This window comes from Ranitomeya variabilis, chromosome 7, assembly GCF_051348905.1.
Source record: "Ranitomeya variabilis isolate aRanVar5 chromosome 7, aRanVar5.hap1, whole genome shotgun sequence".
NCBI classification, from domain to species: Eukaryota; Metazoa; Chordata; class Amphibia; order Anura; family Dendrobatidae; genus Ranitomeya; species Ranitomeya variabilis.
Genome location: NC_135238.1, coordinates 239,243,138 through 239,531,495, shown reverse-complemented (window position 1 = coordinate 239,531,495; position 288,358 = coordinate 239,243,138). Strand labels below are relative to the sequence as shown.

Sequence of the window (288,358 nt, the reverse complement as noted above, 5' to 3'; positions counted from 1 at the left end):
CCGGACCCTGAGGAAGATTGTGGAGAAGGACTGATTCCAGACCTTGGGGAACCTGAGGAAGCAGTGGACTGAGTCTGGTGTGGAAACATCCAGAGCCACCGTGCACAGGCGTGTGCAGGAAATGGGCTACAGGTGCCACATTCCCCAGGTAAACAGCGGCAGAAGCGCCTGACCTGGGCTACAGAGAAGCAGCACTGGACTGTTGCTAAGTGGTCCCAAGTACTTTTTTCTGATGAAAGCAAATTTTGCATGTCATTCGGAAATCAAGGTGCCAGAGTCTGGAGGAAGACTGGGGAGAAAGAAATGCCAAAATGCCTGAAGTCCAGTGTCAAGTACCCACAGTCAGTGATGGTGTGGGGTGCCATGTCAGCTGCTGGTGTTGGTCCACTGTGTTTCATCAAGGGCAGGGTCAATGCAGCTAGCTATCAGGAGATTTTGGAGCACTTCATGCTTCCATCGGCTGAAATGCTTTATGGAGATGAAGATTTCATTTTCCAGCACGACCTGGCACCTGCTCACAGTGCCAAAACCACTGGTAAATGGTTTACTGACCATGGTATTACTGTGCTCAATTGGCCTGCCAACTCTCCTGACCTGAACCCCATAGAGAATCTGTGGGATATTGTGAAGAGAAAGTTGAGAGACGCAAGACCCAACACTCTGGATGAGCTTAAGGCCGCTATTGAAGCATCCTGGGCCTCCATAACATCTCAGCAGTGTCACAGGCTGATTGCCTCCATGCCACGCCGCATTGAAGCAGTCATTTCTGCCAAAGGATTCCCGACCAAGTATTGAGTGCATAACTGAACATTATTATTGGATGGTTTTTTTGTTTGGTATTAAAAAACACTTTTATTTGATTGGACGGGTGAAATATGCTAATTTATTGAGACAGGTTTTTTGGGTTATCAGGAGTTGTATGCCAAAATCATCAGTATTAAAACAATAAAAGACCTGACAAATTTCAGTTGGTGGATAATGAATCTATAATATATGAAAGTTTAATTGTAATCATTACATTATGGTAAATAATGAAATTTAACACTATATGCTAATTTTTTGAGAAGGACCTGTATATAAAGACACATCTGCAGGTTTACATACATTCAGTGCAGGAAGCTCTGAGCAGCAGCGCGGACGCCGGGGGACGTGACAGACATCAGAAGGTGAGCATGTAGTGTTTGTTTTTTTTTACTTTTACAATGGTAACCAGGGTAAATATCGGGTTACTAAGCGCGGCCCTGCACTTAGTAACCCGATATTTACCCTGGTTGCCAGTGTAAAACATCGCTGGCATCGTTGCTTTTGCTGTCAAACACGACGATACACGCCGACCTAATGACGAAATAAAGTTCTGGACTTCTAGCTCCGACCAGCGATATCACAGCAGGATCCTGATCGCTGCTGAGTGTCAAACACAACGATATCACTATCCAGGACGCTGCAACGTCACGGATCGTCGTTGTTAAGTTGTTCAGTGTGAAGGTACCTTAAGGATTCTTCCTATCATTCCAATAACAATAGAATGAGAAGACTGAATACACGGGATAATTACTGCGCTTCTAGGATGGATTAACATTTAATGAGCATTATCTGAACATTAACAGGCAACTTTCCAAATGGAGCAGGACATTACCAAAGTGTTCTGGATATCTCAGGTGCCTCCGCACCTCACGCCTCGTCTGATACATGTGACGTGTGTGCAAGACATTGCTGCACCTGTAGTGTTACACCTGAGACAACACCTGTGTATAGGCCCCATAAAGATCTCACAGATGGGGTCCCCTGCTCAGGACCCCCTTTATGAGATGCTCTGTTCAAACAGTTCCCATTTGGTGGACTCACGATGCACTTGTATTACATAAATGGTTACTCATCTGAGTGCGCTCAGCTTTCTCAGACTAAATCAGCTGGAACCCGGGTGATCCACTGATCCCCACAGTGGCTGCAATGGTAATTGGGAGTTCCAGCTGCACACTTACTACTCAGGGGGCGGCGAATCTTCCCCACCCCAAAATACTGATGATCTGACTCCCCCATCCACTAGCACCTGCACTAGTGAACTGACGTGGCTGGGGCCCACGAACACTTAAGGTACCTTCACATTAAGCGACGCTGCAGCGATAGCGACAACGATGCCGATCGCTGCAGCGTCGCTGTTTGGTCGCTGGAGAGCTGTCACACAGACCGCTCTCCAGCGACCAACGATGCCGAGGTCCCCGGGTAACCAGGGTAAACATCGGGTTACTAAGCGCAGGGCCGCGCTTAGTAACCCGATGTTTACCGTGGTTACCAGCGTAAAAGTAAAAAAAAACAAACAGTACATACTTACATGCGTCCCCCGGCGTCTGCTTCCTGCACTGACTGAGCGCCGGCCCTAACAGCACAGCGGTGACGTCACCGCTGTGCTGTGCTTTCACTTTACGGCCGGCGCTCAGTCAGTGCAGGAAGCGGACGGCAGGGGACGCGCAGGTGAGTATGTACTGTTTGTTTTTTTTACTTTTACACTGGTAACCAGGGTAAACATCGGGTTACTAAGCGCGGCCCTGCGCTTAGTAACCCGATATTTACCCTGGTTACCAGCGTAAAACATCGCTGGTATCGTTGCTTTTGGTGTCAAACACGACGATACACGCCGGTCTGACGACCAAATAAAGTTCTGAACTTTATTCAACGACCAGCGACATCACAGCAGGATCCTGATCGCTGCTGCGTGTCAAACACAACGATATCGCTAGCGAGGACGCTGCAACGTCACGGATCGCTGTCGTTCTCGTTGTAAAGTCGTTTCGTGTGAAGGTACCTTTACACTAGTGACATCACTCTCCCACTCACAGTACATACACTAGTGATCTCCCACTCACACAGTACATACACTAGTGATCTCCCACTCACACAGTACATGCACTAGTGATCTCCCACTCACAGTACATACACTAGTGATCTCCCACTCACACAGTACATGCTCGAGTGATCTCCCACTCACATAGTACATACACTAGTGATCTCCCACTCACAGTACATACACTAGTGATCTCCCACTCACACAGTACATGCACGAGTGATCTCCCACTCACACAGTACATACACTAGTGATCTCCCACTCACACAGTGCATGCACTAGTGATCTCCCATTCACACAGTACAAACACTAGTGATCTCCCACTCACACAGTACATACACTAGTGATCTCCCACTCACACAGTACATGCACTAGTGATCTCCCACTCACACAGTACATACACTGGTGATCTCCCACTCACACAGTACATGCACTAGTGATCTCCCACTCACACAGTACATGCACTAGTGATCTCCCACTCACACAGTACATACACTGGTGATCTCCCACTCACACAGTACATGCACTAGTGATCTCCCACTCACACAGTGCATGCACGAGTGATCTCCCACTCACAGTACATACACTAGTGATCTCCCACTCACACAGTACATGCACTAGTGATCTCCCACTCACACAGTGCATGCACGAGTGATCTCCCACTCACAGTACATACACTAGTGATCTCCCACTCACACAGTACATGCACGAGTGATCTCCCACTCACACAGTACATACACTAGTGATCTCCCACTCACAGTACATACACTAGTGATCTCCCACTCACACAGTACATGCACGAGTGATCTCCCACTCACACAGTACATACACTAGTGATCTCCCACTCACACAGTGCATGCACTAGTGATCTCCCACTCACACAGTACAAACACTAGTGATCTCCCACTCACACAGTACATACACTAGTGATCTCCCATCCACACAGTACATACACCAGTGATCTCCCACTCACACAGTACATACACTAGTGATCCCCCACTCACACAGTACATTCACTAGTGATCTCCCACTCACACAGTACATGCACTAGTGATCTCCCACTCACACAGTACAAACACTAGTGATCTCCCACTCACAGTACATACACTAGTGATCCCCACTCACACAGTACATACACTAGTGATCTCCCACTCACACAGTGCATGCACTAGTGATCTCCCATTCACACAGTACAAACACTAGTGATCTCCCACTCACAGTACATACACTAGTGATCCCCCACTCACACAGTACATACACTAGTGATCTCCCACTCACACAGTACAAACACTAGTGATCTCCCACTCACAGTACATACACTGGTGATCTCCCACTCACAGTACAAACACTAGTGATCTCCCATTCACAGTACATATAGTAGTGATCTCCCACTCACAGTACATATAGTAGTGATCTCCCATCCACACAGTACATACACTAGTGATCTCCCACTCACACAGTACATACACTAATGATCTCCCACTCACACAGTACATGCACTAGTGATCTCCCACTCACACAGTACATACACTGGTGATCTCCCACTCACACAGTACATGCACTAGTGATCTCCCACTCACACAGTGCATGCACGAGTGATCTCCCACTCACAGTACATACACTAGTGATCTCCCACTCACACAGTACATGCACTAGTGATCTCCCACTCACACAGTGCATGCACGAGTGATCTCCCACTCACAGTACATACACTAGTGATCTCCCACTCACACAGTACATGCACGAGTGATCTCCCACTCACACAGTACATACACTAGTGATCTCCCACTCACAGTACATACACTAGTGATCTCCCACTCACACAGTACATGCACGAGTGATCTCCCACTCACACAGTACATACACTAGTGATCTCCCACTCACACAGTGCATGCACTAGTGATCTCCCACTCACACAGTACAAACACTAGTGATCTCCCACTCACACAGTACATACACTAGTGATCTCCCATCCACACAGTACATACACCAGTGATCTCCCACTCACACAGTACATACACTAGTGATCCCCCACTCACACAGTACATACACTAGTGATCTCCCACTCACACAGTACATACACCAGTGATCTCCCACTCACACAGTACATACACTAGTGATCCCCCACTCACACAGTACATTCACTAGTGATCTCCCACTCACACAGTACATGCACTAGTGATCTCCCACTCACACAGTACAAACACTAGTGATCTCCCACTCACAGTACATACACTAGTGATCCCCACTCACACAGTACATACACTAGTGATCTCCCACTCACACAGTGCATGCACTAGTGATCTCCCACTCACACAGTACAAACACTAGTGATCTCCCACTCACAGTACATACACTAGTGATCTCCCACTCACACAGTACATACACTAGTGATCTCCCACTCACACAGTACAAACACTAGTGATCTCCCACTCACAGTACATACACTGGTGATCTCCCACTCACAGTACAAACACTATTGATCTCCCATTCACAGTACATATAGTGGTGATCTCCCACTCACAGTACAAACACTAGTGATCTCCCATTCACAGTACATATAGTAGTGATCTCCCACTCACAGTACATATAGTAGTGATCTCCCACTCACAATATGCGCACTAGTGATCTCCCACTCACAGTACATACACTAGTGATCCCCCACTCACAGTACATATAGTAGTGATCTCCCACTCACACAGTACATGCAATAGTGATTTCCCACTCACAGTACATATAGTAGTGATCTCCCACTCACACAGTACATGCAATAGTGATTTCCCACTCACAGTACAAACACTAGTGATCTCCCACTCACAGTACATATACTAGTGATCTCCCACTTACATTATATGCACTAGTGCACTGCAATAAACTGTGATACAAATGTTGCAACAAAGGATAACTGTGAAATTCTTACATTCCATGTTACTATTACACACACACATATATATATATATATAGTGATTTATAGGCAATAAAGTGTTATCATGGCATCTCTGACACCTCTCAGGCACGGAAATATTTTGTCAAGAGGTGAGAAAAGGACAATAAAGAAATCCTATATCCTTAAAGCCAAAACAGAATCACAGAGTGCAGCATAGCAACAAGGTGATTGTCTAGGTAAAGCTGTAAAATCATGGGAATCATAAGACCAATAGATATGTTAACGATATGCAAATTATACTCAATTCACAATGGATTATGAGCGTCACAAGCAGAAATCCCGGCACCTCCGGCCTCGGCTGATGTCACTGAGGCAGCTCCTGTGTAATCACCGTCCAATGACCTGCCCGATGAGCCAGATGGAGACAAGTCCAGAGACGCTGCCGGCAGCTCCTGTGTAATCACCGACCAATGACGTCCCCGATGTGCCCAATGGAGACATGTCCAGAAATGCTGCCGGCAGCTCGTGTGTGATCACCAACCAATGACGTCCCTGATGTGCTCGATGAAGTCAAGTCTGGAGATGCTGCCGGCAGCTCCTGTGTAATCACCGACCAATGACGTCCCGATGTGCCCAATGGAGACAAGTCTGGAGAAGCTGCAGGCAGCTCCTGTGTGATCACCAACCAAAGATGTGCCTGATGTGCTCGATGGAGACAAGTCTGGAGACGCTGCAGGCAGCTCCTGTATAATCACTGACCAATGATACCCCTGATGTGCTTGATGGAGGTGGAGCGACCCCCAAACGCAGGACAGCGGGGTACTCGGATCCGGGTCTCTCGGTTCTGAGGATGTCACGGTTGCCTGACCCGGTCCGTGGTCCTGCTAAGGGGCGCCCAATAAAAGGTGAAGGTGGTGGTGTAGGTCGCAGTGAATAACGAGGACACAGGGTTGCAGTCTCTTTACCTCTTTACTGAAGGCTTCGGCATCCGCAATCCAGAGCACTGCTAACAGGGCTGTATGAGACCGGCCGGACCGAAGGCACATCCAGAGTTCCCTTTGCAGGTGGAAATCAGTGCCTACCTACTAGCGCCTGGGTGTTGTAGTACTTCCCTGCTGAGCACCACGGGATAGTCCTCACAACTGTCGTGTATGTTTCTGTTCTTTCTCTCCGTCCCCCAGATGATATGGATAGGACGCACCCGTATGACGGGGTAGGCCTGGAGTTATTTTATAGGGACCCTAGAGACGCCCCTCTCCCACAATTGCCTCCGTTGTCTTCATTAGGTGATTTAGGTGAGACAACCAACCTATAATTAACTGCCCTGCCGTTGGTTTGAAGTAATGCGTAGAGCCCAATACTTCCTCGGCGTTCCGGCCACCGGCTACGCGCCTCAGTAGGATGTTGCCGATCTCGGGGCACGACTCCTCCTGGTTCTATCGCCTTTGTGCTGTGATCTCGTTTCTCACTTCTCCACAATATACTTCGCTTCTTATCCTTTCTTAAGATGCCGCCGCAATGAAGTGCAGGCACGGCTCCGTAACGATCTGTCCTTTCGCTAGGCCTCTGTCAGGATCCCACCCCTGACAGGGACCCCCCTGGATCTTCCCAAGCAACCTCTTCTCTCACTAGATGTTACCTGGGCAAAACCCAGTCAGCTTCTCTCTAACTTCCTATCCAACCCCCAGTTTTACCAGTGTGTGAGGAGTGGCCTAATACATAGAACCATTTGCTCCCCCTGGTGGCCGGAGTGTGAAGTGTAGTGTGTGACAGTGATACCTGGTCAGGTGAACTCCTTTAGTGCCATCAGACGTAACATCGCTCCCCATAGTGGCGGAGCGACAGTACTGCAACGACCAGGTCTTTGGGGCGCTGCAGAGGCAACTCCAGAGACGCTGCCGGCAGCTCCTGTGTAATCACTGACCAATGATGCCCCCGATGTGCTCGATGGAGACAAGTCTGGAGATGCTGCAGGCAGCTCCTGTATAATCACCGACCAATGATGCCCACGATATGCTTGATGGAGACAAGTCTGGAGACCCTGCAGCAGGTTTAGGCCACGCTGGCAGCTCGCAGTAGTGCGAGGAACATGCAGCCTGGTGGTGCAGAATAATTAGCTGCATTTTGAGTTTCTTTTTACTTTTGTAAGAAATCCTGCTCTTATTGGGAGGTTTGTCCAATAATATGTGATTTATCCTCTAGCGGTGAATGATTTGAACATTATGACTTGCTGACTCATTTGCATCTACCATTTAGGAAAATCAGAGAAAAACAGCATTTGTGTAATGATTTGGAATGCAGAGTATATACAGTATACACAGGTAGGTAAAGGGTACAACTAAAAGAATGAAAGGTAAGATGAACACAGTGAACATAAAGGAATATATTGGAAACATTGATAGCTATGATGAGACATAAGCAGTGAGTGACTGATACATTTGTAACCACTGGCCCTGTGCAGGCCTATAGCTCATCAGAATGCACAATTCCATCTGTTTTGGAGCTGGTTGTGGCCCCTTGTCTCCTGTGTCCGCCCCGCCAGTAACAATAAGTAAGAAAACATGCAGATGCCTGGATGCTACAGCGACACACATGTAATAGACGTGTACTGAGGCATACAGTACGCCAGAGCAGGAATGAGAAGACTCTGGACTGGGAGAACTCGTCTGAGCAATACACAAGGTGAGAAGTCACATTTTATTGAGGCCATTTTCTCTTTATTCTTGAGTGTAGCAAATGTCGGGGGTGTGCGAGGTTGGGGAGGGAGTGTGAGACTTCTCGAGGTGATCTTATCTCTTAAAAGCTTGTCCTTCCAGTTACTTCCAATAAAATAAATCTGGTTTACGGTATGCTAAGTGATGGCTGAGGTGCTCTCCTTTCTAGAACATGTTGTTCCAGTCTCGACTGTACAGAAACCCAACCACCGGCTCCGGGGCGCCAGCGGCACAGGCGCATGTGAATGACAGGTTTGGAATTACGCTCCATACAATGTGTTCATGTAACGGTTCCAGATCAGTGAAATGCTACAATTAATCAATGAGACGTTTCCACCATGACTATGAAGTGTACTGTATTATTTATCAATGTTCATGAAGTATCTCCTGTTAATGATCATACAGATATTGAAAAGGCCCTGGGGCCAATAATGCACGAAAAAGCTCCTATACGTGCAGAACATATAAAGTAAGACAAATGTATCTGGTGTCCGTACTTAGAGCCGATGATGGAGCCTAATCTGTATGGAATACTTTCTTTAGGGCTCAGGTTATATTTGACCTATTGTCTATGAGCCGCCTGTGTGGCCTAAACGTGCCCCGATGGCTGCAGCATCTCCAGACTTGTCTCCCATCAAGGGACGTCTATGGTGGGCAATCACACAGGGAGCTGCCAGCAATCTACACTCAGGACCTTATCTGGACCCCAACTTACATTTAGAATTCTATCCGGACCCCACTCTTTCCTCTGAACCAATTTTTTTATATAGCGCTAACTTCTGTGATTGGAGCTATCTCCTTGACAGCGGCATGTCCATCGCTCTCCACTTCTCACCCCATCATGACTGCAGGGTGCCGATGACATTGTCATGAAGTCCCAAGTCTGGCGCCTTCCTACAAGTATGATGTCCAGGGCTGAGCGTCTTATGAAATCAGTCACTTCACAATACACTGCAATATCAAAGAGTCGCCGTGTCTTATACAGTGATCACTGGTTCAAAACATGAAATAAAAATGATAAAAAATAGAATGTTTTAAGACATAAAAATATAAAAGTTCACATTATCCCCTTTTGTAAAGCAGATTTAAGTAATAGATATTTGGTCTTGTTGGGTGCAGACATCTGAAGAAATTAAATAAAATATTTTCAAAAAAATTGCAGTCACAGAATGACTGTTCTTTTGGCTACTCTTCATCTTACTATAAAAATGGAATAATAAGAGATAGGAAAGTTGTATGGATGCAAAAATGGCAATGAAAAAACTGCATCTAAGGCCCTGTTCACACCTTCAGTATTCGGTCAGTATTTGTCACCAGGAGTGGTGATAATACAGAAGTGGGGACGAGTTTCTATTCTACTTTCCTCTGATTGTTCCTCTCCTGGTTACAAATACTGATGTAAGACACTGACCGAATACTGACCGTGTGAACGAGGCCTCATAGTGTGAAAAACACGTCCTGATGCAGCGCTATCCACTGAGAATAATGAAAAGCAAAACAAGGGACCTCTGCGACTCTGCTACCCACGTTATCCTGAGCCGAGCCTCAACGACGCACGTATATTCCTAATATTATCCTAATTATTATTAACATTATCCGAATATTACCTTGGCCCACTCTATCAGAAACCCCCGGACCCCTTATTCTTGGACTATGGCGGTCTGTCTGCAGATCCGTTCTACGGTAAGCCGCGTCTTATAATTGGGCCCAGCAGTTCCATGCGAGGAGTCAGTATTTGGGGTCCTTCCTGCCCCCTACCTGTGATTACAGTCATCAGATGGAAAGGACCGCCATGAACGGACTCCTCCACTGTCTGTCAGCAGAGCTGTGGGGAAGCTCTTGGTGGTGTCGGCTGAGAACTCGAGGTCTCTTCCAACCCTTCTGGGATATTTCTGTCTCCTACTCACTTATATGGCGCCATTAATTCCACCGCGCTGTACAGACTTCATCATCTACTTCTAGAAGTTGCCATTCTCCCATAAGGAGGCAGCGATCCCCTGCTGTCTCCATATTCTTGCTGCTCCCGCACGGTGTCCTGGGGATATCTGGACCTGCCAAGATTCTGGAAAAGAAGAACCAGAGAGATCCTCGCTGACACCGAGCGCCAGAAATGCTGATGTCCTAGCTGTGCTGAAGGCCGTCACTGTCCATATTTACCCAGTCCACAATACACAGCGCCCCGACCCGCTGACCCAGTGTCCCGACCTTCCTGCTTGTGGGGTCAGCGAAGGACACAGAACAGTCTGACTGATTCCAGAGAACAATAACTCGTGCGTGGAATCCCACATGTATCGCTGGTCATCATTCTAAAAGGAAATGTATCAACTTTAGATACATTGTAGTGACTGTTCTACTAGGGGATTGGGGTCTACAGAAATCCCTGCATCCACAGCAGACGCAGCCGTGTTCACATACGACTGAAAGAAGACCCATCACTTGCCATAAGCATGTATTGTGCGTGCTGTAAATGGCGCCGTTCTCAAGCCGGTGAGGTTTTACTTTTGTTTCTGCGCTTTTCTAATCCAGGGATATGACCACTTCTTAGTATGTAAATCTAATCTTGTTACCAAGTGGGTGTGGTCATCAAGTATACTTCAACATGGAAGTTATCAAGGCCGCACCCACTTGGTAAAAACCTATATTTATATACAAGGAACAGGGAGGTTTATCTCAGGAATGGATAAGCGCAGGAAGAAGTAGGAATGAACGCCGGATCCACCAGGACAGCGGCATTTACACCAGGAAATAAAAATGATATATTTATGGCAAGTGGTGGGTCTAGTTCAAGAAAAAAATCTGTCACATGTGAACACACCCAGAGGCCGGGCGTCCACGGGCAGGTTTGGAGCAAAGCCAGGACTGAACTAAAAAAAGAAAGAGACAGAAGAGCTTCATGTATGCTTTCCTTCCTGATGTGTCCACGCCTGGTGAAAGCTGAGAATTAACTGCACGAAAACACTAATTCTGCTGCCACCCCCATCACCACCCCCATCATCACCACCATCATCACCCCCATCATCACCGCCATCACCCCCCCATCATCACCCCCATCATCACCACCATCACCACCCCCATCATCACCACCATCACCACCCCCATCATCACCACCATCACCACCCCCATCATCACCACCATCACCACCCGCATCATCACCACCCCCATCATCACCACCATCACCACCCCCCATCATCACCACCATCACCACCACCCCCATCATCACCCCCATCATCACCCCCATCATCACCGCCATCACCCCCATCATCACCACCATCATCACCACCCCCATCATCACCACCATCATCATCACCCCCATCATCACCCCCATCACCACCCCCATCACCACCCCCATCATCACCCCCATCATCACCACCATCATCACCCCCATCACCACCCCCATCACCACCCCCATCATCACCCCCATCATCACCACCATCATCACCCCCATCACCACCCCCTATCATCACCACCATCACCACCACCCCCATCATCACCCCCATCATCACCGCCATCACCCCCCCATCATCACCACCATCATCACCACCCCCATCACCACCCCCATCATCACCCCCATCATCACCACCATCACCACCACCATCATCACCCCCATCATCACCACCCCTATCATCACCACCATCACCACCCCATCATCACCACCACTCTCATATCAGCACCATCACCACCCCCATCATCACCCCCATCACCACCCCTATCATCACCCCCATCATCACCACCCCCATCATCACCACCATCACCACCCCTATCATCACCCCCATCACTCCTGTATCAGCACCATCACCACCCCCCATCATCACCCCCATCACCACCACCATCACCACCCCCATCATCACCACCATCACCACCCCCATCATCACCACCATCACCACCACCATCACCACCCCCATCATCACCACCATCACCACCCCTATCATCACCCCCATCACTCCTGTATCAGCACCATCACCACCCCCCATCATCACCCCCATCACCACCACCATCACCACCCCCATCATCACCACCATCACCACCCCCATCATCACCACCATCACCACCACCATCACCACCCCCATCATCACCACCATCACCACCCCCATCATCACCACCATCACCACCCCCATCATCACCACCATCATCAGCCCCATCATCACCACCATCACCAGCCCCATCATCACCACCCCCATCATCACCACCATCACTCCTGTATCAGCACCATCACCACCCCTATCACCACCCCCATCATCACCACCATCACCACCCCCATCATCACCCCCATCACTCCCGCATCAGCACCATCACCACCCCCATCATCACCATCATCACCCCCATCACCATCATTACCCCATCATCAGCACTACCACTGCAGCAGCTACAATAGTCTTCTCATGGAGAATTATTGAATTTCTCCCATATTAGGAAATAAAACTGCCACATATAGTGAGGGAATGTATATATTTATATCATTTCACTTTGTGCTTGTTACATTGTTTTACGTCTTATTTCCATATCAATATTTAACATCATCCTCTTTACAGTGACCCCCCAGTCTGTGGCCCTCTAACTCCGGACGCAGGCGCTCAGGAAATGGTGGGAGTTGTAGTTGCACGAGAACCACAGGTCATAACATAATAAATATTCCTTCATCTTTGCCTTCAATAATCTTGATAGATTAATAACACTGGTCAACAGCATTTTTGGTGCCAAAGATATTTCATCGAATTTGGGGTATTTTTGGGGTGCTGATTCTGAATATGTCATCAGTTTTGCCAGATTGGCTCAAGTTTTTGAGATTTTTGGTATCTTATTTATAGCACTTGTTGGTAAATGCGACGCATCATCTCATTAATTTCTTTGGATTAGTACTTGAACTGAGCAGTTCTCAATATAGTTTTGTGTTAATTAGTGTTCTAAAAGTTTGTTCATAGCTTGATTTTTGCACTAACTTTATGTTGTTGTCCGTTTTCCAGTGAAAAGCATGAACTCATCAAGAAGAAGTTGTCTTAACGATCCAGACTCATTCTGTTACATTTGTGGTGAATACACACTGCCAAAACGTAGAAGAAACATAACAGACTTCGTAAAAAAAGTGTATTTTGCCTATTTTGGGGTTATGCTTGGGGACCAAGACAAGTTTTGGGCACCACACATAGTGTGCAAAGCATGTATCGAATTATTACGAAAATGGAGCAAAGGACAAAGAAAAAGCTTCAAATTTGGTGTTCCAATGGTGTGGAGAGAGCCAAAAAATCATCATGATGACTGTTATTTATGGTAAACACAGGTACAGGCACATCTTCACAATGAGGGACAGGCCTTCTTGCAGATTCCATGTTACTCCCATTTTCGTTTCTTATGCTTATTGAATCCTTGCACTTGCACTGCACAGAAATAACAGTCATCATGATGATTTTTTGGCTCTCTCCACACCATTGGAACACCAAATTTGAAGCTTTTTGTTTGTCCTTTGCTCCATTTTCGTAATAATTCGATACATGCTTTGCACACTATGTGTGGTGCCCAAAACTTGTCTTGGTCCCCAAGCATAACCCCAAAATAGGCAAAATACACTTTTTTTACGAAGTCTGTTATGTTTCTTCTATGTTTTGGCAGTGTGTATTCACCACAAATGTAACAGAATGAGTCTGGATCGTTAAGACAACTTCTTCTTGATGAGTTCATGCTTTTCACTGGAAAACAGACAACAACATAAAGTTAGTGCAAAAATCAAGCTATGAACAAACTTTTAGAACACTAATTAACACAAAACTATATTGAGAACTGCTCAGTTCAAGTACTAATCCAAAGAAATTAATGAGATGATGCATCGCATTTACCAACAAGTGCTATAAATAAGATACCAAAAATGTCAAAAACTTGAGCCAATCTGGCAAAACTGATGACATATTCAGAATCAGCACCCCAAAAATACCCCAAATTCATTAAAATATTTTGGACACCAGAAAAAAAAAATTTTTTTGTTGACCTGTGTAATCCATCACAGATCTCCCGCTTTTCTCGGTTTTGTTACATTACTGATCTGTTTATGGGCTTCCAGTGTTGCACAGATTGTAAGAAACCCAAAAAAGAAAGAACCTGAGAAATGGTCAATGATAATATCAGACAAATTAGATACATAAAAATGCCTTTGTTAAAGTGATTATGGTCACGAGGCGTCATACACAATAGATAACATCAAACACATCAAGGAATGATTCCACATAGCAGCAAGATCTAAGGTAGAAAAAGCCCATTAGTCGTGGTCTCTATCAAGATATAGAGTAATTGTAAATAGCCCGGTAATTTATAGTTATTGTTGTCAATCTTAAGTCAAATGCATTCTAGTACAGATGATAGATACCTACACTATGGTGCAGAGTACCAAGGGGAATCCATGGAGTAGAGTTATCTGCATGTGTAAGAAAGTGATCGATAAAAGTGATCACAATAACATTGTATTGGATGAATAAAGTTCTACCAGCATACCCCAACGTACGTTTCGGAGCTAGCCTTTGTCAGGTTATAATCTGCATTTGACTCATGTTTGTTCACTATTTCTATCTAGTCTAATGCTATTGTGACTGCACTTATGATCTTTGACACATGTAGATATCTATGTTCTGCAATTAGAATCATTTCTTGATGTGTTATTTATTGTGTTAGTTGTGTGCGAGCGCCTTATGTGCCTCCACAAGCCCATAATCACCCTAATAAACGTATTATTATGTATCTAATTTGTCTGATATTATCTTTGACCATTTCTTATGTTCTTTCTTTTTTGGGTTTCTATCAATTCTGAGTGTTTCCACTGCAGCCCGCCGGCGTATTCTATCTGCTATTTCTGACCAGGTTTACACATATATACAGTATATATACAGTATATATATATATATATATATAATTATTTATACGCCTTATTTCGCACCCAATTGGTTTAGCTGTAGAGATTGTGCTTGGATGATATCACATCAGCAGACGGCGTGATTATTTGCTGCGCCCGTCTCGCATTGCCCCAGATCTGCTCACCCTGTGCGTGCCGCGTAGGACCTGTCCCAATACTTGGAGGCAAAACTGTCGAGGACTCGCTGGTAATAACCAGATGGATTGAGCTGTAGCAGATGATTTGTTTTTAGTTTCCCGGAGGCAAACGACACTGAAGGGCGAGAGCGGCCACTGACAGCTCTGATTGTCGCCCTGTTTACAGGTGACACTGATATTAGCAGATCAAGAATGTAGATCAATCATTAACAGCAAGGAAGGAGCCGCGGATCCTACAGATTATCAATCCTAAATGGAAACCACATCTATCTATTATCTATCCATCATCTGTCTATTATTTATCCATCCATCCATCTTTCATCTATCTATCATGTATCTATTATCTTTCTATTTATTATCAATCTATTATCCATCCATCCATCTATCTATTATCTTTCTATTTGTTATCTATCTATTATCCATCCATCCATCTATCTATCTATTATCTTTCTATTTATCTATCTATTATCTATCTATCTATCTATCTATCTATCTATCTATCTATCTATCTATCTATCTATTATCTATCTATCTATCTATCTATCTATCTATCTATTATCAATCTATTATCCATCCATCTATCTATCTATTATCTTTCTATTTGTTATCTATCTATCTATCTATCTATCTATCTATCTATCTATCCATCTATCTAAGGGCGGACATATCGATGGTGCAACCTGAACAGCTAAACAGGGGCCCAAAATGTAAGGGGGCCACTACCACCCCCAAAGCAGCTGGAACTGTGCATGATGATGAGCTGCTGGGCCATACATTGTTCTTGCACATGGACATTTTCTATCTGTGCATCTATCTCTCATCTCAGGAAGCCATTCTGTAGGGGATATGTCTGCAAACACCATGGGGCTGCAGCCAAGGCCAGCGTTAGGGGCAGGCAGACTAGTCAGCTGCCTAGAGCCCCCGCTTCCCCAGAGGCCCCCAGACAGTGGCATGCCGCTTATATCGGCACACAACTCGGCCACTGTGGTGCCCGTGAGTCAGGAGCGCCCGGAGCCAGCGCCGCCCACCCCTCGTGTGGTGCATCGGGATCTTCGATGCTGATACAGTTGAAAACAATAATGGAGGAGAGAGAATCAGATGACGTTCCCTTCCCCATCATTCCACTCTGCCTATGACACAGCGGGTGTGTGATGACGTCATTTCATTGCCTACCCGCTGTGTCGGGCAGTGGAGCTGATGAGAGCCTGAGACGCTCTGCAGAACCTGGAGCAGCGGGGAACGGCAAGGAGAGGGGAGGATTGTATTTTTTGTATATATATATATATATATATATATATATATATATATATATATATACACTCACCGGCCACTTTATTAGGTCCACCTGTCCAACTTCTTGTTAACACTTAATTTCTAATCAGCCAATCACATGGCGGCAACTCAGTGCATTTAGGCATGTAGACATGGTCAAGACAATCTCCTGCAGTTCAAACCGAGCATCAGTATGGGGAAGAAAGGTGATTTGAGTGCCTTTGAACGTGGCATGGTTGTTGGTGCCAGAAGGGCTGGTCTGAGTATTTCAGAAACTGCTGATCTACTGGGATTTTCACGCACAACCATCTCTAGGGTTTACAGAGAATGGTCCGAAAAAGAAAAAAAATCCAGTGAGCGGCAGTTCTGTGGGCGGAAATGCCTTGTTGATGCCAGAGGTCAGAGGAGAATGGGCAGACTGGTTCGAGCTGATAGAAAGGCAACAGTGACTCAAATCGCCACCCGTTACAACCAAGGTAGGCCTAAGAGCATCTCTGAACGCACAGTGCGTCGAACTTTGAGGCAGATGGGCTACAGCAGCAGAAGACCACACCGGGTACCACTCCTTTCAGCTAAGAACAGGAAACTGAGGCTACAATTTGCACAAGCTCATCGAAATTGGACAGTAGAAGATTGGAAAAACGTTGCTTGGTCTGATGAGTCTCGATTTCTGCTGCGACATTCGGATGGTAGGGTCAGAATTTGGCGTAAACAACATGAAAGCATGGATCCATCCTGCCTTGTATGGAGCATCTTTGGGATGTGCAGCCGACAAATCTGCGGCAACTGTGTGATGCCATCATGTCAATATGGACCAAAATCTCTGAGGAATGCTTCCAGCACCTTGTTGAATCTATGCCACGAAGAATTGAGGCAGTTCTGAAGGCAAAAGGGGGTCCAACCCGTTACTAGCATGGTGTACCTAATAAAGTGGCCGGTGAGTGTATACTAGCTGTACTACCCGGCTTCGCCCGGGGTAATAACTGCTGTTAGCAAAATAGAATGTGTTAACAAAAATTTATTCTGCACAAAAAAACCACAAAACAAATAGATAGAAATGTAATTATTAAAAGGCAAAAACTAAGCTAATAGAAGCATTTTACAACATATATTTCAACACCAGAGATATTCCACACAGATTTAACTAAATTGGCCAAGTAATGTGAAGTAATCTTCTACTACTTATTCGAGAGCCTTTTGATAAACGACATTCTTAGTTTTTCCTTCAGGTGCAAAGACAAACAGATTTTTGGCTGTTCCAACTCTTGAACAGGCCACATAAAGTTGACCATGAGAAAAGCATGGAGATTGTAAATCTAAGCTAGCTGAAGAGCCCGGCGTTGCCTGGGCATAGTAAATATCTGTGGTTAGTTATAGCACCTCACTTCTCTTATTTTCCCATCACGCCTCTCATTTTCCCCATCACATCTTTCATTTTCCCCCTCACATCTCTCATTTTCTCCCTCACACCTCTCATTTTCCCTCTCACTCCTCTTATTTTCCCCCTCACTCCTCTCATTCCCCCCTAACACTTGTCATTTCGACCTCACATCTGTCATTTTCCGATCACTCCACTATTTTCCCTCACTCCTCTCATATATAGTATATACCTATATGTCATCTCCTCCTATATATAGTATATACTTGTATGTAATCTCCTCCTGTATATAGTATATACCTGTGTGTCATCTCACCTATATATAGTATATATCTGTGTGTCATCTCCTCCTGTATATAGTATATACCTGTATGTCATCTCCTCCTATACATAGCATATAACTGTATGTCATCTCCTCCTGTATATAGTATATACCTGTAGGTAATCTGCTCCTGTATATAGTATATACCTGTGTGTCATCTCCTCCTCTATATAGTATATATCTGTGTGTCATCTCCTCCTGCATATAGTATATACCTGTGTGTCATCTCCTCTGTAAATAGTATATACCTGTGTGTCATCTCCTCCTGTATATAGTATATATCTGTATGTCATCTCCTCCTGTTTTAGACCTCGTTCACACGTTATTTGGTCAGTATTTTTACCTCAGTATTTGTAAGCTAAATTGGCAGCCTGATAAATCCCCAGCCAACAGTAAGCCCTCCCCCTGGCAGTATATATTAGCTCACACATACACATAATAGACAGGTCATGTGACTGACAGCTGCCGGATTCCTATATGGTACATTTGTTGTTCTTGTAGTTTTTCAGCTTATTAATCAGATTTTTATTTTTGAAGGATAAAACCAGACTTGTGTGTGTTTTAGGGCGAGTTTCATGTGTCAAGTTGTGTGTGTTGAGTTGCGTGTGGCGACATGCATGTAGCGACTTTTGTGAGATGAGTTTTGTGTGGCGACATGCGTGTAGCAACTTTTTGTGTGTCGAGTTGCATGTGACAGGTTAGTGTAGCAAGTTGTGTGCAGCAAGTTTTGCGCATGGCGAGTTTTGCGCGTGGCGAGTTTTATGTGTGGTGCCTTTTGAGTATGTGCAAGTTTTGCGTGAGGCAACTTTTGCATGTGTTGCAACTTTTGTGCATGTGGCAATTTTTCCGCGTGTGCAAGTTTTGCGTGTGGCGAGTTTTCCATGAGGTGAGTTTTGCACGTGTGGCGAGTTTTGCATGTGGCGAGTTTTGCGCGTGGCGAGTTTTGAGCGGCGACTTTTGTGTTTCAACTTTTATGTGGCGAGGTTGGTGTATGTGTGGTGAAATGTGCGCTGAGGGTGGTATATGTGTTCGAGCACGTGGTAGTGTGTGGCGCATTTTGTGTGTGTGTTCATATCCCCGTGGTGGTGTGGTGATTATCCCATGTCGGGGCCCCACGTTAGCAACTGTACGGTATATACTCTTTGGCGCCATCGCTGTCATTCTTTAAGTCCCCCTTGTTCACATCTGGCAGCTGTTAATTTGCCTCCAACACTTTTCCTTTCATTTTTTCCCCATTATGTAGATAGGGGCAAAATTGTTTGGTGAATTGGAAAGCGCGGGGTTAAAATTTCACCTCACAACATAGCCTATGACGCTCTCAGGGTCCAGACGTGTGACTGTGCAAAAGTTTGTGGCTGTAGCTGCGACGGTTCAGATGCCAATCCCGGACATACATACACACATACATACACACATTCAGCTTTATATATTAGATATATATATATATATCAGTGAGTGAGTAAGTGGTGGCCATAATACTGTAGGGCTGTATTATATTCTATGGGGGTGCTGCATTATACTCTATGAGGGGTCTGGGTTATATTCTATGGGGGGGCTACATTATAATCTATGAGGGGGCTGGGTTATATTCTATGGGTTGGCTGCATTATACTCTATGGGGTGGCTGCATTATATTCTTATTGAGGACTATGAGCAGTACATTATACTCTATGTACTATATGGCACCTGCATTATACTGTATCGACGACTATTATACTACATGGAGGACTGAGGAGTGTATTTTAATAAATGGAGGACTATGGGGTGCATTATTCTATGTGGAGTGAATTATGTTATATGGAGGACTATGGGCAGTGTATTATACAATATGAAGGACTATGGGGTGCATTGAACTATATGAATGACTATGGGGGGTGCATTATACTATATGGGTCACTATGGGGGGTGCATTATACTCTATGAGGGGGGCTACATTATATTCCATGAGGGGGCTACATTATAATCTATGAGGGGGCTGTGTTATATTCTATGGGGTGGCTGCATTATACTCTATGGTGTGGCTGCAGCATACTCTGAGGAGGCTGCATTATACTCTTATTGAGGCCTATGAGCAGTACATTATACTCTATGTACTATATGGCACCTGCATTATACTGTATCGATGACTATGGGGAGTGTATTATACTATATGGAGGACTGAGGAGTGCATTTTAATAAATGGAGGACTATGGTGTGCATTATTCTATGGGGAGTGAATTATGCTATATGGAGCACTATGGGCAGTGTATTATATAATATGAAGGACTGTGGGGTGAATTGTACTATATGAGTCACGATGGGGGGTGCATTGTACTATATGAATGAGTATGGGGGTGCATTGTACTATGTGAAGGACTATGGGGGGTGCATTGTACTATGTGAAGGACTATGGGGTGTATTACACTAAACAAGTAAAATTCTGTCTATTCATCGAGTGATTGGATTGTTTGTGGGAACAGAAATCCTTGTTCTCAGCAGCACATCGCCGGTGTAAACTGTAGATGTGCTGCTGATAACATGATCCTGTATGTGGACAGATTGATCTACTAGTGATCGTTCTGTCTCCATCATTCTTCCTCAGCCGCTGTAAAGAGGCCGGTAACAAGCACCGAGCGACATTAATATTGTCACTCGCACTCACTTAGCGGCCTGAGATCAGCGAGTATAAACAGAAATGCTTCTGTGTGACGGGGGATATGTCAGCATTTGGGGCCCCACTTTGCCTAACCTGCCCTGCATGGAGTGGAGCTAAAAGTGAAGCAATGACTTTCACTGCCAGATTTCTACCGGATTCATCTTTTTCGGCGTTTGCAGACAGTTTTGTAGAGTCGCTCGATATAATTATGTTCTGCACTTGCGCCAGTTCCACGTATGTCCGGACGTTATTATGGGATGTCTGGACGTTATTATGGGATGTCTCAGGCTTATTGCACCATTTTCACAACACTTTTGACACAATGAGAGTTTTTATTTGCCAGTGAAGCAGGAGTGCCAGCAGTGTGCCCGCTGCCAGGTGTGTCCCAGCATAATGAGAAGCGTAGAAACCTAAAGTAATGACAGTGATTACAGGGTAATGGGTTCATGATGGACTGCGCCGAAATGATCATTAACCCCATGCTGGCTGGGACAATCATCTGAATCACAAACTGACATTAAGCAGAAGATTCTTTCAGATGAACCTTTCAGGTCAGAATGGAATCTTTACGTAAAAATTGGAAGCACAATGCTGTGCCGGATCCATCAGAATTTTATGGCAATATACGGTTCTTTGGGTTACAGAAGATGCCATATGCAAAGCTAAAATTCGACCAAATATTATGCAATATGTAATAGAACCAAATTTGGACAAAACCAGTAAAATAATTATATTAAATGTCGACAGTTTTAATGAAATTATCAAAAATATAAAATATGCAAATTGCCTCTTCTGAGAAAAATATAAAAGACATTTTTAAAAAAGTAAAATCTGGGAGGTACAAGCAGGTTTGATGCAGTCAGAATATTTTTGTACTATCCTGCCACCTGGTGGTGAGTACAGATACTACACTGCAGTGTTCATTGATCTCTTGGTAAATTTCAATGCCACACAGCCCTGACCTCTGAGAATTAGGCTGCCGTCACACTGGCAGTATTTGGTCAGTATTTGACATCAGTATTTGTAACCAAAATCCAGGAGAGGAATAATTAGAGGAAAAGTATATAATTCCACATGTGTTAATTCATAGTTTTGATGCCTTCAGTGTGAATGTACAATTTTCATAGTCTTGAAAATACAGAAAAATCTTTAAATGAGGTGTGTCCAAACTTTTGGTCTGTACTGTACATGAGAAGATCTTGTCTGCAGCGACCAATAGGGGGAGCTCCCTGTATATAGAAATACATGATAAGATCCTGTCTGCAGTCACCACTAGGGGGAGCTCCCTGTATACAGAGATACATGATAAGATCCTGTCTGCAGACACCACTAGGGGGAGCTCCCTGTATACAGAGATACATGATAAGATCCTGTCTGCAGCCACCACTAGGGAGAGCTCCCTGTATACAGAGATACATGATAAGATCCTGTCTGCAGTCACCACTAGGGGGAGCTCCCTGTATACAGAGATACATGATAAGATCCTGTCTGCAGCCACCACTAGAGGGAGCTCCCTGTATACAGAGATACATGATAAGATCCTGTCTGCAGTCACCACTAGGGGGAGCTCCCTGCATATAGAGATACATGATAAGATTCTGTCTGCAGCCACCACTAGGGGGAGCTCCCTGTATACAGAGATACATGATAAGATTCTGTCTGCAGCCACCACTAGGGGGAGCTCCCTGTATACAGAGATACATGATAAGATCCTGTCTGCAGCCACCACTAGGGGGAGCTCCCTGTATACAGAGATACATGATAAGATTCTGTCTGCAGCCACCACTAGGGGGAGCTCCCTGTATACAGAGATATATAAGATCCTGTCTGCAGTCACCACTAGGGGGAGCACCCTGTATACAGAGATATATAAGATCCTGTCTGCAGTCACCACTAGGGGGAGCTCCCTGCATATAGAGATACATGATAAGATTCTGTCTGCAGCCACCACTAGGGGGAGCTCCCTGTATACAGAGATACATGATAGGATCCTGTCTGCAGCCACCACTAGGGGGAGCTCCCTGCATATAGAGATACATGATAAGATTCTGTCTGCAGCCACCACTAGGGGGAGCTCCCTGTATACAGAGATACATGATAAGATCCTGTCTGCAGCCACCACTAGGGGAGCTCCCTGTATACAGAGATACAGGGTAAGATCCTGTGTGCAGCCACCACTAGGGGGAGCTCCCTGTATACAGAGATACATGATAAGATCCTGTCTGCAGCCACCACTAGGGGGAGCTCCCTGTATACAGAGATACATGATAAGATTCTGTCTGCAGCCACCACTAGGGGGAGCTCCCTGTATACAGAGATATATAAGATCCTGTCTGCAGTCACCACTAGGGGGAGCACCCTGTATACAGAGATATATAAGATCCTGTCTGCAGTCACCACTAGGGGGAGCTCCCTGCATATAGAGATACATGATAAGATTCTGTCTGCAGCCACCACTAGGGGGAGCTCCCTGTATACAGAGATACATGATAGGATCCTGTCTGCAGCCACCACTAGGGGGAGCTCCCTGTATACAGAGATACATGATAAGATTCTGTCTGCAGCCACCACTAGGGGGAGCTCCCTGTATACAGAGATATATAAGATCCTGTCTGCAGTCACCACTAGGGGGAGCACCCTGTATACAGAGATATATAAGATCCTGTCTGCAGTCACCACTAGGGGGAGCTCCCTGCATATAGAGATACATGATAAGATTCTGTCTGCAGCCACCACTAGGGGGAGCTCCCTGTATACAGAGATACATGATAGGATCCTGTCTGCAGCCACCACTAGGGGGAGCTCCCTGCATATAGAGATACATGATAAGATTCTGTCTGCAGCCACCACTAGGGGGAGCTCCCTGTATACAGAGATACATGATAAGATCCTGTCTGCAGCCACCACTAGGGGAGCTCCCTGTATACAGAGATACAGGGTAAGATCCTGTGTGCAGCCACCACTAGGGGGAGCTCCCTGTATACAGAGATACATGATAGGATCCTGTCTGCAGCCACCACTAGGGGGAGCTCCTTGTATATAGAGATACACGATAAGATCCTTTCTGCAGTCACCACTATGGGGAGCTCACTGTATACAGAGATACATGATAAGATCCTGTCTGCGGTCACCAGTAGGGGGAGCTCCCTGTATACAGAGATACATGATAAGATCCTGTCTGCGGTCACCACTAGGGGAGCTCCCTGTATACAGAGATACATAATAAGATCCTGTCTGCAGTCACCACTAGGGGGAGCTCCTTGTATACAGAGATACATGAGAAGATCCTGTCTGCAGAAACCACTAGGGGGAGCTCCCTGTATACAGAGATACATGATAAGATCCTGTCTGCGGTCACCACTAGGGGAGCTCCCTGTATACAGAGATACATAATAAGATCCTGTCTGCAGTCACCACTAGGGGGAGCTCCTTGTATACAGAGATACATGAGAAGATCCTGTCTGCAGCCACCACTAGGGGGAGCTCCCTGTATACAGAGATACATGATAAGATCCTGTCTGCAGCCACCACTAGGGGGAGCTCCCTGTATACAGATATACATGATAAGATCCTGTCTGCAGCCACCACTAGGGGAGCTACCTGTATACAGAGATACATGATAGGATCCTGTCTGCAGCCACCACTAGGGGGAGCTCCCTGTATACAGAGATACATGATAAGATCCTGTCTGCAGCCACCACTAGGGGGAGCTCCCTGTATGCAGAGATACATGATAAGATCCTGTCTGCAGCCACCACTAGGGGGAGCTCCTTGTATAAAGAGATATATGATAAGATCATGTCTGCGGTCACCACTAGGGGGAGCTCCCTGTATACAGAGATACATGATAATATCCTGTCTGCGGTCACCACTAGGGGGAGCTCTGTTGTGAATTCTGTTCTTGGGCTCCCTCCGGTGGTTATAAGTGGTAGCGCTGTTGTCTGTCCTTCACAGCAGTTATCAGGTGTGTCCACTCTGGACTGGGCTATTTAGTCTGGCCTCACCCTTCAGTCAGTGCCAGTTGTCCATTGTATTCTGGAGGATTCACATCCCTTCATGGTTTCTCCTGCTTCCTGGTCTTTTCACCAAGATAAGTTCTGCTTGTTTTGCAGCCCACATGTTGTGGACCTCATTGTTCAGTGCATTTCTTGTTTTTTTCTTGTCCAGCTTAATCTGTGTAAGGATTTATGCAGTCAAGCTGGAATCTCTGGAGAGGCAGATTTACCCTCCATGTCTTTAGTTAGATGTGGAGTCTTTTGTATTTTCTGTGGTGGATATTTGCTAGTATTTTAATACTGACCGCATAGTTCTCTGTCCTATCTTTCCTATTTAGCTAGATTGGCCTCCTTTGCTAAATCCTGTTTTCAGCCTGTGTATGTTTTTTCCTCTCCTCTCACAGTCAATATTTGTGGGGGGCTGCCTATCCTTTGGGAATTTTCTCTGAGGCGAGATAGTTTTCCCTTTTCTATCTATAGGGTTAATTAGTCCTCCGGCTGTGTCGAGGTGTCTAGGATCAGTAGGTACATCCCACAGCTACTTCTAGTTGCGGTGTTAAGTTCAGGGTCCGCGGTCAGTATAGATACCACATTCTCCAGAGTACGTCCAATGCTACTCCTGGGCCACCAGATCATAACAGAGCTCCCTGTATATCCCTGTATGCAGTCACCACTAGGGGGAGCTCCCTGTATACAGAGATACATGATAAGATCCTGTCTGCAGCCACCACTAGGGGGAGCTCCCTGTATACAGAGATACATGATAAGATCCTGTCTGCGGTCACCACTAGGGGGAGCTCCCTGTATACAGAGATACATGATAAGATCATGTCTGCGGTCACCACTAGGGGGAGCTCCCTGTATACAGAGATACATGATAAGATCCTGTCTGCAGTCACCACTATGGGGAGCTCCCTGTATACAGAGATACATGATAAGATCATGTCTGCGATCGCCACTAGGGGGAGCTCCCTGTATACAGAGATACATGATAAGATCCTGTCTGCAGCCACCACTAGGGGAGCTCCCTGTATATAGAGATACAGGATACAGGATAAGATCCTGTCTGCAGCCACCACTAGGGGGAGCTCCCTGTATACAGAGATACATGATAAGATCCTGTCTGCAACCACCACTAGGGGGAGCTCCCTGTATACAGAGATACATGATAAGACCCTGTCTGCAGCCACCACTAGGGAGAGCTCCCTGTATACAGAGATACATGATAAGATCCTGTCTGCGGTCACCTCTAGGGGGAGCTCCCTGTATACAGAGATACATGATAAGATCCTGTCTGCAGTCACCACTAGGGGGAGCTTCCTGTATACAGAGATACATGATAAGATCCTGTCTGCAGCCATTACTAGGGAGAGCTCCCTGTATACAGAGACACAGGATAAGATCCTGTCTGCAGCCACCACTAGGGGGAGCTCCCTGTATACAGAGATACATAAGATCCTGTCTGCGGTCACCACTATGGGGAGCTCCCTGTATACAGAGATACACGATAAGATCCTGTCTGCAGCCACCACTAGGGGGAGCTCCTTGTATATAGAGATACACGATAAGATCCTGTCTGCGGTCACCACTAGGAGGAGCTCCCTATATACACAGATACATGATTTGATCCTGTCTGCAGCCACCACTAGGGGGAGCTCCCTGTATACAGAGATACATGATAAGATCCTGTCTGGGGTCACCACTAGGGGGAGTTCCCTGTATACAGAGATACATGATAAGATCATGTCTGCGGTCACCACTAGGGGGAGCTCCCTGTATGCAGAGATACATGATAAGATCATGTCTGCAGTCACCACTAGGGGGATCTCCCTGTATACAGAGATACATGATAAGATCCTGTCTGGGGTCACCACTAGGGGGAGTTCCCTGTATACAGAGATACATGATAAGATCATGTCTGCGGTCACCACTAGGGGGAGCTCCCTGTATACAGAGATACATGATAAGATCATGTCTGCGGTCACCACTAGGGGGATCTCCCTGTATACAGAGATACATGATAAGATCATGTCTGCGGTCACCACTAGGGGGAGCTCCCTGTATACAGAGATACATAAGATCCTGTCTGCAGCCACCACTATGGGGATCTCCCTGTATACAGAGATACATGATAAGATCCAGTCTGCAGCCACCACTAGGGGGAGGTCCCTGTATACTGAGATACAAGATAAGATCCTGTCTGCAGTCACCAACCACTAGTGGGAGCTCCCTGTATACTGAGATACATGATAAGATCCTGTCTGCAGCCACCACTAGGGGGAGCTCTCTGTATACAGAGATATATGATAAGATCCTGTCTGCAGCCACCACTAGGGGGAGCTCCTTGTATACATTGACATATGATAAGATCCTGTCTGCAGTCACCACTAGGGGGAGCTCCCTGTATACTGAGATACATGATAAGATCCTGTCTGCAGCCACCACTAGGGGGAGCTCTCTGTATACAGAGATATATGATAAGATCATGTCTGCGGTCACCACTAGGGGGAACTCACTGTATACAGAGATACATGATAAGATCCTGTCTGCGGCCACCACTAGGGGGAGCTCCCTGTATACAGAGATGCAGGATAAGATTCTGTCTGCAGCCACCACTAGGGGGAGCTCCCTGTATACAGAGATACATGATAAGATCCTGTCTGCAGCCACCACTAGGGGGAGCTCCCTGTATACAGAGATACATGGTAAGATTCTGTCTGCAGCCACCACTAGGGGGAGCTCCCTGTATACAGAGATACATGATAAGATACTGTCTGCAGCCACCACTAGGGAGAGCTCCCTGTATACAGAGATACATGATAAGATCCTGTCTGCAGTCACCACTATGGGGAGCTCACTGTGTACAGAGATACATGATAAGATCCTGTCTGCGGTCACCACTAGGGGGAGCTCCCTGTATACAGAGATATATGATAAGATCCTGTCTGCAGCCACCACTAGGTGGAGCTCCCCGTATACATTGATATATGATAAGATCCTGTTTGCAGTCACCACTAGGGGGAGCTCCTTGTATACATTGACATATGATAAGATCCTGTCTGCAGTCACCACTAGGGGGAGCTCCCTGTATACTGAGATACATGATAAGATTCTGTCCGCAGTCAACACTAGGGGTAGCTCCCTGTATACAGAGATACATGATAAGATCATGTCTGCGGTCACCACTAGGGGGAGCTCTCTGTATACAGAGATGCATGATAAGATCCTGTCTGCAGTCACCACTAGGGGGAGCTCCCTGTATACAGAGATGCATGATAAGATCCTGTCTGCAGTCACCACTAGAGGGAGCTCCCTGTATACTGAGATACATGATAATATCCTGTCTGCAGTCACCACTAGGGGGAGCTCCCTGTATACAGAGATACATGATAAGATCCTGTCTGCAGCCACCACTAGGGGGAGCTCCCTGTATACAGAGATACATGATAAGATCCTGTCTGCAGCCACCACTAGGGGGAGCTCCCTGTATACAGAGATACATGATAAGATTCTGTCCGCAGTCACCACTAGGGGGAGCTCCCTGTATACAGAGATACATGATAAGATCCTGTCTGCAGTCACCACTAGGGGGAGCTCCCTGTATACAGAGATACATGATAAGATCCTGTCTGCAGTCACCACTAGGGGGAGCTCCCTGTATACAGAGATGCATGATAAGATCCTGTCTGCAGTCACCACTAGAGGGAGCTCCCTGTATACTGAGATACATGATAAGATCCTGTCTGCAGTCACCACTAGGGGGAGCTCCCTGTATACAGAGATACATGATAAGATCCTGTCTGCAGCCACCACTAGGGGGAGCTCCCTGTATACAGAGATACATGATAAGATTCTGTCCGCAGTCACCACTAGGGGGAGCTTGTTGTATACCAACATGTTCTGTCCTCTTTTGGATCAGGTGCATTAGGCCTGACAGGCACAGGTCACACAATTTTGTTTCCCCATCCTCTGCAAGGTGAGAGGAGATCCCACCCCTCTGAGAGCAGGTGTGATCTCCGTGGCCTATCAGGCTCATTGTGCCTGAATTTTCTCACTTTTGAAGGTTTGTACTTTGTTTTTGTTTCCATCTCAATTGTTTATTTTGTTTGTTTTATGAATGAATAATGCAAAGCTTTTGGATACTTTTCATAGAAATAAGTAGCATTTTCTTACAAATAAGAGGGGTTTCTTAGAAATGGTCTCTCGGGGTTCTTGTTGTTTTATTATGTTTATGGTTAACTAGCTGTACTACCCGGCTTTGCCCGGGGTAATAACTGCTGTTAGCAAAATAGAATGTGTTAACAAAAATTTATTCTGCACAAAAAAACCACAAAACAAATAGACAGAAATGTAATTATTAAAAGGCAAAAACTAAGCTAATAGAAGCATTTTACAACATATATTTCAACACCAGAGATATTCCACACAGATTTAACTAAATTGGCCAAGTAATGTGAAGTAATCTTCTACTACTTATTCGAGAGCCTTTTGATAAACAACATTCTTAGTTTTTCCTTCAGGTGCAAAGACAAACAGATTTTTGACTGTTCCAACTCTTGAACAGGCCACATAAAGTTGACCATGAGAAAAGCATGGAGATTGTAAATCTAAGCTAGCTGAAGAGCCCGGCATTGCCTGGGCATAGTAAATATCTGTGGTTAGTTATAGCACCTCACTTCTCTTATTTTCCCATCACGCCTCTCATTTTCCCCATCACATCTTTCATTTTCCCCCTCACATCTCTCATTTTCTCCCTCACACCTCTCATTTTCCCCCTCACTCCTCTTATTTTCCCCCACTCCTCTCATTCCCCCCTAACACTTGTCATTTCGACCTCACATCTGTCATTTTCCGATCACTCCACTATTTTCCCTCATTCCTCTCATTTTGCACTCACACCTTTTCATTTTCACCTCACACCTCTCATTTTCACCTCAGTATATACATGTTTATCATCTCCCTTATATATAGTATACACCTGTATGTCATCTCCTGTATATAGTATATACCTGTATGTCATCTCCCCTGTATATAGTATATACCTGCTGTGTGTCATCTCCCCTGTATATAGTATATACCTGTATGTCATCTCCTCCTATATATAGTATATACCTGTATGTAATCTCCTCCTGTATATAGTATATACCTGTGTGTCATCTCACCTATATATAGTATATATCTGTGTGTCATCTCCTCCTGTATATAGTATATACCTGTATGTCATCTCCTCCTATACATAGCATATACCTGTATGTCATCTCCTCCTCTATATACTATATACCTGTAGGTAATCTGCTCCTGTATATAGTATATACCTGTGTGTCATCTCCTTCTGTATATAGTATATACCTGTATGTCATCTCCTGCTGTATGTAGTGTGTACCTGTATGTCATCTCCTCTATATAGTATATACCTGTGTGTCATCTCTCCTGTATATAGTATATATCTGTGTGTCATCTCCTCCTGCATATAGTATATACCTGTGTGTCATCTCCCCTGTAAATAGTATATACCTGTATGTCATCTCCCCTGTAAATAGTATATATCTGTGTGTCATCTCCTCCTGTATATAGTATATACCTGTATGTAATCTCCTGTATATAGTATATACCTGTATGTAATCTCCTCCTGTATATAGTATATACCTGTGTGTCATCTCACCTATATATAGTATATATCTGTGTGTCATCTCCTCCTGTATATAGTATATACCTGTATGTCATCTCCTCCTGTATATACTATATACCTGTAGGTACTCTGCTCCTGTATATAGTATATACCTGTGTGTCATCTCCTCCTGTATATAGTATATACCTGTATGTCATCTCCTGCTGTATGTAGTATGTACCTGTATGTCATCTCCTCCTCTATATAGTATATACCTGTGTGTCATCTCTCCTGTATATAGTATATACCTGTGTCATCTCTCCTGTATATAGTATATACCTGTGTGTCATCTCCCCTGTAAATAGTATATACCTGTGTGTCGTCTCCTCCTGTATATAGTATATATCTGTAGGTCATCTCCTCCTGTATTAGACCTCGTTCACACGTTATTTGGTCAGTATTTTTACCTCAGTATTTGTAAGCTAAATTGGCAGCCTGATAAATCCCCAGCCAACAGGAAGCCCACCCCCTGGCAGTATATATTAGCTCACACATACACATAATAGACAGGTCATGTGACTGACAGCTGCCGGATTGCTATATGGTACATTTGTTGCTCTTGTATTTTGTCTGCTTATTAAACAGATTTTTATTTTTGAAGGATAATACCAGACTTGTGTGTGTTTTAGGGCGAGTTTCATGTGTCACGTTGTGTGTGTTGAGTTGCGTGTGGCGACATGCATGTAGGGACTTTTGTGAGATGAGTTTTGTGTGGCGACATGCGTGTAGCAATTTTTTGTGTGTCGAGTTGCATGTGACAGGTTAGTGTAGCAAGTTGTGTGCAGCAAGTTTTGCGCATGGCGAGTTTTGCGCGTGGCGAGTTTTATGTGTGGTGCCTTTTGAGTATGTGCAAGTTTTGTGTGAGGCAACGTTTGCATGTGTTGCAACTTTTGTGCATGTGGCAATTTTTCCGTGTGTGCAAGTTTTGCGTGTGGCGAGTTTTCCATGAGGTGAGTTTTGCACGTGTGGCGAGTTTTGCATGTGGAGAGTTTTGCGCGTGGCGAGTTTTGAGCGGCGACTTTTGTGTTTCTACTTTTATGTGGCGAGGTTGGTGTATGTGTGGTGAAATGTGCGCTGAGGGTGGTATATGTGTTCGAGCACGTGGTAGTGTGTGGCGCATTTTGTGTGTGTGTTCATATCCCCGTGTGTGGTGAGTATCCCATGTCGGGGCCCCACCTTAGACCTGTACGGTATATACTCTTTGTCGCCATCGCTCTCATTCTTTAAGTCCCCCTTGTTCACATCTGGCAGCTGTTAATTTGCCTCCAACACTTTTCCTTTCATTTTTTCCCCATTATGTAGATAGGGGCAAAATTGTTTGGTGAATTGGAAAGCGCGGGGTTAAAATTTCACCTCACAACATAGCCTATGACGCTCTCGGGGTCCAGACGTGTGACTGTGCAAAATGTTGTGGCTGTAGCTGCGACGGTTCAGATGCCAATCCCGGACATACACACATACACACACACATACAGCTTTATATATTAGATAAATGTTTTTTTTCCTTCTGATTTTGTGTACTCTCTTGTAATACATTTCTACGAAGGTCACTGATTAGTTTTAAGTTCAGAAATTGAGATAATTAGATATTGTAGGCGGATTTCTGACCTGTGACCTGTGCCTGACCCTGGGATCAGTGAGCTCCCCCTAGTGGTCACTATTGAAGGAAGAATTTTATTACATAACCTTTTGACTATATGAAGTGGGGGATTTGGAGACCAGTGACCTCAATGAGACTAAAGCCCCCGTCTCACATAGCGAGATTGCTAGCGATATCGCTGCTGAGTCACAAGTTTTGTGACGCAACAGCGACCTCCATAGCGATCTCGCTATGTGTGACACGTACCAGCGATCAGGCCCCTGCTGTGAGATCGCTGGTCGTGTCGGAATGGCCTGGACCTTTTTTTGGTCGCTGAGGCCCCGCTGACATCGCTGAATCGGTGTGTGTGACACCGATCCAGCGATGTCTTCACTGGTAACCAGGGTAAACATCGGGTTACTAAGCGCAGGGCCGTGCTTAGTAACCCGATGTTTACCCTGGTTACCAGCGTAAATGTAAAAAAAAACAAACAGTACATACTCACCATCTGATGTCCGTCAGGTCCCTTGCCGTCCGCTTCCTGCTCTGACTGAGATCCGGCCGTACAGCGAGAGCACAGCGGTGACGTCACTGCTGTGATCTGCTCTCAGCTCTCACTTTACGGCGGCTCAGTCAGAGCAGGAAGCAGACGGCAAGGGACCTGACGGACATCAGATGGTGAGTATGTACTGTTTTTTTTTTTTTACATTTACGCTGGTAACCAGGGTAAACATCGGGTTACTAAGCACGGCCCTGCGCTTAGTAACCCGATGTTTACCCTGGTTACCCGGGTGCTGCAGGGGGACTTCGGCATCGTTGAAGACAGTTTCAACAATGCCGAAGTCGTTCCCCTGATCGTTGGTCGCTGGAGAGCGGTCTGTGTGACAGCTCCCCAGCGACCACACAGCGACTTACTAACGATCACGGCCAGGTCATATCGCTGGTCGTGATCGTTGGTAAATCGCTATGTGAGACGGGGCCTTAAGGCTCTGATTACATCCTATTTTTGCTAAAATGTATAAATGAAACAAAGATGTAATTGGCTCCAAAATGATGAGGTCCATTAATTTGTCCTATTCAGGTCACATTCACACGTTCAGTATTCAGCCGCAGGAGTGGGTGATAAATGCAGAAGTGGTGCATATGTTTCTATTATACTTTTCCTCTGATTGTTTCACTCCTGGTTTTAGCTACAAATACTGATGTACAATACTGAACATGGCCTTACGTTTCAGATCTTTGCACAGTGGAATCGATACCATTGCGCTGTTACTTTCCTGTGTTTAGGAAACTATTTCTAATGTTGATAATAAAGCCTCAAAGCCCTTCACCAGGAGGCAGAACCTTGGTGTGAACCTCTTATAACCAGGAGAGAATTTAGAATTTTGAATCAATTTTTGTTACAAAGGAATAGACAAATATGTAACAAAATGCTATTTTTTGGAGGGGTGTGAACACTTCTGCACCTTACATAGATCATAGTTATTTAGTTTCAATTATTCTATTAAATGTAACAAAACCTGAACTCTGTAAATAAACCCACATTTTTTCTATACATGAATTATAGGACTTTGTCCACGTTAGGTCTGCGGCATCAGAGCAATGAGTGAGGGTTATACTGGAAGATGGTAATTTACAGAAGAGCAGGAAACTATTTACTTGGTCAAATCATTACAAATCTTAACCACAATTTCCTTTAGCTCCAAGAAAGAAACTTATTATTTGTGAGAGCAAACAGCAATTCCCATCCTGACCAGTAATTACTCACACAAATGAGTGATGCCTGGAGGGCACTAATCAGGGGGCCCTGTGTACACAAAGCTGCTGTGTCATGCCAGCTACTGACCGCTAGATGGCAGCATTGGAGTGTACAAAAGACAGTGACTAAAGACTGCAGCTCCTCAAAGCCTTCAGCCATAACCAGCGCCTCTATGGGGAGACATTGTGTCCACAGGTGAGAGGTGACCAGGTACAAGCTCCAGTGTCCCACCATTATCATGTAGGACCTTCATCTTATATCACATGGGCTGCAAAAATGTGAAACAGCTCTGGTTGAGTTTGGAGTGTAAGATACTATGATAATCAAGATATATCTACTATAAAAAAGCTGCAGAGTCTCCAATCATTACCCGGAAAATGTGAGAGTTTAGGCTCTACAGCTTAGTAAAACACGATAAAATATAATCCAATTATCAGATAAATCCCCTAATCCCAGGTCCAGAAAGGAAGGACTATAGAATATTATTTCTGGAATCTAGAAAGGTGAGTGCAGCTCTGAGGTATAATACAGGAGATAAATCAGGATCAGTAATGTAATGAATGTACACAGTGACTGCACCAGCAGGATAGTGAGTGCAGCTCTGGAGTATAATACAGGAGGTAACTCAGGATCAGTAATGTAATGTATGTATACAGTGACTGCACCAGCAGAATAGTGAGTGCAGCTCTGGGGTATAATACAGGATGTAACTCAGGATCAGTAATGTAATGTATGTACACAGTGACTGCACCAGCAGAATAGTGAGTGCAGCTCTGGAGCATAATACAGAATGTAACTCAGGATCAGTAATGTAATGTATGTACACAGTGACTGCACCAGCAGAATAGTGAGTGCAGCTCTGGGGTATAATACAGGAGGTAACTCAGGACCAGTAATGTAATGTATGTACACAGTGACTGCACCAGCAGAATAGTGAGTGCAGCTCTGGGGTATAATATGGGATGTAACTCAGGATCAGTAATATATGTACACAGTGACTGCACCAGCAGAATAGTGAGTGCAGCTCTGTGGTATAATACAGGATGTATCTCAGGATCAGTAATGTAATGTATGTACACAGTGACTGCACCAGCAGAATAGTGAGTGCAGCTCTGAGGTATAATACAGGATGTAACTCAGGATCAGTAATGTAATGTATGTGCACAGTGACTGCACCAGCAGAATAGTGAGTGCAGCTCTGGAGTATAATACAGGATGTAACTCAGGATCAGTAATGTATGTACATAGTGACTGCACCAGCAGAATAGTGAGTGCAGCTCTGGGGTATAATACAGGAGGTAACTCAGGATCAGTAATGTAATGTATGTACACAGTGACTGCACCAGCAGAATAGTGAGTGCAGCTCTAGGGTATAATACAGGAGGTAACTCAGGATCAGTAATGTATGTACACAGTGACTGCACCAGCAGAATAGTGAGTGCAGCTCTGGGGTATAATACAGGATGTAACTCAGGATCAGTAATGTAATGTATGTACACAGTGACTGCACCAGCAGAATAGTGAGTGCAGCTCTGGAGTATAATACAGGATGTAACTCAGGATCAGTAATGTAATGTATGTACACAGTGACTGCACCAGCAGAATAGTGAGTGCAGCTCTGGAGTATAATACAGGAGGTAACTCGGTATCAGTAATGTAATGTATGTACACAGTGACTGCACCAGCAGAATAGTGAGTGCAGCTCTGGGGTATAATACAGGATGTAACTCAGGATCAGTAATGTAATGTATGTACACAGTGACTGCACCAGCAGAATAGTGAGTGCAGCTCTGGGGTATAATACAGGATGTAACTCAGGATCAGTAATGTAATGTATGTACACAGTGACTGCACCAGCAGAATAGTGAGTGCAGCTCTGGGGTATAATACAGGAGGTAACTCAGGATCAGTAATGTATGTACACAGTGACTGCACCAGCAGAATAGTGAGTGCAGCTCTGGGGTATAATACAGGATGTAACTCAGGATCAGTAATGTAATGTATGTACACAGTGACTGCACCAGCAGAATAGTGAGTGCAGCTCTGGAGTATAATACAGGATGTAACTCAGGATCAGTAATGTATGTACATAGTGACTGCACCAGCAGAATAGTGAGTGCAGCTCTGGGGTATAATACAGGATGTAACTCAGGATCAGTAATGTAATGTATGTACACAGTGACTGCACCAGCAGAATAGTGAGTGCAGCTCTGGAGTATAATACAGGATGTAACTCAGGATCAGTAATGTAATGTATGTACACAGTGACTGCACCAGCAGAATAGTGAGTGCAGCTCTGGAGTATAATACAGGAGGTAACTCGGTATCAGTAATGTAATGTATGTACACAGTGACTGCACCAGCAGAATAGTGAGTGCAGCTCTGGGGTATAATACAGGATGTAACTCAGGATCAGTAATGTAATGTATGTACACAGTGACTGCACCAGCAGAATAGTGAGTGCAGCTCTGGGGTATAATACAGGATGTAACTCAGGATCAGTAATGTAATGTATGTACACAGTGACTGCACCAGCAGAATAGTGAGTGCAGCTCTGGGGTATAATACAGGAGGTAACTCAGGATCAGTAATGTATGTACACAGTGACTGCACCAGCAGAATAGTGAGTGCAGCTCTGGGGTATAATACAGGATGTAACTCAGGATCAGTAATGTAATGTATGTACACAGTGACTGCACCAGCAGAATAGTGAGTGCAGCTCTGGAGTATAATACAGGATGTAACTCAGGATCAGTAATGTATGTACATAGTGACTGCACCAGCAGAATAGTGAGTGCAGCTCTGGGGTATAATACAGGATGTAACTCAGGATCAGTAATGTAATGTATGTACACAGTGACTGCACAAGCAGAATAGTGAGTGCAGCTCTGGGGTATAATACAGGATGTAACTCAGGATCAGTAATGTATGTACACAGTGACTGCACCAGCAGAATAGTGAGTGCAGCTCTGGAGTATAATACGGGATCGGCTGTATGAGGAGATGGCTTCTATATGTGACGTCGGATGGAGTCATATATGATATGTGATGGTCGCTGGGTGCTTTTTCAGGTCTGGGTCCTCTCTTTGGTCCAGGTGTGCTCCTCACAGACCCCGCTATTATCTCGGTGCGTCTCCTGTACATACAAGCCTCTGCTGAATTCCTGGTGTTGCTGACACCTGACGGTGGTTTTCAGGAGGAGCAGAGAACCCTGCCGCCCCGAGATCACCGCCTGTACTCCGCATTCTGCTTTTGCTTTGAACTGACACTGATTTCTTCAATGTTCCGTGAAGAATTCCACAAGGAACAAATCTTTAGTCTTAAGTTTCATGGTGATTAATGATGTCTCTGCCGGATAATGAGACATCACAGGACTGGGGCCCTGCCTGCCATTAACCCTGAGTCCCTGCTGAATCTGTCAGTCTATAGGTGTCGCTATAGGAGCACAGCGGTTGCAGTGTTCTGGCAGTCTGTACTTGCCCCTCCCATTTGCCACATAAGAAGATTCCATTACTAACATGGCTCTTAGTAGCTCTGGATGGTGAAACTTTGCCATTAACCCTTTGTCTTTATTCTTCTTCTATGATTTGTGTTGCTGGATGTTCCCGGTGATTGACACTTGGCGTGCCGTGGGGCACTATGGGGTTCGTCAGTGCCTGGCGCCTCGTCCTCCTGCTGGTCCCGGGCAGGAAGCTTCTCCGGGTGGCACTGGCAGGAGATGATGATGTGATCAGCTGTAGGAGATGCACCTGCTTCTTCTCTGGTTCAGGCTGCAGCTATTTACAGCACAATCACCAGCCCGAGCGGATTACCTGCTGATTGCGCTCATTTATATGTGGGATCAACATGAAACCCCCATGAAACCAGCTGCAGGACCCCCCCACAACCACTCCAGGACTGAGCGATTTACATCTCACCCCCTTCAAAGTCTTCACACCCCGTGAACTTTTCCATATTTTTCGTGTTACAGCCACAAACTTAAATGTATTTTTTTGGGCATTTTATGTGATTCAACACAAAGTAACAAGTATTTGTGACACAAAAAGGAAATGATACAAGGTTTTCTTACTATATTAAAAATATAAATCTCAGAATTGTGAGGTGCATTAGTATTCAGCCCCCTGTAGTCTGATGCCCCTAAATAAAATCCTGGGTGACCAATCGCCTGCATTAGTCACATAATTAGCACATTGTGACCGCCTGGGTGTGATTTCCTCTCAGGATAACTACAGCTGTGCTGTGAAGGCCTCAGACGTTTGTGTGAGAACATTAAGATCAAACAGCATCATGAAAACCAAGGAGCCCACCAGACAGGTCAGGGATAAAGTTGTGGAGAAGAGGGAAGCAGGGTTAGGTTATAAAAAATAGCCAAAGCTCTGAACATCTCACAGAGCACTGTGCAATCATCATCCATACATGGAAGTAGTATGGCACAACTGCAAACCTACCAAGACCGGGCCGCCTCCTAACCTGACATCCCAAGCACAGAGAGCAGTAAATGGAGAAGCAGCCGAGAGGCCGGTGGGCACTGGAGGAGCCGCAGAGATCGACAGATCAGGGGAGAATCTGTCCACAGGAGAACTATTAGCTGTATACTCCACAAATCTGCCCTTTATGGATGAGTGGCAAAAAGAAAGTCATTTCTGAAAGCCATAAGAAGTCCCATGTAGAGGACACAGCGAGCATGTGAAACAAGGGGCTCTGGTCAGATGAGACCAAAGGAGAACTTTTGGGGCTAAATGCAAAATGCTATGTGGGGGGGAAAACTAACACTGCTCATCACCGGAAAACAACATCCCAACCGTCATACATGGTGGTGGCAGCATTCTGCTGGAGGGAGGCTTTTCTTCAGAAGGGGCAGGAAAGCTGGTCAGAGGTGATGGGAAGATGGATGGAGCTAAATACAGGGCAATCCTGAAGGAAAACCTGCTAGAGTCTGCAAAAGACTTGAGACTGAGGTGTAGGTTCACCGTCCATCAGGACAGCAACCCTCAACATCCTGCCAGAGCTACAATGGAGGGTATAGATCAGAGAATATTCCTGTGTGAACGGTGCAGTCACCGTCTAGACCTAAATCTCAGAGATTCTGTGACAAAATGTGAAAATTACTGATCAGACGTCTCCATCCAATGTCACTGAGTGAGAGCGAGGGGGCAAAGAAGAAGGGGCAAAATGTCACCTCTAGATGTGCAAAGCTGGGGAGACAGACCCCAAAAGACTACAGAGAAAGGTGGAGAGACAGACCCCAAAAGACTACAGAGAAAGGTGGAGAGACAGACCCCAAAAGACTGCAGCAGAGAAAGGAGGAGAGACAGACCCCAAAAGACTGCAGCAGAGAAAGGAGGAGAGACAGACCCCAAAAGACTGCAGAGAAAGGTGGCAGAGACAGACCCCAAAAGACTACAGAGAAAAGGGGAGAGACAGACCCCACTGCAGCAGTAACTGAAGAGAAAGGTGGTCCTATAAAATACTGACTCAGGGGGCTGAATAGAAATGTAATTCACAATGTTCAGATTTATATTTGTAGTATATTTAGTAACATTGTATCATTTCTTTACACATCACGGACACTTGTTACTTTGTGTTTGTATCACAGAAAATCTAAATAAAATACATGTAAGTTTGTGGTGTAACAGACAAAATGTGGAAAAAGTCACGGGGTATGAAGACTTTTTCAAGACCATGTAGATCTAGAGAAAAAGCAAATAATAAAATCTATACCCAGGCGCTTCTGTGCCCGGAGTATTATCCTGTACCCTAAGTATCAATATGTCCGGACACGTTGTCTAGGCTTAGTTTCACATTTCTTATCTGCCTTCATTCCTCGATCAGAAACCCTGAAAAACTAAACTCAGACAGAACGCTGACGGCGCCATCGAGTATAATGAGGCAAATGGAGCCCAACGTCTGGATCTCTGGAATCCGCTGCTATTTCTTCCTCATCTCTTAGGTATGTGCACACATCAGGATTTCTTGCAGAAATTTTCCTGACAAAAAAACGGAAATTTCTGCCAGAAATCCGCATGTGGTTTTTTCGCGTTTTTTGATGCGTTTTTGATGCGTTTTTTGTGTTTTTTCCCAGATGCATAGAAATGCGGGGAAAACGCAGAAAAACCGCAAAATTAATGAACATGCTCATTTTTTTACGACGATGCGTTTTTTTTGCGGAAAAAAACGCATCCATGTGCACAAAACATGCAGAATGCATTCTAAATGATAGAATGCATAATGCATGCGTTTTTAATCAGTTTTTATAGCGTTTTTATCACGAAAAAACGCGACAAAAACACAAAAAAACCTGAACGTGTGCACATGGCCTTATGTATCGGTCATCAGCGCATCAGACTGGGCATAAAACAAAAGCGTCACCTGAAAAAGTGTCAGCAGACTTTGCGCTCCATTTGCCTCATTATTCTCAAGTCCTGTTTTTCTCGGCTTCTGATTGAGGCAGAAAAGTAATAACTGACCAGAGGAGCTGCCCCGAGGTGGTGTATGGTATATTGGGGAGCGCCATGAATAAGGATGACGCATAGCATCCCTGGAGGCTGGGTGTTGTAGTGGACACAGGCAGAAGAGACCCCTGTGCATGAACAGTATATGGGCCCTTTGCAGCCCAATACTCCTCATAAGGCACAATTCCACCTTCTTTGGAAGTGCTAGTGGCCCCTTTACTTCCCGGGCCCCTGTGCCCAGGTTGCACCAATGCTATGTCCGCCCCTGACCCCTTTAATACACTGATTGCAGCGGTCTCATCATCTGATGCCTCCGGTAGATTCTTACCCATCAGATGAATTCTCTGGGGGCTTCAAGTTATTTTGGCTGCTATGAAATATTCATGATGCCCCCGATATTGGGGACCCCCTGGACACCGGAGATGACAGAGTTACTGGGGGAGGGGGACAAGACAATGAGACTGAGCACCTGAAGCAGCTAATTACCACTTCAAACAATGGGAGCAGTGGAGCGTTCTCTCATAATCACGGGACTTCGCCGTAGGAGTGCGCTCTATTTCTACTTTGATGATACAGCTACATTCAGGGGAACAGTCCCGGTCTAAGGAAATGATAACAAAAATACGAAAAAATCTTAATTATGACAATGATGACGAATGGCTTGTGCCTCTATATCACACCCCATGTTATCACATTTATAAACATCACCTTGTGACACTTTGCTTTTTAAAGTGTACTTGTTGGGCATACAGCTCTGGGTGAGATAAAACTCTAGGAGCAAGAAGCAGCAGCATGGGGGACATTGTACAACAGTATAAAGCAGTGTATCTGTGCATCCAGCTCTGGGATGACTTAAAGCACTTACCAGAAGCAGAAGCATGGAGGACAACATACTGCAATACTGAGAGGTGAGGGACATTGTTGTTTATTATTTTATTTTTTTCTTACAGGGGACAACGGCTTTAATAGATTTTAGGTGTAAAGGTGAGTATAACTGTGTTTTTTTTAATTTTTAAATAAATGTGTAAAACAGGGTGTTTTGTTTAATTTCAAATAAAGGATTTTATTCTTGCTATGTGTTTAGCCCCAAACTTACTATGGGGTTAGTAATGGGGTGTCTTATAGGCGCCTCTGCAGTACTAACCCCTGGGCTTGATGTCGGCTGCCAATACAAAGGTGACATCAACCCCAACCCTATTATCCCTCTTACCACCACCACAGGGCAAGTGGGAAGAGTGAGGGTATGTCTCCACGGTACGGATGGGCGGCGGTATCGCCGCAGCGGCGAAGCTGCTCGGCGCTAAGCCCCGCCCCCTTAATGGGACGTGATCATGCCGGATGTGTTAACTCTTCACATCCGGGATGATCGCTCTCTCCCATAGGGCCCTGTGATATGCCTTGCGGGGACGCTGCGTCCCCGCAAGGTGTACGGGCATGCTGCGATCTGAAAAGACGCGCAGCATGTCCGGAGTCGCAGGGCCGCCGCGTGCGGGTTTCCACGCATAGTGGAGACAGGATTTCATCAAATCCCCTCCACTATGCAGGAACATCTGGACGCTGCTTGTTTGACGCTGCAGCGCTGCGCAGCGTCAAACAAGCAGCGTTTCCTGAACGTGGAAACATACCCTGAGGGTATGTGCACACGTCAGGATTTTGTCAGGATTTTGTCAGGATTTTCTCAGGATTTTGTCAGGATTTTCTCAGGATTTTGTCAGGCTTTTTCATCAGGTTTTGGAGCCAAAACCAGGAGTGGGTGATAAATGCAGAAGTGGTGCATATGTTTCTATTATACTTTTCCTCTAATTGTTCCACTCCTGGTTTTGGCTCCAAAACCTGATGAAAAATCCTGACAAAATCCTGACGTGTGCACATACCCTCAGGCTAAGCACCAGATTTGGAGCATCTTATGGATGTGACATTTCTGGGGTGGCTGAGAGCTGATGTTGGCAGCCTGGGGGGGCAATATCTCTGACCCCTTCCCATGCTATTAATATCAGCCCACAGCTGTCTGTTTAGCCTTTGCTGGTTTGAATTTATAGGGGGACTCTACATCATTTTTTTTTTCTGGGGTCCCCTGTAAATTCACCAGGAAAGGCTAAGTATAGAGCTGTGAGCTGTTAGTGATAGCCAGGGAACCTTATGAGGTATTGTCCTTTGTCCCAGATTATTAGGGTCAGCCCCAAGCCATCGGCTTTCCCTCTGCTGGTTATGAAAATGACACGGGAGCCCACACTATTTTTCTTATTTAATTCTTTATTTTACACATTAGGGACACAGCGGATGGTGAATACAACTCCCATCATAATCGCGAGGTCGTGTTGATTTCAGCACGAGCAGGAGACAATGATGAGAGCAGCCTTCAGCAGTCGGTGCCTGGGATCAGAGTGAACTGTATGGCTTCTTCCCAGGCGCCGGTTCGTGTCATGCTGATGACACACGGATGGCGTCCATGTGTCCTCGGTGTCACGCATTTTGTCTGTGCTGCTGATAAAATACTGACATGTCTGTGGGTTTCTCACATGGACACACGGTGTGCACAATGGGTGAATAAAGTGGGTGTTCGTGTGTGCGTGGTCTGAGAAATCTCTTCAGTTAGATCAGGACATTTCTAGGGGAAACTTTGCTCAAAAAGCTTTTTAAGTTTGATTCCGATGGGCCAACAATTGTGGGGTGAGCAGTCATAGGAACAATCTCTCCTGACTATTGAACAGTCTAGAAAAGCCAGCAAACACCCGAAAAGGAGCAAAACGCTTGTTCTTGGGGTGCATTGATTTGTTGTTTTTTTTTAAGGTGGCTTCAGTCATCCTTATCAGCAGCACATCGTCCTGCATTCGGCACTGAGAGCCCTAGACCACCAGGGCCGATAGATGTTTTACCCCTTCTGTAGACCTCTCTCTGGCCGCAGGAACCTCTGCTTGACCACAGAGGCTTCAGACATCACCTGGGAAGAGATGTGACCCCAAGAGATGACAAATCACAAAGGAATAGGGGAAGGGGCATTTTGTTGCCTCCTCTGTGGTCACCAAGGAATTTAAAATCCTTCTGCTAATAAGAGGAAGCATCAGAGGCGGCGCTCAGGTCTGATCTCACGGTGCAGGTTGCAGCATTTATTGAACCTTCGCTGGATACATTGTTGCTTATGATGAATCCCCTCCGTTCCAAGGTTACAGCGGATCAGTTAAATGAATCGAGGCGCTCTCACTTGGTGACGACTCCGCGATTAATCAGGACCCCTATTGTATAAATCACAGCAGATGGCAGATGCAGGCGAAGACTCTTGGGAGACGACTCTGGTATCACCTTCCCAAGAGAACGTCCTGACAAGACGTTCCGGGTAGTGACGGAACTCCACTTCTAATGGGCTCTGCCACCTGGTCACGTCTTAACCCATTTCCCCCCATATTGCATTACTGCACTCCATTTTTCACTGGGCTCCTTTTCTGGTGTCGTAAGAAGCCCCCGAGGGCATAAAATGTGACTGTTCCCCCTCATATTTAGAGGAAGTTCTGATCCTATAAACCGCTCTGCAGAATCCTAAATCAGCCTCACGCCCCAAACGTAGGCGCCCCAGCATGGAGATGGCAATGGCCACCACCATCGTCTCAGATCAGGAAAACGGAATCCTGGCAATGAAGCGTTGAGGGCTGAAATCTTGTAATCAAGAGAAAGTACGTCTTGTAGAAAGATCTGTGCCGTTAACAGGTCAGGATGATGACACATGTATGATCATTGGGTTTGCACCATGGCACCATGTCACCCGTGGAAATCTGTAGCGCACATGTGTGACCCTGCTCCTATCTCCGCAGCATAAGCAGCGAGTTACATTTTTAGGCTATGTTCACACCAAACTTTTAAAGGAGTTTTTTGGGGGGCGGATCAGCTTCAAATCTACAAAAACACTTGGAAAACTTTTTAAAGTCCTTTTTATGGAAAATATATGATGTTTTTGTTAGGGTTGTTTTCATACAGATTTTTTTTTTTTTTTTTACATAGATTTTTGTGATTGAAAAATCCACATCTAAAAGTTGCTACTAACAGACACATGGTTTTTGGTGCACTTTTGGGAGAGCACACATTGTTACGCTGTTTTTTTTTTTAATGCAGTTTTAAGCATTTTTAATGATAATATGAGGTGTAGCAATGGAGTTTTTTCCCCAATATATTTCCACTACAAAAACTATGCATCAAAAAGTGCCCTAAAAACTGCAGCAAAAGTGCATGGAAAATGCTCTAAAGAATTGACGTGTTAAAAATGCACAAACAAGTATGTGCTTTCTGTACATGCAAAAATCTCTGCAAGAAAATAAACTGTTCCAAGACTCCTCAAAATCACTTCTGGAAAAGTAGAAACTACCCAGAACATCCCCCAAAAAAGAACATTTACTGAACTGGTTTCTGTTTAAAAACCTCATTTTTGAACGCCTCAAAAAGCTCAGCGAGAACACGGCGTATAATTTAGTTACAATGTATCACACTGCGGTGCAGGGATTAGAGCCTGAAGGAGCAGAGACGTTCATCCTCCAGAGGACTGCAGACACCATTTTTCTGGCTGCTGATGCACATGACATTCGTTGCCTAATAACATATTGCAGCGAAAGCCTAGAAATCATCGTCGTCCTGCTGCGGGATCAGTAACGTCCAGCACTGCCATCTGTGGGGTCACCCTCAGATCACTTACACGCAATCAGCATGGTCTCGTCATATTAGTAGAATGGCGCTTAGTGATCATTCAATAGGACGTAACATACTGAGCGTAAGGTGCAGGCGTCTACCCAAACACCAGAGGCGTCTGCACGGCGGTGGGCTCCAAGCTGTCGTCAGTTGTCCACTGACCTCACGCCACCACTCTCAAAGGTCATCATGGTGCAGAGCAGGACAACAATGGAGGCTAGAATGCAGGCCCGTCCTCTTCCGCGATTAGACCCGCTGTTGTCTTCGACACAATGACAGCGGGAGAGCAAAGCCATGAAGAGGGGACGTGAGCGTCAGAAGATGTTTCTCAGTGTCCCAGCACTAAGGCTGCGTTCACACTGATGGATTAGTCCTTTCACGGTTCTTGTGGCATACAGACGACTTGTTGACCCATGAGAATCAATGCACTCATTCACATGATCCAATCGTTTCAAAACTAAAAATGGCAGCACGTGCTTGTTTGTGTCTCCAATGTTTGGATGAGACCCCACCCAGGTGTATCAGTGGGGGTGCAGGATAAATGGATGCCATGTGGACAACACCTTACGGCATCTGTTTTTAGTGGATCTATTGCAATTCTTCGCACATAACATATAACGCTTTGATCTTATTGTTTGGAACCAGACGGATGGAAAAATTGCAAATGGAGACAATAGAAATAAAAAGTCACCCATTGCTTTCAGGAGAGACATCACACTTCGTCCTCAGACCATGTCATTCCGACGTGTGAATGCTTCCTGTGATGTCACTGCTTCCTGTGATGTCACTGCTTCCTGTGATGTCACTGCTCCCTGTGATGTCACTGCTCCCTGTGATGTCACTGCTCCCTGTGATGTCACTGCTCTTTGTGATGATGTCATGGCTTCCTGTGATGTCACTGCTCCCTGTGATGTCACTGCTTCCTGTGATGATGTCATTGCTCCCTGTGATGATGTCACTGCTTCCTGTGATGATGTTGTGGCGCCCCCACCGCCGCAGGGCCGAGGGGTACCCGGTACTGGGCCTCCGAGTCTCTGCTCTGGGGTTGTCACGGCGGCTAGGCCCCGGTCCGTGACCCTGCCGTGGGGCGCTCAGTGAATAACAGGTGTGGATGGGTGGATGATGGTGGTGATGGTGCGGTGCAGTAAATAACGAGGACACCAGGTTGCAGTCTCTTTACCTCTTTACTGAAGATCTCTGGGTCCTCAGTCCGGAATACGGTTCACCAGGCTGCGCAAGTCCGGCCGGTCCAATGGCACCTCCAGAGTTCTCTTCACAGGAGGAAATCAGTGCCTTCCCCCTAGCGCTATGTGTTGTAGTCCTCCCCTGCTGTGCTTACAGAAAGTCCCCACAACTGTTGTGTCTGTTTCTTAAGTTCCCTCACAACTCGATTAGATGATGTTCTGCTAATCCTCCGTCCCTCCCTGATGTTCTGGTTGGGACGGCACCCGTTTGACGGGTAGGCTCGGAGCTCTTCCGGGACCCTAGAGTCGCCCCTCTCCACAAGTTGCCCCCCAAGACTGCATAGGTGATATGTGTTAGACAGCCCGCCTGAGACTGACTGTCCTGCCGCTGTTTGGAGTATTGCTTGAAGCTGAATGTTATTCTACTCCCTCGGCGTTCCGGCCACAGGTAGTGCGCCTCAGTAGGATGTTGCTTCGGTCTTACAGCACGACTCTTACTGGTATTTCTCCTTTGCGTAATCTCGTTTCTCACTCAGCACAATCTATCTCTCTTCTGATCCTTTCTTGGGCACCGCCGCTACCCGGAGCAGGCACGGTCCCGTTACGTTCGTTCTTGTTGCCAAGCCCCTGTCAGGATCCCACCCCTGACAGAGACCCTACTGTATCTTCCCCCACAACACCCTCTGCCACAAGGTGTTGCCTGGTTCCAACCCAGTCAGCTTTCTCCTCTAACTTCCTGCCTGACCCCCAGTTTACCCACTATGGTGGGGAGTGGCCTAATGAATAGCACCCTTAGCTCCCCCCGGAGGCCCGGCTGTGAAATGTATTGGTGTCTGTGATACCTGATCAGATGAACCCCTTCAGTGCCATCAGACGCACCATAGCTCCCCATAGTGGCGGAGCCACAGTACTGCAACGACCAGGACTCTGGGGCGCTGCACTCCCCCCTGGTTAAACACAGTACTCCGGGACTGGGAAGAAAACAACAATACAAGTTAGCAAAAAGACATACAGTTTTGTTGAGTGCAATAACAATAAGTATACTTGAACAGGCTTCCCTTTATGGGAGGTAAGGACACTTGAACGTTACAAACATGGTTAACGTTATAAATTACAGGCTATAAATAACTCCTGTTACCCAACCGGGTATTCTACTAAGTGCAAAATTGTTGAACAATAATTTAACATTGCCTTTAAGGACATACACTCTGAATCCACTAAAGACCTTCCTATAATCACATTATAAGGTATTTTAACTTTTTCATTCTCCTTCTTTAGATCTGCAGGACCGCCTGTCCTAACGGCACCAGACCTTCTGCCTCTCCTTTCGGTTACAGGACCGCCCCGTTCAGCCCGGGCCTTCTGTCTTTTCAACTACTATACACAGTATAGAACATAACATTACTTTCAGTTTAAGAGCACTGAGCCATCTCTGCATGACTCCTATAAGGACTCAGGGTTTACCTTCTATCCTAACTATCTATCACATTATCAAAACATTTTCTATTGAACATTAAACCTTCTCATTATCTTTCTTTCTATCATGCATGCTGGACACCACATCTATCCCTACGGGTCCACTGCATCCTTCTTCTATCTTTCACCTTTTTCTTCTCAGAGAACATCATCAGTATTTCTTCACAATTAACTAATTAAATACATATAACTTTCTCATGTAAACATTATCATCTCTTTCTTTGGTCAAGACATTATTGCTTCCTATCTTAAGCAATATCACGGGTTAAGCGCAACAAATGAACATCCCCTTTAAGAGGGGACCAAGTCTCTATGAGGTAGCATATCTTCTCAAGCTACCAGTCCATACTCAGCAAAGGTTCCAGTGTGGTATCTTCACAAAGAGTCCTTCTTTAAGTAAAACCAGTAGGGAGCGCCTTTAATAAGGTGCAAACTATGTACAAGAAGTTCGGATCATGCACTGTTCATGATTTCAGCAGTTCTTTTTAACTAGAAACTTGTGCAAAACTTTAGAAAAACAAACAAAAACAAACAATAGGGATCCCAGGTCCACAGAAGGATCCCCTTAAGAGTTAACCCTGGACGGGTTCAGCAGCAAAAAATCAGGAAACAATAACTATTTACATACAATGCAGTGTATTTCTTACTGGAACCACGCAGGCGGCAGCACCGGTGGAGGCAACCCCGCAGGATACTGCGCACCACCTGGTACTGCATAAGGGGGAGTGTTGTCCCATCTGGGGGTCTGCGTACCCACCGTCTTCCGCTCTGGCACAGCAGGAACACTGGTCACCTGGGGAAGCGCCTCCTTAGCCACCACAGCGGTGGTGGTAGTAATACTGCAGGTCGTGGTCTTCACAAGTGTACAAGTGGGAGTGACCACGGTGGTCTGGGTGGTGGTCGTGGGCCAACCACAAGGCAGCACCTTAGCCACAGGGGACAGTTTTGCTGGCACCTTGGTCGGGGATTCCGTCGGCTTCCTCTTATAAACGTTTAATGCAAACCACCCCTTCTCACCAAGGTGCCTTGTGTAGGTAACGCTGTCCCCCGGGTAGAGGTCCCGGTCAGGGTGGCCCTCTCTAAGATGAGACTCGACATCCCGGCGGTTGACAAAGATCTCTGCGTATAATCCCGGCTCTTTAATGAAGCCCCAGCCTCCACGGAGCTTAAAGTCAACTACAATGCCCTGCCTGCGCGGGGCCTGGTGAGTGGTGGGGTCCTTGCGGGCCCGGTCCTTGACCGCCAAGTCTTTTTGATGGTGGGCCTCCCGCCCTGCCTGGTGTGTTTTCTCCTCCTCTTTCCACTGTTGCTCTAGCTGGACCCGGTATTCCTCCCAGCTTAAGGCCTGTACCATCTCCCCCTCTTGGGTCTCCACCCCGGGGAACCCCATAAGGTTGGATCCGGGGTTCACCCAGCGGCACACTGTGCGCTCCGCGTGGACCTCACACAGCAAGGGAGTAGGGGTGATTGGGGCTCGCATACGGTGTTCCATGCCCGTGGCTTCCTCCCATGGTAACAGGCGCTGGAGTCTATGGGTTCCCGGGAGAGGTGGTGCTGCTACGGGACCCACCAGCAAACCCTCGGCCAGCGGGACGGGGTCGGCGGGCTCACCAGCCGATGCAGGTTCCTCCTCCGCGGCGGGTTCTTCCGGCGGTGTCGGCGAGGATCCCAGCGGTTGCTCCGGTAACGGTGCAGGATCCGACGCCTGAGGACCTTCTTCCGGCGCTGCCTGGTGCGGAGCCTGGGCCTTCATGTTCAGTTGGAGGAGTTGGTCGATCAGGCTCTCCATCTCGACCCGCAGAAGTTCAGTGCTGTCCACGGAGAACGGGCTGCTGGGCTCATCCGGGTAGTTGGGGGAGACTTCCACTTCAACCCCACTGTCGGGTTCGGAGCTGCTGGCCATAGCGTCCTCCACGTGGGTCACTTCCTGGTCTTTTTCCCGCTCTCTCTTTCGTGGGCGGTGTCGTTTTCTCGGTCTCCGCCCTCCATTGAGGATTAGGAGGCGGATCTCTGCTGCTGACGGACACGTCCTCACGGTGCAGAAATATTTAGACTGGGCGGCCATTATCCTTCGCGCTCACCAGCTTGTCCACGCCCACTCCACGCCCCTCTTCTCTTCCTGCGCTCTCCTCAGCGCTGTAATGGCGGCGGATTTTGGCGGCAAATGGCGCAGTACAGTCCTTGCAATAAAGTACAGTCCAAGCACAGTAAATCACAGTTCCAAGGCACACATGACCTGATTCTTCAGGCTTAAGTAGATCCTGTTCGTGACGCCAAGTTGTGGCGCCCCCACCGCCGCAGGGCCGAGGGGTACCCGGTACCAGGCCTCCGAATCTCTGCTCTGGGGTTGTCACGGCGGCTAGGCCCCGGTCCGTGACCCTGCCGTGGGGCGCTCAGTGAATAACAGGTGTGGATGGGTGGATGATGGTGGTGATGGTGCGGTGCAGTAAATAACGAGGACACCAGGTTGCAGTCTCTTTACCTCTTTACTGAAGATCTCTGGGTCCTCAGTCCGGAATACGGTTCACCAGGCTGCGCAAGTCCGGCCGGTCCAATGGCACCTCCAGAGTTCTCTTCACAGGTGGAAATCTGTGCCTTCCTTCTAGCGCTATATGTTGTGGTCCTTCCCTGCTGTGCTTACGGAAAGTCCCCCACAACTGTTGTGTCTGTTTCTTAAGTTCCCTCACAACTCGATTAGATGATGTTCTGCTAATCCTCCGTCCCTCCCTGGTGTTCTGGTCGGGACGGCACCCGTTTGACGGGTAGGCTCGGAGCTCTTCCGGGACCCTAGAGTCGCCCCTCTCCACAAGTTGCCCCCCAAGACTGCATAGGTGATATGTGTTAGACAGCCCGCCTTAGACTGACTGTCCTGCCGCTGTTTGGAGTATTGCTTGAAGCTGAATGTTATTCTACTCCCTCGGCGTTCCGGCCACCGGTAGTGCGCCTCAGTAGGATGTTGCTTCGGTCTTACAGCACGACCCCTACTGGTATTTCTCCTTTGCGTGATCCCGTTTCTCACTCAGCACAATCTATCTCGCTTCTAATCCTTTCTTGGGTACCGCCGCTACTCGGAGCTGGCGCGGACCCGTTACGTTCTTTCCTGTTGCCAAGCCTCTGTCAGGATCCCACCCCTGACAGAGACCCTACTGTATCTTCCCCTACAACACCCTCTGCCACAAGGTGTTGCCTGGTTCCAACCCAGTCAGCTTTCTGATCTAACTTCCTGCCTGACCCCCAGTTTACCCACTATGGTGGGGAGTGGCCTAATGAATAGAACCCTTAGCTCCCCCCGGAGGCCCAGCTGTGAAATGTATTGGTGTCTGTGATACCTGATCAGATGAACCCCTTCAGTGCCATCAGACGCACCATAGCCCCCCTTAGCGGCGGAGCCACAGTACTGCAACGACCAGGACTCTGGGGCGCTGCACTGTCACTGCTCCCGGTGATGTCACTGCTCCCGGTGATGTCACTGCTCCCTGTGAAGTCACTTCTTCCTGTGATGTCATTGCTCCCTGTGATGATGTCATTGCTCCCTGTGATGTCACTGCTTCCTGTGATGATGTCACTGCTCCCTGTGAAGTCACTTCTTCCTGTGATGTCATTGCTCCCTGTGATGATGTCATTGCTCCCTGTGATGTCACTGCTTCCTGTGATGATGTCACTGCTCCCTGTGATGTCACTGCTCCGTCTGGTGATGTCACTGCTTCCTGTGAGGATGTCGCTGCTCCCTGTGATGTCATTGCTCCGTGTGATGATGTCATTGCTCCGTGTGATGAGGTCACTGCTCCCTGTGGTGTCACTAGTGTCAGATCAAGGCTACAGGGGCTCCGGTTTCGGCATGGGCCCCCATCTTACACGACGTGCCGCCTGGTGCACAGGATCCGCTGCTGTACAAGTTATGATGCAGAAATAAATCTGCCGCAATGTGGAGATAACTCGCATTGATTTCCTCCCTGACTGCGATCACCAGAGAGTCGTTCCTCCGTTATTTATGGCTCCTAGAATATTATCCAAATTGTTCTGTAGGAATAATCCATCTGCCTCGTGTAGCGCGGCTGTAAGGTCTGCACAATGATTTGTATGGGGGAGATCTGTCGATATCTGCTCGTCCCTGACTGGCCCTCAACCAAAAAAAGTGCGTTTCCCCAAATGAGATTTTCTAACATTTATTCAGGACGTGGAGCGGCGGCACATGGCTGAAATCCTCTGCTTGCCACAAACTAACGAACATCTGCTAATGGTTCCTGAGGGGTCAAGGACTTATGTGATGGGAACAGGATGTAAAAATGTCGGCAGAATGCGAAAGTTTCTGTGCGAATCTCAATGTAGCAAGGCAAATGAAATTCTGGATTATTACATTTGTGCTCAAAAGTTTACATACCCCGGCAGAATTTTTGCTTTCTTGGCCCTTTTTTTTCAGAGAATATGAATGATAACACCAGAACTTTCCTCTACTCATGGTTAGTGGTTGGGTGAAGCCATTTATTGTCAGACTACTGTGTTTTCTCTTTATAAATCATAATGACCCAAAACATCCAAATGACCCTTATCAAAAGTTCACATACCCTGGTGATTTTGGCCTGATAACATGCACAGGAGTTGACACAAATGGGTTTGAATGGCTCCTAAAGGTAACATCCTCACCTGTGACCTGTTTGCTTGTAATCAGTGTGTGCATAAAAGCTGAGAGAGTTTCTGGGATCCAGACAGACTCTGGCATCTTTCATCCAGCCACTGACATTTCTGGATTGTGAGTCATGGGGAAAGCAAAAGAATTGTCAATGGATCTACAGGAAAAAGGTAGTGGAACTGTATGAAACGGGAAAGGGATACAAAAAGAGATCCAAGGAACTGATAATGCCAGTCAGCAGCGTTCACACTGTGATTAACAAATGGAAAATCAGGGGCTCTGTAAAAACAAAACCACGGTCAGGTAGACCAACAAAAAAAAAAAGTCATCCACAACTGCCAGGAAAATTGTTTGGGATGCAAAGAAAAACCCACAAATAACATCAGCTGAAACACAGGACTCTCTGAAAACTAGCGGGGTGGCTGTTTCAAGATGCACAATAAGGAGGCACTTGAAGAAAAATGGGCTGCATGGTCGAGTCGCCAGAAGAAAGCCATTACTGTGCAAATGCCACAAAGTATCAATACAAGACGAAAAACAGCACAGAGACAAGCCTCAAAACTTCTGGAACACGGTAATTTGGAGTGACGAGACCAAAATCGAACTTTTGGCCACAACTATAAACGTTACATTTGGAGAGAGGTCAACAAGGCCAATGATGAAAGGAACACTATTCCTACCGTAAAGCATGGAGGTGGATCACTGATGTTTTGGGGATGTGTGAGCTACAAAGGCACAGGAAGCTTGGTCACAGTTGAGGGAAAATGAATGCAACACATTATCAGCAAATACTGGAGACAAAGTTGCACTCATCAGCCCAGAAGCTGCGCAAGGGATGTACTTGGACGTTCCAACATGACAACGATCCAAAACACAAGGCCAAGTCGACTTATCATTGGCTACAGCAGAACAAAGTGAAGGTTCTGGAGTGGCCATCTCAGTCTCCTGACCTCAATATCATTGAGCCGCTCTGGGGAGATCTCAAGCGCACAGTTCATGCTAGACAGCCCAGGAATTTACAGGAACTGGGGGCTTTTTGCCAAGAATGGGCAGCTTTACCATCTAAGAAACTAAAGATCATCATCATTAGCTACCACAAAAGACTTCAAGGTGTCATTGATGTTAGAGGGGGCAATACACAGTATTAAGAAATGGGGTATGTGGACTTTTGATCAGGGACATTTGGATGTTTTGGGTTGTCATTATGATTTAAAAAGAGAAGACACAGTAGTTTGACAATAAATGGCTTCACCCAACCACTAACCATGAGTGGAGAAAAAGTTTTGGTGTTATCATTTATATTCTGTGAAAAGCGGCCAAGAAAGCAAAAATTCTGCCGGGGTGTGTAAACTTTTGAGCACAACTATACATAGAACTATAGGAGGGGGAGGGGGCTTGTGTTACATAGGACTGCAGGTGACATCTACTACATTATCTGCATTCATTTATCCCCGTTTTCTGTGGTGTTACATAGGACTGCAGGTGACATCTACTACAGTATCTGCATTCATTTATCCCCATTTTCTGTGCTGTTACATAGGACTGCAGGTGACATCTACTACAGTATCTGCATTCATTTATCTCCATTTTCTGTGCTGTTACATAGGACTGCAGGTGACAACGTAGTCCCTATCTTTGCTTCTTCTATAAGTCTGATATTTTCGGTGACTCCTCGCTGTGACTTGTTTGGGTTGTAAACAGGTTATTTTCATTTACAAGAATGAGGTTAATGAAGTTTTGGAGGATTTGCAGAGACCCCAGTGAAGTATTTTTAGACCTTTGGAAGAGAATCAGAATTCGGCTCCGTTTTTCCTGAGTGCTCGTAGATCGCAGCAGATGAATGAGACATTTTTATTCCTGGGAACACGGCGGGTCCTGGGATTTACATTTGAGGCGCTGTTTTCTGTCTATTTAGGGTGTAATTACAATGTGTGATGTCCCAGGCTCCGCGCCATAGACCAGCACTGCCGCTCCAGAAGAATGTGACACCTTGTCCCCATCCTCCATGTTGTCATAAACTCCAATGTTCGGTTTTTATTTTTATATATTTTGGACATTTACATTTTGGTTATGAATCCCATTTTCTATAATAGCAGAAGATACAGATAGTAACACTGCAGGTGCGGGAGATCTGCACAAAACATCGTTTCCTGGACTCTCAGGCCCCCATTCATCATCGTCTTTGTGCCTTTTTTATGCAGTAATTTTAATCTTGTCCCTTATTTTTTATTTAATTAGCATCTTTTTAAAGTTAGTTTTACTTAGTTTTGTATATTTTTTTTATTCGTCTTTGATAGTGTGGTTTTCTTTCTTCAAATATTTTAGGCAAATTCGTAATTTGTGACTTTTTGACATTTTGCTACATTTTTCAAACATGTACACCAGTGCCCCAGTGGAAAACAAAATGTTTGACTTTATGATTGCATCTTATTTATTTATTTATTTCTTAAGTGCTTTTTTTTCTTTATCATTGTTGGTGTGGTTACATTACCCATATTTTTTTAGACTAATGCATCACTTTTCTGTTTTCCAAATGTGTAAAATCTGTTTAATTTTGTTTTCACGCAGTTGAAGACTAACGTGCGACATTTTGAAGGAAAATGTAACGTTTTGTGCTAAAAAGGTGCAAAAAAGGTAAAAATTAAGAAAAGTGCATCTTTGATTTGAGGCAACATTTATTTACCCGTTTTCCTTTTTGTAGATTTTGGCACAAAAATGTCAATGAATAACACAAGCTGATAAAAGAAAAGTCATTTGAACCCCCAGAAATCTTGTATTGGGACTGCTCTTTTTTGTCTTTTATCTTTTTGCACCTCTTAGGCCGGCGTCACACTCGGCGTAAGACAATACGGTCCGTTTTTTACGTCCGTACTACGGCCGTAATACGGAGAAATGTTCCCAAAATAGTGATCCGTAGTCAGGGTGTGTCAGCGTATTTTGCGCATGGCATCCTCCGTATGTAATCCGTATGGCATCCGTACTGCGAGATTTTCGCGCAGGCTTGCAAAACCGACATCTAATGGATTTATGTGCTCAAATGTTCGGGAAAACATATATACAGTATATATATATATATATATATATATATATATGTCATTGAGACACATATATATATATTCTGTATTTAGATTTCATTCAGCGCGATATCTGTGAACAGCCGGTAATTCAATTACCGGCTTTTCATTTCTCCTGCACAAACCCGACAGGATATGAGACATGATTACATACAGTAAACCATCTCATATCCCCTTTTTTTTGCATATTCCACACTACTAATGTTAGTAGTGTGTATGTGCAAAATTTCAGCGCTGTAGCTGCTGAAATAAAGGGTTAAATGGCGGAAAAAATTGGCGTGGGCTCCCGCGCAATTTTCTCCGCCAGAGCGGTAAAGCCAGTGACCGAGGGCAGATATTAATAGCCAGGAGAGGGTCCATGGTTATTGGCCCCCCCGTGGCTAAAAACATCTGCCCCCAGCCACCCCAGAAAAGGCACATCTGGAAGATGCGCCTCTTCTGGCACTTGGCCACTCTCTTCCCACTCCCTGTAGCGGTGGGATATGGGGTAATGAAGGGTTAATGTCACCTTGCTATTGGAAGGTGACATTAAGCCAGATTAATAATGGAGAGGCGTCAATTATGTCACCTATCCATTATTAATCCAATTGTTGGAAAGGGTTAAAAAACACACACACATGATTTAAAAGTATTTTAATGAAATAAACACAGCGGTTGTTGTAATAATTTATTGTTCTCTCAATCCATCAGGAACACCCTCGCTTGGAAAAATAATAAACGCACAAGATACATACCTTCTGGTGAACCGTCTCGTCCCACGAAGTAATCCATCTGAAGGGGTTAACTAATATTACAGGCAGGAGCCCTGCTAATGCAGCTGTGCTCCGTGCCTGTAATCCCCGGGTGCTGAAAGGAAAGCAGTGATCTGTACTTACATTGAGTTGCGGTGATGCGCCCCTGCTGGATGTTCTCATGAACTGCAGCCTGGGAACTTTTTCCCACGCTCCAGGTCATATGAGGACATCCACCAGGGGGCGCATCACCGCGACTGAAGGAAATGTAGGTCAATGACCTACATTTCCTTCATTCGCCGGGGATTACAGGCACGGAGCACCGCTGCATTTAGCAGGGCTCCTGCCTGTAATATTAGTTAACCCCTTCAGATGGATTACCTCGTGGGACGTGACGGTTCATCTGAGGGTATGTATCTTGTGCGTTTATTATTTTTCCAAGCGAGGGTTTCCTGATGGATTGAGAGAACAATAAATTATTACAACAACCGCTGTGTTTATTTCATTAAAATACTTTTAAATCATGTGTGTGTGTGTGTGTTTTAACCCTTTCCAACAATTGGATTAATAATGGATAGGTGACATAATTGACGCCTCTCCATTATTAATCTGGCTTAATGTCAGCTTCCAATAGCAAGGTGGCATTAACCCTTCATTACCCCATAGCCCACCGCTACAGGGAGTGGGAAGAGAGTGGCCAAGTGCCAGAATAGGCGCATCTTCCAGATGTGCCTTTTCTGGGGTGGCTGGGGGCAGATGTTTGTAGCCACGGGGGGGCCAATAACCATGGACCCTCTCCTGGCTATTAATATCTGCCCTCAGTCACTGGCTTTACCACTCTGGCGGAGAAAATTGCGCGGGAGCCCACGCCAATTTTTTCCGCCATTTAACCCTTTATTTTAGCAGCTACAGCGCTGAAATTTTGCACATACACACTACTAACATTAGTAGTGTGGAATATGCAAAAAAAAAGGGGATATGAGATGGTTTACTGTATGTAACCATGTCTCATATCCTGTCGGGTTTGTGCAGGAGAAATGAAAAGCCGGCAATTGAATTACCGACTTTTCACTAACACCGCTGCGTATTTCTCGCAAGTCACACTGCTGGTCCGTGTGGAATCCGTATTTTTCTCGCCCCCATAGACTTTCATTAGCGATTTTTTGGCGCAATATGCTGACAAACGCAGCATGCTGCGATTTTGTACGGCCGTAGAAAGCCGTATAATACTGAACCGTAATATACGGCTAATAGGAGCAGCCCCATTGAGAATAATTGTGCCGTATGTAATGCGAGTTTTACGGACGTAGTTTCTGCGCTCTTACGTCCGTAAAACTCGCCAGTGTGACGCCGGCCTTAATCTGTAAAATGCAAATGTTAATGTTTAACTGTGCAAATATAAAATTATACAGATTTTCTATTGTGCTATCTTACTGGAGCACAATTGTGCAAAAATGTTGTGACATTTCAAAAAGATGTAAATGATGAATTAGGCTAAAACAGCAGGATAATGAAAACCAGGCCAACACTGACAAATAAAAACAACACAAAAAAACAAGTAAAGTTAAGAAAAGGTGCAAATTAAATAATGAAAACAGTGAAAACATAAAACATATTACAACCATTTCCAGAAAAAGGTGCAAAGACAACGATACATCCGAGGCCAAAATGCACTTATAATATACGCATATGCGGTGCAAACAGATTTGTGTGTGATACACTAGACACACGACTTTCCTACATTGTACTGTGCTGTTTCAATCATGCAATTCTCTGCCAACAGAATACATCAGCAGGACAAATGTCAGTCCTGAAAAATTGTTACAATGTATCAGTCCAGATAACATGTATCAGTGAGGAGTTCCGCTTGTTTACATAACACAATATTACCCAGATTGGATACAACTGTTGCAAATTACAGAACTATGAGGTCAGTAATGTCAGGTTCTGGATATAGAAAGAATGTTTCTTTTCATTGATGGCATGCGGATATTTTAGAAATGATGATGACGAGAAAAACATAAAGCTGCAGAAGTTTCTATGATGCTGTAGTCAGACCTCATAGACCTCAGACGTGACGATCCCTTTCAGTTACCAACCAGTTTCATTTCTTAACAGCGGGTAGATATGCCGACACGTCCTTGCATGCACAGAATTTTCTGTTTTCTAATAATCGGCACATGTGAAGAATTACAATTCTGAATGTGCAATAATGATTCTCTTGATGCGACTTATGGATCCAGTGGGTTCAAAGGGGAATGTCAAGAATAAATAAGGTTGAGCGTGCTATTGTATGTCCACAATATAAATCCACAATACAGACGTATAATTAAGCTGGATGCATTATTCTTTACGCATCTGATCAGTTTTTGTATCCGTATTTGCATGCATTGCATTTTTTTTCCTATTGGGTAAAACTGCATCGGAGTAAGGCCATGTTCACACGTTCAGTATTTTGTACCAATATTTGTAACCAGGAAAAATACAGAAGTGATGACGAATTTCTGTTATACTTGTCCTCTGATTGTTCCTCTCCTGATTTTGGCTACAAATACTGATGTAAAATACTGACTGTACGAACGTGGCCTCAGTTTAATAGAAATTGGTGGAAATGAGTGCAATTAAGGAGACGAATCCTGATGTTAGGATGAATCTGTGCGAGCAGTCCGACAATTGATTGCCCTATCACCAGAGGCAGTAATAACAAATGCAATAACTCGGTTTAATAAAGGGGCGATATGCGTCTGTGATAAATGGTAACGAGCGTTATAATAACATTAGTAATTCGTCAGAGACCGGGGTGAGCGCAGTTGCACGGTTGGCGTCCGGTCTTCCTCTGGGTTGGACTGTGAGATCTGAGAAGGTTGACCCTGACAGACGAGTGTCCTTATCGTAAAGCCGTGTTCACATTGCACCAGCGCTCTGCGTGTGGGGTTCCGCGGCGCCGTCTGTGTCCATCCACTGCAGGCTGAAGACTTGGCGCCATTGGATCGCCTTCCTGTCCGTCTTCCGGCTTTGCAGGACACATAAGTGCAGTCATCTTCACAGACCTCCATGGACTACATGTAGAGCCTTGGGTTCTTCTTTGTGCAACCTTCATCTATGTATCCCCCCTTTGACCCTGAGGACCACGGCACCGTGTGACCACCCACCTGCCCTGCGGCTCCTGGCGACCGGTGGCGCTCGGGTGCAGCGCAGATGTCATTAACATTCCTTCCCCGACTGGTGGCAGCAGAGCCATGATCAGGCCTAATGTCAGCTGCCGCTAATTCAATCAACTTATTGAGCTGATGTGTCCCTTTATTACAATTATTGTCAGATCGGGGCTTTCATTCCATCACGGAGAATAAACATCGTTTATCATAGTTTTATAGATTAGCTCTTGACAGGCCGGTGCCTGCTTTGCATAAATGTGTATTAATGCCAGGCAGCAGCGCAGACAACAGCGCGCCCCGCGTCTGATTAATCCGTGTCACCGCCGCTTTAAGGAGAGTCTCATCATGGCGGATAATCAGTGAGTGGAACAAAAAAAGAAGGGAAACCAATTTATTGTGTGGATGGTGCGCTTCCTGAGGAGCAGGCCCAGCCGAGTGGAAAAACTGGACCCCGCAAAGTCACAAAATGCAAATGGGGGCGAGAATAACCCTTCACTGCCTGGAAACCTGCGTGATCTCTGCCGTCACATTCTAGTTTCGCATTTGACATTTCACCCATGTGGTTGTGTCTGGTGTGAGCACTGAGCACCGGGGCAAAAGATGCATCAAACTTCGCCCAAATCGCTCCAACGTTGTGATGAGGCCCAGAGCCGCTTAGTGACCGTGATGGGGATTATTCTACGCACTTGTTTTATCATAAACGGCGTTCACACCGTGCAGTCCTGGGGCGGCGCCGCTGCAATGCTCCAAAGCAATGGCAAAACCTCAACATGTGATATTTTGTTTTTAATAAAGTGACTGCAACATGTGAACACAGCCTAAAACTGTATTTAATCAAAGCTCAAAAGATGCAGAAATCAATTCTCCTATAGCAAGTGTTTCATCCTCTCTCTGTCCTCCCCGGGGAGAACTACTGGAGCATGGGAAGATTTCTATTGGATGTTTTGATCACATGATAAAAACCACAAAGGTGACGAGGGAGGTCACCAGATACTGACAATGGAGGCGATGGGCAGTTCACGAGATAATGATGATGGGGGAGACGGGCGGTCACCAGATACTGATGATGGAGGGGACGGGCGGTCACCAGATACTGATGATGGAGGAGACGGGCGGTCACCAGATACTGATGATGGAGGGGACGGGCGGTCACCAGATACTGATGATGGAGGAGACGGGCGGTCACCAGATACTGATGATGGAGGAAACGGGCGGTCATCAGATACTGATGATGGAGGAGACGGGAGGTCACCAGATACTGATGATGGAGGGGACGGGCGGTCACCAGATACTGATGATGGAGGAGACGGGCAGTCACCAGATACTGATGGTGGAGGAGACGGGCGGTCACCAGATACTGATGATGGAGGGGACGGGCGGTCACCAGATACAGATGATGGAGGAGACGGGCGGTCACCAGATACTGATGATGGAGGCGACGGGCGGTCATCAGATACTGATGATGGAGGAGACGGGCGGTCATCAGATACTGATGATGGAGGAGACGGGAGGTCACCAGATACTGATGATGGAGGTGATGGGCAGTCACCAGATACTGATGATGGAGGAGACGGGCGGTCACCAGATAATGATGATGGAGGGGACGGGCGGTCACCAGATACTGATGATGGAGGTGGCAGGCGGTCACCAGATACTGACAATGGAGGCGACGGGCGGTCACCAGATACTGATGATGGAGGCGATGAGCGGTCACCAGATACTGATCATGGAGGTGACGGGCGGTCACCAGATACTGATGATGGAGGAGAGGAGCGATCACCAGATACTGATGATGGAGGAGACGGGCGGTCACCAGATACTGATGATGGAAGTGACGGGCGGTCACCAGATACTGATGATGGAGGAGACGGGCGGTCACCAGATACTGATGATGGAAGTGACGGGCGGTCACCAGATACTGATGATGGAGGTGACAGGCGGTCACCAGATACTGATGATGGAGGCGACAGGCGGTCACCAGATACTGATGGAGGAGACGGGCGGTCACCAGATACTGATGATGGAAGTGACGGGCGGTCACCAGATACTGATGATGGAAGTGACGGGCGGTCACCAGATACTGATGATGGAGGTGATGGGCGGTCACCAGATACTGAGGATGGAGAGGACGGGCGGTCACCAGATACTGATGATGGAGGTGACGGGCAGTCACCAGATACTGATGATGGAGGAGACGGGCGGTCACCAGATATTGATGATGGAGGTGACGGGAGGTCACCAGATACTGATGATGGAGGTGATGGGCAGTCACCAGACCAGATACTGATGATGGAGGAGACGGGCGGTCACCAGATACTGAGGATGGAGAGGACGGGCGGTCACCAGATACTGATGATGGAGGTGACGGGCAGTCACCAGATACTGATGATGGAGGAGACGGGCGGTCACCAGATATTGATGATGGAGGTGACGGGAGGTCACCAGATACTGATGATGGAGATGACGGGCGATCACCAGATACTGATGATGGAGGAGACGGGCAGTCACCAGATACTGATGATGGAGATGACGGGCGATCACCAGATACTGATGATGGAGGAGACGGGCGGTCACCAGATACTGATGATGGAGATGACGGGCGGTCACCAGATACTGATGATGGAGGAGACGGGCGGTCACCAGATACTGATGATGGAGGAGACGGGCGGTCACCAGATACTGATGATGGAGATGATGGGCGGTCACCAGATACTGATGATGGAGGTGAAGGGCGGTCACCAGATACTGATGATGGAGGTGACGGGCGGTCATCAGATACTGAAGATGGAGGAGACGGGCGGTCACCAGATACTGAGGGGATTTACATTCCTCTTTTGTTCATTCACTTTTCATTTTGTTAATTAATAAAGCATAATCTATTAACTATTCTAGTTTTCAAAGCTTTTTACTTTGCATTGTATTTTTAATGTATCTAACACTTTTGCAGACTACTATGTGTGTATATATGTATACAGGGCTGCCACCAGGAATTTCGGGGCCCCATACTGGCAAAATTTTCGGGCCCCCTTGAGACTCCGCCCAGGCTCCACCTCAGCTCTGACTCCAACCCATTAAACCTTCCACATTCCCACCACCCACTCATAGATAAACTCCTCTTCTGCACCGCGTTCTCACCAATCACACATTATCAGTTCCCATCTAACACCAGATCACATTCACAGCCAGCAGCTTTTGTTTTGGCTAAGAGATTTTTTTTTAAGCCGCCACTACGACTAGGTAGACTCTTTTGGTAGCACCCTACACTACTCTGACCTATTAAATATTTGTTAAAATACCCTTTACTCTTTTTAGATATACCGTACATTATTTTTATTTATGTTTCTTTAAGGGAATGTGTCACATACATTTTTTTAAAATGAACAACAATACCACATATAAGGGACAAGTACCATTACACCATGACCAGACCACATATTACTGCCATATAGTGACCGAATAATACCACATACAAGGGACAAATACCATCACGCCATGGCCAAACCACATATTACTACCACATAGTGACCAAATACTACAAAACTGATCATTAATAGAAAAAAACACAATACTAATATTATCATAAGTGCCATTATACACAGGAGCTTTGTGTATAGTGTCAGTGTACAGGTAATACAGTGATCTCCAGTGACATTGTACATAGGAGCTCTGTATATAGTGTCAGTGTACAGGTAATACAGTGATCTCCAGTGACATTATACATAGGAGCTCTGTACATAGTGTACAGGAAATGGTGATCACCAGTGACATTAGATACAGGCGTTCTATATATAGTGTACATGTAATAGCAATCACCAGTGACACTATACACAGGAGCTCTGTATATAGTGTATAGTGTACAGGTAAATAGATCAATGGCTGCACTCAACTGTACTTAAGCAAGGAAATGTGCGATACATGAAATGTGAATAGCTTAATGGCTTGTGAAATCTATGAAAAAACACATGAGATGCTTAGCACAAGATTTGGCCAAAAAATGTGAGCCCCCATCCACCAAACGTCAAGGTGATCTCAGATTGGATGGATAACTGACCTGACTGCCTAGTGTGAACACTTACCTATGGCTAATAACATGGTAAAGCCTGCATTTATAGGGGAGGTTAGTACCAACTGTGTTTGGATGTAATTAAAATCACAGCATGGTGAAGGGCGGGGCGTTCAAGTCAGAAAAAATAGTACAGGTGTACAGGTAATACAGTGATCACTAGTGACATTATACACAGGAGCTCTATGTATAGTGTCAGTGTATACATAGTACAATGATCACCAGTGATATTATACACAGGAACTTAGTATGTAGTGTACAGGTAATACAGTGATTACCGGTGACATTATATACAGGAGCTATGTATATAGTGTACATGTAATGGTGTTCACCAGTGACATTATACACAGGAGCTCTGTATATAGTGTAAGTGTACAGGTAATACAGTGATCACTAGTGACATTATACAAAGGAGCTCTGTGTATAGTGTCAGTGCATACATAGTACAATGATCACCTGTGACATTATGCACAGGAGCTCTGTATGTAGTGTATAGTGTACAGGTAATACAGTGATCACCAGTGACACTATGCACAGGAGTTCTGTGTACATGTAATAGTGATCACTAGTGCAATTATTCACAGGAGCTTAGTATCTAGTGTACAGGTAATACAGTGATCACCTGTGACATTATACACAGGAGTTCTGTATATAGTATACAGTATATAGCATCAGTGTACAGGTAACACACTGACTCACTGGTGATGTCTTTAGTTGAAGTCCCTCATCTTTTCTTCCTTATCCAGTTCAGAGCACCATCCCTTCTTCCAGCCAGGACTCGTATCTGCAGAAAATAAGGTATCTAGAGCACATTCCCCAATTTTTTCCCAACCTCTACACTATGCCAGATGAAGAAAAAAAGCAATTGTCACCCTGCACAGTAACAGGACCTCTCCTCCCCACACTGAAAACAGTATCCTCAAAAATAATATCCTTTAATTAGCACCTACAGTAATAATATCCTACATTCTGGACTCCATGTGGCCTCCCATTCTGGACCCCATGTGTCCTCCTGTTTTGCCTCATGTCTCCCCTTACTGCCCCATGTCTCTCAATATTGCCCCATAGTCATCCATAATAGTATAATGCATCCAATAGTCATAGAAGTGTAATGCAGCCCCATAGCGGTATAATGCACCCCATAGTGGTATAATGCACCTCATAGTATGATGCAGCCCATAGTAGTATAATACACCCCCATAGCAGTATAATGCACCTCATAGTATAATGCACCCCCATAGCAGTATAATGCACCCCCATAGCAGTATAATGCACCCCCATAGCAGTATAATGCAGCCCCATAGTAGTATAATGCAGCCCCATAGTGGTATAATACAGCCCCAGAGTGGTATAATGCACCCCCATAGCAGTATAATGTAGCCTCATAGTAGTATAATGCACCTCATAGTATAATGCAGTCCATAGTAGTAGAATGCACCTCATAGTATAATGCACCCCCATAGCAGTATAATGCACCCCCATAGCAGTATAATGCACCCCCATAGCAGTATAATGCACCTCCATGGCAGTATAATGCAGCCCCATAGCAGTATAATGCACCCCCATAGCAGTATAATGCACCCCCATAGCAGTATAATGCACCCCCATAGCAGTATAATGCAGCCCCATAGTAGTATAATGCAGCCCCATAGTGGTATAATACAGCCCCAGAGTGGTATAATGCACCCCCATAGCAGTATAATGTAGCCTCATAGTAGTATAATGCACCTCATAGTATAATGCAGTCCATAGTAGTATAATGCACCTCATAGTATAATGCACCCCCATAGCAGTATAATGCACCCCCATAGCAGTATAATGCACCCCCATAGCAGTATAATGCACCCCCATAGCAGTATAATGCACCTCCATGGCAGTATAATGCAGCCCCATAGCAGTATAATGCACCCCCATAGCAGTATAATGCAGCCCCATAGTGGTATAATGCACCCGCATAGCAGTATAATGCACCTCCATGGCAGTATAATGCAGCCCCATAGCAGTATAATGCAGCCCCATAGTAGTATAATGCACCTCATAGTATAATGCAGCCCATAGTAGTATAATGCATCCCATAGTAAAATGCAGCCCTATAGTATAATGCACCCCATAGTGGTATAATGCACCCCCATACTGCGGTTATACAAAAAAAAGTTTCTCCTTACCTGGCCAAGGTCCAGCGATGTTCTCCACTTAATACATTTGAAGGGCGTACCATCGTATGACAGTGAAGTCAAGCCGGCGATGTGCCCGCTGCTATCAGCTGCCAGCCTGTGATTGGCTGGCGGCTGTTAGCGTTTGCCATGCAGGAGGAATCTCCCGTAAGGCGACAGACTCTACCTTCCTGTGCGTCTGAGGACACACGATCAGTTTATTTTCAGCATGCTATGTGCTGAAGGACTTAAGCGGCCATGTTATGGCGGGTTTTTAGGTGAGTAGGTAAGAGATGGGCGGGACACCTACTCACCATATCTCCACCTCAAGGGTGTGGCTGGGGAAATAAATGTCCAGCCAGTTTTTTTTCCTCCGTGTTGTGTGGAGGGAAGGAAGTCTCCATACTGAAGCTCCTGTGAGAGCTGCCATGATATGCATTGTCCCAGAAGTACTGGGCAGGACTGTGTATGAACTGGTTATTTTCTTTTGAGCTGGTCAGGCTGTTTTTCTGTTACCATTTTGGGTTTTTGGTTTGATACAATAAACCACCCAGAGTCTTTAACCCCACGTGTGCCGACCTTCCACTATATATATTGGTGTGTATGTTACAGTGTACATATAGATAATACTATATACGTGATCCATGTGAATATTTTTTAGTGAAGGTGATAGTATTAAACAGACTTGTTCTTGCGAAGCATATAGTTTATAGAATTATATAGACGTATATAAACCTATAATTTAGCTTTCCTGCCCATATTCACCCCATCAAACTCTGCTGTGCTCTGAGGCAAGTGTGGGTGCAGCACAGCCGAATTTAGCTCTGCAGGTACAACACTGCTTGGAAAATCCTCCAGAACTGTTCAAGCACACTTTCTTCAGAAACATACGATATTTGCAAAATTGTGGCCATGTCCGTTATGTCCCAATGGGGCCTGTGTGCTGTATTTCTCTAGTAATGCTGCTGTTTGTGATCCAGTGACCAGCAGTATATACAGTTGTGTGAAATTGTTTGCCCCTTTCCGATTTCCTATTCTTTTGCTTTTTTTCACACATAAATGTTTCATATAACCAAACAAATGTAAATATTAGACAAAGATAACACAAATAATCACAAAATGCAGTTTATAAATAAAGGTCTTTATTATTATTAAGGAAAAAAGAAATCCAAACCTACAGGGCCCTGTGTGAAAAAGTGATTGCCCCCTAAACAAAATAACTGGTTGGGCAGCCACAACTGCAATCGAGCATTTGCCATAACTGGCAATGAGTCTTTTACAACGCTCTGGAGAAATTTTGGCCACTTGTCTTTGAAGAATTGTTGTAATTCAGCCACATTGGAGGTTTCCGAGCATGAACCGCCTTTTTAAGGTCATTTTGTAGGACGGTGGTGCTGTTATGAATAGTAAGGAACATGCTGTTACTTTAAGAGACTGCACCCCCTTGTCTGGTGTGATGGAATATTCTGCTTCTCCCCTGCAATAGACTGTATAAATGGACTGGACTGTGCAGATGGCAGGGGTGGAGCCTGAACTGTGTGTGTGAGCTGAGGCTGCTGCAGAGAGAACTTTGTGCTGATAGCTACAAGAGAGAATAACTGTGTCCTGATATAGCTGCAAGAGAGGACCCCCAGCCTGTAACGGAGTGGACTTTTGAGATTTGAGAGACTTTTCCGGGTTCAGCGAGGGTAGCTGACCTGTGTTAGTTCTAGGAGCCATGAAGATACCGAGAAAGGGATTTACAGTTCCCAGGAACAAACTCACGTTGATGTTGGAGACTCAGATCCAGTCCCAGCGGGGCCCCCAGCAGTCTAGTAAGGTGGTGCGCACGGCTCTCTGCCAGCTCTGTCAAATGTGGTCTTCTCCTTGCTTCTGGGTCCTGGAGGTGCTCCTGGAAACTGTAAATCCCTTTCTCTGTATCTTCTTTGGATCATTGTCCTGCTGCATAACAGAAGTGCGCTTCAGCTTGAGGTCACGAAGAGATGGCCGAACATTCTCCTTCAGGATTTTTTGGTAGACAGCAGAATTCATGGTTACATTTACATCAGCAATTCTTCCAGGTCCCGAAGCAGCATAAAATCCCCAGCCCATCACACTACCACCACATTTTACTGTAGGTATGATGTTCGTTTTTTGAAATGCTGAGTTACTTCTACACCAGATGTAATGGGACATTCACCATCAAAAACGTTTTAACCTTTGTCTCGTCAGTCCACAGAGTATTGTCCAAAAGTATCATCAAAATGTTTTCTGGCAATACTGAGACAAGCCTTTTATGTTCTTATTGCTAAGCAGTGGTTATCATCTTGGAGCTCTGCCATGCAGGCCATCTTTGCCCAGTTTCTTTCTTGTGGTGAAGTCATGAATACTGACCTTAACTGAGGCAAGGAGGCCTGCAGTTCTTTGGATGTTGTTGTCGGGTCTTTTGTGACCTCTTGGATGAATCCTCGCTGCGCTGTTTAGTTAATTTTGGTTGGTCAGCCACTCCTGGAAAGATTCATCACTGTTCCATATTTTCACCATTTGTGGATAATGGCTCCTACTGTGGTTCGCTGGAGTCCTAAAGCTTTAGAAACTGATTCATAGATTTTCCAGACTGATAGATTTCAATTACTTTGTTTCTCTTTTGTTCCAGAATTTCTTTGCATAGCGGCATCATGTCTAGCTTTTGAGGATCTTTTGGTCTGCTGCACTTTGTCAGGCAGGTCCTATTTAAGTGATTTCTTGATTGAGAACAGGCAGGTGTGACAGTAATCAGGCCTGGATGTGGCTAGGGAATGTGAACTTCACTTAAAGGGAACCTGTCACCTGAATTTGGCGGGACCAGTTTTGGGTCATATGGGCGGGGTTTTTGGGTGTTTGAGTCACCCTTTCCTTACTCGCTGGCTGCATGCTGGCCGCAATATTGGATTGAAGTTCATTCTCTGTCCTCCGGAGTACACGCCTGCGCAAGGCAATATTGCATGCAGCCAGCGGGTAAGGAAAGGGTGACTCAAACACCCCAAAACCCCGCCCATATGACCCAAAACTGGTCCCGCCAAATTCAGGTGACAGGTTCCCTTTAACAAAGATGTGATAAATCACAGATTGTTTTAAGGGTGGGGGCAATCACGTTTTCACACAGGACCCTGTAGGTTTGGATTTCTTTTTCCCTTCATAATAAAGAACTTCATTTATAAACTGTATTTTGTGATTACTTGTGTTATCTTTGTCTAATATTTACATTTGTTTTATCGGAAACATTTAAGTGTAACAAAAATGCAAAAGAATAGGAAATCAGGAAGGGGGTAAACAATTCGCGCAACTGTACAGTGGACTATGTCAGTCCAGCTCTACGTCACTCCAGCTCTACATAATGTTCCTGTTGTTACTTCCCTTGTCTGTAAAGATCTAGCGTATATTTCACAACGGCTGTGATGATTTTGTTACAGCCCTCAGTATCCTTTACACAAACCAATAATATCTGGGACATTGGCTGAAAAGTCCCAGAGTCTTTCACCAGGATTTATTAGAGTAAAAGAACTCTTACATTTATAGAAAACTGCAGTTTATCATCAGTGCTCTCCAGTTGCTCCATTAACAGGTTCTGATCTTCGTGTCCTTCTGGTAAATGTGGTATAATCAGTGTCACCTTCTGTTGCGAGGATCAGTAGGGAAAGGGTTAAATCCCTGCGCCTATTGCCAGTGATTAATGAAGGTTTAGATCCTGATGGTCAGGTTGGATCCAGGCACCGATTTTACCTCTTAATAAATCGACATCTTTTATTATCATTATCACTAATAATACTTTATTGTGTTACTTTGACTTAATTGGCTGGAAATGACACCGAGGTGGTGAAAACAGATTGCAGATGTTGAGAACCAGATGTGAATGTAACGATAATGGGAACATGAATATTTATGTGAAAGCAATGAGCTCTGATTACATGATTTACCTGAAAAGTGCAAACCCCCATGAATAATGAAATAATGGGATGGAGAATATGACGTGAGATTAGTGATAAGAAGCAAACCTGGAAACTCAAGAGTGCGCCAAAAGACTGGTAACTGCCCGTACGTCTGAAGATAACGTCCAGGACCACCAGAGAGTTAGCTTTACTTATATAAAACTAACTACTATTGTAGCAATTCACTGAAAAGGGCGTGAATCCAAAAAACTACCCAGAGAAAAGCAGCCATGCTTACCAATGCCTGCGTATTAGGATCGGACTGGCCACCGGTTAACAGATGAATCCCCTGGTAGGCCTCTCATCAATCATTTAACAAATTACCCATTGTTTTATTTTTTTTATATGTACAGATGATGTATGAATAAGAGTAATATAATAATTGCATATTGCTGCACTGCGGGTCCTTGGCACCCAAGTCTGACACTGCTGATGACTGGCAACAGTGTGAGGGGTTCCTCAGTATTTTACAACGTATTGCCTCTGTCTCTTTTTCATGGGATCTATCTGCGTTCTGCAGTACAATATTACTGTGGACAGATAGTACTTAGTATGGCTGATGTTATCTGTAATGTCAACTACTATACTACTGCTACAACACTGCCCCATATGTACAACAATATAACTACTATAATACTGCCCCTATGTACAACAATATAACTACTATAATACGGCCCCTATGTACAACAATATAACTACTATAATACTGCTCCTATGTACAAGAATATAACTACTATAATACTGCCCCTATATACAAGAATATAACCACTATAATACTGCTCCTATGTACAAGAATATAACTACTATAATACTGCCCCCTATGTACAACAATATAACTATTATAATACTGCCCCTATGTACAACAATATAACTACTATAATACTGCTCCTATGTACAAGAATATAACTACTATAATACTGCCCCTATGTACAAGAATATAACCACTATAATACTGCTCCTATGTACAAGAATATAACTACTATAATACTGCCCCCTATGTACAAGAATATAACTACTATAATACTGCCCCTATGTACAAGAATATAACTACTATAATACTGCCCCTATGTACAATAATATAACTACTATAATACTGCTCCTATGTACAAGAATATAACTACTATAATACTGCTCCTATGTACAAGAATATAACTACTATAATACTGCTCCTATGTACAAGAATATAACTACTATAATACTGCCCCTATGTACAGGAATATAACTACTATAATACTGCTCCTATGTACAAGAATATAACTACTATAATACTGCTCCTATGTACAAGAATATAACTACTATAATACTGCTCCTATGTACAAGAATATAACTACTATAATACTGCTCCTATGTACAAGAATATAACTACTATAATACTGCCCCTATGTACAGGAATATAACTACTATAGTACTGCCCCTATGTACAAGAATATAACTACTATAATACTGCTCCTATGTACAAGAATATAACTACTATAATACTGCTCCTATGTACAAGAATATAACTACTATAATACTGCCCCTATGTACAGGAATATAACTACTATAGTACTGCCCCTATGTACAAGAATATAACTACTATAATACTGCCCCTATGTACAGGAATATATCTACTATAATACTGCCCCTATGTACAGGAATATATCTACTATAATACTGCCCCATGTACAAGAATATAACTACTATAATACTGCTCCCTATGTACAAGAATATAACTACTATAATATTGCTCCCTATGTACAAGAATATAACTACTATAATACTGCTCCCTATGTACAAGAATATAACTACTATAATACTGCTCCCTATGTACAAGAATATAACTACTATAATATTGCTCCTTTGTACAAGAATATAACTACTATAATACTGCCCCATGTACAAGAATATAACCACTATAATACTGCCTCCTATGTACAAGAATATAACTACTATAATACTGCCCCTATGTACAAGAATATAACTACTATAATACTGCTCCTATGTACAAGAATATAACTACTATAATACTGCTCCTATATACAAGAATATAACTACTATAATACTGCTCCCTATGTACAAGAATATAACTACTATAATACTGCTCCTATGTACAAGAATATAACTACTATAATACTGCCCCTATGTACAAGAATATAACTACTATAATACTGCCTCTATGTACAAGAATATAACTACTATAATACTGCTCCCTATGTACGAGAATATAACTACTATAATACTGCCCCCTATGTACAAGACTATAACTACTATAATACTGCTCCTATATACAAGAATATAACTACTATAATACTGCTCCCTATGTACAAGAATATAACTATTATAATACTGCCCACTATATACAAGAATATAACTACTATAATACTGCTCCCTATGTACAAGACTATAACTACTATAATACTGCTCCTATGTACAAGAATATAACTACAATACTGCTCCTATGTACGAGAATATAACTACAATAATACTGCCCTTATGTACAAGAATATAACTACTATAATATTGCCCCTATATACATGAATATAACTACTATAATACTGCCCCTATGTACAGGAATATAACTACTATAGTACTGCTCCTATGTACAACAATATAACTACTATAATACTGCCCCTATGTACAAGACTATAACTACTATAATACTGCTCCTATGTATAAGAATATAACTACTATAATACTGCTCCTATATACAAGAATATAACTACTATAATACTGCTCCCTATGTACAAGAATATAACTACTATAATATTGCCCCTATATACATGAATATAACTACTATAATACTGCCCCTATGTACAGGAATATAACTACTATAGTACTGCTCCTATGTACAACAATATAACTACTATAATACTGCTCCTATATACAAGACTATAACTACTATAATACTGCTCCTATGTACAAGAATATAACTACTATAATACTGCTCCTATATACAAGAATATAACTACTATAATACTGCCCCTATGTACAAGAATATAACTACTATAATACTGCCTCTATGTACAAGAATATAACTACTATAATACTGCCTCTATGTACAAGAATATAACTACTATAATACTGCCCCTATGTACAAGAATATAACTACTATAATACTGTCCCCTGTGTACAAGAATATAACTACTATAATACTGCCTCTATGTACAAGAATATAACTACTATAATACTGCCTCTATGTACAAGAATATAACTACTATAATACTGCCCCTATGTACAAGAATATAACTACTATAATACTGTCCCCTATGTACAAGAATATAACTACTATAATACTGTCCCCTGTGTACAAGAATATAACTACTATAATACTGCTCCTATGTACAAGAATATAACTACTATAATACTGCCCCTATGTACAAGAATATAGCTACTATAATACTGCCCCTATGTACAAGAATACAACTACTATAATACTGCCCCTATGTACAAGAATATAACTACTATAAGACTGTCCCCTGTGTACAAGAATATAACTACTATAATACTGCTCCTATGTACAATAATATAACTACTATAATACTGCTCCTATGTGCAAGAATATAACTACTATAATACTGCTCCTATGTACAAGAATATAACTACTATAATACTGCTCCTATGTACAAGAATATAACTACTATAATACTGCCCCTATGTACAAGAATATAACTACTATAATACTGCCCCTATGTACAAGAATATAGCTACTATAATACTGCCCCTATGTACAAGAATATAACTACTATAATACTGCCCCTATGTTCAAGAATATAACTACTATAATACTGCCCCTATGTACAAGAATATAACTACTATAATACTGCCCCTATATACAAGAATATAACTACTATAATACTGCCCCCTATGTACAAGAATATAACTACTATAATACTGCTCCTATGTACAAGAATATAACTACTATAATACTGCCCCTATGTACAGGAATATAACTACTATAATACTTCTACCATGAATGTGCATTATGATCATTTTTCTTTGCCTGTGCCCTGGGATACTGTGATGTCTAGGACTACGAGCCTGATAATGTTGCTGTTCCACCATATTCATTAGTGTACTCAGTTTAGCAGAATATACAATGTAACATACACACAGAACAGAGCCAGAAGGAACCAAGTGTAAAAAGTACAGGTTTAATATACAAAATGTGTATTTACAAGGCAGTTTGTAAACAGTAAAAAATGCGTCCATTTATCACAGGATATAAATCTCTTGGATCTGGCTCGGATATTGGGGGACAATTTATACAGAATATTTACAGGCTTGAAAGAAATACTTTAGTTGACACAGAACTCGTAAACAAAAAATATCCATCCTGAACCTGGAGAGATGGCTGGTTGTGAGACATGCAGCCGACATGAGGACTAGAATCTGTGGATACCATCCTAGTTAACCAGGAGATGGTGGGCGCTCATAGTATTAATCAGGGGATGTCCGGGTTCAGTATTGCACTATAACAAGTGCGTAGAGGACACATCTCGTACTTTCCCTCCACATTCATTTGTGTAAAGGTCAATCACATTAGTAAATGATTAATGTTATACACAGAATGTAGAATAATTGATTATTAATACAGGGACCATATTATTGTACTATACAATTAGATTATTAAATGGAGTAATTATTACATCATAAAGTAAGAGCATGGGGTAATGTATAATGCAATCAGAGTGGGGGGCTGTAAGATCAGTCAGAGGGGGGAAAAGTGGTTCAGGCAGAAAGGACTAATAACAAGAGTAATGGGTTAATATTTGTACCACAGAGTTCATAATTGCATCATACAGCCAGGGTTAATAATAGTACCTACCATCAGGTTGGGTGGTGAACCATAGTGAGAGCAGTGGTGATTATTGTATCTACAGTAAAAACGGGAAACCTACTGTCAGAGCAGGGGGTGATCATCGTGTCTACAGTCAGAACAGGGGGTGATCATTGTATCTACAGTCACAGCAGGGGGTCATCATTGGACCTACAGTCAGAGCAGGGGGTCATCATTGGACCTACAGAGCACGGGGTCATCATTGGACCTACAGTCAGAGCAGGGGGAGATCACTGGACCTACAGTCAGCAGGGGGTCATCATTGGACCTACAGTCAGAGCACGGGGTCATCATTGGACCTACAGTCAGGGCAGGGGGTCATCATTGGACCTACAGTCAGGGCAGGGGGTCATCATTGGACCTACAGTCAGAGCAGGAGGTCATCATTGGACCTACAGTCAGGGCAGGGGGTCATCATTGGACCTACAGTCAGGGCAGGGGGTCATCATTGGACCTACAGTCAGAGCAGGGGGTGATTATAGGACCTACAGTCAGAGCAGGGGGTCATCATTGGACCTACAGTCAGAGCAGGGGGTCATCATTGGACCCACAGTAAGGGCAGGGGATGATCATTGGACTTACAGTCAGAGCAGGGGGTGATCATTGGACCTACAGTCAGAGCAGGAGGTCATCATTGGACCTACAGTCAGAGCAGGAGGTCATCATTGGACCTACAGTCAGAGCAGGAGGTCATCATTGGACCTACAGTCAGAGCAGGAGGTCATCATTGGACCTACAGTCAGAGCAGGAGGTCATCATTGGACCTACAGTCAGAGCAGGAGGTCATCATTGGACCTACAGTCAGAGCAGGAGGTCATCATTGGACCTACAGTCAGAGCAGGAGGTCATCATTGGACCTACAGTCAGCAGGGGGTGACCATTGGACCTACAGTCAGAGCAGGGGGTCATCATTGGACCTACAGTCAGCAGGGGGTGATCATTGGACCTACAGTCAGGGCAGGGGGTCATCATTGGACCTACAGTCAGAGCAGGGGGTCATCATTGGACCTACAGTCAGGGCAGGGGGTCATCATTGGACCTACAGTCAGAGCAGGGGGTCATCATTGGACCTAGTCAGGTCGGGGTAATCTTCGTACCTACAGTCAGAACATGGAGTGATCATTCTGCCTACAGTCAGGGCAGGGGGGGATCATTGGACCTACAGTCAGAGCAGGAGGTCATCATTGGACCTACAGTCAGCAGGGGGTGATCATTGGACCTACAGTCAGAGCAGGGGGTCATCATTGGACCTACAGTCAGAGCAGGGGGTCATCATTGGACCTACAGTCAGGGCAGGGGGTCATCATTGGACCTACAGTCAGGGCAGGGGGTCATCATTGGACCTACAGTCAGAGCAGGGGGTGATTATTGGACCTACAGTCAGAGCAGGGGGTCATCATTGGACCTACAGTCAGAGCAGGGGGTCATCATTGGACCTACAGTAAGGGCAGGGGATGATCATTGGACCTACAGTCAGAGCAGGAGGTCATCATTGGACCTACAGTCAGAGCAGGAGGTCATCATTGGACCTACAGTCAGAGCAGGGGGTCATCATTGGACCTACAGTAAGGGCAGGGGATGATCATTGGACCTACAGTCAGAGCAGGAGGTCATCATTGGACCTACAGTCAGAGCAGGAGGTCATCATTGGACCTACAGTCAGCAGGGGGTGATCATTGGACGTACAGTCAGAGCAGGGGGTCATCATTGGACCTACAGTCAGCAGGGGGTGATCATTGGACCTACAGTCAGGGCAGGGGGTCATCATTGGACCTACAGTCAGAGCAGGGAGTCATCATTGGACCTAGTCAGGTCGGGGTAATCTTCGTACCTACAGTCAGAACATGGAGTGATCATTCTGCCTACAGTCAGGGCAGGGGGTGATCATTGGACCTACAGTCAGAGCAGGAGGTCATCATTGGACCTACAGTCAGCAGGGGGTGATCATTGGACCTACAGTCAGAGCAGGGGGTCATCATTAGACCTACAGTCAGCAGGGGGTCATCATTGGACCTACAGTCAGGGCAGGGGGTCATCATTGGACCTACAGTCAGGGCAGGGGGTGATCATTGGACCTACAGTCAGAGCAGGGGGTCATCATTGGACCTACAGTCAGAGCAGGGAGTCATCATTGGACCTAGTCAGGTCGGGGTAATCTTCGTACCTACAGTCAGAACATGGAGTGATCATTCTGCCTACAGTCAGGGCAGGGGGTGATCATTGGACCTACAGTCAGAGCAGGAGGTCATCATTGGACCTACAGTCAGCAGGGGGTGATCATTGGACCTACAGTCAGAGCAGGGGGTCATCATTGGACCTACAGTCAGAGCAGGAGGTCATCATTGGACCTACAGTCGGCAGGGGGTCATCATTGGACCTACAGTCAGGGCAGGGGGTCATCATTGGACCTACAGTCAGAGCAGGAGGTCATCATTGGACCTACAGTCAGGGCAGGGGGTCATCATTGGACCTACAGTCAGAGCAGGGGGTCATCATTGGACCTACAGTCAGCAGGGGGTGATCATTGGACCTACAGTTAGAGCAGGGGGTCATCATTGGACCTAGTCAGGTCGGGGTAATCTTCGTACCTACAGTCAGAACATGGAGTGATCATTCTGCCTACAGTCAGGGCAGGGGGTGATCATTGGACCTACAGTCAGCAGGGGGTTGGCATTTGCAGTCGGAGTTTTGGGTAATCAATGTCACAGAATTACAGGTTGGGCTGTGCCATGTCTCTGATTACGTTTGTATATATTAGTGTTTGTATGTAAATTATTCCATGGAGGTGAATGCGCTTTTCTACCCGATTTCTGCTCTTCTGCTACCCCTGTCCCCGTGTGTAGAGCTTCTTGACGGTTACACTGGAATATTTTCTATTATTGCTTTATTTCCCTCCGTAATATGATTGACTGTCCGTCTCAGCCTAAAATACTGAGCTATGACAGAGGCCGGAAGATGACATGACCCCAAGGTCCGTGTGCGATAAGAGGTGCGGAGCAGCTGCCTCGGCCCCAGGGACACAATATGGCTTTTCATGACGTGAGGAATGACTGGCACAACATATGAACGACATACAATACTCCTGTGCATAAGAAATGTGACACGACCGTAAACCGAGTATTTACACCGGATGTAAACAATGCGGAGGCTGCGATGGCTGCGGCGGGGTGACGACTCGGTGCATTAATAAGCAGCTTGTATCCCGTCTGCTTGACTGTGCGCAGCTTACACAGCAGCGGTCTGTGGGACAAGTCCTTACTGAAGGTCTGCTATTACCCTCCACACCAAAAACTTGGGAAACTCTTAGGATAACGTTTATTTTGGGCAGTTTACAGTCCACAGCCGTCTTGGATCAGGGGAAGGATGTGGACTCTGGAGGAAGGAGAAGCTAAAGAAGGAAAATCAGCCGGTATAATGACTGACTGTGGACGTCTGGAAGACGCCTTCTGAGGTGTGCTGCCCTCCATCTTAGTCACATATCTCCTCCGTTCCTTTTACTTGCTTGGCAAGTGTCAGTCCTGCAGTCACCACAATACACTGCAGATTGTCCTGGAATAGTCCCAGCGGCTCCCACCATGATTGGCATTCACAACTTGTGCTTCATGTTAGGACATGAGATTAAGGAATTTATTTTCCTCTGCCAACGTGCTAAGCATCGAGCTCATATCCCCTATGGCCATATTGCTTATCCCAGCTGGGACGGAAGGAAAAGTCAAAGAGTTTCTAGGAGTTGTGAGGCGAGAAGAGTTTTGGGAAAGGTTTTGGAGAAGGCCAGGACTTATGGTCCCTGACATGAGACTGGAATGGTCCCCGTCATCCATCATAGAATCGAAGTCTATGACAGGAGGTTGTTCCAGACCTTGAGAGTCCACCACCGTGCTAGTGACCTGATTGACTCCCGGAGACGGCATGGTGGGCACCTGCCGAACTGAACAGTCTGGTGCAGAATTATAAATGCTGCTCTGGTCAAACACCTGTATGTGGCCTGAGTAATAGAGCAAACCATTGTCTTTAGCGTTCATACACGAGGTGGTCTCGTGTTCCTCGCTGGTTCTTTTCGGGGTGGCTTCTGCTGTTTGCTGGCACGGACTTTGCTCACTCACGGAGCCCCTCATGAACGTGGCAGGATGCCCTGCATGTATACTCCTCGGCCTGTTGGGGGGATGAGGTGGCGGCCTCGGCTGCATCAATATGTTATTAATGCCCTGACCCGACATTGGCATGTTATGGAATAGGTTCGGGTCACTTGGGTTGGGATAGGAGTTTGCTGGTTGAAGGGTCTGATGATTAGTCTGGAAATGATTAGTTGTGCGCCCGTCCCGGCAGCCGTTCATCATCACGTGCTGGTTATTACTGGCTGCGTTACCCTGAGGAGTGTGCACGTGGTGGCCAGGTCTTTCCAATACATTGGATGAGGTTGAGTGTTGGCACTGGCCATCACTAGGGACTCCTGACGTATGCGGAGACTGGGTAAAGCCCTGCTGCTGGTTGTAACTGATGCTGGGGTTCTGGCCCTGGTTCATCTGCTGGTGCCGGTGCTGAATGTAATGAAGTCTCTGCCCACTGACACTACAGTTCCTCTGGGCCGGGTCCGGCTGTGTTGCCGGCAGATTATTCGCACCGGCCTGGAAAGGCTGATGGTTGAAGTTTTGATATTGGCTGAAGTTTTGCGTCTGCTGTACGACCGCCAAGTTCCCTTGTATAAATGTTTGTTTTGGCACATCAGCGGGGACATCTACGGTGCCGGAGCTGACTTCGTTCCACTGTACCGGCATGTTGTTCTTCTGCAAGTCCGAAGCCGTGATCCGACACTGGTTCTGTGCAGGCTGCAGATAGTTCTTCATATTACTTGGAGGCTGATGACTGAAGTCAGCTGGAGGTTTCTGCTCTGAAGCTCCTCTGTTCTGAGACTTAATATACTGGACGACATCGTCCGGCAGCACAAGGTCGTCCTCACCGCCAGGGACGTCCATATCAGCTGGGATGCCTTCCAGGAGGATGTTCTCGCTGATGCTCGGAGGCCGTGGAGAATACACGTGTCTGTGAAGGTTTCCATCGGAGCGGGCGTACTGCTGGAGGCCGATGTTCCTCTTGTCCACGGTTTGTGAAGGGTGCAGCGTATTCATGCTGTTCATGCTGTGGAAACGCTGAACCCTTGGTACATGTTGGCCTTCTAGTCCCGCTGCCATCCTGACTGGGTCACTGGCGCGTCTTGTGCCGTTTCCAGGAACCTGATGTGGAAACATCGGTACTGGGGCGTTTCCCAAACCGTCACTGCATCGTCTCAGACCCAGATGCTGCCTGAAGGCCGGCAGGGGATAGCTCGATCCATCCAGTAAGGACATCTTGCTTCTTAAACTCATCTTCTCCATGTTGGGCAGGGGTGTAGGCGGCGGGCCGCCTGTCGCTGCGGCATACTTGGCCTTCAAGCGATACTGCTGCGCAGGAGTCAGATTGAGCAGCGTGGGCAAACCATTATGTTGGCTGGCATCACTGGATCTTCTGGACGCATCTGTGGAGATGGGGTCATAGGAGTCAGCAGAGCTGCCATTGTTCTGTCTCCCACAAAACTGAGAAGCTTCACTTGAACGGCGGCTGGAGAAATACGGGGAAATCCCCGAGGATCGCCGACTGGTGTACGCGGAGCTGATCGTGCTCGTGGCACTGTCACGCCTGTCATTTAACTGGTTCAACATCGTGATATCACTCAAAGACAGGTCTGAGATTCTTGGGTTTATATTCACACCGCCCGGGACACCGAGATTGTCAAATGATGAGCCTGAAAGAGAGAAAAGGAAAACTGGCCTTAAAGTTGTGCCACGGAGCAGCGCAGTATCCACAGCCCCGTATAGGACAGGCCAACAATATCCAATCTTGTGGGGTCCGACTCTGGGCTCCTGCATGGACTGTTTGGAGGGTCCGGAGAGCACCGCAGCCTCCTCTGCATGCCGACACCTTAGCAGTGGCCGTGTGGGTATCACAGTGATGTCCCATGGAAGGGAATAGGTTAAAGCTGCAATTCCCCTCACTGCTGCTATTAAATTGACGACGTGCAGGTAATCGGGGGGCTTCTTCAGCACTTAAAGCTTTGTGGTCTCTTCAGAGTCGGACCCCAAGCAATCAGAAATAGATGGCCCATCCCTAGGACATTCGGAACCTGGAAAACACTTTTTAATATTGCAGTAAAAAAAGCTAAAAAAAAATAAAAATCGATCAAATACAGAAGAAAATCATAGAAAATAATAAGGAACCAAATGATAAATTGTAAAAAGCCCCTGCACTGTGCGTCTCCTTACATGCACCGTACTATTGATGCTGGGGTCCCAGTATAGTTACTACAGATGGTCCAGCCGCTACATCGGTGGTGTATGGCCGCCAGACCTGAGCCCTGTGAATCGCCTCCTACCTGCCGGGATCCACAGGGACGCTCTGGATTAGTAGGCCGACTTGTGTGCGCCATGTCAGCGACACCTACTATTTAGAAGAGGCGCCAGGAATGCCAGACAGGAGAATGTTCACTGGACTCAGTGACGTAGCCACAAGACCAGTGTTCTGTGGATCTTCTTGCTCAACGCTAATAATTACCAGTCTTCTGCTTGGACCCAGGAGACGTGCAATGTCATCTCCCCACGCCATGACTAAGGCACGTTTACACATGACAACTGTGGCTTTTAAACAACCGCCGACCGGCTTCATGCAACTTAGGCTGGGGTCACACTTGCGAGAAAATCACACGAGTCTCTCGCCCCAATACCCGGAACTACTGCCAGTACTCTGGATCGGAGTGTGCGGAGGCATTTAATTCTATGTAGCTGGCAGTGCCGGGTATTGATGCGAAAGACTTGTGCGAGTTTCTCGCATTGCACTCGCAAGTGCGACCCCGGCCTGTCTGAATGGGCCTTATAACTGCAAAGTAGGGTAGGACAGGGCAGATCAGGGTAGGGTAGGTATTGGCTCTTGTAGGGTAGGTATTGGCTCTTGTAGGGTAGGGTAGGTATTGGCTCTTGTAGGGTAGGGTAGGTATTGGCTCTTGTAGGGTAGGGTAGGTATTGGCTCTTGTAGGGTAGGGTAGGGTAGGTATTGGCTCTTGTAGGGTAGGGTAGGTATTGGCTCTTGTAGGGTAGGGTAGGGTAGGTATTGGCTCTTGTAGGGTAGGGTAGGTATTGGCTCTTGTAGGGTAGGGTAGGTATTGGCTCTTGTAGGGTAGGGTAGGTATTGGCTCTTGTAGGGTAGGGTAGGGTAAGTATTGGCTCTTGTAGGGTAGGGTGGGTATTGGCTCTTGTAGGGTCGGTACTGGCTCTTGTAGGGTAGGTATTGGCTCTTGTAGGGTAGGTATTGGTTCTGGTAGGGTAGGGTAGGTATTGGCTCTTGTAGGATAGGTATTGGCTCTTGTAGGATAGGTATTGGCTCTTGCAGGGTAGGGTAGGTATTGGCTCTTGTATGGTAGGGTAGGTATTGGCTCTTATAGGGTAGGTATTGGCTCTTGTAGGGTAGGTATTCGCTCTTGTAGGATAGGTATTGGCTCTTATAGGGTAGGTATTGGCTCTTATAGGGTAGGTATTGGCTCTTTTAGGGTAGGGTAGGTATTGGCTCTTGTAGGGTAGGTATTGGCTCTTTTAGGGTAGGGTAGGTATTGGCTCTTGTAGGGTAGGTATTGGCTCTTTTAGGGTAGGGTAGGTATTGGCTCTTGTAGGGTAGGTATTGGCTCTTGTAGGGTAGGTATTGGCTCTTTTAGGGTAGGGTAGGTATTGGCTCTTGTAGGGTAGGTATTGGCTCTGGTAGGGTAGGTATTGACATCACGTACCATTTCCAGAGATGGCTGGGAATTTGGTGTTCCTGGCAGGTGGAGCCGGGTTCATGAATGAGCACGATTCCTTCATTGTCTTCAGCTTTTCCTTCTTGAGCTGCTCCAGTCGTTGCACCGCGGTACCACCTTGTTTCCTGAGCTGCAAGCCCACCATGGCATTACCCGATGAGATTGTGGAGTCCACCACGGGGCTGGTGTCCTCCAAACCGAAGATGTCCCCCAGGCCTCCATCACCGTGAAACTCTACTCCGCTGTCAGTGTTGTTGGCGTTGCCAAGTGGAGATGGCTCACTGCTGCAGGACGACTGGCCGCCAGGGCTGGGCTGTATCTGAGGGACAGAACACGAGGTCAGCGCTGGAGGAGAACAGCGGCGACAGGTGCAACATGCATGGGGGTCATCATAGCTGGATGATGGGGGTTGTAGGCAGCATGCAGCAGCACACCCAGATGGACTCTCCTATTCATTACTACATCCAGGACCCGCAGGATCAGAGGTGACCACCAGTCACACCAGTCATATCTATGAGGCTTTTTTCACCGTGCAGCACCAGTTTGATGCACTCAGTTTCTATTTTTCACTGTTTTCAATATCTCTGCTTGCAGCCAGCAAGTTAATTTATTAGTGAGAAGCTAAAATACAATTATATGTCTTCTCAAACAGATGAGGCTTTGTTACAATGAATCGGTGTTGTATCTCTTTTCCACAGCTTCATCTGGAGATACAGAGCCTTGTGAAAGTATTCGGCCCCCTGGAACTTTTCATCTTTTTCCCACATATGCTTCAAACATAAAGATACCAAATGTACATTTTTGGTGAAGAATCAACAACAAGTGGAAAACAATAGTGAAGCTGAACGAAATTTATTGGTTATTATGGCATTTAGGACAACATTGGATCATTCAGAGATCCACAATGAACTTCTGGAGGGAGTTTGCTGCACTGAAAGTAAAGGCCGAATAATATTGCACGCCCCACTTTTCAGTTTTTGAATTTCCACAAAAATGTAAAATAACCAATAAATTTCGCTCAACTTCACAATTGTGTTCCACTTGTTGATTCTTCACCAAAAATTTACATTTGGTATCTTTATGTTTGAAGCATGATATGTGGGAAAAGGCTGAGAAGTTCCAGGGGGCCGAATACTTTTGCAAGGCACTGTACACTGTAACATACCCATCTCCTGTGTGAGGAGGTAAGGCTTTCAATGAGAATTTCCATTCACTTACAGTAAGCAGAGATTTTAAAAAAGGGAAAAAAACTGAAACACCTAGGGCCCGATTCATTTTTGCGTTTTCTCTTTCGCACCATATTTTTTATAATTTGCGCCTATTTTCAGATTGTTTGTCTGTTTTTTTTCTCTGTTCTGGCGTGAATTTTGTAATTCAGATATCTGCGACAAATTCATTTTTTTTATGTTTTAAAAAAGCTGCACAGCCCCCACCCGGAGTTATAATTTTTTTATGCTCAAAATGTTTGCACAATTGTTAAAAGTTGTGTGCGACATTTTAACAGTTCATGTGACTTTTTGCTCTAAAAAAAAAAAAAAAGTCTGTAAAAGGAAAAAATAAAAAGCATCTTTATTTTGCACGTTATTAATGAACCCACGGGCGTCATGTTAAAGAATTTGGTGAAAAACAAAATGGCAATAAATACAAGAGTAAAAAAAAATGTGACTTAAAGCCCCCTCCCCGCTACACCCCCCCCCAAATGCAAAAGATTAATTGGGCCCAAAGTTCGTTAGAAAGTGACAGAACTTTTCATGACATGATGAAGCCTGGATGCCATAAGTCCGGACACCGGCCCTTTAATATCCTAACTAGGAAGATAATTATAAGGGACTATTGGACCCCAAATCATTTGTCACTGGGGTCCCGGCTCTGACGTCTCTCACCTTGATAAGGTCTGTCCTTAGGAAAGTGTTAGAAAGGGAATAGAAAGAATAGGAGTAGTAGTTAGTAAGAGACACTCGTGGTAATCCACATAATAGGAACATGATGACGGTCGGTACCAAAATCAACCAAGTCCTAAGTTTACTGCACAAGTAAGTGACCCCCTCCCCGTCTCCATAATATCCACGCCGCGGTCATACATTGTCCCCGAGACGGCGCCGTCCGGCAGAGGACGAGGAGGCTCCGCGCAGCGCAGGATGAAACACTACAGATTGCAGCCGGCTCCCATCCAGACATGAATGTATCCGCAGACAGAACTTTCCGCAGCTTCGCGCTCCCGCCACGATAATGTGGATAGAAAGTAGCGTCCGCGTCTCACGCGCTACAGTAAAATGCTTCCAATAAACACCCGATCTCCGGGCCGACAGCCGGCAATGCGCGGTACTACCGGTCACAGATCTGCCGCTACGAAGCTTCGCACACGCTGTCCCCGTCACCGCTGTGCAGTGGCATGTAAAAGTTTGTGCACCCCTGGTCAAAGTTACTGCTATTGTGAACAGTTAAGCAAGTTGTAGATGAAATGATCTAAAAGGGATAAAGTTACAGAGGACACATTTCCTTTGTATTTTAGGCAAAAATAATGTATATTTTTATCTTTTACATTTAAAAAAAGTAAAGTAGGCCAATGCATAAGTTTGGGCACCCTTGGAGATTTGTGTGCTCCAATAACTTTGACCAAGGTTTCAGACTTTAATTAACCTGTTAGGGTTATTACTTGCTCACCATCATCGTTAGGAAAGGCCAGGTGATGCGAATTTCCAGCTTTATAAACACCCAGCCTCCTCTATCCTTGTGCCTAAAACCAGCAGCCGTGGGTTCTTCTAAGTCGCTGCCGAGAACTCTGAGAATGGTGGAGGCCGCAAAGCAGGAGAAAACGATAAGAAGATGGCAGATGCCTTTTCCTCAGTTCGAACTGTAATTAAAGGGGTTCTCCACCACTAGGACGACCCCTTCATGAACTAAACGTTTGGCCCCCATAAAATAAAAAAACTACACAACTCCCGTGTCGGCCCCCTTACAGCGGTGTCTGCACTTGCGATCTCAGGGGTGCTGTGACACATGATGACCGGCGCACAATCAGCGCTAGCGTCACCGTCTTCATACAGATTGAATATGAAGAGGAAGTCAGGGATCAGCTTCTGGACCGCTAGTGCTGACACAGCTGGAAGGGCGCTGACATGGGAGGTGAGTATAGGTTATTTTACGGGGGTCAAACATTTAGTTCAAGAAGGGGTTGTCCGGGTAGCGGACAACCCCTTTAAGAAATGGCAGTTATCAGGAACAGTGGAGGTCAAGATAAGGGCTGGAAGACCAAGCAAAATTTCAGTGAGAGCTGCTCGTAGGATTGCTAGAGAGGAAATCCGAACCCCCTCCCCTGTCTGACTGCGAAAATCCTTCAGAAACGATTTAGCAGACTCTGGAGCTGTGGTACTTTGTTCTACTGTTCAGAGACACCTGCACAAATATGGCCTTCATGGAAGAGTCATCAGAAGAAAACCTCTCCTGCGTCCTCACCATAAAATTCAGCATCAGAAGTATGCAAAGAACATCTAAACAAGCCTGATGCATTCTGGAAACAAGTCCTGTGGACCGATGAGGGTAAAATAAAACTATGGCCACAATGATCAGAGGTATGTGTGGAGATAAAAGGCCCAGAATTTCAGGAAAAGAACACTTTGCCAACCATTAAGCATGGGGGGAGATCAGGCTGTGGGGATGTGTTGCAGCCAATGGCATGGGGAACATTTCACAGGTAGAGGGAAGAATGGATTCAATTAAATTTCCACAAATTCTTGATGCAAACATAACACCATCTGTAAAAAATCTGAAGGTGAAAAGAGGAAGAGGATGGCTGCTACAAATAAAGAATGATCCTAAACACAATCCACATAAAAGGCGCAAGATGAGGGTTTTACAATGGCCCTCACAGTCCCCTGATCTGAGCATCATTGATAATCTGTGGAGAGACCTCAAAATAACAGAGGAAGCGAGACGCCCCAGGAATCTCACAGAACTGGAGGAATTCTCCAAGGAAGAATGGAGGAAAATCCCTCAAAGAAGAACTGAAAGACTCTTATCTGGCAACAAAAAGTGTTTACAAGCTGTGATACTTGTAAAAAGAGAGCTACTAGGTACTAACCATGCAGGGTGCACAAACTTTGCGCTGAGCCATTTTTATTGTATAATTTTTAAAATGTAAAAGATGAAAATATAGATATACATTTTTGCCTAAAATACAAAGGAAATGTATCATCTGTAACTTTATCCCTTTTAGATCATTTCATCTTCCACTTGCTTAACTGTTCACAATAACAGTAATTTTGACCAGGGGTGCACAAACGTTTACATGCTGATGTATGATATCATTTATAAAGACGCCCCAGGGCCCCGCACTGTTACGCACCATACTGTCCTCCGTCTTGATAGTCCTAGACTGGAAGACGTCTTCTCTTCCTCTGAAGCCGCCATTAGACTCGACGTGTTCCGCGGACAGTCGGTTGCCGGCCTCGCTGTCGCCATTTTCCCGGGGCCCGGGTCTGCCGTCATTGCGCTGCTTCTTGGTCACGTGGGCATCGGGGCCGTGCACGGTCTTCACGTGTTTCCGGAGAGAGCTGGGGTCTGTGTATCTCTTCGTACATCCTGGGATTTTGCAGATATAAGGTTTCTGGAAAAGTCAAAGACATAAATCTCACGCACTGAGCAAGTCCAGCATTAACCCTTTCTACATGTATCTATTCTGCAGTACGTGGGGCTCTCATCTGCAGGACGCCATGCTGGATGGGGCTGTCACGCCGGGCAAGTGTTTTTAGGACAAAGACAGTTTGGATTTTGCAAATTTTGCACCGGACAGAATCAATCCCACAACCAGGAATTCTTATCCGGTCGCCTAGCCGCTGTCTGAACACTAAAGACGCCATTCACATACGTTTCAAGCTACACATAAAGTCTTTGCTTGCAGTCAGTGAACATTTTTGCTTAGACAATGACCTATTGTTAAAGTCCAATTTTTATGAAGTTTTTTTTTTATTAATAATTTTTCCTGCAATTTTCACATTGAACAACTGGGGATTTTATCATTCTAATTTCCTATTGTTACAGAAATAATCACATCAGCAGCAATAGACGGATTCAGGCCCTTTTACTGACGCATCTAATGAGCGTGTGCAAAGGTGATCGCTAAGGAGGAGAGCCATCACCGGTGTGAATAGTGGGCTCTGCTGAAAACTCTTCCAGAAAGGACAGGAACTAGAACGTCTAAGATAGCCCCTGCGGCCAGTAGTCCAAGATTTCTAATTTAGTTGTTTCATATAGATTGTGATACTTTGATTCTTAAATTTGGCAATTTTTTTTGTTTTTAACTCAAAAACCTGATTTAAACAAGTTGTCATTTTCTGGTGATATTTTCCCTTTAAAGTGAATCTGGCAGCAGGATTTCACCCCCAAACTATGTATATGTGCACGTAGCTCTGTCAAAGACAAAGTCCAGCAATCCCTTTACACGTCTGGTCCGTTCCTCTGTTATTGAGAAATCAGAGTTGGAATTAATATGCAAATGAGGCTGAAGAACTATGGTAGATCTGAAGCATCTGTCACTCCAGCTCTATTCACCACCCTGCGTCGCTTGACTGACGGCTCCTTTTCATGGAGTCACACATGTATAGTGACAGTCAGGCAGGAGGAGCTTGTGCTGCGTGGGGAATAGAGCTGGAGTGACAGAGGCTTCAGATCTACCATAGCTCTTAAGTCTCATTTGCATATTAATTCCAACATTGACATGGCCGGACCGTTAATGAGTAATCAAAGTATTGCTGTACTTGTCTTTGACAGAGCTACATGCACAAATAAATAGATTGGGGGTGAAATCCTGCCGATAAATTCCTTAATTTCTACTTGCATTAGAATTACGGTAAGTTTATTACAATGTATCATTTGTGTCTCGGTGTGAAGCGTTGCATTGTTACAGTATTTTCAGCTTCTGGATATAAATGTGGCTTTCATTCAACAACAAACAGATCTTGAAAATAGTGAAGAGGTTTTTACACAAAGTATATTAGCAACAGACAATGGATGGAAGGATCATGTATCTGGTGTTACAATGTAACAGTGCGTGCAATGAATCGATGTCTGATATGGCGGCTCCGTCCAGCACCGCCGTGTCTCGCCCTTGGGGCAGAGTATGAGAACTGAATGTGACTGCACCTCTGCGCCACTGAGAACTAGAGAAAAGCGAATGTGATCGGGTCCCTGCTTATTCGGCAAGTTATAGCGCTTAGCGAATAAGCTGCAGAGGGAGCCCGGATATATGGAGCGCTCCGGCTGATCAGCTGTTCGGCTCCGCAGCTCATGTGTCACGGCTGTGTGATAGGAAAAACACATGCATGGAGAGCGCAACACACAGACTCTCACTGTCACACGGCCGCGACAGATGCAACTGCGGCGCCGAACAGCTGATCAGCCGGAGCGCTCCATATATCCGGGCTCCCGCTGCAGCTTATGCAGTAATAACTTGCCAAATAGGCAGGGACCTGAGCAAATTTGTGCAACTCTATTGAGCACCACTCTGCGGCACCGCGCACCACTCTGCGGCACCGTGCACCACTCTGCGGCACCGCGCACCACTCTGCGGCACCGCGCACCACTCTGCTGTGTTCTGGTTTCCATCCTTCCCCTAATAATTAACCCCGGCGGGCTGGATGTGTCTACTGGAGCAATAAAACTTCATGCAATGTGTGTGTGTCAGCCCAGGGGCGGCTGGAGGCGTCTGCACGCCGCACGTGGTGAAAATAAAAGCCAGGACAGATTCCAGCTCTGCAGAACAGGTGCTTCCCATTTCCTCTGCTCAGACCAGACTGGTTTTATAGTCCACACCTATTTGGAATCAATGCGCCAAGCCACCATCTGCTTCCACTTTCAGACACATAGGAACAGTCGGGGGTTGCGCTGATGCGGTTTGGCGTTCCGGCAAAATAAATTGTCTAACAAGCTCGGTGTTTTCTCTTTACGAGTTGCCGTAAGGTGTAAATTCCCCGGTGTCAGCAGAGCAGACTTCACCTCGTTGGAATGAGTCCGGTTCTGGTGCTTGGCGCGGTCAGACGCGTTGGAGAACGCCTTGTTGCAGCCCTCGTGCTCGCACACATACGGCTTCTCTCCGGTGTGCGAGCGCAGGTGAGTCTTCAGATTCTCCAGCCTGGAATATGCTTTATAGCAACCTTCAAACTGTTGATACAAGGAGGGAAGAAAATGATATAATGCATGCAACCTCCCCGAAAATGGAGGACTCTCGCCCCTGGCTCTCCACGGCCCCCGACTGGCATGCAATCACCCCACTATTCTCATCCATGGTTACACGCAGTGGCTAAGAGCAGCCCTTTTCCCCGGCGTCCCCCCAGGACTTCCTCGGAGGTGCAGTAAGTACGGTGGTTAGTGACGTCCCTGGGGGCAGTGTCAGCTACTATTTATGGGGAGGTCGGTCGCAGCTGCTGAGATCGGCACTTTTGCGGCCGCTTACCGTGCATTTATGAGGTTTTTCTCCTGTATGTCTCCTCATATGAACCACCAGCATGTACTGCGCTTTAAACGGCTTCTGCTCCCGCGTGCAATCCTGCCAGCGACACACAAACTCCTTCCTCTCCCCGTGAATGTGCTCATTATTGATGTGCTGCAGAGAGAGCGCGGTGCAGGAGAATTAGCCGCGTGCTGCGACCGGGGCGCATCATACAACAGATACGGCAACGATAAGAAATATCACCCACTTATACCATCATGCACCATCACTAACGAGGAAACTGCAAAGTGAGCAAAATTGTGTCTCTGCCCATCCGCCCGTTAATTCAGAATATATGTTGCTGCATTATATGTGCGTTTATCTATAGAGACATATATATTTATTTTTGCTGGGATTTTTTTCATGTAGGGCTCCAGTGGAGCGATCGTCTGTCTGGAAAAACTTTGTAACATTAAAAGCAACAGCAATAAACTGTCCAGTCAGATCTGATGCAGGGTAGTGAGCAATGTTCATCATGCATAAGATGTTCTGTATGATAATGAGCAAGTGCCTTCAGGATAAGATCTACTGTAGGATAATAAGCAGGTTCCGAAGGGGTTGATTGGTGATATTGAGCAGATTCCTCAGGGGTGGCATATGCTGTGATGTAGTAAGTACATTCCTTAGGGGTTGGATTTGCTGTATGATAATGAGCAGATTCTTCATGCATAGGACCTGTTGTTTCATAATAAGCAAGTACAAAGTGCGGGGTCTGCTGTGTGATAAGGCACAAGTGTTTTAAGGATGGGATCTGCTGTGTGATGAGAAGTAAGTTCCTCTGGGGTGGGTTCTGCTTTGTGGCAATGATAATCAGCAGGTTTCACAAAGGTATGATCAGCTTCAGCTTGGTGATAATGAGCAGGTTCCTCGTTAGTGGATAATGAGCAGGTTCCTTTAGGATATGGTCTGCCCTTGTGTTAATGATAATGAACAGGTTCCCCAGTGGTGGGATATGCCTTGTAGTAATGATAATGGGCAGGTTCCAGGAAGGCAGGATCAGCTTGGTGATAATGAGCAGGTTTCACAGGAGTGGGATCCGCTATTAGGTAATTATTATCAAAGACTCTGCAGAGATGGAATCAGCCACAGGGCAGTGATAATAAGCAGGTTACTCCATGGGAAGCATCTGCTGCATGATAATGAACATATTCTTCAGAAACGGGATCTGATATGTGATAATAAACAAGGAATGGGGCCTACTGTGGTAATAATAACAAGCAGTTCCTTAGGGGTGGGATCTGGAAGGTAATATTGACTAGGTTCCCTATGGATGGGTTCTGCTGTGCGACAATGAGCAGGTTCCTTTAGCATATGGTCTGCCCTTGTGTTAACGATAATGAGCAGGTTCCTTTTAGGATATGGTCTGCCCTTGTGTTAATGATAATGAGCAGGTTCCTCGTGAGTGGATAATGAGCAGGTTCCTTTAGGATATGGTCTGCCCTTGTGTTAACGATAATGAGCAGGTTCCCCATGAGTTGAAGCATGTGCTGTGTATAAAGGTCTGCTGCACCCACTTGGATACACACGCTGTATGCCCATAATCCGGGGTCTCGGGGACCACTTACATGAACCAGTTGGTCTTGGGTGTCGAACTCCTTGGTGCAGCTTTCCCAGTGACAGTTGGTTTCATAAATGACCTCTGTCTCTTGCTTACAATCCTCTCTGTCAAAGTCGTCTTTCAGCTCCGTCACATGGTCCTGCCAGGAGGATAAAAAAGGGTTAAATTGGTGATAGAAAGAAACGTAAAATCACATGAAATAAACAATGGAACAATAAAAGCAGGAAATTAACGTTACAGAAGACAGAGCCGCTGCCGGTGTCATCTGCAGCACTGGACTGTCAGTGTCAGGATGTCGGGCGGGGGGTTCACACACTTCTTTGGGACAATGATCAGTTTACAATAATCACGTTACCGGGGGGCTGGGGGAGTCCCTGCTCGCCGCCTCCTCCTCGATCTTCACTTTGCTTTTCTTCCCGATCACCTGATTGACCGTGCTGCTCACCGCCGACTCACTGCTCTGCTTGTTCTACAGTTCATGAACGGAAAGGAAAGAACAAAGGATTGTCATAAAGGAACGATTAGCTTTATACAAAAAACCCTTATTATAGGCTGCGTGTTTCAGAGGACGTCAGTAGTGGATACAATTATAAGAAGCCTTCAGCTGCCTGAGACATCAGAAGATGTTCACTGACAGCAAGCAGAGGTCCTGAGATAGCGTTCATGGTGTGTAAATGGCGGCTGCGGGGACTGGTTGCTGCGGAGACTGGCAGCTGCAGAGGCTGGTTGCTGCAGAGGCTGGTTGCTGCGGGGGCTGGTTGCTGCGGGGGCTGGTTGCTGCAGGGACTGGCGGCTGCAGGGACTGTGGAGGCTTGCAGCTGCGGGGACTGGCTGATGCGGAGGCTGCAGGGGTCAGTGTCTGCGGGGGGCTGGCAACTGGAGAGGCTGGTGGCTGCGGGGGCTGGCTGCTGTGGAGGTTGACTGCTGCGGAGGCTGGTTGCTGCGGAGGCTGGTTGCTGCGGAGGCTGGTTGCTGCGGAGGCTGGTTGCTGTGGTGGCTGGTTGCTTGCGGGGGCTGGCTGCGGGGGCTGGCTGCTGCGGGGGCTGGCTGCTCACCTGGCCGGGGCTGGATGCAGTGTGGTTGCTGTTGGCTGGCACTGGAGCTGGGCTGGCGGTGGGCACACACCCCTGCTGGCGTGATGTGAAGGTGGGAGACGGATGGATGAGCGAACTGTGCCCAAATGTGGCGTTCAGACTGCGCTGCTGGTTCAGAAGCTGCTGATAAGCCACTGGGTTGATCGGATGGGGGAAACTGAAGGCCGGGCTGGAAAAAAAAGGAGCAAATTGTAATATTGTTATTATGTTTCATAGAAGAATGTAGTGGATCATGAAGAATCCACAGAAGATCGTCAGCACCATGTGCACCAATGACGCAGCGCAGCCTTCAGAGCATCCGACGCTGCGTTCCTGGGTCTGACGCTTGCAGGCTGCAGTGTGTCACCTACCTGATGGCCCCGGCTGATAAGTGCCCGTAGGAGCCGCTGGCGGCGGAGCTGCTCCTGGAGTTATTGATATAAGCCACCAAGGAGTTGGGAGAAGTGCGGATCATGGTCTGCAGGTCAATGCTGGCATCAGACAGGGGCGAGATGGACAGGGCCCGCTTCCGGCTTAACCTCGGGGTGACCCGGGGACTTGAGAACCGAGATACTGGAAAGGACGGAGAATCGGGTACAAATCAGCGCCGAAATATCATCTCATACAGAGTCTAATCAGAAGCATCAGCGGCACACAGGAGGCGCCACGTTATGCCCCTTTATTCTAGTGGTCAGTGGGGGCTCGGCTCTAGGAGATGGAGGTCCTGGAGCCCCTCATAGTCTGCCTATCTGCTCTGGAGACCCCCATTCACAGGTCGCTGCTCTCCGATTGTGTAATGAACACACAGAATCCGCTGGCACCGGCGGTATAATTACCCAATGAGGGATGAATAATGACGCTCGGATCACAATGTGTTCTCCGCGCTTTCCTCTATTAGCTGGCGGAAGCAGGACGGCGCTGGCAGCCATATCTGTCTCTGTTACCTGCCCACCTCTGGGGAGACCTGTTTATTAATGCGCCACTTCCCTTGATAAATTATGAAACACAAAGAAAAACTTTGTGCTCATTTTTCTGTCCTCATTTGCATTGATTGATGTTGGTGCTCGCCACTCACCTCGAGGCCCCATTAATAAATTCATGTTCCCCTGCGTCCCGTGAATAACGCTGGTGTCCACTGCCTGCGGTGTGAACGTCGGTATTTTCACTGTGGCCCCTAGATAAGATATGGCCCCTTATCCTGCCAGTGAATGACCTCTGCTCACATCCCGGGGGCGTCCGGATACACAAAGCCCCGTGGGTTCCTCCATATTGTGTTTGGGCAGCGCCTTATCCCCGCATCATGCGTTCCCCTTATGCCTGGATGCTCCCACTTTGCTAGGTCTTCCTATAGCAGACCCCAGGACGGAGCAGAATGTCCCAGGTCTAATACAGACAGATCTGCTCACAGTATGGCATCAGGAGACATCGGAACAGTCAGGATGTGCTGGCCCAGCACTAACATAAAATAGGGGTCGTCTCATGGCCAGTGTCCAGCAGCCGAGCAAATGACCGGCATCTGGCACGGAGCGAGCAATGAGAAGACAAGGGCAGTCACAGAACGGAGCCTGCAGCTGCCTGGACTTTATCAATCCCACACTGTGCGGCCCCGGAGCGCGCAGGCTCCTGTCCAAGGCAATGAGTGCAGCTCACAACAATCACAAAGACCACCCTGGGAATAGGCACTGATCAGACTGATGGATCTGTTCTCCCTTTAAATTCACTGTCACATTTCCCATTCTGCAACCTACTAAAAGCCAAAGGTAATGCAGGCATCAGGGCTATGGATAAGTATAGACACAGCTTAAAGTAAAGTTCTCTCCTTAGAGATCTACAATTCTCTGCTGATTTATTATATAATATGGTTTTATAACAGAACATTTTTTTAAACAAAGCTCAAAATCCCCTGAACAGACAGAAATGCATGACACTGCTGTACTCTACTAACTAGCAACCAGCAATAGGAGGAGCTCCCTGTATACAGAAAAACATAAGATCCTGTCTGCAGCCACCACTAGGGGGAGCTCCCTGTATACAGAAAAACATAAGACCCTGTCTGTAGCCACCACTAGGGGGAGCTCCCTGTATACAGAAAAACATAAGATCCTGTCTGCAGCCACCACTAGGGGGAGCTCCCTGTATACAGAAAAACATAAGACCCTGTCTGCAGCCACCACTAGGGGGAGCTCCCTGTATACAGAAAAACATAAGATCCTGTCTGCAGCCACCACTAGGGGGAGCTCCCTGTATACAGAGATACATGATAAGATCCTGTCTGCAGCCACCACTAGGGGGAGCTCCCTGTATACAGAGATACATGATAAGATCCTGTCTGCAGCCACCACTAGGGGGAGCTCCCTGTATACAGAGATACATGATAAGATCCTGTCTGCAGCCACCACTAGGGGGAGCTCCCTGTATACAGAGATACATAAGATCCTGTCTGCAGTCACCACTAGGGGGAGCTCCCTGTATACAGAGATACATGATAAGATCCTGTCTGCAGCCACCACTAGGGGGAGCTCCCTGTATACAGAGATGCAAGATAAGATCCTGTCTGCACTCACCACTAGGGGGAGCTCCCTGTATACAGAGATACATGATAAGATCCTGTCTGAAGCCAACACTAGGGGGAGCTCCCTGTATACAGAGATACATGAGAAGATCCTGTCTGCAGTCACCACTAGGGGGAGCTCCCTGTATACAGAGATACATGATAAGATCCTGTCTGCAGCCACCACTAGGGGGAGCTCCCTGTATACAGAGATACATGATAAGATCCTGCCTGCAGTCACCACTAGGGGAGCTCCCTGTATACAGAGATACATAAGATCCTGTCTGCAGCCACCACTAGGAGGAGCTCCCTGTATACACAGATACATAAGATCCTGTCTGCAGCCACCACTAGGGGGAGCTCCCTGTATACAGAGATACATGATAAGATCCTGCCTGCAGCCACCACTAGGGGAGCTCCCTGTATACAGAGATACATAAGATCCTGTCTGCAGCCACCACTAGGAGGAGCTCCCTGTATACACAGATACATAAGATCCTGTCTGCAGCCACCACTAGGGGGAGCTCCCTGTATACAGAGATACATGATAAGATCCTGTCTGCCGCCACCACTAGGGGGAGCTCCCTGTATATAGAGATACATGATAAGATCCTGTCTGCAGCCACCACTAGGGGGAGCTCCCTGCATACAGAGATACATGATAAGATCCTGTCTGCAGTCACCTCGAGGGGGAGCTCCCTGTATACAGAGATACATGATAAGATCCTGTCTGCAGCCACCACTAGGGGGAACTCCCTGTATACAGAGATACATGATAAGATCCTGCCTGCAGTCACCACTAGGGGAGCTCCCTGTATACAGAGATACATAAGATCCTGTCTGCAGCCACCACTAGGAGGAGCTCCCTGTATACACAGATACATAAGATCCTGCCTGCAGCCACCACTAGGGGGAGCTCAGCCACCACTAGGGGGAGCTCCCTGTATACAGAGATACATGATAAGATCCTGCCTGCAGTCACCACTAGGGGAGCTCCCTGTATATAGATATACATGATAAGATCCTGCCTGCAGTCACCACTAGGGGAGCTCCCTGTATACAGAGATACACGATAAGATCCTGTCTGCAGCCACCACTAGGGGGAGCTCCCTGTATACACAGATACACAAGATCCTGTCTGCAGCCACCACTAGGGGGAGCTCCCTGTATACAGAGATACATGATAAGATCCTGTCTGCAGTCACCACTAGGGGAGCTCCCTGTATATAGATATACATGATAAGATCCTGCCTGCAGTCACCACTAGGGGAGCTCCCTGTATACAGAGATACATGATAAGATCCTGTCTGCAGCCACCACTAGGGGGAACTCCCTGTATACAGAGATACACGATAAGATCCTGTCTGCAGCCACCACTAGGGGGAGCTCCCTGTATACACAGATACACAAGATCCTGTCTGCAGCCACCACTAGGGGGAGCTCCCTGTATACAGAGATACATGATAAGATCCTGTCTGCAGTCACCACTAGGGGGAGCTCCCTGTATACAGAGATACATGATAAGATCCTGTCTGCAGTCACCACTAGGGGAGCTCCCTGTATATAGATATACATGATAAGATCCTGCCTGCAGTCACCACTAGGGGAGCTCCCTGTATACAGAGATACATGATAAGATCCTGTCTGCAGTCACCACTAGGGGAGCTCCCTGTATACAGAGATACATAAGATCCTGTCTGCAGCCACCACTAGGAGGAGCTCCCTGTATACAGAGATACATGATAAGATCCTGCCTGCAGCCACCACTAGGGGGAGCTCCCTGTATACAGAGATACATGATAAGATCCTGCCTGCAGTCACCACTAGGGGAGCTCCCTGTATATAGATATACATGATAAGATCCTGCCTGCAGTCACCACTAGGGGAGCTCCCTGTATACAGAGATACACGATAAGATCCTGTCTGCAGCCACCACTAGGGGGAGCTCCCTGTATACACAGATACACAAGATCCTGTCTGCAGCCACCACTAGGGGGAGCTCCCTGTATACAGAGATACATGATAAGATCCTGTCTGCAGTCACCACTAGGGGGAGCTCCCTGTAAATAGAGATACATAAGATCCTGTCTGCAGCCACCACTAGGGGGAGCTCCCTGTATACACAGATACACAAGATCCTGTCTGCAGCCACCACTAGGGGGAGCTCCCTGTATACAGAGATACATAAGATCCTGTCTGCAGCCACCACTAGGGAGAGCTCCCTGTATACAGAGAAACATGATAAGATCATGTCTGCAGCCACCACTAGGGGGAGCTAACTGTATAAAGAGATACATGATAAGATCCTGTCTGCAGTCACCACTAGGGGGAGCTCCCTGTATACAGAGATACATGATAAGATGCTGTCTGCAGTCACCGCTAGGGGGAGCTCCCTGTATACAGAGATACATGATAAGATACTGTCTGCAGTCACCACTAGTGGGAGCTCCCTGTATACAGAGATACATGATAAGATCCTGTCTGCAGTCACCACTAGGGGGAGCTCCCTGTATACAGAGATACATGATAAGATCCTGTCTGCAGTCACCACTAGGGGGAGCTCCCTGTATACAGAGATACATGATAAGATCCTGTCTGCAGTCACCACTAGGGGGAGCTCCCTGTATACAGAGATACATGATAAGATCCTGTCTGCAGCCACCACTAGGGGGAGCTCCCTGTATACAGAGATACATGATAAGATCCTGTCTGCAGTCACCACTAGGGGCAGCTCCCTGTATACAGAGATACATGATAAGATCCTGTCTGCAGCCACCACTAGGGGGAGCTCCCTGTATACAGAGATACATGATAAGATCCTGTCTGCAGTCACCACTAGGGGGAGCTCCCTGTATACAGAGATACATGATAAGATCCTGTCTGCAGTCACCACTAGTGGGAGCTCCCTGTATACAGAGGTACACGATAAGACCCTGTGTGCAGCCGCCACTAGGGGGAGCTCCCTGTATACAGAGATACATGATTAAGATCCTGTCTGCAGTCACCACTAGGGGGAGCTCCCTGTATACAGAGATACATGATAAGATCCTGTCTGCAGTCACCACTAGGGGGAGCTCCCTGTATACAGAGATACATGATAAGATCCTGTCTGCAGTCACCACTAGGGGGAGCTCCCTGTATACAGAGATACATGATAAGATCCTGTCTGCAGCCACCACTAGGGGGAGCTCCCTGTATACAGAGATACATGATAAGATCCTGTCTGCAGTCACCACTAGGGGCAGCTCCCTGTATACAGAGATACATGATAAGATCCTGTCTGCAGTCACCACTAGGGGGAGCTCCCTGTATATAGAGATACATGATAAGATTCTGCCTGCAGCCACCACTAGGGGGAGCTCCCTGTATACAGAGATACATGATAAGATTCTGCCTGCAGCCACCACTAGGGGGAGCTCCCATATGACTTTTCCTATATAGGAAAATACAAGTTTTCTGCTGCTTCGGTAAAAAGCTTTTTCATCTGAGATGTAAAAACAGTTTTCAAAAGAAGCCAAAACTGAGTCCATTTTACATTGACGACTTTCCTTCCCGTTTTCTGCCTACGCCCTGATCTGACAGTAATGAGGCGGCGATCAGACATTTATGTTGTAGGTTTCCTCCTGAGATCGCTCTGGATAATGGCTCCTTTCTCCGCTCTCCACTTCGACCATAATGAACCCCATATCCCAACTCCTCACACTTGCTGGAGAGGAACTGACAGCTCTCAGTGTTTGCTCCAAACCCCACAGATGATTCCTGGACTCCGATCCTAAAATGATTTTAAATACTTATACTTGTCAGAATGGTTTATAGATTGTAGAAATCCAGCGAGACTGAGAGCATGAGAAATACTCAGCGCTAAACACTGAGATCTGGGACCCGTCACCCCCGGATTAAGGTCATGAGCTGCGCCTGCCGGCTGCCCAACGAGCGCTGACAGCTAGACGTCTTTACTGAAGGGGATTTCTGGGTTTATTGTAAATAAATTCTGCAACTTTCTAACTTTCTTTGTGATTAAGTTCCTTATAATTTTCAATATCTCTGCTTGCTGTGCGCCCATGGGACCAGAAAAAAAGGCTAAAAACCCAGAGAGTTGTAAGGTTTCTCAGAGCTCAGAGTTTACCAGGCACTGATACATTGTAACAAGCTATCAAAGGAGATACACTTGAGCAGCTGCCTGTTTAGCTCACAAGTGAATACATTGTAGCAAACACTGTGAAGTATCGGTCGGGTCTGGTTAAACTTGGGGTAAATAAGAGATCTTGAAAACTGTGAGAAATGGAATTGTGATGCACAGGAGAAAGCTCCAGAACTTTTCTTTATAAAAGTATTAGATATAATGAAGGCAAATACAGAACAAGGAGAAAACTGCAGCTTCTAGCATTTATAGTGACAGCTGCATTCTCTGTTATCAGCCATTACACAGCAGCCTTCTGTGAGACGTCGTGTGACTGGTGGGAGACATTGCTAACACAACTGCACTTTTATAAGATCTGGACTGTGACTGGCCCTTTAATATTATTTCTATTGCAGCAGCAGAAAAGAGGTTAATTAAAGGATAATTTAACACTCCGTTCTCTCCTGGACTCACATTTTCCGCCTGCGCCCAGATCTGGGTTTTAGTCCTAATCCGGTTGTGATGTTATTGTAAGTAATGACTGAGATGACAATTAAAGTAAACTGCGGCCGCTCTGCGCTGGCAAGAAGTCGCTCCGCGCACGTGACAAGTGTGCATCCGGAGAGCGGGGTCGTACGAGGCCGCACGGTGTACAGGATGTTAATGAGATCAGCTGAGGACCCCCGGAAACAAGAGGCCGGGGATCGGGCCTGACCACGACTGCGACTAGACCTGTCCAAAGCGGACGGAACCGCGAGGTTAAAGGGCGACTCCACCCCAAGGAAAAACAAACTTACGGATACTGACAGTGAATTCTAGAAATTATTGCATCATCTATCTATTATCTATCTATTATTTATCTATCTATTATCTATATTATTTATTTATTATCTATCTATTATCTATCTACAGTATCTATCCAGTTATCTCTATGTAGTAATCTATTATCTATCCATCCATCTATCCATCATGTACAGGGTGAACTTACCATCCATAGGAGTCAGGTAATCATGAAGGTGGCCCACGCTCCCCGCAGCTCCCGTCTGTAGTAGGAGCTCTCCGTAGGGACTGGGGTGTCCGGCCAGCAGCGTCATCTGGTGGTAATAATCGGCAGGGTTGACGCCAGGTGGCGGGGGTGCAATTCCAAAGATGCCTCTTTCTTTTAAGTGCTCATGGGCCACTGTGAGGAAAGAGCAGAGCAGGGTTACCAGGTGAGTCTTGCACTTCTCTACCCCATTTGGAAATATTTTGGAAGGTTGAAGAATGGAGACTGGGAGTGTTTGTTCAGCCAGACAATGGCCACCGGATGGACGCTGGATAATATCTCCATTTTCATCCCAGAAATGCGGCTCTGAGGTTATTTTTAGAAGGTTCTCATAATGGGGTCTTGACATTGACAGATATGCCCCTCCAACCACAAACAACCAAAACACAAGGAAAGCACAAAGCATCACTACAACACGTCATTAATATCAATGGTTACATTTTATAATACTAATAGTCACATTGTAAATATTTACATAAAGTAAATTATAGAATAGAAATTGAAACAAAAATAGGACTGGATACAATGTGTCCCCACTGAATGTGCGGCTTGGTGCTATTGTTATATTTACAATGTAAATTAATTTTTAATAGTTGTAAAGAAAAAGTAAAAATTAGATAAAATTATGCTTTAAAACATATATACAGGTGATTCTCCCAAAATTAGAATATCATCAAAAATCATTATCTCAGTAAATTAGAATAATTAACAATAAACACCTGTAAAGGCTCCTAAGTGTTTATAAAGGTTCCTTAGTCTGTTTCAGTATCTCCACAATCATGGGGAAGACTACTGACCTGACAGATGTCCAGAAGGCTGACACCAGTCACTGACACACTCCACAAGGAGGGGAAGCCACAAAAGGTCATTGGTAAAGAAGCCGCTGTTCACAGAGTCCTGGATCCAAGTATATTAATTTAAAGTGGAGTGGAAGGAAAAAGTGTGGCAGGAAAAGGTGCACAAGTAACCGGGATAACCGCAGCCTTGAAAGGATTGTTAAGAAAAGGCCATTCAGTAATGTGGGGGAGATTCACAAGGAGTGGACTGCTGCTGGAGTCATTGCTTCACCACACACAGACGTCTCCAGGACATGGGCTACAAGTGTCACATTCCTTGTGTCAGGCCACTCATGACCAATAGACAACGCCAGAAGCGTCTATTGTGGATTTTGACATGTGTTTAGGATGATTATCCATTTGTAGAATTTGTTGAAATTTCATTGAATCCATTCTTCCCTCTTCCCGTGAAATGTTCACTAGTGCCTTTGGCTACAACACAACCCCAAAGAGTGACTGATCCAGACCATGCTTAATGATTGGCGAAATGTTAATTTCCTGCAATTCTGGGCCCTTTTTTCTCTACACATACCTTTGATCATTGTGGCCCAAGAGTTCTATTTTAATATCATCAGTTCTTTTGCATACTACTTAAGATGAATTTAGAATTTTATGGTGAGGACGTTGGAGAGGTTTTCTTCTGATGACTCATCCATGAAGGCCATATTTGTGCAGATGTCTCTGAACAGCAGAACAATGTACCACAACTCCAGAGTCTGATAAATCTTTCTGAACGTTTTTTGCACTCAAGCGGGAGTTCTGATTCGCCTCCCTAGCAATCCTACGAGCAGCTCTCACTGAAATTTTGCTTGGTCTTCCAGACCTTATCTTGACCTCCAGTGTTCCTGATAACAGCCATTTGTTAATTACATTTCAAGCTGAGGAATGTGCAACTTGAAAACACTTTGCTATCTTCTTATAGTCTTCTCCTACTTTGTGGACTACATCATTTTCATTCTCAGAGTGCTCGGCAGTTGCTTAGAAGAACCCATGGCTGCTGGTTTTTGGCACAAGGTTAGAGGAGGCTGGGTTTTTATAAAGCTGGAAATTTGCATCACCTGGCGTTTCCTAACGATGATAGTGAACGAGCCATAACCCTAACAGGATAATTAAAGTCTGAAACCTCAGTTAACGTAATCTGAGCACACAAATCTCTAAGGGTGCCCAAACTTTTGCATCTGCCCATTTTCCTTTTGTAAATTTCAAAATGTAAAAAATTACTCTAAAAAATAACGGTTCACAATAACAGTAATTTTGACCAGGGGTGTACAGAGAATCCACCCAGTGATGCCAGTGTAGGCTGTGGCTTATAAGTTTAGCTGCTGCCTGCAATGATAAAGGTTGTGGGTTTGATTCCCGATGTGACCAGATCACAAGAAAGCAGAGAATTGTGTAATATGTAAGTGTGTGCAGAGAGATGCCGGCTTCTCCCCCCGATGAGGAGCTACGGAGTGATGAAGACGCCCAAAGAAGACATGGCACAGAGAGAGAGAAGTGAGTATTCGGAGTCGGGATAAAGCCCCGATGTGCCGGGACGGTGCTAGGACGTGTCCCCAGAGAACATGCCGATTCTCCGCTGCCCTGACATCATCTGTTGGAATGAATTGGGAAGACGAAACCTCTGCGGTAATTTGTATGGACATCGCTAGAAACTAATGTGATTTTATCACCAGGCGAAACTCTAGTGAGATCAGGATCATATACAGGACGACACCAGTGTGAACGCGGCCTCGCTACACAATATCATTTTATGGAATGGAAAAGATAAAGTTGCAGATTTTATAGCCAAACTTGTAACATTGTAGAAATGTATGTGTGATATCACTATAGAGGGGGCGGCTGTGAGAACCCCCCCATCCTGTAGGAAACTTCTAAACGGCCTCGTTAATGTCGCCTCCACTCTCCGTGATGCTGAGGAGACACACTTGGGCCTGGAGATGTGTTGGACGCGGCGAGTCTCGGCGTCTGGCTCCCTGAATCTCTGCACTTTGCCAGAGACAATTATAGAAATTCTCACAGCTGCAAATCCTCAAAACTCCATCCAGAGAGGAGCGAGGGGGCGGCGAACCCGGAGGAAAAATAAATAGTGTCACCCTCTGTCCAAATCCATTCAAGGAGAAAATGTTCAAGGCTGAGAACATGGACGAAGCCTCGTAGATGGTGATGAAACGTGCGGGCAGATGGGAGGCCAATGTTATTAACCAACCTCCGCTGCAGGTTTTACAAGATACTGAGGCCAAAAATGAAGAACCTTTAAGACAAACTTCCAAGTCTCGGCCATTAGGTAAACATTCTAGCCTCACTTTTCTAACCTTCGACCTGTTGGGCTGTGTACACAATACCGGCCACTTCTTGGTGAATCTGCCCCGAGGCCTCCAGAACTTGCCCATGTCATCAATATTTGCGATAGGGAAAAGCTCATTGGTGTAGGGGAGTGTCTATCACTAGAGGATCTGCCCTGTTCTGCAATAGACAGATGTTGTGAAAGGACACTGTGTAATACTTCATATCCCCTGTGGGGGCACTGCAGAGAAATGTACCACGTACTGCCAGGGTCCTTACAGATCCCAGCTGATTGGGGGGGATCTCAGGAGGATCAGCAGATCCCAGAGGAGCCTTCTGACTAGAAGGGAAAGTCAAAATAGGAAAACTCCTGTATATGGTCGTCTCACTAAACCAACAAGTGCCACCATGCCCTATTGAAGTAATTTGATGTGAGGATGGTACTTCAAATGGGACCCCTCAGAGCCACAGCGGAGGGGCACTAACAAAGGTCTCCTCCTGATATGGAGCCCCATTCATGGTTGACCATCCATTTGAATATCTGGCATGTAAGTTCACGTTTACATCCCATTAATTGATCGCTGGAGGTTTCTGAAGATCAACGCGTGGCAATGACGTGATTACCGGTCGACTTTCATATAAAAACGGTTGTCTTATTAGAGGCGTTCGCCTAAAATGACATGTGTGCCATAAATATAGGGGCTGCCGACCGATGCCAAGAACAGAGGGACTTGTTCCAGCAGGGAGGTGGGCACTGGATGCTCTTGGGCATTGTGGGGGGTAACTGTTCCTTTTTCATAGATTTGCTCTGGACCTTATATAAAATATATGGTTTGTACCCTGGACCTGACTGGCGGCTCGGAGGCCTGTAACACCCTGGACCTGACTGGCGGCTCGGAGGCCTGTAACACGCTGGACCTGACTGGCGGCTCGGAGGCCTGTAACACCCTGGACCTGACTGGCGGCTCGGAGGCCTGTAACACCCTGGACCTGACTGGCGGCTCGGAGGCCTGTAACATCCTGGACCTGACTGGCGTCTTGGGGGCCTGTAACACCCTGGACCTGACTGGCGGCTCGGAGGCCTGTAACACCCTGGACCTGACTGGCGGCTCGGAGGCCTGTAACATCCTGGACCTGACTGGCGTCTTGGGGGCCTGTAACACCCTGGACCTGACTGGCGGCTCGGAGGCCTGTAACATCCTAGACCTGACTGGCAGCTCGGAGGCCTGTAACACCCTGGACCTGACTGGCGTCTTGGGGGCCTGTAACACCCTGGACCTGACTGGTGGCTCGGAGGCCTGTAACATCCTAGACCTGACTGGCGGCTCGGAGGCCTGTAACATCCTAGACCTGACTGGCAGCTCGGAGGCCTGTAACACCCTGGACCTGACTGGCGTCTTGGGGGTCTGTAACACCCTGGACCTGACTGGCGGCTCGGAGGCCTGTAACACCCTGGACCTGACTCGCGGCTCGGAGGCCTGTAACACCCTGGACCTGACTGGCGTCTTGGGGGCCTGTAACACCCTGGACCTGACTGGCGGCTCGGAGGCCTGTAACACCCTGGACCTGACTGGCGGCTCGGAGGCCTGTAACACCCTGGACCTGACTGGCGTCTTGGGGGCCTGTAACATCCTAGACCTGACTGGCGGCTCGGGGGCTTGTAACTCCCTGGACCTGACTGGTGGCTCAGGGGGTCTGTAACACCATGGACCTGACGGGCGGCTCAGGGGCTTGTAACACCCTGGACCTGACGGGCGGCTCGGAGGCCTGTAACACCCTGGACCTGACTGGCGTTTTGGGGGCCTGTAACATCCTAGACCTGACTGGCGGCTCGGGGGCTTGTAACTCCCTGGACCTGACTGGTGGCTCAGGGGGTCTGTAACACCATGGACCTGACGGGCGGCTCAGGGGCTTGTAACACCCTGGACCTGACGGGCGGCTCGGAGGCCTGTAACACCCTGGACCTGACTGGCGTTTTGGGGGCCTGTAACATCCTAGACCTGACTGGCGGCTCGGGGGCTTGTAACTCCCTGGACCTGACTGGTGGCTCAGGGGGTCTGTAACACCATGGACCTGACGGGCGGCTCAGGGGCTTGTAACACCCTGGACCTGACGGGCGGCTCGGGGGCCTGTAACACCCTGGACCTGACTGGTGGCTCGGGGGCCTGTAACACCCTGGACCTGACGGGCGGCTCGGGGGCCTGTAACACCCTGGACCTGACTGGTGGCTCGGGGGCTTGTAACACCCTGGACCTGACGGGCGGCTCGGGGGCTTGTAACTCCCTGGACCTGACTGGTGGCTCGGGGGCCTGTAACTCCCTGGACCTGACTGGCGGCTCGGGGGCCTGTAACACCCTGGACCTGACTGATGGGTCGGAGGCTTGTAACACCTTGGACCACCTGAAGTCTCCATGATTAACTATTTAATGGTCACATCCAGATTAGTGAAGCAAAGCTGAATCATTGGGGAAACGTTTCCACCATCTTCACATTCTCCACTTGCTGTCAGTGAATGGAAACTATATTTAAAGTTTACAAATCTGCACACATTAGATCATTGTCACTGAATTCTCTGGAGTCACCTACCTTCCGCGGGGCTCAGCCCCCTGGCAGCGGAGATCATGGACAGGGTGGGACTTCCATGGACAGATCGCAGGTAATGCTCCATGTGCGGGCTCACATAATGATGGGTGTGATTGAGATCTGTGGTGGTGCCCACTGGGTGAGGAGACAGGCGGATGAGGGAGATGTCAGAGATGACGGGACTGCCAGTGAGGCCTGGAGGACTGGGAAGAAAAACAGCAGATCATTGCCAAGCCACAGTATACTCAGACGTAAATACCCAGGTTATAACATCTGTACATATATAACTATACACAGAAGATACCCAGGTTATACCGGCTGTACATATATAATTATATAGAGAAGATACCCAGGTTATACCAACTGTACATATATAATTATATACAGAAGATACCCAGGTTATACCAGCTGTACATATATAATTATATACAGGAGATGCTCAGGTTATAGCAGCTGTACATATATAACTATATACAGAAGATACCCAGGTTATATCAGCTGTACATATATAATTATATACAGGAGATGCCCAGGTTATACCAGCTGTACATATATAATTATATACAGGAGATGCCCAGGTTATAGCAGCTGTACATATATAACTATATACAGAAGATACCCAGGTTATATCAGCTGTACATATATAATTATATACAGGCGATGCCCAGGTTATACCAGCTGTACATATATAATTATATACACTCACCGGCCACTTTATTAGGTACACCTGTCCAACTTCTTGTTAACACTTAATTTCTAATCAGCCAATCACATGGCGGCAACTCAGTGCATTTAGGCATGTAGACATGGTCAAGACAATCTCCTGCAGTTCAAACCGAGCATCAGTATGGGGAAGAAAGGTGATTTGAGTGCCTTTGAACGTGGCATGGTTGTTGGTGCCAGAAGGGCTGGTCTGAGTATTTCAGAAACTGCTGATCTACTGGGATTTTCACGCACAACCATCTCTAGGGTTTACAGAGAATGGTCCGAAAAAGAAAAACAATCCAGTGAGCGGCAGTTCTGTGGGCGGAAATGCCTTGTTGATGCCAGAGGTCAGAGGAGAATGGGCAGACTGGTTCGAGCTGATAGAAAGGCAACAGTGACTCAAATCGCCACCCGTTACAACCAAGGTAGGCCTAAGAGCATCTCTGAACGCACAGTGCGTCGAACTTTGAGGCAGATGGGCTACAGCAGCAGAAGACCACACCGGGTACCACTCCTTTCAGCTAAGAACAGGAAACTGAGGCTACAATTTGTACAAGCTCATCGAAATTGGACAGTAGAAGATTGGAAAAACGTTGCTTGGTCTGATGAGTCTCGATTTCTGCTGCGACATTCGGATGGTAGGGTCAGAATTTGGCGTAAACAACATGAAAGCATGGATCCATCCTGCCTTGTATGGAGCATCTTTGGGATGTGCAGCCGACAAATCTGCGGCAACTGTGCGATGCCATCATGTCAATATGGACCAAAATCTCTGAGGAATGCTTCCAGCACCTTGTTGAATCTATGCCACGAAGAATTGAGGCAGTTCTGAAGGCAAAAGGGGGTCCAACCCGTTACTAGCATGGTGTACCTAATAAAGTGGCCGGTGAGTGTATATAATTATATACAGGAGATGCCCAGGTTATATCAGCTGTACATATATAATTATATACAGGAGATACCCAGGTTATACCAGCTGTACATGTATAATTATATACAGGAGATGCCCAGGTTATACCAGCTGTACATGTATAATTATATACAGGAGATACCCAGGTTATACCGGCTGTACATATATAATTATATACAGGAGATACCGATGTTATACCAGCTGTACATATATAATTATATACAGGAGATGCCCAGATTATACCAGCTGTACATATATAATTATATACAGGAGATACCCAGGTTATACCAGTTGTACATATATAATTATATACAGGAGATGCCCAGGTTATATCAGCTGTACATATATAATTATATACAGGAGAAGCCCAGGTTATACCGGCTGTACATATATAATTATATACAGGAGATGCCCAGCTTATACCAGCTGTACATATATAATTATATACAGCAGATGCCCAGGTTATACCAGTTGTACATATATAATTATATACAGGAGATGCCCAGGTTATACCAGTTGTACATATATAATTATATACAGAAGATACCCAGGTTATATCAGCTGTACATATATAATTATATACAGGAGAAGCCCAGGTTATACCGGCTGTACATATATAATTATATACAGCAGATGCCCAGGTTATATCAGCTGTACATATATAATTATATACAGAAGATACCCAGGTTATATCAGCTGTACATATATAATTATATACAGGAGATGCCCAGGTTATATCAGCTGTACATATATAATTATATACAGAAGATACCCAGGTTATATCAGCTGTACATATATAATTATATACAGGAGATGCCCAGCTTATACCAGCTGTACATATATAATTATATACAGAAGATACCCAGGTTATATCAGCTGTACATATATAATTATATACAGGAGAAGCCCAGGTTATACCGGCTGTACATATATAATTATATACAGCAGATGCCCAGGTTATATCAGCTGTACATATATAATTATATACAGAAGATACCCAGGTTATATCAGCTGTACATATATAATTATATACAGGAGATGCCCAGCTTATACCAGCTGTACATATATAATTATATACAGCAGATGCCCAGGTTATATCAGCTGTACATATATAATTATATACAGAAGATACCCAGGTTATATCAGCTGTACATATATAATTATATACAGGAGATGCCCAGCTTATACCAGCTGTACATATATAATTATATACAGCAGATGCCCAGGTTATACCAGCTGTACATATATAATTATATACAGGAGATGCCCAGGTTATACCAGTTGTACATATATAATTATATACAGAAGATACCCAGGTTATATCAGCTGTACATATATAATTATATACAGGAGAAGCCCAGGTTATACCGGCTGTACATATATAATTATATACAGCAGATGCCCAGGTTATATCAGCTGTACATATATAATTATATACAGAAGATACCCAGGTTATATCAGCTGTACATATATAATTATATACAGGAGAAGCCCAAGTTATACCGGCTGTACATATATAATTATATACAGGAGATGCCCAGGTTATACCAGCTGTACATATATAATTATATACAGGAGATACCCAGGTTATATCAGCTGTACATATATAATTATATACAGAAGATACCCAGGTTATATCAGCTGTACATACAGTGGTGTTCAAAAGTCCTGCATAGGCATAGGATAAATTGATTTTTCAAGTTTTAAACGTTTTCTGTAGAATATCTTCAATGCTAATATGACACATTATATATGGTTTTGTTCAGAATACAATTTTGCATTCTCTCCCTGTAATATTTTTAGCTTTTGAAGCAGTTTTGCCTGATATTATTGCAACAATATGGGAATTGAAAGCACAACTAAATATTGTACAGCTTCAGATCTAAAATTAGCCAATCACAGATGAGGTTCTTGTGACCAATCATAACCTGGATATGGCAGCCAATCACATTACATCACATCTGCTGCTTTGTTTGTTTGTTTTATCTGTTGGTCTATCTAGTGAATCATACTGTAGAGTTTTATGATGGGAGCCTTCAGATTTTTGTCAGCGGAGGATCGTGTGCGAGTTGTGGTGCTACATGAAGAGGGTTATACTGGCCCCCAGATCGCAAGGAAGGTCGGCTGTAATCAGAGTACAGTCGTAAGAATTTTGCAGAAACATAAGCAGCTTGGAATTACCCAGGACAGGCCCAGATCTGGTCGGCCCAGAAAGTCAACTAAAAGGGAGGATAGAGTACTCATAAGAACATCCCTTGCCAATCGAAAACTCACCTCTCCTCAGCTTCTGCGAGAATGGCAAGAAAAGTGCAATATTGAGGTAGCAACATCAGCTGTTAGGAAGAGATGTTTGGAAGCAGGATTGAGAGGGTGCAAGGCCCGAAAGAAGCCATTGATGACCGCCATACAAAGACAAAGGAGAAAACTGTGGGCATTGAAATATTTAAAATGGAGGAAGGAGGAGTGGGAAAAAGTGCTATTTAGTGATGAAAGCACTTTCTGCATTTTAGGAAATGATGGCAAGTCTTATGTGAGAAGGTTCCCACATGAAGAGCACAAGCCAGAGTGTTTGAGCTTCTCTGTGAAACATCCGATGAAAGTAATGGTCTGGGGCTGTATGGCAGCCAATGGTGTTGGAAGGCTTCATATTGTGGAGGGTATGGTTAATGCAAAAAAATACATAAACATCCTTAATAAGAAAATGCTTCCTTCTGCTCAACACCTCTTTTCAGGGGATTACATCTTCCAGGATGATAATGCTCCTTGTCACAGAGCTAAGACAGTAACGGAAAGGAAAAAAAAGAACAAGGTGGCTACTATTGACTGGCCAGCTCAGTCCCCGGACCTCAATCCAATTGAAAATTTGTGGCACAAGGTATCATTAGAGATATCTAGAAAACAGCCAAGGACCAAGAGTGAGTTGATTGAGGCTCTGATACAGGCCTGGAACCACATCATCACTCGTGAACATCTGCAGAAGCTTGTTCACTCAATGCCACAGAGATGCAAGCTGGTGCTCAAGAGCAAACGCTGGCCAATAAAGTATTAGAAGCTAAAGATGCACTCTAAAGGCCCTTTTCAGGACTCTGAATTAAATAAAAAATAATAAATCTTAAAAAGTTAAATTTAAGTCTGTGTTACCTTGCATTGGAAGTTAATGAACTTAGAAACCTGTTCACCATTCTACACACTGTACTGGTGTAGGTATGGTTATGCTGTAAAAAAAATTATCAAAAAATGCGCATACCATAACAATTTATACACTTGGGACATTCAAAAATGAGTATGGCATACAATGAGGGATTACAAAAACATATATGTCCCACCAGTTTCACTGTAGAGATGCAGAAGTATGAAACATATAGTTTTCTTCACGCCTATGCAGGACTTTTGAACACCATTGTATATAATGTATATAATTATATACAGGAGATGCCCAGGTTATACCAGTTGTACATAAATAATTATATACAGAAGATACCCAGGTTATATCAGCTGTACATATATAATTATATAAAGGAGATGCCCAGGTTATACCGGCTATACATATAGAATTATATACAGGAGATGCCCAGGTTATATCAGCTGTACATATATAATTATATACAGGAGATGCCCAGGTTATACCAGTTGTACATAAATAATTATATACAGAAGATACCCAGGTTATATCAGCTGTACATATATAATTATATAAAGGAGATGCCCAGGTTATACCGGCTGTACATATATAATTATATACAGGAGATGCCCAGGTGATACCAGCTGTACATATAGAATTATATACAGGAGATGCCCAGGTTATACCGGCTGTACATATATAATTATATACAGGAGATGCCCAGGTTATACCGGCTGTACATATATAATTATATACAGGAAATACCCAGGTTATACCAGCTGTACATATATAATAATATACAGGAGATGCCCAGGTTATACCAGCTGTACATATATATTATATACAGGAGATGCCCAGGTGATACCAGCTGTACATATAGAATTATATACAGGAGATGCCCAGGTTATACCAGCTGTACATATATAATTATACACATGGTTGACTATATATTAGAGGCTGTACATATATAATTATATACAGGAGATGCTCAGGTTATACCGGCTGTACATATATAATTATATACAGGAGATGCCCAGGTTATAGCAGCTGTACATATATAATTATTTACAGGTGATAGCCAGGTTATAGCCGTTGTACATATATAATTATATACAGGAGATACCCAGGTTATAGCAGCTGTACATATAGAATTATATACAGGAGATGCCCAGGTTATACCAGCTGTACATATATAATCGTATACAGGAGATGCCCAGGTTATACCCTCTGTACATATAGAATTATACACAGGATATGCCCAGGTTATACCAGCTGTACATATATAATCGTATACAGGAGATGCCCAGGTTATACCGGCTGCACATATATAATTATATACAGGAGATGCCCAGGTTATACCAGCTGTACATATATAATTATATACAGGAGATGCCCAGGTTATACCAGCTGTACATATATAATTATATACAGGAGATGCCCAGGTTATACCAGCTGTACATATATAATTATATACAGGAGATGCCCAGGTTATACCAGCTGTACATATATAATTATATACAGGAGATGCCCAGGTTATACCAGCTGTACATATATAATTATATACAGGAGATGCCCAGGTTATACCAGCTGTACATATAGAATTATATACAGGAGATGCCCAGGTTATACCAGCTGTACATATATAATTACAGTGGGGCAAAAAAGTATTTAGTCAGTCAGCAATAGTGCAAGTTCCACCACTTAAAAAGATGAGAGGCGTCTGTAATTTACATCATAGGTAGACCTCAACTATGGGAGACAAACTGAGAAATAAAAATCCAGAAAATCACATTGTCTGTTTTTTTTATCATTTTATTTGCATATTATGGTGGAAAATAAGTATTTGGTCAGAAACAAACAATCCAGATTTCTGGCTCTCACAGACCTGTAACTTCTTCTTTAAGAGTCTCCTCTTTCCTCCACTCATTACCTGTAGTAATGGCACCTGTTTAAACTTGTTATCAGTATAAAAAGACACCTGTGCACACCCTCAAACAGTCTGACTCCAAACTCCACTATGGTGAAGACCAAAGAGCTATCAAAGGACACCAGAAACAAAATTGTAGTCCTGCACCAGGCTGGGAAGACTGAATCTGCAATAGCCAACCAGCTTGGAGTGAAGAAATCAACAGTGGGAGCAATAATTAGAAAATGGAAGACATTCAAGACCACTGATAATCTCCCTCGATCTGGGGCTCCACGCAAAATCCCACCCCGTGGGGTCAGAATGATCACAAGAACGGTGAGCAAAAATCCCAGAACCACGCGGGGGGACCTAGTGAATGAACTGCAGAGAGCTGGGACCAATGTAACAAGGCCTACCATAAGTAACACACTACGCCACCATGGACTCAGATCCTGCAGTGCCAGACGTGTCCCACTGCTTAAGCCAGTACATGTCCGGGCCCGTCTGAAGTTTGCTAGAGAGCATTTGGATGATCCAGAGGAGTTTTGGGAGAATGTCCTATGGTCTGATGAAGCCAAACTGGAACTGTTTGGTAGAAACACAACTTGTCGTGTTTGGAGGAAAAAGAATACTGAGTTGCATCCATCAAACACCATACCTACTGTAAAGCATGGTGGTGGAAACATCATGCTTTGGGGCTGTTTCTCTGCAAAGGGGCCAGGACGACTGATCCGGGTACATGAAAGAATGAATGGGGCCATGTATCGTGAGATTTTGAGTGCAAACCTCCTTCCATCAGCAAGGGCATTGAAGATGAAACGTGGCTGGGTCTTTCAACATGACAATGATCCAAAGCACACCGCCAGGGCAACGAAGGAGTGGCTTCGTAAGAAGCATTTCAAGGTCCTGGAGTGGCCTAGCCAGTCTCCAGATCTCAACCCTATAGAAAACCTTTGGAGGGAGTTGAAAGTCCGTGTTGCCAAGCGAAAAGCCAAAAACATCACTGCTCTAGAGGAGATCTGCATGGAGGAATGGGCCAACATACCAACAACAGTGTGTGGCAACCTTGTGAAGACTTACAGAAAACGTTTGACCTCTGTCATTGCCAACAAAGGATATATTACAAAGTATTGAGATGAAATTTTGTTTCTGACCAAATACTTATTTTCCACCAGAATATGCAAATAAAATGATAAAAAAACAGACAATGTGATTTTCTGGATTTTTTTTTCTCAGTTTGTCTCCCATAGTTGAGGTCTACCTATGATGTAAATTACAGACGCCTCTCATCTTTTTAAGTGGTGGAACTTGCACTATTGCTGACTGACTAAATACTTTTTTGCCCCACTGTATATACAGGAGATACCCAGGTTATACCAGCTGTACATATAGAATCATATACAGGAGATGCCCAGGTTATACCGGCTGTACATGTATAATTATATACAGGAGATACCCAGGTTATACCAGCTGTACATATAGAATCATATACAGGAGATGCCCAGGTTATACCCTCTGTACATATAGAATTATACACTATATATTAGAGGCTGCACATATAGAATTGTGCCCGCGGTGCTGATACGCGGCTGTGGCTGGAGATGGCAGCGGGCGCGGGTGGTATGGCCGGTACCAGCTGACATCCGTGTACATTGCAGCCAGAATGCTTTGTAGTAGCAGATGTGAGCTGATGTTGCCCAGCTGGAGTCGGGCAGAACGGGGAATTAATGCCCATTAATGTGTAACAGAGACGTTGCCTTGTCTGCGGCACTCACAAATCTGGCAGCATCGGCCACTTAAAGAGACAGGCCGGCACTTGACATCTAAATGTGACTGCGATTGCAGTGACACTCTGGCAGTTCTCATGTTTCATTATATGGAGTCTGACAACTGCGGAGAAAGAATAACAAAATATTAAATCTGTTCTCCTAATAATCAGTCTGCAGAGGAAATGATCACATGAAGCGGCAAGAACGCCACCGCGGACACTGCGCTCCATAGTATTGATCCAGTATGTCTGATAATCCAACACTTGTACTAACAGGTGACGATTTGCTACAATTCGATACAATCTAGACAAACCTCCCCAGACTGATCTTATGATATCTCACAGCTGAGGGTCTGTTTCTGTTGTATCTGGTCTAGACAATGTTCTATAAGGCCACATTTACAAGATCAGTATTTGGTCAGTATTTTCTATCCGTATTTGTAGCCAAAACCAGGAGTGGGTGATAAATACAGAAGTGGTGACGTATTTCTATTATACTTTCCCTCTGATTGTTCCACTTCTGGTTTTGGCTACAAAAACTGATGTAAAATACTGACCAAATACTGATAGTGTGAACGTGGAGTAACAATAATTCACAAGTCAGTATTTTGCATCAGTGTTTGTATGCCAAAGCCAGGAATGCAACTTACCAAGAACAACTGTAAGTGAAAGACTGACACTTGTTCTGTGCTTTGGAGACCCTCCTGGTTTTGGCATACAAATACTGATGAAGTAACAATAAAACATACTGATGTGTGAATGAGGCCTGAACTAGAATACTTGGACTCCAGACTGATACAATGTAAGGGCTGTCCCACACGTCCAGATAATTCCGGTACCGGAATAAATCGGTACCGGAGTTATCCGTGTCCGTGTGCCTGGGAACTCACGGAGGCCATACCTGCGGCACACGTGTGCCGCCCGTATGGCGAGTGGGTACCACACGGAGCGTGTGGTACCCACTCTGCATGGTGCTGAAGCTGCTGAAGCTGCGATTCATATCCTCTCTGCAGTAACGTTTGCTGCAGAGAAAATATGAAGAATAGTGTTAAAAATAAAGATTTAGGTGTCCGCCGCCCCCCCACCCCCTGTGCGCCCCCCCCGCTGGTCAGAAAATACTTACCCGGGTCCCCCGTCGGCTGTCGCTCCTTCTTGGTCTTGCCGCGGCTTCTCCTGCATGCGGTCACGTGGGCCCGATCATTTACAGTCATGAATATGTGGCTCCACCTCCATAGCGGCGGAGCCGACTATTCATGATTGTAATTGATCGGCCCCACGTGACCGCATACAGTAGGAGGCGCGGCCAGACCAGGAAGGAGCGACAGCCGACGGGGGACCCGGATAAGTATTTTCTGACCAGCGGGGGGGCGCACAGGGGGTGGGGGGGCGGCGGACACCTAAATCTTTATTTTTAACACTATTCTTCATATTTTCTCTATAGCAAACGCTGCTACAGGGAAGATATGAATACCGGCTTCAGCACCATGTGGGGGGGACAGCGCTTACTGTAGCGCTGTCTCCGGCACGCACACGGACCCCAGACGGAGAATGTCCGTGTGAGGTCCGTGTTTTACGCGGACCCATTGACTCTATTGGGTCCGTGTAAAACGTGCGCTCCCACGAACACTGACATGTCTCCGTGTTTGGCACACGGAGACACGGTCCGCAAAAAATCAATGACATCTGAACAGATGCATTGATTTTTATGTGTCTACGTGTGTCAGTGTCTCCGGTACGTGAGGAAACTGTCACCTCACGTACCGGAGCCACTGACGTGTGAAACCGGCCTAAGAGCGCAGACAAAATGAAACAAACTATCAGGACTACAGAATTGTACTGTTGATGTCATTATTTCACTGACGATTGTCTGGTTTAGATACAATTGTAGCAAATCCTAATCATATAAACAACAATGTTTCCATTCTCAAACAGCAAGCAGTGAGCTTTATATTGATGTCAAATAAAGTGGACCAAAAATGTTGCATGCTTATTTGCAAACAACTTACATTAAAAACTTCAATTTTTTCTTGACACTCTCACAAAGCTGAAGTGGTTGGAAGTGGGCATGTTCTTCCTGGATAAGTTCACGCTATATATTTACAGACACATCTTTTTTTGCTGAAAAATCTGAAAATAATGCAAAGTTTGGCACAAGTCTAGGTTCCATTTACCAACTTTAAGACAGGTCCAAATGCCCCAAAATTACTAAATGGCGCAAATCTCTTGAACCATCTTTTTTAAGACTAGAGAAAGAAATGCTGGTGCTAATAAATGTGGGCTACCTTATAAATGTGGGCTACCTCTACCCTGCAGCTGGCCAGTGGCCGTCCACTAACGGCCTGTGGTTGCAGCTGGATGCTGACGTATGAAATGATTGAAAGTTCCGGATAAGGGATCCATCATCTTGTGTGATAAATCGCTGCATCGATGATCCCGCAATCTCCCGGAGTCCACATGTAAATCTGCCCTAATTACTTACTGCAGCTTGATTGAGACTAATTTACCGCAGGAGGAATATCGCTGTTACAGGAGGTAATTAAGTCGGAATGTTCTGTAATTAACACAAGTGACATTTCCCGCGTGTAAACATGGAGCGGTGCAGAGCATCATCCTGCAGAAGATGAAACCCCCCACTATTACATTCAGGCCATGGTGGAATCAGTGTGACAATGTATCACCGCGGGGGTGATGGTTCTGCAACAATGTAACACTGTCACCCAGAGCAGAACTCATGAGTAACGCACGGACCGGATCATGCTTGGTACAAAGGGACACAACCTCATGGCGGTTCTCCGGACAGGGAATGGGCAGACAAGGAGGACACTTGGATTTCCTGACTATAGTGACAAATTAAAGGGGTTTTCAACTTTGAAAAAAGTAATCCCCAAATGATTACACAAAATTAAACTACTAAACACAGGCGGTTTTCGCCTTCCCATGGTCCAGCACTGATCTGCTCTGTGTATCATATTCACTGTCAGCCGCAGAGATCTTGTGTCCTGAGATGTGACAATCCGGGACGGGCGACATGTCACCGCCTGCTGCCGCCCCTATGACCGGCACCGCGCGCGGCCACGCTACATTGGCTGTAATTAGGTGAGCAGACGCCGACACTCAGGATGTGGGGGTGATGTATGAGGGTCCGAGGAACAATCACATTAATCATCAGCGCCAACAACCAGGCTCCAAATACAACTGGGAAATGGGTTGAGGGGTCCAACACTCCGCACAAAGAAAGGACAGCGCCGGGCGTAAAGGGTTAACTCTGAAATATATGTCACATAGCAACCCCACCAATAGTGAGGCTGCAAATCATGAATATGTGATAATAAAAATAATCTTTTTCATATAGCACTAACATATTCCGTAGCGCACACACACAGTATCATCGCTGTCCACAATCTACATTCCCTATCAGTATGTCTTTGGAATATGGGAGGAAACTGGAGAACCCGGAGGAAACCCACGAAACATGGAGAGAACATACAAACTCCCTGCTGATGTTGTCCTTGGTGGGATTTGAACCCAGGACTCCAGCGCTGCAAGGCTGCAGTGCTAACCACTGAGCCACCATACAGTGCTAACCACTGAACCACCATACAGTGCTAGCCACTGAGCCACCATACAGTGCTAACCACTGAGCCACCATACAGTGCTAACCACTGAGCCACCATACAGTGCTAACCACTGAGCCACCATACAGTGCTAACCACTGAGCCACCATACAGTGCTAACCACTGAGCCACCATACAGTGCTAACCACTGAGCCACCGTGCTGCCCTATGTCATCGGTGATGTCACCACTAGGGGCGGGGCTGACAACCTCTCGCACAGATGTATGGGCAGGTTGTCAGCAGTAATAGATGAGGGGCGGGGCTGTAGTATAAGGGGTGTGGTCTCATCATTATATCAGTGATGTCACCACTAGGGGCAGGGCCGACAACCTCTCACATGTACACAGGCTGGTTGTCAGCAGTACAGACTTACCCATGGATGGCGTGGACGGCGTGGCTCTCGTAGTGATATCGTCCCTCTTGGTGCCGGATGTCAATAGGGAACGGAGTGTGGAATGTGGGGAAGAGATGATGCGCTGCGTCTACAGAGAAGGAAACAGCGGGAATTAGAAGAAACCGTGGCCAGGAAATGGCTACATATAAATGTAATTAATAATTGTATTTCTATAGCACCGACATATTCCACAGCGTTGTACAAAAAGCAGAGTTGTGTACAGACAATAATGACATCACAAAGTAACAGAGAGGTCACCATTACTTGATACAATGTTTCCATCTGTGAATATCATCTTGTAATCTGGCTCAGATCTGCGGCTTCACATAGAGCCTCCCATACACCCCACGGCTAGGAGGCAGCAGTGACGGGGTTACTAGGGCTGAGTGGGCCGATGATCAGACCCCCAGAATGTGCTGCCCCCTCACAGTCTGGTTCCTGTACAACAATGTGAGGATTTTCTGGCCGAGGATCCAGTGATGCAAACACCTGTCCTCCATTCTCCACCCAGTGCAGCCTCCGAGGCACAGCTGCTGCCGACACTGATAAAGGGGTAGAACATACAGGAGATATCAGAACTGGAGCGTTATAAGAGGGGCTGATATCATTCACATATGGTGTAATGTCTGGGGGTTATATCAGTACTGGAGCGTTATAAGAGGGGCTGATATCAGTCACATATGGTGTAATGTCTGGAGGTTATATCAGTACTGGAGCATTATAAGAGGGGCTGATATCAGTCACATATGGTGTAATGTCTGGAGGTTATATCAGTACTGGAGCGTTATAAGAGGGGCTGATATCAGTCACATATGGTGTAATGTCTGGAGGTTATATCAGTACTGGAGCGTTATAAGAGGGGCTGATATCAGTCACATATGGTGTAATGTCTGGAGGTTATATCAGTACTGGAGCGTTATAAGAGGGGCTGATATCAGTCACATATGGTGTAATGTCTGGAGGTTATATCAGTACTGGAGCGTTATAAGAGGGGCTGATATCAGTCACATATGATGTAATGTCTGGGGGTTATATCAGTACTGGAGCGTTATAAGAGGGGCTGATATCAGTCACATATGGTGTAATGTCTGGAGGTTATATCAGGACTGGAGCGTTATAAGAGGGGCTGATAGTCACATATGGTGTAATGTCTGGAGGATATATCAGTACTGGAGCGTTATAAGAGGGGCTGATATCAGTCACATATAATGTAATGTCTGGGGTTATATCAGTACTGGAGCGTTATAAGAGGGGCTGATATCAGTCACATATGGTGTAATGTCTGGGGGTTATATCAGTACTGGAGCGTTATAAGAGGGGCTGATATCAGTCACATATGGTGTAATGTCTGGAGGTTATGTCAGTACTGGAGCGTTATAAGAGGGGCTGATATCAGTCACATATGGTGTAATGTCTGAAGGTTATATCAGTACTGGAGCGTTATAAGAGGGGCTGATATCAGTCACATATGGTGTAATGTCTGGAAGTTATATCAGTACTGGAGCGTTATAAGAGGGGCTGATATCAGTCACATATGGAGTAATGTCTGGAGGTTATATCAGTACTGGAGCGTTATAAGAGGGGCTGATGTCAGTCACATATGGTGTAATGTCTGGGGGTTATATCAGTACTGGAGCGTTATAAGAGGGGCTGATATCAGTCACATATGGTGTAATGTCTGGGGGTTATATCAGTACTGGAGCGTTATAAGAGGGGCTGATATCAGTCACATATGGTGTAATGTCTGGAGGTTATATCAGTACTGGAGCGTTATAAGAGGGGCTGATATCAGTCACATATGGTGTAATGTCTGGGGGTTATATCAGTACTGGAGCGTTATAAGAGGGGCTGATATCAGTCACATATGGTGTAATGTCTGGGGGTTATATCAGTACTGGAGCGTTATAAGAGGGGCTGATATCAGTCACATATGGTGTAATGTCTGGAGGTTATATCAGTACTGGAGCATTATAAGAGGGGCTGATATCAGTCACATATGGTGTAATGTCTGGAGGTTATATCAGTACTGGAGCGTTATAAGAGGGGCTGATATCAGTCACATATGGTGTAATGTCTGGAGGTTATATCAGTACTGGAGCGTTATAAGAGGGGCTGATATCAGTCACATATGGTGTAATGTCTGGGGGTTATATCAGTACTGGAGCGTTATAAGAGGGGCTGATATCAGTCACATATGATGTAATGTCTGGGGGTTATATCAGTACTGGAGCGTTATAAGAGGGGCTGATATCAGTCACATATGGTGTAATGCCTGGAGGTTATATCAGTATTGGAGCATTATAAGAGGGGCTGATATCAGTCACATATGGTGTAATGTCTGGAGGATATATCAGTACTGGAGCGTTATAAGAGGGGCTGATATCAGTCACATATAATGTAATGTCTGGGGTTATATCAGTACTGGAGCGTTATAAGAGGGGCTGATACCCGTCACATATGGTGTAATGTCTGGAGGTTATATCAGTACTGGAGCGTTATAAGAGGGGCTGATATCAGTCACATATGGTGTAATGTCTGGAGGTTATATCAGTACTGGAGCGTTATAAGAGGGGCTGATATCAGTCACATATGATGTAATGTCTGGGGGTTATATCAGTACTGGAGCGTTATAAGAGGGGCTGATATCAGTCACATATGGTGTAATGTCTGGAGGTTATATCAGGACTGGAGCGTTATAAGAGGGGCTGATAGTCACATATGGTGTAATGTCTGGAGGATATATCAGTACTGGAGCGTTATAAGAGGGGCTGATATCAGTCACATATAATGTAATGTCTGGGGTTATATCAGTACTGGAGCGTTATAAGAGGGGCTGATATCAGTCACATATGGTGTAATGTCTGGGGGTTATATCAGTACTGGAGCGTTATAAGAGGGGCTGATATCAGTCACATATGGTGTAATGTCTGGAGGTTATGTCAGTACTGGAGCGTTATAAGAGGGGCTGATATCAGTCACATATGGTGTAATGTCTGAAGGTTATATCAGTACTGGAGCGTTATAAGAGGGGCTGATATCAGTCACATATGGTGTAATATCTGGAGGTTATATCAGTACTGGAGCGTTATAAGAGGGGCTGATGTCAGTCACATATGGTGTAATGTCTGGGGGTTATATCAGTACTGGAGCGTTATAAGAGGGGCTGATATCAGTCACATATGGTGTAATGTCTGGGGGTTATATCAGTACTGGAGCGTTATAAGAGGGGCTGATATCAGTCACATATGGTGTAATGTCTGGAGGTTATATCAGTACTGGAGCGTTATAAGAGGGGCTGATATCAGTCACATATGGTGTAATGTCTGGGGGTTATATCAGTACTGGAGCGTTATAAGAGGGGCTGATATCAGTCACATATGGTGTAATGTCTGAGGGTTATATCAGTACTGGAGCGTTATAAGAGGGGCTGATATCAGTCACATATGGTGTAATGTCTGGGGGTTATATCAGTACTGGAGCGTTATAAGGGGGGCTGATATCAGTCACATATGGTGTAATGTCTGGGGGTTATATCAGTACTGGAGCGTTATAAGAGGGGCTGATATCAGTCACATATGGTGTAATGTCTGGGGGTTATATCAGTACTGGAGCGTTATAAGGGGGGCTGATATCAGTCACATATGGTGTAATGTCTGGGGGTTATATCAGTACTGGAGCGTTATAAGGGGGGCTGATATCAGTCACATATGGTGTAATGTCTGGGGGTTATATCAGTACTGGAGCGTTATAAGGGGGGCTGATATCAGTCACATATGGTGTAATGTCTGGAGGTTATATCAGCACTGGAGCGTTATAAGAGGGGCTGATATCAGTCACATACGGTGTAATGTCTGGGGGTTATATCAGTACTGGAGCGTTATAAGAGGGGCTGATATCAGTTACATATGGTGTAATGTCTGGGGGTTATATCAGTACTGGAGCGTTATAAGAGGGGCTGATATCAGTCACATATGGTGTAATGTCTGGAGGTTATATCAGTACTGGAGCGTTATAAGAGGGGCTGATATCAGTCACATATGGTGTAATGTCTGGGGGTTATATCAGTACTGGAGCGTTATAAGAGGGGCTGATATCAGTCACATATGGTGTAATGTCTGGGGGTTATATCAGTATTGGAGCGTTATAAGAGGGGCTGATATCAGTCACATATGATGTAATGTCTGGGGTTATATCAGTACTGGAGCGTTATAAGAGGGGCTGATATCAGTCACATATGATGTAATGTCTGGGGGTTATATCAGTATTGGAGCGTTATAAGAGGGGCTGATATCAGTCACATATGATGTAATGTCTGGGGTTATATCAGTACTGGAGCGTTATAAGAGGGGCTGATATCAGTCACACATGGTGTAATGTCTGGGGGTTATATCAGTATTGGAGCGTTATAAGAGGGGCTGATATCAGTCACATATGATGTAATGTCTGGGGGTTATATCAGTATTGGAGCGTTATAACAGATTTTTGACTTCTGAATTGCCAGTAAGAATTCTCCCACTCACTGACAGTCTATAATATTTGAGAACATTGCTGGGTCCCGGGATCTGCTGACGCCGTTAACCCTTCGTGCCCCTCGCCCTATCCCCTGGGCCCCGGTAAGGAGAACATGTGCTCGGACGGCGGCGGTGAAAGTTGCTGAGTTTTATTTTCTCCTGGAACAGGAAGTCCTCGGTAATAAGAATAATATTCTTCAGGCCGAGTCATTAAAACTAGATTTTCTGTCTTAAACCGAAGGCATAAAAAAAAGAAATTACATATGAGGAAACAGGAAATTCCTGAAGAGCCGGATCAAGAAAAAATAACTGAGCTGATCCCGTCGCAGCCACAGAGACTGACCCCAAAATGGGACCCCAAAGTCTGAGTGTGAGCTCTGCAGCAAAGGGGAATCACAGAGCGACTGTGCAGCGCCGGCGTCCATCACTGGATCTGATCACAACTGCACAACTGACCAGTATATAATGCAGAGCCTATAGGATGAATGACCAGTATATAATGCAGAGCCTGTAGGATGAATGACCAGTATATAATGCAGAGCCTATAGGATGAATGACCAGTATACAATGCAGAGCCTATAGGATGAATGACCAGTATATAATGCAGAGCCTATAGGATGAATGAGCAGTGTACAATGCAGAGCCTATAGGATATATGAGCAGTATACAATGCAGAGCCTATAGGATGAATGACCAGTATACAATGCAGAGCCTATAGGATGAATGAGCAGTGTACAATGCAGAGCCTATAGGATCAATGACCAGTATACAATGCAGAGCCTATAGGATGAATGACCAGTATACAATGCAGAGCCTATAGGATGAATGAGCAGTATACAATGCAGAGCCTATAGGATGAATGAGCAGTATACAATGCAGAGCCTATAGGATGAATGAGCAGTATACAATGCAGAGCCTATAGGATGAATGAGCAGTATACAATGCAGAGCCTATAGGATGAATGACCAGTATACAATGCCGAGCCTACAGGATGAATGACCAGTATACAATGCAGAGCCTATAGGATGAATGACCAGTATGCAATGCAGAGCCTATAGGATAAATGACCAGTATGCAATGCAGAGCCTATAGGATGAATGAGCAGTATACAATGCAAAGCCTATAGGATGAATGACCAGTATATAATGCAGAGTCTACAGGATGAATGATCAGTATACAATGCAGAGCCTATAGGATGAATGACCAGTATACAATGCAGAGCCTATAGGATGAATGATCAGTATACAATGCAGAGCCTATAGGATATATGAGCAGTATACAATGCAGAGCCTATAGGATGAATGAGCAGTATACAATGCAGAGCCTATAGGATGAATGAGCAGTGTACAATGCAGAGCCTATAGGATCAATGACCAGTATATAATGCAGAGCCTACAGGATGAATGAGCAGTATATAATGCAGAGTCTACAGGATGAATGACCAGTATACAATGCACAGCCTATAGGATATATGAGCAGTATACAATGCAGAGCCTATAGGATGAATAATAATAATAATTTTTATTTATATAGCGCCAACATATTCCGCAGCGCTTTACAAATTATAGAGGGGACTTGTACAGACAATAGACATTACAGCATAACAGAAATCACAGTTCACAACAGATACCAGGAGGAATGAGGGCCCTGCTGCTCGCAAGCTACAAACTATGAGGAAAAGGGGAGACACGAGAGGTGGATGGTAACAATTGCTTTAGTTATTCAGACCAGCCATAGTGTAAGGCTCGGGTGTTCATGTAAAGCTGCATGAACCAGTTATCAGCCTAAGTATGTAGCAGTACAGACACAGAGGCTATTAACTGCATAAAGTGTATGAGAACATGATACGAGGAACCTGATTATGTGTTTTTTTTTTTTTTCTATTTTTATTAGGCCACACAGGGATAGTTAGGTTAATGCGTTGAGGCGGTAGGCCAGTCTGAACAAATGAGTTTTTAGGGCACGCTTAAAACTGTGGGGATTGGGGATTAATCGTATTAACCTAGGTAATGCATTCCAAAGAATCGGCGCAGCACGTGTAAAGTCTTGGAGACGGGAGTGGGAGGTTCTGATTATTGAGGATGCTAACCTGAGGTCATTAGCGGAGCGGAGGGCACGGGTAGGGTGGTAGACTGAGACCAGAGAGGAGATGTAGGGTGGTGCTGAGCCATGGAGTGCTTTGTGGATGAGGGTAGTAGTTTTGTACTGGATTCTGGAGTGGATGGGTAGCCAGTGTAATGACTGGCACAAGGTAGAGGCATCGGTGTAACGGTTGGTGAGGAATATGATCCTGGCAGCAGCATTCAGGACAGATTGGAGCGGGGAGAGTTTGGTAAGAGGGAGGCCGATTAGTAGAGAGTTACAATAGTCCAGACGAGAATGAATAAGTGAGACAGTAAGAGTTTTTGCAGAGTCGAAAGTAAGAAAAGGGCGAATTCTAGAAATATTTTTGAGATGCAGATAAGAAGAGCGAGCCAGTGATCGGATGTGGGGGGTGAATGAAAGCTCGGAATCAAGGATGACTCCAAGGCAGCGGGCATGTTGCTTTGGAGTAATGGTGGAACCGCACACGGAGATGGCAATGTCAGGCAAAGGTAGGTTAGTAGAGGGAGAGAACACGAGGAGTTCAGTTTGTGACAGGTTCAGTTTCAGATAGAGGGAGGACATGATGTTAGAGACAGCGGTAAGACAATCACTGGTGTTTTCTAAAAAGGTCGGAGTGAAAGCAGGAGAAGAGGTGTATAATTGGGTGTCGTCAGCATAGAGATGGTACTGGAAACCAAATCTGCTGATTGTTTGTCCAATAGGGGCGGTATACAAAGAGAAGAGGAGGGGGCCTAGGACTGATCCTTGAGGAACCCCAACAGTAAGGGGAAGGTGAGAGGAGGAGGATCCAGCAAAACATACAGTGAAGGATCGGTCAGAGAGATAGGAGGAGAACCAGGAGAGAACGGTGTCCTTGATGCCGATGGAGCGGAGCATAGTGAGGAGGAGCTGATGATCCACAGTGTCGAATGCTGCGGAGAGATCCAGGAGAATTAGCATGGAGTAGTGACCATTAGATTTAGCTGTTAGTAGGTCATTAGAGACTTTAGTGAGGGCAGATTCAGTAGAGTGTAAAGAGCGGAAGCCAGATTGAAGAGGGTCGAGAAGAGAGTTATCTGAGAGATAGCGGGTAATACAATGCAGAGCCTATAGGATGAATGACCAGTATACAATGCAGAGCCTATAGGATGAATGACCAGTATATAATGCAGAGCCTATAGGATGAATGATCAGTATACAATACAGAGCCTATAGGATGAATGAGCAGTATACAATGCAGAGCCTATAGGATATATGAGCAGTATACAATGCAGAGCCTATAGGATATATGAGCAGTATACAATGCAGAGCCTATAGGATGAATGAGCAGTATACAATACAGAGCCTATAGGATGAATGAGCAGTATACAATGCAGAGCCTATAGGATATATGAGCAGTATACAATACAGAGCCTATAGGATGAATGATCAGTATACAATACAGAGCCTATAGGATACATGAGCAGTATACAATGCAGAGCCTATAGGATGAATGACCAGTATACAATGCAGAGCCTATAGGATATATGAGCAGTATATAATACAGAGCCTATAGGATATATGAGCAGTATACAATGCAGAGCCTATAGGATATATGAGCAGTGTACAATGCAGATCCTATAGGATGAATGAGCAGTATACAATGCAGAGCTTATAGGATGAATGAGCAGTATACAATGCAGAGCCTATAGGATGAATGAGCAGTATACAATGCAGAGCCTATAGGATGAATGACCAGTATACAATGCAGAGCCTATAGGATGAATGATCAGTATATAATGCAGAGCCTATAGGATATATGAGCAGTGTACAATGCAGAGCCTATAGGATGAATGAGCAGTATACAATGCAGAGCCTATAGGATGAATGAGCAGTATACAATGCAGAGCCTATAGGATGAATGAGCAGTATACAATGCAGAGCCTATAGGATGAATGAGCAGTATACAATGCAGAGTCTATAGGATGAATGAGCAGTATACAATACAGAGCCTATAGGATATATGGGCAGTATACAATGCAGAGCCCATGGGATGAATGAGCAGTATACAATGCAGAGCCTATAGAATATATGAGCAGTGTACAATGCAGAGCCTATAGGATCAATGACCAGTATACAATGCAGAGCCTATAGGATGAATGATCAGTATATAATGCAGAGCCTATAGGATATATGAGCAGTGTACAATTCAGAGCCTATAGGATATATGAGCAGTGTACAATGCAGAGCCTATAGGATGAATGATCAGTATAGAATGCAGAGCCTATAGGATGAATGAGCAGTATACAATGCAGAGCCTATAGGATGAATGAGCAGTATACAATGCAGAGCCTATAGGATGAATGAGCAGTACAGGTCCTTCTCAAAAAATTAGCATATAGTGTTAAATTTCATTATTTACCATAATGTAATGATTACAATTAAACTTTCATAAATTATAGATTCATTATCCACCAACTGAAATTTGTCAGGTCTTTTATTGTTTTAATACTGATGATTTTGGCATACAACTCCTGAAAATCCAAAAAACCTGTCTCAATAAATTAGCATATTTCACCCGTCCAATCAAATAAAAGTGTTTTTTAATAACAAACAAAAAAACCATCCAATAATAATGTTCAGTTATGCACTCAATACTTGGTCGGGAATCCTTTGGCAGAAATGACTGCTTCAATGCGGCGTGGCATGGAGGCAATCAGCCTGTGACACTGCTGAGATGTTATGGAGGCCCAGGATGCTTCAATAGCGGCCTTAAGCTCATCCAGAGTGTTGGGTCTTGCGTCTCTCAACTTTCTCTTCACAATATCCCACAGATTCTCTATGGGGTTCAGGTCAGGAGAGTTGGCAGGCCAATTGAGCACAGTAATACCATGGTCAGTAAACCATTTACCAGTGGTTTTGGCACTGTGAGCAGGTGCCAGGTCGTGCTGAAAAATGAAATCTTCATCTCCATAAAGCATTTCAGCCGATGGAAGCATGAAGTGCTCCAAAATCTCCTGATAGCTAGCTGCATTGACCCTGCCCTTGATGAAACACAGTGGACCAACACCAGCAGCTGACATGGCACCCCACACCATCACTGACTGTGGGTACTTGACACTGGACTTCAGGCATTTTGGCATTTCCTTCTCCCCAGTCTTCCTCCAGACTCTGGCACCTTGATTTCCGAATGACATGCAAAATTTGCTTTCATCAGAAAAAAGTACTTGGGACCACTTAGCAACAGTCCAGTGCTGCTTCTCTGTAGCCCAGGTCAGGCGCTTCTGCCGCTGTTTACCTGGGGAATGCGGCACCTGTAGCCCATTTCCTGCACACGCCTGTGCACGGTGGCTCTGGATGTTTCCACACCAGACTCAGTCCACTGCTTCCTCAGGTTCCCCAAGGTCTGGAATCGGTCCTTCTCCACAATCTTCCTCAGGGTCCGGTCACCTCTTCTCGTTGTACAGCGTTTTCTGCCACATTGTTTCCTTCCAACAGACTTACCATTGAGGTGCCTTGATACAGCACTCTGGGAACAGCCGATTTGTTGAGAAATTTCTTTCTGGGTCTTACCCTCTTGCTTGAGGGTGTCAATGATGGCCTTCTTGACATCTGTCAGGTCGCTAGTCTTACCCATGATGGGGGTTTTGAGTAATGAACCAGGCAGGGAGTTTTTAAAAGCCTCAGGTATCTTTTGCATGTGTTTAGAGTTAATTAGTTGATTCAGAAGATTAGGGTAATAGGTCATTTAGAGAACCTTTTCTTGATATGCTAATTTATTGAGACAGGTTTTTTGGGTTATCAGGAGTTGTAGGCCAAAATCATCAGTATTAAAACAATAAGGGCCCCTTCACACTGTGCAATCAAAGTCTGAACGAGCGTTCGATTTGTGACGTTTATCCGTCCTCGTTCCGAGGTTGCAAAGTGTGACATGGCGTTACGATTTGCGACGCAGCCCAGCATCGTACGATGTGAAAGAAAGAGCAGAACTTTCTTTCGTCGTAAATGTCTCGCTGTGGCGGTCGAAATCGTAGTATGTGACGGCGGTCATACGAGCTCGTAATGCGACTACGTGGGTTGGGCTTCCGCAAAAGACCTGACAAATTTCAGTTGGTGGATAATGAATCTATAGTATATGAAAGTTTAATTGTAATCATTACATTATGGTAAATAATGAAATTTAACACTATATGCTAATTTTTTGAGAAGGACCTGTATGAGCAGTATACAATGCAGAGCCTATAGGATGTATGAGCAGTATACAATGCAGAGCCTATAGGATGAATGAGCAGTATACAATGCAGAGCCTATAGGATGAATGAGCAGTATACAATGCAGAGCCTACAGGATGAATGACCAGTATATAATGCAGAGCCTATAGGATGAATGAGCAGTGTTTGGTGTATAAGGTTCACTGAGCAGTATACAGTTCACTCCATCATCTGATACGCAGCTCATCATGTGTACAGCACTAACATAATACAGACCCTAAATGATTCAACCACCAGTATACAATGCTGAGCTTACATTTGATAATCTGTAAAAATGCAAAATCTTGTTGTAAATTTGTGACCATCAGACTCCGGAAAATGTGTGAAGTCTGAACTAATATGACGGTGTCTCCAGCATACAATGTAGAAGTACAAATGCAGAGGAGAATATACTGTGTCCAGTGATCCGCCACGTCTGACCGTCCGGCAGCTCTCCGCCGTCTCCTCCACCTGTCAGCTGTTTCGGAAGTGGCGATATTTCATTTTAATTGGGTTGCTGTCGCCTCCTGGCTGGTACACCTGTGGTAGCTGGTATCTCACCCCTCCAGAAAGAGGGGAACGGAAAAAATCTACCAAGAATTGGGACAGAGCTTAAATTAGTTTTGTTTCTGCAGATCAGACAGTTCTGGGGGATATTAATATTCACACCGTGATGGCCGATGTGCGTGAAATGTGCACGAAAATGGGGGCCACATCCTTAAACCGACAACTTAAACCCCCCAGACACAGCAGCGTATACCTGCTGAACATGTAAACTACGCGGAGAATAACAGCCTTCTATCATCTGTATCCAATATCTATCCAGTATCGATCTGCCAGCCATCTTATTCCATTTATTAGTATAATGGAAAGACTTTGCTATTCGCAATAAACCAATGAGACAAGAACATTGCAAATCGCCGAACACAACGAATAGAACAAGTGGCTTCTCCAAATCCAGCACAACGAGACACTTTCCCTGACTTCTGCGGATTATTCCGCCCTGATGGAATCCTGACCAGCGCACTTGTCTCCAGCTCCGGATGTGATAATGACGAGACTATAACCAACCATGGGAAGGACACCTCAGATACCCGGCCTGGCTACAGGGTCATGACGGTGACGACTGAAGGAAGGTTAGAAAATGGCAAAATGAAGAGAACGGGCCAAAAAGTTGAGAAAAGATCATTGTGCTCAAGCCAGGAGAAGAATAAAAAGAGACAGCGCGGTGACCGTTCCTGGAGATACAGCTGGTAGCAAAGCGCATTTAGGAACATTGACTGCAATACCTGGACGTGGCAGGAAGATGAAGCTGTCACCAGATTCCTGTGCAGGCAGTCACCCTGCAATGACGGCAGAAGAGAAGCAGCCAAGGTTGGTGGCTGTGGGCCCCGAGGTCTCAGCTTCTCAGATTGTACAGTAAGGCACTTACTAAATGCTGGAGGTCACCATGACTGGACTCCAAGATATCCCCTCTACTGACCCAAAAGAACAAGAAACGTCACCTTCAATAGGCTCCAAATCATAAATATAACCACAGAAAGGTCTGGGATTCTGTTCTGTGGAGCAAACAAACCTGGAACTGTGCTTATGAATCAGGAGTATCTGGAGGAAGAATGAAACATCTACTGAAAAGTACTCTGCCTACAGTGAAGCATGGCGGGGCTCATAAAAGCTGCAGTGAAGCATGGCGGGGCTCATAATAGCTGCAGTGAAGCATGGCGAGGGCTCATAATAGCTGCAGTGAAGCATGGCGGGGGCTTATTGATGGCTACAGTGAAGGACTGCAGGGGGGCTTGGTGATGTCTACAGTGGAGCACGGTGGGGAATGGGTGATTTCTCCAATGAAACATATCAGGGGCTCTGTGAAGTCTACAGTGGAGCTCAACAGGGGCTCGGTGATGACTACAGTGTAACACGATGAGGGCTTGGTGATGCGTAAAGTGAAGCATGGTGGGGGCTCTGTGATGTTTACAGTGAAGCATTGTGAGGGCCCGGTGATGTCTACAGTGAAGAATGGCGGGGGCTCGGTGAGGTCTACAGTGAAGCATGGCGAGGGCTCGGTGATGCCTAAAGTGAAGCATGGCGGTGGCTCAGTGATGCCTAAAGTGAAGCATGGCGGGGGCTCAGTAATGCCTAAAGTGAAGCATGGTGGGAGCTCGGTGATGTCTACAGTGAAGCATGGCGGGGGCTCGGTGATGCCTAAAGTGAAGCATGGTGGGGGCTCGGTGATGTTTACAGCAAAAAATGGCAGGGGGCTTGGTGAATTCTGGTAAAGCACAGAGGAGGCTCGGTGAGGCTCTGGGGACAAACCTGCAGGGTGTAGAGGGCAAGATGAAATCTGTCAAATTTCTGGGACTCGTATGAGAAATCATGCCATCTAGGAAGTTGAAGCATGAGCAACAGAACCATGATCCCAGCACTCCGCAGTCCACCAAGATTTGGTTTCAGAAGAAATTGAAAGACTTTAAAATTCTACAGAAAATCATTGTTGGGATATGAATAAGGTGACTGCAACAAACCCAGGAACATTAGTGACCTGGAGGCCTTTCCCCATGAGGACGGGGTTAAGGTTTCTGAGGAGCGGTGCCAGCAGCTGGTGTCTGGCGATGCATCACATCTACAGCAGGTTATAACAGCCAGAGGGGCTCTACTAACCACTAGAGATGGTGGCCATGAATAAGGAAATCAGTCTGAGACTGCAGGAGGGGTCATCAATGATACCAGGGAGACATGCAGGAACCGGGCTCATAAAATAGCAGCTAACAGCGATGCTCAGGAGTTTCTATAAAGTGCAGATCGGCCCCCTAAATCCCCCCGTGCCTCCACCGGTCAGGAGAAGCCTGCAGATCGGCAGACCCGGTGTCTCCGCCTGTCATGGGAGAGTTTATTCAGCAAATATCCACGGCTTTTGCTGAAAATCGCTGCTGGAAAGTCTGAACTTTCTGTGCCAAGAATCAAAGTGTTTTTCTTTCCAACTCTGTAAAATAACGGCAGGACGAGTCTCCACACATTTACACCTCTCCAGAAAACACTGGTGACTCTTACTACTGAGATAAATATGGTCGTGGTATGGTCGACGGTGCAGCTCTGCGCGAAGGGGACGACTATAAGGTGCAGCAGCGCCAAACCGGTGACAGGCAAAATACTGCGGCGCACAATGACAGCGACCGTGGGGAGTTAGCCGGCTGTAGGGTCTGACATGTAGTAAGGACTTTGTCTTACCAAGAACTGCACGAGGAACACAATAAAGGGAATCATTTATTAAAGGGGTATTCCGATGTTATGTAAAGAAGTTTTAAATGGGAATCCCAATAACATATGTGTAATTTTTGGGAAAATGGGGCCCTGGGAGAAAGCAAAGCAGCGCCCCTGCTTCACATAGTGGTTAGTTTCAAATTCTATCATGGTCTATGGCAGTGAAAGAGTTAATTGGAAATTTCCCGATGATCTTATGCAGTAAAGGGGTCAATGCTGGAGGATTTTCCTGCTAAAGGGGGTCTCCTAAGAAGCGATGTCCTCAGTCATAGCCCAGTTTTCCACCCTCTAAATCCGGCACCGCAGGAGACCTGAAGTATCCATTTACCAGCCGCGAGTGCCACCGATTTGTAGAACCTTGTACAGCCATAAAACCTGTCACAGCTGAGGGTTTGTTACAGTTTTATCCTCTGGGTGTTAAACAGTCTGGACTCCGGACTGATACGTTTTACCTGCACTGATACAATGTAACAAAATCAGGGCACATTGCGATGTGTGCTGCGGACATAGAGCTCTGTGTACACTGGATACAACTGTAACAAACCCTCAGCTGTGAGAAGCATTTTCCAGTTTGAGGCCATGTGCACACGCTGCGGATTCCAATGCGGAATTTTCCGCTGCAGAATTGATAAATTTGCAGTGAAAAACCGCTGCGGTTTTTACTGCGGATTTATCGCGGTTTCTTCTGCAGTTTCCTCTGCGGGTTTTCACCTGCAGATTCCTATTGGAGCAGGTGTAAACCCGCAGCGGATTCCGCAGAAAGAATTGACATGCTGCGGAAAATAAAACGCTACGTTTCCGCGCGTTTTTTTCCGCATGTGCACTGCGGATTTTGTTTCCCATAGATTTACATTGTACTGTAAAACTCATGAGAAACTGCTGCGGATCCGCAGCAAAATCCACAGCATGTGCACAGAGCCTTATAGTGTTTTTCGCAGTGAATATTTCTATTTCTATGCAGACACCTTAAAAAAAGAACATGAGGAAGTTATAGAAGATTTCATTGTCCAGAACACACAAGTAACATCAGATATCTCCAGTCCTATATTCCAGGGAATGCCGGCATCGTGACCACCACTGGGGGCGCTCTTCTGTGTGGGGCACATGCTGGGGTTACTGGGATCATGCTTCTTGTGATTGTTGCTCCCTTTGGGGGTCTCATCCTGTCAGCTCAATCTCTTTCCATGACCCCTGACTCTTGTGTTATTATTTCCATCGTTGCCTATGTCCCCACTCACCAGACCAGGAGTAACCAGTGGCAATAGGAAGAGCCAGCTGAGGGTCCCATCAAGGACATTAAGGGGTCTAATGCCCTAGAATTGGGGGGGGTGGGTTAGTGGCCATCGACGAGCCCCCATCCTCCTCTGTAATGCCCAGTAGTGTTTAATGAGGAAAGTTCTGAGAAGTCATTATTGCAACTTGTCAGATCAGGAAAAAAGCCTTTGGACTATTTTAAAGACTAAACTGTGAACACAAGGCGATCACACGACCCGCGCCGCCGTCTTCACCGCCATGGTGCAGCATACGGCGATCACACGACCCGCGCCGCCGTCTTCACCGCCATGGTGCAGCATACGGCGATCACACGACCCGCGCCGCCGTCTTCACCGCCATGGTGCAGCATACGGCGATCACACGACCCGCGCCGCCGTCTTCACCGCCATGGTGCAGCATACGGCGATCACACGACCCGCGCCGCCGTCTTCACCGCCATGGTGCAGCATACGGCGATCACACGACCCGCGCCGCCGTCTTCACCGCCATGGTGCAGCATACGGCGATCACACGACCCGCGCCACCGTCTTCACCGCCATGGTGCAGCATACGGCAATCACGCAACCCGCGCAGCTGTCTTCACCGCCATGGTGCAGCAGACGGCAATCACGCGACCCACGCCGCCGTCTTCACCGCCATGGTGCAGCATACGGCAATCACACGACCCACGCCGCCGTCTTCACCGCCATGGTGCAGCATAAGGCAATCACGCGACCCGCGCCGCCGTCTTCACCGCCATGGTGCAGCATACGGCAATCACACGACCCGCGCCGCCGTCTTCACCGCCATGGTGCAGCATACGGCAATCACGCGACCCACGCCGCCGTCTTCACCGCCATGGTGCAGCAGACGGCAATCACACGACCCGCGCCGCCGTCTTCACCGCCATGGTGCAGCATAAGGCGATCACACGACCCGCACCGCCGTCTTCACCGCCATGGTGCAGCATACGGCAATCACACGACCCGCACCGCCGTCTTCACCGCCATGGTGCAGCATAAGGCGATCACACGACCCGCACCGCCGTCTTCACCGCCATGGTGCAGCATAAGGCGATCACACGACCCGCACCGCCGTCTTCACCGCCATGGTGCAGCATAAGGCGATCACACGACCCGCGCCGCCGTCTTCACCGCCATGGTGCAGCATACGGCAATCACACGACCCGCACCGCCGTCTTCACCGCCATGGTGCAGCATAAGGCGATCACACGACCCGCGCCGCCGTCTTCACCGCCATGGTGCAGCATACGGCAATCACACGACCTGCACCGCCGTCTTCACCGCCCTGGTGCAGCATAAGGCGATCACACGACCCGCGCCGCCGTCTTCACCGCCATGGTGCAGCATACGGCGATCACACGACCCGCGCCGCCGTCTTCACCGCCATGGTGCAGCATACGGCAATCACACGACCCACGCCGCCGTCTTCACCGCCATGGTGCAGCATACGGCAATCACACGACCCGCGCCGCCGTCTTCACCGCCATGGTGCAGCATACGGCAATCACACGACCCACGCCGCCGTCTTCACCGCCATGGTGCAGCATACGGGAATCACACGACCCACGCCGCCGTCTTCACCGCCATGGTGCAGCATACGGCAATCACACGACCCGCGCCGCCGTCTTCACCGCCATGGTGCAGCATACGGCAATCACACGACCCGCGCCGCCGTCTTCACCGCCATGGTGCAGCATACGGCAATCACACGACCTGCGCCGCCATCTTCACCGCCATGGTGCAGCATACGGCAATCACACGACCCGCGCCTCCGTCTTCACCGCCATGGTGCAGCATACGGCAATCACATGACCCCCGCCGCCATCTTCACCGCCATGGTGCAGCATACGGCAATCACATGACCCGCGCCTCCGTCTTCACCGCCATGGTGCAGCATACGGCAATCACACGACCCACGCCGCCGTCTTCACCGCCATGGTGCAGCATACGGCAATCACATGACCCCCGCCGCCGTCTTCACCACCATGGTGCAGCATACGGCAATCACATGACCCCCGCCGCCGTCTTCACCACCATGGTGCTCACATCTGAACTACCCGAGCAGAATACTAAGCGCTCGGCCCCTTTCTGCGCCGTCTTGTAAGTCCTGCGACCCACACAAAGCTCAGAGCCTGCCTCTATTTTCCTGCACAGCAAGAGATTTAATAATTGGGCTTTACCTCATGGTCCTCGGATATTGTAACATCCTGGGGGGAAAACGGCGAACGCTCCAATGGACGGGGACAGAATGAATAAATTTCACGTGAATTAAACATTCACAAAAGTGAACTGGACGGGAAGATTTAGATACTTGTGAGCGGCATTGTGCCCCCGCAATGAAAGGCTTTCCTGTGACTGCGGATATGCAATCAAGGGGTGTACAGCTTTAAAAAATAATTTTACAATTTTAGTTCTCGTTTACATCCAGAGCTGGGACGCTGGTACAGACCGAATACTTCTCACAGCTGAGGGTTTGATACAATTGTATCCATCCAGGGAATCTTCTGAGAGCTGAAGAGCAGCATAAAGCTATCTGCTGTCTTTGTAGCTTGTTACAGAGTATCAGTCTGGAGTCGCAGCTGTTTGTTTACAGAGAACTGACAAGACTGGATTATTATTATTATTATTATTATTTATATAGCACCATTGATTCCATGGCGCTGTACATGAGAAGGGGTTATATACAGGGTTAGATATCACTTACAGTAAACTAATTTACAATGACAGACTGGTACAGAGGGGCGAGGACAAGGCCCTTGCAGACTTACATTCTACAGGGATACAACTGTAACAAACCCTCAGATGTTAAGGATCTCGTTTGTATTGAAGATTTCTGCTTCTTTCACCACTTATGAGCCACGTCAACTTTGCATCCACTGAAAAAAATTAAAATCCAACAAAATGACAGCCAATTCACTGAACAGATTACATCTGTCTACTGAATTATATGGAAAGGGCGACCAAGCGTTGGATTCACAGCTGCACTGCTCAGTACTGCTGTATGCTTGTATCATGTCTTCCATGCTGCTTCTGCTTCTAACGTTATCTCTCACCCCATACCTGGGTTCACAGATACAATTATTAGTTATACTGCATAAAGTCATCCATGTTGTTGCTTCTAGAAGGTGTGGAAGATCATCCCAGAGCTGGATTCACAGCTACACTGCTCAGTACTGCAGTATAATGTTCTTCATGCTGGTGCTTCAGAAAATATACTACATAGAGACAGAAGAACAACAAGTACTCATGTCTGAGTGCTGCGGATGGGAGACACCATAGCATCCCACCCACTAGCTCAGAGAAAATAAGAGATGGAACCTGCAGAGGAGAAAACTGGAAAAAATGTAGAAATAAGTCACATAATGGCCAGAAATAGTGTTACTCCTCCTGCACATATAGGACGCTCGTTCTGAGCAGTCAAGTGACGACAAAGCATTAACTACAACTCTCAGCTGAAGTCAGAAGGGAGATGATGAGAGGGGGGAAGTAAAAACCGATGAGCAAACCATACTGTAAGCAGCGGGCCGGAGAGCACACATGCCTGCGGCAGCACAGGGGTTAACAGCGCATTCCTCGGAAGGTTCCAGTGTCTGGATCACATCTCCCTGGATCTCCTCTGCTCCAGTCAGGATTAAAGCCGCCAGACCTGGGGAGAATACACAGATCCCTCAGCACAGGGATGTAAAACCAGAGGAGCCCAGACTGGAGACAGCTGGAGCAGACTTTAGTGCAGCCCAGGGCTCCGCAATCTGGAGCCAGGGAGAAGCGGAGGGTGACATGGAGAGGATGCTGGAAACTCAGGATTCCCTCAGGTCCCACAGGAGGCCACCACCCGCTCTTAAAGGGGAGGTCACACCTCCAAACTCACAATTACTAGAGATGAGCAATACAATTTACGTTGCCCTGGATGGTCGTCCAGTCCTCCATGGTGGAGCTCAGTATCCGCACTGCCGGCATTTTAGCTCTTACTAAGGCTCTGTGATGTCAGGGTGTTGAGGGCCCGAGTTAGCGCAAGAGGCGCCGAAGATTCCGCCTGTTATGGAGGACCAGGCAGGACGCCAGACCAGGGCAGCGCAAAAAATGACACATTCTACTATCATCTTGTAGAAACATCAGGCAGCGTTCACAGCATCCAGTCATGGTGCAGAGCAGCAAAATCAAGCCAATGCTCTCCGGCATGCATCATGGCAGCAACGCATGAATGCAGCCGCAGGGTATGTGCACACGTTGCGGATTCCATTGCGGATTGTTCCTCACGGATTCTGCAGAATCTGCAGGTAAAATCACCGGCCTTTTACCTGCGGGTTTTGTGCGGAATTTGCCTGCGTTTTTACACCTGTGGATTCCTATAATGGAGCAGGTGTAAAACGCTGCGGATTCCGCGCGGTATTTTCCGCAGCATATGCACAGCGGATTTGGTTTTCCATAGGCTTACATGGTGCTGCACAACGCAGGGAAAACTGCCGCCAAATCCGCTGCGAATCTGCAGAGAAATCCGCAATGTGTGCACAGAGCCTAAGCGTCTACCTGGCGGTCCTATATGGTGGCCAGGTGCGGTCAATAACTAATTACAAGATCTCTGGTTGCTGTCAGGGAACTGTGGTGTTTACTAACAATCAGTGCAGACCCAATAGTGCTCACAGCTGAGGGGTTGTTACAAGGTATCAGTCGGGGGATGCTCCCTAATGTACAAGTTGCACTTGATTTCACATCCAGAGGCGGTGGCCATTCCTAAGCAGGTTGCTGGGATCGGACGCCGCATTTTTGCGCAATTTCTCCTCCAATGTGTTAATATTTCCCCATGTAGATAAATACGTCGTCTCCATGATAACTGCGCTCATTAGACGGCGACGATCCATCATCTGGGGATGGGGCCCCGGATAAGGCCGCAGTGTGGAGCCCGCCGCTCGCTTTATGGACTCGCATCGCTCAGGGCTGCAGCGTCTTCATAAAACATCATTTATCCCCGCGCTCCAGGTAGTATCCGACACTAACAGCTCATAAACCGCAGCGAGGCGTCACTTCTGCCTGTAAATTATACCCGCATCCTGCGCAGGAGCACCAGGTTCTTAAAGGGGCGCCGCACCAGAAGTATCAGGTCAGGAGGGAGAAGGAAGGATAATACAGGGACAGCGGGCAAAGTGAAATGCCTTTAATCCGGCATCCTATAATCCAGCACACAAGAGTAATGTGGAATATCACAGGAAATGACAAGAGAAGCAGCCAGAACCGCAGCAAAACTGACACCTCGCCCTTTAATCTGGAACCTCTGGATACGGAATGTCCGCTAATCCAGAACTGAGCAAAAGACATCACAGGAGCGAAGAGTCGGAAAGAGATAAATGTATCTGACACACGGAACTGTGGAAAAAATGCTGCAAAGAAGAAGAAGCTTTCAGGGGTAAAGTCGCTGGGCCTCATTCACACGTCCGTCTTAATGCACAAGCTTCATCCGAGTTTTCACAGACAGAACTTGCACCGAGCGCCGTCCACGGGGGCCGGACACACGTCTGATCTCTTTGTCAGACCAAGTGGTTGTGCAAAATCACAGAGACGTGTCTGATACTGATCCAATGCCGCGAGTGCCGTCCATTATTCACGGACTGAGAGAAGGAAGAAAAACGGTTTTATCTCAGTCCAGAAAAACTAATGAAAATATGAAATTCTCCACAAAATCTAACCTAAGACTTTTTTTTCCTATGTGAAAATACAGACATCTGGGTGAGGCCTAATAGATCCCTTGTATCAATTAACAGAATACAAAGTGACTGAAAAGAAAGGTAAATCTTGTCAGTATCTGGTGACCGCCCATCGCCTCCGTAATCAGTATCTGGTGACTGCCCATCACCTCCATCATCAGTATGTGGTGACCGCCCGTCACCTCCATCATCAGTATCTGGTGACCGCCCGTCTCCTCCATCATCAGTATCTGGTGACCGCCCGTCACCGCCATCATCAGTATCTGGTGACCGACCGTCTCCTCCATCATCAGTATCTGGTGACCGCCCGTCACCTCCATCATCAGTATCTGGTGACCGCCCGTCACCTCCATCATCAGTATCTGGTGACCGCCCGTCTCCTCCATCATCAGTATCTGGTGACCGCCCGTCTCCTCCATCATCAGTATCTGGTGACCGCCCGTCTCCTCCATCATCAGTATCTGGTGACCGCCCGTCGCCTCCATCATCAGTATCTGGTGACCGCCCGTCGCCTCCATCATCAGTATCTGGTGACTGCCCGTCTCCTCCATCATCAGTATCTGGTGACCGCCCGTCGCCTCCATCATCAGTATCTGGTGACCGCCCGTCTCCTCCATCATCAGTATCTGGTGACCGCCCGTCGCCTCCATCATCAGTATCTGATGACCGCCCGTCGCCTCCGTAATCAGTATCTGGTGACTGCCCATCACCTCCATCATCAGTATGTGGTGACCGCCCGTCACCTCCATCATCAGTATCTGGTGACCGCCCGTCTCCTCCATCATCAGTATCTGGTGACCGCCCGTCGCCTCCATCATCAGTATCTGGTGACCGCCCGTCTCCTCCATCATCAGTATCTGGTGACCACCCGTCTCCTCCATCATCAGTATCTGGTGACCACCCGCCTCCTCCATCATCAGTATCTGGTGACCGCCCGTCGCCTCCATCATCAGTATCTGGAGACCGCCCGTCGTCTTCATCTCTTCTCGTCACTTGTACAGTCAGGGACTTTGTAACTCAGTTATTGACTGAATCAGGAGCAGTTGAGTGGAAGGCTTAAAACTGGGTGAGGAACAGACAAACTCTACTATAAAGGTTGTGGAAGACGGTTCCATGTCACAGGTAATATAAACCGTGGTAAGACTGAGTGCGGCAGCAGGACAGCAGGGAGTTATACTGCATCAGCAAGGCGACTCCCAGGCCAGGAAGATTCGATGGTTCCACATCACACTGTAGTTAGAGCAGACGTTCTGAACTACCAGATGACAGATTACAGGAATACTCCGGAGGAGCTCTGCCTTTCCCTGCGGGGTACATACATGAGCACCGCCATTCCGACCATTCCCTACAGCTGTGAGGTCTGAGTCCTGGACGCTCCCCGCGCTCTCCAGACGTCATCGCGCACATAATACGGTGTGTAATAATCCAGTATCTGCCATATAATGTAACCGGGAGGCGAAGGACAGTCCACGTCCCACACTGATATTCTTCTGTCTTTCTGGAGGATTCTGAGCTCTGCCATCAGGGTGACGCGCGGACCTTTCAGTTGGCTCCGCACCCCGCGGCCATAGATCCGGAGCACCTCCTTCATGAGGTCTGTGGGGCATGAGAACGGCGACTGATGTCCAGAGACCTGTGAGCCTGATGGAGAGCAGCCCCGGGACACTGAGGAGGCACAGGGGGACACAGAGGAGGCACAGGGGGACACAGAGGAGGCACAGGGGGACACAGAGGAGGCACGGGGGGACACAGAGGTGGCACAGGGGGACACAGAGGAGGCACAGGGGGACACAGGAGGCACAGGGGGACACAGGAGGCACAGGGGGACACAGGAGGCACAGGGGGGACACAGAGGGACACAGAGGAGGCACAGGGGGACACAGAGGAGGCACAGGGGGACACAGAGGAGGCACAGGGAGACACAGAGGAGGCACAGGGGGACACAGAGGAGGCACAGGGGGACACAGAGGAGGCACAGGGGGACACAGGAGGCACAGGGAGACACAGAGGAGGCACAGGGGGACACAGAGGAGGCACAGGGAGACACAGAGGAGGCACAGGGGGACACAGAGGAGGCACAGGGAGACAGAGGAGGCACAGGGGGACACAGAGGAGGCACAGGGGGACACAGAGGAGGCACAGGGGGACACAGAGGAGGCACAGGGAGACACAGAGGAGGCACAGGGGGACACAGAGGAGGCACAGGGGGACACAGAGGAGGCACAGGGGGACACAGGAGGCACAGGGAGACACAGAGGAGGCACAGGGAGACACAGAGGGACACAGAGGAGGCACAGGGGGACACAGAGGAGGCACAGGGGGACACAGAGGAGGCACAGGGGGACACAGAGGAGGCACAGGGGGACACAGAGGAGGCACAGGGGGACACAGAGGAGGCACAGGGAGACACAGAGGAGGCACAGGGGGACACAGAGGAGGCACAGGGGGACACAGAGGAGGCACAGGGGGACACAGAGGAGGCACAGGGGGACACAGAGGAGGCACAGGGGGACACAGAGGAGGCACAGGGGGACACAGAGGAGGCACAGGGGGACACAGAGGAGGCACAGGGGGACACAGAGGAGGCACAGGGGGACACAGAGGAGGCACAGGGAGCCTCAGGCCTCCGCAGTGAAGAGTCTGCTGAAGAGGCACGAGGACCTCCGACCCCAGCAATCCATCAAGAGCATGCCAATGGAGGCAAGACAAAGCCGAGCCGCACAATGCGCTGATGGCAAAGTACACACTCAGGAGAAACAGAGAGTCCTTAGTGACAGCGATGATCGGGAATCCACGGGGACAAAGACATCAACCGCCACCGAGAACGGACAAGCGAAAACCGACAACGGCCGGATATTATACAGGTAAAGAGGAAACAGAACAGAGACCGGATATTATACAGGTAAAGAGGAAACGGAACAGAGACCGGATATTATACAGGTAAAGAGGAAACGGAACAGAGAACGGATATTATACAGGTAAAGAGGAAACAGAACAGAGACCGGATATTATACAGGTAAAGAGGAAACGGAACAGAGACCGGATATTATACAGGTAAAGAGGAAATGGAACAGAGACCGGATATTATACAGGTAAAGAGGAAACAGAACAGAGACCGGATATTATACAGGTAAAGAGGAAACAGAACAGAGACCGGATATTATACAGGTAAAGAGGAAACGGAACAGCGACCGGATATTATACAGGTAAAGAGGAAACGGAACAGAGACCAGATATTATACAGGTAAAGAGGAAACGAAACAGAGACCGGATATTATACAGGTAAAGAGGAAACGGAACAGAGACCGGATATTATACAGGTAAAGAGGAAACGGAACAGCGACCGGATATTATACAGGTAAAGAGGAAACGGAACAGCGACCGGATATTATACAGGTAAAGAGGAAAACGGAGCAGAGACCGGATATTATACAGGTAAAGAGGAAACAGAACAGAGACCGGATATTATACAGGTAAAGAGGAAACAGAACAGCGACCGGATATTATACAGGTAAAGAGGAAACAGAACAGCGACCGGATATTATAGAGGTAAAGAGGAAACAGAACAGAGACCGGATATTATAGAGGTAAAGAGGAAACAGAACAGAGACCGGATATTATACAGGTAAAGAGGAAACAGAACAGCAACCGGATATTATACAGGTAAAGAGGAAACGGAACAGCGACCGGATATTATACAGGTAAAGAGGAAACAGAACAGCGACCGGATATTATACAGGTAAAGAGGAAACGGAACAGAGACCGGATATTATACAGGTAAAGAGGAAACGGAACAGAGACCGGATATTATACAGGTAAAGAGGAAACGGAACAGGGACCGGATATTATACAGGTAAAGAGGAAACGGAACAGCGACCGGATATTATAGAGGTAAAGAGGAAACAGAACAGCAACCGGATATTATACAGGTAAAGAGGAAACGGAACAGCGACCGGATATTATACAGGTAAAGAGGAAACAGAACAGCGACCGGATATTATACAGGTAAAGAGGAAACGGAACAGAGACCGGATATTATACAGGTAAAGAGGAAACGGAACAGCGACCGGATATTATACAGGTAAAGAGGAAACGGAACAGCGACCGGATATTATACAGGTAATGAGGTAAAAAGAAAAAAGGAAAAATGCTGATGAAGTCAAGACCCACAAGAGTCAATAACTCCCTAAATATAGTACTATAGATAAATCTGCTGAAGGTCATCAAACATAATAAAGTTGCTTTTTTATTAAAATCGAATAAAGCATAGTCCACCGCTCCGTGTCTTACACATTTCGAGCACACACTGTATAGAATATCACATTGTGGGACAAATGCAATATTTAAAATAAAATAAACTGACGAGCTCCATCCCATGTGGGGGGCACAGGATTAGATTCCCATTACCCCTGAGATTGTACTAGATGGAGTCCCTGTGTCCTTAACCCTGCGTACACCTACCTGTTTACTATAATTATAAACTATTTTGTTATGTTGATAAATATTCAATATTAAATATTTACGGTAAAATAGCAGAACTGTAATGTGCGTACAACAGGTCACTCCTCCAGTTTGGACCATATGGTTTTCTGGTATTGAGCAATATTGTCCCGTGTACTTCTCTATGACGCTGTTTTTTGCCACAATAACCTCATACGGTCTGGTAACTTTTGTTTCTATGGCATAGAATAGAATAACTACATTTCTATTATGTCCATCTATGTAATGTCCGGCTGCTCCTGATATTCCTGCGTTCTTATTATTAATGTCACATATCAGTTCTACCATTTGTTTTTATTTTTCTTTTCTTCTGGTGCATCCACCATACTTAGGATCGCACAATTTGCCCTCTATGACACACGCCAGATGTGACGTCTTCAGGTCATAAATGATTCAGAATCACATTTCTTATTTTTGCCATCAATGATGTGATTAGTTGTTTTAGCGTCTGCACAAACATTACATCGATTACTGCTGCTTTTACGAGATCCCTTCTGGGATTGCGGCGTTTTATGGGATGACTCGGGGATAAAATATTCCCAATAGTTCTTACCCATTTTTTGTATATTTTTTAAAGTTTCATTCTGGTGTAGAACTGGTAAGTCTGTTTTCTCCAGTTCAGTGACTTCATTGTAATTATTACTATGTGCTGTAGAAAATATGACATTGTTGCTGGCGATAGTTTTATTTGTAGATGAGATTGTGGTGTTTTCCTTTGTCTCCTCTCTTTCGGGGTCTATCTGGGATTGTTGCCTCATGTGAACACAGCCCCGTGACGTGGGTGCGATCACCTCCGGGAATCCATGTCATTGTGTGAACAGGGTGCAGCTCTCTGCTCTCCGCATGTTACAGGTCTTCGACTGTTGGAGAATCCCCTTTATCTGTATTTACCTATCAGTTGTATTTCCAAAACGTTTGCTACTTTTTTTATGAAGAGACTGATTTGTAGCGATCAGACCGATGAGCAATCTACCTCCATTTATGTTCACTCCCTAAATACTTTCTGCTGATTTTTGGCATATCTTGGTGTAGATTTATGGAAGCAGCTGAAATAAGAACTATAAACGCCCAATAAAGGGGATTTTCATGCCGGACTGACCCCCCAACCTCACGCATGACACATCAGTCCGGGGTGGGAGACAGTAAACTACAACTCCCATTCTCTCCAGTCACTCAGAAGGAATCCCCGGATTTCTGTCTCAGAAAAGCTGAAGAGTTTGGGAGTTTGATAGTCAACTAAATGCCCTACGAGGGGCGAGACAGGTGGCGGGTGGGCGCAGACCGCCCAGGTGAGGGCTTTGGCCGCCTCTCAGGTGACTCCTCTTGTATTCACTCAATGAGGCCATAATTTGTCGTCCATCATCATCAGCCATAAAGCGGTTGAAGCCGCAGAGGGGGGTAGAATAGGGGGTCCTCGCTTATTAACTGTGATGAGCGGCCCCCTCCAGCTCCTCCTGGCAATTACTCATTGTTTATAAACTGGGCGCCGTCGTGGAGCAGAGGACAATGTTTCCATTATATTGGTGGACATGGCGGCCAGAGCATGGGTCAGCGAGCCCTGAAATGTGACTCAGGCCCCTGGGAGCGTCCGGGAGAGGGAAACTAATGAGAAGCCGATGAGAAGTGCGCAGATCCTGGAGACGGAGCCGCGTTCTAGGAACTTCCCAGCAGTGATAAATAAGCGCCCCACTTACCGCCAGATCCCTCATAAACCAGAACTGGACAGTTGGAACCGGCAGCGATCAAAAATAACAAAACAAAATAGTATCCTCCCAATACACAAGAAATCACTGACTCGCCATGCTTTACACTGTATCCTCCCAATACACTGGAAATCACTGACTCGCCATGCTTTACACTGTATCCTCCCAATACACAAGAAATCACTGACTCGCCATGCTTTACACTGTATCCTCCCAATACACAAGAAATCACTGACTCGCCATGCTTTACACTGTATCCTCCCAATACACAAGAAATCACTGACTCGCCATGCTTTACACTGTATCCTCCCAATACACAAGAAATCACTGACTCACCATGCTTTACACTGTATCCTCCCAATACACTGGAAATCACTGACTCGCCATGCTTTACACTGTATCCTCCCAATACACAAGAAATCACTGACTCGCCATGCTTTACACTGTATCCTCCCAATACACAAGAAATCACTGACTCGCCATGCTTTACACTGTATCCTCCCAATACACAAGAAATCACTGACTCGCCATGCTTTACACTGTATCCTCCCAATACACAAGAAATCACTGACTCGCCATGCTTTACACTGTATCCTCCCAATACACTGGAAATCACTGACTCGCCATGCTTTACACTGTATCCTCCCAATACACAAGAAATCACTGACTCGCCATGCTTTACACTGTATCCTCCCAATACACTGGAAATCACTGACTCGCCATGCTTTACACTGTATCCTCCCAATACACTGGAAATCACTGACTCGCCATGCTTTACACTGTATCCTCCCAATACACTGGAAATCACTGACTCGCCATGCTTTACACTGTATCCTCCCAATACACAGAAATCACTGACTCGCCATGCTTTACACTGTATCTTCCCAATACACAAGAAATCACTGACTCGCCATGCTTTACACTGTATCCTCCCAATACACTGGAAATCACTGACTCGCCATGCTTTACACTGTATCCTCCCAATACACAGAAATCACTGACTCGCCATGCTTTACACTGTATCCTCCCAATACACAAGAAATCACTGACTCGCCATGCTTTACACTGCAGCTCTGTCCTTCCCCCATGCTTTAGGGTATGTGCACACGTTGCGGATTTTTCGCGCGTTTTTTTCGGCGGTATTCCGCGGCAAAAACGCATAAAAAAAATGCATACATTATGTATCCCATCATTTCCAATGCATTCCGCAACTTTTGTGCACATGTTGCAAAAAAAACGCATGCGGAAGAATACGCAGCATGTTCATTAATTTTGCGGATTTTTTGCGGATTTCCCACTATGTTATTGAATTGGTAAGCTCCGGAAAAATACTCAAAAAATCCACACAAAAACGTGACAAAACCGCATGCGGATTTTATGCGGAAAATTTCCGGTTTTGCTCAGGAAATTTCCGCATAAAATCCTGACGTGTGCACATAGCCTTACACTGCAGCTCTGCTCTACCAGGATACAGCTATAACCTCTGCTGCGTTATCTAAGGCTATGTGCACACATCAGGATTTTATGCGGAAATTTCCTGAGCAAAACCGGAAATTTTCCGCATAAAATCTGCACGCATTTTTCTCGCGTTTTAATCATGGTTTTGTCGCGTCTTTTGTGTGGATTTTGTGTGGATTTTTCACGTTTTTTTTCCGGAGCTTCCCAATTTAATAACATAGTGGGAAATCCACAAAAAATCTGCAAAATGAATGAACATGCTGTGTATTTTTCCGCATGCGTTTTTTTTTGCGGAAAAATCTGCAACATGTGCACAAAAATTGCGGAATGCATTGGAAATGATGGGATGCATAATGTATGTGTTTTTATGCGTTTTTGCAGTGGAATACCGCCGAAAAAACGCGCAAAAAACGCGAAAAATCCGCGAATAATCCGGAACGTGTGCACATACCCTAAGGAGTCGTAGGTAGTTTGAATCTACCACCTGTCACATCGGTAACTCGGGCTGCCACTCTGTCCTTCCTCCATGCTTTACACTGCAGCTCTGCTCTAGTAAGACACAGCTACGATCAATGACTCCTACTACACTAGTAATGTCTTGGAGAGTTGGCAGCTACCCAGCACCGGCTCAGGCCGCCATGCTTTACACTGCAGCATGATGTGGGGTCAGTGAGAGGCAATGATGAGTGTGTCTGATACAGAGTCACTATCAGGGTATGGGCCACCGGGTTACACCTCGCCCATGTACCACCCATCCTGACAGTGAAGAGAAGGACTTAACTCTGATCAGAGAGTCTGGAAGACGCGGTGCGATCCGTCTTCAGAAGATGAAGAATTAATATCAGGCGACTGTGATAGGACCGCGCCAATGCGGTCAGAGGCCGCTGGGAACGCGGGGGATGGGCAGGGAGAATAACGAGGAGGCGCTGCAGGAGGCATCACGTGAGACCAGGCAGGTGGGCGAGGGACACACTCACTGTATACGCCGTACGCACCACACACACACACACTGTATACGCCGTACGCACCACACACACACACACTGTATACGCCGTACACACCACACACACACACTGTATACGCCGTACGCACCACACACACACACTAAGGCTGCCGTCACACTATCAGTATTTGGTCAGTATTTTACATCAGTATTTGTAGCCAAAACTAGGAGAGGAACAAATAGAGGAAAAGTATAATAGAAACATCTGCACCACTTCTGTATTATCACCACTCCTGGTTATAAATACTGATGTAAAATACTGACCAAATACTGATAGTGTGACGGCAGCCAGACACACATCATCGGCTGCAGCGCTGAGAACCTGACGAGGAGCCAAAATCTAATTATTGCTTTCATTAGTGAAAGTCCTTCCCAAAAGCTTCCCTGAGATTGTGCAGCCCGACATGACGGATCCTGCTGGCTGCACACATCCCGGAAACAGCATGCCCACTACGTTACACCATGGAAGTCAATGAGTCACCTGCATACCATGGCTCACAGAGCATGCCCACTATACTACACCATAGAAGTCAATGAGTCACCTGCATACTATGGCTCACAGAGCATGCCCACTATACTACACCATAGAAGTCAATGAGTCACCTGCATACCATGGCTCACAGAGCATGCCCACTATACTACACCATAGAAGTCAATGAGTCACCTGCATACCATGGCTCACAGAGCATGCCCACTATACTACACCATAGAAGTCAATGAGTCACCTGCATACTATGGCTCACAGAGCATGCCCACTATACTACACCATAGAAGTCAATGGTCACCTGCATACTATGGCTCCTAGAGCATGCCCACTATACTACACCATAGAAGTCAATGAGTCACCTGCATACTATGGCTCCCAGAGCATGCCCACTACACTACGCCATAGAAGTCAATGAGTCAACTACATACTATGACTCCTAGAGCATGCCCACTACGTTACACCCTGGAAGTCAATGAGTCACCTGCATACTATGGCTCCTACAGCATGCCCACTACGTTACACCCTGTAAGTCAATGAGTCACCTGCATACTATGGCTCACAGAGCATGCCCACTATACTACACCATAGAAGTCAATGAGTCACCTGCATACTATGGCTCCTAGAGCATGCCCACTACACTACGCCATAGAAGTCAATGAGTCACCTGCATACTATGGCTCCCAGAGCATGCCCACTAAACTACACCATAGAAGTCAATGAGTCACCTGCATACTATGGCTCCCAGAGCATTCCCACTACACTACACCATAGAAGTCAATGAGTCACCTGCATACTATGGCTCCCAGAGCATGCCCACTATACTACACCATGGAAGTCAATGAGTCACCTGCATCCTATGGCTCCCAGAGCATGCCCACTAAACTACACCATAGAAGTCAATGAGTCACCTGCATACTATGGCTCACAGAGCATGCCCGTTACATTACACCATGGAAGTCAATGAGTCACCTGCATACTATGGCTCCCAGAGCATGCCCACTATACTACACCATGGAAGTCAATGAGTCACCTGCATCCTAGGGCTCCCAGAGCATGCCCACTACACTACACCATAGAAGTCAATGAGTCACCTGCATACTATGGCTCCCAGAGCATGCCCACTATACTACACCATGGAAGTCAATGAGTCACCTGCATCCTATGGCTCCCAGAACATGCCCACTATATTACACCATGGAAGTCAATGAGTCACCTGCATACTATGGCTCCCAAAGCATGCACACTATACTACACCATAGAAGTCAATGAGTCACATGCATCCTATGGCTCACAGAGCATGCCCACTATACTACACCAAGGAAGTCAATTGAGTCACCTGCATACTATGGCTCCCAGAGTATGCCCAATATAGTACACCATGGAAGTCAATGAGTCACCTGCATACAATGGCTCCCAGAGCATGCCCACTATACTACGCCATAGAAGTCAATGAGTCATCTGCATACTATGGCTCCTAGAGCATGCCCACTATACTACACCATAGAAGTCAATGAGTCACCTGCATACTATGGCTCCCAGAGCATGCGCACTATACTACACCATGGAAGTCAATGAGTCACCTGCATTCTATGGCTCACAGGGCATGCCCACTATACTACACCATGGAAGTCAATGAGTCACCTGCATTCTATGGCTCACAGGGCATGCCCACTATACTACACCATGGAAGTCAATGAGTCACCTGCATTCTATGGCTCACAGAGCATGCCCACTATACTACACCATGGAAGTCAATGAGTCACCTGCATTCTATGGCTCACAGAGCATGCCCACTATACTACACCATGGAAGTCAATGAGTCACCTGCATTCTATGGCTCACAGAGCATGCCCACTACGCTCCCCCATGAATGTCTATTGTTTTCTTTGGCCCATGCGGCTGCTGTAAATCAAATCTCTATACGGTGATACCAGAATCTCAGGGAAGGTAACGGCCCCACAATAATTTACAGAAAAGAAAATGATAAAATCCACAATCAGGAAACAAAACCAGATAAGACCCCCCCACCCCCCACATCGCCCCGGATATTAGTGATGATCTGGGGGATTATTCATCAGAGAAGATTCTGCATCAATTGCAACACTGACCACATACTGACCGTGTGAACGTGGCCTTAAAGGAAAATCCACGGAACTTCTGGACTGAATTTTCGGCCGCCACGTTCAGAAATAGAACTTCACATTTACGACTCCTAAAACTTTAATTCTATGTCATTTGACTGTTTTTAGGGTAAAATACGCCGCGCTGCTTCTCTGCGGATCCCGGATTCATGCGGATCCCTATAATTTGCTGTGGGGTGACGTGCAGCCGGGAATTCTCTGCTCCTCCTGCACTTTGTGTTGCCGGCAGCTGCCACAACACCAGCAGTTCACAAAATCACCGCAAAATCACTCATGAGTGGGCTGGGGGGGGTGCAGACACGGGGGGCTCATTAATAAACCAGACGCCCACAATACACATCAGATATTATAGGGGGGCAGGTTAACTCTGTAGCTCCAAAGAGGAAAGGACAATGGAAGCATAGCCGTGGGACAAGACAGTATTCCAAGGCCTCGCCGTGCGTCCTGAGCAAGAGCTATAGCATTGTTCATCCTGAGACTCCTGGTTCATGTGTAAAGTGACACTTGTAAATATGTCCAATCAACCATCCAGGTCTGTGTCTGGCTCATGAAGGGTTATTCTGAGTCCGGAGAGGAGACAGGTGAGGTTGTGGCAGCAGGCGGCGCCCGGGGGATCTGAAGCTTCCCCATAATGTGAAGGAACCTGCAGAGCCGCTACATAGAGATTCCCTGAACGGCTGCACCTTGTACTTTTAGGTCTGTTCATCCTGATCCTCCGGGTTCATGACTGTAAAGGCAGACAACTGAAAGGTGCAGACGACTGTTTCTCTCCATCAGAAAAAACAGTCCGATTAACTAATCATCCTCTGACCAGAGTTTTATCACAACGGGATCCAAATTTCTGGAGAGATGGAGAGAAAAAAAAGGTTTCTCCACCTTCTCCATTATGTCAGTCCATGAAAATCAGACGTCATAGACAGAGACTTGGACGAGCGAGGAGCATCCGATTCTCAGAGGTAAATTGTGCAGGCGGCGATTCTTGTCCTCTGACCGCTATCAGACCGGTGCGCGGCCCCATAGAATAACATGGGTGTGAATGTCAGGACCCCGGTACGGTCATTGTAGCCCTCAGTCCGAGCCCTCAGTCCGGGCCCTCAGTCCGGGCCCTCAGTCCGAGCTCTCAGTCCGGGCCCTCAGTCCGAGCCCTCAGTCCGGGCCCTCAGTCCGGGCCCTCAGTCCGGGCCCTCAGTCCGAGCCCTCAGTCCGGGCCCTCAGTCCGGGCCCTCAGTCCGGGCCCTCAGTCCGAGCCTTCAGTCCGGGCCCTCAGTCCGAGCCTTCAGTCCGAGCCCTCAGTCCGAGCCCTCAGTCCGGGCCCTCAGTCCGAGCCTTCAGTCCGGGCCCTCAGTCCGGGCCCTCAGTCCGAACCCTCAGTCCGGGCCCTCAGTCCGGGCCCTCAGTCCGGGCCCTCAGTCCGGGCCCTCAGTCCGGGCCTTCAGTCCGGGCCCTCAGTCCGAGCCTTCAGTCCGGGCCCTCAGTCCGAGCCCTCAGTCCGAGCCCTCAGTCCGGGCTCTCAGTCCGAGCCCTCAGTCCGGGCTCTCAGTCCGGGCCCTCAGTCCGGGCCCTCAGTCCGGGCCCTCAGTCCGAGCCTTCAGTCCGAGCCTTCAGTCCGAGCCTGCCCACCGCTATTATGGGGGACGAAGACTCTGCAAATGACAAGATATAAGCCATTCAGGGTTTGGGGAAAGTTCGGTAAGGAGTGTTAATGGCGGCCGCTGTCTCCAGAATCTTTTCTCTTGGCGGATAGCGTTGTATTGTTGGAAAATATTGGTTATAAAGACAATAAAAACTGGTGAAAGGAGAAGAGTCAGACGTGTAGAAAGATGTGGAGGACGTCTCACGAGCGCAGGCTCCTCTAGTCTTACACTGTCCACATTCAGGACACGATTTGTAAATTCGCCCTAAAAGTCTCTCATCTAAATATATGATGTTTAACCATTGAGTGACGGCGTCTCCATCGCGGGTCTTCAGATTAATGGCCCCTCTCAAGAACGTGGAATGTGAGACGCCATCCATCTCTCCCTTAATGTGTCGCCGTTTCCTGACAAGTCTCCGGTGCTGATGGCAGCTCCTGGGGGACGTTACTGGGGGTCTCAGGGGATGTCCTCCACTATTGTACTGTCTAGAAGTGAATGGTGAGTAATGGGCCGGGCCCTCGCGGGCGTCTTAGTTACGGAAATGGAGAGAACTCATTTGTTCTGAGGAAATCACTCTGGAGCGTGTCATCTAGAATCAACGTAGGAATGATCCCCGGCTACTTCTAGTGTTGGCGTTAGGAGTAGATATATGGTCAACCCAGTTACCACTGCCCTATGAGCTGGATTTTTGTATTCTGCAGACTTCCACGTTCCTCTGAGACCCTCGCCATTGGGGTCATAACAGTTTGCCAGGCCAGTATTAAAGGTTTAATGCATTGCAGAAGAGGGATTATAAGAAAGAGGATTCTGAGTTTTTTTTTTTTTTTTCTTTCTTCTTCCCCTTTACCTCAGAGTGGCTATGCTTGCTGCAGACATGAATGTCCAGACCTTGATTACAAGTGTGGACCAGCTGGCTACTCGTGTGCAGGGCATACAAGACTATGTTATCAGAAATCCTAGGTCAGAACCTAAAATACCAATTCCTGAACTGTTTTCCGGAGACAGGTTTAAGTTTAGGAATTTCGTGAATAATTGTAAATTGTTTTTGTCCCTGAGACCCTGTTCATCTGGAGACTCTGCTCAGCAAGTAAAAATTGTTATTTCGTTCTTACGGGGCGACCCTCAGGATTGGGCTTTTTCGCTGGCGCCAGGAGATCCGGCATTGGCTGATCTTGATGCGTTTTTTCTGGCGCTCGGTTTACTTTATGAGGAACCCAATCTTGAGATTCAGGCAGAAAAGGCCTTGCTGGCTATGTCTCAGGGGCAGGACGAGGCTGAAGTGTATTGCCAAAAATTTCGGAAATGGTCCGTGCTGACACATTGGAATGAGTGTGCACTGGCCGCTAATTTTAGAAATGGCCTTTCTGAAGCCATTAAGAATGTTATGGTGGGTTTTCCCATTCCCACAGGTCTGAATGATACTATGGCACTGGCTATTCAAATTGACCGGCGGTTGCGGGAGCGCAAAACCGCAAATTCCCTCATGGTGTTGTCTGAACAGACACCTAATTCGGTGCAATGTGATAGAAAGACCGCAAATTCCCTCATGGTGTTGTCTGAACAGACACCTGATTTAATGCAATGTGATAGAATCCTGACTAGAAATGAGCGGAAAATTCATAGACGCCGGAATGGCTTGTGCTACTACTGTGGTGATTCTACACATGTTATCTCAGCATGCTCTAAACGTATAGCTAAGGTTGTTAGTCCTGTCATCGTTGGTAATTTGCAACCTAAATTTATTCTGTCTGTAACTTTGATTTGCTCACTGTCATCTTATCCTGTCATGGCGTTTGTAGATTCAGGTGCTGCCCTGAGTCTTATGGATCTGTCATTTGCTAAGCACTGTGGTTTTACTCTTGAACCATTAGAAAATCCTATTCCTCTTAGGGGTATTGATGCTACGCCATTGGCAGCAAATAAACCGCAGTATTGGACACAGGTTACCATGTGCATGACTCCTGAACACCGCGAGGTGATACGTTTCCTGGTTTTACATAAGATGCATGATTTGGTTGTTTTAGGGCTGCCATGGTTACAGACCCATAATCCAGTCCTGGACTGGAAGGCTATGTCAGTCTCAAGTTGGGGCTGTCGTGGTATTCATGAGGATTCCCTGCCTGTATCTATTGCTTCTTCTACGCCTTCGGAAGTTCCGGAGTATTTGTCTGATTATCAGGATGTCTTCAGTGAGTCTGAGTCCAGTGCACTGCCTCCTCATAGGGACTGTGACTGTGCTATAGATTTGATCCCAGGCAGTAAATTTCCTAAGGGAAGACTGTTTAATCTGTCGGTACCTGAACATACCGCTATGCGTTCATATATCAAGGAGTCTCTGGAGAAAGGACATATTCGTCCGTCTTCTTCCCCTCTTGGTGCGGGATTCTTTTTTGTGGCAAAAAAGGACGGATCTTTGAGACCTTGTATTGATTATCGGCTTTTAAATAAGATCACTGTCAAATTTCAGTATCCTTTACCGCTGTTGTCTGACTTGTTTGCCCGGATTAAAGGTGCCAAGTGGTTCACCAAGATAGACCTTCGTGGTGCGTACAACCTTGTGCGCATTAAGCAAGGTGATGAATGGAAAACCGCATTCAATACGCCCGAAGGTCATTTTGAGTACTTGGTGATGCCTTTTGGGCTCTCCAATGCGCCTTCAGTTTTTCAGTCCTTTATGCATGACATTTTCCGGAAGTATCTGGATAAATTTTTGATTGTTTATCTGGATGATATTTTGGTTTTTTCTGATAATTGGGATTCGCATGTGGAGCAGGTCAGGTTGGTCTTTAAAATTTTGCGTGAAAATTCTTTGTTTGTCAAGGGCTCAAAGTGTCTCTTTGGTGTACAGAAGGTTCCCTTTTTGGGGTTCATTTTTTCTCCTTCTGCTGTGGAGATGGACCCAGTCAAGGTCCGAGCTATTCTTGATTGGACTCAGCCCTCGTCAGTTAAGAGTCTACAGAAGTTCTTGGGCTTCGCTAACTTCTACCGTCGTTTTATCGCTAATTTTTCTAGCATTGTGAAACCTTTGACGGATATGACCAAGAAGGGCTCCGATGTAGCTAACTGGGCTCCTGCTGCCGTGGAGGCTTTCCAAGAGTTGAAGCGCCGGTTTACTTCGGCGCCTGTTTTGTGCCAGCCTGACGTCTCACTTCCCTTTCAGGTTGAGGTGGATGCTTCGGAGATTGGGGCAGGGGCCGTTTTGTCGCAGAGAGGCCCTGGTTGCTCTGTTATGAAGCCTTGTGCCTTTTTCTCTAGGAAGTTTTCGCCTGCCGAGCGAAATTATGATGTGGGCAATCGGGAGTTGTTGGCCATGAAATGGGCATTTGAGGAGTGGCGTCATTGGCTCGAGGGTGCTAAGCATCGTGTGGTGGTCTTGACTGATCACAAAAATCTGATGTATCTCGAGTCTGCTAAACGCCTTAATCCGAGACAGGCCCGCTGGTCATTGTTTTTCTCCCGCTTTGATTTTGTTGTCTCGTATTTACCAGGTTCAAAGAATGTGAAGGCCGATGCTCTTTCTAGGAGCTTTGTGCCTGATGCTCCTGGAGTCGCTGATCCTGTTGGTATTCTTAAAGATGGAGTTATCTTGTCAGCTATTTCTCCGGATCTGCGACGTGTGTTGCAGAGATTTTAGGCTGATAGGCCTGAGTCTTGTCCACCTGACAGACTGTTTGTCCCGGATAAGTGGACCAGCAGAGTCATTTCCGAGGTTCATTCCTCGGTGTTGGCAGGTCACCCGGGAATTTTTGGCACCAGAGATCTGGTGGCCAGGTCCTTTTGGTGGCCTTCCTTGTCAAGGGATGTGCGGTCATTTGTGCAGTCCTGTGGGACTTGTGCTCGAGCTAAGCCTTGCTGTTCTCGTGCCAGCGGTTTGCTCTTGCCCTTGCCTGTCCCGAAGAGACCTTGGACACATATCTCCATGGATTTCATTTCTGATCTTCCGCTATCTCAGGGCATGTCCGTTATCTGGGTGATATGTGATCGCTTCTCAAAGATGGTCCATTTGGTTCCTTTGCCTAAGCTGCCTTCCTCTTCTGATCTGGTTCCTGTGTTTTTCCAGAACGTGGTTCGTTTGCACGGCATCCCTGAGAATATTGTGTCAGACAGAGGATCCCAGTTCGTTTCCAGGTTCTGGCGATCCTTTTGTAGTAGGATGGGCATTGATTTGTCGTTTTCGTCTGCTTTCCATCCTCAGACTAATGGACAGACGGAGCGAACCAATCAGACTTTGGAGGCTTATTTGAGGTGTTTTGTCTCTGCTGATCAGGACGATTGGGTGACATTCTTGCCGTTGGCTGAGTTTGCCCTTAATAATCGGGCTAGTTCCGCCACCTTGGTTTCGCCTTTTTTCTGCAACTCTGGTTTCCATCCTCGCTTTTCTTCGGGTCATGTGGAGCCTTCTGACTGTCCTGGGGTGGATTCTGTGGTGGATAGGTTGCAGCGGATCTGGAATCATGTGGTGGACAACTTGAAGTTGTCACAGGAGAGGGCTCAGCGCTTTGCCAACCGCCGCCGCGGTGTGGGTCCCCGACTACGCGTTGGGGATTTGGTATGGCTTTCTTCCCGCTTTGTTCCTATGAAGGTTTCCTCTCCCAAATTTAAACCTCGTTTTATTGGGCCTTACAAGATATTGGAAATCCTTAATCCTGTATCTTTTCGTCTGGATCTTCCTGTGTCGTTTGCTATTCACAATGTATTTCATAGGTCCTTGTTGCGGCGGTACATTCTGCCTGTAGTTCCTTCTGCTGAGCCTCCTGCTCCGGTGTTGGTTGAGGGCGAGTTGGAGTACGTGGTGGAGAAGATCTTGGATTCTCGCCTCTCCAGGCGGAGGCTTCAGTACCTGGTCAAGTGGAAGGGCTATGGTCAGGAGGATAATTCCTGGGTGGTCGCCTCTGATGTTCATGCGGCCGATTTAGTTCGTGCCTTTCATGCCGCTCATCCTGATCGCCCTGGTGGTCGTGGTGAGGGTTCGGTGACCCCTCACTAAGGGGGGGGTACTGTTGTGAATTTGCTTTTTGCTCCCTCTAGTGGTTACTAGTTTTTTGACTCTGGTTTTTCTGTCATTCCTTTTATCCGCACCTGGGTCGTTAGTTAAGGGTGTTGCTATATAAGCTCCCTGGACCTTCAGTTCAATGCCTGGCAACGTAGTTATCAGAGCTAGTCTGCTGTGCTCTTGTCTACTGATCCTGGTTTCCAGTAATATCAGCTAAGTCTGCTTTTTGCTTTTTGCTATTTGTTTTTGGTTTTGTATTTTTGTCCAGCTTGTTCCAAATCTATATCCTGACCTTTGCTGGAAGCTCTAGGGGGCTGGTGTTCTCCCCCCGGACCGTTAGTCGGTTCGGGGGTTCTTGAATTTCCAGTGTGGATTTTGATAGGGTTTTTGTTGACCATATAAGTTACCTTTCTTTATTCTGCTATCAGTTAGCGGGCCTCTCTGTGCTAAACCTGGTTCATTTCTGTGTTTGTCATTTCCTCTTACCTCACCGTCATTATTTGTGGGGGGCTTCTATCCAGCTTTGGGGTCCCCTTCTCTGGAGGCAAGAAAGGTCTTTGTTTTCCTCTACTAGGGGTAGCTAGATTCTCCGGCTGGAGCGTGTCATCTAGAATCAACGTAGGAATGATCCCCGGCTACTTCTAGTGTTGGCGTTAGGAGTAGATATATGGTCAACCCAGTTACCACTGCCCTATGAGCTGGATTTTTGTATTCTGCAGACTTCCACGTTCCTCTGAGACCCTCGCCATTGGGGTCATAACACCCGTCTAGTCCTAGGCTGCTCTTTTCTTCTTTCCCCCATGCTTTACACTGAAGCCTTGCTCAGTTACAGCCCATCTTTTATAATGGCTCCATCAGAGTAAAAGCCTGAAATCCACCTCTTGTTTCATTAATAGCTCAGGCTGCTACCTTGTACCGCCATGCTTTACACTGCATCTCTGCTCACTTAAGACTGACTAATGCCTAAGCACAAGATATACGGAGAGGCGATTCTTCTCACAGCGAGGACAAAAGATTCGAAACAGTCAGCAAGAGAAAATGATCAGGAAAGGCAGCACATAGCCAAGGGGGAGGGGCCGCAGTCATAAAGTAATAATTTGGTCTGAGCTACAGACGTGATTACAGATACATTGTATCCACAAGGGATGAGCAGGTAAAGGTTCCCACAGCTGCGGCTCTGAGTGACGGCTCATTACCTGTGACCTGTTTGTAGCTGCAGGTGATCGGCTCTTCCCGGCCGCGCCCTTTGCCACGAGACTCTCTGGCGTCTGCTCTACCTGTGTGCTAATACCAGAGGCTGCCGGGATTAAGAGTGCAAAACCTTCAAAAAACGGAGAATGTCGAGATATTAACACAGATCCGGATCACACACTCATCCAGGTCATCAATACTGTATCATCCCAGGAGGCGCCGGACAGAAAAGCAAATATTCAGGGGGCCTGGTGGGCTCTAGTATTACTACACTGAAATACATCCCCTGACCTGACAAACTGGAAAGCAGAATAGTGAGTGCAGCTCTGGAGTATAATACAGGATGTAACTCAGGATCAGTAATGTAATGTATGTACACAGTGACAGCACCAGCAGAATAGTGAGTGCAGCTCTGGAGTATAATACAGGAGGTAACTCAGGATCAGTAATGTAATGTATGTATACAGTGACTGCACCAGCAGAATAGTGAGTGCAGCTCTGGGGTATAATACAGGAGGTAACTCAGGATCAGTAATGTAATGTATGTACACAGTGACTGCACCAGCAGAATAGTGAGTGCAGCTCTGGAGTATAATACAGGATGTAACTCAGGATCAGTAATGTAATGTATGTACACAGTGACTGCACCAGCAGAATAGTGAGTGCAGCTCTGGAGTATAATACAGGATGTAACTCAGGATCAGTAATGTAATGTATGTACACAGTGACTGCACCAGCAGAATAGTGAGTGCAGCGGTCTTTTTTAGCTCTTCCATTATTGGTGTCTCGTTTCCTCCTCGTTTTCTCAGTGTCTGATCTTGTGATGGATTCCCTGACCCTCTCGGCTTATGAGGGGGACGTCGTCTGCTTACGTGGAAACTTGTGTGTGGGCTGAGAGCGGTTTCAGATGAGCAGCCAAAACCAAGTAATCTCTCTCTTTTAGGAAATGTGAAAAGTATGCGCTCACATCAAAAAGCCAAAGCTGGAATGACATTTCCCTCCTTGACAAGTTATCTCCTGCAGCCGCCAAATGCTCCTCCTGGCAGAGACCCTGCGCCTAATGCAGGAGGTGCCGCATACCTGCGGTATTAGCCGGGCCCAGCACTTCCATGAAGGGCTTACATCTGTCACCGCCATCACTGATAGCACTTAGCGAGGGGATAAAGAGAGCGGCACATGAAGGGGCCGAGAAGGAAACGGAGCAACCAAATAGGGACATGGATGCACGGCACAGAACAGCGTCACATCAGGCACCGGAGCCGCCGCAGCCGAAAATCAGGAGATGGCAGAAAATCAGGAGATAGCAGAAATCAGGAGCCGGCAGCAAATCAGGAGCCGGCAGGACGAGGACACGAATATGTGAGGAAAGTGCTGAAATAGCAATTGTAATAAGCCCAAACCCAGCAAGACACAGACGACAGCTTAAAGGGAACGTTCCACCTACACATTCTTTTATTAAAACCTGGCAGTGATGCATTTTCTGCAATTTCTTTTTTTTTTTTATCTTGTTTTCTGATTGTAAATTTTTATATTTTCTTTTCTGTATATTATTATGGCAGCAGAAATCTTATCTCAGCTGTTGTAAGAGATGGACGATGGAAACAATAGACCGGTGATGATCATTCATTTCTATGGGAAGATGTTGTAGGCATGTTCTGTGCAGTGGTTACCATGCAGGGACGGACAGGAGGCGAGCTGTGGCCATTATCTATTGGTTTCTATGGCAGATTGTTGTGGGCATGCTCAGTGATCTGTGCAGTGGTTACCATGCAGGGACGGACAGGAGGCGAGCTGTGAATATTATCTATTGATTTCTATGGGAGATTGTTGGCATGCTCGGTGATCTGTGTGCAGGGAGAGGCAGGAGGCGAGTTGTGACTTTCAGTTATTGGTTTCCATCTACAGTCTGTCTATAATATTCAGTCGGTATTATAGTATACGATATTGTATCTTGTGACTGGCTATGATGTGGCTGCTGGATAATGGTGGGAATATATAACATATAATAATGGAGCATGACATTACTATGCCTATAAAACAGTGTATGCATGAAATCGTATCCAATAAATTGTCTCTCTCTGCAGAGGCTGTGCGGCTTATTTTTTTCTATTATTTCGTATGCATGAAATCCTATACACGAGGGGTTAAATACTGAGTACTGTATGTCATAGTATATATGTAATAGTGTTTGGAGCCACTGCAGTCCAGCACTTCCGGGGTTAACAGCGCACATGGTTCTCCTGAGACACGTGTCACCCACAAGTGCCTATTTCTGCGAGAACTAAACTTAGAACTTTCCGGGGTCTCCACGTGCGGCTGCCACTCAGCCCTGATCTGCAAACAATTACCAGATTCCGGCATTACAGACAGAGAGACCCCCGACCCCCCAATATATAACGCTACTGAGGTTTTTATGGGTCAGACCCCGTCACTGATTCTGCTCTCTGGGTGGGGGTTCGAATAAGAACAACTTTGGATCCGTCCGATATTTCAGTACGGCTGCCCCTGCGGCTGTTACCAGGCCCGTCATCCAGTCTTTATGTACTTTCATGGACTTGAACCCATTTTCTGAGATTTTATGACCTTGGGATTTGATGACGTGGGCCATAATGCTGCATGATACAAATAAATGTCCAAAAAAAGGGGAAGGTGCGGGACACGTTATACACAATAAATAAATCTCTATCACTCACCCCCAGAAGAAGCGTTAAGCGAAACGGCGTAGGGGTTGGGGCCTGCTCTTTGGGTCCTTGTACTTACTCCATCCTTTCAGGTGATTTACTCTACATGTGTGCTGCCTCTGGCATGTCAGAAAGTAACACCGTACAATGCAACGTGCTGTGATCTGCGGCTTTACGATTTCCTCATTCTACTAAGCACTTTAGTTCTGCTTCTGATCTTTATACTGAAATATCAACTGCTCCAACCTATTTTATACCAGACTATAGCCTTAAGTGACCCCATGAGCTGACCCTGCCTGCCATTGCACCTCCCCCTTGGAGGATCATTCCCACCCTGTATTGTCTAGCCATTTTATTTTTCTGTGCAATTTTCAATATATCTCAATAAACTATTGGTTTTACTAATCTATTGTTGGAATCACTCTGTACCTCTGGACACGGATATTACAAGAGGTCAGAGACCATGTATTTGTTGATAACTGTAGACAGTGAGCGGGGTCTCACTATATATTCGGAATTCTCCGCAGACACTCGGACCCTCTGCTCACACTTCAGGCGATGGGACCGATCCACGGGGCGATGGGACCGATCCACGGGGCGATGGGACCGATCCACGGGGCGATGGGACCGATCCACGGGGCGATGGGACCGATCCACGGGGCGATGGGACCGATCCACGGGGCGATGGGACCGATCCACGGGGCGACGGGACCGATCCACGGGGCGACTTAAACCTGAGACTCAGCAGAACCGGATGACATTCTCTTCTGCAGATTGTACAATCAAATCTTCACATCACAGTGCAGTCTGTGATACCGGGGGGCAACACAATCTAGAACCTTCCATTGGGAACACAAATTGTGGGCGCAAGAAGAGAAGATCCAAATGAATGGAGAAGACAAATATGGTGGAAAGAGGACGAGCGAGAAGATGGAAGCGACCGAAAAAAGTCTAAAGAAAGAAGAGGAAGAAAGGAAGACGTGACAAGCGGAGGTCAGAGCCAAGTGGGCTCCATAGAGAATCTCCAGTCAGTGGTGTCCGGTCGGCGTCCTCCGCTGTGGTGACCACAACTCCTAACATCTCCACACTGGGAGTGATAGTTGGACTATGACTCGGAGACCTCCGCGGACAGAACGTTCTCCGGTGGCTGAGGGTCCTGCTGAGGCCGGCGGTCCCTTCTGGGTATTTCCACCCCCGGGTTTCGGACTCTCTGGACTCGTGCGGTTCATGTAACCTCTTACTTTGAGGTTGTTTCCTCCTTCAGGATCTCGCTTGTTGAGGTTCTCTTGGGTTTTACGAGAGAACATTGCTGGCCTTGCACAAGCTGCAAATAAAGGCACAGAGTTTCCAAAGTAAAAACCTGGAATAAGAGGTGGAAACCAGTGCTAAATCCAGGACCAGGCATTCCTGCCCTGCACCACACGCCGCTCCGGCATTCAGCCGGAGAAAATGGCAACAAATGTGTTTGTCATTCACTGATAATGTCTGTAAAGTGACAGGAAGAAATAAAGCAAGCAGAGATCTTGAGAGCGGAACTGGAGCACAAAGTAGCAGAATGTTTCATTCCTCAATCATGTAAGTAGTCCACGGCACTCAAGGATTCTTGGTGGTGCACAAGTAAGGTTTCCAACCCGTCAGTAAATAATAAAGTACTTGGCACTCAGAGATTCATTTGCAAGGTGAAAAAGTTTTTTGTTTATTTGTGCAACCAGTTCAGGAGTGTTTTAACGTTTTCGGTCACAAGACCTTCATCAGAAACAATTCTCAAGAAACTGGATGCAATACAGCGTAGTGCATGGGCCAGGGCGGCCCGCGTGTAAGAGTAAGAAAACTGGCAGAGGCACCTCGGAGGTCCTGGACTGTGTATAAAGGGTAGGGCGCACCAGGAGGGCGATAAACCGCAGAGGGCAGAAGCGCCAAGGACAGCAGGTCCGGAGTGCCGAGGTGTAGAGGGGCCGGTGTAGCCAGAAGCCGCCTCTGGCTACACCGGCCCCTCTACACCTCGGCACTCCGGACCTGCTGTCCTTGGCGCTTCTGCCCTCTGCGGTTTATCGCCCTCCTGGTGCGCCCTACCCTTTATACACAGTCCAGGACCTCCGAGGTGCCTCTGCCAGTTTTCTTACTCTTACACGCGGGCCGCCCTGGCCCATGCACTACGCTGTATTGCATCCAGTTTCTTGAGAATTGTTTCTGATGAAGGTCTTGTGACCGAAAACGTTAAAACACTCCTGAACTGGTTGCACAAATAAACAAAAAACTTTTTCACCTTGCAAATGAATCTCTGAGTGCCAAGTACTTTATCATTCCTCAATCATCCAGCTTTATTTCTTTGCTCCGGTCCTTTAAGTGACAGAAGCCGCTCGGTTTAGCTGTCGCCTCATTATTTCTGGTGTTTTTGGCTCTGGGTGTTAATTCCCCCGTACAGTAACGACGAGGCGCACAAAGACGCCGCACTCAAGTCACCACCGCTTAAGGAGGTGGATTAACGAGATAATGCTCCATGAAAAGCTGCTGAGATATTTAGATCTGCCAAAGCCCCGTCCTCCCCTACATGAGAGCAATGAAAAAGCCATTTTATCCACAAGTAGATTAAAGGATCACTGACTTCTGCGCCGAACAATCGCCGGCACGGACGACTTCACAGCAAAACAGCGCAGAGAAAAGTAGGAGAAAGTTTGGGCCCAAGCGTCATAATCACCAGAAATAACAAAAATGAAGAGAACCGCTGTGTCCTAAAACCGACAGCGGGAACCCAGGAGGGCAGAACCACACTGGTGCATGTCTGGTCAGAGTCAGAGTCTGGCGCATTCTGATAGAAGTTGATGATTTCCCTTCACTTCCTCTAGAATGTTCATTAGTGCAAAATAAGGTCACAACCCGATCCGGCGCAGGTTCTGGCTCCGCTGAAAAAGAAAAGCGCTGAGCGTCAGGCACAGATTATTAATTGGAGCCAAAATAAATGGGAATACATATTTTTGGCTCATGCTTTTTTTGCAACTTTTGGCGTAAAAAGTTGCACGATCCTTTCGATTAGTTTTTGAAATGTTCACGCTTGTCTTAATTTCTGCAAAAAAGAAAATAAATGTATACTGCACCAGCTCACTGGCAAACAGTTCTGCAAACATTTAGCCACATTTTAAAAAAAATTGCAAATGATGAATTAGAATAAAACAGACGACACAGAACCTGCGCCCATGATGTGAAAGGAACAGACGAAATCAAGGAAAGTTACAGTAACTGAAAAAAGACACAAATGAAATAATGAATAAGGCGCAATAAAGTCACTATTAGAACCAGCATTGCTCAAGAAAAAACAAAAATGATAATAAATGATAACTTTCTTTTTTTAATTACACCATTCGGGTAAATTCTCACCCTGCAGATTTTGTTGCAGAAATTTATAAGACTTCCAGTTATCTGAAGGAATGTGGTAACAAAATGTGCAATAAATATGCAAACGGTCAAATACCCGTAGGATTTCTTTCTCCTCATATTTTTTTTTTACAAGCGTTGTTAGTGGTAAGGTTTTTTTCACATCATTTATTATATATACACTGAGGCATTTCCTACAGGACAGATCATAGTAAAAAGTCCAAAAATGTTGTACCCAGAACACGCTGTTTTTTTTGTAAATGTCAAAAACACTCGAATCCTGCCCCCCCCCAAAAAAATAAACATGTTACATATATCTTATGGCTGCATGCAAAAGCTAAAATGAAAAATACTGTGAAAAATGCCCCCAAACGGGTAAATCTGCAATGTGTGGCGGCTCTTAAGGAGCGACTGACCCCTAAAATAACAGGAGTCCTTGAGCCGCCCGAGTTACTGGAAGCTTCTCCTCAGCTGGACAGTCCGATATCAGCTCTTCATTCATCATTTATATTGTTATAAGTTACATTTCTTTTCGCTTTGTTTTGTTCGTTGTCGTTTTTGTGATAACTTTTTTTAACATATCGTCCAGGAGTTGGTGAATTTTGCCGAAAATTAAAGTTGCCCTTTTTTCTCTTTTGTGTAATTTTAGAGCAGAACGTCAGATTACACTTTACAAGGTCGCACGTTAGTCTTCAAATTCTCAGAAGTGATCGACAGACAGATCTTCTGCCCGCTGCGTTACTGGAGCACAACTGCAAAAAGTTTTACATCAGTTTGAAAAGTTGTAAATGATGAATTCTGGTTAAATATATGGATAAAGAAAATGGCGCCAACACCAAGGAACAAAGAGCAGACCAAAAACCGATGAAACCAAGTAAAAGGTAATTACGACCATTTTTGTGCTAGAAAAAGAGTGCGAAAACGATTAATCGCGGCATCGCAATCCAACATGGTGGATGTTCTTCATGTTTCCTAAAGTCCTAGGGACGATATCTGGGTAGTTGTGGACTGATGCATCCTCTGCTCCAGTGCAGCCAATATGGTAGATCGAAGAAGCCTGCGCTGCGGGAATACAAGGCAGCATGTCACAATCAATATGGCCGCCTGCAGGTCTCCGGTGGTGGCTGCGCAGCGTCACCAGAGTCCTATATGCTGGGCCTGAGGACTTTTCTACAGATGCACAGAGATCCTATATATATGGTGATTACATATGGCGGTACTTATAGTCCGTTATAACGAGCCCAGTCACAACCAGTATGGCCGCCTGCAGGTCTCCGGTGGTGGCTGCGCAGCATCACCAGAGTCCTATATGCCGGGTCTGAGGACTTTCTATAGATGCACAGAGATCCTAAATATGGCGGTACTAATAGTCCGTTATAACGGGCCCAGTTAGTAAATCGTAAAGTGCATCCCATAGATCAGCAGCTCCGACACCTGCAGAGTTCACTCAAAATAAATTACTGGCCCCATGATAAATGGTTCTATTAGCGACCCAGATTATTCCGCGAGATACGGCACGTGGCAGCGAGCGCAGCGCCCGGCGCCGTCTTCACGGCTGTAAACAGGTTATTTTGTGTGTAAATAACACATTAAAAATCTGCATTAGCCGTGTTCTACCAAAGACCAGGAAAGTGTAAGGGATAAATAACGGCAGACAAGCGAGTAAAAATAAGGGACGGCTTTAATGGCGCTCGCCCGGAGGAAGCCACTTACACATGACGAACGTGATAACAATCTGAATATAGCCGCCATTAAACATGCACAGTCTGGCTACACACCAGGCCGTTATTCTGCCGCGGCTTGGAGAAATCAGAAGTGACAGAATTTGGAGAGTAGAAAACTGCGCAGAGATTAAACGATCAGATTTTTTGGTGGCGACCATAAATCAGGGGGCAGATCAGCGCTGTTAACCCTCTCCTGTCCAGAGGCTGAACCGTCCATGGGCCGTCACTCAGGGATCCACTGACAAAATGACCATTTTGCCAAATTTGTTAGGACGGGAAGTTGTTACAATGTAGCAATGCTGATGTTTTATTACGATTGAGGTGCGATTGTTTCATGATACAACATGCAATGATCCACTGTGACACCACAAAGAACACATGTCACACATGATCGTCCACAACCCCGAGACGGAGCGGCGCTTTCTTGCGTTCGGGGTGAAAAATTAAGTTTGATTCCACAACCCTGTATCCAAATAAGCAGGAGAAAGGAGAACAACATAAAGTTCCTGGCCCAGCCCCCATCACTGCGAGTCCAGGACAAATGCCCTGACGGCCACAACTACTGTCCAGCTGACAACTCAACAAATTACAACCAAATATTCTGCAAAAAAATAAATATTCTGCTTCTGTAAGAGCTGAATCGCCTGCTATGGATATTGGGGAAAAAAAGTTCTGTAACTTTCTTAAAAACTTTGAAGAAGATTCACTAAGTAACTTGCACTCGTTTTCTGGCGCTACAGAGCTGCATATTGTGGAGGACGCATAAACTGCACAGAAATGTGTAACTTTGTTCATCTCTACGACTCTCTTGCCACTTTTACCAAAGATGTTGGGGATTGGCAGAAAGGTGTAGAAACGACATTGTTACATAAATGTCCCACTTTGTGTCTCAGCTCCTCACGATTTCTGCTCGCTCTTGTTGTTACATTAAGGCTATGTGCACACGTAGGAAAAGTGGTGCAGAATTTTCTACACAAAATCTGCATCTCATGGAAGAATCCGCAGCTGCAGATTTGCCGCGGTTTTTATGCGGATTTTGTGCAGATTTGCTGCGGAATTGATGCGGATTTTCTGCAGTTTTTGCCACTGCGGATTTCTATCATGGAGGGGTGCAGAAACGCTGCAGATCCACACAAAAGAAGTGACATGCACTTCTTTTAAATCCGCAGCAATTCCGCACTGATTTTTCTGCACAACTTTTTTTTTTTACATTGATTTTCATGGTACTGTAAATCACAGTGCGGATCCGCAGCAAATCTGCATCGTGTGCACAAAGCCTTTCAGTGTCTGAGAGTTCTCACATCTGAGGGTTTGTTACAATTGCATCCAGATGAGACAAGCCATTCTAATCTAAACAGCCAGGACTCCAGACTGACACAGTTTGCCTGCACTGACGCATTGCAACAAATTATCAGGACACACAGTATGTACAAACCCTCTGCGTGAACAGGATTCCTTCTGGATAGTTTTTCAGTCACTACATGTTAAGGCGACGTTCACACACAGCGGATTTGGTGCAAATAAATTTGCTGCAATTTTAGCTGCAAAACTGCCATGAAGTTGTGGCCACATGCATACCTCCCAACTTTAGAAGATGGGAAAGAGGGCAAATTTTAGGCCACGCCTCTGACCACACCCATTCATAATTAGTCACACCCATATCCACGTCCCAACCACACCCATTTAGCACTGCTGATCACACTGTTTCATATACAATAATTATAAACAAAAAAATATGGCCACACAGTGCTCCATACTGTATAATGACCACACATGATGCCCCATACTGTATAATGACCACACATGATGCCCCATACTGTATAATGACCAAACATGATGCCCCATACTGTATAATGACCACACATGATGCCCCATACTGTATAATGACCACACATGATGCCCCATACTGTATAATGACCACACATGATGCTCCATACTGTATAATGACCACACATGACGCTCCATACTGTATAATGGCCGCACATGATGCTCCATACTGTATAATGACCACACATGATGCCCCATACTGTATAATGACCACACATGATGCCCCATACTGTATAATGACCACACATGATGCCCCATACTGTATAATGGCCACACATGACGCTCCATACTGTATAATGACCGCATGCATACTGTATAATGGCCGCACATGATGCTCCATACTGTATAATGGCCACACATGATGCTCCATACTGTATAATGACCGCACATGAGGCTGCATACTGTATAATGACCGCACATGATGCTCCATACTGTATAATGACCACACATGATGCTCCATACTGTATGACCACACATGATGCCCCATACTGTATAATGGCCACACATGACGCTCTATACTGTATAATGACCGCATGCATACTGTATAATGACCACACATGATGCCCCATACTGTATAATGGCCACACATGATGCTCCATACTGTATAATGGCCGCACATGATGCTCCATACTGTATAATGACCACACATGATGCTCCATACTGTATAATGACCACACATGATGCCCCATACTGTATAATGGCCACACATGACGCTCCATACTGTATAATGACCGCATGCATACTGTATAATGGCCGCACATGATGCTCCATACTGCATAATGACCACACATGATGCTCCATACTGTATAATGACCGCACATGAGGCTGCATACTGTATAATGACCGCATATGATGCTCCATAATGTATAATGACCACACATGATTCTCCATACTGTATAATGACCACACATGATGCCCCATACTGTATAATGACCACACATGATGCTCCATACTGTATAATGGCCGCACATGATGCTCCATACTGTATACTGGCCGCACATGATGCTCCATACTGTATAATGACCGCACATGATGCTGCATACTGTATAATGACAGCACATGATGCTGCATACTGTATACTGGCTGCACATGATGCTCCATACTGTATAATGACCGCACATGATGCTCCATACTGTATAATGACTGCACATGATGCTCCATACTGTATATTGGCCGCACATGATGCTGCATACTGTATAATGACCGCACATGATGCTGCATACTGTATACTGGCTGCACATGATGCTCCATACTGTATAATGACTGCACATGATGCTCCATACTGTATAATGACTGCACATGATGCTCCATACTGTATAATGACTGCACATGATGCTCCATGCTGTATAATGGCCAGAGTTCTCCATACTGTATAATGACATACAGGCAAGCAGCTCACAGACACGCTCACACACACACACGGCTCACACACACCTCACACACATGCAGCATCATACACACACACGCAGTATCACACATACACACGCAGCATCACAAACGCAGCTCACAAACACATGCAGCTTTGACACAAATGCATCACACACGCAGCCATCACACACACACACACACGCAGCCATCACACACACACACACACACGCAGCCATCACACACACACACGCACCCATCACACACACACACGCACCCATCACACACACACACGCACCCATCACACACACACACGCACCCATCACACACACACCAGATACCTCATACACACATGACACACACACACGCAGCAAAAGACACACACACACACACAGCATCAGACACATACACATGCAGCATCTCACACACACACACACATGCAGCATCACACACATCACACACACACTCCTCTGTGTTGCAGGGGCGGCTGATCTGTCCATGTGCAGCTCTTCAGTTTCTCCGGCTGCTCACAGCTCTGCACTGTCCCGGCACCTCCCCCGTCTCTCCTTCTCTGCCAGGATACCAGATAAGAGCAGGAGAAGCCGGAGCTCCGTGCACACACAGGAGGTAGTGAGTCGCTGACCTCTCATCTTGATCGCTGCTGGCTCTCAGCCTCTCTCCCTCAGCGTGGCAGGCAGCACAGCGCCGCGCGGGGGGGCGGGGTCGGTGGGGAGGTGAACCACCCAGCTTTTATGAAAAATAAAAAAAAAGCCACAAACCTAAGTTACTCAGGTGCCGCCCCCTGCATTGTCCCCGCCCTAGGCACGTAGTGCGGGACAACTAATGTCCCTCCCGGGATCCCGGGGCTGACTGTCAAAATCAGGACAGTCCCGCGGGATCCGGGACGGTTGGGAGGTGTGCACATCTGCTTGTGCTGCCTGCGGGTGTTATCACAATTGTTGTTGCAGAAATTCTGCGAACTTCATTCTGTGTATTACGAGGGTAAAGTCTGTAAAGAAAAGTAAAAAGAATGGAAATTGCTGCATTACTGCAAAATCCGCACTGGCAAAACCAGAACTCACTTGTTCCATGTGTGTTCATCCTCACAGGAAGGAGTGAATTTCCATTCACTGTCACCAAGCAGAGATCTTTAAGTACAAAGAAATATAAAAAAATGTACAGAACCTTTAATTATAAGTGATTATGGGTTGTGTAACCAGAAGTCCCAGCAGAACTCAGCCCCGCACCGGAGCATTCCGAGACCTGATTCTTCCATCGGAATTATTTGACATTTCTTTCAGTTTTCCCCCTGATCTCATCGTTAACATGTAACATAATTGCAGCAATGTTGCGCACAGGACGGCGGTCTCCCTGCCGGTCACCGTGACTTATTTATTAGGGTCCTTTAAGGGCTTTTTAGAGCTGATTAGACGTCTCTTTCATCATCTCTCCGCTCAGTCTTCAAACGCTGTCGCTGTAAGTTGTCGCCCGGCGCCTCACGCACCATCTCCGCTTTCATCCTCCATTCGACAGGCGATTAGAGCGGCTGCAGCGGGCTTGTTACTCGCTGGGGTTCCCAGAGCTGCGACTCCAGGCGGGAGGCAGGAGATTTAATGCACAACGTGACAGTTCTGATGACGGGAGAATATTGTGCGAGTCGCGGTGTAAGGTCGGAGGAGGCGCAGAGTGTCGCCACCATACATGTACCAATACTGCAGAACCCAGGAATGGAGCCGGGGTCGGTGTACGAGCCTTGTGTAGGTATACGAGCCTTGTGCAGGTATACGAGCCTTGTGTAGGTGTACGTGCCTTGTGTAGGTATACGAGCCTTGTGTAGGTGTACGTGCCTTGTGCAGGTGTACGAGCCTTGTGTAGGTATACGAGCCTTGTGTAGGTATACGTGCCTTGTGTAGGTATACGAGCCTTGTGTAGGTATACGAGCCTTGTGTAGGTATACGAGCCTTGTGTAGGTATACGAGCCTTGTGTAGGTATACGAGCCTTGTGTAGGTATACGTGCCTTGTGTAGGTATACGAGCCTTGTGTAGGTATACGAGCCTTGTGTAGGTATACGAGCCTTGTGTAGGCGCACCTTCACACTACGTCCATTTCACAACAAAAATGCAAGAAAAAAAAAAAAAAGTAGCTTTTTGCATGTTTTGTATGTGGCCAATCTCCGGCATTACATATTGCTAATCTCGGTGCAGTTTTCAGCCACACGGTTTTTGACAAGTAAATCATGTAGATCTTGTCTGTATAAACGCTTTGTGCAAAAAATGTCACACCTGCGAGTCTCTGGCCCCAATATTCGGCACGGCCTAGAAACAGAATGCGCCGCACGCTCCGCTCCCGAGTGCCGGGTATTGGGCGAGTGTGACCCCGGCCTTCTCCATTTCATCTGCCGGAGCTTTTCCCATCGGAGGGTCCTGGGGTCTGCAGTAATGTAACTGGGAGATCAGGGGGAGGGGAGACTGGAAACCATCAGGTAGTCCGGAGCATCCAGCACTGGTGCTAATGGCCTGTGTAGAATCGCACCTCAGCATCTGCCACAAGGGCAATTAAAGCCACAGGAGCGACCCCTGCTGTATTCACAGTCTCCCCCTCCCCAGACATGAGGCTCCTGCCAGTCAGCAGCCCCTAATAAAATGCAAAGCGCCCCCGAAAATGTGTCAGATGCTAAAATCCTTCACACAGGGAATCAATCACCAGCAACAAATGGTCAATTGTGATACAAGTGAGAGACCCCCGGTGGGTGGGGGCAACAACAAAGACTCAGCAACATTCCTATAATCCGGAATCATCCGCTAGTCAGGAGATCTGGACTATTGAGAACAGATAATAAATTACCACAAACTGGAAACCGTCCAATATTATGGACAATATGGGGGCAACTGCCAGAATTCTGCCCCCATCATGTATGCCGGACTTCACGTGTACAAATCATGAGTGATACTGACTGCTGAGCCGTGTATCTAATCCTCTCCTGTGTGATACTGACTGCTGAGCCGTGTATCTAATCCTCTCCTGTGTGATACTGACTGCTGAGCCGTGTATCTAATCCTCTCCTGTGTGATACTGACTGCTGAGCCGTGTATCTAATCCTATCCTGTGTGATACTGACTGCTGAGCCGTGTATCTAATCCTCTCCTGTGTGATACTGACTGCTGAGCCGTGTATCTAATCCTTTCCTGTGTGATACTGACTGCTGAGCCGTGTATCTAATCCTATCCTGTGTGATACTGACTGCTGAGCCGTGTATCTAATCCTCTCCTGTGTGATACTGACTGCTGAGCCGTGTATCTAATCCTCTCCTGTGTGATACTGTCTGCTGAGCTGTGTATCTAATCCTATCCTGTGTGATACTGACTGCTGAGCCGTGTATCTAATCCTATCCTGTGTGATACTGTCTGCTGAGCTGTGTATCTAATCCTATCCTGTGTGATACTGACTGCTGAGCTGTGTATCTAATCCTCTCCTGTATGATACTGACTGCTGAGCCATGTATCTAATCATCTCCTGTGTGATACTGTCTGCTGAGCTGTGTATCTAATCCTATCCTGTGTGATACTGTCTGCTGAGCCATGTATCTAATCCTCTCCTGTGTGATACTGTCTGCTGAGCCATGTATCTAATCCTCTCCTGTGTGATACTGTCTGCTGAGCCGTGTATCTAATCCTCTCCTGTGTGATACTGACTGCTGAGCCGTGTATCTAATCCTCTCCTGTGTGATACTGACTGCTGAGCCGTGTATCTAATCGTATCCTGTGTGATACTGACTGCTGAGCCGTGTATCTAATCCTATCCTGTGTGATATACTCTGCTGAGACGTGTATCTAATCCTCTCCTGTGTGATACTGTCTGCTGAGCAGTGTATCTAATCCTCTCCTGTGTGATACTGTCTGCTGAGCCGTGTATCTAATCCTCTCCTGTGTGATACTGTCTGCTGAGCCATGTATCTAATCCTCTCCTGTGTGATACTGTCTGCTGAGCCATGTATCTAATCCTCTCCTGTGTGATACTGTCTGCTGAGCCGTGTATCTAATCCTATCCTGTGTGATACTGTCTGCTGAGCTGTGTATCTAATCCTATCCTGTGTGATACTGTCTGCTGAGCCGTGTATCTAATCCTATCCTGTGTGATACTGTCTGCTGAGCCGTGTATCTAATCCTATTCTGTGTGATACACTCTGCTGAGCCGTGTATCTAATCCCATCCTGTGTGATACACTCTGCTGATCCGTGTATCTAATCCTCTCCTGTGTGATACTGACTGCTGAGCCGTGTATCTAATCCTCTCCTGTGTGATACTGTCTGCAGAGCCGTGTATCTAATCCTCTCCTGTGTGATACTGACTGCTGAGCTGTGTATCTAATCCTCTCCTGTGTGATACTGTCTGCTGAGCTGTGTATCTAATCCTCTCCTGTGTGATACTGTCTGCTGAGCCGTGTATCTAATCCTCTCCTGTGTGATACTGTCGGCAGAGTTGTGTATCTAATCCTCTCCTGTGTAATAGTGCTGAGCCCGTGTATCTAATCCCATCCTGTGTGATACTGACTGCTGAGCTGTGTATCTAATCCTATCCTGTGTGATACTGACTGCTGAGCCGTGTATCTAATCCTATCCTGTGTGATACTGTCTGCTGAGCCGTGTATCTAATCCTATCCTGTGTGATACTGTCTGATGAGCCGTGTATCTAATCCTATCCTGTGTGATACTGACTGCTGAGCCGTGTATCTAATCCTCTCCTGTGTGATACTGTCGGCAGAGCCGTGAATATAATCCTATCCTGTGTGATACTGTCTGCTGAGCCGTGTATCTAATCCCATCCTGTGTGATACACTCTGCTGAGCTGTGTATCTAATTCTCTACTGTGTGATACTGTCGGCAGAGCTGTGTATCTAATCCTCTCCTGTGTAATAGTGCTGAGCCCGTGTATCTAATCCCATCCTGTGTGATACTGACTGCTGAGCCGTGTATCTAATCCTATCCTGTGTGATACTGTCTGCTGAGCTGTGTATCTAATCCTCTCCTGTGTGATACTGACTGCTGAGCCGTGTATCTAATCCCATCCTGTGTGATACTGACTGCTGAGCTGTGTATCTAATCCTCTCCTGTATGATACTGTCTGCTGAGCTGAGTATCTAATCCTCTCCTGTGTGATACTGTCTGCTGAGCCGTGTATCTAATCCTATCCTGTGTGATACTGTCTGCTGAGCTGTGTATCTAATCCTCTCCTGTGTGATACTGTCTGCTGAGCCGTGTATCTAATCCTATCCTGTGTGATACTGTCTGCTGAGCCCGTGTATCTAATCCTACCCTGTGTGATACCGTCTGCTGAGCCATGTATCTAATCCTATCCTGTGTGATACTGACTGCTGAGCCGTGTATCTAATCCTCTCCTGTGTGATACCGTCTGCTGAGCCATGTATCTAATCCTATCCTGTGTGATACTGACTGCTGAGCCGTGTATCTAATCCCATCCTGTGTGATACACTCTGCTGAGCCGTGTATCTAATCCCATGCTGTGTGATACACTCTGCTCGGTGCGGTACCTCCTGGTGACGTGTTGAGGACCCCGGACCTTTTGCCCATGTCGGAGAATCTGTTTCCATCCAGAATGGAGGCTTTGGGGTCTTTCTTGTGCGCTGCCATCACCGGGCCGGTGTTCTCCATGTCAGCCGCTCATGTCCCACAGACGGAGCCTGGAATGAGAGGGGTCGCAGTGTTAGGAGGGGCTCCTGTGACACCTGGGGACAGAGCGTATTATCTGGGGGTACGGCGATATTCTGTTTATGACAGTCCTGTGTGTGGACCCCCAATAGCTAGCTATAAGTTATGGAGGACCCCAACCAATGACACAGGACCCTCGCAGAGGAGGGCGACCTGCACTGTGCACCCGCACCCATGGCAGACTGACCCGGGAACACAGGAACATGTGAGGGGCTGCGGCCATGGTGGGTCACATCACCCTCCTGTCCCCTAATCCAAGCCTGACCCCAGGGCGTGTGGGAGGAAGGACCCCAGAGTGTAAGCTCCTGGACCCACTGCATATGTCTCAGGAGCGCCAGTGCCCACGGGGGAGGGGAGGCCGCAGCTCTCACTAGGTGTCACCTCCTGGACATTAAGGGGTCGGCTGCCCCCCTGGATCAGAGGAAACTGAGAAACCAGAGACAAAAACATCCCCAAACATACACCCTGGAGGTTCCATATTCTCGCCCTGCAGAGACCCCCGCGTCATGTGACCCCCGTGTACGACAAGTGACGGGAGGATGGAGCTTCTCATTGTATTCCAGTATTTACTATATAATGAGAAGTTCTGATACTTTGTATCAAGATCTCAAAACATTTCTGTGAGATTGCAAAACCTGTTCTGGCCAAATACTTGTCACAGCTGAGGTTTTGTCACAGTGTAAGAAAATCAGTAGAGCAAGAAGAGAGGAAGGAGCAGATTAATGTATAGAATTGTGAGAAAAGAGTCAATAAACTGGTAACTTATTCACTGAAGTCACAGCTCTTTCTAGGCTTAGGAGTCCAAGGGGCGGTCCTAATGTATGATTGACACATATCTCTGACCGCCCACTGGACTGATGAGAATGTGAATCGTACAGAATCTTGTCCTATAAACGTATAGATCAGTCGGCTCCCGCTGCGCACATCCACTTATACATGGAGTATAACACATATAGCACGTCCAGATCCCAGGAGCAGCAGGAATCGCTCGCTGTTTGCTCAGACATCGTTCAATGTTTTCTTATCAGCTAATTATCTTTATCTGTTTGACTAATGAGCAGTTTATAATGAGAATAAACAGTAAGAATAGAGAGAAGACACAAAGTAGCAGCGCACAGCTATACAGTCCCAGGTACACTGCATGGAGAAAAGTGCCGAGACCCCAGGATCAATCACTGGATCCCATTGCCTGCCCCCCCTCCCATGTATAACACAAGGCCGCTCGCTCCCCCCTCCCTCTTGGTGTATAACCTCCGGCCCCCCGCCCCCAGTGTATAACCTCAGGCCCCCCGCCCCCAGTGTATAACCTCAGGCCCCCCTGCACCCGGTGTATAACCTCGGGCCCCCCGCATCCAGTGTATAACCTCGGGCCCCCCGCATCCAGTGTATAACCTCAGGCCCCCCGCATCCAGTGTATAACCTCAGGCCCCCCGCATCCAGTGTATAACCTCGGGCCCCCCGCATCCAGTGTATAACCTCAGGCCCCCCGCACCCAGTGTATAACCTCAGGCCCCCCGCACCCAGTGTATAACCTCGGGCCCCCCGCATCCAGTGTATAACCTCAGGCCCCCCGCATCCAGTGTATAACCTCAGGGCCCCCGCATCCAGTGTATAACCTCAGGGCCCCCGCACCCAGTGTATAACCTCAGGCCCCCCGCATCCAGTGTATAACCTCAGGCCCCCGCACCCAGTGTATAACCTCAGGGCCCCTGCACCCAGTGTATAACCTCAGGCCCCCCGCATCCAGTGTATAACCTCAGGCACCCAGTGTATAACCTCAGGCCCCCCGCACCCAGTGTATAGCCTCAGGCCCCCCCGCCCCCAGTGTATAACCTCAGGCCCCCCGCCCCCAGTGTATAACCTCAGGCCCCCCACCCCCAGTGTATAACCTCAGGGCCCCCGCACCCAGTGTATAACCTCAGGCCCCCCGCACCCAGTGTATAACCTCAGGGCCCCCCCGCACCCAGTGTATAACCTCCGGCCCCCCGCACCCAGTGTATAACCTCTGGCCCCCCGCACCCAGTGTATAACCTCAGGCCCCCCGCACCCAGTGTATAACCTCAGGGCCCCCGCACCCAGTGTATAACCTCAGGCCCCCCGCACCCAGTGTATAACCTCAGGGCCCCCGCACCCAGTGTATAACCTCAGGCACCCCATGCCGCCATTACTACCATGTGACAGAGCGGCCGGTGGTGCGCAGCTCCCTGATACCAGCGCGGTCCTGTAATAGGAGCCATCGGGGTAACACGTCCGTCCATGACATTTCTTCCTCCTGAATCTTCCCCATCACCTGTGAGTGACATTACTGAGAAGTGGAAGGAACCGCAGCAACTCAGCCACAAAGTGGAGACCCCGTAACATTACTGAGCGGGGGGCCGAGTGCTGAGGAGCAGAAAAGTCACCACCACTCTGCTGACCCCATAACTGCAGAGTTCAGAAGTCCCCGGAGGTGGATGTGGGGGGCACATACTTTCTCCATATTAATGTCTATGGATGTAGATGAGGTCACAGAAGCCCCCGGAGGAGGATGTGGGGGGCACATACTTTCTCCATATTAATGTCTATGGATGTAGATGAGGACAGAGAAGCCCCCGGAGGAGGATGTGGGGGGCACATACTTTTCTCCATATAGTGTATCACACATCACATATAGACTAACAGAGGAGATACAATGTAATACCATCAACCGGATTTACAGCCTTAGTGTCAGTGTAGGACTTGCATTGGTCAGTGGTCATTTGGAGGTTTTACTAGACACCAGTAGCTACTGGGGGGCAGAGAGTGCGGCCACCCCGGGTCCAGCACTCTGAGGGGCCCACCTGCAGCTAAGTTACTTTTTACTGTATCCGCTTGCGCAGCCCGCCGATACAGTTAAACTCTGGGGCAAAGGAGTAAGACAAGATCTCCCTGCACTGCTGCGCGTCCACTATGGGGCCTGTAAGCCAGTTGAAAGCAATGATGGGGGGTGTCAGCTGACGCTTCCTCCCCCATAATTTTTCCTCAGCATCTGACGTCTCAGTGCAATGGCATCACTGCATGGCGTCCTCTAAGTTGGATGTGAGAAGCTGCGATGACCGGAGCACCTGAGGACTATATTGTGCATTATACTGTATGGACTATGGGGTGCATTATACTGTATGGACTACAAGGTGCATTATACTGTATGGACTATATTGTGCATTATACTGTATGGACTATGTGGTGCATTATACTGTATGGACTATGTGGTGCATTATACTGTACGGACTACAAGGGGCATTATACTGTATGGACTATAAGGTGCATTATACTGTATGGACTATATTGTGCATTATACTGTATGGACTATGTGGTGCATTATACTGTATGGACTATGTGGTGCATTATACTGTATGGACTATGGGGTGCATTATACTGTATGGAGGACTATGTGGGGGCTTTTATAATATTTGGAGGGCTATGTAGGAGTCTTTATGCAAGCAATTATACAGTGTGAAGGTTTGTGTGGAGTCCATCATACTGTGGGGGCCATTATACTGTGTGGAGAGGTGTGGGGCCATTATATTGTATGTAGGCTCATTATACTGCATGGAGAGCTGTGTGAAGATCACTGTTGGGGAATCATACTGTGCTGGGGTCACCATACTTTTCTGGGGCAGCTGAGGGGTGGGGTACAGTAGGGTCATCATACTGTGTGTAGAGGGTACTGTATAGGAAGTCACTATAGGGGTAACTTACGTGTTTGTGGGGCACTTCTGTTGACATACTTTATGAGTGCAATGAAAGGGGAATCTAGGGCTCCAGTGGGAGGAATATTAGCGGGCACACAGTACTATACAGGAGGGCAGTAATAGGGACACATATGGAAGCAGCGGCTCAGTATTGGGGTATCAGGTGCAGTAATAGGGTCACATACGGCAGCAGCGGCTCAGTATTGGGGTATCAGGTGCAGTAATAGGGACACATACGGCAGCAGCGGCTCAGTATTGGGGTATCAGGTGCAGTAATATGGACACATACGGCAGCAGCGGCTCAGTATTGGGGTATCATGGTCAGTAATAGGGTCACATACGGCAGCAGCGGCTCAGTATTGGGGTATCAGGGGCAGTAATAGGGACACATACGGCAGCAGAGGCTCAGTATTGGGGTATCAGGTGCAGTAATAGGGTCACATACGGCAGCAGCGGCTCAGTATTGGGGTATCAGGGGCAGTAATAGGGACACATACGGCAGCAGCGGCTCAGTATTGGGGTATCAGGTGCAGTAATAGGGACATACAGCAGCAGCGGCTCAGTATTGGGGTATCAGGTGCAGTAATAGGGACACATACGGCAGCAGTGGCTCAGTATTGGGGTATCAGGTGCAGTAATAGGGACACATATGGCAGCAGCGGCTCAGTATTGGGGAATCAGGTGCAGTAATAGTGACACATACGGCAGCAGAGGCTCAGTATTGGGGTATCAGGTGCAGTAATAGGGTCACATACGGCAGCAGAAGCTCAGTATTGGGGTATCAGGTGTAGTAATAAGGACACATACGGCAGCAGCGGCTCAGTATTGGGGTATCATGGGCAGTAATAGGGACACATACGGCAGCAGCGGCTCAGTATTGGGGTATCAGGTGCAGTAATAGGGACACATACGGCAGCAGCGGCTCAGTATTGGGGTATCAGGGGCAGTAATAGGGACACATATGGCAGCAGCGGCTCAGTATTGAGGTATCAGGTGCAGTAATAGGGTCACATACGGCAGCAGAAGCTCAGTATTGGGGTATCAGGTGCAGTAATAGGGACACATACGGCAGCAGAGGCTCAGTATTGGGGTATCAGGTGTAGTAATAAGGACACATACGACAGCAGCGGCTCAGTATTGGGGTATCAGGGGCAGTAATAGGGACACATACGGCAGCAGCGGCTCAGTATTGGGGTATCATGGGCAGTAACAGGGACACATACGGCAGCAGCGGCTCAGTATTGGGGTATCAGGGGCAGTAATAGGGACACATACGGCAGCAGCGGCTCAGTATTGGGGTATCAGGTGCAGTAATAGGGACACATACGGCAGCAGCGGCTCAGTATTGGGGTATCAGGTGCAGTAATAAGGACACATATGGCAGCAGCGGCTCAGTATTGGGGTATCAGGTGCAGTAATAGGGACACATACGGCAGCAGCAGCTCAGTATTGGGGTATCAGGGGCAGTAATAGGGACACATATGGCAGCAGCGGCTCAGTATCGGGGTATCAGGGGCAGTAATAGGGACACATACGGCAGCAGCGGCTCAGTATCGGGGTATCAGGTGCAGTAATAGGGACACATACGGCAGTAGCGGCTCAGTATTGGGTTATCAGGGGCAGTAATAGGGTCACATACGGCAGCAGTGGCTCAGTATTGGGGTATCAGGTGCAGTAATAGGCACACATACGGCAGCAGTGGCTCAGTATTGGGGTATCAGGTGTAGTAATAGGGACACATACGGCAGCAGCGGCTCAGTATTGGGGTATCAGGTGCAGTAATAGGGTCACATACGGCAGCAGTGGCTCAGTATTGGGGTATCAGGTGCAGTAATAGGGACACATACGGCAGCAGCGGCTCAGTATTGGGGTATCGGGGGCAGTAATAGGGTCACATACGGCAGCAGCGGCTCAGTATTGGGGTATCAGGGGCAGTAATAAGGACACATACGGCAGCAGTGGCTCAGTATTGGGGTATCAGGGGCAGTAATAGGGACACATACGGCAGCAGTGGCTCAGTATTGGGGTATCAGGTGCAGTAATAGGGTCACATACGGCAGCAGTGGCTCAGTATTGGGGTATCAGGTGCAGTAATAGGGACACATACGGCAGCAGCGGCTCAGTATTGGGGTATCAGGGGCAGTAATAAGGACACATACGGCAGCAGTGGCTTAGTATTGGGGTATCAGGTGCAGTAATAGGGTTACACACGGCAGCAGCGGCTCAGTATTGGGGTATCAGGTGCAGTAATAGGGACACATACGGCAGCAGTGGCTCAGTATTGGGGTATCAGGGGCAGTAATAGGGACACATACGGCAGCAGAGGCTCAGTATTGGGGTATCAGGGGCAGTAATAGGGACACATACTGTACGGCAGCAGTGGCTCAGTATTGGGGTATCAGGGGCAGTAATAGGGACACATACGGCAGCAGCGGCTCAGTATTGGGGTATCAGGTGCAGTAATAGGGACACATACGGCAGCAGCGGCTCAGTATTGGGGTATCAGGTGCAGTAATAGGGTTACACACGGCAGCAGCGGCTCAGTATTGGGGTATCAGGTGCAGTAATAGGGACACATACGGCAGCAGTGGCTAAGTATTGGGGTATCAGGTGCAGTAATAGGGTTACACACGGCAGCAGCGGCTCAGTATTGGGGTATCAGGTGCAGTAATAGGGACACATACGGCAGCAGTGGCTCAGTATTGGGGTATCAGGTGCAGTAATAGGGACACATACGGCAGCAGAGGCTCAGTATTGGGGTATCAGGTGCAGTAATAGGGACACATACGGCAGCAGCGGCTCAGTATTGGGGTATCAGGTGCAGTAATAAGGACACATACGGCAGCAGCGGCTCAGTATTGGGGTATCAGGTGCAGTAATAGGGACACATACGGCAGCAGTGGCTCAGTATTGGGGTATCAGGTGCAGTAATAGGGACACATACGGCAGCAGAGGCTCAGTATTGGGGTATCAGGTGCAGTAATAGGGACACATACGGCAGCAGCGGCTCAGTATTGGAGTATGAGGAGGATGAGGACTTTGTGCAGGTTGCGGATAGAGGGGGACGGTGCAGGAAATGTGAGAAATCTGAGGTGTCTGTGCTGTAATCTCTGCAGACGAGTCCTGGCCGGAGACGTCGTCATCTCGGTCTGGGACAGATGGAAAAGAAGGGAAAAGTGATTGACTCCATAAGAAGGAACCTCGGCGGTAAGTCATTATCTGTAATTGTGCTGTGGCCTCTTACATGTTCATCAGGACCGGTATCTACCATTATATGTCACCATATGGTAGACAGTGCGGTCATCTGCTGAGGTTCCGCTATACCCACATTTCGGGGGCGCCACCATAGTTTAATCAGGGTTACCTGGTTAGGGCCCACTTACAGGTTTCGCGCCGCCCCCCACAACCAAACCCCTAGGTCCGGCTCTGCTTATTAAATCGTATGAACATATATTTAAACATCATATAAGAATAAATAAATGATAAACAGCGATTGAAAAGAACAAAGGAACAGAAATCAGAGTCGGATATCGAGATTTTCTATGTATGCAATAACATTGTCATTTCCAGTATAGAAATCGTTCTTGTCACCAGTATAAGATCTGAGGGGTGCACCCTGGGTAACGCTAGAGGACTAACAATCTCGATGACCAAACAATCAAACTACATCTAGATCTCCTGGTCAATATATTTTACATCATATTTGATAATCAACAAAGGACAACAAAGGATCAAATTTGATAATGTCTACAAATAATGGAACCGTCACAAATGACAGTCCGGCTCTGCTAGACACGGATCTCTCTTCTCTACACCGTCCCATACATGACACCAGTAATGTCTGCTATAGATGATACATTGCGGACGTTCCTCACTACATTGTTGCACTGTTTATTCTTCTACAGTAAATATTATGACTATTGTCCACTCATCACAATCATCTACTGAACGCTGGAGTATTGCTCGGATGACAATCAGGGATCGATCACCAGCATGAACAATTATCTGATTCTAAATTATTGATCTAGTAAAACTGATCGCCAATCACCGACGAACCAGCAAAATGTTCAGCATAAAAACCACTGGTCTCGGCAGCACATTGCCAGGTAAGGAGGATGTGCACATGTTGCGGATTGGTGTGCGGATTTTTCCGCACTGTTTTTGGTAAATCTGCAGGTAAACCGCACTGTAGATTTACCGCGATTTACCGCAGTCATCATGTTAGCGATCGTCCTGTCCCACCACTGTTGGCCGATGTGTTCAGGACAACAGTCGCCGCAGATCATCGCTTGGGCGTCTACATGAGCCATAAGCTACAGACAGTGCACACGTCATACAGCGCCACAGACGATGTCAGCGTCACAATGTCAGATACACAGGACAGACAGCGAGACACAATACAAACACCTCAAAGCAGAAACCTGAGACCCCGCGCTCCGGTCACTGCCAAGAACCTCCAGAACTTCCTGCTGCCGACAAGTCGCTGCCTGTCCGTATTCAGGATCCTCGTCTGCTCCGCAGATCTGCGCTAATAATCCCAAAGTGAAAGATACCAGGACAGGAACCCCCCACAGTGTCACCAGGGGACAGGGAGCTGTATCCAAGGCTATGACTGCTGCGCTGCTGTACCTAATCCCATCACACATGATATTGTCTGCTGAGCCGTGTATCTAATCCTATCCTGTGTGATACTGTCTGCTGAGCCGTGTATCTAATCCTCTCCTGTGTGATACTGTCTGCTGAGCCGTGTATCTAATCCTGTCCTGTGTGATACGAACTGCTGAGCCGTGTATCTAATCCTCTCCTGTGTGATACTGACTGCTGAGCCGTGTATCTAATCCTCTCCTGTGTGATACTGACTGCTGAGCCGTGTATCTAATCCTATCCTGTGTGATACTGTCTGCTGAGCCGTGTATCTAATCCTATCCTGTATGATACTGACTGCTGAGCCGTGTATCTAATCCTATCCTGTGTGATACTGACTGCTGAGCCGTGTATCTAATCCTCTCCTGTGTGATACTTTCTGCTGAGCTGTGTATCTAATCCTATATGATACTGTCTGCTGAGCTGTGTATCTAATCCTCTCCTGTGTGATACTGACTGCTGAGCCGTGTATCTAATCCTATCCTGTGTGATACTGTCTGCTGAGCCGTGTATCTAATCCTCTCCTGTGTGATACTGACTGCTGAGCCGTGTATCTAATCCTATCCTGTGTGATACTGTCTTCTGAGCCGTGTATCTAATTCTATCCTGTGTGATACTGTCTGCTGAGCCGTGTATCTAATCCTATCCTGTGATACTGTCTGCTGAGCTGTGTATCTAATCCTATCCTGTGATACTGTTTGGTGAGCTTTGTATCTAATTGTATCGCCTGATCCCGGTAGCACGGTGGCTCAGTGGTTAGCACATCACGGTGGCTCAGTGGTGAGAACTGCAGCTGTGCAGCGCAGGGGTCCTGAGTTAATATCCAACCACAGCCGCCATCTGCCAGGAGTCGGTATGTCCCCGTGTTTGGGTGTCAGATATGAATGCAGACAGACAGCAATTTCCTGGGGCCACACAACTGTAGGGAAGCCCCTCAGGACGATGGGGGTCGAGTAGGGGGCCGCTGACACCAGTGTTCCCCATCGCACACTTCTGGGGGAATAAACGCAGCCGAGTGTTCAGGGCTGTGAGGGGCGAAGACGGGATTCGGATTTCTCTGTGTGAACTGAACTCCTGAACTCTGGTGACTCAGTGATGCCCCCACATTACTCATCACTGCTCCAGTCCCCCCATAACCAGCGATCACCATAAAAGGGAGAAACTGGGATCCAATAAAACCAGACAATCATTACCCAGAAGCCTCTGCAAACCCACGCACCCGGTGACCGCGGGCGACTCCGCGGCTTCACATCACATCTGGGAATAAAGCTTCCTCATTGGGGTCTGGGACTTTCTCCTGGATTTTATGGAGATTTCTTTCCATTGCAAGATCTCTGCTTGCTGTCAGTAAATGGCAACTTTCCCGTTTATTTCTAGAGACTGAAAACTTGCGCAGGTTTTGGCTGTGTGCCCATGATCCGGAAGGAGCAGCGGTAAATCTGCAGCGGTAAATCTGCATGTGATCACTGACCTGTGTGAATTCGCTGTAATTGAGAAGCTGCGATCCTGGAAGACGCGGCAGTACAGAAGCTGCTTACAGGAAGCGGGGATCGCTGCTGCGGTTTTTGCTGCATGTTTGTTGTCTCTTGTGCATGCTGATAAAGTTTACTGCCCCAAAAATCATGATGCAACTTGAATGAGGTTTTTACACTAAAGGCCCCGTCTCACATAGCGATTTACCAACGATCACGAGCAGCGATACGACCTGGCCGTGACCATTGGTAAGTGGTTGTGTGGTCGCTGGGGAGCTGTCGCACAGACCGCTCTCTCCAGCGACCAACGATCAGGGGAACGACTTCGGCATCGTTGAAACTGTCTTCAACGATGCCGAAGTCCCCCTGCAGCACCCGGGTAACCAGGGTAAACATCGGGTTACTAAGCGCAGGGCCGCGCTTAGTAACCAGATGTTTACCCTGGTTACCAGCGTAAATGTAAAAAATAAACAGTATATACTCGCCTTTCGGTGTCCGTCAGGTCCCTTGCCGTCTGCTTCCCGCTCTGACTGTGTGCCGCCGTACAGTGAGAGCAGAGCGCAGCGGTGACGTCACTCCTGCGCTCTCACTGTACAGCGGCACTCAGAGCAGGAAGCAGACGGCAAGGGACCTGACGGACACCGAAAGGCGAGTATGTACTGTTTGTTATTTTTTACATTTACGCTGGTAACCAGGGTAAACATCTGGTTACTAAGCGCGGCCCTGCGCTTAGTAACCCGATGTTTACCCTGGTTACCAGTGAAGACATCGCTGGATCGGTGTCACACACACCGATTCAGCGATGTCAGCGGGGCCTCAACGACCAAAAAAAGGTCCAGGCCATTCCGACACGACCAGCGATCTCGCAGCAGGGGCCTGATCGCTGGTACGTGTCACACATAGCGAGATCGCTACTGAGGTCGCTGTTGCGTCACAAAACTTGTGACTCAGCAGCGATCTCGCTATGTGAGACGAGGCCTTTACTCATAGATTTCTATAAGTGAAAAAACGCTGCAAAAACACTGAAAGAAGTGACATGCAGCAGTCTGCAAAAACGCAGCAGTTTTCCAAATCAGTCAGGAAAAAAAAAAACAATGTGTGTGCAGATTTCTGAAATCTCATAGTGCAGCGCCCCAGAGTCCTGGTCGTTGCAGTACTGTGGCTCCGCCACTAAGGGGAGCTATGGTACGTCTGATGGCACTGAAGGAGTTCATCTGACCAGGTATCACAGACACCAATACATTTCACAGCCGGGCCTCCGGGGGGAGCTAAGGGTGCTATTCATTAGGCCACTCCCCACCATAGTGGGTAAACTGGGGGTCAGGCAGGAAGTTAGATCAGAAAGCTGACTGGGTTGGAACCAGGCAACACCTTGTGGCAGAGGGTGTTGTGGGGGAAGAGACAGTAGGGTCTCTGTCAGGGGTGGGATCCTGACAGAGGCTTGGCAACTTGAACGAACGTAACGGGACCGTGCCTGCTCCGGGTAGCGGCGGTGCCCAAGGAAGGACTAGAAGCGAGATAGATTGTGCTGAGTGAGAAACGAGATCAAAGCAATAAGGAGAATACCAGTAGGAGTCGTGCTGTAAGACCGAGGCAACATCCTACTGAGGCGCACAACCGGTGGCCGGAACGCCGAGGGAGTATTTATAAATTCAGCTTCAAGCAATACTTCAAACCAACGGCAGGACAGTCAGTCTAAGGCGGGCTGTCTCACCTAAATCACCTATGCAGTCTTGGGGGGCAACTTGTGGAGAGGGGCGACTCTAGGGTCCCGGAAGAGCTCCGAGCCTACCCGTCAAACGGGTGCCGTCCCAACCGTAACATCAGGGAGGGACGGAGGATTAGCAGAACATCATCTAATCGAGTTGTGAGGGAACATAAGAAACAGACACAACAGTTGTGGGGACTTTCCGTAAGCACAGCAGGGAAGGACCACAACACCTAGCGCTAGAAGGAAGGCACAGATTTCCACCTGTGAAGAGAACTCTGGAGGTGCCATTGGACCGGCCGGACTTGCGCAGCCTGGTGAACCGTATTCCGGACTGAGGACCCAGAGATCTTCAGTAAAGAGGTAAAGAGACTGCAACCTGGTGTCCTCGTTATTTACTGCACCGCACTACTACCACCATCCACACCTATCATTCACTGTACGCCCCTCAGCAGGGTCACGGACCGGGCTTAGCCACTGTGACAACCCCAGAGCAGAGACTCAGAGGCCCGGTACCGGGTACCCCTCGGCCCTGCGGCAGTGGGGGCGCTGCAATAGCTTTTTGCTGGTACTGTAAAACGTAGCTCAAAATTTGGGTTAAAAAAACGCAGCAAAAACGCAACGTGTGAACATACTCCTGTGCATTTACACTAATGACATATTATTTGGGGTCAGCTACAAGTTACACAGCTCTGGCAAAAATGAAGAGACCGCTGCAGAATGTTCACTTTGTCTGATTTCTCTCTTTATATTTTTGAGTAAAATGTAAATTGTTCTTTTATTCTATAAACTTCTGACATGTCTCCGAATTTTCAAGCAATAAATTTTTTTTTCCCGAGAAAGAAAAATGGTCAAAATAACAAAAAAAAACCAAATAATGGAAAGTAAACAAGTTCATAATCATTTAGAAACAACAATACTAATGTTTTACCTCAGGAAGAGTTCAGAAATCAATATTTTGTGGAATAACCATGATTGTTAATCCCAGCTTTCCTGCGTCTTGGCAGCTTTCCACCAGTCTTTCACTCTGCTCCTGGGTGACCTTATGCCGCTCCGGGTACAATAATGTCAGCAGTTCTTCTGTGTTTGATGGCTTGTGACTATCCATCTTCCTCCTGATTACATTCCAGAGGTTTTCAGTGGGGTTCAGGTCTGGAGATTGGGCGGCAATGAAAGGGATGTGATGTGGTCCTTCATCCACACCTTGATTGACATAGCTGTGTGGCATGGCGCATTGTCCTGCTGGAGAAACCAGTGCTCAGAGTTGGGGAACATTGCCTGAGCAGAAGGAATCCACTGTTTTTCCAGGATAACCTTGTATGCGGCTGATTCATACGTCCTTCACAAAGATTAACCTGCCCAATTCCAGCCTTGATGAAGCCTCCTCAGATCATCACCGATCCTCCACCAAATCTCACAGTGGGTGCAGACACTGTGGCTTGTCCGCCTCTCCAGGTCTCCGTCTAACCATTAGACGACCCGGTGTTGGGCAAAGCTGAAAATTAGACTCATCTGAGAAGATGACCTTACTCCAGTCTTCTATGGTCCAGCCCTTATAATCTTTGACAAACTACAGCCTGGGTCTCCTTTGCTTCTCATTGATGAAAGGCATTTTTCTAGCATTACATGACTTGAGCCCTGCCTCTCGGAGCCTGTTATGAACTGTTCTTGCTGCGCACTTCACCCCAGCTGCCATTTACCATTCCTTTTGTAGGTCACTGGATGTCATCCTGCGGTTGCTGAGTGACATTGGAATAAGATGATGGTCAGCCCGGTCAGTGGAGAGTCGCTTTCACCCTCTGCCGGTCTGTAGCTTCGTTGTCCCCAATGTCTGCTGCTTGACCTTGTTGTAATGGACTGCAGTCTTAGGGTATGTGTCCATGTTCAGGAAACGCTGCGTTTTTGACGCTGCGTTTTTCCGCAGCGTCAAAAACGCAGCGTCCAGATGTTACAGCATAGTGGAGGGGATTTCATGAAATCCCGACTCCACCATGCGTTAAAAAACGCATGCGTTTTTGCTGTGAAAATGCATGTGCGGTGCGTTTTTTCAAAACGCAGCATGTTGCTACAATGAGCAAAACACGCAGGAACACCGCAGGTGACCTGCCAGTGACCTCAGGTGCAGTTTTGGTCAGGATTTTACTTGCATAAAATCCGGACCAAAGCCTGAAGCAAAACTGAATGTGGACACATACCCTTAGAAATTTTAAGGATGGAGGCAGCATGATGCTCACTGTGTCCCTCTGCTAGTAAAGCCTGAATTGAGCCCTTCTTTTCCTCTCTCACAACTTATCTTTTCAACTCCTTTAGGGTGCGTGTACACGGTCAGGATGGCCGGTGGGATCGTCGGAGCGGCGAAGCCGCTCTGCGCTAAGCCCCGCCCCCTTTCTGGGACGCGATGATGCCGGATGTGTTAACTGTACACATCCGGGATCATCGCTCTCTCCCATAGCGCCCTGTGATATTACTTGCGGCGAAGCAGCGTCGCCGCAGGTAGCACGGACATGCTGCGATCTGAAAAGACGCGCAGCATGTCCGGAGTCGCAGAGAAGTCGGATGCGTGTTTCCACGCATAGTGGACACGGGATTTCATAAAATCCCCTCCACTATGCTGGAACATCTGGACGCTGCGTGTTTGACGCTGCAGCTCTGCGCAGCCTTTACTGACCGTGGACACAGACCCTAACATTGGTTAAAAGTTATTTTTTCATTCCTATTACTTGTGGGGTATCTACTGTTTGCTGAGCTTTGTATCTAAGCCTATTCTGTGTGATACTTACTGCTGAGCTGTGTATCTAATCCTCTCCTGTGTGATACTTACTGCTCAGCCGTGTATCTAATCCTATCCTGTGTGATACTGTCTGCTGAGCCGTGTATCTAATCCTCTCCTGTGTGATACTGTCTGCTGAGCCGTGTATCTAATTCTCTCCTGTGTGATACTGTCTGTTGAGCCGTGTATCTAATCCTCTCCTGTGTGATACTGACTGCTGAGCCGTGTATCTAATCCTATCCTGTGTGATACTGTCTGCTGAGCTGTATCTAATCCTCTCCTGTGTGATACTGACTGCTGAGCCGTGTATCTAATCCTCTCCTGTGTGATACTGTCTGCTGAGCTGTATCTAATCCTCTCCTGTGTGATACTGACTGCTGAGCTGTGTATCTAATCCTATCCTGTGTGATACTCTCTGCTGAGCCGTGTATCTAATTCTCTCCTGTGTGATACTGTCTGTTGAGCCGTGTATCTAATCCTCTCCTGTGTGATACTGACTGCTGAGCCGTGTATCTAATCCTCTCCTGTGTGATACTGACTGCTGAGCCGTGTATCTAATCCTATCCTGTGTGATACTGTCTGCTGAGCCGTGTATCTAATTCTCTCCTGTGTGATACTGTCTGCTGAGCTGTATCTAATCCTCTCCTGTGTGATACTGACTGCTGAGCTGTGTATCTAATCCTATCCTGTGTGATACTCTCTGCTGAGCCGTGTATCTAATTCTCTCCTGTGTGATACTGTCTGTTGAGCCGTGTATCTAATCCTCTCCTGTGTGATACTGACTGCTGAGCCGTGTATCTAATCCTCTCCTGTGTGATACTGACTGCTGAGCCGTGTATCTAATCCTATCCTGTGTGATACTGTCTGCTGAGCCGTGTATCTAATTCTCTCCTGTGTGATACTGTCTGTTGAGCCGTGTATCTAATCCTCTCCTGTGTGATACTGACTGCTGAGCCGTGTATCTAATCCTATCCTGTGTGATACTGTCTGCTGAGCCATGTATCTAATCCTCTCCTGTGTGATACTGTCTGCTGAGCCGTGTATCTAATCCTCTCCTGTGTGATACTGCCTGCTGAGCTGAGTATCTAATCCTCTCCTGTGTGATACTGTCTGCTGAGCCGTGTATCTAATCGTCTCCTGTGTGATACTGTCTGCTGAGCCGTGTATCTAATCCTCTCCTGTGTGATACTGTCTGCTGAGCTGTGTATCTAATCGTCTCCTGTGTGATACTGTCTGCTGAGCCGTGTATCTAATCCTCTCCTGTGTGATACCGTCTCCTGAGCTGTGTATCTAATCCTCTCCTGTGTGATACTGACTGCTGAGCCGTGTATCTAATCCTCTCCTGTGTGATACCGTCTCCTGAGCTGTGTATCTAATCCTATCCTGTGTGATACTGACTGCTGAGCCGTGTATCTAATCCTCTCCTGTGTGATACTGTCTGCTGAGCCATGTATCTAATCCTCTCCTGTGTGATACATTCTCTTAGATGCACACAGATCAGATGTCACATTTTCCTCCGCTGTCACTTTGTTCTGTGTTTCTTCTCCAGACTTGGATATTTAAGGAGCCCTGTGTAAGGTCACGACCATTAACCTCTGACCCCGGCGACCTCTGATTATCACCCTGAAAGCCCCTATATTTAGCTCTCCCCAGAATATGAAAAGATCCATTGACTGTTGCCATGAATGATCAGGCTTGTCATTGTTGTGTCACTGCGGGGCCCGGACCCTTCAGATCCATAATGGGGGTCACTGAGCCCCGACACAGGGCCTGATATTCAGGGTGGAGGAAGCGGAGACTATGGCCACCGAATAAATAGAACTTTAAATGGCCATACAGGCGGGAATGGCGGCCAGCGCAGGCGCACGTGGCACATACGGCTTCATGGGAAATGCACCGCACAACTTATATTTTCTAAATGTAGTTTCCATGTTTCTTAGTTTTTGCCCCACGAGGTCCCAGCTATGGCCGGGGCTCCAGCCTGGCTCCATTGTCACTTGCAGACTCTCCTGCTTTACACTGCAGCACTGCTTTTCCTGCTTGTTGTTGTGTATGAGCAGAAGACAATTCATGCAGATATTCTATGTATTACAGTAAGGACACAAAGTTATAAACTACTGTGACCCCAAAATAGGCGCCTGTAACGCACGGCGGTGTGTGGTCAGTATTACATGGCGGAAATGATAAATCCGAAAACTACGGGCGCTGAAGATAGAGACCCCTGAGCCGAGCGACGCGAGCCTCCACCTTCCGGAGCAGCCATTACAGGTGTGCGGACTGTACCCGGCAGGAGAGCGGCCATTACAGATGTGCGGACTGTACCCGGCAGCGGAGCGGCCATTATAGGTGTGCGGACTGTACCCGGCAGGAGAGCGGCCATTACAGGTGTGCGGACTGTACCCAGCAGCGGAGCGGCCATTATAGGTGTGCGGACTGTACCCGGCAGGGGAGCGGCCATTACAGGTGTGCGGACTGTACCCGGCAGGGGAGCGGCCATTACAGATGTGCGGACTGTACCCGGCAGGAGAGCGGCCATTACAGATGTGCGGACTGTACCCGGCAGGAGAGCGGCCATTACAGATGTGCGGACTGTACCCGGCAGGGGAGCGGCCATTACAGGTGTGCGGACTGTACCCGGCAGGAGAGCGGCCATTACAGGTGTGCGGACTGTACCCGGGAGGGGAGCGGCCATTACAGATGTGCGGACTGTACCCGGCAGGAGAGCGGCCATTACAGGTGTGCGGACTGTACCCGGCAGGAGAGCGGCCATTACAGGTGTGCGGACTGTACCCGGCAGGAGAGCGGCCATTACAGGTGTGCGGACTGTACCCGGCAGGAGAGCGGCCATTACAGGTGTGCGGACTGTACCCGGCAGGAGAGCGGCCATTACAGGTGTGCGGACTGTACCCGGCAGGAGAGCGGCCATTACAGGTGTGCGGACTGTACCCGGCAGGAGAGCGGCCATTACAGGTGTGCAGACTGTACCCGGCAGGAGAGCGGCCATTACAGGTGTGCGGACTGTACCCGGCAGGAGAGCGGCCATTTCAGATGTGCGGACTGTACCCGGCAGGAGAGCGGCCATTACAGGTGTGCGGACTGTACCCGGCAGGAGAGCGGCCATTACAGGTGTGCAGACTGTACCCGGCAGGGGAGCGGCCATTACAGGTGTGCGGACTGTACCCGGCAGGAGAGCGGCCATTACAGGTGTGCAGACTGTACCCGGCAGGAGAGCGGCCATTACAGGTGTGCGGACTGTACCCGGCAGGAGAGCGGCCATTTCAGATGTGCGGACTGTACCCGGCAGGAGAGCGGCCATTACAGGTGTGCGGACTGTACCCGGCAGGGAGCGGCCATTACAGGTGTACAGACTGTACCCGGTAGGAGAGTGGCCATTACAGGTGTGCGGACTGTACCCGGCAGGGGAGCGTGTTATGATCTGGTGGCCTAGGAGCAGCATGGACGAGCTCTGGAGTAGATGGCCTCTATACTGACCGCAGACCCTGAACTTAACACCACAACTATAAGTAGCCGTGGGATGTTCCTGTCACTCCCTAGACACCTCGTCACAGCCGGAGGACCAATTACCCCTAAAGAAAGAAACAGGAAAACTATCTTGCCTCAGAGAAAATCCCCAAAGGAAAGACAGACCCCCACAAATATTGACTGTGAGAGGAGAGGGAAATTACAAACGCAGACTGAAAACAGAATTTAGCAAAGGAGGCCACGCTACCTAGAAAGAAAAGACAGGACAGAGTACTGTGCGGTCAGTATTAAAATACTACAAAAATCCACCACAGAGAATACAAAAATCTCCACATCTAACTAAAGGCATGGAGGGTAACTCTGCGACTCCAGAGCTTCCAGCTTGGCTGAATAAATCCTTACACAGACAAAGCTGGACAAGAAAAAACATAGCAATTCACTGAACTATAAAGTCCACCGCATGTGAACTGCAAAAACAGAGCCAGGACTTATCTTTGATGATTTGGACAATCCAGAAGGAGAAACCAAGCAGAGATGTGGATCCCTAGAAAACAATGGACAACTGGCACTCACTAAAGGAAGGAGCCAGGCTAAATAGCCCCGTCCAAAGTGGAAGCAGCTGATGACTGTTGTGAAGGACAAACAGCAGCACTACCACTTATAACCACCGGAGGGAGCCCAAGAGCAGAACCCACAACAGAATTCACAACAGGAGCGGCCATTACAGGTGTGCGGACTGTACCCGGCAGCGGAGCGACCATTATAGGTGTGCGGACTGTACCCGGCAGGAGAGCGGCCATTACAGATGTGCGGACTGTACCCGGCAGGAGAGCGGCCATTACAGGTGTGCGGACTGTACCCGGCAGGAGAGCGGCCATTACAGGTGTGCGGACTGTACCCGGCAGGAGAGCGGCCATTACAGGTGTGCGGACTGTACCCGGCAGGAGAGCGGCCATTACAGATGTGCGGACTGTACCCGGCAGGGGAGCGGCCATTACAGATGTGCGGACTGTACCCGGCAGGAGAGCGGCCATTACAGGTGTGCGGACTGTACCCGGCAGGAGAGCGGCCATTACAGATGTGCGGACTGTACCCGGGAGCGGAGCGGCCATTACAGGTGTGCGGACTGTACCCGGGAGCGGAGCGGCCATTACAGGTGTGCGGACTGTACCCGGCAGGGGAGCGGCCATTACAGGTGTGCGGACTGTACCCGGCAGCGGAGCGACCATTATAGGTGTGCGGACTGTACCCGGCAGGAGAGCGGCCATTACAGATGTGCGGACTGTACCCGGCAGGAGAGCGGCCATTACAGGTGTGCGGACTGTACCAGGCAGGAGAGCGGCCATTACAGGTGTGCGGACTGTACCCGGCAGGAGAGCGGCCATTACAGGTGTGCGGACTGTACCCGGCAGGAGAGCGGCCATTACAGATGTGCGGACTGTACCCGGCAGGGGAGCGGCCATTACAGATGTGCGGACTGTACCCGGCAGGAGAGCGGCCATTACAGGTGTGCGGACTGTACCCGGCAGGAGAGCGGCCATTACAGATGTGCGGACTGTACCCGGGAGCGGAGCGGCCATTACAGGTGTGCGGACTGTACCCGGCAGGGGAGCGGCCATTATAGGTGTGCGGACTGTACCCGGCAGGGGAGCGGCCATTACAGATGTGTGGACTGTACCCGGCAGGGGAGCGGCCATTACAGGTGTGCGGACTGTACCCGGGAGCGGAGCGGCCATTACAGGTGTGCGGACTGTACCCGGGAGCGGAGCGGCCATTACAGATGTGCGGACTGTACCCGGGAGCGGAGCGGCCATTACAGGTGTGCGGACTGTACCCGGGAGCGGAGCGGCCATTACAGGTGTGCGGACTGTACCCGGCAGGGGAGCGGCCATTACAGGTGTGCGGACTGTACCCGGCAGGGGAGCGGCCATTACAGGTGTGCGGACTGTACCCGGCAGGGGAGCGGCCATTACAGATGTGCGGACTGTACCCGGGAGCGGAGCGGCCATTACAGGTGTGCGGACTGTACCCGGGAGCGGAGCGGCCATTACAGGTGTGCGGACTGTACCCGGCAGGGGAGCGGCCATTACAGATGTGCGGACTGTACCCGGGAGCGGAGCGGCCATTACAGGTGTGCGGACTGTACCCGGGAGCGGAGCGGCCATTACAGGTGTGCGGACTGTACCCGGCAGGGGAGCGGCCATTACAGATGTGCGGACTGTACCCGGGAGGGGAGCGGCCATTACAGATGTGCGGACTGTACCCGGCAGGAGAGCGGCCATTACAGGTGTGCGGACTGTACCCGGCAGGAGAGCGGCCATTACAGGTGTGCGGACTGTACCCGGCAGGGGAGCGGCCATTACAGGTGTGCGGACTGTACCCGGCAGGAGAGCGGCCATTACAGGTGTGCGGACTGTACCCGGCAGGGGAGCGGCCATTATAGGTGTTCATATTGTTTCAGAATGTAATATTTGTTTTGATACAATTGCAGGATGAATGAACCAATAGTCGGAATATTGTCCTTAGCCGCCACTTTGCTTCCAGATTTATAAGAATTCTTTGTAATTAAGAGGCTTAAAACTAAACAAAAATGTCTCCACTTTCAGTTTCAGGCCGGTGAACGCACAAGTCCCTCTAGATTTTCACGGATAGAAGTAGAGTGAATATATCACATTATGTAAGGGGAAAAAAAGCCGGCGAAATGCCGCAGGACATGGAGGGGGATGAAGGCGTTAAAGAGCGCAGGAATCCATGGAGCCACAACAGCTGCACAATGGTCTCTCTCTGCTTGTTAATGTCGAGCCTGCACAAGACGCCCCATAAAATCATTGCTATTCATGGCCGCTAATAGCCATTAAAATTCAATCCATTCAGCTTAACACAAGTGTCCTCCAGGCCGCACTGGATGTGACTTCTCGGCACATTGTGCCAGCGCAGAGAGCTGCTCCTCGTCCTGAGAGCTCTTCATCTTCTTGTTTACTAAGAAAACTGCTTAACTCGTACCCCACGGTCAGGGCCGCTCTACAACACGGTCAGGGCCGCTCTACCCCACGGTCAGAGCCGCTCGTACCCCACGGTCAGAGCCGCTCGTACCCCACGGTCAGGGCCGCTCTACAACACGGTCAGGGCCCCTCTACACCACGGTCAGGGCCGCTCTACAACACGGTCAGGGCCGCACGTACCCCACAATCAGGGCCGCTCTACCCCACGGTCAGGGCCGCTCTACCCCACGGTCAGGGCCGCTCTACCCCACGGTCAGGGCCGCTCTACCCCACGGTCAGGGCCGCTCTACCCCACGGTCAGGGCCGCTCTACCCCACGGTCAGGGCCGCTCTACCCCACGGTCAGGGCCGCTCTACCCCACGGTCAGGGCCGCTCTACCCCACGGTCAGGGCCGCTCTACCCCACGGTCAGGGCCGCTCTACCCCAGAGTCAGGGCCGCTCTACCCCACGGTCAGAGCCGCTCTACCCCACAGTCAGGGCCGCTCTACCCCACAGTCAGAGCCGTCCGTACCCCACGGTCAGGGCCGCTCTACCCCAAGGTCAGGGCCGCTCTACCCCAAGGTCAGGGCCGCTCTACCCCAAGATCAGGGCCGCACGTACCCCACGGTCAGGGCCGCTCTACCCCACGGTCAGGGCCGCTCTACCCCACGGTCAGGGCCGCTCTACCCCAAGATCAGGGCCGCTCTACCCCACGGTCAGGGCCGCACGTACCCCACGGTCAGGGCCGCTCTACCCCACGGTCAGGGCCGCTCTACCCCACGGTCAGGGCCGCTCTACCCCACGGTCAGGGCCGCTCTACCCCAGAGTCAGGGCCGCTCATCCCCACGGTCAGGGCCGCTCATCCCCACGGTCAGGGCCGCTCTACCCCACGGTCAGAGCCGCTTTACACCACGGTCAAGGCCGCTCTACCCCACGGTCAGGGCCACTCTACCCCACGGTCAGGGCCACTCTACCCCACGGTGAGTGCAGCTCTACCCCACGGTCAGGGCCACTCTACCCCACGGTCAGGGCCACTCTACCCCACGGTGAGTGCAGCTCTACCCCACGGTCAGAGCCGCTTTACACCACGGTCAGGGCCGCTCTACCCCACGGTCAGGGCCGCTCTACCCCACGGTCAGGGCCACTCTACCCCACGGTCAGGGCCGCTCATCCCCACGGTCAGGGCCGCTCATCCCCACGGTCAGGGCCGCTCATCCCCACGGTCAGGGCCGCTCTACCCCACGGTCAGGGCCGCTTTACACCACGGTCAAGGCCGCTCTACCCCACGGTCAGGGCCACTCTACCCCACGGTCAGGGCCACTCTACCCCACGGTCAGGGCCACTCTACCCCACGGTGAGTGCAGCTCTACCCCACGGTCAGGGCCGCTCTACCCTTCAGTCAGGGCCGCTCGTACCCCATGGTCAGGGTTGTTTGTACCCCACGGTCAGGGCCGCTCGTACCCCCACGGGCCACTCACACGCGTCGAGGGAAGGGTTAAAAGCGGCAAGACGAAGAAGTAATGTTAATGCAGAGCAGATCCCAGATATCACTGCCGCAGCACAAATCTATAAGTGCACACAATTCATCATGTAGTCAGGTAACATGAGAGCGGCAAAAACGCCTTCACTGGGGAGGCACTGTCATGGCCAATTAAATTATAATAAAGTATGGCGCAATCCACGGCGCTATTGTATCAGGTATCAGCCACAACACAAGGAAGGAAGCACATGCAGATTTGGATGCAGTTTTGGAGCCGAAGCCAGAAGTAGATCAAGCAGGAGGAACCAGTACAAGTCCTTCCTTTATACCCTTCATTCCTTTTGAGTCCTCTTCTGACTTTGGCATAAAAAAATAACATAAATCTGTAGTGTGCCTAAGGACGTGTTCACACAGAGATCTTTAATGTGGTATTTGGTGCGGATTCTGCACAGAAATCCATATTAAAATAATCGCTTGCACCAAGCGTGCCACTTCTATAGCGCAGATGGCGTTTTTTTCATGCATTTTTTCCCACATCATGTATATTCTTTGGTAAGTGTTGTGCGCATGCTTCATGCAGTTGTTATTGCTGTTTTTGCAATGGAAATACTCCAACAACCATATGAATATACCCCACAGTATACGGTAAATGAAAAACATAAAACTCTTAAAGTTGTGTTCTGAAAGTACTGTGATGAAAACCAGGCGTCTTTTATAATCAAGTGAGAACACTCAGTGTGAATACACCAGAAAAATACATTCTCCCTAAAATAAAAAACAAACAAGGAAAAAATAAATAACACATAACTAGTAATATTGCAGCCATTCCAGCATCCACTGTTGCAGAGCGGTTATACGCTGATACAACACCCCCTAGATACAGTGTATAAAACTGGGAAAACTGGGTGAAGTGTAGAAGCCATGACAGCAGCCAGATGTGTCCCCAAAACATGAGGACGGAGAGAAGAGGACGCTTAGCACCACGGCAAGGAAACAATAGAACCAGGCAAAAACAAATCTCCAGATCTCGGGGGTCTAAGATCGGCTAATAATAACTTCACCTCAAGTATAAGAACGATCTGGGACCTTTCGTTATTACCTATTGCAGAAGTGAGAGCACGGCGCACATAGTAAGCTTGTAGTAGTAGTGTATATGTAGGGTGTTCAGGGGTCCCATATAACTGCGTGACCCCAGACTCTGCTCCCAGGCTGCGGAATAGAGTGTCATTTCTATACATTCAGTCACTCCATTCTTTGTAACCCCTGAAACGCTGCATTCAGGACAATGGAGGTGACAGTGGCTTTATTCTCATGTTAATCCTCAACAGTCCATGCTGACAGTAACACTGAGACAAGCCCCCAGCAAAAAAACGACTCAAATATTTACCAGCCACTTAAGGGTTAAACAGTCTCAATGAAAAGGGGTCTGACACCTCCAAAATGTTAACTATATCACTTACACAGGAAAGTAGGAGTCCTAGCTCCAATAAGACTCATACCGGTAGTGTTATTTCATGTACAAATGAGGGGGGTTGGTGCCTCTTTAGAGTAGAAAAGGGCTCAGTGCACCGCTATGTCCCTAAATGTGCATGCTGAGCACTGTCATACATCGATTGTCAGCAGCCAGGCAAACGCTGCCTGCTGCCGATCACATAAGTGTCATTGCCGGCTCTCGTCGCTGGCTCCTGTCTGCAGTACAGTACTGAGCAGCAGCTGCAGACAGGAGCCAGTGAGCCGGACACTATGTGAGTGCAGCTGCAGGGTAGAGCCGCTGATTGTCACATCTTCATTGACAGCACTGAACTCAATCATTCTGCGCCTCCGCAAGGACCCTGTAGTCACAGAGCGGCATCGCTGGCTCCTGTCTGCGGCTGCCGGCTGAGTAACATACTGCAGACAGGATTCACATGGCGATTCTTTAATATCCTGTACATGAACGTACACTTCATAGGCTGCCATTGTCCTCGGCAGCACAACTCCTATTTACTCAAGATGATGCGCTGCCGAGAATGACGGTCTTTTGAGCTACTTAAAAGATAACTTTGTCTAGCAAATGAGAATTTTTCTCCTGCATCGGATGACTGGCAGACTGTTTACACTGAAAGAATGTTCGTTTCAAAATCATTTTTCAATTTTTCAGAATAAATGTATCATGCTGCATTTTGGTCAGTATTTTCCATCAGTGTTTGTAAGCCAAGACAAGGAACAGGTCCAAAACATGGGAGATGTGCAAACCTCTCCATAACACTCTCTCTCTTCAGTTTTCACAACTGGTTTTGGCAATAAACACTGACCAGACTATGTGTGTGAATGAGGCCTCACTGTGGATGTCTGCAAATACTATGCCAATATCTAGGTCCAACTTTATCTGATGATTAATTTCTAACTAAATATTTATTGACAAGTAAGCGAAATTTCCTTATTACAAATAAATAAGTCACCTGAATAGCGATAGTGTTACATCGTAATATTCTGTGTGCAGTCACCACTAGGGGGAGCTCCCTGTATACAGAGATACATGATAAGATCCTGTCTGCAGCCACCACTAGGGGGAGCTCCCTGTATACAGAGATACATGATAAGATCCTGTCTGCAGCCACCATTAGGGGGAGCTCCCTGTATACAGAGATACATGATAAGATCCTGTCTGCAGCCACCACTAGGGGGAGCTCCCTGTATACAGAGAAACATGATAAGATCCTGTCTGCAGTCACCACTAGGGGGAGCTCCCTGTATACAGAGATACATGATAAGATCCTGTCTGCAGTCACCACTAGGGGGAGCTCCCTGTATACAGAGATACATGATAAGATTCTGTCTGCAGCCACCACTAGGGGGAGCTCCCTGTATACAGAGATACGTGATAAGATCCTCTCTGCAGCCACCACTAGGGGGAGCTCCCTGTATACAGAGATACATGATAAGATCCTGTCTGCAGTCACCACTAGGGGGAGCTCCCTGTATACAGAGATACATGTAAGATCCTGTCTGCAGCCACCACTAGGGGGAGCTCCCTGTATACAGAGATACATGATAAGATCCTGTCTGCAGTCACCACTAGGGGGAGCTCCCTGTATACAGAGATACATGATAAGATCCTGTCTGCAGCCACCACTAGGGGGAGCTCCCTGTATACAGAGATACATGATAAGATCCTGTCTGCAGTCACCACTAGGGGGAGCTCCCTGTATACAGAGATACATGATAAGATCCTGTCTGCAGCCACCACTAGGGGGAGCTCCCTGTATACAGAGATACATGATAAGATCCTGTCTGCAGCCACCACTAGGGGGAGCTCCCTGTATACAGAGATACATAAGATCCTGTCTGCAGCCACCACTAGGGGGAGCTCCCTGTATACAGAGATACATGATAAGGTCCTGTCTGCAGTCACCACTAGGGGGAGCTACTGTGTGGATACTGGCTGCTTATCTGCTCTATCTCGCCCGGACATTTGTGACACTGTCTTTTCAGCTGCTGTATCTAAGCCTCTGACCGGTGATACCTGCAGCTCTCCGTCCTCCGATGTATTACTGCACAATGACCGCAGGCCACTCTCTTGCCCCTGTGTATCGCAGTCGGTCAGCGTATCCCGGGGTAAGCCGCTGTTTTATTAATGATCATTATGTGAGGATCCAGTAGATTTCTAAAATCCGTTTCTGTGACTTGTGTTACACTAACATGTGAGAGCGACTGATGCCTCCGCCCCGCGCTCGGCTGTATATTTTGGATTACCGGCCCTTATTTACTTTATTTTTTGGCACCGGCCGTTCGCAGGGAGCACAATATTTGTTTAAATTCTCTTTCATGCAGTGCATAGAAAAAATATCTTTTTTTTCCTCCTCTCGGAATTCTCGCACAATGAAAGAGCCAGTTTATAACTCTGGACCCGGATCCCACCCTCTGCTGCTCTGCAAGATAATATTTAGATGAATGTTCTCAGACCCCCCCCCCCCCCCTCGCACCCAGAAACGACGGGTTTATTTAATCCAGAAATCTGCATCTTCTGCCTGTTTATCACCTTGTAAAACCTGTGATGGGAACAAATTATGGAGGGAAGTTGTCTGAGTTTTCATTTCATCTGGATACAAACATAAAAATAGGAATGTGCAGAAATAAATGAGACGCAATCATCATCCAAATGTATCAAAATAAAGCAAAAGTGCATGATAACGATCTCAGGAAGCGCTGACGTCACTCCCATGGGTGATTGTAGCTAGAACTGCTACAGTTATCACATGCGAGACTCAATACATCAATACGTCTGCCATATACCAACCAGTATGACCCAAACGTCCATCATGGCGCCAGGTCCAGCATTACATATGGTCTCTATAAACTTTGATCTGCCCAATTCGCCAGCACATTGAGGGTATGTGCACACGTATCTGTGAGGGCTGCGGTTTTTCCTGCGGATTTATCGCGGTTTCTATTGCGGATTCCGCTGCGGGTTTACACCTGCAGTTTTCTATTGGAGCAACGTTTCCATGCGTTTTTTTCTGCAGCATGTGCACTGCGGATTTCGTTTCCCATAGGTTTACATTATACTGTAAACGCATGGGAAACTGCTGCGGATCCGCAGCAAAATCCGCAGCAAGTGCACATACCCTGAAGGCCTTGGATGCTTTCATTTGCTAAGTTTTTGCTTAAAAAGCAATCAGAAGGCAGAACAGTATTTTACCCATTTTTCCTCATTACGGAGATTGCAAATCACTGAAACTGGAATCTTGCAGGTTAATTCCCTATTATGAAGCAACTTCCCTGTGTGCATTATCTGCCACCACCACCACTCCAGCTCTACAAAGCTCTGATGGTTGGTTACAATGTTAGGCTAAGTTCCCACAAACATCTAAAAAAAAAACATCAGATTTTCATCCAGAAGAAAACAAACGATTATTCTTCCATTTCGCATTCATTTTTAGACATCAGCAATGAAGAAAATTTACAAGACAAAGAACAAATTCCATTCGTTAATAATAACAATGTATCCTTAAAAATCTGATGCTCTGTGGCTTATCACTATGGGATCCAACTTTGTTGCACACTTATAGACTTGAATAGTCGCGTCTTATCTAAAATCCCGGATACTGTAATATTTTGGTCCATGTTAAGGATGATGATCTTTTGAGGACTTTTTTGGGGGGGACTTTTCTACACCATTTCTGCACCCATTAAGTAAAGCAGGTTACTTATGTTTTTTCTATAAACTGCAGCATCAAAAACTTAACAAAAACTCATCGTGTGACCGTAGCCGAACAAAAACATCATCCTGAATAACAATGGTCCGAGTGGTGCTGTCCGTTTTTTCCACTGACATAACTCGGACCCAAGATATGGTCGTGTGAAAGTTCCCATCATTGTACAGTGTATAATTCGGGAGTCCTGGCGAGATTACATGAGAATGCTATTGCAACAAAGCCTCAGAAGTGAGGAGGTTTAGGTCATATAATAGATTCTCATTTATTGAAAACAAGCAGAGATCTTAGAAGGTAAAGCTCAAAGAGAAAGTTGCTGAAGTTTCTGTGATAAAATGAATGATGTTTTTTTTACATAAATTGACACATTTTTAGACCTCGTTCACACTAGCAGTATTTGGTCAGTATTTTACATCAGTATTTGTAGCCAAAACCAGGAGTGGAACAATCAGCGGAAAAGTATAATAGAAACATCTGCACCACTTCTGTATTTATCACCCTCCTGGTTACAAACACTGATGTGAAATACTGACCGAATACTGAACGTGTGAACGAGGCCTATACCAAAAAAGCCAGAATCAGAAATCTTCAGCTCAACAATGTTTGACTCTTTGTGTCTCCAGTTCTGGCAACTTTAGTAACATCATCTGTGAGATTGCAAATAAGACTCAGCACAAGAAGCAGAGATTGTTACACTGTGGGGAGCGCGGCCTAAGGCTCTGGGCAGTAATGGGGGGCAGTCATGGGGGCTCCGTATGGACAGCGGCTGGTGGTGATTTGATATCTTGGGAACCTTGTAATGGCCTGACTTGAACGTTCCTCAGAGGTGATGTCATGAAGACCTTGCAAGTCTATTCAAGTTTTTAGAAGACCTCAGGGACAATCAGAGGCTTCCAAACATATGCAGGAAAATAACACCCCCCTCCCAAAAACATTGCAGGGCTGTGGGTGATAACTTCCCCCACCAATTTTACAAGGGAGCTTTCAGCTGGTTATGACCCAAGGGGCGGCTTGTTATATATTCTTATTGCCCTATGTCAATGGCTGTGACATCATTTCATGGCCGCGCTGTATCTGTCCTGGCGCCCTGTGCAGGCTGAGCTGTAATGATGGTGGCGGTGATGTCGCTGCAGTCATGTGACCGCGGCTATGTAACGCCATGTGCTATAAGGTGATGTCGCTGCAGTCATGTGACCGCGGCTATGTAACGCTGTGAGCTATAAGATGATGTCGCTGCAGTCATGTGACCGCGGCTATGTAACGCCGTGAGCTATAAGATGATGTCGCTGCAGTCATGTGACCGCGGCTATGTAACGCCGTGTGTTATAAGGTGATGTTGCTGCAGTCATGTGACCGCGGCTATGTAACGCTGTGAGCTATAAGATGATGTCGCTGCAGTCATGTGACCGCGGCTATGTAACGCCGTGAGCTATAAGATGATGTCGCTGCAGTCATGTGACCGCGGCTATGTAATACCGTGTGTTATAAGGTGATGTCGCTGCAGTCATGTGACTGCGGCTATGTGACCGCGGCTATGTAACGCCATGTGCTATAAGGTGATGTTGCTGCAGTCATGTGACCGCGGCTATGTAAGGTCCTGTGCTATAACATGAGGTCTACGACACTCCACTCACGAAACTGCCGCCATATAATATTGGCTCAGGAATAAGGAAGATGCACGGTCTCGCTCATGGTGGTATTAGTGGTTGCATTTTTCCAAAGGATGAATATCCCGCCACTTATTACTACTGAGCAGCACTCGATATATACAGGACATTATTACAGCAGGCGAGATCTTCAGGAAACGTTGCCACCACTCCCAGCAGATAAACTCAGCAGGTCCTTTATTGTCCTCATTCCTGGTCTTCGGTCCTTACTATGTCAGAGGGGCGGTCAGGAATGTGAATGAGACAATAATCGGTAATAATGCGGCTCCATAATAAATAACTGTCTACAATATGAAAAAAAGGAAAAACCTTGTAAATTGGGGGCTGCATTCTGCGAGAGCTCGTAATAGGCCCCGGCGTCCAGAGCCCCTGCTGCTCCAGACTCATCATAGATCAGGTTGCAGCAGAGAAAATTTTTCAAATTCCTTAAGAAAATGACTCAAGAAGGTCACCCCTGCCCCAAAATACCAGCACGGTACCATCACTGCAAGCCTGGATGTTATCTGCAGGGGAAGAGGACAACAAATGCTGCTCCCCTGCGCTGCCCCATACCAGCCGCACCATACCAGCCTCACCATACCAGCCGCACCATACCAGCCGCACCATACCAGCCGCACCATACCAGCCGCACGCTCTGATTGGTAGAAGCTCAGTCTTTACTTCATTCAGGGGAATATTCTGCTGCTGGATGTTGGGGGTCAGTCCTGGGACATCGCAGGAAACAAAGCTGCTAAGGGGAAGACTGAGAAACACGAATAACAGCAAATCATTCACTAAAAGGGGATTTACATCACATCACAGCGGCTGAGCCCCTGCGGCTGACGATGAAATCAAAGCCACAAGTTTGTGTACTTAAGACCAATACTGTAACCACAACAGCGCGCCCGCTATCCAAACAATGTGTACATCACTGAGGGCGCAAAACTGGACCACAAGACGTATGGAGGGATCCGAGACCAGGAACACTGAGAAGATCAAGAAGATCTGCAGCAGCTAAGGCATCTGTTCACACTGAGCACATCTAGGTTCTCCACAAACTGTGTACATACATTACATTACTGATCCTGAGTTACCTCCTGTATTATACTCCAGAGCTGCACTCACTATTCTGCTGGTGCAGTCACTGTGTACATACATTACATTACTGATCCTGAGTTACATCCTGTATTATACTCCAGAGCTGCACTCACTATTCTGCTGGTGCTGTCACTGTGTACATACATTACATTACTGATCCTGAGTTACATCCTGTATTATACCCCAGAGCTGCACTCACTATTCTGCTGGTGCAGTCACTGTATACATACATTACATTACTGATCCTGAGTTACACCCTGTATTATACTCCAGAGCTGCACTCACTATTCTGCTGGTGCAGTCACTGTGTACATACATTACATTACTGATCCTGAGTTACATCCTGTATTATACTCCAGAGCTGCACTCACTATTCTGCTGGTGCAGTCACTGTGTACATACATTACATTACTGATCCTGAGTTACATCCTGTATTATACCCCAGAGCTGCACTCGCTATTCTGCTGGTGCAGTCACTGTGTACATACATTACATTACTGATCCTGAGTTACATCCTGTATTATACTCCAGAGCTGCACTCACTATTCTGCTGGTGCAGTCACTGTGTACATACATTACATTACTGATCCTGAGTTACATCCTGTATTATACCCCAGAGCTGCACTCGCTATTCTGCTGGTGCAGTCACTGTGTACATACATTACATTACTGATCCTGAGTTACAGCCTGTATTATACCCCAGAGCTGCACTCACTATTCTGCTGGTGCAGTCACTGTGTACATACATTACATTACTGATCCTGAGTTACATCCTGTATTATACTCCAGAGCTGCACTCACTATTCTGCTGGTACAGTCACTGTGTACATACATTACATTACTGATCCTGAGTTACATCCTGTATTATACACCAGAGCTGCACTCACTATTCTGCTGGTGCAGTCACTGTGTACATACATTACATTACTGGTCCTGAGTTACATCCTGTAGATCTTTTATTATAAAAATGAAAAACATAACAACAATAATAGCAGAAAACATAACAAAAATATTAGCCAGAAAATAATCAGTATACTGAACACTGGTCCAGCCGCTCATTCTCTCCTCTCACACATATTATACAGTATATACAGAATAACTACTTTGACCTTCAGGTCCGGTCACCAAACAAAATAATAATAACAAATAAAATAAACAATGGAAAACAAAGACTATATACATGAACTTTTTTTTTTTTTTTTTTTTTAGTTTTAAATAAAATAACTACAAATTAAACAAATATATACAATACTACAAGCTATCCTCCATTCCCAACCCCCCGCACTGACCTGAGAGCTGGTCCTGCGTCTCATGCCTCAGTCCATGTCCAACGTCCATAGGCCAGATCAGGCAGTGCCAGTTTTTCCCCCAAACAACCCGGTGTCCCATAGTCCCACAAGATAAACCCACCTCCCCCCTTTTCCCACCACCCAACCTAACACCTACACCCAATTCTATATCCCTATATACAATATATACATTATATACAGCAGCACACACCACAATAATTACAAAACACGAAGCCCAAGTTCGGCGCCTGCAGCCCTACATCACTGTATAATGATCAAACAAAACAAAAATCTACAGTGTCAGCAGCAGCCCACCACCAGGAAAGGAGATGACCAGACTAGGGCACACTAAAAGAAAAGCCCCTCCAGAGGAGCGCGGCTCTCCGTGCGCCCAGTCTCCCATACTCCAGAGAGCGCACCTTCACCAGGTCACCGAGTATGGTCCTAAACACATCGTCCACTGGGAGGATTTTTCGTTGCGTCGATACTAAGCACCGTGCGTTCCACGTGTGATACCTAACCACTGCGCTAACTAGAAATAAGGTGCAGCGGTCCCGACCACCCAGGTCTCCGAATGCTCCATAGGCCCATTCCGCATAGGAGAGACCGGCCAGCCGAGACCAGCCAATGAAGGCGCCCACCCTGTTGTACACCTCTGTGTTGAAGGGACAATGAAGCAGGAAGTGGTCCATGCTTTCCAGCAAGGTACCACAATGCTCCCGAGGACAATTCCTGTCCTCAGAGCTCCTACACTTCAGATTGTCCCTCACACACAGTTTCCCATGGAAGCAGCGCCAAGCCAAGTCCCAAAACTTCGAGGGGATCCTGATAGAATTCAAAAGATGCAAACCCACCCCAAGATCCCGACTTGGGCAGTCCCTGAGCGCCAGAGGCCTCTGGAAATGGGTCAACAGAACCCTACTGTCAAGTAGTTTCCTTGGCAGAGTCCTGATCTCCCACATTCCCAGACCCCACCAACGAATTACCTTCAGAACCAAGGTAGCGTAAGCCGGAAGATGTCCATGCGGTGTGCGAAGATCCTTCACTTGCCCTCCTGTCTCCCATTCCTGGAAGAAAGGCTGAAACCATCCCCTACAGGAGTATATCCACAGAGGAGCCCTCTCTTTCCAGAGGTTTGCGATATTGATCTTAATGAAGGTATCCACAAGGAATACCACAGGGTTGACCATACCCAACCCTCCTAGTCTCCTCGTACGGTAAGTAACCTCCCTCTTGACCAGGTTCAGTCTATTCCCCCATAACAGTTGGAAGAACAAACTGTAGACCCGAGTCCAGAGAGATTCCGGCAAGATGCACACACTGCCCAGATAAATCAGTAAAGGGAGCAGGTAAGTTTTGCTCAGGTTTACCCTTTCCCTTAGGGTCAAAGACCAACCCTTCCATTGGTTCATTTTCTGAGTGGCGATCTCTAGCCTGCTGTCCCAATTTTGTTTGGGGTAATCCCCCTGGCCAAATTCGATGCCAAGGACTTTTGCAGAGACTTTGGGTCCTGGAAGGGTGTCCGGGAGATCAAAACCAGGATCTCCTCCTCCCAGCCAGAGACTCTCACACTTATCCCGGTTGATCTTGGACCCGGATGCCTCCGAGTAGCGATCTACCTCTGACATCAGCCACCCTGCCTCCTCGTGAGAGGAAACAAACACGGTGACATCATCGGCATACGCCACCACCCTCAGAGTGGCATCCGGTGCTGCCTGGTCCATCCCGATCCCGGCCAACGGTCCACGCTCCACCCTCCTAAGAAGAGGGTCAATCGCAAACACGTACAGCAGCGGGCTCAAGGGACAACCCTGGCGAACACCGGACCCAACCTCAAAAGAGCTACCAATCCAACCATTCACAAGCGGGAAACTCTCTGCCCCACTGTACAAGGTCCTAAGCCAATCAACAAACCCCCCCGGCAGGCCATATCTCAGAAGGACGGACCAGAGGTACTCGTGATTAACCCGATCAAACGCTTTTGCCTGGTCCAGTGACAGCATGTACCCCTTCCAGTGACCAGCCCTACCCTGCTCCACTGCCTCTCGGACACAGAGCACAGCACTAAATGTGCTGCGGCCTGGAACAGAGCAATGCTGGGTCCCCGAAAGGAGTCGGGGTGCAAATTTCACCAGCCGATTAAACAGCACCTTTGCTAGAACCTTCCTGTCTGCATTGAGAAGCGCTATGGGACGCCAATTCTCAATGCAAGACGGGTCCTTACCCTTTGACAAGATGATCAGAGCAGACCTCCTCATTGACTTCGGCAGAGTGCCCGAGGAAAGACAATCATTGAATACCTCAGTCAAGAGGGGAACCAAAACGTCCTTAAAGGTCTTATAGAATTCAGATGTTAAGCCATCTGGACCAGGCGATTTTTTGGGAGCAAGCCCTTCAATCGCCAACTGAACTTCCTCTTCCCTGATCATTTCTGTCAAAACATCAAGAGAGGGGTCTACCCCTGGTTCGGGGACAGCTTCTGCCAGGAAACCCGACATCTCATCCCAATCAAGATCCCTCTTCCCCAAGAGGTGCGAGTAGAAGGATCTGACAACCTCCAGGATCCCTGATCTGGATCGCCTCAGGGACCCTGTAGTGTCGACCAGTCCTGTAACCACTTTACTATTCACTGACATCTTGCAGTTTCTGTAAGGGTCGGGCGAGCGGTACTTCCCGTAATCCCTCTCAAAAACCAAAGATGTGTGTCTATCGTACTGACACCTCATAAGCAAAGATTTCACTCTGGAGATCTCCTCGCGGCTACCTCCAGTTGAGACAAGATGCTCGAGTTTCCTCCTCAGACCCTGATACAGGCGGTACCTGCTCAGACTCCTGAGGCTCGAGAGCTGGCGGAAGAATCTCGCCACCCTTTCCTTGAACATCTCCCACCACTCTGACCTACTACTACAAAGATCCAGTAAGGGTACCTGGCTCTGAAGAAAATCCTCAAAGGACTGTCTTATCTCCGCTTCTTCCAAGAGAGACGAATTGAGCCTCCAAAAGCCTCTTCCCATCCGGTGGGTCTCTGTAACATTCAGAGAAAACAAAATTAAACAGTGGTCGGAGAACTCCACCTCAACAACAGACACTGCTGAAGAGACAGCTTCCTCCTTTAAATAAAACCTATCTATTCTGGACCTACAGTTACCTCTATGATAGGTGAACCCCTCGTGGCCTGGGGTGTGCCGAATGTGGACATCCACCAGGCGAGCCTCACTAGCTATACTATTAAGGGCGACGCTATCATAAGTCAGCTTGTCTCTGGAACCTCCTCTATCTCGGGGCCTCGTGACAGCATTGAAGTCCCCTCCAAAGACAACCTGCCGACTTGTAAAAAGGTAGGGCTTGATCCTCATAAAGAGACACTTCCGGTCCCACTTAGATTGGGGACCATAGATGTTAATGAGCCGGAGCTCTTGTCCCTTCATGAGGACATCTAAGATCAGGCACCTCCCCATTTCTAACTCAATAACCCGTCGGCATTCCACCGGTGCGGTAAAAAGGACCGCCACTCCGCTATACGGCTCGGCCGCAAGAGACCAATAGGAGGGCCCGAGTCTCCACTCCCTCTTAGCTTTAAACACATCTGCCATGTTTGGCAGCCTGGTCTCTTGCAAAAAGAAAATGTCAGCTTCAACCCGGCTGAGAAAATCAAAGGCCGCAAATCTAGCTGTATTTGACTTTATGCTGGCGACATTAATGGACGCCAGCGTCAACGGAGTGGGTTCCGCCATCATTGGTGATTGAGTTAGATGGCTTTCTTTTTCCCACTCCCCTTATCCTCTGCCTCAGAGGAGGAATTCTTTCCCCCTTAATGACATGGAGGTATCCATTTTTTTCGTCCTCGTCTCCGGACTCTGGGCCAGTCCCTCCCTCCAAGGATCTTACGTTCCCAGAAGGAGGAGACTCGGCGCCCCCTGTGAGCCCCGCCGAAGCCAGAACCTCACCCTCAGCTTCCTCCTCAGAGGAAGAGATGTTTTCAAGGGCTTGGAACCGGTTAGAAAGACCAACCAGAGGGGAGTCGGTTTTTCCTTCCTTAGGTACCTTGGTCAGAGCGGGAGAAGATTTTTTATCTCCCTTCTTTCTTTTCTTTTTGGTGCCGAGCTTACGCTTGTCCTCTAGCCACTGCCTATTATCCTCATCCATACTTTCATAATGGGAGGACTCTGAGGCAGTGGCACTCTCCTCCCTGTGGATCCTCCTGACCTCCTCATCCAACTCATCATCCCTTGGGGCCTCAGCAGCAAGACTGGCATCCAGGACAGGGGCCGCCCCAGTAGCCCGAGGCTCGCCCAGCTCCCTATCCTGTCTGCGCTTGTCTAGACGCCTTAGCTGGGCAGGCGTCTTTTTATTGCTTTTCTTCCTTGGCCCCTCAGCTCCCTCACCCCTGCTAGTCCCTATCCCAGCAGAATCAGCCTCACGGCTTTCTCCCACCGGGGTCACGACTGCGTTAGCAAAGGAGCGAGGACAATGGCTGAATGGGTGACCTAACTCACCACACAGGTGGCACCTAATCTCCACACAAGATGCAGCAAGATGGCCGACATCCCCACACAATGCACACTTCTGCACAGTGCAGTTTGCGCTGAAGTGTGTGGGGTCGCCGCACTTGTGACAGAGCTTCGGTTGCCCCTGGTAGAAGACCAGGATACGATCCCTACCCAGGAAGGCAGATGATGGTATGTGGGCAACCGTACCACCTGAACGTTTAAGTTTTACCATAAACGTCCAGGCCCCTGACCAGATACCAAACTCGTCACGGTTTTTCTTTGGCATCTCCACTACCTCTCCATACCGGCCAAGCCACGTCATGATGTCATAACAAGAAAGCGACTCGTTACATGTCATCACGGTCACTTTCTTGACTTGATTTTGGCGAGACACCGCCTGAACGGCAAAGTCTCGCCAGCCGGGCTCATTTTTTGCCAACTCATAGTTCGACCAGAAAAGTTCAAGCCCCTCCGGCCGAACAAAGCTGACATCAAACTCAAGTGTGGAATAGGGATGTATCAAGGCGTAGATGTCAATCGCCTTGAAGCCCATCCTCAGCAGGAGCTCCACAACCTTCAACCTTGGAGGACACGCATCACTGCCCCTCCACTGAAGACGGACCACATTCCTACGCACACTACCCGGCCCGGCTGTTGGGAGGGACCACACTGTATCCCCCCCTCTTTGCTCTCGGAAGGCCCCGAGGCCATGCCTCTCTATCCAGAAGGATAGATCAACCTCTCGACCCTCTACCATTAGTGATCTCTCTCCCTTCTTTAGAGCTTCCAGGAGACGCCGTTGCAACATGCCGTCCCCAGAGCCCAGAGACGAGGAGGACGCCCTATTTCCCCCGGAGGTGACAGCGGCATAACTCCTGACAGGTGCTGCCACCACCGGGGGGACAACCGGACCAGTGACCACATCCACACCAACAGCATCACCATTACCCACCTCCATAACCTCCTCACCCTCCACCAAACCAGCAACCACACCACTAGACAAAGACTTTTCCTCATCCGTACCCACCACCACATTCACTCCTGCTGGACCAGTGACAACAGGGGGTGACATTTTGGCCTCCGCATCATCAGGCACAAGGGGCTGAGTCTCCTCCACAGAACTGGAGGTGACCTCACCCCTGGTTTTATGTGTGCCCTCCGCATCATCAGTTGATATTTTCCGCTGCTTCATGGTTGCTACCAGGCGCCGCTGATCTTTCGCTGTTGTGAGGCACCGCTGATCCTTAGCATCAGGATCTTGTTGACCAGCGGCGCCAACACAGAACAGGACTTTGGAGGGAGGACCGGAACGCCCAGCCCCGGTAACCCCCTCACACTGCCGCCGCTTCTCAACTAAGTGATCAGCGGCAACAGCATTCAGGGGCACCGAGGCTACCGGAGCTGCCCCTGACACCGGGCTGCTCCCCCCTCCCACTGGGGAGCGCACCACAGTATCGTGGCCTGATTTTTCGCCCGCCGCCGGGCCGCCCTCACTGTCCAGCCTCTCGGCTGATGCACCTGCTGCTACGTCCCCGCTACTACAAGCAGAAACGGAGCTCTGCGCCTCACTACATTGCTTTGTAGTCTCCCCGCGCCTTTGCACCGGATCCACAGCAGAACCCGGGCTGGGCTGGGCAACGGGGCTTATACAGCGAGCTGACCCTGCAGCCGACTCAGGGGGTACAGGGAGGGGGGCATATACATAGCTTACCGCTTCCTGCAGCTTAGGTTTGATCTTCTTCACATTTTTTTTCCGGCCCCCAGGTGCCTCCTCTGGCAAATCATCACCAAGATGGAAGTTCTGAAGGCACACTGGGGACTCCAGGAGCTTGATCTCCGCCATTAGTGCCCCTCCCTGGCCGATGTCACTGTCCTCCCCAGAGCCAGCAGAACTGCGACGAGATGTCATTGTCGCCTGTCCAGCAGGGAGCTCGCCGCACGTGGCCTGTGAGTGACTAAGCAGGCTGCCAGGTGGGGCTTTCTGCTGGTCATCATCCTCCTCCTCATCATCATCATCCACCTGGCACTCAGGCTGCAGCCCTATCTGCCTTTGCTCTCTGTTATCAGCCATTTCTCTGAATCGATCTTCATTAATAAGTTTTTCCTTAAATGGTCCACTTTTTTCTCTGATGAAAGCTTTTCTGACTTCAAGCTCATTGATGTCATCCTTCAGTCTCCTTACCTCTGCCTGGAGCTGATTCTTCCTCGGTTTGGAGGAACCTGCAGCTTTGTTGCTTGTGCAGCGCAGCTCCTCCCGGAGCCTTGTGATGGTCTTGCTTGCGTCTTCATACTCACGGAGGTGGCTCATGACCCGGGAGGCATAGGTGGACACAGACTCCCGGGGGCTCTGCAGCGCCCAACCCTCTTCAGTGAGGTCGGCCTCACCTCCGTGAGCACTCAGCTTTCCTCCAGAAGGACCGCCATCTTGCACACTAGCAGGCTTCTCCTCCATGGAAGCCTTGCGGCTTCTCTGGGTCTCTGCAGACCTGGGGGGAGTAGGAGCCACATTGCTGCGACTCCTGGTGGAGCGTCTCACCCCCGAATCCTCTGATGTGCAGGCTGGTTGCTGGTTCCTTCTGCCCCCCGCCAGCCTGGTCCGGGAAGCAGAAGCCTGGGACTTGGCTCCTTCACTCATCCCAGGAAACCCACTCCCTCCCTGGGTAAGAGAGAGAGCAGGTCCCCGGGTGGAGAGGTGGTGGTTCTCAGGAGCTCAGGAGCACACTGCAGGTTCAGCAGCGACCGCACCCACAATCAGCACAGTGAGTAGCAGCTGAGCAGAGCTGCACCCACTATTCTGCTGGTGCAGTCACTGTGCACATACATTACATTACTGATCCTGAGTTACATCCTGTATTACACCCCAGAGCTGCACTCACTATTCTGCTGGTGCAGTCACTGTGTACATACATTACATTACTGATCCTGAGTTACCTCCTGTATTATACTCCAGAGCTGCACTCTCTATTCTGCTGGTGCAGTCACTGTGTACATACATTACATTACTGATCCTGAGTTACCTCCTGTATTATACTCCAGAGCTGCACTCACTATTCTGCTGGTGCAGTCACTGTGTACATACATTACATTACTGATCCTGAGTTACATCCTGTATTATACTCCAGAGCTGCACTCACTATTCTGCTGGTGCAGTCACTGTGTACATACATTACATTACTGATCCTGAGTTACATCCTGTATTATACCCCAGAGCTGCACTCACTATTCTGCTGGTGCAGTCACTGTGTACATACATTACATTACTGATCCTGAGTTACCTCCTGTAGATCTTTTATTATAAAAATGAAAAACATAACAACAATAATAGCAGAAAACATAACAAAAATATTAGCCAGAAAATAATCAGTATACTGAACACTGGTCCAGCCGCTCATTCTCTCCTCTCACACATATTATACAGTATATACAGAACAATAACTTCAGGTCCGGTCACCAAACAAAATAATAATAACAAATAAAATAAACAATGGAAAACAAAGACTATATACAGGAATTTTTTTTTTTTTTTTTTTTTTTTTTTTTAGTTTTAAATAAAATAACTACAAATTAAACAAATATATACAATACTACAAGCTATCCTCCATTCCCAACCCCCCGCACTGACCTGAGAGCTGGTCCTGCGTCTCATGCCTCAGTCCATGTCCAACGTCCATAGGCCAGATCAGGCAGTGCCAGTTTTTCCCCCAAACAACCCGGTGTCCCATAGTCCCACAAGATAATCCCACCTCCCCCCTTTTCCCACCACCCAACCTAACACCTACACCCAAATCTATATCCCCATTTTTTTTACAATATATACATTATATACAGCAGCACACACCACAATAATTACAAAACACGAAGCCCAAGCTTGGCGCCTGCAGCCCTACATCACTGTATAATGATCAAACAAAACAAAAATCTACAGTGTCAGCAGCAGCCCACCACCAGGAAAGGAGATGACCAGACTAGGGCACACTAAAAGAAAAGCCCCTCCAGAGGAGCGCGGCCCTCCGTGCGCCCAGTCTCCCATACTCCAGAGAGCGCACCTTCACCAGGTCACCGAGTATGGTCCTAAACACATCGTCCACTGGGAGGATTTTTCGTTGCGTCGATACTAAGCACCGTGCGTTCCACGTGTGATACCTAACCACTGCGCTAACTAGAAATAAGGTGCAGCGGTCCCGACCACCCAGGTCTCCGAATGCTCCATAGGCCCATTCCGCATAGGAGAGACCGGCCAGCCGAGACCAGCCAATGAAGGCGCCCACCCTGTTGTACACCTCTGTGTTGAAGGGACAATGAAGCAGGAAGTGGTCCATGCTTTCCAGCAAGGTACCACAATGCTCCCGAGGACAATTCCTGTCCTCAGAGCTCCTACACTTCAGATTGTCCCTCACACACAGTTTCCCATGGAAGCAGCGCCAAGCCAAGTCCCAAAACTTCGAGGGGATCCTGATAGAATTCAAAAGATGCAAACCCACCCCAAGATCCCGACTTGGGCAGTCCCTGAGCGCCAGAGGCCTCTGGAAATGGGTCAACAGAACCCTACTGTCAAGTAGTTTCCTTGGCAGAGTCCTGATCTCCCACATTCCCAGACCCCACCGACGAATTACCTTCAGAACCAAGGTAGCGTAAGCCGGAAGATGTCCATGCGGTGTGCGAAGATCCTTCACTTGCCCTCCTGTCTCCCATTCCTGGAAGAAAGGCTGAAACCATCCCCTACAGGAGAATACCCACGGAGGAGCCCTCTCTTTCCAGAGGTTTGCGATATTGATCTTAATGAAGGTATCCACAAGGAATACCACAGGGTTGACCATACCCAACCCTCCTAGTCTCCTCGTACGGTAAGTAACCTCCCTCTTGACCAGGTTCAGTCTATTCCCCCATAACAGTTGGAAGAACACACTGTAGACCCGAGTCCAGAGAGATTCCGGCAAGATGCACACACTGCCCAGATAAATCAGTAAAGGGAGCAGGTAAGTTTTGCTCAGGTTTACCCTTTCCCTTAGGGTCAAAGACCAACCCTTCCATTGGTTCACCTTCTGAGTGGCGATCTCTAGCCTGCTGTCCCAATTTTGTTTGGGGTAATCCCCCTGGCCAAATTCGATGCCAAGGACTTTTGCAGAGACTTTGGGTCCTGGAAGGGTGTCCGGGAGCTCAAAACCAGGATCTCCTCCTCCCAGCCAGAGACTCTCACACTTATCCCGGTTGATCTTGGACCCGGATGCCTCCGAGTAGCGATCTACCTCTGACATCAGCCACCCTGCCTCCTCGTGAGAGGAAGCAAACACAGTGACATCATCGGCATACGCCACCACCCTCAGAGTGGCTTCCGGTGCTGCCTGATCCATCCCGATCCCGGCCAACGGTCCACGCTCCACCCTCCTAAGAAGAGGGTCAATCGCAAACACGTACAGCAGCGGGCTCAAGGGACAACCCTGGCGAACACCGGACCCAACCTCAAAAGAGCTACCAATCCAACCATTCACAAGCGGGAAACTCTCTGCCCCACTGTACAAGGTCTTAAGCCAATCAACAAACCCCCCCGGCAGGCCATATCTCAGAAGGACGGACCAGAGGTACTCGTGATTAACCCGATCAAACGCTTTTGCCTGGTCCAGTGACAGCATGTACCCCTTCCAGTGACCAGCCCTACCCTGCTCCACTGCCTCTCGGACACAGAGCACAGCACTAAATGTGCTGCGGCCTGGAACAGAGCAATGCTGGGCCCCCGAAAGGAGTCGGGGTGCAAATTTCACCAGCCGATTAAACAGCACCTTTGCCAGAACCTTCCTGTCTGCATTGAGAAGCGCTATGGGACGCCAATTCTCAATGCAAGACGGGTCCTTACCCTTTGACAAGATGATCAGAGCAGACCTCCTCATTGACTTCGGCAGAGTGCCCGAGGAAAGACACTCATTGAATACCTCAGTCAAGAGGGGAACCAAAACGTCCTTAAAGGTCTTATAGAATTCAGATGTTAAGCCATCTGGACCAGGCGATTTTTTGGGAGCAAGCCCTTCAATCGCCAACTGAACTTCCTCTTCCCTGATCATTTCTGTCAAAACATCAAGAGAGGGGTCTACCCCTGGTTCGGGGACAGCTTCTGCCAGGAAACCCGACATCTCATCCCAATCAAGATCCCTCTTCCCCAAGAGGTGCGAGTAGAAGGATCTGACAACCTCCAGGATCCCTGATCTGGATCGCCTCAGGGACCCTGTAGTGTCGACCAGTCCTGTAACCACTTTACTATTCACTGACATCTTGCAGTTTCTGTAAGGGTCGGGCGAGCGGTACTTCCCGTAATCCCTCTCAAAAACCAAAGATGTGTGTCTATCGTACTGACACCTCATAAGCAAAGATTTCACTCTGGAGATCTCCTCGCGGCTACCTCCAGTTGAGACAAGATGCTCGAGTTTCCTCCTCAGACCCTGATACAGGCGGTACCTGCTCAGACTCCTGAGGCTCGAGAGCTGGCGGAAGAATCTCGCCACCCTTTCCTTGAACATCTCCCACCACTCTGACCTACTACTACAAAGATCCAGTAAGGGTACCTGGCTCTGAAGAAAATCCTCAAAGGACTGTCTTATCTCCGCTTCTTCCAAGAGAGACGAATTGAGCCTCCAAAAGCCTCTTCCCATCCGGAGGGTCTCTGTAACATTCAGAGAAAACAAAATTAAACAGTGGTCGGAGAACTCCACCTCAACAACAGACACTGCTGAAGAGACAGCTTCCTCCTTTAAATAAAACCTATCTATTCTGGACCTACAGTTACCTCTATGATAGGTGAACCCCTCGTGGCCTGGGGTGTGCCGAATGTGGACATCCACCAGGCGAGCCTCACTAGCTATACTATTAAGGGCGACGCTATCATAAGTCAGCTTGTCTCTGGAACCTCCTCTATCTCGGGGCCTCGTGACAGCATTGAAGTCCCCTCCAAAGACAACCTGCCGACTTGTAAAAAGGTAGGGCTTGATCCTCATAAAGAGACACTTCCGGTCCCACTTAGATTGGGGACCATAGATGTTAATGAGCCGGAGCTCTTGTCCCTTCATGAGGACATCTAAGATCAGGCACCTCCCCATTTCTAACTCAATAACCCGTCGGCATTCCACCGGTGCGGTAAAAAGGACCGCCACTCCGCTATACGGCTCGGCCGCAAGAGACCAATAGGAGGGCCCGAGTCTCCACTCCCTCTTAGCTTTAAACACATCTGCCATGTTTGGCAGCCTGGTCTCTTGCAAAAAGAAAATGTCAGCTTCAACCCGGCTGAGAAAATCAAAGGCCGCAAATCTAGCTGTATTTGACTTTATGCTGGCGACATTAATGGACGCCAGCGTCAACGGAGTGGGTTCCGCCATCATTGGTGATTGAGTTAGATGGCTTTCTTTTTCCCACTCCCCTTATCCTCTGCCTCAGAGGAGGAATCCTTCCCCCTCTTTAATGACATGGAGGTATCCATTTCCACGCGTTTTTTATTTTTTTCGTCCTCGTCTCCGGACTCTGGGCCAGTCCCTCCCTCCAAGGATCTTACGTTCCCAGAAGGAGGAGACTCGGCGCCCCCTGTGAGCCCCGCCGAAGCCAGAACCTCACCCTCAGCTTCCTCCTCAGAGGAAGAGATGTTTTCAAGGGCTTGGAACCGGTTAGAAAGACCAACCAGAGGGGAGTCGGTTTTTCCTTCCTTAGGTACCTTGGTCAGAGTGAGAGAAGATTTTTTATCTCCCTTCTTTCTCTTCTTTTTGGTGCCGAGCTTACGCTTGTCCTCTAGCCACTGCCTATTATCCTCATCCATACTTTCATAATGGGAGGACTCTGAGGCAGTGGCACTCTCCTCCCTGTGGATCCTCCTGACCTCCTCATCCAACTCATCATCCCTTGGGGCCTCAGCAGCAAGACTGGCATCCAGGACAGGGGCCGCCCCAGTAGCCCGAGGCTCGCCCAGCTCCCTATCCTGTCTGCGCTTGTCTAGACGCCTTAGCTGGGCAGGCGTCTTTTTATTGCTTTTCTTCCTTGGCCCCTCAGCTCCCTCACCCTTGCTAGTTCCTTCCCCAGCAGAATCAGCCTCACGGCTTTCTCCCACCGGGGTCACGACTGCGTTAGCGAAGGAGCGAGGACAACGGCTGAATGGGTGACCTAACTCACCACACAGGTGGCACCTAATCTCCACACAAGATGCAGCAAGATGGCCGACATCCCCACACAATGCACACTTCTGCACAGTGCAGTTTGCGCTGAAGTGTGTGGGGTCGCCGCACCTGTGACAGAGCTTCGGTTGCCCCTGGTAGAAGACCAGGATACGATCCCTACCCAGGAAGGCAGATGATGGTATGTGGGCAACCGTACCACCTGAACGTTTAAGTTTTACCATAAACGTCCAGGCCCCTGACCAGATACCAAACTCGTCACGGTTTTTCTTTGGCATCTCCACTACCTCTCCATACCGGCCAAGCCACGTCATGATGTCATAACAAGAAAGCGACTCGTTACATGTCATCACGGTCACTTTCTTGACTTGATTTTGGCGAGACACCGCCTGAACGGCAAAGTCTCGCCAGCCGGGCTCATTTTTTGCCAACTCATAGTTCGACCAGAAAAGTTCAAGCCCCTCCGGCCGAACAAAGCTGACATCAAACTCAGGTGTGGAATAGGGATGTATCAAGGCGTAGATGTCAATCGCCTTGAAGCCCATCCTCAGCAGGAGCTCCACAACCTTCGACCTTGGAGGACACGCATCACTGCCCCTCCACCGAAGACGGACCACATTCCTACGCACACTACCCGGCCCGGCTGTTGGGAGGGACCACACTGTATCCCCCCCTCTTTGCTCTCGGAAGGCCCCGAGGCCATGCCTCTCTATCCAGAAGGATAGATCAACCTCTCGACCCTCTACCATTAGTGATCTCTCTCCCTTCTTTAGAGCCTCCAGGAGACGCCGTTGCAACATGCCGTCCCCAGAGCCCAGAGACGAGGAGGACGCCCTATTTCCCCCGGAGGTGACAGCGGCATAACTCCTGACAGGTGCTGCCACCACTGGGGGGGCAACCGGACCAGTGACCACATCCACACCAACAGCATCACCATTACCCACCTCCATAACCTCCTCACCCTCTACCAAACCAGCAACCACACCACTAGACAAAGACTTTTCCTCATCCATACCCACCACCACATTCACTCCTGCTGGACCAGTGACAACAGGGGGTGACATTTTGGCCTCCGCATCATCAGGCACAAGGGGCTGAGTCTCCTCCACAGAACTGGAGGTGACCTCACCCCTGGTTTTATGTGTGCCCTCCGCATCATCAGTTGATATTTTCCGCTGCTTCATGGTTGCTACCAGGCGCCGCTGATCTTTCGCTGTTGTGAGGCACCGCTGGTCCTTAGCATCAGGATCTTGTTGACCAGCGGCGCCAACACAGAACAGGACTTTGGTGGGAGGACCAGAATGCCTAGCCCCGGTAACCCCCTCACACTGCCGCCGCTTCTCAACTAAGTGATCAGCGGCAACAGCATTCAGGGGCACCGAGGCTACCGGAGCTGCCCCTGACACCGGGCTGCTCCCCCCTCCCACTGGGGAGCGCACCACAGTATCGTGGCCTGATTTTTCGCCTGCCGCCGGGCCGCCCTCACTGTCCAGCCTCTCGGCTGATGCACCTGCTGCTACGTCCCCGCTACTACAAGCAGAAACGGAGCTCTGCGCCTCACTACATTGCTTTGTAGTCTCCCCGCGCCTTTGCACCGGATCCACAGCAGAACCCGGGCTGGGCTGGGCAACGGGGCTTATACAGCGAGCTGACCCTGCAGCCGACTCAGGGGGTACAGGGAGGGGGGCATATACATAGCTTACCGCTTCCTGCAGCTTAGGTTTGATCTTCTTCACCTTTTTTTTCCGGCCCCCAGGTGCCTCCTCTGGTAAATCATCACCAAGATGGAAGTTCTGAAGGCACACTGGGGACTCCAGGAGCTTGATCTCGGCCATTAGCGCCCCTCCCTGGCCGATGTCACTGTCCTCCCCAGAGCCAGCAGAACTGCGACGAGATGTCATTGTCGCCTGTCCAGCAGGGACCTCGCTGCACGTGGCCTGTGAGTGACTAAGCAGGCTGCCAGGTGGGGCTTTCTGCTGGTCATCATCCTCCTCCTCACCATCATCATCCACCTGGCACTCAGGCTGCAGCCCCATCTGCCTTTGCTCTCTGTTATCAGCCATTTCTCTGAATCGATCTTCATTAATAAGTTTTTCCTTAAATGGTCCACTTTTTTCTCTGATGAAAGCTTTTCTGACTTCAAGCTCATTGATGTCATCCTTCAGTCTCCTTACCTCCGCCTGGAGCTGATTCTTCCTCGGTTTGGAGGAACCTGCAGCTTTGTTGCTTGTGCAGCGCAGCTCCTCTCGGAGCCTCGTGATGGTCTTGCTTGCATCTTCATACTCACGGAGGTGGCTCATGACCCGGGAGGCATAGGTGGACACAGACTCCCGGGGGCTCTGCAGCGCCCAACCCTCTTCAGTGAGGTCGGCTTCACCTCCGTGAGCACTCAGCTTTCCTCCAGAAGGACCGCCATCTTGCACACTAGCAGGCTTCTCCTCCATGGAAGCCTTGCGGCTTCTCTGGGTCTCTGCAGACCTGGGGGGAGTAGGAGCCACATTGCTGCGACTCCTGGTGGAGCGTCTCACCCCCGAATCCTCTGATGTGCAGGCTGGTTGCTGGTTCCTTCTGCCCCCCGCCAGCCTGGTCCGGGAAGCAGAAGCCTGGGACTTGGCCCCCTCATTCATCCCAGGAAACCCACTCCCTCCCTGGGTAAGAGAGAGAGCAGGTCCCCGGGTGGAGAGGTGGTGGTTCTCAGGAGCTCAGGAGCACACTGCAGGTTCAGCAGCGACCGCACCCACAATCAGCACAGTGAGTAGCAGCTGAGCAGAGCTGCACCCACTATTCTGCTGGTGCAGTCACTGTGTACACACATTACTGATCCTGAGTTACATCCCGTATTATACTCCACAGCTGCACTCACTATTCTGCTGGTGCAGTCACTGTGTACATACAATACATTACTGATCCTGAGTTACATCCTGTATTATACTCCAGAGCTGCACTCACTATTCTGCTGGTGCAGTCACTGTGTACATACATTACATTACTGATCCTGAGTTACCTCCTGTATTATACTCCAGAGCTGCACTCACTATTCTGCTGGTGCAGTCACTGTGTACATACATTACATTACTGATCCTGAGTTACATCCTGTATTATACCCCACAGCTGCACTCACTATTCTGCTGGTGCAGTCACTGTGTACATACATTACACTACTGATCCTGAGTTACATCCTGTATTATACCCCAGAGCTGCACTCACTATTCTGCTGGTGCAGTCACTGTGTACATACATTACATTATTGATCCTGAGTTACATCCTGTATTATACCCCAGAGCTGCACTCACTATTCTGCTGGTGCAGTCACTGTGTACACACATTACATTACTGATCCTGAGTTACATCCTGTATTATACCCCACAGCTGCACTCACTATTCTTCTGGTGCAGTCACTGTGTACATACATTACATTACTGATCCTGAGTTACATCCTGTATTATACCCCACAGCTGCACTCACTATTCTGCTGGTGCAGTCACTGTGTACATACATTACACTACTGATCCTGAGTTACATCCTGTATTATACCCCAGAGCTGCACTCACTATTCTGCTGGTGCAGTCACTGTGTACATACATTACATTATTGATCCTGAGTTACATCCTGTATTATACCCCAGAGCTGCACTCACTATTCTGCTGGTGCAGTCACTGTGTACACACATTACATTACTGATCCTGAGTTACATCCTGTATTATACCCCACAGCTGCACTCACTATTCTTCTGGTGCAGTCACTGTGTACATACATTACATTATTGATCCTGAGTTACATCCTGTATTATACCCCAGAGCTGCACTCACTATTCTGCTGGTGCAGTCACTGTGTACACACATTACATTACTGATCCTGAGTTACATCCTGTATTATACCCCACAGCTGCACTCACTATTCTGCTGGTGCAGTCACTGTGTACATACATTACATTACTGATCCTGAGTTACATCCTGTATTATACCCCACAGCTGCACTCACTATTCTTCTGGTGCAGTCACTGTGTACATACATTACATTATTGATCCTGAGTTACATCCTGTATTATACCCCAGAGCTGCACTCACTATTCTGCTGGTGCAGTCACTGTGTACACACATTACATTACTGATCCTGAGTTACATCCTGTATTATACCCCACAGCTGCACTCACTATTCTGCTGGTGCAGTCACTGTGTACATACATTACATTACTGATCCTGAGTTACCTCCTGTATTATTCCCCAGAGCAGCATTCACTATTCTGCTGGTGCAGTCACTGTGTACATACATTACATTACTGATCCTGAGTTACATCCTGTATTATACCCCAGAGCTGCACTCACTATTCTGCTGGTGCAGTCACAGTGTACATACATTACATTACTGATCCTCAGTTACATCCTGTATTATACTCCAGAGCTGCACTCACTATTCTGCTGATGCAGTCACTGTGTACATACATTACTGATCCTGAGTTACATCCTGTATTATACCCCAGAGCTGCACTCACTATTCTGCTGGTGCAGTCACTGTGTACATACATTACATTACTGATCCTGAGTTACCTCCTGTATTATACCCCAGAGCTGCACTCACTATTCTGCTGGTGCAGTCACTGTGTACATACATTACATTACTGATCCTGAGTTACATCCTGTATTATACCCCAGAGCTGCACTCACTATTCTGCTGGTGCAGTCACTGTGTACATACATTACATTACTGATCCTGAGTTACATCCTGTATTATACTCCAGAGCTGCACTCACTATTCTGCTGGTGCAGTCACTGTGTACATACATTACATTACTGATCCTGAGTTACATCCTGTGTTATACCCCAGAGCTGCACTCACTATTCTGTTTCCATCTCAGTGAAGTTTCCTAACAACCCCTGCTTATAACAGGCCCTGATTATAATACACAGGGCAGGGGCCCGGGGTCCTATACTATAAATATCAGGCCCTGAATATAACACACAGGGCAGGGTCCCGGGGTCCTATACTATAAATATCAGGCCCTGAATATAGCACACAGGGCAGGGGCCCGGGGCCCTATACTATAAATATCAGGCCCTGAATATATCACACAGGGTAGGGGCCCGGGGCCCTATACTATAAATATCAGGCCCTGATTATAATACACAGGGCCCGGGGCCCTATACTATAAATATCAGGCCCTGAATATAACACACAGGGCAGGGGCCCGGGGCCCTATACTATAAATATCAGGCCCTGAATATAGCACACAGGGCAGGGACCCGGGGCCCTATACTATAAATATCAGGCCCTGAATATATCACACAGGGCAGGGGCCCGGGGCCCTATACTATAAATATCAGGCCCTGAATATAACACACAGGGCAGGGGCCCGGGGCCCTATACTATAAATATCAGGCCCTGAATATAACACACAGGGTAGGGGCCCGGGGCCCTATACTATAAATATCAGGCCCTGAATATAACACACAGGGCAGGGGCCCGGGGTCCTATACTATAAATATCAGGCCCTGAATATAACACACAGTGCAGGGGCCCGGGGCCCTATACTATAAATATCAGGCCCTGATTATAATACACAGGGCAGGGGCCCGGGGTCCTATACTATAAATATCAGGCCCTGAATATAACACACAGGGCAGGGGCCCAGGGTCCTATACTATAAATATCAGGCCCTGAATATAACACACAGGGCAGGGGCCCGGGGCCCTATACTATAAATATCAGGCCCTGAATATAACACACAGGACAGGGCCCGGGGCCCTATACTATAAATATCAGGCCCTGAATATAACACACAGGGCCCGGGGCCCTATACTATAAATATCAGGCCCTGAATATATCACACAGGGTAGGGGCCCGGGGCCCTATACTATAAATATCAGGCCCTGAATATAGCACACAGGGCAGGGGCCCGGGGCCCTATACTATAAATATCAGGCCCTGAATATATCACACAGGGTAGGGGCCCGGGGCCCTATACTATAAATATCAGGCCCTGATTATAATACACAGGGCAGGGGCCCGGGGCCCTATACTATAAATATCAGGCCCTGAATATAACACACAGGGCTGGGGCCCGGGGCCCTATACTATAAATATCAGGCCCTGAATATATCACACAGGGCAGGGGCCCGGGGCCCTATACTAAAAATATCAGGCCCTGAATATAACACACAGGGCAGGGGCCCGGGGCCTAATACTATAAATATCAGGCCCTGAATATATCACACAGGGTAGGGGCCCGGGGTCCTATACTAAAAATATCAGGCCCTGAATATAACACACAGGGCAGGGGCCCGGGGCCCTATACTATAAATATCAGGCCCTGAATATAACACACAGGGCAGGGGCCCGGGGCCCTATACTATAAATATCAGGGCCTGAATATAACACACAGGGCAGGAGCCCGGGGCCCTATACTATAAATATCAGGCCCTGAATATAACACACAGGGCAGGGGCCCGGGGCCCTATACTATAAATATCAGGCCCTGAATATAACACACAGGGCAGGGGCCTGGGCCCTATACTATAAATATCAGGCCCTGAATATAATACACAGGGCAGGGGCCCGGGGCCCTATACTATAAATATCAGGCCCTGATTATAATACACAGGGCAGGGGCCCGGGGCCCTATACTATAAATATCAGGCCCTGATTATAACACACAGGGCAGGGGCCCGGGGCCCTATACTATAAATATCAGGCCCTGAATATAACACACAGGGCAGGGGCCCGGGGCCCTATACTGTAAATATCAGGCCCTGAATATAGCACACAGGGCAGGGGCCCGGGGCCCTATACTATAAATATCAGGCCCTGAATATAATACACAGGGCAGGGGCCCGGGGCCCTATACTATAAATATCAGGCCCTGATTATAATACACAGGGCAGGGGCCCAGGGCCCTATACTGTAAATATCAGGCCCTGAATATAACACACAGGGCAGGGGCCCGGGGCCCTATACTGTAAATATCAGGCCCTGAATATAGCACACAGGGCAGGGGCCCGGGGCCCTATACTATAAATATCAGGCCCTGAATATAGCACACAGGGCAGGGGCCCGGGGCCCTATACTATAAATATCAGGCCCTGAATATAACACACGGGGCAGGGGCCCGGGGCCCTATACTATAAATATCAGGCCCTGAAAATAACACACAGGGCAGGGGCCCGGGGCCCTATACTATAAATATCAGGCCCTGAATATAACACACAGTGCAGGGGCCCGGGGCCCTATACTATAAATATCAGGCCCTGAATATAACACACAGGGCAGGGGCCCTATACTATAAATATCAGGCCCTGATTATAATACACAGGGCAGGGGCCCGGGGCCCTATACTATAAATATCAGGCCCTGAATATAACACACAGGGCAGGGGCCCGGGCCCTATACTATAAATATCAGGCCCTGAATATAATACACAGGGCAGGGGCCCGGGGCCCTATACTATAAATATCAGGCCCTGAATATAACACACAGGGCCGGGGCCCTATACTATAAATATCAGGCCCTGAATATAACACACAGGGCAGGGGCCCGGGGCCCTATACTATAAATATCAGGCACTGATTATAACACACAGGGCAGGGGCCCGGGGCCCTATACTATAAATATCAGGCCCTGAATATAACACACAGGGCAAGGGCCCGGGGCCCTATACTATAAATATCAGGCCCTGATTATAATACACAGGGCAGGGGCCCGGGGCCCTATACTATAAATATCAGGCCCTGAGTATAACACACAGGGCAGGGGCCCGGGGCCCTATACTGTAAATATCAGGGCCTGAATATAACACACAGGGCAGGGGCCCGGGGCCCTATACTATAAATATCAGGCACTGATTATAACACACAGGGCAGGGGCCCGGGGCCCTATACTATAAATATCAGGCCCTGAATATAACACACAGGGCAGGAGCCCGGTGCCCTATACTATAAATATCAGGCCCTGAATATAACACACAGGGCAGGGGCCCGGGGCCCTATACTATAAATATCATGCCCTGAATATAACACACAGGGCAGGGGCCCGGGGCCCTATACTATAAATATCAGGCCCTGAATATAACACACAGGGCCGGGGCCCTATACTGTAAATATCAGGTCCTGAATATAACACACAGGGCAGGGGCCCGGGGCCCTATACTATAAATATCAGGCCCTGAATATAACACACAGGGCAGGGGCCCGGGGCCCTATACTGTAAATATCAGGCCCTAAATATAACACACAGGGCAGGGGCCCGGGGTCCTATACTATAAATATCAGGCCCTGAATATAACACACAGGGCCGGGGCCCTATACTATAAATATCAGGCCCTGAATATAACACACGGGGCAGGGGCCCGGGGCCCTATACTATAAATATCAGGCCCTGAATATAACACACAGGGCAGGGGCGCGGGGCCCTATACTATAAATATCAGGCCCTGATTATAATACACAGGGCAGGGGCCCGGTGCCCTATACTGTAAATATCAGGCCCTGAATATAACACACAGGGCAGGGGCCCAGGGCCCTATACTGTAAATATCAGGCCCTGATTATAACACACAGGGTAGGGGCCCGGGGCCCTATACTATAAATATCAGGCCCTGAATATAACACACAGGGTAGGGGCCCGGGGCCCTATACTATAAATATCAGGCCCTGATTATAACACACAGGGCAGGGGCCCGGGGCCCTATACTATAAATATCAGGCCCTGATTATAATACACAGGGCAGGGGCCCGGGGCCCTATGCTATAAATATCAGGCCCTGAATATAACACACCGGGCAGGGGCCCGGGGCCCTATACTATAAATATCAGGCCCTGAATATAACACACAGGGCAGGGGCCCGGGGCCCTATACTATAAATATCAGGCCCTGAATATAACACACAGGGCAGGGGCCCGGGGCCCTATACTATAAATATCAGGCCCTGAATATAACACACAGGGCAGGGGCCCGGGGCCCTATACTATAAATATCAGGCCCTGATTATAACACACAGGGCAGGGGCCCGGGGCCCTATACTATAAATATCAGGCCCTGAGTATAACACACAGGGCAGGGGCCCGGGGTCCTATACTATAAATATCAGGCCCTGAATATAACACACAGGGCAGGGGCCCGGGGCCCTATACTATAAATATCAGGCCCTGAATATAACACACATGGCAGGGGCGCGGGGCCCTATACTATAAATATCAGGCCCTGAATATAACACACAGGGAAGGGGCCCGGGGCCCTATACTATAAATATCAGGCCCTGAATATAGCACACAGGGCAGGGGGGCCCTATACTATAAATATCAGGCCCTGAATATAACACACAGGGTAGGGGCGCGGGGCCCTATACTATAAATATCAGGCCCTGAATATAGCACACAGGGCAGGGGGGCCCTATACTATAAATATCAGGCCCTGAATATAACACACAGGGTAGGGGCGCGGGGCCCTATACTATAAATATCAGGCCCTGAATATAACACACAGGGAAGGGGCCCGGGGCCCTATACTATAAATATCAGGCCCTGAATATAACACACAGGGAAGGGGCCCGGGGCCCTATACTATAAATATCAGGCCCTGAATATAACACACAGGGAAGGGGCCCGGGGCCCTATACTGTAAATAGTGGACACAAACCTTCTCTCTCGGTCGCTGCCATACAGAGAGGGTTGTGAGCAGCGAATCTTCGTACTTATGCCGACTACGTTTTATCTGGATACAGTAAATATTTACAGATTCTATAAAACAATAAACACAAATGTTACAATTCGTCTCCCCACATTATAATTTCCCTTCTGTCTAGATTTCTATGAACCTTTCTTCTCCAATGTTTCTGGCGTTCCCAGCCATCCTCCCTCGTCCTCTCGCTTGCTCTGGGCTCATTTGTACCCAGCCCACCGCCGCCACATTTACATCCATCCTGTTTTCACTCCACGATTGTGCAGGATTAAGTCTAAAACAAACTTTCTTCACAATCTTCCAATCCCTGCACAAAATGTTCTTAACAGCGACAACTTCAGTGCAAACAACAGACATGTGCCGTCGTCGCCCCAGGGTCCAGCAGCGACCCTGGATCCTCTGCCCTGCACTTGCCCCTGGGGCAGTTAAACAGTTAACATGTGATGTGAGCAATGCTCAGGGCTGGAGGAAGTGATTGTCTCTGATGCACATTCCTCCTAACCCTGGATGACTCTCAGCTTTATCACTGAGGTCTCCAGCTTGCTCAGCTCCAGACTTGACCCTCAGTTCTTCTTCCTATCTCCTGAGTATCAGTATTTCCCTGAAGAGCAGTCCCTCAGATAACACCTCTGAGACTATTGAGGAGTGATGAGGAGTCTGAGCTTCTCACCTTCCCCAGATAATGTGGCAGATAGCGCCGAGCACTAGCACAACTGCTGCTTATGGCCATATCTCACGACGATGCAATGGATTCTGCACAGAAATGTATCCATCATACCTGGAATGTTTCTTGCAGAAATTTCTGTGACTATTCCTCCCATTCAACATATAATATAACCATTTCAGAAAGAGCAGAATGTATCAGAATCCATGATACTTCACAGTAATAGTATGGAAATGGGAACAGGTACTTATAAAATGGTTCTGCATCAATATTAGCAAGTTCTGATAGGATAGCTTTGGAAATGTGTTCACGCAGCAGGCTCAAAATACAGCTCTAATTTATGGGGACAGAGTCTGTGTGTTCTCCAGGTGTAGATTCTTAGTGCAGTCTCTGGGTATATGGGGCATGGAGGTGGCATCTCTGGATATATGGGGCATGGAGGTGGCAGCTCTGGGTATATGGGGCATGGAGGTGGCATCTCTGGGTATATGGGGCATGGAGGTGGCATCTCTGGGTATATGGGGCATGGAGCTGGCATCTCTGGGTATATGGGGCATGGAGCTGGCATCTCTGGGTATATGGGGCATGGAGCTGGCATCTCTGGGTATATGGGGCATGGAGGTGGCATCTCTGGGTATATGGGGCATGGAGGTGGCATCTCTGGGTATATGGGGCATGGAGGTGGCAGCTCTGGGTATATGGGGCATGGAGGTGGCAGCTCTGGGTATATGGGGCATGGAGGTGGCAGCTCTGCGTATATGGGGCATGGAGGTGGCAGCTCTGGGTATATGGGGCATGGAGGTGGCATCTCTGGGTATGGGGCATGGAGGTGGCAGCTCTGCCTATATGGGGCATGGAGGTGGCAGCTCTGGGTATATGAGGCATGGAGGTGGCAGCTCTGGGTATGAGGCATGGAGGTGGCAGCTCTGGGTATATGGGGCATGGAGGTGGCAGCTCTGGGTATATGGGGCATGGAGGTGGCAGCTCTGGGTATATGGGGCACGGACCTGTCACACTTTCGTTAGGTTTTGCTCATCTGTTCTGGCTCCTTATGGCTCCTTGGTTCTTGGCATCACACAGATTGTAAAGTTTGCAACAAACTTCGCCCCAGTGTAATAATGAGGAGCAGGAGACGCGCTCGCACCAGGAGGCGACTATTCACACAGTGAGCGGCTTTACGTCCAGCATTGTGCTCCACATAAAGGAGGATCGTGTCATTGTATCCTCACCCATCCCTTGTAGATTGTAAGCCTTCGCGGGCAGGGTCCTCTCTCCTACTGTACCAGTTATGACTTGTATTGTTCAAGATTATTGTACTTGTTTTTATTATGTATACCCCTCCTCACTTGTAAAGCGCCATGGAATAAATGGCGCTATAACAATAAATAATAATAATAATAATAATAATAATTGTTCCCTGTGGCATTGTCTGCTCCTCTGCGGCTTCTGTCACTGAGCTGCGACCCTGGCACATGAATAAAGGGGACAATGGGGCAAATACTGACCAGAGGGGATCCATGAAGCAGCCAGTACTGAGCCGCAATATACACAGAGGGGCACATGGCAGGACGGGGCCCCCAATAATGGAGCAGCAGCCCCCCGATACAGCCCAGAGCCATGTACAGGGCAGGGTGAGGGGCATAAAGCACTTACCTCAGGGGTAATAATCCTCGGGTCCAGCAGGCATGGGGGTCCCGGCAGATCAGGAGGAGGGGGCCATGGTCAGAGCTGCCAGCAGCCGGGATCCATTGGGGTTCAGCCCAGATGCCCCCAGAACAGAAGCCAGAGGAGCGGAGCAGAGGGATCCAGGCTCCGGGGGTCCTCGGGGGAGCTCAGTCCGGGGGTCCTCGGGGGTCGGGGGTCCGGGGAGGGGTCCGGGCAGGGAGCCCCGGATTGTCGGGGGAGCGCAGCCTGCAGCAGCCTGAAGTCCCGGGGAAGTTGAGCGCAGAATAAAGTTTGGAGCCTCCTCCCCCCAAACTGTGTCACTGCCCCCCTGACTGGAGTCAGATGATCTGAGCCCATTACTTCAGCCCGGACTGATCTGTTTTCAATCTTCCCTCCTCCTCCTCCTCGACCCCCCCCCCCCTCACCCCTCCCTGCCCCCCCCCCCCCTCACCCCCTCCCACCCTGCCCCCCCTCACTGCATCCATTTGCTGCTCCGGATGGGAATGGGGCTCATTAAAGTCCCAGTTCGGGCGCTGAGGGGTTAACCCTGGCTGGATGGCGGGGGTGATGGTGGTGTCTGCAAGGGGATCCTCTGCACAGCCCCCCCCCCCGGTACAATCATCACTGATCGGCCCCTCGTCACCGTCTGAGACGGAAAGTTTCCCCGATTTGTTACATTGTTGCAGCCTCCGGTCCAATCAGAAGATTCTCTGCTCATCTGGAAATTGCATCCAGCTTCATTCAGAGTAAATTATTGATCCGGAGTGATCGCTCCACCATGAAATTACCGCAGGATTTGATGATCGCCCAGTGTTGCGGTTTTAACACGTTTTCTTCGTTGTGGTTTTATGCGTTTACAAACAAGAAGCCACAGACTTTGTATTATTCGCATTAATTGTATCTAAGCTGCATTTACACTCCGCACAATTTGTGATTTCTGGGGCATTTAGACAGTATGTGTGAACAGACCCTAAAAAGAAATTCTTTACTTCTCTACAATAAAACTTGTGGACTGATGTGAAGATGAAGCGATTCTTCTTCCCCAACTAAACAACCGTCCACGTCTGGCGAGGTTTTATGCTGCAGAAGTCGTGCATTTGTTTTCCGCGTAGATCCATGTATGTGGCGGCTCAGTCCTGCCCCTTACAGAAAGGCTATACGTTCATGGGCACATGTGGATTCTGTAGATGAACCCGGTATAGTGGGACCCTACTGACATCTGCCATTGGTGTATTGGACGCGGGTTGGTATCTGGATAAAACTGAGTCATTATTTGGACCTGATTGCTTGACACCAAGTATTTGCATTCCAATGCCGGCTGCCCAGTACTGAGCCATTGTTCTCAGAGGAAGTCTCAAAGAGGACCCCTATCCTCCTTTATAGGGTCAGGTCATTTGCCCGTTGGCTTCCAGGCAAGGGTTGGATTCACTATCTAATGTGATGTGCCACACAAGTTCACAGTCATATCAGGCAATCGTCTGGTCCATTCCTGTTGCCACTAAAATCTGTCATAAAATGTCAGAAGACTTCAGGAAAAATTTGGATAAATCGTTATCCTCTTGTTATAACCTCACTACAACAATTTTAATGTGATCTCATATTAATGAGTGTAAACTCTTCATACTCAGGGTCTGTATCTGGTATTTCTGTTTATCTCCCAGTCAAGACAATATGAAATGCAGTCCAGAGATTAATAGGCCCTGTCGGAAATTAAATGAATATTGTGATATTATATTTTTCACATGTACCGCAGGTAAAACACACACTAAGGAATTACTTCTGCCCACAAAGAAATAAAATACGATTCTGTCTGCAGCCACCACTAGGGGGAGCTCCCTGTATACAGAGATACATGATAAGATCCTGTCTGCAGCCACCACTAGAGGGAGCTCCCTTTATACAGAGATACATGATAAGATCCTGTCTGCAGTCACCACTAGGGGGAGCTCTCTATACAGAGATACATGATAAGATCCTGTCTGCAGTCACCACTAGGGGGAGCTCCCTGTATACAGAGATACATGATAAGATCCTGTCTGCAGCCACCACTAGGGGGAGCTCCCTGTATACAGAGATACATGATAAGATCCTGTCTGCAGTCACCACTAGGGGGAGCTCCCTGTATACAGAGATACATGGTAAGATTCTGTCTGCAGCCACCACTAGGGGGAGCTCCCTGTATACAGAGATACATGATAAGATCCTGTCTGCAGCCACCACTAGGGGGAGCTCCCTGTATACAGAGATACATGATAAGATCCTGTCTGCAGCCACCACTAGGGGGAGCTCCCTGTATACAGAGATACATGATAAGATCCTGTCTGCAGTCACCACTAGGGGGAGCTCCCTGTATACAGAGATACATGATAAGATCCTGTCTGCTGTCACCACTAGGGGGAGCTCCCTGTATACAGATATACATGATAAGATTCTTTCTGCAGTCACTACTAGGGGGAGCTCCCTGTATACAGAGATACGTGATAAGACCCTGTCTGCAGTCACCACTAGGGGGAGCTAACTGTATACAGAGATACATGGTAAGATCCTGTCTGCAGCCACAACTAGGGGGAGCTCCCTGTATACAGAGATATATGATAAGATCCTGTCTGCAGCCACCACTAGGGGGAGCTCCCTGTATACAGAGATACGTGATAAGACCCTGTCTGCAGTCACCACTAGGGGGAGCTCCCTGTATACAGAGATATATGATAAGATCCTGTCTGCAGCCACCACTAGGCGGAGCTCCCTGTATACAGAGATACATGATAAGACCCTGTCTGCAGCCACCACTAGGGGGAGCTCCCTGTATACAGAGATACATGATAAGATCCTGTCTGCAGTCACCACTAGGGGGAGCTCCCTGTATACAGAGATACATGATAAGATCCTGTCTGCAGCCACCACTAGGGGGAGCTCCCGGTATACAGAGATACATGATAAGATCCTGTCTGCAGTCACCACTAGGGGGAGCTCTCGGTATACAGAGATACATGATAAGATCCTGTCTGCAGTCACCACTAGGGGGAGCTCCCTGTATACAGAGATACGTGATAAGATCCTGTCTGCAGTCACCACTAGGGGGAGCTCCCTGTATACAGAGATACATGATAAGATCCTGTCTGCAGCCACCACTAGGGGAGCTCCCTGTATACAGAGATACATGATAAGATCCTGTCTGCAGCCACCACTAGGGGGAGCTCCCTGTATACAGAGATACATGATAAGATCCTGTCTGCAGCCACCATTAGGGGGAGCTCCCTGTATACAGAGATACATGATAACATCCTGTCTGCAGCCACCACTAGGGGGAGCTCCCTGTATACAGAGATACATGATAAGATCCTGTCTGCAGCCACCACTAGCGGGAGCTCCCTGTATACAGAGATACATGATAAGATCCTGTCTGCAGCCACCACTAGGGGAGCTCCCTGTATACAGAGATACATGATAACATCCTGTTTGCAGTCACCACTAGGGGGAGCTCCCTGTATACAGAGATACATGATAACATCCTGTTTGCAGTCACCATTAGGGGGAGCTCCCTGTATACAGAGATACATGATAAGATCCTGTCTGCAGTCACCACTAGGGGGAGCTCCCTGTATACAGAGATACATGATAAGATCCTGTCTGCAGCCACCACTAGCGGGAGCTCCCTGTATACAGAGATACATGATAAGATCCTGTCTGCAGCCACCACTAGGGGAGCTCCCTGTATACAGAGATACATGATAACATCCTGTTTGCAGTCACCACTAGGGGGAGCTCCCTGTATACAGAGATACATGATAACATCCTGTTTGCAGCCACCACTAGGGGGAGCTCCCTGTATACAGAGATACATGATAAGATCCTGTCTGCAGTCACCACTAGGGGGAGCTCCCTGTATACAGAGATACATGATAAGATCCTGTCTGCAGTCACCACTAGGGGGAGCTCCCTGTATACAGAGATACATGATAAGATCCTGTCTGCAGCCACCACTAGGGGGAGCTCCCTGTATACAGAGATACATGATAAGATCCTGTCTGCAGTCACCACTAGGGGGAGCTCCCTGTATACAGAGATACATAAGGTCTTGTCTGCAGTCACCACTAGGGGGAGCTCCCTGTATACAGACATACATGATAAGATCCTGTCTGCAGTCACTACTAGGGGGAGATAAGATAAATTGACATGTTGCGGTCTGGAAAGACATGTTTCATGCCCAGGTAAGCTGCAGGCCCGCAGGCGTCTCTGGATGCATAGTGGGCATGGGATTTCTTGAAATCCCATCCATTAAGCTGTAACATCTCCATGCTGCAGGTTGGACTCTGCGGAGGTACAAAGCGTTCAACCCACATTCACGTTCATTACTAATGAACACCAGGATGATTCTGTGAGTGATTGGGAGAAGGTGCTGTGGTCAGATGAGACAAAAATCTAGGTCTTCGGCATTAACTCAACTCGCCGTGTTTGGAGGAAGAGAAATGATGCTTATGACCTAAAGAACACCATCTCCACTGTCAAGCATGGAGGTGGAAACATGTTTTGGGGATGTTTATCTGCTAAGGGCACAGGACTACTTCATCGCATCAATGGGAGAATGGATGGAGCCATGTACCGTAAAATCCTGAGTGACAACCTCGTTCCCTGCGCCAGGACATTAAAAATGGGTCGTGGCTGGGTCTTCCAGCAAGACAATGATCCAAAACATACAGCCAAGGCAACAAAGGAGTGGACCAAAAAGAAGCACATTAAGGTCATGGAGTGGCCTAGCCAGTCTCCAGACCTTCATCCCATAGAAAACTTATGGAGGGAGATGAAGCTCCGAGTTGCCAAGCGACAGCCTCAAAATCTTCAAGATTTAGAGATGATCTGCAAAGAGGAGTGGAGCAAAATTCCTCCTGACATGTGCGCAAACCTCATCATCAGCTACAAGAAACATCTGACTACTCGGCTTGCCAACAACGGTTTTGCCACCAAGTATTAAGTCTTGTTTGCCAGAGGGATCAAATACTTTTTTCTCACTGCAAAATGCAAATAAATTTATATAATTTATACAATGTGATTTTCTGAATTTTATTTTTGATATTCTATCTCTCAATGTTACAGTTAACCTACCCTTAAAATTATAGACTGTTCATGTCTTTGTCAGTGGGCAAACTTACAAAATCAGCAAGGGATCCAATACTTATTTCCCCCACTGTATCTATTATACTGATATACTATTTTCACCTTTGGGTGATGGATGCCACTGTCATGGCTGTGGAAATTTATTCATTAAAACTAAGCTTTGACTTCTGTAAAGATGCACCGAAAAACTACATTAGTCCCCTGACTGCTATGTTTATTTGCACTCTGTTACCATGTGGACTCATTGGTCAGCACTGGTGCTGTGTACACAAAACTAAAGAGGATTTCTGTTAGGACAACTTGCACCATTTTTATTTCAGATGTATTGGGACAATGAAATGTTCACCTCTGCGATGGTAGAATAAATCCAGAAATGAAATGTCAATGTATCCACCTCTCAGACAGAACCATCAGAATCATTCAGGGATTGTTGCTTTCTGTTATTGATCTGACCTGCGGCTTGGGCTCATTTCCGTCGTCCTCGTGTTTCTTGAACGTTATGTTTTTGCTGTTTCCGGAAGGCGCTGGACTCGAGGATATTACTTTCTGGCAGATACTCGGGAATCTGTCTTCACTTGCTGACTTTCCCATCTCATTAATGTAGAAATACTTTTCCAGGAGGAGCCGCGCCCGGGATGATCGTTCCCAGATCCGTGAGAACAGGAATCTCGTACTTTCCTGATAACGGATCAGCTGTCCTGACCCAGCGGCAGACTGTTGGGAAACCTCCAGGTGAACATAGGTGGGAGAAGGGATTTCGGGCAGGGCCCTGAGTATGTGGCCGAGGCCGGTCAGTGATGGCACAGGCTCAGCTCCTGAGCACGCACCATCAATGTGCCATACATCATGTGCCAAACATTTAGGCCTCATTCACACATTCAGTGTTTGCTCAGTATTTACATCAGTATTTCTGTTTCAATATTTTTATTATTATTTTAACATTTTTATATATACATAAAGGGAAAAGGGGCAAAGGTAAGGAAAGGCACATTATATATTGGGTAGGAATATAGGAAAAAAAGGAAAGAAGGAAAAGGAAACATCATGTATCTGAGGCAAACGGCTTGCTTATAGGAGATTTAAACAAGTTTGAAAAAAAAAAACCCTACATATTAGAATGGGAAAAGGACTTGAAATAATCTTTCTCTGAGGATCAATGGGAAAAAAGAATCGGCCCAACATTTTCCTCCTGTATTTATGTCTTTACATCAGTATTTGTAGCAAAAATCAGGAAAGGAACAATTGAAGGAAAAGTATAATAGAAACTCGTCTGCGTTTGGCAGAAGGGGTCATAGCACAGAACTGCTTCTCCAGCGTCATCTCACACACATAGGATCTTTCTGACTGCCACTACATGATCAATCAATGTATACAGACTTCTAATGCTCATATTTAGTTATTATCTGTATGCAGTGGTGACTGTATAAATCTGTATCTAGTGAGCTCCCTCTAGTGGTGACTGTATAAATACGTATGTAGTGAGCTCCCCCTAGTGGCAGCTGTATAAATATGTACGTTGTGAGCCCCCATCTAGTGACGGCTATATAAATCTGTATGTAGTGAGCTTGTCCTAGTGGCAGCTGTATTAATATGTAAGTTGTGAACTCCCTCTAGTGATGGCTGTATAAATCTGTATTATTATGTATTATTTTTATTATGTACACACCTCCTCACATGTAAAGCGCCATGGAATAAATGGCGCTATAACAATAAATAATAATAATAATAATCTGTATGTTGGGAGCTCCCCCTAGTGGTGGCTGTATAAATCTGTATGTAGTGAGCTCCCCCCTAGTAATGGCTGTTTAAATCTTCATGCAGTGTGCTCCCTCTAGTGGTAGCTGTATAATCTGTATATAATCAGCTCCCCTTAGTGGTGGCTGTATAAATCTGTATGCAATAAACTTCCCCCAGTTGTAACTGTATAAAGTATTGAGCTCTCTCTAGCAGTGGTTGTATAAATCTGTGTGTACTGAGCTTCCTCTATTGGTGAGAATAAAGGGCAGAAGTCTGGAGAATAAAGGGCAGAAGTCTGGAGAATAAGGGGCAGAAGTCTGGAGAATAAGGGGCAGGAGTGTGGAGAATAAGGGGCAGGAGTGTGGAAAATAAGGGGCAGAAGTCTGGAGAATAAGGTGCAGAAGTCTGGAGAATAAGGGGCAGAAGTCTGGAGAATAAAGGGCAGAAGTCTGGAGAATAAGGGGCAGAAGTCTGGAGAATAATGGGCAGGAGTGTGGAGAATAAGGGGCAGGAGTGTGGAGAATAAGGGGCAGGAGTGTGGAGAATAAGTGGCAGGAGTGTGGAAAATAAGGGGCAGAAGTCTGGAGAATAAGGGGCAGGAGTCTGGAGAATAAGGAGCAGGAGTCTGGAGAATAAGGGGCAGAAGTGTGGAGAATAGGGGGCAGGAGTGCGGAGAATAAGGGGCAGGAGTCTGGAGAATAAGGGGCAGGAGTGTGGAGAATAAGGGGCAGGAGTCTGGAGAATAAGGAGCAGGAGTCTGGAGAATAAGGGGCAGGAGTGTGGAGAATAAGGAGCAGGAGTGTGGAGAATAAGGGGCAGGAGTGTGGAAAATAAGGGGCAGAAGTCTGGAGAATAAGGGGCAGAAGTCTGGAGAATAAGGAGCAGGAGTCTGGAGAATAAGGGGCAGGAGTGTGGAGAATAGGGGGCAGGAGTGCGGAGAATAAGGGGCAGGAGTCTGGAGAATAAGGGGCAGGAGTGTGGAGAATAAGGGGCAGGAGTCTGGAGAATAAGGAGCAGGAGTCTGGAGAATAAGGGGCAGGAGTGTGGAGAATAAGGGGCAGGAGTCTGGAGAAAAAGGGGCAGGAGTCTGGAGAAAAAGGGACAGGAGTGTGGAGAATAAGGGGCAGAAGTCTGGAGAATAAGGAGCAGGAGTGTGGAGAATAAGGGGCAGGAGTGTGGAGAATAGGGGGCAGGAGTCTGGAGAATAAGGAGCAGGAGTCTGGAGAATAAGGGGCAGGAGTGTGGAGAATAAGGGGCAGGAGTGTGGAGAATAAGGGGCAGAAGTGTGGAGAATAAGGAGCAGAAGTCTGGAGAATAAGGGGCAGGAGTGTGGAGAATAAGGAGCAGGAGTCTGGAGAATAAGGGGCAGGAGTGTGGAGAATAAGGGGCAGAAGTCTGGAGAATAAGGGGCAGGAGTCTGGAGAATAAGGGGCAGAAGTCTGGAGAATAAGGGGCAGGAGTCTGGAGAATAAGGGGCAGGAGTGTGGAGAATAAGGGGCAGGAGTCTGGAGAATACGGGGCCGAAGTCTGGAGAATAAGGGGCAGGAGTGTGAAGAATAAGGGGCAGAAGTGTGGAGAATAAGGGGCAGGAGTGTGGAAAATAGGGGGCAGGAGTGTGGAGAATAAGGGGCAGGAGTCTGGAGAATAAGGGGCAGGAGTCTGGGGAATAAGGGGCAGGAGTCTGGGGAATAAGGGGCAGGAGTCTGGAGAATAAGGGGCAGGAGTCTGGGGAATAAGGGGCAGAAGTCTGGGGAATAAGGGGCAGAAGTCTGGGGAATAAGGGGCAGGAGTCCAGAGAATAAGGGGCAGGAGTCTGGAGAATAAGGGGCAGGAGTGTTGTGAATTTACCTTTTTGGCTCCCTCTAGTGGTTACTAGTGATTTGTGTTGTGAATTTGGATTCTGGGCTCCCCCGGTGGCCGCTTGTGGAATTGGACTTGTCATCCTCTTTCCTGTTTCACCTGGTTCCATCAGTAGTGGGTGTCGCTATTTAAGCTCATTTCTCTGGTGGTTTCTTGCCGGTCAACAATGTTATCTGATGCCTCTCAGTGCTTGTTCCTGCTTCTAGACTACTACTAGATAAGTTGGACTTTTGTCCTTGTTTTGTTTTGCCTATTTGTTCCAGTTCACAGCTGAAGTTTTGTTACTGTGTCTGGAAAGCTCTCGTTGATCAGGGATTGCTACTCTGGCGTTATGAGTTAATGCCAGAGTTTAAGGTAATCTCTGGATGGTGTTTTGTTAGTGTTTTTCTGCTGACCATGAAAGTATACTATCTGTCTTCTGCTATCTAGTAAGCGGACCTCAAATTTGCTAAGACTATTTTCCTGCTGCGTTTGTTGTTTCATCTGAACTCACCGTCATTATATGTGGGGGGCTACTGTCTTCTTTGGAATATTTCTCTAGAGGTGAGCCAGGTCTTATATTTCCCTCTGCTAGCTATTTAGGTCTTAGGCCAGAGCTGGGCATCTAGCGATAAATAGGAAATGCTACCTGGCTATTTCTAGTTGCGCGGCAGGCTTAGTTCATGGTCAGTATAGTTCCATCTTCCGAGAGCTTGTCCCTCTATAGGCTTGCTATGATCTCTGCCTGCAGAGATCATGACAGTTTGACCGGCCAGTAAAGTGTTAAAGACCCAGGTTTAGAAAGGAGAGTTATAAGAAGTCTGCTGGAATTTTTTTTTTTTTTCCTCCAGTCTGCCTTGCTGCAGTCTTTTTTCTCTCTCTCCTCCTAATCTCTGTATGCTCTGTGTGCACCTGACAATAATGGATCTCCAGAGTGTAACTGCGGGTTTGAATAATCTCATCACGAAAGTACAAAATTTACAAGATTTTGTGGTACATGCTCCGGTATCTGAGCCGAGAATTCCTTTGCCGGAGTTCTTCACAGGGAATAGAGCTAGCTTCCAGAATTTCCGAAATAATTGTAAGCTTTATTTGTCCCTGAAGTCTCGTTCAGCTGGAGACCCTGCTCAGCAGGTTAGGATTGTGATTTCCTTGCTCAGGGGTGACCCTCAAGATTGGGCCTTCTCATTGCCAGCAGGGGATTCTACTCATGTTATATCGGCATGCTCTAGGCGTACAAAGAAGCTTGATAAGTCTGTTTCCATTGGCACCATTCAGTCTAAGTTTATTTTGTCTGTAACCCTGATTTGCTCTTTGTCATCCATTGCCACGGACGCCTATGTTGACTCTGGCGCCGCTCTGAGTCTTATGGATTGGTCCTTTGCCAATCGTTGTGGTTTTGATTTAGAGCCTTTGGAGACTCTTATTCCTCTGAAGGGGATTGACTCCACCCCATTGGCTAATAACAAACCACAATACTGGACACAAGTAACCATGCGTATCAATCCGGATCACCAGGAGATTATTCGTTTCCTGGTGCTGTATAATTTACATGACGATTTGGTACTGGGATTGCCATGGTTGCAGTCTCACAACCCAGTCTTGGACTGGAGAGCAATGTCTGTGTTGAGCTGGGGATGTAAGGGTATTCATGGGGACGTACCTTTGGTTTCTATTTCGTCGTCCATTCCCTCTGAAGTCCCTGAGTTCCTCTCTGATTATCAAGATGTCTTTGACGAACCCAAGCTTGGGTCGTTACCTCCGCACCGTGAGTGCGATTGTGCCATAGATTTGATACCGGGTTGTAAATATCCAAAGGGTCGTTTGTTTAATTTGTCTGTGCCGGAACATGCTGCTATGCGGGAATATATAAAGGAGTCTTTGGAAAAGGGACATATTCGTCCATCTTCTTCTCCCTTGGGAGCTGGGTTTTTCTTTGTCTCAAAAAAAGACGGCTCTTTGAGACCATGTATTGATTATCGGCTTCTGAATAAGATCACTGTTAAGTATCAATACCCATTGCCATTGCTTACTGATTTGTTTGCTCGTATCGAGGGTGCTAAGTGGTTCTCTAAAATTGATCTTCGTGGGGCGTATAATTTGGTGCGGATCAGGCAGGGGGATGAGTGGAAGACCGCATTTAATACGCCCGAGGGCCACTTTGAGTATTTGGTCATGCCTTTTGGTCTTTCTAATGCCCCTTCAGTTTTCCAGTCTTTTATGCATGATATTTTCCGCGATTTTCTGGATAAATTTATGATAATATATCTGGATGATATTCTGATTTTTTCTGATGACTGGGGCTCTCATGTCCAGCAGGTCAGGAGAGTTTTTCAGGTTCTGCGGTCTAATTCTTTATGTGTGAAGGGGTCTAAGTGCGTTTTTGGGGTCCAGAAAATTTCCTTTTTGGGGTATATTTTTTCTCCCTCTTCCATTGAGATGGATCCCGTCAAGGTGCAAGCTATTTGTGACTGGACTCAGCCCTCCTCTCTTAAGGGTCTTCAGAGATTTTTGGGCTTTGCCAACTTTTACCGCCGATTTATTGCTGGTTTTTCGGATGTCGTTAAACCACTGACTGATTTGACCAGACAAGGCGCTGATGTTGCTAATTGGTCCCCTCATGCTGTAGAGGCCTTTCAGGAGCTTAAGCGCCGTTTTGCCTCTGCCCCTGTGTTGCGTCAGCCTGATGTGAATCTGCCTTTTCAGGTTGAGGTTGACGCTTCGGAGATCGGAGCTGGGGCAGTGTTGTCGCAGAAAGGTTCCGACTGCTCCGTCATTAGGCCTTGTGCCTTCTTTTCTCGCAAATTTTCGCCCGCAGAGCGGAATTATGATGTTGGGAATCGGGAGCTTTTGGCCATGAAGTGGGCGTTTGAGGAGTGGCGCCATTGGCTCGAGGGGGCTAGGCATCAGGTGGTGGTATTGACTGACCACAAAAATTTGATTTATCTTGAGACTGCCAGACGCCTGAATCCTAGACAGGCGCGCTGGTCTTTATTTTTTTCTCGCTTTAATTTTGTGGTGTCATACCTACCGGGTTCTAAGAATGTTAAGGCAGATGCCCTTTCTAGGAGTTTTGACCCGGACTCTCCTGGTAATTCTGAACCCACAGGTATCCTTAGGGAGGGAGTAATTTTGTCGGCCGTTTCTCCTGATCTGCGGCGGTCCTTGCAAGAGTTTCAGGCGGATAGACCGGATCGTTGTCCGCCTGATAGACTGTTTGTTCCGGATGATTGGACCAGCAGAGTCATCTCTGAGGTACATTCTTCTGCATTGGCAGGTCATCCCGGAATTTTTGGTACCAGGGATTTGGTGGCAAGATCCTTCTGGTGGCCTTCCCTGTCACGAGATGTGCGAGTCTTTGTGCAGTCATGTGACGTTTGTGCTCGGGCCAAGTCTTGTAGTTCTCGGGCTAGCGGACTGCTGTTGCCCTTGCCTATTCCTAAGAGGCCTTGGACACACATCTCGATGGATTTTATTTCAGATCTGCCTGTTTCCCAGAAGATGTCTGTCATCTGGGTGGTCTGTGACCGTTTCTCTAAAATGGTCCATTTGGTTCCTCTGCCCAAGTTGCCTTCTTCTTCTGAGTTGGTTCCTCTGTTTTTTCAGAATGTTGTCCGATTGCACGGTATTCCTGAGAATATTGTTTCTGACAGAGGTACCCAATTTGTGTCTAGATTTTGGCGGGCATTCTGTGCTAGGATGGGCATAGATTTGTCTTTTTCATCTGCTTTTCACCCTCAGACTAATGGCCAGACCGAGCGGACTAATCAGACCCTTGAGACATATCTGAGGTGTTTTGTCTCTGCTGACCAGGATGATTGGGTTGCTTTTTTGCCATTGGCAGAGTTCGCCCTCAATAATCGGGCCAGTTCTTCCACCTTGGTGTCCCCGTTTTTCTGTAATTCGGGGTTTCACCCTCGATTTTCCTCCGGTCAGGTGGAATCCTCGGATTGTCCTGGAGTGGATGCGGTGGTGGAGAGATTGCATCACATCTGGGGGCAGGTTATGGACAATTTGAAGTTGTCCCAGGAGAAGACTCAGCGTTTTGCCAACCGTCATCGTCGTGTTGGTTCTCGGCTTTGTGTTGGAGATTTAGTGTGGTTGTCTTCTCGTTTTGTCCCTATGAGGGTCTCTTCTCCTAAGTTTAAACCTCGGTTCATCGGCCCTTATAGAATATTGGAGATTCTTAATCCTGTTTCTTTCCGTTTGGACCTCCCTGCGTCCTTTTCCATTCATAACGTTTTTCATCGGTCGTTATTGCGCAGGTATGAGGTGCCTGTTGTACCTTCAGTTGAGCCTCCTGCTCCGGTGTTGGTTGAGGGTGAGTTGGAGTACGTTGTGGAGAAAATTTTGGACTCTCGTGTTTCCAGACGGAAACTCCAGTATCTGGTTAACTGGAAGGGTTACGGCCAGGAGGATAATTCTTGGGTCAATGCATCTGATGTTCATGCTTCTGATCTTGTTCGTGCCTTCCATAGGGCTCATCCTGGTCGCCCTGGTGGATCTGGTGAGGGTTCGGTGCCCCCTCCTTGAGGGGGGGGTACTGTTGTGAATTTGGATTCTGGGCTCCCCCGGTGGCCGCTTGTGGAATTGGACTTGTCATCCTCTTTCCTGTTTCACCTGGTTCCATCAGTAGTGGGTGTCGCTATTTAAGCTCATTTCTCTGGTGGTTTCTTGCCGGTCAACAATGTTATCTGATGCCTCTCAGTGCTTGTTCCTGCTTCTAGACAACTACTAGATAAGTTGGACTTTTGTCCTTGTTTTGTTTTGCCTATTTGTTCCAGTTCACAGCTGAAGTTTTGTTACTGTGTCTGGAAAGCTCTCGTTGATCAGGGATTGCTACTCTGGCGTTATGAGTTAATGCCAGAGTTTAAGGTAATCTCTGGATGGTGTTTTGTTAGTGTTTTTCTGCTGACCATGAAAGTATACTATCTGTCTTCTGCTATCTAGTAAGCGGACCTCAAATTTGCTAAGACTATTTTCCTGCTGCGTTTGTTGTTTCATCTGAACTCACCGTCATTATATGTGGGGGGCTACTGTCTTCTTTGGAATATTTCTCTAGAGGTGAGCCAGGTCTTATATTTCCCTCTGCTAGCTATTTAGGTCTTAGGCCAGAGCTGGGCATCTAGCGATAAATAGGAAATGCTACCTGGCTATTTCTAGTTGCGCGGCAGGCTTAGTTCATGGTCAGTATAGTTCCATCTTCCGAGAGCTTGTCCCTCTATAGGCTTGCTATGATCTCTGCCTGCAGAGATCATGACAGATTTGACTCTGGGAATGTCTGCCATCCCTTGTATGCTCACCTGGGTCGTTAGGTCAGGGGTGTTGCTATATAAGCTCCCTGGACCTTCAGTTCAATGCCTGGCAACGTTGTAATCAGAGCTAATCTGTTGTGCTCTTGTCTACTGATCCTGGTTCCTGCTAGATTAAGCTAAGTCTGCTTTCTTGCTTTTTGCTATTTGTTTTTGTTTGCATTTTTGTCCAGCTTGTACATAATCTGTATCCTAACCTTGCTGGAAGCTCTAGGGAGGCTGGAGTTCTCCTCCCGGGCCGTTAGACGGTTCGGGGGTTCTTGAATTTCCAGTGTGGATTTTTGATAGGGTTTTTGTTGACCAAATAAGTTATCTTACTTCATTCTGCTATTAGTAAGTGGGCCTCTCTTTGCTAAACCTAGTTCATCTCTGTGTTTGTCATTTCCTCTTACCTCACCGTTATTATTTGTGGGGGGCTTGTATCCAACTTTTGGGGTCTATTCTCTGGAGGCAAGAGAGGTCTTTGTTTTCCTCTTCTAGGGGTAGTTAGTCCTCCGGCTGGCGCGAGACATCTAGCGACCAACGTAGGCATGTTCCCCGGCTACTTCTAGTGTTGGCGTTAGGAGTAGATATATGGTCAACCCAGTTACCACTGCCCTATGAGCTGGATTTTTGTACTTTGCAGACTTACTTGTTCCTCTGAGACCCTCGCCATTGGGGTCATAACAGTTTGCCAGGCCAGTATTAAATGTTAAATGCATTGCAGAAGCGGGATTATAAGAAAGAAAGTTCTGAGTTTTTTTTTCTCTCTCTCATTTTTTTTTTTCTTTTCCCCTTTACCTCTGAGTGGCTTGTGTTTGCTGCAGACATGAATGTCCAGACCTTGATTACAAGTGTGGACCAGCTTGCTGCTCGTGTGCAGGGCATACAAGATTATGTTATCAGAAATCCTATGTCAGAACCTAAGATTCCGATTCCTGAACTGTTTTCCGGAGACCGATTTAAATTTAGAAATTTCAGGAATAATTGTAAATTGTTTTTGTCCCTGAGACCCTGTTCATCTGGAGACTCCGCTCAGCAAGTGAAAATTGTTATTTCTTTTTTACGGGGCGACCCTCAGGATTGGGCCTTCTCGCTGGCGCCAGGAGATCCGGCATTGGCTGATATTGATGCGTTTTTTCTGGCGCTCGGTTTGCTTTATGAGGAACCCAATCTTGAGATTCAGGCAGAAAAAGCCTTGCTGGCTATGTCTCAGGGCCAGGACGAGGCTGAAGTGTATTGCCAAAAATTTCGGAAATGGTCCGTGCTGACACATTGGAACGAGTGTGCATTGGCTGCAAATTTCAGAAATGGCCTTTCTGAAGCCATTAAGAATGTGATGGTGGGTTTTCCCATTCCCACAGGTCTGAATGATTCCATGGCGCTGGTTATTCAAATCGACCGGCGGTTGCGGGAGCGCAAAACCGCAAATTCCCTTATGGTGTTGTCTGAACAGGCACCTGATTTAATGCAATGTGATAGAATCCTGACTAGAAATGAGCGGAAAATTCATAGACGTCAGAATGGCTTGTGTTACTACTGTGGTGATTCTACACATGTTATCTCAGCATGCTCTAAACGTCTTACTAGGGTTGTTAGTCCTGTCGCCATTGGTAATTTGCAACCTAAATTTATTCTATCTGTAACTTTGATTTGCTCACTGTCATCTTATCCTGTCATGGCGTTTGTGGACTCAGGTGCTGCCCTGAGTCTGATGGATCTGTCATTTGCCAAGCGCTGCGGTTTTGTTCTGGAGCCATTAGAAAATCCTATCCCTCTTAGGGGTATTGATTCTACGCCTTTGGCAAAAAATAAACCGCAGTTTTGGACACAGGTTACCATGTGCATGACTCCCGAACATCGGGAGGTGATACGTTTTCTTGTTCTGCATAAGATGCATGATTTGGTTGTTTTGGGTTTGCCATGGTTACAGACCCATAATCCAGTCTTGGACTGGAAGGCAATGTCGGTGTCAAGTTGGGGCTGCCATGGAATTCATGGAGATTCCCTGCCCTTGTCTATTGCTTCTTCTACGCCTTCGGAAGTTCCGGAGTATTTGTCTGATTATCAGGATGTCTTCAGTGAGTCTGAGTCCAGTGCACTGCCTCCTCATAGGGAATGTGACTGTGCTATAGATTTGATTCCTGGCAGTAAGTTTCCTAAGGGGAGACTGTTTAATTTGTCGGTACCTGAACATACCGCGATGCGTTCATATATCAAGGAGTCTCTTGAGAATGGGCATATCCGTCCTTCTTCTTCCCCTCTTGGTGCGGGATTTTTTTTTGTGGCCAAAAAGGACGGATCTTTGAGGCCTTGTATTGACTATCGGCTTTTAAACAAGATCACTGTCAAATTTCAGTATCCTTTGCCGCTGTTGTCAGATTTGTTTGCCCGGATTAAAGGTGCCAAGTGGTTCACCAAGATAGATCTTCGTGGTGCGTACAACCTTGTGCGCATTAGGCAGGGCGATGAATGGAAAACCGCATTCAATACGCCCGAAGGTCATTTTGAGTACTTGGTGATGCCATTCGGTCTCTCTAATGCACCTTCAGTTTTCCAGTCCTTTATGCATGACATTTTCCGGAAGTATCTGGATAAATTTTTGATTGTTTATCTGGATGATATTCTGTTTTTTTCTGATGATTGGGACTCGCATGTGGAGCAGGTCAGGATGGTTTTTAAGATTTTGCGTGAAAATTCTTTGTTTGTTAAAGGCTCAAAGTGTCTCTTTGGTGTACAGAGGGTTCCCTTTTTGGGGTTCATTTTTTCCCCTTCTGCTGTGGAGATGGACCCAGTCAAGGTCCGAGCTATTCATGATTGGACTCAACCCTCGTCAGTTAAGAGTCTTCAGAAGTTCTTGGGTTTCGCTAACTTCTACCGTCGTTTTATCGCAAATTTTTCTAGCGTTGTGAAACCTTTGACGGATATGACCAAGAAGGGCTCCGATGTGGTTAATTGGGCTCCTGCTGCCGTGGAGGCTTTCCAGGAGTTGAAACGTCGGTTTACTTCGGCGCCTGTTTTGTGCCAGCCTGATGTCTCGCTTCCCTTTCAGGTTGAGGTGGATGCTTCGGAGATTGGGGCAGGGGCCGTTTTGTCGCAGAGAGGCCCTGGTTGCTCTACTATGAGACCTTGTGCCTTTTTCTCCAGGAAGTTTTCGCCGGCAGAGCGAAATTATGATGTGGGTAATCGGGAGTTGTTGGCCATGAAGTGGGCATTTGAGGAGTGGCGTCATTGGCTCGAGGGTGCTAAGCATCGTGTGGTGGTCTTGACTGATCACAAAAATCTGATGTATCTCGAGTCTGCTAAACGCCTGAATCCTAGACAGGCCCGCTGGTCATTGTTTTTCTCCCGTTTTGACTTTGTGGTCTCGTATTTACCAGGTTCTAAGAATGTGAAGGCCGATGCTCTGTCTAGGAGCTTTGTGCCTGATGCTCCTGGAGTCGCTGAACCTGTGGGTATTCTTAAGGAAGGAGTTATCTTGTCAGCTATTTCTCCTGATCTGCGGCGTGTGTTGCAGAGATTTCAGGCTGGTAGGCCTGAGTCTTGTCCACCTGACAGACTGTTTGTCCCGGATAAGTGGACCAGCAGAGTCATTTCCGAGGTTCATTCCTCAGTGTTGGCAGGGCACCCGGGAATTTTTGGCACCAGAGATCTGGTGGCCAGGTCCTTTTGGTGGCCTTCCTTGTCAAGGGATGTGCGGTCATTTGTACAGTCCTGTGGTACTTGCGCTCGAGCTAAGCCTTGCTGTTCTCGTGCCAGCGGGTTGCTCTTGCCCTTGCCTGTCCCGAAGAGACCTTGGACACACATCTCTATGGATTTCATTTCTGATCTTCCGGTGTCTCAGGGCATGTCTGTCATCTGGGTGATATGTGATCGTTTCTCCAAGATGGTCCATTTGGTTCCTTTGCCTAAGCTGCCCTCCTCTTCTGATCTGGTTCCTGTGTTCTTCCAGAACGTGGTTCGTTTGCACGGCATTCCTGAGAATATTGTGTCGGACAGAGGATCCCAGTTTGTTTCCAGGTTCTGGCGATCCTTTTGTGGTAGGATGGGCATTGATTTGTCGTTTTCGTCCGCTTTTCATCCCCAGACTAACGGACAAACGGAGCGAACTAATCAGACTCTGGAGGCTTATTTGAGGTGTTTTGTCTCTTCTGATCAGGATGATTGGGTGACATTCTTGCCGTTGGCTGAATTTGCCCTTAATAATCGGGCTAGTTCCGCCACCTTGGTTTCGCCATTTTTCTGCAACTCTGGTTTCCATCCTCGTTTTTCCTCGGGACATGTGGAGCCTTCTGACTGTCCTGGGGTGGATTCTGTGGTGGATAGGTTGCAGCGGATCTGGAGTCATGTGGTGGACAACCTGAAGTTGTCACAGGAGAAGGCTCAGCGTTTTGCCAACCGCCGCCGCGGTGTGGGTCCCCGACTTCGCGTTGGGGATTTGGTATGGCTGTCTTCTCGATTTGTTCCTATGAAGGTCTCCTCTCCCAAATTTAAGCCTCGCTTCATTGGTCCTTACAAGATATTGGAAATCCTTAATCCTGTATCCTTTCGCCTGGATCTTCCGGTGTCGTTTGCCATTCACAACGTATTTCATAGGTCCTTGTTGCGGCGGTACGTTGTGCCTGTGGTCCCTTCTGCGGAGCCTCCTGCTCCGGTGTTGGTTAAGGGCGAGTTGGAGTACGTGGTGGAGAAGATCTTAGATTCTCGTCTCTCCAGGCGGAGGCTTCAGTACCTGGTCAAGTGGAAGGGCTATGGTCAGGAGGATAATTCCTGGGTGGTCGCCTCTGATGTGCATGCGGCCGATTTGGTTCGTGCCTTTCACACCGCTCATCCTGATCACCCTGGTGGTCTTGGTGAGGGTTCGGTGACCCCTCACTAAGGGGGGGGTACTGTTGTGAATTTACCTTTTTGGCTCCCTCTAGTGGTTACTAGTGATTTGACTCTGGGAATGTCTGCCATCCCTTGTATGCTCACCTGGGTCGTTAGGTCAGGGGTGTTGCTATATAAGCTCCCTGGACCTTCAGTTCAATGCCTGGCAACGTTGTAATCAGAGCTAATCTGTTGTGCTCTTGTCTACTGATCCTGGTTCCTGCTAGATTAAGCTAAGTCTGCTTTCTTGCTTTTTGCTATTTGTTTTTGTTTGCATTTTTGTCCAGCTTGTACATAATCTGTATCCTAACCTTGCTGGAAGCTCTAGGGAGGCTGGAGTTCTCCCCCCGGGCCGTTAGACGGTTCGGGGGTTCTTGAATTTCCAGTGTGGATTTTTGATAGGGTTTTTGTTGACCATATAAGTTATCTTACTACATTCTGCTATTAGGAAGTGGGCCTCTCTTTGCTAAACCTAGTTCATCTCTGTGTTTGTCATTTCCTCTTACCTCACCGTTATTATTTGTGGGGGGCTTGTATCCAACTTTTGGGGTCTATTCTCTGGAGGCAAGAGAGGTCTTTGTTTTCCTCTTCTAGGGGTAGTTAGTCCTCCGGCTGGCGCAAGACATCTAGCGACCAACGTAGGCATGTTCCCCGGCTACTTCTAGTGTTGGCGTTAGGAGTAGATATATGGTCAACCCAGTTACCACTGCCCTATGAGCTGGATTTTTGTACTTCGCAGACTTACTTGTTCCTCTGAGACCCTCGCCATTGGGGTCATAACACAGGAGTCCAGAGAATAAGGGGCAGGAGTCTGGAGAATAAGGGGCAGGAGTCTGGAGAATAAGGGGCAGGAGTCTGGAGAATAAGGGGCAGGGGTGCGGAGAATAAGGGGCAGGAGTCTGGAGAATAAGGGGCAGGAGTCTGGAGAATAAGGGGCAGGGGTGCGGAGAATAAGGGGCAGGAGTCTGGAGAATAAGGGGCAGGAGTCTGGAGAATAAGGGGCAGGGGTGCGGAGAATAAGGGGCAGAGATGGGGGCATCTTTAAAATAAACTTCATGGATTTGTCAATAGAAGTCTAATAACTTACAGCAGTGGTCCCCAACCTTTCTGACCTTGAGAGCCACATCCAGCTCCCACCCCCTTCAAAGTAGGGTCTACCAAAGCCCCCATTATGGGTATAATGATAACCAAAGCTTTTCCACAGAAATCACTCCAAAGCAGTAGACAGAGATCTAGGGGTCTCCACAATGCCCCCATTCAGTATTCTCCCAGCAAGGACTGTCAGCACACTGTCACATCCAGCTTTGAGCACCTCCTCTAACAGGTAGGACCATCCTCCAGCGTACCATACCTAAAACATCTCTAAACCCCAAAGACCAGTAAATGTGCATCCAGATCTGGTCTTCTGTGCAGGGCTGCTCATAAAATTCACCATTTTGAGATGTGCTCTTCATACCTGTTTCCTGGACCTAATGCAACAAGCTGGCAGACAGTCGCGAGCCACAATTCATGGGGCCGCGAGCCACATGTGGCTCCGGAGCTACAGGTTGGGGAGCCCTGACTTACGGAATGTTTACAATTGTCTGTCAGTAGCCATAGAAACATTCGACTAAAAGATCGAAAAACACTGAAGCTGCAAAATGTGAAAACAAAACATATACACTATGTTCCAAATTATTATGCAAATGACGTTTTTCTCGGATTTTCCTAACTGGTCGGTGCAAATGACAGTCAGTCTAATAAAAGTCATCACCCGTTAGATTATACATCGGATTTTATTGCAGAAACCTCCCTATGATAACAGTATAATCTCCACAATGAATAAAACCCCACAATGCACTGTTCCAGATTATTAGGCACAGTAGAATTTCTAACCATTTGATATAAAGAACTGAAAATGCTTATTTGTGGAATTTGCAGCATTAGGAGGTCACATTCACTTACCAGAAAAGCTATTTACCTCCAGAACCTCCTAACAGGCCAAGTTACATGTAACATAGGAGCCTTCTTTGATGTCACCTTCACAATTCTGCATCCATTGAACTTGTGAGTTTTTGGAGAGTTTCTGCTTGTATTTCTTCCCTCCCAGAGCTGCTGTTTGGATGTGAACTGCCTCCCACCCTCATAGATCTTTTGTTTGATGATTCTCCAAAGGTTCTCTATAGGGTTGAGGTCAGGGGAGGATGGTGGCCACACCATGAGGATCTCTCCTTTTATGCCCATAGCAGCCAATTACTCAGAGGTATTCATTGCAGCATGAGATGGGGCATTGTCAGCATGAAGATGCTTCTGCTCCTGAAGGCACGTTTCTGCTTTTTAGACCATAGAAGAAAGTTGTCAGTCAGAAACTCTATATACTTTGCAGAGGTCATTTTCACACCTTCAGGAACCTTAAAGGGCCCTACCAGCTGTTTCCTGATGATTCCGGCCCAAAATATGACTCCTCCACCTCCTTGCTGACGTCGCAGCCTTGTTGGGACATGGTGGCCATCCACTAACCATCCACTACTCCATCCATCTGGACCATCCAGAGTTGCTCGACACTCATCAGTAAACAAGACTATTTGAAAATTAGTCTTCATGTATGACTGGACCATCTGCAACCGTTTCTGCTTGTGAACACTGTTTAGGGGTGGCCGAATAGTAGGTTTATGCACCACAGCAAGCCTTTATAGGATCCTACACCTTGAGGTTCGAGGGACTCCAGAGGCACCAGCAGCTTCAAATAACTGTTTGCTGCTTTGTAATGGTATTTTGGCAGCTGCTCTCTTAATCCAATGAATTTATCTGGCAGAAATCTTCCTCATTATGCCTTTATCTGCATGAACTCTGTCTGTGCTCTGTTTCAGTCACAAATCTCTTCACAGTATGATGATCACTTTTAAGTTTTCGTGAAATATCTAATGTGTTCATACCTTGTCCAAGGCATTGCACTATTTAACGCTTTTCGGCAGCAGGGAGATCCTTTTGATTTCCCATATTGCTTGAAACCTGTGACCTGCATAATAATGTGGAACATCATTTTTAAGTAGTTTCCCTTTAATTAGAATGACTAATTAGAAAAACTAATTATCACTTGTGTTTAAGATTGATTTCAGTGATACATTGAGACACAATACCATCCACGAGTTTATTTGAAAAACAAAACAATTAAATCTTCATGACACTTAAATCCAATTTGCATAATAATTTGGGACACGGTGTATGTCAGTCCGTAGACATGGGGTGCAATGATATTTTGGGCCCTAGCTTTCACCTTGCTTCTATGCGTTCGCTGTAGACAAGGGGTGCAGTGATTTAGGGTTCACCTTCTGCTATCAGTCATGAATGTTTTATGTGACAATATTGTCGTGGACAAAACAAATGAAACATATTTTGTCACAATGTAACAGTCGCAGGATTTCCATTCGGTTGAATGTTGGGGTAAATGTTCAGTATTTCATATAAGCAGGCGGTAATAGGGAACAGCCAGGGTGTAAATCAACCAAAACGAGGCCACAACTCAAAATAAATACATAATTTACTTTACATCCAGAGAATGTCATCAAATCTACATGGATAAATCAGAATATATGTACGAGATCCATAATAAGGCAGCCGCTCGCCGCGGTCATCAGAGGGAGGAAATCACCCAAAATTTGGGCATGTGCCACGGTACTAACAGTCAATTACTTGCTGAAATAAAGGAATTTTCTGTACATTTGCACCAGGAGTTCTGAGAAACTATATTAGTGACGTTTTAGAGGTTGTTGCTCAGTTTACCCAGTCTCATAACTGGCAAATCTGTCCGAATCCCCCCGCAAAACGCAATCTACTGCGCCTGAGCGTCCGCCGCCGGTAGGCATAACGCCTGATAATGGTGCACGTCTGAGCGCACGTCTGCCGGGACAGCCATTATAGTCTATGGCCCTGTCCGCACGCCCGAAAGTTTCAGAACTTTTTTTTTTTTTCTACAGCTTTAGGATTTAAAGGAATTATTCAATAAAATATCTAAAACAGCCGATGTGATAAAAAACAGACAAAAACCCCTGTACTCGCCTATACTGCTCGCCCACAATCAGTGAAGAGGCTGCGATCTTTGTATGCAGGCGGTCGGCATGTGTCGCTGCAGCCAATCAGTGGTCTCCACGGTCACGCGCTGGGATACTGTTACCATGGTGATTAGCGGTGTGGCCAGAAATACAACATAGGACTGTATTCTGGGGGCTTAGTTGTCTCTCTTCCTCTTCACGCTCATTTTTGAGGTCCCAGACATTAGCCCCCCCTTATAATATGGACAGGTAATATAATAATGAAATGTGCACGCCCCTTTAAGAGCCCTGTTCACGGATCAGTCGCTCCTCAGCTTTGGGTTTTGCATTCAGAATTTGGCCTCAGCTATTTTGGCGTGTTTAGATGCGATTCACACAGGCCATCACGCCCCGCGCCATAAATTTGAGGCGCGTTATTAGGAGGATGTTTTAAGCAGGGGAGTTCTCAGGGGAGTCACAATTTATGCATCGCTGCTCGGTGCGGACTCTATTTTTCTTGCGGGGCATGTGTAGAATCGTGGCCGAGGTCCCTGAGCAGCGCCGCTCCGGCTCCTGTCATTAGTCTTCAATTGTCCTGCTGTAAAAAATCCAAATTGTGATAGTTTATAATCCGGGGGGGCGCGGGGGGGCGCGGAGCCTTGTGGGTCAGCTCGCGGTGCCGCCCGCTCCGCAGCACTCAATCATGTTTCCCAGAAATTAGTGACTCCCATAATTCTTCCCGTGCAGCGGATCTGCTCCCGGTCTCCTGACGCCGCGGCTTTGTTTGTATAATTATGCGCGCCGGTGATGTATAGATATTGTGCGCTGTGATGTTATATTGCCGCCAGCACCACTTCTGACACATTGAATTTTTGACAATCACCACATGTAAGCGATTTGTTTTCACCCTGAAGCCATAAATTGGGGGCGCTAAAACTTATACAAATACAAATATTGTGACTTGGTTGTAAGTCACTTGTGCAAAATCATACACACAATACCCGTATTGCAAAACCACGTCACGGCACAACGTGTGCGGCGTCCACTATATGGAATTGAAATATATCAACAGCACTCATCTGTCTCCTGGTAATTTGTTACAATGTGTCAGTGCAGGAAAACATAGTCCGGAGTCCATTGTGTCCCCTCTCGGGTAGTGCCGGACGGTGCGGCTGAGACTCTGCCAATTTCTTCACAACTTCGTCTCACAATCTGTCACGTGCAGGCAGAGATGCCGTCGTGCTGCCACCGTGTCGTGGCCGCACCACCTGGCTGTGACATCGGGGGAATTTCTAGATTGAATGCAACTGTAACAAACCCTCAGCATTGAGGGTGCAGTCAGACGGCCGAATAACACGGACGACAATCGCATTGCAAAACTCAGAATGGCCGATGGCTCTCCTGACCCGAGTGTGACAGCTTCATAGAAATACATGCTGTCAGCATAGCCGCTGGCCAGTCCGAGCAGTGCGGCGCGATCATCGTCCGTGTTATACGGCCATCTTACTGCGCCTTAGGTCTCCACACATTCGCTGACAGCAAGCAGATGTATTGAGAAAACAAACTAGCGGTTATGATATAAAGTTGGAGAACTTTTTATTGTTCAACCATTAACTTTAACTTTACATAAAAATGGACAAACCCTTGAAAAGGCCTGTATCGGCACAGAATGACTGTACAAACCAAGCCCAGGCGCTTGGTGCATCATGGCGTGGCCAGCTATTTCAGTGCACCTTCCCACCTACGTGTTTTCCATCAATCGCCACCCGCCTCTTCTTTGATTGACAGCTCTGGCTTTTCCCTAGGCTTACTGGGAAAACAAGCAAGTGGGAAGGTGTACTCAAATGTTTGGCCACCATGATGCACCGAGGATTGAACAGTCATCCTGTGCTGACAGAGACTCTTTAAGGCCATCTCTGCCTCATTAGGTCGGGACTGGTGCAAATATCCGGCCCTGCAGTGACATCAGATCTTAGGTCGTCAGACGCTCGCTCAGACAGTCGCTCGCTCGGAAAGCCGCTGCCGCGTTACTCCTTTGTTTCCTTTTCTTTCACTCTACGACTTATGGTGTTAATTTTAACTTAATTTGGACCACATGAGCTGGCGCCGCTCCAAGAGCCAGATTTTATGTAAAATTCCAGTGCCTTTCCTCATTTCTCACTTACTGCCGCATCGCATCATGGAACAAAGAAAATCACTCTATGCCAAGTCCCTGAATATGGCAGCGTCCATAAATGAGTCAGGTCTGGAGGGAGCCGGTGTGTCAGGTATGGAGAGAGCCGATGCGTCAAGTCTCGAGAGAACCGATGCGTCAGGTCTGGAGTGAGCCGCTGCATCAGGTCTGGAGAGAACCGCTGCATCAGGTCTGGAGAGAACCGCTGCATCAGGTCTGGAGAGAGCCGATGCGTCAGTTCTTGAGAGAACCGATGCGTCAGGTCTGGAGTGAGCCGCTGCATCAGGTCTGGAGAGAGCCGCTGCATCAGGTCTGGAGTGAGCCGATGCGTCAGTTCTTTAGAGAGCTGCTGCGTCAGATATGGAGAGAGCTGGTGCGTCAGGCCTGGAGAGAGCCAATGTGTCAGGTCTGGAGCGAGCCACTGCATCAGGTCTGGAGAGAGCCGCTGCATCAGGTTTGGAGAGAGCCGATGCGTCAAGTCTTGAGAGAGCCGATGCGTCAGTTCTGGAGAGAACCACTGCGTCAGGTCTGGAGAGAGCTGCATCTTCTGGTCTGGAGAGAGCGTCTGCATCATGTCTGGATAGAGCCGGTGCATCAGGTCTGGAGAGAGCCGGTGCATCAGGCCTGGAGAGAGCTGGTGCGTCAGGTCTGGAGAGAGCTGGTGCGTCAGGTCTGTAGAGAGCCGCTGCATCAGGTCTGGAAAAAGCTAGTGCGTCAGGTCTGGAGAGAGCCAGTGCGTTTGGTCTGGGAAGAGCCACTGCATCAGGTCTGGAGAGAGCCGGTGCGTTAGGTCTGGGAAGAGCCGCTGTGTCAGATCTGGAGAGAGACGCTGCATCAGATCTGGAGAGAGCCGCTGCATCAGATCTGGAGAGAGCCGCTGCATCAGGTCTGGAGAGAGCCACTGCATCAGGTCTGGAGAGAGCCGCTGCGTCACGTCTGGAGAGAGCCGCTGCGTCACGTCTGGAGAGAGCTGGTGCGTCAGGTCTGGAAAGAGCTGGTGCGTTAGATCTGGAGAGAGCCGGTGCATCAGGTCTGAAAAGAGCCACTGCGTCAGGTCTGGAGAGAGCTGCTGCATCAAGGTGGAGAGAGCTGGCACATCAGGTCTGGAGAGAGCTGGTGCATCAGGTCTGGAAAGTGTCAGGACTCTGAACATTTTTTACCTTTTGTGCATTACTGCCCTTTTCCAAGATGGCGTCTTTGGTCTCATGTGCACTGTGTCTTCCTGCTATAAAACTCCACCCCAGCCTTCAGTCTGTGCTAGAGTATTCTGCCTTGCATCCAGCTCCTGACCTCTGATTACTCCCTGGCTATACACCTGCTCCTGTGAACCTGTGGGGTTATCCTGCTACTCTGCTCTGAGTTCCTGCTGCATACACCAGTTCCAGTAATCCTCCTTCATCTGCTGCTCGTGTTTACTTCATCTGCATTTGTTGGACATGTAAGCTGTTTCTGCTCTGCAAAACCTGAGACTATTACCCAGGCCTCCCTAGTTGAGCTAAGATATGATTTGAACTGCCTTATAAGCATATCTATCTGTGTTTGGACTAAGGCAAGGATTTGTCAAGTATCCTCAAGAATAACTGTGCTTCATAGACTTTCTGCTTGATTGCATTTTCCTCTGAAGTTTCCTATAGACTGCTAAGCTGCGTTTAATACTTACACCAAGTTTTGTGGACTTGAGTTTCTCTCTGCACCTATTTGAGTCACCGTGTGATAATATAGATTTTACCACTTATAAAACTGTGTCCTGTAGTTGTCTTGTTCCACGCAGAGAGTCTCCTGAGTTATCCCCTATAATTATTAAAGAAAGAGCTGGTGCGTCAGGTCTGGAGAGAGCCGCTGCGTTAGTCTGGAGAGAGCCGCTGCATCAGGTCTGGAAAAAGCTAGTGCGTCAGGTCTGGAGAGAGCCGGTGCATTAGGTCTGGGAAGTGCCGCTGCGTCAGATCTGGAGAGAGCCGCTGCGTCAGGTTTGGAAAAAGCTAGTGCATCAGGTCTGGAGAGAGCTGCTGCATAAGATCTGGAGAGAGCTGCTGCATCAGGTCTGGAGAGAGCCGCTGCGTCACATCTGAAGAGAGCCGCTGCATCAGGTCTGGAGAGAGCTGGTGCGTCAGGTCTGGAAAGAGCCCCTGTGTCATATCTGGAGAGAGACGCTGCATCAGATCTGCAGAGAGATGCTGCATCAGGTCTGGAGAGAGCCGCTGCGCCACGTCTGGAGAAAGCCGCTGCGTCAGGTCTGGAGAGAGCTGGTGCGTCAGGTTTGGAAAGAGCTGGTGCATCAGATCTGGAGAGAGCTGGTGCGTCAAGTCTGGAAAGAGCCACTGCGTCAGGTCTGGATAGAGCTGCTGCGTCAAGGCTGGAGAGAGCTTGGGCGTCAGGTCTGGAGAGAGCTGGTGCATCAGGTCTGGAAAGAGCTGGTGCGTCAGGTCTGGAGAGAGCCGCTGCATTAGGTCTGGAGAGAGCCGCTGCATCAGGTCTGGAAAAAGCTAGTGCGTCAGGTCTGGAGAGAGACGGTGCGTTAGGTCTGGGAAGAGCCGCTGCGTCAGATCTGGAAAGAGCTGGTGAGTCAGATCTGGAGAGAGCCGGTGCGTCCGGTCTGGAAAGAGCCACTGAGTCAGGTCTGGAAAGAGCCACTGCGTCAGGTCTGGAAAGAGCTGCTGCGTCAAGGCTGGAGAGAGCTTGTGCGTCAGGTCTGGAGAGAGCTGGTGCATCAGGTCTGGAAAGAGCTGGTGCATCAGGCCTGGAGAGAGCCGCTGCGTTAGGTCTGGAGAGAGCCACTGCATCAGGTCTGGAAAAAGCTAGTGCGTCAGGTCTGGAGAGAGCCGGCGCGTTAGGTCTGGGAAGAGCCACTGCATCAGATCTGGAGAGAGACGCTGCGTCAGGTCTGGAAAAAGCTAGTGCATCAGGTCTGTAGAGACCCGGTGCGTTAGGTGTTATGGACTGGTAATTCAGGAGCGACATGCGACTAGCTCTGAGCAGGTGGTAACTATACAGACCGTAGTTCCTGATCTTAACACAACACTAGCAGTAGCCGTGGGATGTTCCTGTCACTCCCTGGACACCTCGTCACAGCCGGAGAACTAGCTACCCCTAAAGGTAGAAACAGGAAAGCTATCTTGCCTCAGAGAAAATCCCCAAAGGATAGGACAGCCCCCCACAAATATTGACTGTGAGAGGAGAAGGAAATGACATACGTAGTATGAAACAAGATTTAGCAAAGGAGGCCACTTCTAGCTATATACATAGTAAGGAAAGAACACTGTGCGGTCAGTAATAAAAACTAGAAAAAGTCCACCGCCAAGATATGCAAAAATCTCCACACCTGACTAAAGGTGTGGAGGGCAAAATCTGCAGCCCAGAGCTTCCAGCTTAGCTGAATAGATCCATACTGATAAGCTGGACAAATGAGCAAAACATAGAATGTGCTGAACAATAAAGTCCACAACAAATGGACTGCAAAAGGACAAGCAAGGACTTATCTTTGCTGAACTGGACAGAGTGTCAGGGAAATCCAAAAGAGCAGTGGCTCCAAGCAGGAACAATTGACAACTGGCATTGATTGAGGAATAAGGCCAGACTAAAATAGCCGAGCCAGAAAGACGATCAGTGGAAGCAGCTGCTAATGCTAAATCCAAGAAGCAGCTATACCACTCAAAACCACAGGAGGGAGCCCAAGAGCAGAATTCACAAAAGTGCTACTTACAACCACCGGAGGGAGCCCAAGAGCGGAATTCACAACAGTTAGGTCTGGGAAGAGCCGTTGCATCAGATCTGGAGAGAGACACTGCGTCAGATCTGGAGAGAGACGCTGCGTCACATCTGGAGAGAGCCGCTGCGTCAGGTCTGGAGAGAGCTGGTGCATCAGATCTGGAGAGAGCCAGTGCGTCAGGCCTGGAAAGAGCTCCTGCGTCGCGTCTGGAGAGAGCTGCTGCGTCGGGTCTGGAGAGAGCTGCATCTTCTGGCCTGGAGAGAGCCGCTGCGTCAGGTCTGGAGAGAGCCGGTGCGTCGGGTCTGGAAAGAGCCGATGCGTCAGGTCTGGAAAGAGCCACTGCATCAGGTTTCGCCTTTCATGGTTTTCGCCATATTTATGGTGCCGGTTATGAGAGAAGACAGACATTGGAACTTCTTAGCCATGACCACTATCAATTTAATAAGAAATACCACATTATGTTCACGTGTCCACCAACCCCATTACATTTCCTATGTACTTGTGTAAGAGGAAGCAGCAATACTTCACACAAGGGCTCTTCAGGGGTGACATAAGTGTGGAAAGACCGCCATCTGCTGTCTGGGCAGAACCAGGTGGAACCAATTTGTACCAGAAGAATTGAAGGGGGAGGAAGTTCTTATGCTGGACCTGGTCAGGTGACCCGTATGATAGAGTTCCTAGATATAAAAGCCCTGCACGACAAACCGTAGAGCGATTTGGCGCCAAGAAAGAGAACAGAGCAGATACGGACCAAGGATGGTGCAGAGGCCAGCGTGACAAGCCTCAGTGGAAAACCTACACCACTAAGTTTCGGTCATCCCCTGACAAGGTCCAGGCAACGCCCGGAGAGACTAGAGTCCAGACTGTGCCAGTTACGATCCAGAGTCCCAAACTGTTCCAGTCAAGACCCGGAGTCCAGACTGTGCTGGCAAGACCAGGACCTGCACCCTATGCCGGTCACGTTCCAGGGACCAGACGACACCCGTTAAGAGTTGAGACCCAGTACTTCCTGCCCCAGGCCTAGGAGACATCGGCTGACGGTGAAGCAATGAAGACTTGCGACCAGAGGACAAACGCCTGCAGTTGCAGAGGGACAGCACAAGTGAGCAGAGCCGTCACTTCCAGCTATCACATACTGTATGGTACAGGGGCTGACCTGGGCTAGGACATCAGGTGGGGACGGGTCCGTTTGATGTGTGGGAGGCTCAACGCGCTTTACTAGACTTTGTCAGAATGACTTGTGGCCTAGCGGGAAAACCAAGTGACCCCCGCTAGGGTCAGAATTGCAGTAAGAACTTACGTTGCGAGCCTTGTGAACGGGCCTAACCACCTTGTATAAGGCACATTAGTGGTATATGGAGCAGAGCTTTCATTATTACAGTTGCCTCGTTATTTGGGTCATTGTGGATTTTCCTTGTTTAATGTCACCAATTGTGTAAATAACACCGTGCTTGGACCGTTCTCGCCTCGTGTCCTTTGTGAGTTGCATCCAGTCACCTGTGTTACATTTGCATTATTTTGCTGGCCACCATGTTTGTTGCGGTTTCTTCCTGCATGTAAGGGGTTAACCCCGGGATATTTTATGAGGTGGGAGAGCGTGGTTTGGGCCTCATTGAACTCTTACACGGTGAGAAGGTTTTTGTAGCTGTAAGTTAATAGCTCCGGGACGCGGTGGGGTCGGGAATGACGTTTATCAGGAATTCACCTATAAAATGGAACCTGGTGGATGAGTGAGAGCAGAAAGGCGGAACATTGTGACGCACCGGAGGGGCCGCAGCGGGCCAGGAATGGAGTCTTCTGCCATCACTAAGAATGGGGTCTACGTTGTTACACCTTTTGGACTTAAACGAGGGTTTGTATTAGGGATATAGAGAGGCGTAGAGTTAGGACAGGACCAGACAGGTGTATTTCACGGTCCGCACACGAGCCACAATGCCCGGACTGACCACGGGCCTCCCGACTCCGACATAAAGCATGATAGACACTTATGAGGCTGGAAGGTCGTTCTGGAGAACCGTAACATTCGCATGTCTCAACTTGACCTTAGGGATAGAGTTAGGGCTAGTCTTAGGCTTACAATTTGCGCTAAGCTCAGAGTTAGGGCCAGAGATAGGGCTAGGTCTAAGTTTTAGGGTAAGGACAGAGATAGTGTGATAAACAGAAGTACAATACAACATTACAAAGTGAAAAAAATACATATAAAATGTGTAAGTTTAGTTTTATGACAGATTTCAGCAAAAAGAAAAAAATAGAGGATTAAAAGCCAAAGTGTATTAATATCAGTATTTGGTTTGAGATAAGAGGCTCAAGGAGTCTGTATGTTCCCCGTGTTTGGGTGGGCTTCCTCCAGGTTCTTCGGTTTCCTTCCACGCTCCAAAGACTGATGGGGAATGTAGAGTGTGAGCCCCGATGGGGACAGAGATGATGATGATGTCTGTACAGCATTGTAGAATATGATGGCGCCACGTAAGAAAGTAAAGCAAATATCGAGAATAAATAAGATCCTGGACTGGTGGAAGGGAATCAAGGAGGGCGAACAGTCCATGGATTACAGAATGCAAAATACTAACAGCTCACACTACGTCACTGATCCAAATAACACCACCATTCAGTGTCAGTAACATCACTGTACACTGTTCCTGGGATGCCGCTATCCAGCGTCCTTACAATAACGCCATATAGGGCACTACACATAACTGCAGTATACATAGCCGGGAAACAGTGCAGGATGCACTGCCCCTAAATACTGACATTGGCATCAAGTGCTACCTAAAAGCAAAAGACTGAACACATAAGATCCTCATACTGACACCATATATACTGCCTTTTATTATCACCATATACTGCATATATATTCTGCCTGTCATAGAGAAAAATTAAAATCCATAAAGACATTTCTAGAGAAGGAGCTGGCACTTCAATCTCCATTGAAGTAGGCCTTCACATAGAACCTATGGGATTTATTATACCTAGGAACAGAGCGATTAATTAAAACAAGGGAAATGAGAGAGAGATGACACTTCAATCTCCATTGAAGTAGGCGCCTCCTGCAATGACCAGGTAATTACAGCAGAGAAAGAGAGATTCATCTGAGATCCGTATATTCAAGAGGCAGATAAGTGGAAAATCTAAAACCTTCAGAGGTAACTTGTTCTCTTCAAATAAAAACTGGGCAATTGCAGTTAGACGCTTTTTCTCCTGTGTCCAGATATGAATATTGAGGTTTGCATTGATCTGATATTCAGGGAGATATATTTTCAGTGTCATAGTGAAGGGATGGATATAAGGCATTCACTTACATCACCAAAAGGCTGGCAGGACCCCTCTAAATCAAGAAAGGACCAATGGATGATGCTATAAAAAAAGGCTGGAGGATTTCCTCAGTACACATAACATTATGGGTTATAGATAATTTAGTGACAAAATGTACAATTGGTGGAGAAAGGTTGAACTTGATGGACCAAGGTCTTTTTTCAACCTATGTAACTATGTAATTATCTAGGTCATGTTTCATCTCTATGTAAAGATAAAATTGTGGAAAGAAATATGACAACAATATCTACCACCTGGGACCTCCAGGGGTAACGATATCCTGTCCATTGGGGATCTCATAAAATTCTGAAAGACCTAACACATTCCACAACCAGCCCACACATGAGCTCACCAAGGGGAGGTAAGAGGGCGTAACCTCCATCTAATAAAATTTGGGCCATTTGTCAGTTCTTGAAGTTGCTGCATGCTGTTGTTCTGACTGTTTTCCTGAGGAATACCTCCCTCTTCTGAGCTCTGAGACATTTCAGTGACATCAGGTTTAGTAATTTTCCTTTGTTATCCTGTTTATGTGATTGTATATATCATTTTTTTCCCCATTTTTTTTAAACCTTTTCATAAACACCGCCAATCATTCTGGATTAAATATATAAAATGTAATAGTTCTGTTCCTTTTGATCTGTAAACCGCACCCTGAAGCCATACACTACCTGTAACAGGTGTCCAATGGGCCTGTATAAAAGATTGGTGGCGGCAGCGAGTAGTTTCTTTTGTTATTGTGGAACTAGTAGTGACCGTACTAAGGTATATACACACAGTCATGGCTAAAAGTGTTGGCACCATTGAAATTGTTCCATAAAATGAAGTATTTCTCCCAGAACATTATTGCAGTTACACCTTTTGTTATACACATGTTTATTTCCTTTGTGTGTATTGGAACAATGCAAAAAAATAGAAAAACATGCAAACTGGATATCATTTCGAACAAAATTCCAAAAATGGTCCGGACAAAATTGCTGGCACCCTCAACTTAATATTTGGTTGCACCCTTTGAAATAAATAACTGCAATCAATCGCTTCCTATAACCATCCACAAGCTTCTTACTCCTCTCACCTGGAATTTTGGAGGACTCCTCTTCTTACAATCTGCTCCAGATCTCTCATATGTGAAGTCGCCTTCTCCCAACAGTAATTTTAAGATCTCTCCACAGGGGATCAATGGGATTTACATCCGGACTCATTGCTGCCACTTCAGAGTTCTTCAGCGCTTCGTTTCCATCCATTTCTGGGGTCTTCTTGAAGTATGTTTGGGGTCATTGTCCTGGTGGAAGACCAGTAACCTTGGACGCATACCCAGCTTTCTGACACTGGGAACTACATTGCCATCCAAAATCCTTTGGTAATCTTCAGATTTCATGATGCCTTGCACACAGTCAGGGTACTCAATTCCAGAGGCAGCAAAAGAACCCCAAAATATCTGTGGCCTTCCACCATATGTGACTGTAGGCACTGTGTTCTTTTCTATGTAGGCCTCTTTCCGTTTTCGGTAAACCGTAGAATGATGTGCTTTACCAAAAAGCTCTATGTTGGTCTCATTTGTCAACAAGACGCTTGCCCAAAAGGATTTTGCTTTAGTCATGTACATTTTGGCAAACTGCAGTCTAGCTTTTTATGTCTCCTTCAGCAGTGGGGTCCTTCTTGGTCTCCTGCCATAGTGTGTCATTTCATTCACATGTGGACGGATAGTCCGTACTGACACTGATGCCCCCTGAGCCAGCAGGACAACTTGAATTTCTTTGGACCTTGATTGTGGCTTATTTACCATCCGGACTATCCTTCGTTGCGACCTTTCATCAATTTGTCGCTGCCATCCATGTCCAGGGAAATTATCTTAATTGCCATGGGTTGTTAAGTTCTTGATTGTGTTGTGCACAGTGGACAAAACATGAAGATCTCTGGAGATGGACTTGTAACCTTGAGATTGTTGATATTGTTGAACAAGTTTGGTTCTCGAGTCCTCAGACAGTTCTCTTCTCTTTGTGTTCTCCATGCTTAGTGCAGCACACACAGACACACAATGCAAAGATTGAAGTAACGTCTCCCCCTTTATTTGGTTTCAGGTGTGATTTTCATATTGGCGATACCTGTTACTTGCCACAGGTGAGTGTGAACGAGCATCACATGCTGGAACCACAGTTGTTTACTCAAATTTTGGAAAGGTGGCAACAATTGTGTCCGACCCATTTTTAGAGTTCTGTGTGAAATTATGTCCAATTTGCCCTTTTTTCTCTGTTTTGTGTTGTTTCAATTCACACAAAGGAAATAAACCTGAGTACAACAAAACATGGGGAATTGTGATAATTATCTGGGAGAAATGCTTCATTTTCTGGAACAATTTGAAAGGTGCCAACACTTTCGGCCATGTGTTGTGAAATTGGATTCTGGGCTCCCCCGGTGGCCACTTGTGGAATTTAACTTGTGTGCATCATCCCCTCTGTTCACCTGCTCCTATCAGGATGTGGGAGTCGCTATATAACCTTGCTCCTCTGTCAGTTTCATGCCGGTCAACAATGTAATCAGTAGCCTTTCTGTGCATGTTCCTGCTACTAGACAACTCCCAGCTAAGTTGGACTTTTGTCCTTGTGTGTTTTTGCATTTTGTTCCTGTTCACAGCTGCTGTTTCGTTACTGTGTCTGGAAAGCTCTTGTGAGCGGAAATTGCCACTCTGGTGTTATGAGTTAATGCTAGAGTCTTAAAGTAATTTCTGGATGGTGTTTTGATAGGGTTTTCTGCTGACCATGAAAGTGCCCTTTCTGTCTTCATGCTATCTAGTAAGCGGACCTCGATTTTGCTAAACCTATTTTCATACTACGTTTGTCATTTCATCTAAAATCACCGCCAATATATGTGGGGGCCTCTGTCTGCCTTTTGGGAAAATTTCTCTAGAGGTGAGCCAGGACTGTCTTTTCCTCTGCTAGGATTAGGTAGTTCTCCGGCTGGCGCTGGGCATCTAGGGATAAAAAAAAACGTAGGCATGCTACCCGGCCACTTCTAGTTGTGCGGCAGGTTTAGTTCATGGTCAGTATAGTTTCCATCTTCCAAGAGCTAGTTCTCATATATGCTGGGCTATGTTCTCTCGCCATTGAGAATCATGACAGTTTGACCGGCCAAAAAAAGGGTTAAATTACTGGCTGAGAAAGGAGAGAAAAGAGAAGTCTGCTACAATTTTATTTTTTTTTTTTTTCCCTCTAGTTCTGAGTGTGCTCTTAATTGAATCACTTGCTAGTCTGCCTATACTGCAGCCTTCCTCTCTTCCTCTCCTTCTAATCCTTGAATGGCTCTGTGTTCACCTGTTTCAAATGGATCTTCAGAGTGTAGCTACAGGTTTGAATAATCTCGCCACAAAGGTACAAAATTTGCAAGATTTTGTTGTTCATGCACCTATGTCTGAGCCTAGAATTCCTTTGCCTGAATTCTTCTCGGGGAATAGATCTCACTTTCAAAATTTTAAAAATAATTGCAAATTGTTTTTGTCCCTGAAGTCTCGCTCTGCCGGAGACCCTGCACAGCAGGTCAGGATTGTAATTTCCTTGCTCCGGGGCGACCCTCAAGACTGGGCTTTTGCATTGGCACCAGGGGATCCTGCGTTGCTCAATGTGGATGCGTTTTTTCTGGCCTTGGGGTTGCTTTATGAGGAACCTCATTTAGAGCTTCAGGCGGAAAAGGCCTTGATGTCCTTGTCTCAGGGGCAAGATGAAGCTGAAATATACTGCCAAAAATTCCGCAAATGGTCTGTGCTTACTCAGTGGAATGAGTGCGCCCTGGCGGCGATTTTCAGAGAAGGTCTCTCTGATGCCATTAAGGATGTTATGGTGGGGTTCCCTGTGCCTGCGAGTCTGAATGAGTCCATGACGATGGCTATTCAGATCGATAGGCGTCTGCGGGAGCGCAAACCTGTGCACCATTTGGCGGTGTCTACTGAGAAAACGCCAGAAAATATGCAATGTGATAGAATTCTGTCCAGAAGCGAGCGGCAGAATTTTAGACGAAAAAATGGGTTGTGCTTCTATTGTGGTGATTCAACTCATGTTATATCAGCATGCTTTAAGCGTACTAAGAAGCCTGACAAGTCTGTTTCAATTAGCACTTTACAGTCTAAGTTTATTCTATCTGTGACCCTGATTTGTTCTTTGTCATCTATTACCGCGGACGCCTATGTCGACTCTGGCGCTGCTTTGAGTCTTATGGATTGGTCCTTTGCCAAACGCTGTGGGTATGATTTGGAGCCATTGGAGGCTCCGATACCTCTGAAAGGGATTGACTCCACCCCATTGGCTAGTAATAAACCACAATACTGGACACAAGTGACTATGCGTGTTAATCCGGATCACCAGGAGATTATTCGCTTTCTTGTGCTGTATAACCTACATGATGTGTTGGTGCTTGGATTGCCATGGCTGCAATCTCATAACCCAGTCCTCGACTGGAGAGCTATGTCTGTGTTAAGCTGGGGATGTAAGGGAACTCATGGGGACGTACCTTTGGTTTCCATTTCATCATCTATTCCCTCTGAGATTCCTGAATTCTTGTCTGACTTTCGTGACGTTTTTGAAGAACCCAAGGTTGGTTCACTACCTCCGCACCGGGAGTGCGATTGTGCCATAGACTTGATCCCGGGTAGTAAATACCCTAAGGGTCGTTTATTTAATCTGTCTGTGCCTGAACACGCGGCTATGCGAGAATATATAAAGGAGTCCTTGGAAAAGGGACATATTCGTCCTTCGTCATCTCCCTTAGGAGCCGGTTTTTTCTTTGTGTCTAAGAAAGACGGCTCTTTGAGGCCGTGTATTGATTATCGACTTTTGAATAAAATCACGGTTAAATATCAATATCCGTTACCACTGCTTACTGATTTGTTTGCTCGTATAAAGGGGGCCAAGTGGTTCTCTAAGATTGATCTTCGTGGGGCGTATAATTTGGTGCGAATCAAGCAGGGGGATGAGTGGAAAACCGCATTTAATACGCCCGAGGGCCATTTTGAGTATTTGGTGATGCCTTTTGGTCTTTCAAATGCCCCTTCAGTCTTCCAGTCCTTTATGCATGACATTTTCCGCGATTATTTGGATAAATTTATGATTGTGTATCTGGATGATATTCTGATTTTTTCGGATGACTGGGACTCTCATGTCCAGCAGGTCAGGAGGGTTTTTCAGGTTTTGCGGTCTAATTCCTTGTGTGTGAAGGGTTCTAAGTGTGTTTTTGGGGTTCAGAAGATTTCCTTCTTGGGATACATTTTTTCCCCCTCTTCCATCGAGATGGATCCTGTCAAGGTTCAGGCTATTGGTGATTGGACGCAACCCTCTTCTCTTAAGAGTCTTCAGAAATTTTTGGGCTTTGCTAACTTTTATCGTCGATTTATTGCTGGTTTTTCTGATGTTGTAAAACCATTGACTGATTTGACTAAGAAGGGTGCTGATGTTGCTGATTGGTCCCCTGATGCTGTGGAGGCCTTTCGGGAGCTTAAGCGCCGCTTTTCTTCCGCCCCAGTGTTGCGTCAGCCTGATGTTGCTCTTCCTTTTCAGGTTGAGGTCGACGCTTCTGAAATCGGAGCTGGGGCGGTGTTGTCGCAGAGAAGTTCCGACTGCTCCGTGATGAGACCTTGTGCTTTTTTTTCCCGTAAATTTTCGCCCGCCGAGCGGAATTATGATATTGGGAATTGGGAGCTTTTGGCCATGAAGTGGGCTTTTGAGGAGTGGCGTCACTGGCTTGAGGGGGCCAGACATCAGGTGGTGGTATTGACTGACCACAAAAATTTAATTTACCTTGAGTCTGCCAGGCGCCTGAATCCTAGACAAGCGCGCTGGTCGTTGTTTTTCTCTCGGTTTAATTTTGTGGTGTCTTACCTACCGGGTTCTAAGAATGTTAAGGCGGATGCCCTTTCTAGGAGTTTTGAGCCTGACTCCCCTGGTAATTCTGAGCCCACAGGTATCCTTAAAGATGGAGTGATATTGTCTGCCGTTTCTCCAGACCTGCGGCGGGCCTTGCAGGAGTTTCAGGCGGATAGACCTGATCGTTGCCCACCTGGTAGACTGTTTGTTCCTGATGATTGGACCAGTAGAGTCATCTCTGAGGTTCATTCTTCTGCGTTGGCAGGTCATCCTGGAATCTTTGGTACCAGGGATTTGGTGGCAAGGTCCTTCTGGTGGCCTTCCCTGTCACGAGATGTGCGAGGCTTTGTGCAGTCTTGTGACGTTTGTGCTCGGGCCAAGCCTTGTTGTTCTCGGGCTAGTGGATTGTTGTTACCCTTGCCTGTCCCGAAGAGGCCTTGGACGCACATCTCGATGGATTTTATTTCGGATCTGCCTGTTTCTCAGAAGATGTCTGTCATCTGGGTGGTGTGTGACCGTTTCTCTAAGATGGTCCATCTGGTTCCCTTGCCTAAGTTGCCTTCTTCTTCCGAGTTGGTTCCTCTGTTTTTTCAAAATGTTGTTCGTTTGCATGGTATTCCGGAGAATATCGTTTCTGACAGAGGGACCCAATTCGTGTCTAGATTTTGGCGGGCATTCTGTGCTAGGATGGGCATAGATTTGTCTTTTTCGTCTGCTTTCCATCCTCAGACTAATGGCCAGACCGAGCGGACTAATCAGACCTTGGAGACATATTTGAGGTGTTTTGTGTCTGCGGATCAGGATGATTGGGTTGCTTTTTTGCCTTTGGCGGAGTTCGCCCTCAATAATCGGGCCAGCTCTGCCACCTTGGTGTCCCCGTTTTTCTGTAATTCGGGGTTTCATCCTCGATTTTCCTCCGGTCAAGTGGAATCTTCGGATTGTCCTGGAGTGGATGCTGTGGTGGAGAGGTTGCATCAGATTTGGGGGCAGGTGGTGGACAATTTGAAGTTGTCCCAGGAGAAGACTCAGCTTTTTGCCAACCGCCGTCGTCGTGTTGGTCCTCGGCTTTGTGTTGGGGACTTGGTGTGGTTGTCTTCTCGTTTTGTCCCTATGAGGGTTTCTTCTCCTAAGTTTAAGCCTCGGTTCATCGGTCCGTATAAAATATTGGAGATTCTTAACCCTGTGTCCTTCCGTTTGGACCTCCCTGCATCCTTTTCGATTCATAATGTTTTTCATCGGTCATTGTTGCGCAGGTATGAGGTACCAGCTGTGCCTTCCGTTGAGCCTCCTGCTCCGGTGTTGGTTGAGGGTGAGTTGGAGTACGTTGTGGAAAAGATCTTGGACTCTCGTGTTTCCAGACGGAAACTCCAGTATCTGGTCAAATGGAAGGGATACGGTCAGGAGGATAATTCTTGGGTCACTGCCTCTGATGTTCATGCCTCCGATCTTGTCCGTGCCTTTCATAGGGCTCATCCTGATCGCCCTGGTGGTTCTGGTGAGGGTTCGGTGCCCCCTCCTTGAGGGGGGGGTACTGTTGTGAAATTGGATTCTGGGCTCCCCCGGTGGCCACTTGTGGAATTTAACTTGTGTGCATCATCCCCTCTATTCACCTGCTCCTATCAGGATGTGGGAGTCGCTATATAACCTTGCTCCTCTGTCAGTTTCATGCCGGTCAACAATGTAATCAGTAGCCTTTCTGTGCATGTTCCTGATACTAGACAACTCCCAGCTAAGTTGGACTTTTGTCCTTGTGTGTTTTTGCATTTTGTTCCTGTTCACAGCTGCTGTTTCGTTACTGTGTCTGGAAAGCTCTTGTGAGCGGAAATTGCCACTCTGGTGTTATGAGTTAATGCTAGAGTCTTAAAGTAATTTCTGGATGGTGTTTTGATAGGGTTTTCTGCTGACCATGAAAGTGCCCTTTCTGTCTTCATGCTATCTAGTAAGCGGACCTCGATTTTGCTAAACCTATTTTCATACTACGTTTGTCATTTCATCTTAAATCACCGCCAATATATGTGGGGGCCTCTGTCTGCCTTTTGGGAAAATTTCTCTAGAGGTGAGCCAGGACTGTCTTTTCCTCTGCTAGGATTAGGTAGTTCTCCGGCTGGCGCTGGGCATCTAGGGATAAAAAAAAACGTAGGCATGCTACCCGGCCACTTCTAGTTGTGCGGCAGGTTTAGTTCATGGTCAGTATAGTTTCCATCTTCCAAGAGCTAGTTCTCATATATGCTGGGCTATGTTCTCTCGCCATTGAGAATCATGACAGCCATGACTGTATATTCCATGCATTGGAATCGGAGGTGTATACACCATACGCTCACCGTGAGTTCTCCAATACCCGGCCTTGTAGTGGAAGCAGCCGCGGCCTCGTCCATCACTCATCAGACAATTGCATAACTGTCCTGATGATGGGTGGCAGTGGTTTTGTGTTCCTTGACAAACTTGTGGCAGCGGTGGGATCTGCATGACCTCTCTGGTGTCATCTGTGACAAAGTGGTAACAGTGGTGGGATCTGCGCAGCCTCCCCATCCCCCCATTATCCTTGACACTGCCTAAAACAGTGCATGCACATAAGTACCGCAGCACACTGCCCTGTATAGACCTGCTATCAGCTGCTGCAGGTATTATTGGTGCAAGATGGCAGGCTGCCCCCTAGCGTCACAGCACGGGGACACAACACCAGCAGCTGGGCTGTGATACAAAGTGAAGCTCCATATTACAGCTACTTTCATGGACACAACCCAACTTTTCTGGTGTACAGAATGGCAATCTGGCGAGTTATCCAGGAATATGAGCACAAGGTTATATAGCGGCATAGGTTAGATTGAGGAGTCCAGGAAAGCTGGGTAACGACCTTTTGTTATTAGTGGCTGTGCAGTGCGTCACTCTACTACTACAGAAATACATTGTAACATCTAGATAGAAGATCTTCTCTTGTAGATTTTTAGAAAAAGTTTTTTCCAGCGAAGGTTGATCCGTGGTGTGATATTATGGAGGTGGGGGGGCAGCCATTTAGGATCATTAGGGTCTCATTTACTTCCACTCGTTTGTCCCCCGCCCCAGCGGCTGCAGGTGGCATTGTGCACATGTGAATGGCGTGTTTGTGTCCAGCACAGGAGGCCTATTGAGTGACATGATGTCATGCGTGTCACAGGTGCGTCCTAAGAATGTCCCTATACATTCACCTCAGACCCCCGACCTGCGGAGAAATGAGCCTGCGGCCAATAAAACAACGACAATTTTGGACTGAACCCAAACACAACAAACCTGCCCCATAAAAATGAAAGTGCCCAGCTTTATAGATGGCGCAGGGCGGAACATTGTGCACAGCGACCACGGCCAGCGGCTCCAGCTGCTGAGGAGGAGGAGGAGAGCGCCGTCCTCACCTTGTCTAGGGCGATTATAATCTCCACCTGGGGTGAAGCTGCCGGGGGCGCAGGGGCCGGCACACAGGAGCCCCCAGGGGTGCAGAGAATCCAATGCAATATACTGGAGTGAAGATAAAGATGAAAAGTTCTGCAACTTTCTAACACACTTTGTGATACAATGTCTCGCCATTCTTGAGATCTCTGCTGTCAGTCAGTGAATTTGATTCAGAGGCTGAAACCCATAAAGTGGAGACAGAAGAAGCCCCTTGTAAGGACAGTACATGGGCCCTAAAGAGCTCATCAGAATGCACAATCCCCCCTGATTTGGAGGTGGATGTGGCCCCCTGACTTCTTGGGCCCCTGTATGGCTGCACAGGTTGCACCAATTGTATGTCCGCCTCCGCTCACAGCTGAGAGTTTGTTACAATCATGTCAGTGTTAGGTGCTCAAACCTCTCTTCTTTCCTGATTGATACAATGTATCAGTGCAGGGAAATGTATCAGTCTGGAGTCCAGGATTCTCTAGATACATTGTAAGAAACAAAACAAAATCGATATAATCTGGACACTCATTAAAGCTGATCTTGTGGAAGATGCTGAGAGCAAACCTGCCTGTAATGTGCCAGGGTGAAGAACATTAAAACTGCACTTGTGGGGGATTTGTGGCCATGTGACACCAGCGCCCAACAAATTCCACGTGGAAACCTGGTGTAGGTCCTTCCAGACGCTCTAATGACTTGTCTGCTTTGTTAGGCTACTTTCACACTAGCTTCGTACTCGGCCCGTCGCAGTGCGTCGGGCCGACGTACCGACGCTAGCAGTGAATGCGCCGCACAACGGGGGCAGCGGATGCTGTTTTTCCACGCATCCGCTGCCCCATTGTGAGGTGCGGGGAGGTGGGGGCGGAGTTCCGGCCGCGCATGCGCGGTCAGAAATGGCGGTCCGTCGGCAGCAAAAAAACGTTACATGTAATGTTTTTTGCAGCCGACTGTCCGCCACAACACGGCGCAACCGTCGCACGACGGTTGCAACGTGTGGCAAAGCGTCGCAATGCAACGCTAATGCAAATCAATGGTGAAAAAACACATCCTGCAAGCACTTTTGCAGGATGCGTTTTTTCAACCAAACGACGCATAGCGACGTGCAGTGCATGACGCTAGTGTGAAAGAGGCCTTAGATGTGTTTTCTCCAAGAAGTGACCTTTCTGCGGCATTCATTAATTCATTAGAACTTTGTTGTGACGTTCCTCTCTTACTTTTCCTGGAAGTATAAAATGACTCGCCCTTGATATCGTGTGTCCCTTTACAGTCTGACAGAAGTGGTCGGTGTCAGTATTAAGGATGGAGGTGTTGGAGTGAGATAGGACCGCCATGCCTGGACTGGCCACGGCTCCCCGGCCCGAGTGTGACAGCTCCTTAGAAATACATGAAGCTGCCACGCTCGGGTGGGGAGAGCTGCCGTCCAGTCCAGGCTCTGATCTCACTACGATTTATATGGCCGTCTCATTGCACCCTAACTCTTGGCAATTTGTTTCCACTTTTCCAGAAGAAATAATCGGAAAACACAAGGAAAAGTTTACAGAAAAGGAGTTCCGGGATTATAATGGAAAGACAGAATTTTTCAGCGCAGACTCGTCAGGAGAACAAATGGCTCCTCTTTAACTCCTTCATTGACACAACACTTAACAGCACTCTTTGTGTCAGTGAATATTTGGGTTTTTGCAATTGTTTCTACTTCCATAAATTTGCTCTATTGTGTCTACGGCCATAGGGAAATCTCTGATCCGTGCGGAAGCATCGGTCCGACCTGTAAGACATTGCAGCCATTCATATCATGTTCTGCCCTGAGCTGCAATACCAGACACGGCCATAGACAAGAGTGGTGCTGTTGTTGGAAATAAAGTCCGTCCCCACTCCCTGCAGTTTTCTACAGTGCTTCCACAATCTTTTGACATTTTTCACATTTGAAATTGGTTCTTACATCTTAATTTCTTTGCCTCCCTGTTGTGAATTCTGCTCTTGGGTTCCCTCCGGTGGTTGTTGGTAGTAATGCAGTTGTCCCTGGGTTGGAATCCTGGGCAGGTGTCCCTGCTGATTGCAGCTCTGACTGGGATATTTAGGTGTGCAGGATTCATTAGCCCTTGCCAGTTGTCCATTGTTCTTGGAGGTTTTGCATCTCTGTCTGGTTCCTCCAGCCCTGCTGCCAAATCAGCAAAGATAAGTGTCTGGTTTTGTTTCTGCAGCACACATGCTGTGTGCTTTACAATTCAGTACTATTCAATGTTTTTTCTTGTCCAGCTTAGACTGTGTTTGGATAATTCAGTCTAGTTGGATTCTCAGGAGATGCAGATATACATTCCATGTCTTTAGTTAGATGGTGGAATTTTTGTATTATCTGCTGTGGATATGTTTAGGGTTTTAATACTGACCGCTTAGTATTCTGTCCTATCCTTTCCTATTTAGCTAGAAGTGCCTCTTTTGCTAAATCCTGATTTCTGCCTGCGTGTGTCTTTCCTCTTATACTCACAGTCAATATTTGTGGGGGGCTGCCTATCCTTTGGGGCTCTGCTCTGAGGCAAGATAGCATTCCTATTTCCATCTATAGGGGTATTTAGTCCTCCGGCTGTGTCGAGGTGTCTAGGATGTGTTAGGCACACCCCACGGCTACTTCTAGTTGCGGTGACAGTTTAGGGTTTGCGGTCAGTACAGGTTCCACCTACTCCTGAGAAAGTCTCATGCGGCTCCAAGGTCACCGGATCATAACACCTCCCCCGATCTTCGATTTTGAGTTTCCAAATCTATCATTCTGGATCTTGGTAAAGTCCGAAGTTTCCTGATTTGTCTTCTAATCAGAGGGAGGTGGGATTTACTGCAACTGTTTTCTCAACTGTGAAAGCTGAAGGGTCGTCCCAATGTGTCAGTGACCTTGGGGTGTTCACTACACTGCGGTTTCTCTCTCTTACACAACGTAATGGAAAACATTTGAAAAATACAATTTTCTAATTAAAAATAAAAGTTAACTTCAATATTGAAACAATCTTTTGCTTTTTCCTCTTTGCATTCTGGCAAATATGACTTATTTTTTTCAGTTTGATGGCTCTACATGAAGTGTTGGCCTTTGTAGAATGAGGTGCGTTTTACATACAGGGGCTTCTCACAAAATTAGAATATCACTAAAAAGTGAATTTAATTCAGTTCTTCAATACAAAAAGTGAATCTCCTATATTCTATAGAGTCATTACACACAGAGTGATCTATTTCACGTGTTTATTTCTGTTAATGTTGATGATTATGGCTTACAGCCAATGAAAACCCAAAGTCATTATCTCAGTAAATTAGAATACTTTATAACACCAGCTACAAAAATGATTGTAAAATCTGAAATGTTCCCTACTGAAATGTATGATCAGTAAATGCCCTCAGTACTTGGTCGGGCTCCTTTTGCATCAATTACTGCATCAATGCGGCGTGGCATGGAGGCGATCAGCCTGTGGCACTGCTGAGGGGTTATGGAAGCCCAGGTTGCTTTGATAGCAGCCTTCAGCTCATCTGCATTGTTGGGTCTGGTGTCTCATCTTCATCTTAACAATACTCCATAGATTCTCTATGGGGTTAAGGTCAGGCGAGTTTGCTGCCAATCAAGCCCAGTGATACTGTTGTTTTTACACCAGGTATTGGTACTTTTGGCAGTGTGGACAGGGGCCAAGTCCTGCTGGAGAATGACATTTCCATCTCCAAAAAGCTTGTCGGCAGAGGGAAGCATGAAGTGCTCTACAATGTCCTGGTAGACGGCTGCGCTGACTTTGGTATTACCTATTTTAATACATATTTACTGTATATAATTATTTTCTTTTCTTTTGCGAAACTGCAGAAAAGCAATTCTGCTGTAGTTTTGATTATATAATACATTATATAATACATTGCATAGGTTGTTCCTGTCACAATAGCACCAAATACATAGATATTATGTGGCACCCCAGGAGTTCGGGTACCACAGTAGTGCTGCCTTCCTCTCGGGGAGGGTAGTGCTATGCCTGGGAACAAGAGGGATCTCTTTGGCAGGTAAATCACACACACAACACCATCTGAATCCAGGCCAGGAGGGGGAGCTCAAAACCCGGTTTTAGGGCAGCTTCACTGAATCTAGATCCTAGTCTGGAGGAGGAGCTAGGAGCACAGAGGAGAGATTTGAGGGCTCAAGGAGGCTGCGAGTGGGCCTCCGAGGAGCTGGAGCGCAGAGACCGGGTACCAGGAGCCTGAGGCTGTGCGGAGCTGCAAGCCCCATAGCAGAACCGGAGGGCTCAGAACTACACGTATATTGCCCAAATTAAGCCTGCGGTACAGCAGCATTCTGGAGCCTTGAGTCACCGTGCAGAGACCCCAGAAGGAACAGCGCAAGCTGCCTGCCATAAAGGTACCTGTCCCAGGACAGGGGAAAGGGCCAGGACCTTGTTAGGACACTTCAGGCAGCAAGGGACTTACAGCGAGCGCAAAGTGGAAGGCTCCCAACCTGACTTGCCAAGGGGATTTCAGTTGTTTCCGAGCTGCCTGGACACCTAATGTACCTGTTGCCGGTACCCTGGACTGAGGCCTGTTATATCTTCAGTAAACCAGGTAAAGGCTGCAGTGCTGTGTCCTTTACTCATTAGCCGGTATACACCACCATCGCCATACAACTTGGGAGCCCTGGGGACCCCGCTTCACCTGTGGGAAGCGTCACCATCATTGCTGCAACCACATCCCCCGAGGACCCCTTTAAAGCAGCGTCGGTCCCCCTATTGACCGAACTCCATAGGTGGCATCATGACATACTTTATCACAATCCTGTCATGATCTCTGCAGGCAGAGATCATAGCAAGCCTATAGAGGGACAAGCTCTCGGAAGATGGAACTATACTGACCATGAACTAAGCCTGCCGCGCAACTAGAAATAGCCAGGTAGCATTTCCTATTTATCGCTAGATGCCCAGCTCTGGCCTAAGACCTAAATAGCTAGCAAAGGGAAATATAAGACCTGGCTCACCTCTAGAGAAATATTCCAAAGAAGACAGTAGCCCCCCACATATAATGACGGTGAGTTCAGATGAAACAACAAACGCAGCAGGAAAACAGTCTTAGCAAATTTGAGGTCCGCTTACTAGATAGCAGAAGACAGATAGTATACTTTCATGGTCAGCAGAAAAACACTAACAAAACACCATCCAGAGATTACCTTAAACTCTGGCATTAACTCATAACGCCAGAGTAGCAATCCCTGATCAACGAGAGCTTTCCAGACACAGTAACAAAACTTCAGCTGTGAACTGGAACAAATAGGCAAAACAAAACATGGACAAAAGTCCAACTTATCTAGTAGCTGTCTAGAAGCAGGAACAAGCACTGAGAGGCATCAGATAACATTGTTGACCGGCAAGAAACCACCAGAGAAATGAGCTTAAATAGCGACACCCACTACTGATGGAACCAGGTGAAACAGGAAAGAGGATGACAAGTCCAATTCCACAAGCGGCCACCGGGGGAGCCCAGAATCCAAATTCACAACAGTACCCCCCCCTCAAGGAGGGGGCACCGAACCCTCACCAGATCCACCAGGGCGACCAGGATGAGCCCTATGGAAGGCACGAACAAGATCAGAAGCATGAACATCAGATGCATTGACCCAAGAATTATCCTCCTGGCCGTAACCCTTCCAGTTGACCAGATACTGGAGTTTCCGTCTGGAAACACGAGAGTCCAAAATTTTCTCCACAACGTACTCCAACTCACCCTCAACCAACACCGGAGCAGGAGGCTCAACTGAAGGTACAACAGGCACCTCATACCTGCGCAATAACGACCGATGAAAAACGTTATGAATGGAAAAGGACGCAGGGAGGTCCAAACGGAAAGAAACAGGATTAAGAATCTCCAATATTCTATAAGGGCCGATGAACCGAGGTTTAAACTTAGGAGAAGAGACCCTCATAGGGACAAAACGAGAAGACAACCACACTAAATCTCCAACACAAAGCCGAGAACCAACACGACGACGACGGTTGGCAAAACGCTGAGTCTTCTCCTGGGACAACTTCAAATTGTCCATAACCTGCCCCCAGATGTGATGCAATCTCTCCACCACCGCATCCACTCCAGGACAATCCGAGGATTCCACCTGACCGGAGGAAAATCGAGGGTGAAACCCCGAATTACAGAAAAACGGGGACACCAAGGTGGAAGAACTGGCCCGATTATTGAGGGCGAACTCTGCCAATGGCAAAAAAGCAACCCAATCATCCTGGTCAGCAGAGACAAAACACCTCAGATATGTCTCAAGGGTCTGATTAGTCCGCTCGGTCTGGCCATTAGTCTGAGGGTGAAAAGCAGATGAAAAAGACAAATCTATGCCCATCCTAGCACAGAATGCCCGCCAAAATCTAGACACAAATTGGGTACCTCTGTCAGAAACAATATTCTCAGGAATACCGTGCAATCGGACAACATTCTGAAAAAACAGAGGAACCAACTCAGAAGAAGAAGGCAACTTGGGCAGAGGAACCAAATGGACCATTTTAGAGAAACGGTCACAGACCACCCAGATGACAGACATCTTCTGGGAAACAGGCAGATCTGAAATAAAATCCATCGAGATGTGTGTCCAAGGCCTCTTAGGAATAGGCAAGGGCAACAGCAGTCCGCTAGCCCGAGAACTACAAGACTTGGCCCGAGCACAAACGTCACATGACTGCACAAAGACTCGCACATCTCGTGACAGGGAAGGCCACCAGAAGGATCTTGCCACCAAATCCCTGGTACCAAAAATTCCGGGATGACCTGCCAATGCAGAAGAATGTACCTCAGAGATGACTCTGCTGGTCCAATCATCCGGAACAAACAGTCTATCAGGCGGACAACGATCCGGTCTATCCGCCTGAAACTCTTGCAAGGACCGCCGCAGATCAGGAGAAACGGCCGACAAAATTACTCCCTCCCTAAGGATACCTGTGGGTTCAGAATTACCAGGAGAGTCCGGGTCAAAACTCCTAGAAAGGGCATCTGCCTTAACATTCTTAGAACCCGGTAGGTATGACACCACAAAATTAAAGCGAGAAAAAAATAAAGACCAGCGCGCCTGTCTAGGATTCAGGCGTCTGGCAGTCTCAAGATAAATCAAATTTTTGTGGTCAGTCAATACCACCACCTGATGCCTAGCCCCCTCGAGCCAATGGCGCCACTCCTCAAACGCCCACTTCATGGCCAAAAGCTCCCGATTCCCAACATCATAATTCCGCTCTGCGGGCGAAAATTTGCGAGAAAAGAAGGCACAAGGCCTAATGACGGAGCAGTCGGAACCTTTCTGCGACAACACTGCCCCAGCTCCGATCTCCGAAGCGTCAACCTCAACCTGAAAAGGCAGATTCACATCAGGCTGACGCAACACAGGGGCAGAGGCAAAACGGCGCTTAAGCTCCTGAAAGGCCTCTACAGCATGAGGGGACCAATTAGCAACATCAGCGCCTTGTCTGGTCAAATCAGTCAGTGGTTTAACGACATCCGAAAAACCAGCAATAAATCGGCGGTAAAAGTTGGCAAAGCCCAAAAATCTCTGAAGACCCTTAAGAGAGGAGGGCTGAGTCCAGTCACAAATAGCTTGCACCTTGACGGGATCCATCTCAATGGAAGAGGGAGAAAAAATATACCCCAAAAAGGAAATTTTCTGGACCCCAAAAACGCACTTAGACCCCTTCACACATAAAGAATTAGACCGCAGAACCTGAAAAACTCTCCTGACCTGCTGGACATGAGAGTCCCAGTCATCAGAAAAAATCAGAATATCATCCAGATATATTATCATAAATTTATCCAGAAAATCGCGGAAAACATCATGCATAAAAGACTGGAAAACTGAAGGGGCATTAGAAAGACCAAAAGGCATGACCAAATACTCAAAGTGGCCCTCGGGCGTATTAAATGCGGTCTTCCACTCATCCCCCTGCCTGATCCGCACCAAATTATACGCCCCACGAAGATCAATTTTAGAGAACCACTTAGCACCCTCTATACGAGCAAACAAATCAGTAAGCAATGGCAATGGGTATTGATACTTAACAGTGATCTTATTCAGAAGCCGATAATCAATACATGGTCTCAAAGAGCCGTCTTTTTTTGAGACAAAGAAAAACCCAGCTCCCAAGGGAGAAGAAGATGGACGAATATGTCCCTTTTCCAAAGACTCCTTTATATATTCCCGCATAGCAGCATGTTCCGGCACAGACAAATTAAACAAACGACCCTTTGGATATTTACAACCCGGTATCAAATCTATGGCACAATCGCACTCACGGTGCGGAGGTAACGACCCAAGCTTGGGTTCGTCAAAGACGTCTTGATAATCAGAGAGGAACTCAGGGACTTCAGAGGGAATGGACGACGAAATAGAAACCAAAGGTACGTCCCCATGAATACCCTTACATCCCCAGCTCAACACAGACATTGCTCTCCAGTCCAAGACTGGGTTGTGAGACTGCAACCATGGCAATCCCAGTACCAAATCGTCATGTAAATTATACAGCACCAGGAAACGAATAATCTCCTGGTGATCCGGATTGATACGCATGGTTACTTGTGTCCAGTATTGTGGTTTATTATTAGCCAATGGGGTGGAGTCAATCCCCTTCAGAGGAATAAGAGTCTCCAAAGGCTCTAAATCAAAACCACAACGATTGGCAAAGGACCAATCCATAAGACTCAGAGCGGCGCCAGAGTCAACATAGGCGTCCGTGGCAATGGATGACAAAGAGCAAATCAGGGTTACAGACAAAATAAACTTAGACTGAATGGTGCCAATGGAAACAGACTTATCAAGCTTCTTTGTACGCCTAGAGCATGCTGATATAACATGAGTAGAATCCCCACAATAGAAACACAATCCATTCTTCCGTCTAAAATTCTGTCGCTCGCTCCTGGACAGAATTCTATCACACTGCATACTTTCTGGCGTCTTTTCCATAGACACCGCCAGATGGTGCACCGGTTTGCGCTCCCGCAGACGCCTATCAATCTGAATAGCCATTGTCATGGACTCATTCAGACCTGCAGGCAAAGGGAACCCCACCATAACATCCTTAACGGCATCAGAGAGACCTTCTCTGAAAGTTGCCGCCAAGGCGCACTCATTCCACTGAGTAAGCACAGACCATTTACGGAATTTTTGGCAGAAAACTTCAGCTTCGTCTTGCCCCTGAGATAGTGCCATCAAAGTTTTTTCTGCCTGAAGTTCCAAATGAGGTTCCTCATAAAGCAAGCCCAAGGCCAGAAAAAACGCATCCACATCGCGTAACGCAGGATCCCCTGCTGGCAATGAGAAGGCCCAATCTTGAGGGTCACCCCTGAGCAAGGAAATCACAATCCTAACCTGCTGAGCAGGGTCTCCAGCTGAACGAGACTTCAGGGACAAATAAAGCTTACAATTATTTCGGAAATTCTGGAAGCTAGCTCTATTCCCTGTGAAGAACTCCGGCAAAGGAATTCTCGGCTCAGATACCGGAGCATGTACCACAAAATCTTGTAAATTTTGTACTTTCGTGATGAGATTATTCAAACCCGCAGTTACACTCTGGAGATCCATTATTGTCAGGTGCACACAGAGCATACAGAGATTAGGAGGAGAGAGAGAAAAAAGACTGCAGCAAGGCAGACTGGAGGAAAAAAAAAAAAAAAAAAAAAAATTCCAGCAGACTTCTTATAACTCTCCTTTCTCAACCTGGGTCTTTAACACTTTATGGGCCGGTCAAACTGTCATGATCTCTGCAGGCAGAGATCATAGCAAGCCTATAGAGGGACAAGCTCTCGGAAGATGGAACTATACTGACCATGAACTAAGCCTGCCGCGCAACTAGAAATAGCCAGGTAGCATTTCCTATTTATCGCTAGATGCCCAGCTCTGGCCTAAGACCTAAATAGCTAGCAAAGGGAAATATAAGACCTGGCTCACCTCTAGAGAAATATTCCAAAGAAGACAGTAGCCCCCCACATATAATGACGGTGAGTTCAGATGAAACAACAAACGCAGCAGGAAAACAGTCTTAGCAAATTTGAGGTCCGCTTACTAGATAGCAGAAGACAGATAGTATACTTTCATGGTCAGCAGAAAAACACTAACAAAACACCATCCAGAGATTACCTTAAACTCTGGCATTAACTCATAACGCCAGAGTAGCAATCCCTGATCAACGAGAGCTTTCCAGACACAGTAACAAAACTTCAGCTGTGAACTGGAACAAATAGGCAAAACAAAACATGGACAAAAGTCCAACTTATCTAGTAGTTGTCTAGAAGCAGGAACAAGCACTGAGAGGCATCAGATAACATTGTTGACCGGCAAGAAACCACCAGAGAAATGAGCTTAAATAGCGACACCCACTACTGATGGAACCAGGTGAAACAGGAAAGAGGATGACAAGTCCAATTCCACAAGCGGCCACCGGGGGAGCCCAGAATCCAAATTCACAACACAATCCCCTTTAAAGACCGTTCCCCTTTTACAGTGAGTCCCAGGGCCATGGACCGGGTCGCAGCCACCGTGACATCCCCTTTAATAGCGACCGGGCGTCTCAATTACAATTTATGAAACTTTATTCTAAAAAGGTGTATATATATACACTCACCGGCCACTTTATTAGGTACACCATGCTAGTAACGGGTTGGACCCCTTTTGCCTTCAGAACTGCCTCAATTCTTCGTGGCATAGATTCAACAAGGTGCTGGAAGCATTCCTCAGAGATTTTGGTCCATATTGACATGATGGCATCACACAGTTGCCGCAGATTTGTCGGCTGCACATCCCAAAGATGCTCCATACAAGGCAGGATGGATCCATGCTTTCATGTTGTTTACGCCAAATTCTGACCCTACCATCCGAATGTCGCAGCAGAAATCGAGACTCATCAGACCAAGCAACGTTTTTCCAATCTTCTACTGTCCAATTTCGATGAGCTTGTACAAATTGTAGCCTCAGTTTCCTGTTCTTAGCTGAAAGGAGTGGTACCCGGTGTGGTCTTCTGCTGCTGTAGCCCATCTGCCTCAAAGTTCGACGCACTGTGCGTTCAGAGATGCTCTTAGGCCTACCTTGGTTGTAACGGGTGGCGATTTGAGTCACTGTTGCCTTTCTGTCAGCTCGAACCAGTCTGCCCATTCTCCTCTGACCTCTGGCATCAACAAGGCATTTCCGCCCACAGAACTGCCGCTCACTGGATTTTTTTTCTTTTTCGGACCATTCTCTGTAAACCCTAGAGATGGTTGTGCGTGAAAATCCCAGTAGATCAGCAGTTTCTGAAATACTCAGACCAGCCCTTCTGGCACCAACAACCATGCCACGTTCAAAGGCACTCAAGTCACCTTTCTTCCCCATACTGATGCTCGGTTTGAACTGCAGGAGATTGTCTTGACCATGTCTACATGCCTAAATGCACTGAGTTGCCGCCATGTGATTGGCTGATTAGAAAATAAGTGTTAACAAGAAGTTGGACAGGTGGACCTAATAAAGTGGCCGGTGAGTGTATATATATATATATATATACAGGGTGGGCCATTTATATGGATACACCTAAATAAAATGGGAATGTTTGGTGATATCAGCTTCCTGTTTGTGGCACATTAGTATCTGGGAGGGGGGAAATTTTCCAAGATGGGTGGTGACTATGGTGGCCATTTTGGATCCAACTTTATGAATGGCCCACCCTGTATACACACAGTGGGGAAAATAACTATTTGATACACTGTCAATTTTGCAAGTTTTCCCCTTGCAAAGAATGGTGAGGTCTGTAATTTTTATCGTAGGTACACTTCACGTGTAAGAGACAGAATCTAAAAAAAAATCAATAAAATCTCATTGTAGGATTGTTACATAATTAATTTTAATTTCATTACATGAAATAATTATTTGATTCAATAAAAACAGAACTTCATATTTGGTGCAGAAACCTTTGTTTGTATTTACAGAGGTCAGACGTTTCCTGTAGTTCTTGACCAGCCAGGTTTGCACACACTGCAGCAGGGATTTTGGTCCCCTCCTCCATATAGATCTTCTCCAGATCTTTCAGGTTTCGGGGCTGTCGGTGGGCAACATTGAGTTTCAGCTCCTCCAAAGATTCCCTGTCGGGTTCAGGTCTGGAGATCGGCTAGGGCACTCCAGGATTCTGAAATGCTTCTTACGGAGACACTCCTTAGTTGTCCTATTTGTTTAGGGTCTTTGTCATGGTGGAAGACCCAGTCACTACACATCTTCAATGCTCTTACTGAGGGAAGGAGGTTGTTGGCCAAAATCTTGCGATACCTGAACCCATCCATCCTCCCTTCATTGCAGTGCAGTCGTTCTGTCCCCTTTGCAGAAAAGCATCCCCAAAGTATAATGTTTCCCCACCATGATTCACGGTTGGGACGGTGTTCTTGGGGTTGTACTCATCCTTCCTCCTCCAAACACGGTTAGTGGAGTTGATACCAAAAGTTCCATTTTGGTCTCATCTGACCACAGGACCTACAGGACCACCTGACAGAAGGTATGGACAATTTAGTGATTAACATTTCGACTCGCACCCTGAGTATGTCTGAACATTCTCTTTTACAAAAAGGACTATCATTTTGCCCATCGTATCGGTGTCGTACTTTTGAGCTTGATATGGACCTTCAGAGGTTTTTCCGCGCCATTAGATTAAAAGCACATTTCTCTACCATCCCTCCAGCTGTAGATACTATCATCACTGGAAGTAACCCTAAACTGCTATCTTCGTCCAGTTTGGGCCTGAGAAATAAAAGTCACTTCAGACCCCCACAAAGCTCCCATGCGGTCGAGACATTTGTTGATTTTATACAGGATGCATTCATATCCCTCAGAAGTGACATAGAGAGGGGTAATCTGTTTTACCCACCAAACCTTACGGTGGAAGAGAGACATTCGCTAAAGAACCTTCAGGGGGATCAGTCCATTATCATGAAACCGGCAGATAAGGGAGGGGCACTAGTGATTATGGACAGGTCTAAGGGTATGTGCACACGTTGCGGATTTCTTGCAGAAAATTCCTGAAGAAAACCTGAAATTTTCTGCAAGAAATCCGCATTTTTTTTTTTGCGTTTTTTTTCCGTTTTTTTCGCGTTTTTTTAGCATTCTGCAAGCGTAATTAGCTTGCAGAATGCTAAAGTTTTCCAAGCGATCTGTAGCATCGCTTGGAAAACTGACTGACAGGTTGGTCACACTTGTCAAACATAGCGTTTGACAAGTGTGACCAACTTTTTACTATAGATGCAGCTTATGCAGCATCTATAGTAAAAGATAGAATGTTAAAAATAATAAAAAAAATAAAAAAATGCTTATACTCACCCAGACATCTCCTCAGCGGCGTCCGTTCCTCTTTCTCTAGCTGGCGTGTGCGCACAGGACCTTCCGTGACGTCACGGTCCGGTCACGTGAGCGGTCACATGACCGCTCACGACCAATCACAGGACAGTGACGTCATTCGGCGAGGTCCTTCAGCGCACACCAGCTACAGGAACCAGCCAGCGTGCAGCACAGAGGCGGGAACACAGCGCCGGACATCGAGGGTGAGTATAGGACTGTTTTTTATTTTATTTCTTATTTTTTTACCAATTATATGGTGCCCAGTGCGTGGAGGAGAGTTTCCTCTCCTCCACCCTGGGTACCAACCGCACATAATCTGCTTACTTCCCGCATCGTGGGCACAGCCCCGTGCGGGAAGTAAGCAGATCAATGGACCCCTAGGTGTGCGGAATCCCCGCAATTCCGCATTTTTAATGAACATGTTGCTTTTTTTTCCGCTATGCGATTTTTTCGCGGAAAAAATCGCAACATTTGCACAAAAAATGCGGAATACCTTGTAAATAATAGGAGGCATATGTTAGCGTTTTTTTCGCGTTTTTATCACGTTTTTATAGCGAAAAAAACGCGAAAAAAACGCTAACAATCCTGAACGTGTGCACATGGCCTAAATACCTAGCAGAGATAATGAGACAACTGAGTGACAGTTCCATCTACCAGGTATTGGAGAAAGATCCCTCATATGGGATCCGCCATAACATCGAGACCATCCTCCACAAATACACTAATCTAGGAGTGTTAGACCAGAAAACCTGCAGTTTCCTCATGAACCCTAACCCAATTATACCTGTTTTCTACACACTGCCTAAAGTTCATAAAAATCTAGACAATCCTCCTGGGAGACCCATAGTGGCCTCCACTGATTCGATCCTTTCTCCCCTGGCAAGGTATGTTGAACGGATACTCACCCCACTTATACAGGAGTCAAAATCTTTTCTTCTTGATACAGGTTCATTCCTACAATTTATTAGAGAAATCAATATCGTACCAGTTGAGGCCCTCCTAGTGACCTTCGATGTAAGGGACCTATATACTTCTATCCCCCACGAAGAAGGTATCCTGTCTGTTCATCACCTACTGGAAAGCACTGATAGAGACACAGACCACATATCACTATGTATAGACCTCCTAAGAGTTATACTTACCTGCAATTTTTTCATGTTTGAGGACACGTTTTACCTACAAAGACGGGGGACCGCGATGGGGTCGCACGCAGCACCTCCGTACGCAAATGCGTACATGGTGCATTTTGAGGAGAGTAGCATTTACAAAAACCCGCTATTTAGGGATAATGTCATCATTTGGAAGAGATACATAGAAGACGTATTCTGTCTATGGCGGGGCTCTGAAGAGACCCTCCATTCTTTCCTATCCTTCTTGAATACCTCATGGCCAGGTATCACGTTCACCATAAACTATCATATGTGGGAAATGAATTTCTTAGATACACTGGTGATTAAGGATAAGAACGGTCTCCTTAGCACTAGTGTTGAGCATTCCGATACTGCAAGTATCGGGTATCGGCCGATACTTGCTGTATCGGAATTCCGATACCGAGATCCGATATTTTTGTGATATCGGGTCTCGGTATCGAAACAACATTAATGTAAAAATGTGTAAAAGAGAGAATTAAAATAAAAAATATTGCTATACTCACCTCTCCGACGCAGCCTGCACCTTACCGAGGGAAGCGGCAGCGTTCTTTGTTTAAAATTCGCGCTTTTCTTTCCTTTACGTGAGTCCCGGCTTGTGATTGGTTGCGTGCCGCCCATGTGACCGGGACGCAATCAATCACAGCAAGCCGTGACGTAATTTCAGGTCCTTCAGGATTTTAAAATTACGTCCCGGCGTTGTGATTGGTTGCGTCGCAGTCACATGGGAGACGCAACCAATCACAGCAAGCCGTGACGTAATTTCAGGTCCTTAAGGATTTTAAAATTACGTCCCGGCTTTGTGATTGGTTGCGTCGCAGTCACATGGGAGACGCAACCAATCACAAGCCGTGACGTCACGGGAGGCTGGACACGTGCGCATTTTAAAATGGGCGCGTGTCCAGCCTCCCGTGACATCCCGGCTTGTGATTGGTTAATGGCGGCCATGTTGCCGGGACGCGGACCAATCACAGCAAGCCGTGACGTAATTTCGTCACGGCTTGCTGTGATTGGTCCGCGTCCCGGCAACATGGCCGCCCTGACCAATCACAAGCCGGGACTTCACGTAACCAAGTAAAAGCGCGAATTTTAAACAAACAACGCTGCCGGTTCCCTCGCTGAGGTCCAGGCTGCGTCGGAGAGGTGAGTATAGCGATATTTTTTATTTTAATTCTTTCTTTTACACATTTATATGGATCCCAGGGCCTGAAGGAGAGTTTCCTCTCCTTCAGACCCTGGGAACCATCAGGAATACCGTCCGATACTTGAGTCCCATTGACTTGTATTGGTATCGGGTATCGGTATCGGATTGGATCCGATACTTTGCCGGTATCGGCCGATACTTTCCGATACCGATACTTTCAAGTATCGGACGGTATCGCTCAACACTACTTAGCACAGATT

General features: G+C 47.3%; 1 protein-coding gene across 4 annotated transcripts; it reads right to left on the bottom strand.

Annotated features, from left to right (window-relative positions):
* Nucleotides 1-76,778: 76,778 nt before the first annotated feature.
* On the bottom strand, nt 76,779-231,559 carry GLI2 (GLI family zinc finger 2). 4 transcript variants are annotated; one of them, XR_013217880.1, is made up of 15 exons: nt 231,162-231,559; nt 174,888-175,037; nt 118,181-118,289; nt 105,787-105,986; nt 100,025-100,216; nt 92,737-92,938; nt 92,348-92,555; nt 91,648-91,761; nt 91,300-91,431; nt 89,699-89,848; nt 89,242-89,406; nt 86,594-86,854; nt 82,237-82,567; nt 76,994-80,211; nt 76,779-76,933 (listed from the first exon to the last, which is right to left on the bottom strand). XR_013217880.1 is itself a non-coding variant. In XM_077273287.1 (14 exons), exons 2-14 carry the CDS (start codon nt 175,006-175,008, stop codon nt 78,038-78,040), a joined length of 4,359 nt encoding a protein of 1,452 aa, XP_077129402.1. In that variant the 5' UTR covers nt 175,009-175,037; nt 231,162-231,559; the 3' UTR covers nt 76,779-78,037. The 4 variants fall into 4 exon arrangements, 3 of the variants coding, with proteins under 3 accessions (XP_077129402.1, XP_077129403.1, XP_077129404.1); XM_077273287.1 differs by having other exon boundaries at nt 76,779-80,211; XM_077273288.1 differs by having other exon boundaries at nt 76,779-80,211; nt 174,917-175,037.
* Between the last annotated feature and the right edge of the window lie 56,799 nt (nt 231,560-288,358).

Bases quoted from the DNA above. Each gene is read 5' to 3' on its own strand.
- GLI2 (XM_077273287.1), bottom strand. From the start codon at position 175,008: ATGGAGAACACCGGCCCGGTGATGGCAGCGCACAAGAAAGACCCCAAA. The intron at 100,217-105,786 runs GTAGGTGACTCC...CTTTCCTCACAG, and splicing joins GGGGCTGAGCCCCGCGGAAG to TGGCCCATGAGCACTTAAAA. The intron at 89,849-91,299 runs GTAAGTGGTCCC...CTCTCTCTGCAG, and splicing joins CCCAAGACCAACTGGTTCAT to CACATCAATAATGAGCACAT.